Source organism: Dendrobates tinctorius, unplaced genomic scaffold (assembly GCF_039654945.1).
Source record: "Dendrobates tinctorius isolate UK_male_01 unplaced genomic scaffold, ASM3965494v1 ptg000032l, whole genome shotgun sequence".
Taxonomy (NCBI): domain Eukaryota; kingdom Metazoa; phylum Chordata; class Amphibia; order Anura; family Dendrobatidae; genus Dendrobates; species Dendrobates tinctorius.
In genome coordinates this window covers 15340325-15628682 of record NW_027361700.1, presented here as the reverse complement: position 1 = coordinate 15628682, position 288358 = coordinate 15340325, and the positions used below count along the sequence as shown (strand labels likewise).

Sequence of the window (288358 nt, the reverse complement as noted above, 5' to 3'; positions counted from 1 at the left end):
AGCTCAGTTCAGAAGCATGGCCATTAATTGGAATAATGAACACATGAGACAGCTGCAGTCATAGATTGGCTAGCTGAGCCGTCAATAAACACACCGACAGCTCAGCATGCCCCCAAGTCAGACTGGATGTCCATGCTGTCAATCACAGTACTGACAGCTTCAGCACGCCCCTGAGGGGTGGAACTATGACATACTCTAGCTCAAAAGGGTGCTTCTACTCAATACTGAGCAAAAGGTTCCCCCAATCCAAATGTCCCCCTCCCTACTCAGCCACAGTTTACCTTAACCACATTTTTTACATTTCTGTCATGATGAGAGCCCACCTAATTTACAGGTGCATGTCTCCAGAAGCATGAGCTGGGCTTACCATACCGGTGACTGCATCGTACTGGCACCACGACATAAGGGTCACTACAATGTACCTTGTGACTTCAACAGCAGTTTGCAATTTTTTTTTTAACCACAAGTTTTATTGGTTTTAAATAAAATCATATTTAACAACCATTTAGCCTTCCAATCATTGAACATTGTTGCAAAAATTACCTCAATCATTTTTCAGCCAAATATAATAGTATTGTAACATAACTGAACATTATGGGAAACAAAAAGGAAAAGGGAAGGGGGTGATGACAACTGACTACTGTACCCATAATTTACCATTAATAGCTCTATTACATCTCTATAACCACAGTATTAAGTCTGAATGATAGCCGGCTGTCCCATCTCCTGAGATATGATGTTGTATTATTGGTGGATGAAGCCATTATACTCTCTGATAGATAATTATCATTCACCAATGCTACGATCTTAGACAATGACGGACATTTGGGGTTTTCCCATTATCCTTCAATTTTAATTCTAGTAGCTATGAGGATGTGTGTAATTATCGTCCTGAACTTGTGAGGAATCAAATCCAAGTCAACGGCCAGAAGCGCCTGCTCTCTTCCCAATTTTAATTGGGATACCACTAATTTGAGATACTAAATGGGAGATTGCGTCCCAGAGCTGCCCTACTTCATGGCACTCCCACCAGACATGTAACATATCTGCGTTTGCATCTCCGCACCTTCAGCACATATCTGGGGAGCTGCGGTAGATCTTAGACAATCTGTATGGTGTGAAGTACCACCTGTACAGCAGCTTTCTGGCGTTCTCCAGGTGATTGGTGCATTTAGAGTGCGTCCCTATCATTGAGAAGGACGTCCGCCACTAACCCGGGGTGATCCCAATTGTAAGATCAGTCTCCCATTATGGAGATATGATTCCAGAGGGGGAAATGTCTCTTCCAACATATGGTTGTAGCTTACGGACAACGCTCGTATTTGCCGAGTTGGGGCGAGGAGCATTGCATATAATTTGGAGGGTTGTGAAAACACTATATCCTTTTTTCCTTGTAAGAAATGTCTTATTTGTAGGTATTTATATTAATCTCTATGTGGAAGGAGATACCTCTCCCCAGGGGTGGGATTCGGCCGATTCTCTCCGGTTCGATGGAACCGCTTGTTAAAAAATCAGCTGGTTCCCCGAACCGGGAGATTCAGAGCTGCGATCCGGTACTGCCATGGGGGGCCCTGCAGGGCGGCTAATGATGAGGGCAATCTGGCCGGTTTCTCCGGGCCCGAGGCTCCGGGGGCCTCTGGCCAGATTGCCCTCATGTGCGGCGGGCAGGAAGTGATCCAAGTAGCTCCTCTGCCTGCAAGAGAAAATAGCAGCGGAGCTGCAAGGATCCCACTTGCTTCCTGCCCGCCGCCCGCGCTTCATGTCTCTGACACAGAGGAGCGCCGCTGAATGACATCATCATTCAGCGGCCGCTGCTGTGCCAGAGCGAGGAAGCGCGGGCGATGCTGCGGACAGGTGAGAGATGCTGCTGTGTGTGTGTATATGTATGTGTGTGTGTGTATATGTATGTATGTGTGTATGTCTGTGTGTGTGTAGGTGGAGCCTGACCCTGGAGGAGAAGGCAATGATTTGATGGGGACATGGGGAGAAGGACGTAATGGGGAGTGAAGGTCATGATGGGGGTGACGGGGAGAGAAGTGTGGCGCCCCTGAGGCTCAGTCGCCACAGAGGTACTGCACCTTCCTCTCTCCTAAGGTGTGGTGCCCCACCATCCAGGTAAGTTGGAGGCTCCTGACCACGCTCCAACACTCGCATCCCACACAATAGAGTAGTTCAGCTAACCACATTGTGGCTCCTTGCTTAGAGAGAAGCAGAGCACCTTTGGTGGTTCCCTACTTGGAACACTAGACGTGCTGGGAGGTGGGTGGAGTTCAGAATATATATATGAGCGGGATGGTTTAGGATGACAGGTCAGTCTGACAGGAGGTCAGTGAGGAAGGAAGCCACTCGGGAGGAGTGGGGATCCCTGGAAAAAGGGATGGAGGAGTGCTGCAGCTGCCTCAGTGACCTGAGCCAGCTGGCACAGGAAAGGAAAGGAAAGAAGGAGAAGGATGTTGACCTGAAGCCTGAGATTCCAAAGAAGGGAAAGGACAAGTATGGAACATAGGAGTAAAAGGGAACACAGAGGACGTGGGTTAGAGGAAGAACCCTACCTAGAAGTTCTAAGCACAAGGCCGGGGCCCGGTCCTCGAGGTTGTATGAACACTAATGGTTCTGCAGCAGACACCGATGGAGTAGTGGGCTGTAAATGCACTACTCCCATCTAAAACTTGAGGGCGCAACAGCAATACGGATAGAGAGCCGGGACTTAGGAGTAGAGAGTCTCCGAAGCAGGCTACAGCTGTCTGCCGTGCAAGTAGAGTTCTTGGGAACATCTGTCAGGAGGAGCTCCAGTATAACACGGTACTGGAGATCTTCACACTTAAAGGCGCTATAGAGGAAACGTTCAGGAAAGGCACATAAGTTGGCGGAGTGTGGAAGGGAGCTTTCCATCTTGCCTGGAGGTTGACTGAGTCCCTGACCCGGAGGACACGGCACAGAAGCGGGCACTACAGACTGTGAGTAAAGCTTTGGAACTACATGCCCTGGTGTCCTCCATTCCTTTCTGCGTCCGTCCGCCTGACACTGCTACATCCCCTGCGCCAGACACTACATCACGTAAGTGTCTCCACATCTACACTGCCCTGGGACAACAGCCCTGCCTGTGGAGGGCTATACCACCATTGCTGCACCACACAATCTGTCCCGTAGGATCTGCATGCAGCATCGGCTTAACACCTTCCTTGCCGAACACCACAGGTGGCGTCACGAACTATTCATTTAACATTCACATCTTCCTATTGCTTGGGATATGGGGAGAAGGCAGTGATGGAGTGATGGAGAAGGCAATGATGGGAGTGATGGGGGAGAAGGCAGTGATGGGGTGATGGAGAAGGCAATGATGGGAGTGATGGGGAGAAGGCAGTGATGGGGTGATGGAGAAGGCAATGGTGGGAGTGATGGGGAGAAGGCAATGATGGGAGTGATGGGGAGAAGGCAATGATGAGAGTGATGGAGAAGGCAGTGATGGGGAGATGGAGAAGGCAATGATCGGGGTGATGTGGAGAAGGCAATAATGGGGGTGATGGGGAGAAGACCATGATGGGGTGATGAGAAGGCCATGATGGGGGTGATGGGGAGAAGGCAATGATGGGAGTGATGGTGAGAAGGCAGTGATGGGGTGATGGAGAAGGCAATGATAGGAGTGATGGGGAGAAGGCAGTGATGGGATGATGGAGAAGGCAATGATGGGAGTGATGGGGAGATGGAGAAGGCAATGATCGGGGTGATGTGGAGAAGGCAATAATGGGGGTGATGTGGAGAAGACAATGATGGGAGTGATGGTGAGAAGGCAGTGATGGGGTGATGGAGAAGGCAATGATAGGAGTGATGGGGAGAAGGCAATGATGGGGTGATGGAGAAGGCAATTATGGTAGTGATGGGATGAAGGCAATGATAAGAATGATGGGGAGAAGGCAGTGATGGGGTCAAGGAGAAGACAAAGATGGGGGTGATGGGGAGAAGGCAATGATGGGAGTGATGGGGAGAAGGCAGAGATAGGGTGATGGAGAAGGCAATGATGGGGGTGATAGGGAGAAGGCAATGATGGGGGTGATGGAGATGGCAATGATGGGGTGGTGGGGGAAAAAGAAATGATGGGGGTGGTGGGAGAGAATGCAATGATGGTGGAGGTGGAAAGGGCAATAATGGGGGTGGTGGAGGAGGAGGAAAAGATGGAGGTGGTGGAATGGGCAATGATGGGAGTGGTGGGGGAGAAAGCAAAAATAGTGGTGGGGGAGAAGAAAATGATGGAGGTGGTGAAGAGGGCAATGATGGGGTGGGGGAGAGGACAATAATGGGATGCGAGGGGAGGAGGACAATGAGGGGTGTGGGGGATTGAGATGGGAGAAAGTGGGACTTATAATGGCCTTAGGAACAGGGGGAGGTGGAGGAAGACATTATTATCGCTTATTAGATCTAATACAGTCCTTTAGTATATAGTGTACTCACTACGTCTAACATAGTCTCTTAGTATATAGTGTACTCACTAACTCTGTAAAACACCATCCTTAGTTACATAGTTTCCTCTTTTATTATGTATAACAACACTGTCCCTTATTACATACCATCCTCTCTAGTTATATATGGTGCTGTTCCTTATTATATACAGTAGCTTCCCCTGCTGTTATGTATAGTGCTGTCTCTTACAAAGTGTATTCTTGTTAATTTTGTTATTCACAGTGCCCTCTTTTATTACATAATAGTCACATCTCTTTTTAGATATAAAATGACTGCTGATCGAGGAGCCGATGACCAAACTACCAGTCCATCAGCTCCTCCATTACAAAGGAAGCTTTCCCATGCGCCATCAGCCATCATTGCATTATACAGCTAACAAGACAGGACGGTATGTAATAAAAAACAGGGCTCTATGTAATCCAATATATAAGGGAAGGGCACTGTGTAAGGGACATCAATATACATAATAAAGGAGACTGTGTAATATATATACACATGTATGTGTGTGTGGCTATATAATATATATATATATATATATATATATATATATATACATGTAGCTTTGATGTCATAAAAGGATGGGGGCCTAGACACATTTCTTGCACAGGGGCCCTAAGCTGTCAGTGTCCGCCCCTGGGTACTGCCACTAACTTCACTCAGTCTCCTCTCATGCTGGCCGCATCAGTACTGACTACTCTGCCCATCGCCCACACACAAGCCTGGACGTGACGGTGAAGTCCCTTAAACTAGCATAACCACGCCTTCTAGCCTGGCAGAGCTGGATGGTTATGGACCTCACCGGTTACATCATCAGTGTGCGCCGTTGGATTGCGCGCGTCCTTAGAAGAGCCGCTGGCCAGAATGTGCACTGTTCTGATCTCATTTCAATTTATTTTTTTCAACTGTTTGACTGTGCCCCTACTTGTATATGTTTGAGGAAAAGGTGTGTGTAAATGGGTGTGGCTTAAAAAATGGGTGTGGTTTTCCTACACACAAACACAGAACCTGTTGTTAAAAATTTGAATCCCACCCCTGCCTCTCCCTGATCGTAAAGAGGGCCAATAATACTCCTTCCTCATACATATCCCCAACCAACCAACAGGTTTCCCAGAGATTTCCAGTTACGAATCTGTAGGTCCGGAATACACATCTCCAAAGTCTCTATAGGGGCCTTAGAGAGTGCCAAATTAATAGTATGCAATTTATTGATCAGAATGCTCCACACTCCCAGCGCCGCTTCCACTGTTGGTGGCAGACACAATTTTTTTATCATCTCCGGGATTAGGCTGATAATGATATATGAATAAAAGAACGATGCAACGTTTGAGGACTTTATGAGGTGTTTCTTGATTTCTATCCAATGTCTGTCATCCTTATCATTCCACATCAACCTCAGTTGTTCAAATATGGCTGCCCTATAATACCTCACCACTGAGGGGCAGCCCAGTCCTCTTTCTTTTATTGGGATAAATAGTATATCTGCTTTAACTCTGTGCTGTTTTTCCTGCCATATGTATTTTAATATGATTGTTTGTCACTCTTTGAGTATTTTCATGGGGACTGTGATAGGGAGGTTGTGGAATACGTACAGTATCTGGGGGATTACGAAGTTTCATCTTTGCAAAGAACCAGAAGATCTGACTTGAGTTTGCCAAAGATCACAGCCAATGGAAAGAGACAGATTGATCTAAGATGTGGTCGGATGAATCCAAGTTCAATCTATTTGGTAGTGATGGCAAGCACTATATATACCGCCCAGTTGGAAAACGAAATGATGTAAGGTACCAAACACAGTGAAACATGGTGGTGGCAATGTCATGGTTTGAGGCTGCTTTTCAGCACCAGGAATTGACCCTCTGCATAGAATTGATGGAAATATGAATTCTACCATGTACAAGGATATACTGGAGAATGTAATGCTGCCACATGGTAAAACCAAAGTAGTCTAAGGATGGAAATTCCAGGAAGACAATGATACTAAGCACACATCCAATTTAGTAAAAAACTGGTTAGCAAAGAAAAATAATGGCCTGTTGCAATGGCCGAGCCAATCACCTGATTTACACCCTACAGAACATCATTGGGATGAGTTGGGGCGACGGGTTAGGGCCTGTACCCATAGCAATAAAGATGAATTGTTTTCAGATTTGCAAATGGAATGGAGCAAGATCTCTCAGGATGTGCTGAATACCCTAGTGGCTTCAATGTCCCGTCGGTGCTGTAATTAACCCCTTTCCTACATTAGACGTACTATTCCGTCCATGTGACCAGGGACCTAAGTCCCAAAGACGGAATAGTACGTCATAGCGATCAGAGGCGCCCCCCGTGGGGAGCGCCGCTGATCGCGGCAGGGTGTTAGCTTTTTATCACAGCTGACACCCGGCACTATGTGCCAGGGGCGGTCACGGACCGCCCCCGACACGTTAACCCCTGGCACACCGCGATCAAACATGATCGCAGTGTACCGGGGGCATAGGAGAGAAGCGCGTAGGGAGGGGGCTGCCTCCGTGCCTCCCTGAGACCCCCGGAGCAGCGCGATGTGCTGTGCTGCTCTGGGGGCCTCCTTCCCTGCAGGTCCCCGGATCCAATATGGAGGCGGGGACCTTCACTGGCCTTCAGGGAGCCGGCTTCCTCATTGCCTGCAGGGCGCAGGCATGAGGAAGCCTGTGCAGCGCCTGTGTCTGATCACTGATCTGTCACAGCGATCTGTGATGTGTCAGATCAGCGATCTGTCACATGACAGTGATGTCCCCCCTGGGACAGTGCAATAAAGTTAAAAAGAAAAAGTGTAAAAATAATTTATATAAAAAAAAAAAAAAATCGCTAAATAAATATTCTCTAATAAATTCATTTTTTTGAAAATAATAAAAAAAAACAATAAAAGTACACATATTTGGCATCACCGCGTCCATAACGACCCGCCCTATAAAACTGTCTCACTAGTTAACCCCTTTATTGAACCCCTTAAAAAATAAAAATAAAAAAACGAAGCAAAAAATAATGCTTTATCATCATACCGCCGAACAAAAAGTGCAATAACACACGATCAAAAAGAAGGCTATAAATAACCATGGTACCGCTGAAAATGTCATCTTGTCCCGCAAAAAACGAGCCACCACACAGCATCATGAGAGAAAAAATAAAAAAGTTATAGCTTGCAGAAAAAAGCAATGCAAAAATAATTATTTTTTATATAAAATTGTTTTCATTGCATAATAGCGCCAAAACTTAAAAAAGACATAAATGAGGTATCGCTGTAACCGTACTGACCCGAAGAATAAAACCGCCTTATCAATTTTACCACACGCGGAACGGTGTAAACGCACCCCCCAAAAGAAATTCATGAAATGCTGGTTTTTGTTCATTCTGCGTCCCAAAAATCGGAATAAAAAGCAATCAAAAAATGTCACGTGCCCGAAAATAGTACCAATAGAAACATCAACTCATCCCGCAAAAAATAAGACCTCTCATGGCTCGGTGGGTCAAAATATGGAAAAATTATAGCTCACAAAATGTGGTGATGCATAAACTATTTTTACAATAAAAAGCGCCTTTTAGCGTGCGACAGCTGCCAAACATAAAAACCCGCTATAAATAGTAAGTCAAACCCCCCGTTATCACCCTCTTAGTTAGGGAAAAATAATAAAATTAAAAAAAATGTATTTATTTCCATTTTCCCATTAGGGTTAGGGATAGGGTTAGGGCTGAGATTAGGGTTAGGGGTGTGTTGGGGTTAGGGTTTGAGTTAGAATTGGGGGGTTTCCACTGTTTAGGTACATCAGGGGCTTTCCAAACGCGAGATGGCGTCCGATCTCAATTCCAGCCAAAAAAGTCAAATGACGCTGCTTCCCTTCCGAGCTCTGCCATGCGCCCAAATAGTGTTTTACCCCCACATATGGGGTATCAGCATACTCAGGACAAATTGCACAATAACTTTTGGGGTCCTTTTACCCTTGGGAAAATAAAAATTGAGTGTGAAAAGATCATTTTTGTGGAAAAAATATGATTTTTTAATTGTACGACTGTACGTTATAAACTTCTGTGAAGCTCTTGCGGGTTCAAAGTGCTCACCACATATCTAGATAAGTTCCTTGGGGGGTCTAGTTTCCAAAATGGGGTCACTTGTGGGGGGTTTCCACTGTTTAGGCACATCATGAGCTCTCCAAACGTGACATGGCATCCGATCTGAATTCCAGCCAATTTTGCAGTGAAAAAGTCAAACGCCACTCGTTCCCTTCCGAGCTCTGCCATGCTCCCAAACAGTGGTTCCCCCCCACATATCGGGTATCAGCGTACTCAGGACAAATTTCACAATAACTTTTCCAGTCTAATTTCTCCTGTTACCCTTGGTAAAATAAAAAAATTAACCTGAAGAAATTTTTTTTGCGAAAAAAAGTTAAATGTTCATTTTTTTTAAAACATTCAAATAATTCCTGTGAAGCACCTGAAGGGTTAATAAACTTCTTGAATGTGGTTTTGAGCACCTTGAGGGGTGCAGTTTTTAGAACGGTGTCACTTTTGGGTATTTTCTATCATATAGACCCCTCAAAGTGACTTCAAATGTGATGTGGTCTGTAAAAATAAAATGGTGTTGCAAAAATGAGAAATCGCTGGTCAACTTTTAACCCTTATAACTTCCTAACAAAATTGTGCTGATGTAAAGTAAACATGTGGGAAATGTTACTTATTTTAAGTTTTTTGAGTGCCATATCTCTGTGATTTAAGAGCATAAAAATTCAAAGTTGGAAAATTGCGAAATTTTCATTTTTTTCACAAATAAACGCAAGTTATATGAATGAAATTTTACCAGTAACATGAAGTACAATATGTCACGAGAAAACAATGTCAGAATCACCAGGATCCATGGAAGCGTTCCAGAGTTATTACCTCATAAAGGGACAGTGGTCAGAATTGTTAAAATTGGCCAGGGCATTAACATGCAAACCACCCTTGGGAGTAAAGGGGTTAAAGCAAGAGGTTATGCTAAAAAATACTAAGTTATGGCATTGTAAGCAATGAATTACTCCCTATGTTGTGATCAATAAATAGTATATGTAAAACTTTTGGCAGTCAGTTCTCTTTAATTAAATGACCATACCTATATTCTAAAGCGTTTTGGTTAAAATTAAGGTCTTGGATAATGACAACTTCACGCACTTTCAATTCATCAGCAGGAAAATTGCATCACAAAAGCCAGACAGAAGTAATCACACTTAAAAAAAATACAAAACTTTCTGTTTCCACTGTGCACACAAACACACACATGTATATATATATATATATATATATATCTGGCAAAAATTAAGAGACCACCACATCAAAACGCTGTCATGAGCAGCCCAATCTTCGGACCTGAACCCCATTGAAAACCTCTGGAATGTAATCAAGAGGAAGATGGATAGTCACAGTCATCAAACAAAGAAGAACTGCTTAAATTTTTGTGCCAGGAATGGCATAAGGTCACCCAAAAGCAGTGTGAAAGACTGGTGGAAAGCATACCAAGATGCATGAAAGCTGTGATTAAAAAACATGGTTATTCCACAAAATATTGATTTCTGAACTCTTCCTGAGGTAAAACATTAGTATTGCTGTTTCTAAATGATTATGAACTTTTTTTCATTGCATTATTTGAGGTCTGAAAGCACTGTTTTTTTTGCTTTTTTTTAATTTTGCCCATTTCTCCTTTTCAAAGAAAACAAATAAAATTTATTGCTTAGAAATTCAGAGACATGTTGTCAGAAGTTTGTAGACTAAAAGAACAATTTACATTTTAATTTTTTAATTAAAAATATACCTATAAAGAGAAAAATCAGACAAACTGAACATTTGGAAGTGGTCTCTTAATTTTTGACATCTTAAGAATATTGGATGCCTAATAATAATTATCTTTTTTTTATAATATACTAGCTGAAGAGCCCGGCGCTATAACTACGGTTAGTTATAACAAATTATAATGATTATATATATATATATATATATATATATATCTCTGAGTGTAGAGCCCCGCCCACTCCGCATAGCCACATTCACTATAACCCGTCAGCCAGAGCTACCGGACTACTACCCCTAATATCCCACATCATCCTGTCAGCCAGAGCCACCGGTCTACTACCACTAATATCCCACATCATCCTGTCAGCCAGAGCCACCAGACTGCTACCACTAATATCCCACATCATCCCGTCAGCCAGAGCCACCAGACTACTACCCCTAATATCCCACATCATCCCGTCAGCCAGAGCCACCGGACTACTACCACTAATATCCAACATCATCTTGTCAGCCAGAGCCACCGGACTACTACCACTAATATCCAACATCATCTTGTCAGCCAGAGCCACCGGACTACTACCACTAATATCTTACATCATCCCATCACAGCTGTCGGACTACAACCCCTAATATCCCACATCATCCTGTCAGCCAGAGCCACCGGACTACTACCACTAATATCCCACATCATCCCATCAGCCAGAGCCACCAGACTACTACCCCTAATATCCCACATCATCCCGTTAGCCAGAGCCACCGAACTACTACCACTAATATCCAACATCATCCTGTCAGTCAGAGCCACCGGTCTACTACCACTAATATCCCACATCATCCTGTCAGCCAGAGCCACCAGACTGCTACCACTAATATCCCACATCATCCCATCAGCGCCGTCGGACTACTACCCCTAATATCCCACATCATCCCATCAGAGCCACCGGACTACTACCACTAATATCCCACATCATCCCGTCAGAGCCGCCGGACTACCACCCATAATATCCCACATCATTCCATCAGAGCCACCGGACTACTACCCCTAATATCCCACATCATCCTGTCAGCCAGAGCTACCGGACTACTACCCCTAATATCCCACATCATCTCGTCAGCCAGAGCTACCGGACTACTACCCCTAATATCCCACATCATCCCATCAGAGCCACCGGACTACTACCCCTAATATCCCACATCATCCTGTCAGCCAGAGCTACCGGACTACTACCCCTAATATCCCACATCATCCCGTCAGCCAGAGCCACCGGACTACTACACCTAATATCCCACATCATCCTGTCAGCCAGAGCTACCGGACTACTACCCCTAATATCCCACATCATCCCGTCAGCCAGAGCCACCGCACTACTACCACTAATATCCCACATCATCTTGTCAGCCAGAGCTGCCGGACTACTACCCCTATTATCCCACATCATCCTATCAGAGCTACCGGACTACTACCCCTAATAGCCCACATCATCCCGTCAGCCAGAGCCACCGGACTACTACCCCTAATAACCCACATCATCCCATCAGCCTGGGGTCAGACCCAGAGTGCTGAGTGGAACGGTCCTAACTTCCATACTGGGGATCCCTGTAAGAGAGGCCTGGCGTCAGAACCAGAGCGCTGAGTGGAATTGCCCTAACTTCCATACCAACGATCCCTTTAAGAGAGACTGGGGTCAGAACAACAGCACTGAGTGGAACAGTCCTAACTTCCATACCGAGGAAGCATGGGGTGAGAATCAGAGCGCTGAGGGATTTGCCCCATATTCCATACCGGAGGTCCCGTTAACTAAGGCTTGGGGTCAGTACCAAAGAGCAGAGTGGATTTGCCCTCACTTCCGTATCAGGGATCCCTTTAAGAGACCCTGGGGTCAGAACCAGAGCGCTTAGTGGAATTGCCCTAACTTCCATACCAATAATAATAGTAATACATTTTATTTTTATAGTGCCGACATATTCCGCAGCACTTTACATTTCAGAGGGGACTTGTACAGACGATAGACATTACAGCATAACAATAACCACATAGACCATAACAGATACCAAGAGGAATGAGGGCCCTGCTCGCAAGCTTACAATCTATCAAGAAAAAAAAAAAAAAAGGTAGACACGAAAGGTGGGTGGTAACAATTGCCCTGATTGTTTGGACCAGCCGTAATGTTAAGTGTGTAACAGTACAGACACAGAGGGCTGATAGATGCATAAAGCATGTGGGAACATGATACGGGGAACCTGGTTATGGTAAAACTTTTGACTGTGCCACACAGGGATAGTTAGATTAATGTATTGAGGCGGTAGGCCAGTCTGAATAAATGCGTTTTCAGGGCACGCTTAAAATTGTAGGGATTGGGGACTAATCGTATTGACGTGGGAAGTGCATTCCAAAGAATTGGTGCAGTGCGTGTATAGTCTTGGAGATGCGAGTGGGAGGTTCTGATTATTGAGGATGTAAACCTCAGGTCATCAGCAGAACGGAGGGCACGGGTAGGGTGGTAGACAGAAACGAGGGAGGAGATGTAGGGTGGTGCTGAGCCATGGAGAGCTTTGTGGGTGAGGGTAATAAGTTTGTACTGGATTCTGGAGTGGATGGGTTGCCAGGGTAATGACTGGGACAAGGTAGAGGCATCGGTGTATATGATCCTGGCTGCAGCATTCAAGACAGATTGGATGGGGGGAAAGTTTGGTAAGAGGGAGACCGATTAGAAGAGAGTTACAATAGTCTAGACGAGAATGAATATGAGAAACAGTCAGAGTTTTTGCGGAGTCAAAAGTAAGAAAAGGTCGAATTCTAGAAATGTTTTTGATGTGCAGATAACAAGAGCGAGCCAGTGATAGGATGTGGGGGGTGAATGAAAGCTCAGAATCAAGTATGACCCCAAGAAAGCGGGCATGTTGCTGGGGAGTAATAGGGGAACGACACACAGAAATGGCAGTGTTGGGTATAGGTACATTAGTAGAGGGAGGAAACACAAGGAGTTCAGTCTTTGACAGGTTCAATTTCAGATATAGTGAGGACATGATGTTAGACACAGCGTTTAGCCAATCGCTGGTGTTTTCTAAAAAGGCAGGCGTGATGTCAGGAGAGGAAGCGTATAATTGGGTGTCATCAGCATAGAGAAAGTACTAGAAACCAAATCTACTGATAGTTTGACCAATAGGGGCAGTGTACAAAGAGAAGAGGAGGGGGCCTAGAACCGATCCTTGAGGAGCCCCAACAGTAAGTGGAAGATGTGGGGAGGAGGAGCCAGCAAAAGATACAGTAAAGGAGCGGTCACAGAGATAGGAGGAGAACCAGTGAGGACCAGTGGGGACAGTGATGATAATATGTGCAAACTGTAAAGCGCTGCGGAATATGTTAGCGCTATATAAAAATAAAGATTATTATTATATTATTATTAACCAGGAGAGAACGGTGTCCTTGATGCTGATGGAGCGGAGCATAGTGAGGAGGAGCTGATGATCCACCGTGTCGAATGCTGCAGAAAGATCCAAGAGAATTAGCATGGAATAGTAACCATTAGATTTAGCAGTTAGTAGATCATTAGATACTTTAGTGAGGGCAGTTTCAGTAGAGTGTAAAGAGTGGAAACCGGATTAGAGCGGGTCGAGAAGAGCGTTACCAGAGAGATAGCGGAGCAGACGGGAGTGGACCAGGCGTTCCAGGAGTTTAGAGATGAAGGGAAGATTAGAGACAGGTCTATAGTTAACGGCACAGTTTTGGTCGAGGGATGGTTTTTTAAGAAGTGGATGTATGATGGCATGCTTAAATGAGGAGGGAAAGATACCAGAAGAGAGAGAGAGGTTAAATATTTTAGTTAGGTAAGTGGTGACAGCAGGGGAAAGGGACTGGAGGAGATGTGACGGAAATGGTTCACTGGTGCAAGTGGTTGGGCGAGAAGATGCAAGGAGCCTGCTTACTTCTTCTTCTGTGACCAATGATCCCTTTAAGAGACCCTGGGGTCAGAACCACAGCACTGAGCGGAACGGTCCTAATTCCATACCGGGGATCCCTTTATGAGAGGCCTGGGTTCAAAACCAATGCGCTGGATGGATTTGCCCTAACTTCCATACCCATGATCCCTTTAAGAGAGGCCTGAGGTCAGTATCAGAGCGCTGAGGGATTTGCCCTAACTTCCATACCGGAGATCCCTTTAAGAGGGAAGAAGTGCCTATGGGATGGAGGATGTGTGATGGGTATATGGGAAGGAACGGGGGGATTCAATTTTGTCATGTGCTCTCTGCTCCTTTCTGGGGGCAGACAATGGCTGGGATCTTATGTTCCTGGGATGCTAGATTTCTCCCACCCGGTCAGTGTCTGCTGGGGTGTTGTCGAGTGGGAAAACTGTTGCTCATAGCAACCAATCACAGTTCAGCTTCTTTTAAACTGCTCTGGTGAAATGAAAGATGCTTAGTAATTGGTTGCAAGGAAAACTGTTGCTCATAGCAACCAATCACAGCTCAGCTTCTTTTAAACAGCTCTGGTGAAATGAAAGATGCTTCGTGATTGGTTAGTGATACACACACACACACCTTCAATTTTATATATAAAGATTTTATATTTTAAATCACAATTATATAACATCCTATAATACATATAACAGAGAAGAGGGTCAGCCATTATTAGCACATTGTCACTCTCACATGTGATGTCATACTGACATAGACTGTTGTGAGGTTATACAATCTCTGTACACGGTGACATCAGCGCCATTTTCAGAGTTGAAACTTTCGTTGACACTCCACTTTGTTCTTGGAAGTGTGAGGTAGTTTGTGTCATACATCTAGTGCTTTACTTCTACAGCTTTGTATTGATATTTGGGCACCATAACATCTGTGCCATCAGGGAACTTAGTTCTCGTTTTCTATCTTTCCACCAACTTAGCCCTGGAAAACTAAGCCATGACTTCCCGGGAGCTGCATCAGCCTACTGCTGACAACGAGGCATGGATGAGCTGACCAGAAAATCAGGGTGAGAGAATATTCCCACCTTATAAAAGGTTTTCTGGGAGATTTCCCTGGGGTAAGCGGCTACAGGACATTCAGTGCATCCTCCGCCCACAAGGGGACACGGGCCTGGACAAGGCGGATCAGGTGCTCGTTGTTGAGATAGATGTCTTCATCCCGCTGTGGAACCTAGAAAAAAAAAATTATAATCTTGGAAATTGATGAGAATCACATTGAAAAAAAAGGAAACAGAAAAGAAGAAATATATAGAAGATGAAAAACAGGACAGAAAAAAAGGAATACAAAAAAAAAACTTTTTTAAAAAAGGGACCTTAAAAGACTTGATACTCCCGCTGTTCCGCCTCACCTGCCGGTTCCGATGCTGAGGTCTGTAAAAGAACACAAATTATTACCCATTTGTAGAGGCAGCAACTATACTTACACAAAGGCAGCAAAATCCTCACCTCCCGGTCAGCTTGGGCCTGTTCTTCTTCGGATTGCGCATATTCAGATCCAGAAGACATGCTGGAATAAAAAAAAACAAAAAACACTAGTACATAATATATTTTAAAGGAGATGCACACATATATAGATTTTATACTATTCACATTTTAGCTGCTGAAGCTGTAATCCAAACTGGAGTCTTGTCTCTTGCAGGGCTTCTTATCTCTTGCAGACTGTCTGTAGAGTGTGGTCTGGCACTACAGACCCCTTCTTTTATGTACACTCCTCCAAAACAATGTTGCTTGTTTAGGGGGTGGATTAAACAAGTGTCTAGACATTGTTTACTCTGAAATCGCACGCGCTCACAAAGCCGCTGATGTGCGCACTTCACAGCGCACATCAGCAACCCCATAGACTGTAATGCTATTTTTTTGCGCATTGCGTGCGCACACGCGCGCATCCGATTTTTTAACGGTGTTGGGCGGAACAAAAAATGCAACATGTAGCGTCCGGCGCGTCTGGTCGCACACCTGGAAAATGCGCAGCGCTCGAAAACGCTGAGGCACGCGTGCAATCGCTAGACACTGCGCCTGCCATTTTAAAGATAGGGGACAATTGCGCGTGCGACCAATAGCGTACGATGCGCTGCGCAAAAAAACGCTAGTGTGAAACCAGCCGTAGTGCCCGGAAGAAAAGAGACCACAAAATTAAAACGCCTGAAAAACAAGGCCCACCAAGCCTGTCTAGGATTCAAGCGTTTGGCTGATTCAAGATAAATCAAATGTTATGAATGGGTCACCGAGGAGGAAAACAAGACCAAGCCAAGTCACAGAAAACCAGAGAGGTTGGTAACTACATGGAATGCCGACCCCTGATCCTAACCACACAACTAACAGTAGCCGTGGAGCGTACCTACGATGATTCTAGATGCCTCGTCACAGCCGGAGGACTAAATAAGCCTAAAGCAAGAAAAGGGAAAATCTAAAACTGCCCCAGAGCAGACCCCAAAGGAATAGACAGCCCCCACACATGTATAGACGGTGAGACAAGATGAAAACACGAACACAGGTAGGAAAATAGGCTGATCAAACGATGGGGCCCACACTAGCTAGAAAGGACAGGAAATGAAAGATACTGTCTGCAATCACGCCAAAAAACCCTGCAAAAAAGTCCAACACTTCTGATAGCAAAAAATACCCTGAAGTCACTAGACTTCTCCCACTATATCAGCACTCTGGCATATTCTGAGAACAGAGCAAAAAGAGGCCAATCTAATAAGGGACAAAATGCAAACTGGCACATACAGTGACATAAGAGTGGAAATTCAGCATAGCCCCAGCCGGGGCTGGCTGAACATGCAAAAAACTGAATAGACCAAACCAAATCAAATGTGAACATTAGCAAAGATGACTTAGCTTGAGAAGGCAGGAACTAAGCAGGGAACTAAGACCTCAGGAGGCAGGAAAAAATCACCAGCATGGGAATAGGGAGTCGGCTGTCTTAAATCCAGTCTGAGACTCCAGATGTCCACTCCTCTTCCTCATTATCAGGTGGCAGGTTTCTGTTAATTAGATCAGCTTCACTACCTCCTGCCACCACCAGAGAGAGCCCGGAAAGAGAACTCACAACTCCTCTGTCAGCACAACCAGCTCCCTGACCAGAAACCAGAGGCAGACCAGAAAATGAGTTCACAACATCAAATTCTTGTGGTTGGTGATTACCACAACCTCCAACCAATGTCTCCACTCTTCAAATGCCTATTTCATGGCCAACAATTCCCGATTCCCCACGTCATAGTTACGTTCAGATGGGGAGAATTTTCTAGAAAAGAAGGCACAGGGATTCATCTTAGAAGTCACCGGATCTCTTTGGGACAAAACGGCTCCTGTACCAATCTCAGAAGCATCTACCTCCACCTGAAATGGGAGTAAGGCATCAGGTTGCCGTAGAACCAGAGCAGAAGTGAATCTCCGCTTAAGCTCCTGAAATGCCGAAACTGCCTCTGGAGACCAATTCACCACATCAGCGCCCTTTTTGGTCAAATCATTCAGTGGTTTAACAATACCAGAAAAATTACTTATAAATTTACGGTAGAAATTAGCAAAACCCAAAAACTTCTGAAGAGCCTTCAAAGAAGTGGGCTGAACCCAATCATAAATGGCCTGTATCTTGGCCAGGTCCATTTCAATAGCAGACGGGGATAAAATGAATCCCAAAAATGAAATCCTCTGTACACCAAAGAGGCATTTCGATCTCTTAACATACAGAGAATTTCCCTTCAAAATCCGGAACACAGTCCGGACATGTTCCACATGAGAATCCCAATCACTGGAAAAGATCAAAATATCATCCAGATAAATGATCAAAAACTTATCCACAAAGACCCGGAAAATATCGTTCATAAAAGACTGGAAGACAGAAGGGGCATTAGTGAGCCCAAAAGGCATCACCAAGTACTCAAAATGTCCTTCCGGAGTATTAAACACCGTCTTCCATTCATCCCCGTGCTTGATGCGAATAAGATTATACGCCCCCCTGAGGTCAAGCTTGGTAAACCAACATGCACTTTTAACTCTGGAAAATAAATCAGAAATCAGGGGTAACAGGTACTGATATTTAACAGTGATTTTGTTAAGGGAACGATAGTCAATACATGGTCTTAATGAACCATCTTTCTTGGCCACAAAAAACCCCCAGCACCTAAAGGTGAAGAGGATGGTCTAATACGACCCTTCTCCAACGACTCCTTGATATAAGATCGCATAGCATCATGTTCGGGTACTGATAAATTGAAAAGCCGACCCTTGGGACATTTACACCTGGGCATTAACTGAATTGCTCAATCATAACTCCTATGAGGAGGCAAAGACGCAGACTTACTCTCACTGAATACAGTTGTGGCCAAAAGTATTGACACCCCTGCAATTCTGTCAAATAATACTCAGTTTCTTCCTGAAAATGATTGCAATCACAAATTCTTTGGTATTATTATCTTCATTTAATTTGTCTTAAATGAAAAAACACAAAAAGAATTGTCCTAAAGCCAAATTGGATATAATTCCACACCAAACATAAAAAGGAGGGTGGACAAAAGTATTGGCACTGTTAGAAAAATCATGTGATGCTTCTCTAATTTGTGTAATTAACAGCACCTGTAACTTACCTGTGGCACCTAACAGGTGTTGGCAATAACTAAATCACACTTGCAGCCAGTTGACATGGATTAAAGTTGACTCAACCTCTGTCCTGTGTCCTTGTGTGTACCACATTGAGCATGGAGAAAAGAAAAGAAGACCAAAGAACTGTCTGAGGACTTGAGAAACCAAATTGTGAGGAAGCATGAGCAATCTCAAGGCTACAAGTCCATCTCCAAAGACCTGAATGTTCCTGTGTCTACCGTGCGCAGTGTCATCAAGAAGTTTAAAGCCCATGGCACTGTGGCTAACCTCCCTAGATGTGGACGGAAAAGAAAAATTAACAAGAGATTTCAACGCAAGATTGTGCGGATGTTGGATAAAGAATCTCGACTAACATCCAAACAAGTTCAAGCTGAACTGCAGTCCGAGGGTACAACAGTGTCAACCCGTACTATCCGTCGGCGTCTGAATGAAAAGGGACTGTATGGTTGGAGACCCAGGAAGACCCCACTTCTTACCCCGAGACATAAAAAAGCCAGGCTGGAGTTTGCCAAAACTTACCTGAAAAAGCCTAAAACGTTTTGGAAGAATGTTCTCTGGTCAGATGAGACAAAAGTAGAGCTTTTTGGGCAAAGGCAAAACAAGGTCCCTACAGTCAAACATGGCAGAGGTTCCCTGATGTTTTGGGGTTGCTTTGCTGCCTCTGGCACTGGACTGCTTGACCGTGTGCATGGCATTATGAAGTCTGAAGACTACCAAAAAATTTTGCAGCATAATGTAGGGCCCAGTGTGAGAAAGCTGGGTCTCCCTCAGAGGTCATGGGTCTTCCAGCAGGACAATGACCAAAAACACACTTCAAAAAGCACTAGAAAATGGTTTGAGAGAAAGCACTGGAGACTTCTAAGGTGGCCAGCAATGAGTCCAGACCTGAATCCCATAGAACACCTGTGGAGAGATCTAAAAATGGCAGTTTGGAGAAGGCACCCTTCAAATATCAGGGACCTGGAGCAGTTTGCCAAAGAAGAATGGTCTAAAATTCCAGCAGAGCATTGTAAGAAACTCACTGATGGTTAGCGGAAGCGGTTGGTCGCAGTTATTTTGGCTAAAGGTTGTGCAACCAAGTGTTAGGCTGAGGGTGCCAATACTTTTGTCTAGCCCATTTTTGGAGTTTTGTGCGAAATGATCAATGTTTTGCTTTTTGCTTCATTCTCTTTTGTGTTTTTTCATTTAAGACTGTCATATCCGCCATGTCCGCCATGTCTGCCATGTCGGTTTTGTCTTAAGAACTCCTGGAGCGATGGGCATGCGCATATCTTGTCTGCTATCCTGCATGTTTCCTAGAGCAGTGTGGACACTCACCTCATGTCTGAACTGCAGGATGCCTGCGTTTCTGCTCTGCCTTCTGTGATCTTCTCGTCATGTCTAGAATCCCTGGTCATGTGTCCCTGCCTGGATCCTGCACTGTCTGGTTCTGCAATCATCTTGTCATGTCTGGAACGCTGATCATGTGACCTTTCCTAGGATCCTGCACTGTCTGGTTTGGTAATCATCTCGTCATGTCTGAAACGCTGATCATGTGACGTTTCCTAAAGATCCTGCACTGTCTGGTTCGGCAATCATCTCGTCATGTCTAGAACTCTGATCATGTGACCTGTCTAGGTTACAGCACTGGATCTGCAGTCGTCTCGTCATGCCTGGAACTCTGATCATGTGACTACGCTCTGTTATCCTGTGGATCTGAACCCGGAAGTGCTCCCCTGGTCCTGACCTGGAAGAGGAGGTGCTATGCCCTATATCAGGCCGCCCTGTTATGAATGAGTCACCGTAGGAGGCAAAAACAGAAATGCTAGCTAAGTCCAGAAAACCAGAGAAGTTGGCAGCTATCGGATTGTAGACCCCTGAACCTATCAACACAACTAGCAGTAGCCGTGGGGGGTTCCTACGATGCCCTAGACCCCTCGATCACAGCCGGAGGGCTATATAGCCTAAAGACAGAAAGGGAAATCTAAACTGCCCCAGAGCAGACACCAAAGCAAAAGGCAGCTCCCAACATATAATGACGGTGAAGCAAGAAGAAAGAACACTAACACAGACAGAAAGATAGACTGAGCAAAGACGGGTCCCAAGCTAACTAGATAGGAACGGACAGGAAGGCTGCTGTCTGCAATCCGTGAAAAACCCTATGTAAATAAGAGCCAACAGACTGACAGTGAAAAAGGCCCTGAAGACGCTAGGCTTCAAAAAGACTATGTCAGTACTCAGGAATTTTCTGAAGACAGAGCAACCGGCAAAAGGAGATTCAGCTCACCCCAGCAGGGAATGGCAGAATCCAGAAAAGCAAGGCAAACAAAAGCAAAACACAAATGCTAAAAGGCAAAGCAGAAAACTTAGCTTTAGAGGAGCAGGAATCAGACTGGTCTCCTAGAATTCCACAGAGAAATCACCCGCAGGGCAGAAGGGCGTCGGCAGCCTTATATCCAGTCCGTGACTCCACTCAGCCAGTCATCATCATTAGGCTCAGGTGCCTGATAATCAGGCTCATCACCTTCCTTTACCAGAATAGGGAGTTCACCAGCCCTCAGTGATGAAGGGGAAAATTAACTCACAACACCGCCCCTTCCTATGCTCGGGGCCTGAGTATTATGTGGTGTCCCTGTATGGCTGCTTGGTCTGTGGGGCGCTCACTTTATTCTGTGCCCTTGCACTCTGCTCTGTCGTGCATCTCTGCACACGCTCCGTGCTCGTATTCCGTCTCTGGTCTTGTGTCTTGTCTAGTGTTTGTCCTTCGTGCCATGTTCTGTCCCTGCTCTGCTTTGCCTTGTAGTCCTTGTTTGCTCTGATTCTGTTCCGTGTTTCTGTCTTCGTGTCATGTCTCGCTCTGCTTTGTGGCTTCAGGTACCCTGCCTCTGTCTCTGTCCCTGGCGTGTCTCTACACGTGCAGGCCTCCGCTCTGACCCTGTCCCTGGCGTGTCTCTACACGTGCAGGCCTCCGCTCTGAACCTCTTCCTGGCGTGTCTCTACACGTGCAGGCCTCCGCTCTGTATCCTGTCTAGTCCCAAGGTCCTCCCTTGGCCCGTCTCTGGGCTTCGGCCTACGCTCCGCTGCTAGACTGTCCCTGGCATGCTCTTTGCATGCGAAGGTCTCTGCCTAGTTCTTTGTGTTGTCCCTGATGTTTCGTGCGCCCTTGCACATTTCGTACTAGGCTTTGCCATGCTGTCTCGCATGTGGCTCTGTCCTGTACCCTTTGCCTAGCCCTGCCTTGTGGCTCCGTGCCTCCGTGCACGTGCCTGGTCGCCTGTGCCTATCTGGCGTGCCTCAGCCGTGCCACCTCTACCTGTGCTCGCCTGTGTGCCCCAGCCGTGCCCCGTCCAGTGCTATAGTGGTCTGGCTGCGTGGCCCCGCAGCGGTGCCGCCTCTAGTCTTGCCCGCTTGCAACTGCCATCGTCGGTACCACCTGCCGGTGCTCCCAGTCGTGGTCTCTGTGCTTCCTTGCACTCACGCTGGTTCTCGCACTGTGCCTTTTTGTGCTACTCTTGCACAAAACCTTTGTCTCTTTTGCTCTTCTCTGTACCTCTAGTTTGCCTGCCGGATTCCATAACCTGCCGACAGCTGCCAGAGGTCCGGACCTAGATGACTGCGGCCTGATGTCCGGAGCTGATGTCCGTAGCTAGATACCTGGACCCTGTCGGTCGATGCCAGCATTTGGATTCCTATGCCACCGTACTCTGTGCCTCTCCCTGGCATGCCCCTTGGCATGCGCAGGCCACCGTCCTGTGAACCTGACCCGTCCCTGGCATGCCCCTCGGCATGCGCAGGTCTCTGTCCTGTGAACCTGATCCTGGCATGTCCGTTGACACGCACCATGCCACTAACTCTCTTGTTTCCTTGCATGGAGCCCTGGCTAACTTCCGGATGTCCGGATCCTGCCGATCACCCTCTGAGCTACAGACCCTGATGCCCTGGTTGAACGTGGACTGTTGTCCGGAGTCCGATGTCCGTGTACCATCTGCACGTTCCATGCCTGGACCTCGGCGTGCCATTGCACGCACCCTGTTTCATGAACTGTGTGTTCACATTTGCTCCTGTTGCACCCTGAAGAGTTCCACAAGTCTTGGACCTCGGCGTGCTCTTGCACGCACCTTGTCTTATGTTCTGTGTGTTCACGTTTTGCACCTGTTGTACCTGAAGTCTTCCTTAATGAAGTTTCTTTGAATTAATGACTCGTCTTGCCTTGTCTTGTTTCCCTGAGCCGGCCGTCTGGTCCAGCTGCCGTGGTGGCTCACCCCCTTGGTCTTGCCCCTGACACTCCCTGTATAGGGGGTGGTTCTCACTAGGTCAGCTCGCCCTAGGTGGGTGGGTGCCACGGCCCAGAGGGTCCATTCTTTCTAAGAAGAACGACTCAGCGTAAGCTGACACTTCGTCACAGAATACTCAGGCCATGGACTCCGCTGGTACCTCGGCTACCCGTCTGATGAAGAATCTGTTCTGCTGTTTCCTGGACTCTCCTGAAAATGGCGGTACCCCGGCCACTCTTCTGGTGTAAATCAGACCCGGCCCTTGACCTCTGAACTCGTTTGGAAATGATGGCAGCCAGAGTAAGAAGACTTGCTAGTCTACCCGCAGTCCTCCCCACTGGATCCCCGTGTCTCGTCCGCGGCTCCTGTGTCTTGACCGGTGCAGGTGTCCGTTTCAGATGTCGGATCAACATTGTTGGAGTGGTTTGTACTAAACTCTGGTTTCTGCCGAAGAATTTTTTTTTCTTCTTTCCAGCCCCGGTAAGAGGGGGCTTAAGGAGGGGGGTACTGTCATGTCCGCCATGTCTGCCATGTCTGTTTTGTCTTAAGAACTCCTGGAGCGATGTGCATGCGCATATCTTGTCTGCTATCCTGCATGTTTCCTAGAGCAGTGTGCACACTCACCTCATGTCTGAGCTGCAGGATGACGGCGTTTCTGCTCTGCCTTCTGTGATCTTCTCGTCATGTCTAGAATCCCTGGTCATGTGTCTCTGCCTGGATCCTGCACTGTCTAGTTCTGCAATCATCTCGTCATGTCTGGAACGCTGATCATGTGACCTTTCCTAGGATCCTGCACTGTCTGGTTTGGTAATCATCTCGTCATGTCTGAAACGCTGATCATGTGACGTTTCCTAAAGATCCTGCACTGTCTGGTTCGGCAATCATCTCGTCATGTCTAGAACTCTGATCATGTGACCTGTCTAGGTTTCAGCACTGATTCTGCAGTCGTCTCGTCATGTCTAGAACTCTGATCATGTGACCTGTCTAGGTTTCAGCACTGGATCTGCAGTCGTCTCGTCATGTCTGGAACTCCAATCATGTGACTACACTCTGTTATCCTGTGGATCTGAACCCGGAAGTGTTCCCCTGGTCCTGACCTGGAAGAGGAGGTGCTATGCCCTATATCAGGCCGCCCCTTCCTATGCTCAGAGCCTGAGTATTGTGTGGTGTCCCTGCATGGCTGCTTGGTCTGTGGGGCGCTCCCTTTATTCTGTGCCCTTGCACTCTGCTCTGTCGTGCATCTCTGCACACGCTCCATGCTCGTATTCCGTCTCTGGTCTTGTGTCTTGGCTAGTGTTTGTCCTTCGTGCCATGTTCTGTCCCTGCTCTGCTTTACCTTGTAGTCCTTGTTTGCTCTGATTCTGTTCGGTGTTTCTGTCCTCTTGTCATGTCTCGCTCTGCTTTGTGGCTTCAGGTACCCTGCCTCTGTCTCTGTCCCTGGCGTGTCTCTACACGTGCAGGCCTCCGCTCGGACCCTGTCCCTGGCGTGTCTCTACACGTGCAGGCCTCCGCTCGGACCCTGTCCCTGGCGTGTCTCTACACGTGCAGGCCTCCGCTCTGAACCTCTTCCTGGCATGTCTCTACACGTGCAGGCCTCCGCTCTGTATCCTGTCTAGTCCCAAGGTCCTCCCTTGGCCCGGCTCTAGGCTTCTGCCTACGCTCCGCTGCTAGACTGTCCCTGTCCTGGCGTGTCTCTCCACGTGCAGGTCTCCGCTCTGAACCTCTCCCTGGCGTGTCTCTACACGTGCAGGCCTCGCTCTGTGCTTTGTCTAGTCCCAAGGTCCTTCCTTGGCCTGGCTCTGGGCTTCGGCCTACGCTCCGCTGCTAGACTGTCCCTGTCCCTGCCATGCTCTTTGCATGCGCAGGTCTCTGCCTAGTTCTTTGTATTGTCCCTGATGTTTTGTGCGCCCTTGCACATTTCGTACTAGGCTTTGCCATGCTGTCTCGCATGTGGCTCTGTCCTGTACCCTTTGCCTAGCCCTGCCTTGTGGCTCCGTGCCTCCGTGCACGTGCCTGGTCGCCTGTGCCTCAGCCGTGCCGCCTCTAGCCGTGCTCGCCTGTGTGCCCCGACCAGTGCTATAGTGGTCTGGCTGCGTGGCCCCGCAGCGGTGCCGCCTCTAGTCGTGCCCGCTTGCAACTGCCATCGTCGGTACCACCTGCCGGTGCTCCCAGTCGTGGTCTCTGTGCTTCCTTGCACTCACGCTGGTTCTCGCACTGTGCCTTTTTGTGCTACTCTTGCACAAAGCCTTTGTCTCTTTTGCTCTTCCCTGTACCTCTAGTTTGCCTGCCGGATTCCATAACCTGCCGACCGCTGCCAGAGGTCTGGACCTAGATGACTGCGGCCTGATGTCCGGAGCTGATGTCCGTAGCCAGATACCTGGACCCTGTCGGTCGATGCCAGCATTTGGATTCCGATGCCACCGTACTCTGTGCCTCTCCCTGGCATGCGCAGGCCACCGTCCTGTGAACCTGACCCGTCCCTGGCATGCCCCTCGGCATGTGCAGGTCTCTGTCCTGTGAGTCTGATCCTGGCGTGTCCGTTGACACGCACCATGCCACTAACTCTCTTGTTTCCTTGCATGGAACCCTGGCTAACTTCTGGATGTCCGGATCCTGCCGATCACCCTCTGAGCTACAGACCCTGATGCCCTGGTTGATCGTGGACTGTTGTCCGGAGTCCGATGTCCGTGTACCATCTGCACGTTCCATGCCTGGACCTCGGCGTGCCATTGCACGCACCCTGTTTCATGAGCTGTGTGTTCACATTTGCTCCTGTTGCACCCTGAAGAGTTCCACAAGTCTTGGACCTCAGCGTGCTCTTGCACGCACCTTGTCTTATGTTCTGTGTGTTCACGTTTTGCACCTGTTGTACCTGAAGTCTTCCTTAATGAAGTTTCTTTGAATTAATGACTCGTCTTGTTTCCCTGAGCCGGCCGTCTGGTCCAGCTGTCGTGGTGGCTCTCCCCCTTGGTCTTGCCCCTGACACTCCCTGTATAGGGGGTGGTTCTCACTAGGTCAGCTCGCCCTAGGTGGGTGGGTGCCACGGCTCAGAGGGTCCACTCTTTCTAAGAAGAACGACTCAGCGTAAGCTGACACTTCGTCACAAAGACAAATTAAATGAAGATAATAATACCAAAGAATTTGTGTTTGCAATCATTTTCAGGAAGAAACTGAGTATTATCTGACAGAATTGCAGGGGTGTCAATACTTTTGGCCACAACTGTACATCAGAAAAATCAGCCAAATAGTCAGGAATATCATGAGACTGGGGAGAGGTGGAGAAAACAGGAGTGTCACTAAGAACACATTGACAACCCCAACTCACCACAGACACAGATTTCCAATCTAAAACAGGATTGAGTTTGCAACCAATGGAAACCCAGAACAACAGTATCATGCAAATTGTGCAACGCCAAAAATTTACAATTTTCTTGGTGATCCGGGGCAACCCGCATTATCACCTGGGTCCAAAACTGGGGTTTATTCTCCGCCAAAGGGGTAGCATCAATACCCCTCAAAGGGATAGGAGTCCACAGGGGTATCATGGGAAAACCACAACATTTAGCAAAGTCCAAATCATTCAGATTCAAAGCTGCTCCTGAATCAACAAAAGCCTTAGCGTAAAATGTAGACAAGGAGCAGATCAGGGTAATCGCCAAAAGGAACTTAGGCTGTACACTGCCCACCTCAAATGTGTGAGCAAAACGCTTTTCTCTTTTAGGGCAGACAGCAATAGTATGAGAGGCGTCCCCGCAGAAAAAACACAACTTATTACGCCTTCTAAACTCCTGATGCCCTAGACAAAACCCTATCACATTGTATGGGTTCAGAAGTTCATTCGAAAGGCGGCAACACCTCTCGTGTAGCTTTACGTTCACGTATATGCCGATCAATTTGAATGGCCAATGACATAGAGTCGTCAGGACCAGAGGGAACAGGAAATCCCACCATAACATCTTTTACGGTTTCTGCCAAACCCTTCCGAAAGAGAGCTGCTAGTGCATCGTCATTCCATTTAGTAAGGACCGCCCACTTTCGGAATTTTTGACAATATAACTCTGCGGAATCCTGACCCTGGTTCAATGCCAATAAAGTTTTCTCAGCTTGATCAATAGCATTAGGTTCATCATACAACAACCCCAAGGCTTGAAAAAACGCGTCCACATTAGCCAGAATAGGATCTCCGAGTGTCAAAGAAAAGGCCCAATCCTGAAGATCGCCGCGTAGCAGGGAGATGACAATTTTAACCTGCTGCAGAGAGAGCTCCCCGATAAGCTAGGTTTCAAAGCAAAAAAAAGTTTATAATTATTCTTAACCTCTTAAACCCCAAGGGTGGTTTGCACGTTCATGACCGGGCCAATTTTTACAATTCTGACCACTGTCCCTTTATGAGGCAATAACTCTGGAATGCTTCCATGGATCCCAGTGATTCTGACATTGTTTTCTCGTGACATATTGTACTTCATGTTAGTGGTAAAATTTCATTCAAATAACTTGCGCAATTTTCCAACTTTGAATTTTTATGCCCTTAAATCACAGAGATACGGCACACAAAAAACTTGATAAGTAACATTTCCCACATGTTTACTTTACATCAGCACAATTTTGGAACCAAAATTTTTTTTTGTTAGGAAGTTATAAGGGTTAAAAATTGACCAGCGATTTCTCATTTTTGCAACACCATTTTATTTTTACGGACCACATCACATTTGAAGCCACTTTGAGGGGTCTATATGATAGAAAATACCCAAAACTGACACCATTCTAAAAACTGCACCACTTAAGGTGCTCAAAACCACATTCAAAAAGTTTATTAACCCTTTAGGTGCGTCACAGGAATTTTTTAAATATTTTAAAAAAAATGAACATTTAACTTTTTTTTCATAAAAAAATACTTCAGGTTCAATTTTTTTTATTTTACCAAGGCTAACAGGAGAAATTGGACTGCAAAATTTATTGTACAATTTGTCCTGAGTACGTAGATACCTGATATGTGGGGGGGGAACCACTGTTTCGGCGCATGGCTGAGCTCAAAAGGGAAGGAGCGCCGTTTGACTTTTTGAATGCAAAATTGGCTTGAATTCTGATCGGAAGCCATGTCACATTTGGAGAGCCCCTGATGTACCAAAACAGTGGAAACCCCCCACAAGTGACCCCATTTTGTAAACTAGACCCCCCCAAGGAACTTATCTAGATGTGTGGTGAGAACTTTATAACATACAGCCGTACAATTAAAAAATCATATTTTTTCCACAAAAATGATCTTTTCACCCTCAATTCTTATTTTTCCAAGGGTAACAGGACCCTAAAAGCTATTGTGCAATTTGTCCTGAGTACGCTGATACCCCATATGTGGGGGTAGACCACTATTTGGGCGCATGGCAGAGCTCGGAAGGGAAGCAGCGCCATTTGACGTTTTTGGCTGGAATTGAGATCGGACACCATGTCGCGTTTGGAGAGCCCCTGATGTACCAAAACAGTGGAAACCCCCCACAAATGACACCATTTTGGAAACTAGACCCCCCAAGGAACTTATCTAGATGTGTGGTGAGCACTTTGACCCCTCCAGTGCTTCACAGAAGTTTATAACGCCCGGGCGTGAAAATAAAAAAATCGTATTTTTTCCACAAACATGATCTTTTAGTCACCAATTTTTTTTATTTTCCCAAGGGTACCAGGAGAACTTGGACCCCAAAAGTTGTTGTCCAATTTGTCCTGAGTATGCTGATACCCCATATGTGGGAGAAAACTACTGTATTGGCACACGTCGGGTCTCGGAAGGGAAGTAGTGACGTCTTGGAATGCAGACTTTGATGGAATGGTCTGCGGGTGTCATGTTGCCTTTGGAGAGCACCTAATGTACCTAAACAGTGGAAACCCCCACAAATTACCCGATTTTGGAAACTAGACCCCCTAAGGAACTTATTTAGATGTGTGGTGAGCACTTTGAACCCCCAAGGGCTTCACAGAAGTTTATAATGCCCGGGCATGAAAATAAAAAAATCGTATTTTTTCCACAAACATGATCAATTAGTCCCCAATATTTTTTTTTTCCCAAGGGTAACAGGAGAAATTGGACCCCAAAAGTTGTTGTCCAATTTGTCCTGAGTACGCTGACACCCCATATGTGGGAGAAAACTACTGTATGGGCACACGTCAGGTCTCGGAAGGGAAGTAGTGACGTTTTGGAATGCAGACTTTGATGGAATGGTCTGCGGATGTCATGTGCATTTGGAGAGCCCCTGATGTACCTAAACTATTGAAACTCCCCACAAGTGACCCCATTTTGGAAACTAGACCCCCCATGGAACTTATCTAGATGTGTGGTGAGCACTGTGAACCCCCAAGTGCTTCACAGAATTTATAACGCCTGGGCGTGAAAATAAAAAGATCATTTTTTTCCACAAAAATGATATTTTTGCCCCCAATTTTTTATTTTCCTAAAGGTAACAGGAGAAATTGGACCCCAAAAGTTGTTTTGCAATTTGTCCTGAGTAGGCTGATACCCCATATGTGGGGGTAAAACACTGTTTTGGCGCATGGCAGATCTTGGAAGGGAAGGACCACCATTTGAATTTTTCAACTCAGAATTGGCTGGAATTGAGATCAGACGCCATGTTGCATTTGGAGAGCACCTGATGTGCCCAAACAGTGGAAACCCCCAATTCTAACTCCAACCCTAACCCCAACACACCCCTAACCCTAATCTCAGCCCTAACCCTAGCCCTGGCCCTAACACTAGCCCAACCCTAACCCTAATGGGAAAATGGAAATAAATACATTTTCTTTTAATTTTATTATTTTTCCCTTACTAAGGGGTGATAATGGGGGGTTTGATTTACTATTTATGGCGGTTTTTATGTTTGGCAGCTGTCGCACGCTAAAAGACGCTTTTGATTGTAAAAATAGTTTTTGCATCACCACATATTGAGAGCTATAATTTTTCCGTATTTTGACCCACCGGGTCATATGAGGTCTTATTTTTTACGGGACGAGTTGACGTTTTTATTGGTACCATTTTCGGGCACGTGACATTTTTTGATCGCTTTTTATTCCGATTTTTGGGACGCAGAATGAACAAAAACCAGCGTTTCATGAATTTCTTTTGGGGGGGTGCGTTTACACCGTTCCGCGTGCGATAAAATTGATAAAGCGGCTTTATTCTTCGGGTCAGTACGGTTACAGCGATACCTCATTTAGGTCTTTTTTTATGTTTTGTCGGTTTTATGCAATGAAAACTATTTTATATAAAAAATAATTATTTTTGCATCGCTTTATTCTGCGAGCTATAACTTTTTTATTTTTTCGCTGATGATGCTGTATGGCGGCTCGTTTTTTGCGGGACAAGATTACGTTTTCAGCGGTACCATGGATATTTATATGCGCCTTTTTGATCGCGCGTTATTGCACTTTTTGTTCTGCAGTATGATAATAAATCATTATTTTTTGCTTCGTTTTTTATTTTTTAAGGGGTTCGCTAAAGGGGCTAACTAATGGGACAGTTTTATAGGGCAGGTCGTTACGGACGCAGCTATACCAAATATGAGTACTTTTATTGTTTTGTTTTTTTTATTTTCAAAAAATGAATTTATTGGGGGAATATTTTTTTTTTTCTAATTTATTTGGTGATTTTTTTAAAATTATTTTAACACTTTTTTTTTTAAAAAACTTTATTACATTGTCCCAGGTTGGACATCACTGTCCTGTGACAGATCGCTGATCTGTAACATCACAGATCACTGTGACGAATCAGCGATCTGTCACAGGCAGTGCAGCAGGCTTCCTCGTGCCTGCGCTTTGCAGGCACTGAGGAAGCCGGCTCCCTGCAGGCCCCCGAAGGTCCCCGTCGCCATCTTGGATTCGGGGGCCTGCAGGGAAGGAGCCCCCAGCAGCAGCGCTGCACATTGCGCTGCCGTGGGGGGCTCAGGGAAGCACGGAGGGAGCCCCCTCCCTGCCAATGCTTCCCTTTATCCCCCGATACACCGCGATCGTGTTTGATCGCGGTGTGCAAGGGGTTAACGTGTCGGGGGCGGTCCGTGACCACCCCTGACACATTGTGCCGGGTGTCAGCTGTGATAATAAGCTGACACTCGGCCGCTATCAGCGGCGCTCACCACGTGGGCGCCGCTGATCGCTATGACGTACTATCCCGTCCCTGGGAATTAAGTCCCAGGGCACATGGACGGGATAGTACCTCTCATGGCAGAAAGGGGTTAAAATTCAAAAATTTAGATTGATCCCCAGAAAACACATCAGGAGTAGGGATTTTTGGTTCAACAGCAGATGATTGAGCGAGATAGGCATTAATTCCCCGCACTTCAGCAGCGAGCTGCTCAACACGATCAGACAATTGCCTAGTCTCCATTTAGACAAAAAATATCCTACTACAGCCCCAGAAAAAAAAGAGGAAAATATATATATATATAAAAAAATTCTGACACTTTTTTTTTTTTAATTAAATTCTGTCCTTCTTTAGAGTACCCTAGAGTCTACAGTTAGGCTCGTGATTCTGTTATGAATGGGCACTGAGGAGGATAGCAGGCCCAAGCTAAGCCACAGAAAGCCAGAGAGGTTGGTAACTAAGCAGATGCAGACCCCTGATCCTGTCCACACAACTAGCAGTAGCCGTGGAGCGTGCCTACAATGATCCTTGATGCCTCGGCGCAGCTGGAGAGCTAACTAAGCCTAAAGCAAGAAAGGGGAAATCTAAACTGCCCCGGAGCAGACCCCATAGAAATAGAGAGCCCCCAAACATATATTGTCGGTGAGACAAGATGAAAACACAAACGCAGGCAGAAAAATAGACTGAGGAAACGATGGGGCCCAAACTGACTAGACAGGACAGGAAAGGAAAGACACTGTCTGCAATCACACAAAAAACCCTGCAAAAAGTCCAACACGTCTGATGCACAAAAACACTGAAGTCGCACGACTTCGCCCCCACTATATCAGCACTCTGGTAAGTTCTGAAAGCAAAGCAAAAAGAGACCAATATAACAGGGGACAAAACAAACTGGCACATGCAGTAACATATGGGCGGTGATTCAGCACAGCCCCAGCCGGAGCTGGCTGACCCGCACAAAGCAGAGATAAACAAAACCAGATCAAATGCAAACAGGATAACAAATGAACCACTTAGCTGAACCATGCAGGGAAAGAGCAGGAGGCATCAGGCCTAGAAGGCACAGGAGGAAAATCACAAGCAGGGATAGAGGGAGTCAGCTGTCTTAAATCCCAATCAGAAACCCCAGATCTCCAATCGTCTTCCTCATTATCAGGTGGCAAGCCTCTGTCAATCAGATCAGCTCCACTACCTTCAGTAACCACCAGAGGGAGTCCAGAAAGAGAACTCGCAACCCCTCTGTCAATCTGACCAGCTCCACTACCTTCAGTAATCACCAGAGGGAAGACAGAGAGAGAATTCATAACAATAGGGGCTGTGGGGTGGAGGGGACAATTATACTATATAGGGGGTTGTGGAGTGGACCAACATACAATATAGGGGCTGTGGGTTGGACCATCATACTATATAAGAGAATGTGAGGTACACAATCATACTATACCAGATGCTGTGGGATTGACCATCATACTTTATAAAGGGCTGTGAGGTGCACAATCATACTATACAAGATGCTGTGGGGTTGGCTGTCATACTATATAAGGGACTGTGAGGTGGCCCATCATGCTATATAGGGGGTTGGGAGGTAGACCATCATAACATATAGGGGGCTGTGTGGGGTGGCTGTGGTAGACGTTATACTGCGTAAGGTAGCTGTGGTAGACATTATACTGTGTGGGGTGGCTGTGGAGGCGATCTTACTATGTGGAGATTTTTAGTGGCCATTATACTGTTAAGGGGAGCTGTGGTGACCATCATACTGTATTGGGTGGTTATGGGGGACATCATACAGTATGGGGGGATTTTGGTAGACATCATACTTTATATAGGGGCCTGTGGTAGACATCATGCTGTATATTAGGGCTGTGGTGAATACCATGACTTATAGCCCATGTAGGGGCATCTTACTGTGTGTGGTCATCATACTCTATGGGAGTCATGAAAGGGGTATCCTAGAGGGTGAGACCATTTAGGTGCTTCAGTAGGGGCAAAATAATTGTGAAAATGCTGCAATACATATCCCTCACCATGTCTTAAATAAGCCCTCCTCCCATCAGTTTTTATTCTCTTAATATATTGTAATCATATTTCCATATACAGCACAGTGTACTTACAATTCCTCTTTTTTATCCAGCTAATTCTTCTCTTTTCTCTCCTCTATGTAGAAACAGGAAGTCTCTTGTCCCTGCATTTATCATTCCCCTCTTTACCTCCTGACCCAGCTGCTCCCTCCTCCCCCTGCCAGGGACTTTTGCAGTGACTTACTGTATGACTCATACAGGGAAAATTGACCTCCTGTTTCTACATAGAGCTTAGAAGGATTCAGCTAGTCAGTTTTTAATTACTGTAATTTGCGGATTATAAGACACACTGGATTAAAAGACGCACCACAAATTTTGAGGAGAAAAAAAGGAAAAAAACTTTTTATAATAAAATGGTGGCGGTACCTCTTATAATCCATGCGTCTTATTGCTTACTGAGGGTGGTGGCTGCGGTGAAGTGGGGTCCCAGGGTCGCTGCTGGAGGAGGCAAGAGTGGCGCGTTGCTGCAGGCCGCAGGCTGGGATGAGGGGGTTTTCCGCTGCAGGTGAAAATGGCTACGGTGCTCTGTGGTACGGGGGGGGGGGGGGGGCTCCGCTGGCATTTTGTGAAAGCCCGGAGCCCCCTGCACATCCATTTCTGCGATGCAGTGGCCTCCAGGAAAATGGCCGCCGGGGTCGGTGCATGCTCAGATTGAGATCTCGGCAACGAGATCTTGGGTGCCGAGATCTCGTCTCTCGAGATCTCATTGCCGAGATCTCAATCTGAGCATGTGCCACCCCGGCAGCCATTTTCCTGGAGGCCACTGCGTCGCAGTAATGGATATGCGGGGGACTCTGGGCTTTCACAAAATATTGGCCGAAACCCCCGCACCACAGAGCACAGCAGCCATATTCACCCATAGCGGCGCACATCGGAACACCCCCTCATCCCAGCCTGAGGCCTGCAGCAACGCACCACTCTTGCCTCCTCCAGCAGCGACCCTGGGACCCTGCTCCACCGCGGCCGGTAAGGTGTATCTGCATTATAAGACGCACCCCCATTTCCCCCGCAAATTTGGGGGGGGAAAGTGCGTCTTATAATCCGAAAAATACGGTATGTGATGTCATATCTGGGTAGAAAGGCAAAATGAGCAATTGTGAGTATAATGCTATATAATATCATGTCTGCAATATATTAAAGGGATACAAATTTTGATGGGAGGAGTGGTTCTTTAGAAAGTTGAGAGGTATGCCTTTCTGTGACTGTGACTTTTGCTATGGGGCACCTGTTATTTCTATATGCCACTGCTCTGGGGCATTATTAGAATAAAGAGGTATGGAGTGTCATTATTAAAAGGAAGCACAATGGGGAGGTATTGTTATAAAAAAGACATATTGGGGGATCGTTGCACAAATGGAGGGCAAGAATATAGAACCTTGCGATTCAAAACTGATTTTCATTAATATCAACGCCTTTCCCAAGGTATAATAACCAAGTGAGTCGTTATCACTATAAGGGAATCAAAGGAGGAATAATAATATTATTTTAAGTGTTATTATTATTATTATTATTATTAATAAAGCAGCACAGGGGTGTTTTTATTATTATAAAATGGTAGAGGGTCATAAGGGTTCAAGGGGAAGTATCATTAAATGAGGCACAGGGGAATTATTATAAGGCAACACAAGGACATTATTCCTGTGTGGTGCTGTATAGCTGTAAGGATGCACAGGGGAGCATTAATGTGAGGGGGCACAGGGGGCTGTTATTTCTATAGGGTGCTGTATAACTGTAAGGAGGCAAAGCATTATTACTATGAGGAAGTACAGAGGGAACATTATAAGTGTGTAGGGGTACAGAGGGGGCACTGTTATTGCGTGGGGCACAATAGGAGGGTACAATTACTACTGTAAATGGGGCAAAGAAGGGGCATTATCACTATCTACAGCATTGTTAATTAGCACTATATAGTTTGTGTAGAATTTGAGGAAGGTCCTGCAAAGGCAGTAAATCAAGGATGTCTGTGTGTTATATTTTAAAGGGACGAATTATAGATGGAAGAAGAGGTCATGCCGGTCTAGGCCAAATGGGAAAGAAAAGTATTATTATTCAATCTTATAACATGATAAAAATTAGTTGTGTAGTAAATATTGATTTCCCCCAGGTAGAGTAATATTAGTAATACATCTCCATCTGATGCTTTGGGACGGGGACACCATGGGCCTGTGTGCTTTCAAATGCCAGGGCTGCATTTCAGTCCCAGTCCATCTATACCATCATGGATCACACTCTGTTGGTATTTACAGGCTGTTTATTACATGCGGTGTGATCCTCCACTACATGAGTCTCTACAACAACTGACCAACAAGTTCCAACACAACAGAACACCCATAAACGTAGTGAGACCCCTAGAGGCCAAATCATCATATAACATATTGCTACAGTTATAGTTAAAGGGAACCTGTCTGTTCCTCCATGCCTCCAATCCAGCAGCAATCACCTATGTATACCTAATCAGCCCTGTATAACATAATTCAGTTAAATGCTTTAAAAAAGCATTTATAATGTCCAAAGATAAGATAATGAGATCTTTGATTAGTTGATGGGGCGTTAGTTGCCCCAGACTAGTCAGCCCTCTTTCCATGTTATCACGCCCTTGTGGGTGTGATAACATAATTTGCATGAGCCGTCCTCATCGCCAGCTCAAGCAAATCAATTGCATGTGCGCTGCTCATTTTGACAGCGTCAATGAATATCTGAAGCATGGTGTAAGCTTCCCGGCATCAGATGTGCACTGCGCATGACCGGAAGCCATCTTCTGAACTTTCGGTCATGTGCAGTGATCTCTGAAGCTGGGAAGTGTGCACCTACCTTCACAGATGCATTGATGCTGCAGAAATTAGCGGCGCACATGCACTAGATTTGCATGAAATGGCAATGAGGCCTGCTCATGCAAATTATGTTAGCACACCCACAGGGGTGTGATAACATGGAAAAAGGGCTGACTAGTCTGAGGCAATTAACGCCCTATCGACTAATCAAAGAACACATTGGCATAGGAAATGGAGACATTATAATTGCTTTTTTTTAAAAAAACATTTATTTAACTGAATTACGTTATACACGGCTAGTTAGGCAGGGAGTTTACTCATACATAGGTGAATGCTGCTGGTTTGGAGGGCATGGGGTACCTGACAGGTTCCCTTTAATTCCATATGTTCAATGTGAGGGTGATATGTCCCCTATCTGGAGATGCCTTTATGTATTTTAATTTTTCTCTCTGACACTGGCCACTATACAGTTTGTGGCGCTGGATTGATTTGAAACTGATCACTTACAGCAGCCACAAGCACTAAGAAAAGCTGATCAGTGGAAATGCTGGGTATCGCATCACACCAATCTCATATAAATGACCTATCCTAAGGATAGGCCATCAACATAAAAGTATTGGCCAACCTCCGTAAAGGGAATCTGTCATACGGCTTATCTACAGCATTCTGTAATGCTGTAGATAAGCCCCAGATGTAACCTGAAAGAGAAGGAGTTATATTATACTCACCGGTGGTGGCGGTCCGGTCTTGGTCCGATGGGTGTTGCGGTCCGGAGCCTCCCATCTTCTAACGGTGACATCCTCTTCTTTGCTGCCTGTCATGGCTCATGCACAGGCGCACTGCTCTGCCCTGTTGAAGGCAGAGCAGAATACTGCAGTGCGCAGGCGCCGGACCTCTCCTGGCGCCTGCGCACTGCAGGACTCTGCTCTGTCCTCAACAGGGCAGAGCAGTGCGCCAGCGCCAGAGCCACGACAGGCAGCAAAGAAAAGGACGTAACTGTTAGAAGACGGGAGGCGCAGGACCGGACCGAACGCCAGGGTGAGTATAATCTCTTTTTTCTTCTCTTTCAGGTTACACCGGGGGCTTATCTACAGCATTACAGAATGCTGTAGATAAGCCCCTGATGTCGGTGCCGGCAGCTCATAGTCGAAAAATGGGGTGACAGATTCCCTTCAATAAACTAGCATTACCATAACCTATGACTATCTAAGCAGTGGACAATCCCTTCAACTTGCTGATAAAGTAGTATTTTGTCAGAGGTCTTAGTGGGGGCACACTAAATATGACCCTATGATTTGTATGTTAACACCCTAGCTGGATATTTAAGTTTTGGCGACACTTGTCCATGGCAAAACTCCACCATGTGTCATGCTCCATCATAGTGCACTACATGTGAATGCGTTTGCATCTCAACCTGTAGGATACTGAGTTCACAACAAGTAAATTACAATAAGTCCAATCTCATTGTTTTTTTTTCTGCCTTGTTTTTTCGCAGTCTGTAAACCACCACCACTGGAGTATAGTCCATAAAAAGCAAAATTTTATTAATCCATCAAGAATTTAAAAGTATTACAACACTACCAAATTTAGACAGGAACAGAGTGTTATCCACCACATTACAATATTAATAGCAAATTTAAACAGAACAAAACCAGAAAAGTGTAGCTCAAATTAGATCTCAATATAATACAGAATTGCAATTGCAATGTGCAAATAGATATACCTAGCTGTGAAAATATCAAACAATAAAGTGCTGTGATGCTAATTAATGATTGCTCAAAGGGCGCTATTTGAAAAGGGCCACAGTGCACATACGGTATATAAGGGTATAAAGATGGACTTACTGGCAATATAGGAAAACACAGATGTCCCTGCCGCCCCAATGCACGTTTCGTAACAAACATCTCCTGATATATCTATATGCACATTGCACTTTTTTCTATTCTGTGGTCTATTTTGGACATAGAGTTGCACTTATCTGGTCAATTGAATTTATTAATGTACTTTTTTTTACACTTATGTTATCTATGTAACCAGTAAGTTAGTGCTTTGCTCTTATGTGAGTGCATTGCATTTTTCTTAATCCCTTAATATCAATTTATTAGCACCTCATGTGTATTTTGTATTTAGCACTACAGCATTTTATTTTTTGCTAACGTTTACACAGTTAGGTCTATTTATTTGCACATTGCACTTTTTAATTGTTGCTGCTATTCTGTATTATATTGAGATCTAATTTGAGCTACACTTCTGGTTTTGTTCTGTTTAAATTTGCTATTAATATTGTATTCTGGTGGATATTACTCTGTTCCTGTCTAAATTTGGTGTCCAGCAGTGTTGTAATACTTGTAAAATTCTTGATGGATTAACAAAATTTTGCTTTTTATGAACTATACTCCCGTGGTAGTGGTTTATAGACTTCTTCCTTTTTGTTGTGGTTTAATCCTATGTTTGAGATTTTTTTTGTCCTTGAAATACAATCTGGGAGTTTTTGTGTTGTAACATTGCTTTTCGCAGTACCCACTGTCGCAATACAACTCCGTTCACTTGAATTTCACTGCGATGTAGCATGCAACAACTAGCAAACTATGGACACATGAGGCCGGGTGCAAACGGTCAGTAACCAGCAGCGCTTTGGATGCTGTGACATGTGGACGCTGTGGGTTGGACGCTGCGGATGTACACAGCGTCCTACCCGCAGCGTTTACTGACCGTGGGAACGTATCCTAACAAATATTGAAGCCAAAGTCTCTGTGTAGCCCTAGCCTTAGGGTGCAGCCAGACAGCCATATAAATCCGGGTGAGATCAGACCGCAATGCACTGACTGGCAGCGGCTCCCCCGACCCGAACATGACCACTTCATGTATTTCTATGCAGCAGTAACACTCGGGTCAGGAGAGTGTCCGTCCAGTTGGACTCGGGACTGGAGTGTGCGGCTGCATATCTTTCTATGCAGCCGCACACTCTAGTCCCGAGACCTGGTGTCGCATCACACTCGCAAGTGTGACCCCGGCCTTAGACCTGAAATCACATGTAATTACTGAGCCGACAGCCGCCCTGCACAGGTATATATCAGAAGAGGCTTTCACAGTACGCTCAGAACATGATGAACTTGCCCATGGCTTTAGGCCTTGTGCACACTCAATTTTCAATGAGTTTAACTACCTTGAGGTTTTTTTCAAGCAAATACACAGCCTAAGCAAACTCTCCTGTGTGGGGGATTCTGGTGGTTTCGTTCTTTGCAGCCTTTTTGATAGCATAGCGCCTCACGTGGAGAGGTTACTAACCTGCACTTTCTCTTTTTGTCTGCCAGGTGTTTTCAATTCCTTTGCAGGGCAAAAAAGCTGAAAAACCTTCTCATTAGTGATGAGCGAGTAGACTCGTTACTCGAGATTTCCCGAGCATGCTCAGGTGACCGCCGCAGCTGAATGATTTGTGGCTGAATACGAGGGGATTTCCTAATAAACAGGCATTCCTTACACGTACTCAGGCTGTCTAGCAGTCGCAAATCATGCAGCTGCGTCGACACAAACTAAATCTCCGAGCTCGCCAAAATACTCGGAGGACACCCGAGCATGCTCGGAAATAACGAGCATACTCGCTCATCACTATTCATATCAACAGGGAAGTGGATTTCCCATAGAAATGAATAGATAATTTAAAAAAAAACTGTAAACACGCACTTACTGAGGCACAATAAAAAAAAAATCTGGTAAACATGCGACTTTCCGTGCGAAATTTACAAGGTCTGACTGTGCCAAAGGAGGCCCACAGAAATAAGACGCAGGAAACAGTCGCACATTGTGTGGCCCATGCCCAGCTGCCCTCAGGTGCCCATTGCTGTCCATCCCTCCTCACAAGCTGGCAATGCTGCCCTCCACACAGAGGTGCAGGCTGCACCTGCAATCACATGACCCTGATAAGCCCCGCCCTCACTCTCAGCAGCCGCCGAGATCCCGCCCCTCCATCCCACAACCCTCTACGGCAATGACTAGAGCAGCAGCGTGCCCGCCACCAATCAGCAAGCTGTGCGGGGAGTGAGAGCCGGCTGATATCAGTGCGCGATCGAGCTCCACCCCTCTTGCACTGCGCGCCTGAATCCCTCCGCGCCACGCTCCCTTCCTCCCTCCGGCAGACCGCCCGGCAGCGCCCCGGTACCGCCCGCATGGAGCTCATCACGATCCTCGAGAAGACCGTATCTCCCGGTGAGTGAGCGGCTGGGAGACCTAATACTAACGGGTTTGGGTGTAACGGGCGCAGGCTGGGACGCCGGGTGTGACAGCAGTCGGGGCCTGCTGGACGGAATGGACGCTAATTGTGCCACGCTCTCTGTCTCCCATAGACCGCAATGAGTTGGAGGCGGCGCAGAAGTTTCTGGAGCAGGCGGCCATCGAAAACCAGGTAATAAAGGAAAAAGCCGGGGAGTGTGCGAGTGCACGGGGTAACGTGGCCGGGAGCTCCAGGGCAGTGTTCCGGGCTGCACAGGCGGAGAGCGCACACGGTGGGGGTGACCGGTTTGCCGGCTACCGTGTGGTAGGAATACTAGGAAAAGGCCGTGCTTGGGCCTCTTCTAACCGCCAATGCACAGCCTAACCTACCCGCCACAAGCCATCAGCCAATAGGGTCGCTAGGAGAGATGGTGCCGGGTGGCGGCTGTCCAATGGGAGGGCGAAGCTGAGGGAGCGGCACAGGGGGAGGTGGCCCAGCATGTTGGGTTGACGAGCGGCCTAGTACTGAGTGGCCGGGAAGCAGAGCCCATGTGGGACAAGGCCGCCGGGCGTGCTGGGAGTTGTAGTTCTCTCCTCAGTAGCAGCCTGACGGCTAAAGTGTTTTCGTGTACGCTGCTTGGTGGCGGCCCCTCATACAGTGTTATGGGTGCATTAGGACCTCCTGCTCTTCTCTTTTCCTGCTGCTCTAATGCTGTCGGCAGAGAACACATCCAGCTTTACCATACACTCCGTATAATACACCCCAGCCGTGACCCGCGGAGCGTGGCCATAAAGCCGCCCTATATAGGAGTAGATGGGAGACTGGTGCCCTGAAGGCTCTCAGTGCTGCACCCTCTGGTCTTGTAGCTGCAATGTTTGCTTAAAAGGAATCTCACCCCTTAATGAAAAGCAGCATGATGTAGAGCCTCTGATTCCAATCATGTCACTTACTCGACTGCTTGCAGTATTTATGATGAAATGATTAATCAGCAGGAGACTATCACTAGAGGACTAGTAAACATGCTGCCAGGTAGTCCTCCATATTCATGAGCTCTGTATAATCCTACCCAATGCTGACCGATTTCTGCCTATGCACAGTGTACACAGAAGGCTGCCAATCAGTGATGTGGGTGGGGTAATACGGAGCTCAGCATTTAGAGCACTGTTATATCTGCAACAGATAAAACCGACCTTTATCAAAACACACTTACGCCCCCAAGATCTTACTAACTAAAGCTGCTGGAAGTTACAGGTTCTGTGTGCTGGCCTGTCTGAATACGGACTAAAAACTGGAATAGTAAAAAAGAAAAATATCTCCTGCGCTATAGAACCTGATGGCATCAAATACCCTATAGCTGTCAAATAAAGCAAATGTAAAATACGGTCAAAGAGGTAATGTGATGTATCCTGTGGGGTACACGGGTTAGTTTGCTATTTGGATTTTATCAAAACTGCAGCAAGCAGCCCAGTAAGTAGAGCTGTGGAGTCTGTATGCCAAACCTCCGACTCGCTACTGAGCACGTACCTAAAGTGCAGCACAGATTCATCTCCCCTAAAAGCTGAGATCCTTAGATCAGGGACAGAACAGACATTTACAGGACATTTCATAACTTGCCCAAATTATGGAAACATTTACAGCACATCCTGCATTGTACTACTGTACCCAATGTGTTATATAATTTAGGTGTCGGTCCATTTTATACCAACTCCACGTCCCTGCCAGTAAGTGACACATTACTGGGATTGGGGTCTCTGATCAGGCTGGAAGTGAGTGGTGCCTGACAAATCCTCACTTCTGGACATGCCCTGAGTACTTATTTGAGGGTGCCATAAAGAATAATCTATACTCGCCTCCTGCAGTGGTGCTAGTCCTGCAATTATTGGTGCTGCTGTTCTCGTGGAGTCAAATGACATTGGCTGCAGTGGTCTCGGGGCCATCGGCAGCTACTGGGTGATTTCTCAGGACTGGCACCCCTGACGGAGGCGAGTATAGGTTATCTCTGACATGATTACACGGGGGCTGTTCAGTAATGCCCCTGCACTAGATGTTTATGCTGTGTCCACAGAGTAATTCTTAAATATGAGACCTCTCCACTTAAGCTTGCAAGCAGGACCCTTGCTGTAGCTGTACATCTGTGTGGCTCTGTAGTGTCTTTATTGTCTGTATATGTCCCCACTTAATTGTGAAGTGCTGCAGAAGATGTTGGCACTCCATAAAATTATTATAATGAGTCCCCCAACCCCTCTCCTGCTTGTCACAATTTCTCGCAAGTGGAAAAAGCCATTTGTGCGAAAACTATTCATTCCACACCCAGATCCAGTGGCTTTTGACAGCTCATCTTGAGACCCCTGTTCTGGGGCTTGATGTACATGCCTCTGTAACCCACATCTATCTGACACTTGTGGCGTAACTCTGTATACCTTTTCTAAGGTAAGAATACCCCTTTAATGCATGAAATCTGATAAGATGTCATGTATTTCTCTTGGCTGCCAGATTTCCAGAGGCTGAGCTCCTTCCTAGAGCTTCTGGCACTCTGACTTAGTTCCTGTTGGATAAAGTTTGCGTTGCCAGGAAAGAAACTAATACAAAAAAAATAGATCCCCCTTTTGTGCCAAGATTGGCGTATTACTCAAGTGCGAGCATTTGAGTCCTAGGACCTTCGTCTTTGAAGCAACTGAGGCCTGTGCCGGCCATGACAACCGGGCAGCGAGGAAGTTACAGCTGCCAACAATATTTGGCAGGGCACTCGTACTGCTGAGTTGATGTACCCCCTCAGCTGCTGCTTAATCGAGGTCCGTGGGGCATCTCTAATCTGGCAGCTTTTTGGGAAACATTGCTGTACAGGAATGAGACCCACGGGTAAGTCCAGATTCCGGTACACAACACTCTGAACATTAGTAAAACCAAGCAGTCCTATGTGATTGGATGTGGACAGATGCCCTGTTCAAGTTAAAACTGCACCCCAGCGCACCAGCCTACTGTCTACAAATACATGGACTTTATTGTGTCCGTATATGTCTTGTCCCCCTGCAGATTTGGAATTTATGTTGAGGTGTCCAAATTTATTTGACTGCTGGTGCCAGTAAAGGACATGCTCATGACTTAAAAGAGCAGATCTTTGGCGCACGGAACTCTCCCTTTTAGTGTGGTTATTATGCATTTTGCTTTGAGTCCACTGTGACCTGTTGCTATAGTAATGGGGAAGTCTACATGTTGGTGAGATCTGCATTTTTCCATTATTTATCTAAAACCTATTAGTAATAGCAGATATAAACAGTTATCATTGATTAGTTTTTCATGGAATATTCAATGTAATATATTGTGTAGTGCACATAGCTCAAGTTGTCTGTGCAGGGAGTAAAGCAGGTATGTCTGATCAACAAACTCCCAGGGACGTGCGTGGGACGGACAAGTTTTTAGAGTTTATGGCTCTGTGCACACGCTGCGGTTCCGCAGCGGTTTTAGCTGCGGTGTACAGTACCATTCAAATGAATGGTAACCAAAAACCGCTGTGTAGACGGTGCGGATTTATCCGCGCGGTTTTCATGTGGTTTTGAAACCGCAGAAAGAATTGACATGTCAATTCGTTCTGTGAAATCCGCAGCGGTTTCCTATCTCCACCATTGTGGAGATGGTGAAACCGCAGGACTAAACCGTAGATCTTTTGACCTGCGGTTTTTGCAAAATCCGCGCAGATGAATCCGCAGCGGATTCCGCAGTGTCTGCACACACCCTATGGAAATCAATTATCTGGACTCAGGAGTCCTGTGACCTGCCTCTTACCTGATGAGCCTGGCATGATGTACAGAGGGTACGGAAAGTATTAAGACCCCTTTAAGTTTCTCACTTTGTTTCATTGCAGCCATTTGGTAAATTCAGAAGTTTTTTTTTTTTTTTCTCTGCATCGCATCTTGACTGAAAAAAAACAAACATGTAGAAAGTGTTGCAAATTTGTTAACCCCTTAACCGCCTGAGCTTTTTTCGGTTTTTGCTCCTTCCCAGAGCCATAACTTTTTTTTTTTTTCCGTCAGTATGGCCATGAGAGGGCTTGTTTTTTGTGGGACGAGTTGTAGTTTTGAACGACGCCATTGGTTTTACCATGTCATGTACTAGAAAACGGGAAAAATTTCCAAGTTCTTTGAAATTGCAAAGTAAAGTGCAGTGCATCACTTGTGTTTTTGCTTTGGCTTTTTTGCTAGGTTCACTAAATGCTAAAACTGACCTGCCATTATGATTCTCCAGGTCATTACGAGTTCATAGACACCAAATATAATAATAATAATAATAAATTTTATTTTTATAGCGCCGACATATTCCGCAGCACTTTACATTTCAGAGGGGATTTGTACAGACAATAGACATTACAGCATAACAATAATCACATACAGTAGATTATAACAAATACCAAGAGGAGTGAGGGCCCTGCTCGCAAGCTTACAGTCTGAGGAAAGAGGGAGACACGAAAGGTGGGTGGTAACAGTTGCCCTGATTGTATGGACCAGCCATAATGTTAGGTGTGTGACAGTACGGACACAGAGGGCTAATGGATGCATAAAGCATGTGGGAGAATGATGCGGGGAACCTGGTTATGGTAAAACTTTTGGCTCTGCCACACAGGGATAGATTAGGTTAATGTGTTGAGGTGGTAGGCCAGTCTGAATAAATGCGTTTTTAGGACACGCTTAAAATTGTAGGGATTGGGGACTAATCGTATTGACGTGGGAAGTGCATTCCAAAGAATTGGCGCGGCACGTGTAAAGTCTTGGAGACGGGAGTGGGAGGTTCTGACTATTGAGGATGCTAACCTCAGGTCATCAGCAGAACGGAGGGCGCGGGTAGGATGGTATACTGAAACAAGGGAGGAGATGTAGGGTGGTGCTGAGCCATGGAGGGCTTTGTGAGTGAGGGTAATAAGTTTATACTGAATTCTGGAGTGGATGGGTAGCCAGTGTAATGACTGGCACAAGGTAGAGGCATCGGTGTAACAATTGGTGAGGAATATGATCCTGGCTGCAGCATTCAAGACAGATTGGAGAGGGGAGAGTTTGGTAAGAGGGAGACCGATTAGAAGAGAGTTACAATAGTCGAGACGAGAATGAATAAGAGAAACAGTAAGAGTTTTTGCAGAGTCAAAAGTAAGAAAAGGTCGAATTCTAGAAATGTTTTTGAGGTGCAGATGACAAGAGCGAGCCAGTGATCGAATGTGGGGGGCAAAGGAAAGCTCGGAATCAAGTATGACCCCAAGACAGCGGGCCTGTTGCTGGGGAGTAATAGTGGAACCACACACAGAAATGGCAATGTCGGGTATAGGTACATTAGTAGAGGGAGGAAACACCAGGAGTTCAGTCTTTGACAGGTTCAGTTTCAGATATAGTGAGGACATGATATTAGACACAGCGTTTAGACAATCGCCGGTGTTTTCTAAAAAGGCTGGCGTGATGTCAGGAGAAGAAGCGTATAATTGGGTGTCATCAGCATAGAGATGGTACTGGAAACCAAATCTACTGATTGTTTGACCAATAGGGGCAGTGTACAAGGAGAAGAGGAGGGGGCCTAGAACCGATCCTTGGGGGACCCCAACAGTAAGGGGAAGATGAGAGGAGGAGGAACTGGCAAAAGATACAGTAAAGGAGCGGTCGGAGAGATAGGAGGAGAACCAGGAGAGAACGGTATCCTTGAGGCCAATGGAACGGAGCATAGTGAGGAGGAGCTGATGATCCAGTGTCGAATGCTGCAGAGAGATCCAAGAGAATTAGCATGGAGTAGTGACCATTTGATTTAGCTGTTAGCAGATCATTGGAGACTTTAGTGAGGGCAGTTTCAGTGGAGTGTAATGAGCGGAAACCGGATTGGAGAGGGTCGAGAAGAGAGTTTTCTGAGAGATAGCGGATAAGACTGGAGTGGACCAGGCGTTCCAGGAGTTTAGAGATGAAGGGAAGATTAGAGACAGGTCTATAGTTAGCGGCACAGTTTTGGTCGAGGGATGGTTTTTTAAGTAGTGGATGTATGATGGCATGCTTAAATGAGGAGGGAAAAATACCAGAAGAGAGAGGTTAAATATTTTAGTTAGGTGAGGGGTGACAGCAGGGGAAAGGGACTGGAGGAGCTGTGACGGAAATGGGTCACTGGTGCAAGTAGTTGGGCGAGAAGATGCAAGGAGCCTGCTTACTTCTTCTGTGACTGGTTCAAAATCAGAGAGTGAGTTAGATGCAGTGGGGGAGGGAGGACAGTGCATGGTATGAGGTGATTGGGAGATAATTTCCTGTCGGATCTGGTCAATTTTTTCTTTGAAGTAATTGGCCAGATCGTCAGCTCGGAGCTCCGTGGTTGGGGCCTGTACTCTTGGATTGAGTAGAGAATGAAAAGTGTCAAATATGTCTAGGTTCTCTTTTATCTAAGTGGTGAAAAAAAATTCCATACTTTGCTAAAAAAAAAAAAAAAAAAAGTGCGTCATTTTCAAATACCCGTAGTGTCTCCATTTTTCATGATCTTGGGTTGGGTGAGGGCTTATTTTTTGCATGCTGTGCTGATGTTTTTAATTATACCACTTTTGTGCAGATACGATCTTTTGATCTCCCATTGCATTTTAGTGTAATGTTGCTGTGACCAAAAAATGTAATTCTGGTGTTTTGACTGTTTTATCACTACACCATTCAGTGATCAGGTCAAGAAATATATATTTATTCACTCACTCGTTGCCAAAAGTATTGACACCCCTGCAATATTGTCAGAATACTCAGTTTCTTCCTGAAAATGATTGCTATCACAAATTCTTTGGTATTATCTTCATTTAATTTGTCTTAAATGAAAAAACACAGAGAATGAAGCAAAACATTGATCACTTCACACAAAACTCCAAAAATGGGCCAGACAAAAGTATTGGCACCTTTAGCCAAAATAACTGCGACCAACCGCTTCCGGTAACCATCAATGAGTTTCTTACAATGCTCTGCTGGAATTTTAGACCATTCTTCTTTGGCAATCTGCTCCAGGTCCCTGATATTTGAAGGGTGCCTTCTCCAAACTGCCATTTTTAGATCTCTCCACAGGTGTTCTATGGGATTCAGGTCTGGACTCATTGCTGGCCACCTTAGAAGTCTCCAGTGCTTTCTCTCAAACCATTTTCCAGTGCTTTTTGAAGTGTGTTTTGGGTCATTGTCCTGCTGGAAGACCCATGACCTCTGAGGGAGACACAGCTTTCTCACACTGGGCCCTACATTATGCTGCAAAATTTGTTGGTAGTCTTCATAATGCCATGCACACGGTCAAGTAGTCCAGTTCCAGGGGCAGCAAAGCAACCCCAAAACATCAGGGAACCTCCGCCATGTTTGACTGTAGGGACCGTGTTCTTTTCTCCTGTAAACTGTGTTGATGCCTTTGCCCAAAAAGCTCTACTTTTGTCTCATCTGACCAGAGAACATTCTTCCAAAACGTTTTAGGCTTTTTCAGGTAAGTTTTGGCAAACTCCAGCCTGGCTTTTTTATGTCAGGCAGGAGTGGGGTCTTCCTGGGTCTCCTACCATACAGTCCCTTTTCATTCAGACGCCGACGGATAGTACGGGTTGACACTGTTGTACCCTCGGACTGCAGGGCAGCTTGAACTTGTTTGGCTGTTAGTCGAGGTTCTTTATCCAACATCCGCACAATCTTGCATTGAAATCTCTTGTCAATTTTTCTTTTCCGTCCACATCTAGGGAAGTTAGCCACAGTGCCATGGGCTTTAAACTTCTTGATGACACTGCGCACGATAGACACAGGAACATTCAGGTCTTTGGAGATGGACTTGTAGCCTTGAGATTGCTCATGCTTCCTCACAATTTGGTTTCTCAAGTCCTCAGACAGTTCTTTGGTCTTCTTTCTTTTCTCCATGCTCAATGTGGTACACACAAGGACACAGGACAGAGGCTGAGTCAACTTTAATCCATGTCAACTGGCTGCAAGTGTGATTTAGTTATTGCCAACACCTGTTAGGTGCCACAGGTAAGTTACAGGTGCTCTTAATTACACAAATTAGAGAAGCATCACATGATTTTACGAACAGTGCCAATACATTTGTCCATCCTCTTTGTTTGGTGTGGAATTATATCCAATTTGGCTTTAGGACAATTCTTTGTGTTTTTTCATTTAAGACAAATGAAGGTAATACCAAAGAATTTGTGTTTGCAATAATTTTCAGGAAGAAACTGAGTATTATCTGACAATTGCAGGGGTGTCAATACTTTTGGCCACAACTGTGTGTGTGTGTGTGTATATATATATATATATATATATATATATATATATATATATATATATATATATATATATGTGTGTGTATATATGTGTGTATATATATATATTTATTATACAACACATACACCCACACTTGTGGCCAAAAGTATTGACGCTCACAGCAATCTGGCACTGACAACTATAGAGGTTTCCAGGAGACCTTGGATTGTCATGCCGACACAGCGGTGACGCGGGTCACTGGTGTGCTTCTTTCCGGTGTGATTGCCGGATGCGCCATTTAAATGCCGCTGTCAGTGTTTTGCTATGACAATCATTTGTCACATGCTGTCAATTTCTTTGTGATCCTCCTTGAGATGGTTCTACTCCTTCATTGGAGTCCAGCTGTGCTTAAACTGATAGGACTTGATTTGTAAAGGCACATACCTGTCTATATAAGACCTCACAGTGTATGTCTGACCTCATGATTCTCATTTGGTCTAAGGAACTGGCCAAGGAGCTCAGACAGATTTGTGGCAAGGCACACATCCGTCCAAGGTTACAAAAAAATTTCTGTAAAGGGGGTTTTACACTAAGCAATATCGCTAGCAATATCGCTAAAACGTCACCGGTTTTGTGACGTTATAGCGATATTGCTAGCGATATCGCTATGTGTGATACTTACCAGCGACCGGCTCCCCCGCTGTCCATCGCTGATCGCGCGAGAATGTCCGGCTCCATTTCTCGTCGGGCGCTTCCTGCTGAGACTTCCTGCTGTGACGTCCAGCGACGCGTGGAGGCGGGCGGGAGGACGTCTGGATCGCTGCGTGTGAATGGTAAGTATCGTGCGCTGCGTCGCTGCTGCATCGCTGTGAGATCTTTCTGTATGAAAGCTCACTAGCGATCATTTAGCGATGCACCAGCGATCCTGACCGGGTCGGATCGCTGGTTGGATCGCTGGTGCATCGCTAAATGTAAAAGGGCCTTAATACTCAAGGTTCCTAAGAGCACAGTGGCCTCCATAATCCTTAAATGGAAGAAGTTTGGGACCACCAGAAGTCTTCCTAGACCTGGCCATCCAGCCAAACTGAGCAATCGTGGGAGAAGAGCCTTGGTGAGAGAGGTAAAGAACACCAAGATCACTGTGGCTGAGCTCCACAGATGCAGTAGAGAGAGAGTTCACTGCTGACTGAAGCATCTCCTCAGTGCAATTCATATGAAAGCCTGCATGGAGTTTGCTAAAAAAACATGAAGGCCTCCTAGACTATGATAAATAAGATTCTCTGGTCTGATGAGACGAATGTAGACCTTTTTGATGATAATTCTAAGTGGTATGTGTGGAGAAAACTAAGCACTGCTCATCACCTGCCCAATACAATCCCAACAGTGAAACGTGGTGGCAGCATCATGCTATGGGGGTGTTTTTCAGCTACAGGGACAAGGATGACTGGTTGCAATTGAAGGAAACATGAATGCGGCCAAATACAGAGATCCTGGATGAAGACCTCTTCCAGAGTGCTCTGGACCTCAGACCAAAGGTTCACCATCCAACAAGACAATGACCCTAAGCACACAGCTAAAATAACAAAGAAGTGGCTTCAGAACAACTGTGACTATTCTTGACTGGCCAAGCCAGAGCCCTGACCTAAACCCAATTGAGCATCTCTGGAGAGACCTGAAAATGGCTGTTCACCATCCAAGCTGACGGAACTGGAGAGGATCTACAAGGAAGAATGGCAGAGGATACCCAAATCCAGGTGTGAAAAACTTGCTGCATCATTCCCAAGAAGACTCATGGCTGTACTAGCTCAAAAGGGTGCTTCTGCGCAATACTGAGCAAAGGGTCTGAATACTTATGAACATGTGATATTTCGGTTTTTCCTAATAAACTTGCAAAAATGTTTACAGTTCTGTTTTGTCAGTCAAGATGGGGTGCAGAGTGTATATTAATGAATAAAAAAAGGAACTTTTTTGAGTTTACCAAATGGATGTAGTGAAATAGTGAAAAATTTAAAGGGGTCTGAATACTTTCTGTACCCACTGTACATGGGACAGTGCACCTGACTGGCTAATAATAAGAGCTGTGACTGCTGTTAATGTGAGAAGTTTACAGGGGTTCTGTTCATTGGCCACAGATTACCGCCATGGCTAATAGACTTGAGTCTGTTGAATTGATTCTCACCCACTCTAAGTTTCCTTACATGAAGGCACACAAGACTTTGAAGGTAAGTTGCAGTTCAGTAGTCAAACTCTTGAGTGTCATCTCCTCCAGCACGGGCGTTTCCTAACCCGTTATCTGATTTAAAGATGAACCTTGGCTTTAGTTGAAGCTGTAGCTGCCAAGATCTCTGCTTGCTGCTGCTTGCAGAAGTTCTGTAACTAAGAATATTCCTTGTGCAGGCTTGTTTCACCTCTTTGTTGCGCCTTTTTTATTTTTTGTAATCTGAATGGAAAACTCCAATTGAAAACAAACGTAAATGAAATCTTTCACTATTCTAAAAAGCCTTGTGTGGAAGGCTTAATCACGAATGATTGTTCAAACCAAGTTTAGGCACTCTGTGCTTCACGGCGGGGCCAATCATTTTATAGACAACATCTTGTTTTCCATCTATCCACCCTTCTCTGGTCCTATGATGCCGCAGCTGTCAAAGATTGGGTGGAGAGAGAAGGAAAACAAGCAGGTGGGAACATGTTTCTTAAATGATTCCCCTACCATGATGCACTGAGCGGCTTTTTTTTTCTTTTTTTAAATCAGATAAATTTTTATTTAACCAAATTCAGGTACAAAACAATAGAAGAAAAATCGCAATGAAAACATTAACAATCTTGATTAGTTTCAGAAATTCCCTCCCTTCCCCTCTCCCCATTACATACAAGAGCAGCAAATAATGCATGGTGTAGCCGAAGTTCAGGGTCATCTTCTCTCCACCCATGGTGTCCAGTGTCTCAAATGTTCTTATGCTTTTTCTCAACGTAAATATCTTTTTCCATATTCACAATAGTCAGACTGTCTGAAAAATTCCTTCAATGTCGGCGGATCTTCATTTATCCAATATCTGGCGATCAGTTTTCGTGCAATATATAATAATCTATCTATAGCCACTTTATATTTATGTACCTGGACCTCCCCCACATATCCCAGTATACACACCACAGGATCCCTCTCAGACCTACAACCATACACACCTCCTATGGCATTAAGCACCGCCGTCCAATATGGGTTCAGATTTGGACACTGCCATAACATATGGAGAATTTCAGCCCCCTCCATTCGGCACAGAGGACACTCGGAAGTCTGTCTCAGACCCGCTGTAGACATCCGTTCAGGAGTCCTATATGCTCTATGGAGTACATATATCTGCGAGAGTCTGCCCGGTTCACTCAGCGATAATTGGGGTATATATTCCATTATCACTTCCCATTTATCTTCCTCTATCCTACCCAACTCCTCCTACCATTTTCCCTGTGCTCTAATAGGGTTTCCCCACACAAGATCCCTAAATATAGTCAATAGTACGAAACCACCGCCTAAGGAACCAGACGGGGGCATTGTGCAAGACGTATAGCAGTTGGGGAATCAAAATCATCTTAGATTAATTCTTCCCACTGAGCGGCGGTTCTTAGTATGAAAAGTCACTCTGCTGATGAGCCCTTTTTAATGGGGTTGTCCGTGCTTTGATTGAAAGGTGTGCAAAGTTGATAACGTTGCCTCTAGACATACCTACACGGCTATCGCATACCTGTCCTATTAACTAGACTAGGTCACGTGCTGAGTGCCTTCTAATAATGCATGACTCCCAGCTGGTATGTGTAGCTCCCACGGAGGTACTAGTCGTGTCTCCAGCTATGGTCCTCAACCAGAACCTCAAAGTATATGCTTTCTGAAGCACCATAGCATTAAAAGGATACTTGACAGCAGTTGTGCAAGTCAGTCTGCGATTCATGCCGCCTGTGGTTTGGGCAGCATTAATAGCCTGACTGGTTCCCTTTAAGAGACAAATTCCAACTACCGTAGTTAATCCTTTGTGCTCACTTTCACTCCCAGCATAGGAGGCCTATGTATGCTAATGTCATCTAACAGTCCAGGTGATGCATTACATTGGGCAGTCGGGGCTGTTTCATTACTTAATGTAGGAGACCCGAAAGTTCAATGAGAATTACAACATAAATCTGTCTCTCAACTCAAAAAAAAAAAAAAGTGTGCAGACCGGGATCTTGACTTAAAAAATCCTGAAAGAGTGTTGTGCTTCTCATAGCGTGAATTTTATCCTTGCCTTTTCATCATTCTATGGAAAATGTAGCAAGCCCAAAGCCCAGTAAAGTAGAGTAATTCTTTCTGCAAGATATTCAGTTTACTTGTTCATTTTTACAGAAAATCTTCCATCTCACAAAGTAACTCAAACTTCACAAACTTCAGCTTTCGCCGGCAATACATTCCTTTTTATTTATTTTTTTTTTTTGAATGACTTATGGACCAAAACTACTAATCTGACAAGCTCGTTCGTTGCAGTGCATCCACTTAGGCTATGTGCCCACGTAGCATTTTATTCCGGACACTAAAAACCGGACTCCTTCCGAGAAATCGCGTGTTTTTTTCCACGCGATTTTACCTCGATTATGATCGCGTTTTTGCCGCGATTTTCGCGTGCGATATTCAAGCACTGATTTGAAGCATCGCTTGGAAAATGATTGACAGGTTGGTCACACTCGCCAAACATAGTGTTTGAAAAGTGTGAGCAGCTTTTTACTGTTGAGGCCGCCATTTGCGGCATCAATAGTAAAAGAATGTTAAAATGCTAAAAAAAAAATAAAAATCGGGGTATATTTATCTTCCGGCGTCCCGCGCTGCCATCCCGGGCCTCAGCGTTCCCAGTAATGCCTTGCGAGACCTGTGATGATGTTGGTCTCACGTTACTATAGCGATCTCGCGAGACCACGTCATCACAGGACCTTGCCGCAAGGCATTACTGGGAACGCTTAGGCCGGGAATGCAGCGCGGGACGTCGGAAGGTAAATATACCCCGATTTTTTTATTTTTACAGGGGTATGGTATCCAGGGCCTGGAGGACAGTCTCCTCTCCTCCACACAGTGGGTACCAACCGCACATGAGGCGCTTTAACTTCGCGCATGGTGGGCATAGCCACATGCGGGAAGTAAGCGGTTCTCATGCATTCCTATGGGTGCGGAATCGCGGCAATTCTTTGCTATTCCGCACAAAAGAATGAGCATGCTGCGATTTTTTTTTTTTTTTTTTTTTTTTTTCCCCCCGCGATGCGATTCCGCACAAAAGAATGACCATGCTGCGATTTTTCATGCGATGCCGCCGCAGAAAAAAGCACAGCATTAGCACAGCATGTGTGGAATGCCATAGGAATGCATGGGGGGGCGTTCTGTACACGATTTTTAAATGTTTTCGCGCCGAAAATCGCAGCAAAAACGCTTAAAAATCGCTACGTGGGCACACAGCCTTAAAGGGGTTTTTCTGTTGGTGAAAATCCCTGTCCTGTGCTGCAATTTAAAAAAATATAAAAATAAATTGCACCAGGGAAGGTTAAAGAGCAGCGAGTGTCTCTGCTCCCGCTGTCTGGTGTTGTCTGCAGTGCTGCCAACTAGATATCATTCCTACAGACAATACCAGACCCTAGGAGCAGTGTCGAGACTCACTGCCGGACTTGTGGAGGATGAGGACAGATTCTTACTTTTATTTTCATACAGACTGTAGCCAGAGGACAGGGATTTTCCCACAACAGAAAACCTCTTTTAAAGTAATGGAGCCTTCATGGATCTATGGGACTTAATGTTGACATGCTTCCTATATGTTCTCATTATTGTGAGCTTATAGATGGTGTATGACCCTCAATTCTTACTGTTTGGTCTCGTTTTCATAGGCAACCTTCCTGTTGGAGCTCTCAAAAGTCCTTGCAAACCCTGGAAACAGTCAGGTAGCTAGAGTTGCATCTGGTCTGCAGATTAAAAACTCTCTGACCTCAAAAGATCCAGATGTGAAGACTCAGTACCAACAGCGCTGGCTGGCAATTGACGCCAATATCCGTAGGGAAATTAAGGCTTTGGTAAGTTCTAATCAGATGGGGGTTTTTTGTGTTCTCCCCCCACAATACTTGACTAATGCCACATGAAATTTTTATTTTGTTTCTCAGGTGCTGCGGACTCTAGGTACTGAGAGCTACAGGCCTAGTTCAGCATCGCAGTGCGTGGCGGGGATAGCATGTGCGGAAATACCAGTCAACCAATGGCCTCAGCTTATTCCACAGCTTGTTGCCAATGTCACAGACCCAAGCAGCACAGAACACATGAAGGAATCTACGCTGGAGGCCATTGGGTACATCTGCCAGGACATTGTAAGTGATGTGGCCCGATCACTACCTGACTACTCTTGTGGATACATTCCTTCTACTCCTTCTGTTAAGGCTCATAATTGAACACAAGTCTGCTGGCAGTCATTGGAAACGGTCAACAAGCCCATTGTCAGACAGTTCCTTAACATGTTTCCTGAGCTGCTAGCATGCACTGGCAGATTGCTGTTTATTGCAGGGAAGCACCTATTTTGTTGTGGGGGCCATTTTGTCAAACTGAACCAAGCTAGTTATTGCTATTAGGGCATATATGTTTAATGTGCCCGTTTCACTTCCAAATCTTCAACATATCAGACGAAATGGGAATCATCCCTGCCCACACTGTAGTAAGGAAGAGACCATGCATGAGTCTCTCTCCAATGTAGTTTGAGCTGCTATGACATCTGACTGGTTAATCCCATTACCTATGACAAAATCCGCACACATGCATGGGCAGCGTCCAACCTCAGCTGCTCCTTGCTGCAGGCATTCTGCCAATATATTTGGAGCCACACAGTGCCCCCTATGTACAATACCGGTCCTAGTTCCAGCAATACACCTCACTGAAAATATATATATTTGTCCTCCAGTCATACAGACGAGCATGTCTGTGCCCAGATTTTTCAGGGCTTGTCACAGAATATTATTGCGGCTACATGTGACTTGCAGGTTGAACATCCCTGATGTAATGGCATTTTACGTAATTCCCTGAATCTAAATGCATGCTCCTGCAGATGTTGTAAGAGCAGGGATGCTGGAAAATCCATAAAGGCAATCTGTAAGCAGGCTAGCGTTTGCCAATACTCTTTGCCCCCGCTCTCCCCTCCATGCGGCAATGTGTAATAACCACCCTGCTTTTTAGTTTAGGGCTTGATGCAGGTACAGCTTTTCAGTACCATTTAGGCCTTTTTGCGCTGTGACTAAACCTCTGACCAGTACAATATATTTAGACAGCTGACAGATTATAAAATAAGGTTGGTTATTGACTGCATTGGTTGGCCCCTTTCCTGGATTAGTAGTGCCTTTGAGTTTATGGGTACCAGCCATGAATGTGACTATGACTTCTTATAAAGGGGGAAAAATGTCTGGGGAGGAATGTCTTTGCTAAAATGTAAAATATCAGAACTCGCATACTTTGTATAGTCCAGTGTTCGTGGCTTACTTGGAGGAAGCTTCCGATTTCTCTGCTCCAGGTGTGATGGGTCTGGCTTAGCGCTCTTCTAGCATGTCCCAAATACTGGGAGTGTGTGAAAGCGTGCTCTGTCAGAATGAATGCAAACGTGGAACCTAAGAATATCTGAAGACATTCAAGCAAATTGCATTGTAAAGTTACCATGTTGTCAACAGTAAATATATTCCCCATTAAAATGATTTTCTGGCAAAATAAAACTTTCCCCAGGTGACGGAGATATGTCAGTAGAAATGCTTAGTCTGTACAGACAGTATGTGGTGATGTCGCTGTCCTCCCAGCCACTAGACTGCCGTGACCTGTGATTGGCTGCAGCAGTCATGTGACTTTGGACCATGTATCTTAAAACATCTGACGTGCGTTTTGGATCACCTGACTGCTGTAGCAATCACAGGCCACAGTGGTCCAGCAGCTGGTGAGATGGTGACATCACTGTATACTGTCCCTACATAGACCATGGAGGGGCCTGCGCAGGATCCTGGTGGGTGTGAGTGTGACTGAGTTTAGTTTTTCTCCATTGCTTGTGAGTTTTTTTGCGTATTCCATTCTCTAGGTAGTATTATTTTGCCACTATAACTATACAAATGTTTACTGTATTGCAGCTAAAGTCTTCATTATTTATTTTTTTTAAGGACCCTGAACAACTACAACACAAATGCAATGAAATCCTGACTGCTATCATCCAGGGTATGAGAAAAGAGGAGCCCAGCAGCAATGTTAGACTTGCAGCCACAAATGCTCTTCTCAACTCTCTGGAGTTCACCAAATCTAATTTTGATAAAGAGGTTAGTGGGTGGTCTTGAATATTCTACCTGTAGTCTCGATGTGTCCCCTTAACTGTTTGCTGGCCGTTACGCAGCTGGGTGCAGTACATGACCAATGTGTGGAATTGCTGAATTGGCAGCATCCGTTCCCTGTGCATGAAGCTGCTATTGTTATGGCTGAGCTTGTCTGATGGCTCACTCTGCTGACTTAGGAAGTGACTTCAGCAGTCAGTCTGGGGCACAGACAATCTCACAGCACTGTTGCTGTGGCAAGGCGATCTGAACCATCTTCAAAACGATCAAAAAATGGTTTAGATTTGTAATTTTTGTCAAAAATGTATTGGTGCCCCAAGACTTGTGAAATGACAAGGCCATCTTATAGTTAGGTGGTAACCCCCAATCTTGTCGCTTGGGATGTCTATACTAGTTGTGTGCCCTTTACTATCTAATATCTTCCTTTTTTCATCTTTAGTCTGAAAGGCATTATATTATGCAAGTGGTCTGTGAAGCAACACAGTGTCCTGACACTAGGGTGAGTTCCTGAATAATGGGTACGTTGTCAGTGTGACGTCACCACCTTTGCTCACCACATGGTCTCCATTTTCTAGGTGCGTGTAGCTGCTCTACAGAACCTGGTGAAGATCATGTCCCTCTATTACCAGTATATGGAAACCTACATGGGACCTGCCCTATTTGCTGTGAGTTACATGACTGAACACGCCGGCTTTGGTACCGCATAAAGCACTTTGTCACATATATTGTGTTTCAGATCACTGTGGAGGCAATGAAGAATGAAATAGATGAGGTGGCTCTGCAGGGAATAGAGTTCTGGTCCAACGTATGCGATGAGGAGATGGACCTGGCAATTGAAGCATCTGAGGTATCACTGCAATTCACTTGAATTCTATTACTTTTAATGATAAAATCAGCTGCAGAAAAATTAGTTTGATAACAATGGAGAAATTTTCCTAGAAATCTGCTTGGGTCTGAATTGCTCTTATAAAATTACCTTATAGGCTTATTTCAAGGGGTTCCTGTAGTTTAAGGTTCTTTCTGCAGACTACCTACCCGTTGGACCAGTCCATTGGAGCAGATGGCATAGTCTCATACCATTTTTCACTCCTTTCCCAAGAGAGACATGGTTTAACAAGTGCTTTTTAAACCGGATTAATAGTGTCTCATTACATAAAACTTGGCACACATCCTAGCAAAGTCTAATCGGCATTTAGAACAGATGCACAAGGGAAGTATTGGCTTAGGAAATGGGCAGTTGCTTATTTCTGTGATCGTCTGTGTTCCTTATTTTATGACTAATGATCTAGCCCTTTTCTGTGCTGTCTGAGGATGACAAGTTCATGCACCACACATAAAATATTGTGTTGATTCTGACGGTCTGAAGACTGAGAACTGGGATTTTGTCTAAACTGGGATATAGATAGTTATTCTCTCAAATCGTGGCTTTTTTTGCTGAAACTTTGCAATTAAAACTCAAGAATATTTTTTTTTTTTTTTTTTTTTTTTTTTAAATGAGCATACACCCTGTAGTGATTTAAATAGTAACAATACATGTATATAACATGGGGTATTTAGTACCATCATGATTTAAAAAACAAACCTAAATTCTGTCCCACCGCGACAAGGTGTACCCAGTCAGGATGGTCCTATCCTGTCTCTGGTATCAAAACCTTACCTTGTCAATGACCTCAATGTGAATAAAGGCAGAGCAGGACCCAGGCCTGACTGTTCAGAAACTTGCCCATGGGAAGCTATGTAGATGAAATGCCTAGCTCAAAAAGGGGGGGGGGGGGGGGTTATGCCCTGTTTGTAAAAGTAAGGAAATTACAGCTCATTTATTTGGTCTTGCTGTAGTTTCTTGAAACCTTTTAATTGCCAAAATGCCATCACATTATGAAGTGATTATCTGCTCCCATAATTTGTTTTTCAGGCTGCTGAACAGGGGAGACCGCCAGAACACACCAGCAAGTTCTATGCTAAAGGAGCGTTGCAATACCTTGTTCCTATACTGACACAGACACTTACGAAACAGGTGAATATTTCTTTTTTTGGATTTACGGCTTTTAAATTAAATATTTTGGCACATTAAAAGCCTGTAATGCTGCGAGGGTTTGTATCTTGTCAGTATCCAACCACCTGATCTCTGCTACTAGGATGAGAATGATGACGACGATGACTGGAACCCCTGTAAGGCTGCTGGGGTATGCCTCATGCTGCTTGCTACGTGCTGTGAAGATGACGTTGTCCCCCACGTACTGCCATTCATTAAAGAACACATCAAGAACCTAGACTGGCGCAACAGGGATGCAGCAGTCATGGCATTTGGAAGTATACTCGAGGGTCCCGAAGCCTGCCAGCTGAAGCCCTTAGTCATACAGGTTAGTGCTTTCCCTTTTTTGGTTTGTTTTAAACTCTCATCTTAAGCCCTTTTTAAAAAACAAAAAAAACACACCATTATGTACCACGCTAAGCAACTGCAAATGTATCGTGTGCCATTCTACATGATCATGACATACAATCCAAAAAGATAGAATTGATTATACATGTTGCATGTGTAATACAACAAATGAAAAATATTCTATTACAACAGATAACCTATTCATACAGCTACCAGGTTAGTGCTAGCTTTGATTTTACTTGTGAAACTTATTGTGTCTAAGGATGACGAGTTCATGCACCACACAGAACAGACTGTGTTGATTGTGACTTTCTGAAGACATTTGAACAGCAGTGGTAGGCCGGGATCACACTACCCTGTGTGATGCGAGAAACTCGCACGAGTCTCTCGGATCAACACCCGGAGCTGCCGCCGACACTCGGGATTGGAGCTGCGGCTTAATGTTTTTCTATACTCGTGAGTTTCTCGGTAGTGATCCTGGCCTTATATGAAGTCTAAACCTCCTTGTAAAGGCGGTATAATTAGCTTTTCATAGATCTCTAAGTGCTGTCTGACCGCTGCTGCCAATCACTGGTGGTATTATGCAGGACTTGCAAGTATGATCAATAAAGGCTAGTAACTTGCTGCAGCAGTCATGTACATGTATAGAATATCATTGCTTTGACCTTTTATTTTTGTTGCCAATGATTTGGAGATGACCTACTTGGATGGATACTCCTGTTGATCTATGAACTTAAACCAAACTTTAACTAGGATGGTCACGCACATGAATGGTAATAAATGAAACTTAAAGGGGTTGTCCACTACTCAAGCAACCTTTTTCTGAATCCCTTTCCCTCCAGTAAAATAACATTCTCAATCTAAGACACCGTTCCAGCGGTGTTATCATTGGCTCTTCCAGGGCTCGCCTGGCATTGTCACTCCATCTCTGCAGCCAATCAGCGCAGCTCTCTTCCTCAGGATGTCTTAATTTGTCCAAAGGAGGGGACAGAATAAGTGCGTGTGTTCTTTTTTTTTTTTTTTTTTTTTTCTCTTCTGGGGGGGAACTGGGATTCAGAAGTTTGTCCAAGTAGTGGACAACACCTTTTGAAGGGGGTTGCTCAGTACTTTTATATTGATGAGTCATCGATGCCTTGACTAAGGCTGCGACACCCCCCCCCCCCCCTCCCCTCGTAAACAGGCAAATTCAAATGCTTTTAGAAAATGCTGATAAGTGATTTGGGTAATTATTGCAATGTCTTATTTAAGGGATTGAACTAGGACACCCCCTTCTTGATCTAAATGTTTGGCCCCGATAAAGTAAAGCTTGAACTCTCCTCCGGCGCTGTTCCAGCGGTATCTGCTCACAGTTCCGGGGCTCTTGTGCAATTATGACACTTGGTGCTCGGTGCCTAATCAGCGATGGCCGTCACTGTCCACGTCTTTCGACATTTTGAACATTAAGAGGAAGTCCGAGATCAGCTGCACACCTGGCTTTCCCCTTCATGGTCAAAGCGTCCAAGGGTAGAGACAGTGACACCAGTGCTAATTGGGCTCCGGGCTCACATGTCATACAGCCGCCATGACATCCCCGGGAACACTGGTGCCGACACTGCTGGAACGGTGCCAGCACGGAAGGTGAAGTATACAGTATTTTTTTTTTTTTTTTTTTTTTTAAATCTGGTCCAAACATTTAGAGGAGTTGTCCTAACAGTGTACAATCCCTTTAAATACAAGTATGGCATCTTTTAATTTGCAAGATCTGTTTGCCTTCCTGCTTTGCAATTCCTCTATTTTATTGTAGGCAATGCCCACTCTTATTGAGTTAATGAAGGATCCCAGTGTGGTCGTTAGAGACACTACGGCGTGGACTGTAGGAAGAATATGTGAGCTTCTGCCAGAGGCAGCCATCAATGATGTTTACCTCGTCCCACTACTGCAGTGCCTCATAGAGGGCCTAGGGGCAGAGCCAAGGGTGGCTACAAATGTCTGCTGGGTAAGTGAATTATCCTGGTCTGTATCCAGTGTTTGCCATAGTACAGATTACTGTAGTTATAAGGTTTGCTTGCTTTTAGGCATTCTCTAGTTTGGCTGAGGCTGCATATGAAGCAGCGGATGTAACAGATGACCAAGTAGAGCCTGCCTCCTATTGCTTGTCTAGCTCCTTTGAGGTGATTGTACAGAAACTGCTGGAAACGACTGACCGGTAAGTGTTTTAGTGACTCCGTATCTCAGCAGAGCTTGCTTGAATTGTAGTTTTAAGGTAAACTACAGGCTCTCAAATGTGTTTGACACAAATTGCTGTGGTATGTTAGATCGTGCCATTCTTGTTTAGGATATGTTGGCTTATGTGATTTTAGTCTCTTCTGATGACTGAATGCAGCGCTTACACAATGATTAGTGACTGTCGTACTTTCGATGTAGTAGCTTCGTACCAGTCTGAGGATGATGAGTTCATGCACCACTCTGATCTAACGCTGTGTTGATTATGACTCTCTGAAGACGTCCTAATTTTTATTTTATTTTTTGTCAGCAATACTATTGTGGGTTGATATTGGAACTGGCAAATTAGTAGTCTGCTTTCCTTCCCTACACAGACCTGATGGACACCAGAACAACCTACGAAGCTCTGCCTACGAAGCCCTAATGGAGATAGTAAAAAACAGTGCCAAGGACTGCTATCCGGCTGTGCAAAAAACTACTTTAGTGATAATGGAGAGGCTGCAGCAAGTGCTTCAGATGGAGGTAGGAGTGGGAGCATCTGCTGCGTGAGACGTAACTCATTTGGAGCCAACATGATGTTCTTAAGCATTCCACCTCTCATTTCTCTTACCAGTCCCACATACAGAGTACATCAGACAGGATACAGTTTAATGATCTGCAGTCACTCCTCTGTGCAACACTCCAGGTAAGTGTCCTTCAGAATGCGTTTCCCTTGTGGTCTTAATCGCCAAGTCTGAGGATGACTAGTTCATGCACCACACAGACATGACTGTGTTGATTATGACGTTCTGAAGACTTTCCATTTGCATTCTTCGGTTTATTAGTAGTCATTAATGTCTGCTCCCGTAATCAATTCCTGCTTTGTAGGTAAACGCTCCTGTAGAATAGGAGTGTTTCCATACTGTCTTAAAGTTGAACCAATAGCAAAAACTCAAACCAAAATAAGGATAGAGTAAAGAGATCCATAAAAAAGATTAAGCCTTTTGTAATTCAATAAAATAAAAAAACAAAGAAAATAAAAATTTTCCCTTCACCCATGACAGCACCACCTGAGAGAGAGGGATCCGCCCCGCCAGGACAGGAACCTACTGAGACATAAGGGGCGGCACCTCTCCCCCGCTTCAGTTGGGTTCCTGTCCTGGAAGGAATCCCACTGTGGCGGTGCCTGTCATGGGCGAAGAAAAAGATAAGACCCAGGCCCGTCCCGGCGCGGGAAGAACAGGTAGCTTACCTGTAGCGCCGGCCGTCGGGTCCTGGAAGCGCAGTCCCCGGGGTCCCTGGGGCTCTGGGTTCGTGCGGGCGTGGATGGGATTCCGGTGGCTCCGGGAAGCCCCCACCGCGCCGCCCTCCCCTCGCGCACGCCGCATCTTGATCCCCGTGGTAGGGGAGAGACGCTGGCGTCTTCCGGCCGCTGACGTCAGCGGCGCTTGGAATGCTGGGTGCGCCGGCTGACGTCAGCAGAAGGCGACGGTGTAATGGCGCTGGGTGCGACGCCGGCCGGCTTCTGAAGCGCCGAGCCGGCGGTCGCAGGGGGGAGGGGAGGAAGACAGCTGTAGATCGGCGGTGCAAAATGGAGTCCGAGCAGGAACGTTCAGCGTCCCTGCCTCCCTCACAGCCCTCTGGCAGGAAGCATGGAAGCCATTCAAGCAGCAGTCGCCCCAGCCACAGGTCGGGGCACTCCTCAAGGTCCAAAGAGCGCGGGTCAGGTGCTCCGATGCAGCCTTCAAGTCCGCTACCCTTGATTACGGGTGGTGAGTGATCTTCGTGAATGTTAACAGTATATTAATAGGGGTTTTCTATTGTATGCTTCACCCTGTAGGAAAGGCCCAGAAAAGCGGGAAGCAAGAAGAATAGGGATTGTGCTATATGTAAATCTCCCCTAGCAAGAGACTGGCAAAAAGATCTCTGTGCTTCGTGCATTCAGCGAACTATGGCGGAGGAAGCGCCTAGTTTCGCAGCCAATCTAATATCTGCCCTCAGGTCAGAAATGGAAGGCTCAATTAAGTCCCTATTGAAAAAAGGGAAAAAAAGCAGGAAGGATTTCCCTAGTTCCCCCTCAGATTCCGCGTCAGTATCATCTCAGGCGGAAAAATCATCCTCCTCAGACTCCTCAGATAGTGACACAGGGGGTAAGCCATGTTTCCCTGTAGAAGATACAGATGCCCTCCTAAAGGCCATTAGAACCACAATGGGCCTACAGGAAGAAAGGGCGGCTAAAACCCTAGAGGACGTCATGTTTGGGGGGGCTTCAGGAGAGGAAAAAACGAACCTTTCCAGTAAACGCGAAAATCCAGGCGCTTATTGAGAAGGAGTGGAAAAAGCCTGAAAAATCGGGGGCCCTTCCATCCGCCTCTAAGAGACGATACCCCTTTGAATACAAGGATACGGAGGTATGGGACAAAGTCCCAAAAATAGATGCAGCGGTGTCCAGATCTTCCAAAAGGTCGGCCCTGCCCTTGGAAGATGCAGGGGTTCTTCGAGACCCGCTGGACAAAAAAGCGGACTCATATTTGAGGCACGCATGGGAAGCGACAGCAGGAGGTCTAAAGCCGGCGATAGCGGGCACCTGCACGGCACGCTCCCTCATGATCTGGCTGCAGCAGTTAGAAGAGAAGCTGGCGTCAAGGGTCCCAAGAGAGAAGATCTTATCAGACATGTATCTCTTGCACGGGGCAGCGGCTTTTTTGGCAGATACCTCGGCGGACTCTATGCGATTGACAGCCAGAGCAGCGTCACTATCAAATGCTGCTAGACGCGCGTTATGGCTTAAGGGCTGTCCGGGTGACCTTCAGTCCAAGGCCAAATTGTGCTCTCTCTCCCCTGCGATGGTCGATTCCTGTTCGGCAAGAACTTGGACGATATTCTGGAGAAAGCAGGCGATAAGAAAAAAGGCTTCCCCAGATTCCCTATGGATCAGAGGAGACAGCCCTTTCGGAGGGGGAGATTCAATAGAGGGCGTCCTCCCGCTGACAGGAGAAGATGGGAGGATAAAAGAAAGAATCAGGGTTTATGTTTGGTGGAGGCACCTCCACCTCAAAAAAGTCACCACAATGACGCCGGTATTCCAGTAGGAGGGAGATTGGCACTCTTTTTCCAGGCCTGGGAAAAGATCTCCTCCAATACCTGGATTCTGAGCATCCTAAAAGAAGGCCTGAAAATCCCCTTTATTCGTCAGCCAAAACCCGTGGTCGTCATCACACCTATCAGGAAGATGACCGAAGAACAACTGGCCTTAGAAACAGAAATCCTGAGCCTGATAGACAAGCGGGTACTGTCCGAGGTGCCACTCTTACAGGAAGGAAAGGGGTTTTATTCACCCCTTTTTCTAATAAAAAAACCGGATCAGTCGTTCAGGACAATCATAAATCTCAGACGCCTCAATCTTTGGATAAGGAACCCGACCTTCAAGATGGAATCAGTGACTACGGCAGTGAAGCTGCTACATCAAGATTGCTTCATGGCCGTAGTCGATTTAAAGGATGCGTATTATCACATCCCTATCCATCCAGATTACCAGAAATACCTGAGGGTAGCGCTTTATATTCAGGGCACACTAAGGCACTTTCAGTTCAGGGCTCTTCTGTTTGGCATATCCATAGCCCCGAGGGTCTTCACCAAGGTCATAGCGGAAGTGAAAGCCTTTCTCCGGATTCACGATACGGTCATAATACCATACCTGGACGATTTTCTTATAGTGGGCAGTTCAGAGGACCACTGTACAGCACAGTTGACTCAGGTGATCAACACCTTGCAAGAATTAGGGTGGATAGTCAATTTAAAAAAATCAAAATTACAACCCCTAAAGAAACAGACCTTCCTAGGATTTATACTGGACTCAGAAAGGCAAGAGTTTCTGCTCCCAGAGTCCAAGATAGAGAAGGTACAAAATCTGGCCTTGGCGGGCCGAAACCAACCATGTATGACATTAAGAAAAGCAATGTCCCTACTAGGTACCCTAACATCCTGTATTCCGGCGGTCAGGTGGGCTCAGTTTCACACCCGGCAACTCCAGGGGGAGATACTAAGAGCACAAAGATCGCTAAGAGGGCGTTTGGAAGGGAAGCTGGAGCTTTCCTCAAAAACCAGAGACTCTCTCAACTGGTGGTTGAACGGGACAAATCTGACCTTGGGAATACCATGGGACAGACAGGCGACAGATATAATTTTAACAGATGCAAGCTCCTCGGGGTGGGGGGCACACCTAAGGGGCCTCATAGGTCAGGGTTCCTGGACACCTCAAGAAAGGCAGGCATCCTCCAACCTGAGAGAACTGTGGGCAGTGGGCAAGGCCCTAAGCCACTTCATTCCGCTACTCCAGGGTCGAGACGTACGCATCATGTCAGACAACAAGGTAGCAGTGGCATACATCAACCACCAAGGTGGGACAAAATCACACTCCTTAATGGAAGCAGCAACAGACATTCTGAGCAGTGCAGAGGAACACCTACACTCCGTGACAGCCCTACACATAAAAGGGGCAGAAAACATAGAGGCAGATTTCCTGAGTCGCAATACCCTGAGGCAAGGAGAATGGGCGCTAAACCGGTCCATTTTTCAAAAGATAATTCAGCTTTGGGGGGAACCGGTGATAGACCTCTTTGCAAACAAGCACAACAGGCAAACAGAAAGGTTCTGCTCTCTAAACCCGAGGGAAAATCCATGGGCAGTGGACTCGTTGCACATCCAGTGGAACTTCAGACTGGCTTACGCGTTCCCCCCAGTAGCTCTGATCCCAACTGTGGTAAGAAAAATCAGAAACTATCAAGCCAGGGTGATTCTAATAGCTCCATTCTGGACAAAAAGGCCCTGGTTTGCTCTGCTACGGAAGATGTCCCTCTCCGATCCATGGGTTCTGCCAGAAATCCCGGACCTACTAGCTCAGGGTCCAATATTGCACGCTCAGGTCAAAGGATTCCATCTGACGGCGTGGAATTTGAAAGGTCGCTTTTAATGGATAGGGGGTTCTCCCCTGGGCTGGTGGCCACTCTGCTAAAAAGCAGGAAACCGGTGACTACTAACATCTACGGCAGAACATGGGATAAGTTCCTACAGTTCTTGGGTAAGCCGTTAGGAAAAGAACCCCCGATTAGGGCCATCCTAGAGTTCTTACAATCTGGGTTGCAGATGGGGTTAGCAGTAAACACACTTAAGGTTCAGGTGTCGGCACTAGGGGCGCTCTACAATTGCAAACTGGCATCAGATAGGTGGATAGCCAGATTTATTAAAACCTGCCATAGAGCTAAGCCTATTCCAATACCCAGAATAGCCCCCTGGGATTTAAACCTGGTGTTAGAAGCCCTTACAAAAGATCCGTATGAGCCATTACATCAGCTACCCCTAAAGTTCTTGACCCTAAAAACAATCCTGTTAGTAGCCCTCACATCAGCCCGCAGGATAAGCGACTTACAGGCTCTCTCAGTAAATCCTCCTTACACGCAAGTCTTTCAGGATAGGGTAGTTTTAAGAACAGACCCCAGTTATCTGCCCAAGGTAGTATCAGATTTCCATCGGGGTCAGGAAATTGTCCTTCCATCCTTTTGCGAAAATCCAAAAAATCTGGGGGAGGAAAAATTCCATAGTCTGGATGTTAAAAGGGCTCTCGTAGAATATATATCTGCCACTAGCCAGTGGAGGAGGTCACAGTCCCTATTCGTAGCTTTTCAGGGTGCCAGGAAAGGCTATGGGGTTTCAAAAGGGACTATTGCTAGATGGATTAGGGAAGCCATTAGTGTAGCCTATTCAGCTAGTGGTATCCCGATTCCTGACGGCATCAAGGCTCATTCCACCAGAGCCGTGGCGACCTCCTGGGCTGAAAAGGCAGAGGTATCAATCGAACAGATTTGTAAGGCCGCTACCTGGGCCTCACCTTCAACCTTCTTTAAGCACTATAGATTAAATCTATCCTCCTCTGCTGACTTAACCTTTGGTAGAAGGGTGCTGCAAGCGGTGGTCCCTCCCTAAGGTGTTTCGAAGTCTCCAAAAATCTCTCAGGTGGTGCTGTCATGGGTGAAGGGAAAACCACCATGGTTACTTACCGGTAGCCGGTTTTTCCGGAACCCATGACAGCACCCATACATTCCCCCCCTTTTTTCACTGTATGGGTGTGCACAATTAGTAGGGTGTTTTGAGTGTTGTGGTGTTGGATTAAACATGTAACTAACCGGGAAGTCCTCTCAATGCTCTGTAACCCAACTGAAGCGGGGGAGAGGTGCCGCCCCTTATGTCTCAGTAGGTTCCTGTCCTGGCGGGGCGGATCCCTCTCTCAGGTGGTGCTGTCATGGGTTCCGGAAAAACCGGCTACCGGTAAGTAACCATGGTGGTTTCAACTATTGATAGTGATATGTGTGTGTGTATATTCTCCTCTTTACTCGATCCTTATTTTGGTTTGAGTTTTTGCTATTGGTTCAAGAATGTGGAAGTGCCATTATAAATACACTAGATATTTAATGTTTAATTAGTCTTTTAAAAGTTGTTCACAAGAAACCAAAAGAACACCGATTTGTCTAAAGGTCAGTTTTAAAGGATTTGTACCAGGGAAATTAGTTATTTCCTATTGACTTGGGGTCTGATCTGTAGAACTCTCTGGAGTGCAAGTCAAGCATTAGCATCTCTGCTTCATTGATTCATTGTCTGAGCTTGCTATAGATGGACATTTCCAAAAGTCTCTCAGAGAATAAGGTCTCATGCAGACGTCACTGGATCTGTCCAAAGATGGACCGCAATGCACAGCCTAGTCATGGGTCTCCTGATTTGAGCACAAAAGCCTCATGTAATTCTATGAGGCTGCCATATGCGTGTCTGGAGACATGCAGCCGGTCTGTAATCGGACTGAGATACACGACTGTCTGCATCACCCCTTAGGTGGAGTTGTGCATACTTTTCCCTTTCCTGTTAATAATTGATACTCAGTGTAACGTAGTAAAATGACTTTCTGTGCCAGTTCCTGTATACCTGTGAAATATGCAATTTAGGTTATGGTGGAGGGGGTTTTGAGATCCAAATATTAACTTTGGAGACTGGGCTACGGTGCCTGACTTTTAGGAAGTTTTTACGTGGCCTCTTGCTTTTCACACTTGTTACATGCGTGAAGCAATCTAAAAGTTAAAGGGGAGGTTCGATCTGCAGGCATGTGAATCTTAACCACATGGTAAGGATTCTCTTGTGTCAGCGCTGGGAATGCAACTCGTGTGACCACAAGTATGCGCTGTGTACACTCCTGGCCAGAACCTGACTATACTGCTCTGGTGTGCTCAATGCAAGTGTATTGTACAAGGCTGGAAACGGTCTAATCTGATTCTTTACAGGGGTGTGCATATTGTAAACTTGCAGTCATGTGACTTCCTTTTTGCCGGCGCTGACACTGGAGCTCACTGCACAGAGCGTGCACTGTGGAGATTCAGACTTGTAATTTTAGGCCAGATAATCACTGTAAGACAATCTCTACAAAAGCGGTGAAAACTTACACGCACGTTCACAAAGAAAAAACGTTGGAAACTGTTATGGCTCATTCAAAAGTCCTTGGCTTTCAGTCTGATGTTGGACTGCAATGTACTGGTCTCCGGTTTCGTGTGGCCGCCTCATAGAATTGTGTAGCTGCCACACTCTGGTCCGGAGACCAGCTGTTCGTGCTTGGACAGATTAAGGCTAGTTTCACATTAGCGTTTATGGCTGCCGCTAAGCCCCGCCCCCCTGCCGTGCCTCTGCCGGTAGCTCCGCCTACGGGCGCATGACGCTGCCTGTGTCCCCTATCTTTATCACTGGGGACGCAGGCCGTGCGCAGTATGTGTTTGGCGGCGCATGCGTCCTTTTGACGGTGTGCCCTTGCGCAACCAAATTGCAACAGGTTGCGTTTGGCGCTGGTCGGCGCACCGTCAAAAGGACGCATGCGCCGCCAAACGCATACTGCGCACGGCCTGCGTCCCCAGTGATAAAGATGGGGGGGGGGACGCATGCAGCGTCATGCGCCCGTAGGCGGAGCTACTGGCAGAGGCGGGGCTTAGCTGCGGCCGTAAACTCTAAAGTGAAACTAACCTAACACTGACGTCTGAATGAGCTCATTATACTGTACTTGCCAACCTGACAGCTTCGTCCTTCATCAGATGGACCTTTTCATTTAAGAGTATGTGTTCGGCTCTCCTCAAAGGTTTTTTTTTTCTCCTTTATAAGGCATCTGTAGTACATGGTGGTATTTGTGCACTAGGCTTTTTAGCAGACCTTCTTGTTTTTTTCTTCTTTCAAGAACGTACTCCGCAAAGTGCAGCCCCAAGATGCCCTGCAGATATCTGATGTGGTAATGGCCTCTTTGCTGCGCATGTTCCAAAGCACAGCAGGCTCAGGAGGTGTTCAGGAAGATGCCCTGATGGCTGTCAGCACTTTAGTAGAAGGTGAGTGTCTGAAGTTTTAGACAATTGAGCCCCCCTCCATTATAGGAAGGAGCGTGTATCCGCTCATGCCATTGTCTGAGGATGACAGTTCATGCACCACACAGAATTGGCTGTGTTGATTATGACTTTCTGAAGATCATTGACTTAAATTGAGGTTTATTCTTTATTTTATTTTTTTTTTCCTTATTGTGATTTTTTTTTTTTATATTTTTTTTTTTTTTCCCCCCTTCCTTGTAGTACTTGGGGCAGAGTTTTTGAAATACATGGATGCATTTAAACCTTTCCTTGGCATTGGACTGAAGAACTATGCAGAGTACCAGGTGAGTTCATGTACAAGCTTAGGCAGATTGTGGTCTCTTGGGGGTATTTTCCCTGTAAATGAACTGTGGTATAAAAGCCACTGCACATCTGAGGGGGAAAAAAAACAATCATTTCAGCTTGACTTTGTTTTTTTTTTGTTTTTTTAGCTTTTTCTTGTGTGGATTTTTAAAGGTGTCGGTCTTTTTCTACTGTTAGTACAGCTTTCTTACAAACTGAGCAGCAGTTCCTGTCATATAATGGGTGCCATTGGAGGGACATGTGATCACCCTTCAATAGGAAAGCAGCTGGCCTATGGGAGGACATTTACAATTGGATTAGGCTGATGGACAGGTCAAGTCACATGACCCTCCAATGGTAGCCATTGTATGGACAGAAGTTGTCAGTGTGAGGAAAGCTACACTAATATAACTTACAGTAAATCTCAATAGGATCATCCCTCCTTAGCTGTCTATATGGGGATGCAAGTAATTAAAAGTTAAATAAATCTTGATATCTGTGATCCGACGTCTTAAAGAAAATTCCACTTTTTTCGTAATATGTAAAGGAGCTGTGAAGATCTCTAAGCCGGACACAACTGCCCTGAAAAAATGGCTCCTTTTGAAAGGGGTTACCAGTGTGAGACATTTAATGACTGCTCTACTGATCTCACTGCAGAGCTGTGTGGTTATAACTAGCACAGTACAGCATGGCTAACTTTTTTGTCTCATTACAAACGCAGCTGTAGTTTCCATCTCACTTGAAGCCAGTGTGGAGACTGTCTTGTAATTGCGCTGACAGCATTGAGTGCTGCAGACATGTTTGCAATTAGATGAAGTTCAGCTCTGGTATACTATTAGTTGTAATCAGGCACACCTCTGCACAAGAGCCGACGGTCATAACATGTCTCACACTGGTAATGCCTCCTTTCATTTAAAATCTCTGGAGGCTGATTCTCAGGGAGATCTCTGACCGACTCATAGATCTTAACAGCTCATTAAAATATTAAAAAATTTTGAACAGCTGACGGGTGCCTCTAACAGCCGTGGGTGGAATCTCGATCCACCCGCGGCTGTTAACCTGTTAAGAGCCACATTGACAGCAGAATTTAACCTATTAAATTCCGCTGCCAATGTGACAGCGACATTTAACACCCGTTTCCGGTAAGTGCGCCGGAAATCCCGCACATCGGGGACCCTGTCATGTTATCGTGGGTCACCGATGGGTTGGCATGACAACCAGAGGTCTCCAGCAGGCCCCTATGGTTGTCATAGCCAGATTGCGATGAGCGCTGCCCAGTGGTCGACACTCATAGCAAGTGAGCATTTCTGCTACATCTGATAATCACCTGTATGTAGCAGAGCCAGAGCCAATCAGACAACTTCATAATCCATAATCACGAGAGAGCCCATAGAAGCGTAATGTAATGCACTTTAGCTGCTGCCGTCTCTTTACCCTGTCTGCATGGTTATATGGCTATGTACCAATGAAGAAGAGTTTATCCATTTCTCGTTGTGTGCTTATGAAAGTCTCTTTATGGATTGAGCACTGCTACCAAGTAGTATGCAGTGAATTAATGATTGCTTGCTTGGATCTCCCTTTTCTTCTGCATATTTGAAAGTGGAGGTTGTGCCAAGTCTTTTGCTTTCTTTCCTTTGGAATTTCTGTTACAATCAGTTTGCCACCAATCCACAGGATAAGTCATTACTTATCCCCTCATACCATGCACTGTCCTCCCTCCCCCACTGCATCTAACTCACTCTCTGATTTTGAACCAGTCACAGAAGAAGTAAGCAGGCTCCTTGCATCTTCTCGCCCAACTACTTGCACCAGTGACCCATTTCCGTCACAGCTCCTCCAGTCCCTTTCCCCTGCTGTCACCCCTCACCTAACTAAAATATTTAACCTCTCTCTTCTGGTATTTTTCCCTCCTCATTTAAGCATGCCATCATACATCCACTACTTAAAAAACCATCCCTCGACCAAAACTGCCGCTAACTATAGACCTGTCTCTAATCTTCCCTTCATCTCTAAACTCCTGGAACGCCTGGTCCACTCCAGTCTTATCCGCTATCTCTCAGAAAACTCTGTTCTCGACCCCCTCCAATCCGGTTTCCGCTCTTTACACTCCACCGAAACTGCCCTCACTAAAGTCTCTAATGATCTACTAACAGCTAAATCAAATAGTCATTACTCCATGCTAATTCTCTTGGCTCTCTCTGCAGCATTCGACACTGTGGATCATCAGCTCCTCTCACTATGCTCCATTCCATTGGCCTCAAGGACACCGTTCTCTCCTGGTTCTCCTCCTATCTCTCCGACCGCTCCTTTACTGTTTCTTTTGCCGGTTCCTCCTCCTCTCACCTTCCCCTTACTGTTGGGGTTCCTCAAGGATCGGTTCTAGGCCCCCTCCTCTTCTCCTTGTACACTGCCCCTATTGGTCAAACAATCAGTAGATTTGGTTTCCAGTACCATCTCTATGCTGATGACACCCAATTATACGCTTCTTCTCCTGACATCACGCCAGCCTTTCTAGAAAACACTGGCGATTGTCTAAACGCTGTGTCTAATATCATGTCCTCACTATATCTGAAACTGAACCTGTCAAAGACTGAACTCCTTGTGTTTCCTCCCGCTACTAATGTACCTACACCCGACATTGCCATTTCCGTGTGTGGTTCCACTATTACTCCCCAGCAACATGCCCGCTGTCTTGGGGTCATACTTGATTCCGAGCTTTCCTTTGCCCCCCACATTCGATCACTGGCTCGCTCTTGTCATCTGCACCTCAAAAACATTTCTAGAATTCGACCTTTTCTTACTTTTGACTCTGCAAAAACTCTTACTGTTTCTCTTATTCATTCTCGTCTCGACTATTGTAACTCTCTTCTAATCGGTCTCCCTCTTACCAAACTCTCCCCTCTCCAATCTGTCTTGAATGCTGCAGCCAGGATCATATTCCTCACCAATCGTTACACCGATGCCTCTACCTTGTGCCAGTCATTACACTGGCTACCCATCCACTCCAGAATTCAGTATAAACTTATTACCCTCGCCCACAAAGCCCTCCATGGCTCAGCACCACCCTACATCTCCTCCCTTGTTTCAGTATACCACCCTACCCGCGCCCTCCGTTCTGCTGATGACCTGAGGTTAGTATCCTCAATCGTCAGAACCTCCCACTCCCGTCTCCAAGACTTTACACGTGCCGCGCCAATTCTTTGGAATGCACTTCCCAGGTCAATACGATTTGTCCCCAATCCCCACAATTTTAAGCGTGTCCTGAAAACGCATTTATTCAGACTGGCCTATCGCCTCAACACATTAACCTAACCTATCCCTGTGTGGCAGAGCCAAAAGTTTTACCATAACCAGGTTCCCAGCATCATGTTCCCACATGCTTTATGCATCCATAGCCCTCTGTGTCTGTACTGTTACACACTTAACATTATGGCTGGTCCATACAATCAGGGCAACTGTTACCACCCACCTTTCGTGTCTCCCTCTTTCCTCATAGACTGTAAGCTTGCGAGCAGGGCCCTCACTCCTCTTGGTATTTGTTATAATCTACTGTATGTGATTATTGTTATGCTGTAATGTCTATTGTCTGTACAAATCCCCTCTGAAATGTAAAGTGCTGCGGAATATGTCGGCGCTATAAAAATAAAATTTATTATTACTTGTTGGTTGCTGCAGTTTGGACCACTGGGATTCTCACTGATTGAGAATGAGGGTCCAAGATTTCCTGTCTGACTGACAACTGCCGATGCATGTTTTCTCCCACTCCACTCAAAATTTATGGAAATGGCCTCAACTTGTGTACTATGTTCATCAATCCCGTGGACTTTGAAAGGAGTAACCCCCCTGGGGGGGGTGTTATATGAGCTCTTCTAACCTATAGAAGGTCACTGACATTGCTGGCTTGCGTTTTTCCTGATCTAGGTTTGTCTGGCTGCTGTGGGACTTGTAGGGGACCTTTGCCGAGCTCTGCAATCAAATATCTTGTCGTTCTGTGATGAAATAATGCAACTACTATTGGAAAACCTGGGGGTAAAAAAAAAAAATATGGCTTCAGTATTACAAATGCATAATTGGGGTCCTGATCTGGTTCCTAAGGAAGGTCCTATACTTGTTTTGCAGAACGAGAATGTTCACCGCTCTGTAAAACCACAGATCCTTTCTGTATTTGGTGATATTGCTCTGGCTATTGGAGGAGAGTTCAAAAAGTACTTGGATGTCGTGCTCAATACGCTGCAGCAAGCCTCCCAAGCTCAAGTGGATAGGGTTAGTATATAGCAGGCTTGTTACATGGCTTTTATTCTGTAAAATGCACATGGTCTGTTCTAATTACACCTTCATTCTTTATTATTAGACAGACTATGACATGGTGGATTACCTCAATGACCTGCGTGAAGGCTGCTTGGAGGCATACACCGGCATTATCCAGGGACTCAAAGGAGACAAGGAGAATGTTCATCGTGAGTACAACCAGACAGATCCTCATTCCATAGATTTGGTCACAGTAAGCTGCCTCAGAATTTTAAAACTGTGGCAGAATTGGGGGGGGAAAAAATGAGAGCACCATTCATTTTAGTAATGTATAGACTCATTTAACATGGCATAGAGGATCACTTTCAATATCGTGACCTCCATGTTAAAGGGGTTATCTGGAATGTTGCTTATTTAACTTTTTGTAATGGGTTGAAGTTACCAGAAGGTAGTTGCAGCCTTACAGTGGTCACAAACTGCTTCTGTCGGCAATGCAGCTTTTTGTTCTCAGCTGTGCTGTCAGTTGTGTCACTGCCAATGTCATGTTGATTGTCAGCCAGGTGACATAACTGCAGGGAGCTGGCTGTCGGCACAATGTTTGGCAGTGACACGACAACAGCAGAGTGCAGATGAAGCCACTCTTTTGACGTGATGTCAGCAGAAAAGGTACGTAGTTGGCAACTACTGGCTGGTAAGTTCTTAGCCACGCACCACAAAAGAAACAAGCCTTGGATAAGCCCTTTAATGGTGGCCACTTGCCAAGATGTACAAGGAAAACTTAGTGGATAAAATTGTGAATGAGGGTGGTAGTGGCTAGATGCTTGAAAGGGGTGACATGGGCACCCTTACATTCACTATAGAAGAGCTGGATTATGCATGCTTAAAGGGAATCTGTCACCCTTTTTTTCGACTATTAGCTGCCGGCATTGCCATCAGGGGCTTATCTACAGCATTCTGTAATGCTGTAGATAAGCCCCCGATGTAACCTGAAAGATAAGAAAAATAAGTTAGATTATACTCAACTGAGGGGGCGGTCTGGTCCGATGGGTGTTGCGATCCGGACCGGTGCCTCCCATCTTCATACGATGCCGTCCTCTTCTTCCCGTCCTGTAGTGGCTCTGACGTAGGCACACTGCTCTGCCCTGTTGATGGCAGAGCAGAGTCCTGCAGTGTGCAGGTGTCGGGAGAGGTCCAGCGCCTGCGCACTGCAGTATTCTGCTCTGCTCTCAACAGGGCAGAGCAGTGTGCCTGCGTCAGAGCCACTACAGGAAGGAAAGAAGAGGACGGCATCGTATGAAGATGGGAGGTGTCGGACCGGACCGCCCCCTCCGGTGAGTATAATCTAACATGTTTTTCTTCTCTTTCAGGTTACATCAGGGGCTTATCTACAGCATTACAGAATGCTATAGATAAGCCCCTGATGTCAGTGCTGGCAGCTGATAGTTGGAAAAAAAGGGTGACAGATTCCCTTTTAATACTCTCCTGACCACACATACACTTGTGATCACGTGAGATTTGACTTTATTTTCAGGAAGGTCTATAAAACGTAACAGTAGTAAGTTAAACTTCCACATGAATGATTCGAAGGTCGGATCTGGGTGTAGTATTTACCACAGCCATCCTTTTCTCCTAGCTGACGTGATGCTGGTGCAGCCCCGTGTAGAGTTCATCTTGTCATTTATTGATCATATTGCTGGAGATGAGGATCATACAGACAATGTGGTCGCGTGTTGTGCTGGACTTATTGGGTGAGTCTGGTTGTGGGAATGATGTGATTTTTGGTGTTTATATGGACAGAATCTGTTCTGGTGTCAGGATGACATTATGCAACTTCCAATGCATTGAGACAAAGGTCCGTATAAAAGTGTTCACTCCAAATTATCTGAAATCTGCCAAAGGTTCACTGGTTGACTTCCCATCACAGCCACGTTTTTGTAGGGTTTTTTTTTTTCTTCCTTTACAGAATGTGTTTTTTGTATTCTAATTGTTTAGCTGTCTACATACCAGAGAAAGATATATCTATATCTCTGACAAACGTGGCTCTCCAGTTCTTTGCCCTTTTTTTTTTTTTTTTTGCTGGAATTTTCCATTTTGAAAGGCTTTATTCTCCAACATGTCGTTATACCAACAGAGACTTATGCACGGCATTTGGAAAGGATGTTGTCAAATTGGTGGAGACCCGGCCGATGATTCACGAATTACTGACAGAGGGCAGACGATCAAAGGTGAACAAGACAAAAACTCTAGCCACCTGGGCAACCAAGGAGCTGAGGAAGCTAAAAAACCAAGCTTGGTATGTAGCCTGGAGACTTTCTTTTGCAATGTGACTGGGGGATGATTTTTTTGTTTTGTACCATTCTTACTCTGGTCTCTTCTGTCCTCAGACCGCAGCGGCTGGGTGAAGCTGAAAACCCACTGGAAATCTCCAACCTTTTTGAAAACAAAAAAAAATTATATCCCGGAAGCGAGACGTATGAGCGGGGTACTGAATGTTTGAGTGCGAGAGTGACTGAGTGAGGCTTCAAACATACCACATGGAGAATGCGACCACAGCAGTGCTGTGAGAAGAGCAGACTTCCTGGGAGCGAGGGGTGAGGGCTGAAACATAATCTGCCCACCGGCTGAGAGGAGCAAGGGCCTGCGGGCCTTCACACATTAGGTGTCTGCTTTCACTGCCTCGTGGCCAGGGCAGAGCAGGAGTGACTGGTGTAACTTTTTTTTTTTTTTTTTTAAATCTTTTTCAGTCCGTTGTTTCATCTGGCTATTTTTGTTTTTAATTTTTTTTTTCCTCCTCCAAGCCCCCTTGTGTTAATGCAGCCCACTCTTAATAGCTGCACCGAACATCTCTATTGGACCAGGGGGATCTGTATGGCAATATTTTCCAAGAGCAAGTGTGTGTGAGTGCGGAGGTATAGCAGTCTACAGTCTGAGCGTCATTTTCCTGTTTATTCTGTGGAGAAGGTGTTAATGTTCACCATGCTTCTGGATTCACCTGAAGGAGTTACCGCTGTTTGTTACCAGATGCACAACACGAGCATTCTAGATTACGAAAATGAAGGTCTGTTTCTCTAGGTTGTTTTAATTTTTTTTTTTTAACTGTTTCCTTTCCAGAGGTGTGTCCTGCGTAGCGGGTGCCTCTGGCAGGGAAGTAGTTAAGAGAAACACTGGCTTGGTTTATTCTCTAGTCCTGTAGTAAGCAAGCGGCATCCTGTGCCGTTAACTTGCTTTTTGTCAATCTGTGAATGGGTCAAGGGGGAGCTGAGAAGTGCAAGATGATAAATGTAGAAAGCAAAAAAACACAGGGAAAGTGCCCCCCCACCCTTTCATATAAAAAGTGCAAGGCTTTTGAGGGATCTATCCACCCCTCACAGCATCATTTGTAAAGAAAAGACAGCCCTCAAATGTGCCAAAGAATCAAATCCTAAATGTTTAGAATGTGAACTACCCTTTCCTGCAGCCCGGAGGGGCTGTGGTGTACGATTTGTACGCTGCGTTCTGTGCTTTTTCTACCCATAGCGCAGGGAAATGGTTTAATCTACACAATTTAACAAGACTATTGCTTGTACGGCAGATACGGTCACTTTGTGGGCTGAAGCTCCTACGTTCATGAGAATAAATAACTAACCAAGTAATAGATCCTCACGGGGGCCCCGAATGCCTCGTATTTGGGCTGCATTCTCATGAATTCTTCAGCTCACACAGCCGCCGCCGCCTCCTTAGTGTACGGGCAATGGGCACTTCTAAGATTAACTAAAGTGATACTAGCGCGCAATGCTAACTATTATTTCAGAGTCTAATGTGATTACTCAATTTCCTGCACTTAACAAAAAAGAAAAAAAATGAAAACATTGAAAAAATAGTTAAAAGAAAAAAAAAAATCTATATTATAGATACGGACTGGATGTACGTTGGACCATGGCACTTGTACAAGGTTCTATTTTTTCACTGCAGTTAAATATTAATAAAATGGTGTCAAACATCCCCTGCCCTCCATCTTGTGGTTTGTTTGGTTTTGTTTCATTTGGGCTTTGCACTTTTTAATCCCAACCTTACCCCTTTTTTAAATGGCAGCCATGTGATCACATAATTGAGACTGTTGGTGGCCACCGTGGAACATGGCGGCAATATGGCAGCAATCGCCTGGCAAGGTAGATGCTCATCAGGAAGCGCATTGGGAGCAAGTTGCACCGATGGTACTGTACGTCCCTGTGTCGTGATGGAGGCATGATTGTATCTGCAAAGCGTCCTGGGAGCCCTAGCCTTGAAGATATTGCTTTGCTTGCATCCTATGCAGTGCATTTCTAATGGAAGGCTACTGGACTAAGTGCTGGTGTAGACATCTCTGCATCCCTGGATGATGGTCTAATGGCAAATAATGTGGGGAGGTTGTGACCATTGGAGGTTTGGGTCATGCTTCCTTTGAAGGCTGTGCCACTTGTAGATTGCAAGGAGAATAAACAATGACGCAGTGGCAGAAATGAAACTGTGTGTCTGACTCTGAATTGCATTTTCTCTAAGGCCTCATTCAGACTTCTGTAAATGATCAATATTTTTTCACTTGTACCCATTACAGGCTATGGGGCTGTTCACATTTTCCTTTACAAAAAAAACCCAAACGTTCAAGGTAAGAACTGTCTGATGAAAATCTGATCCAGCACACAAACATTTTTTTTTTCACAATTTGCATCTGAATGAGGTCTTCAGGTGTCTGAAACTTGTGAACCTCACTTTATAAATGGCCTAGATAAGTGTCCTTTTACAGCAGGCTCTATGCACAAGTGATCTGCAACATATGGATACTTGTGTTCACTGTTAGACAATGGATATTATGTGAACACCACTACTGGTGCCAATGGACAGTCTTCGGTTTTACAGCTTGGCCCATTCACTTAAAACTGATGCCCCACAACCCTGTTTAGTGTGTGCAACCAAGGAATTTAACTATAGTTTTTTGTTTTTTTTTTACTCCTGGAATTTCATTTCATGATGATTTTTTAAAACGGGGAACACTTGCTGAAGTTCTAAAGTTTCTCAATACCCTGTGCCATAATTCTGAAAATCACAAAAAAAAAATCATTAGTTATACCCTGGTCATGGTTTTGAGTCCCCCAGCATATTGGAGACAGGACCTTTCTTTTATAGAACCTAGTTTTGAATGGGCTGTAGATGCGTCTGCTTAAAGGGTACCTGTCACTAGGTTTGGCTACTATAACATGTGGCCACTGCCTATTTACAGCATTCTGTAAGGCTGAGTTCACACGTGGCGTTTTTTTCGCGTTTCCGCGGCAGTTTTAACCGCACGATTTTGCCGCGAAAAATAAGCATCCCATGCATTCCTATGGGATTCCGCAATGCTGTGCTAATGCTGCGGTTTTTACCGCGGCGGAATCGCTTCGTTGTAAACGCAGCATGCTCATTATTTTGCGGAATCGCGGAGATCCCGCACCCATAGGAATGCATTGTTCCGCTTACTTCCCGCATGTGGCTGTGCCCACCATGCGGAAAGTAAGCAGAACAATTGCGGATGGTACCCATGGTCCGGAGGAGAGGAGACTGTCCTCGGGGCTTTGGGTACCATATCCCTGTAAAAAATAGAATTATAAAATAAAAAATATTGTTATTCTCACCCTCCGACGTCCCGCGCAGCCTTCCCGCCTCTCTCCACGCTCCCGTTCCCAGTAATCCTTTGCGAAAATGCCCGCGATGGCGTCCGATCTCGCGGGATCGCGGTCATTTGCGCGACGTCATCGCGAATTACCGCAAGACATCGCGATCCCGCGAGAACGGACGTCATCGCGGGCATTTTCGCAAAGGATTACTGGGAACGCCTGCGCGGGACGTCGGAAGGTAAGAATAAAGTAGTAGTTTTTTTTTTTTGTTTTTTTGTTTTTTTTACATTCTATCTTTTACTACTGATGCCGCATAGGCGGCCTCAGTAGTAAAAAAAAGTTGGTCACACTTGTCAATCAGTTCTCCAAGCGATGCTACAGATCGCTTAGAGAACGCTAGCATTTTGCAAGCTAAATACGCTTGCAAAATGCTAGTTTTTTCGCGGGAATTTAAAATGCGATTTTCCCGCGGAATGGAATTCTCGTGGTAATTTCCGCGAGAGTTCCGGTACGTGTGCACTTAGCCTTATGCTGTAGATAAGCCCCCGATCCAAACTGCAAGATAACTTCTTTTTCTTATTATACTTGCTGGGGGGGGAGGACTGTCTGTCCCGATGGGTGTCGCGGGGCTGACGCCTCCCATCTTCTTGTGACACCGCCCTCCTGCTTGATTCACAGGCTCCCCGACATCGTGCTGCTGCGCAGGCTTACTTATCTGCCCTGTTGAGGGCAGAGCAAATTCCTGCAGGCGCTGGGCCTCTCTGACCTTTCCAAGCGCCTGTGAACTGCAGTACTTTGCAGTACACCTGCGCAGGTGAGCATTAAGAAGCAGGAGGGTGGCATCGCAACAAGATGGGAGATGCTGAACCTGAGACACCCACTGGATGACCCTGCCTCCCCGGTGAGTATAATAGCTTATTTTTCTTTCAGGTTGTATCAGGGACTTACCTACAGCATTATAGAATGCTGTAGATAGGCCTCAAAGGCAGCCGTCGCATCTTACAGCGGCAAAAACAGCTGGCAGGTTCCCTTTAACTTCCTCCCCATTCATTGCATATGGACTACCAGAAAAATTGGACTACAGCCCTTGTATGTGTTATCCAGCAGACAGTCAATTTTTGAGCATGCTCCCCTCGGCTCCATTCTGGATGAGGCTAAAAAGCCCCACAGATTGCTGTGATCAGTAAGTTATCCTGTATCCATATTTATCTCGGGCGTGCTCTGATAATAGATTCGAGTCCCTGCGGCTGCATGTCTTGTGGTAGACAGCTGCAACACATGCAGGGATTGCCTGTGCATTCTGACAATCCCTGCATGTTTTGCTGCCTTTTACCACCGCTAAACATGCAGCCGCAGGGACTCGTTTGGATAACACATTATCGAAGCACGTTCACTCATCTGTACTGGTGGTAGAAAATGACACACGGACCAAACTCTTCATGCAAACTGTTATGCAATACGGACTGGCCGTGTGACTCCCAGCCTGTGATGGCTTCATATAATTCTATGAGGGCAGGAGACATTCGGCCGGGCTGTATGCAGTTCATGCATGGACATCTGTGCAAGCCCTAATGAAAAGACAACGTGCATCTCATAATACAATTCTATAGCTTGGGGAATATAATGAAAACGTGGGGTCTCTCGTGTGCTTATGTAGAGTAGAACATCAGAGTAATATTTTCCTGCATTCACTTCTGGCCCAAGTGACAGTGGAGAAGAGGTGGCACTCAAATTAGTGCAAAGCTGAAGATGAGGTCTGGAAGCTCGATAAGTCAAGTGACTGGTAAAAAAAAAAATATATATTTTGGTCAAATTTAAAAGGATAGCACTGTTTCAACCACCCTCTGTGGCCTTGATTAGGTTTTGGTTTTCCATTTTCATTACAAATTGTAGTGATTGGGTTAATGCAAGTCAGATTCTCAAGCTAATTAGGGCAAAATGGACTTTGACCTAGTTTGTATACATTCTTCTGGTTGTTTCCTGTGTGCTTTGAACATATAAATTTATAAATGGCCAATGACCAAGAGGGAAATGATTTCCACTGCTTGAAGAGAAGGCATATGCTTCACGTAGTGTTCCTGTGGTCACTCACATCTGCCTGCTGACCACATATTAGGACTTCTCATCTCAGGCACATTCTTTATTGGATATAAATTCCCAAAAAAGGAATCTGAAGGAAAAAAACAACTGTACAATAAATGCAAAAAAAAAAAAAAACACAACAGGTAGTGTAAATCACAAAAGGAAGGTAAGAATTTAAAAATAGGTTAAAGTTCTATTAATCAGAAAAATTAAAGTTTATAATTTAAAACTATCCAATCAGAGTAGCACAAAAACAGGATTTTTAAGGGGTAATAAGTATAGCAATATATTTCATTATAATAGAGTAACATATGCAGAACTACATGTCATAATGCATTCGTTAATATCAAAATATCCCATTGGGAGTCGTGCAGTAAAAGGGGTTTATAATAAAGATGCAGCATAAGGTGTCAAAAGTGCATCCATGTGCAAACAGGCAAAAGCATTGTTTTAAATATTGATATGGCAAAAGATTTGATTCCAATAAAGTGACATGCAGGACTACACATACTAGAACATCTGTATATCCCCCAATTAAATAAAAAATGTCCCGTCAATCTAAGTGCATATGCCTCCTGCTGAAGACTGGTGTTGAAGCGTGCCTTGAGGCGGCAGGCAGGGGTCCACATTACTGACATGTAAGTTATAGCCCTTATTATTGTATTTTGACTTAGTTTTATTTGTATAGTGCGCACTACTGCACTTTATGCCACAGTGCCAGCTTCTGCATATGCACTTAGGGTATGTGCACATGTATTTTTTGGTGCTGTGGATTTGTCCCCATGGACTTTGTAAAAATCTGCAGGTAAATTTCAGGTCAAAAGACCTGCGGATTAGCATGCGGTTTATCACCTCTACAATGGGGGAGATGGTAAACCGCAGCGGAATCCGCAGAAATGAAGTGACATGTCATTTCTTTCTGCGGATTTGAAACCGCAGCAAAACCGCGTGGAAAATTCCACAGCATGTGCACAGCGGTTTCCATTTTCTGCCGGCGTAACCAGTTCATGCTTAGTGTCCTAGGAGGCACACACGTCTGGTCTTTTTCCAGACTTTTTTTTTTCCCATGAAGATGAGACCGGGGAGACGGACCCTATTGAAAGGGTCCGATCTCCCAAAGCCAACAACGGGAGAGCATGTGTGTGTCGCCTCCACGTATCCTCTCCCGCAACGTGGGACATGATGGCACGTCTGTTTTTTTTCCCAGACTTTCTTTTCTTTACATGAAGATGAGACCGGGGTGACGGGCCCTATTGAAAGGGTCCGATCTCCCCAAACCAACAACGGGCAAGTACGTGCGAGTGTCGCCTCCACGTATCCTTTCCTGCGACGTGGGATTCTGAACTCGCCCTGACCACCCTAAGGTATTGAAACCCTAGGCTGTACAGAGGCACAGGTACAGTCCAAGCGGCCTCCCACTGCACCACCAATGCAAGGACTGTGGTAGTGTAAGGAGGCAGACGGTCCCTCTCGTCCCTCGGAGGGAAAGATGGAGCTAGGGTGCCTGCACCATCCTTGATTTGGATGCAGCCCCCCCAACCTGAGGATAAGCTGTAGCTCCAGGGGTGAGGTGGGCTGGGAGGGCTCCTGAAACCCCCAGGGTCAGATTCCCCTGGGCGGCAGCACGGGTTCGGGCGCCAGCATGTGTCCCCACAGCGGTAGCACTCGGCAGCGCATGTCCTGACAGGCCTGATTTTTTTTTGGGCGGTCCCGTCCCCGTGTTCGGGCGGGTACCATAAAATTAGTCCCTGGCTTCTGCCGGTACTAGGCCGCGGGTGGAAATCCTGGCCCCGTGATGTGTGTACTTACGGCGGACCCGCCCCCGGAGCCTCGGGTGGGTGCGAAAAATTTAGTGCCCGGCTTCAGCCGGTGCTAGGCCACAAGCAGAAGCTCGGCCAATAGGATGTCACCGGCGGCGCCTTCTCCCTGCAGGACCGCCCACACGCCGAGGCACACCTTTTGGGTAAAGGGTGCAGCGGTTCGGCAGGCTGGACGCCTAAAAAGGATCCAGGACTGGGGACACAGGACTGGAGTAAGTGCTACCCCCGAAGGAGGAAGGCCACCCTCTGCTTTTTGCCAGAGGCTAAGCAGTAGAACCCCGCAGGAATATCACCTAGCAGGGCCACCATGTCAGAGCAGCTAAGGCCTGTTTCACACTTCCGTTTTTGTGTCCGCCAAACGGATCCGTTTCCGTTTTTTTGACGGAAACTGATGCAAACGGATCCGTTTTTTTGACGGATTCGCGGTAACCACTAATGGAAGTCTATGGGACAAAAAAACGGATCCTGCAAAAAAAATGGCGGATCCGTTTTTTTACGGAAACCAACGGATTTTGACGGATTTGAAAAAACGGAAGTGTGAAACAGGCCTAAGACGCACACGTTTCTGTATGCTGCGTGCACCTCCTGTTGGTCTGCCTTCCCACATGCACAAAGTAGGCAGATCTGTGAAGTCTGCGAGTCCGAACGTGCCCAGGAGCCCTCCCCTGCGACCGCCCGGAAGGGGCTCTGTCTCTGTCGCAGTCTATGGCCTCACCAGAGCAATCGAGTCCCTTCAAGCCCCAGATAGGGGCCGGGAGAGCGGCTCGCCTGTCTTAGAGGGGTCCTCCACCTCACAGGAGCCTCCGGCCTGCAGGGCCCGCTCTCACTAGGCAGACTGGGGAAACGAACCCACACAGCGTCTCCCGGTCCATCCGGTGCCTCGGCAGCCGTAGCCCTGCCTCTCGCTCGCCTTCTCCAGTAGTCGATAACGAGCAGAACTCGGATTACGACTCGGTCAAGCCCTTTGTCTTAGTTACTTCGGGATACCAGGAAACAGTGGACAGCCTTATCGAGGCGTCATCCAGACCCTGGGGTTGACAACGAATCCACTCTGGCCTCAGGGCACAAGGGGTCATTTAAGCGGGTCAAGCGGCTTCAGGGAGTATTTGTCGCTCACCCAGGATTTAACGACACAGGGAACAGCCGGACCGGCGTTTCTTAGGCCAGAGAGTGCTCAAGGCAAGATACCCATTTGCCCCTGATCTCCGTAAAGGGTGGGCGGAATCCCCAATGGTAGATCCACCCGTGTCACGCTTGGCCTCTAAACCCCTGTTGTCCATATCTAATGGTTCCTCTATCAAGGATCCCACAGACCGTCTCATAGAGAGCCTGGCTCGCTCAGTATTTCAGGTGTCGGGTTCAGTCTCTCCCTCATTCGCAGCAACTTGGGTGGCTAGGGCCATAAGCTCTTGGTCTAAAGCATTAAACAGAGCCTTTCAGGGTATGGACCTGCCTGCGGAGGTGGCAGCTGTTGCTAATCAGATTGCGTAGACCGCAGATTACTTGATTAATGCGCCTTTGGATGCGGCTAGCTGCGCAGCACTCGCTGTCGCAAATGCTATTGCAATTAGAAGGGCTCTGTGGTTGAGGACTTGGCATCTGGATTCAACCTCCAAGGAGTTCTTAACTTCTTTACCTTATCAGAGCAGCCGCTTTATTCGGTGAGAAGTTGGGCCAGCTTATCTCTGACTCCACAGGGGGCAAGAGCAGTTTTCTCCCTCAACAAGGGGTTAAACAACTTTTTTTCGTCACCAGTTTTCAGACACGGTTTCGGTCCTCTCGCAGCCCCGGGTGGGCTTCACAAACCAACCCCGCCATTGCAGGTCACCCCAACCAGGACAGGGATCATCAAGTCTCATATAGAGCCAACCCATTGGAGAGAATGTGATCCCAACAGCCCAGATCAAGGGGACCTAGGTCCCAAAGATCTTCAACCTAATGACTCGAGGCAAGTTCTGGGTGACACCAGCAGAGTAGGCGGTCGCCATGTGTGGCTATCCGTCGCGCGCGACATATGATCAAGGGGGCTGGTATCCTTGGGGTACAAGTCAGTCTTTGTCACATACAACAAGAAAGCAAAGAAAGACCACAAAAAAATGCACACCACCGATATATATAATAATAACAAGAAAAGCTTTATTGACAACAATATAAATTTAAAAACAAAAAGGGAATACAATCCCCCTGTTAGTCCTGATCAATACAATAATGAATTGAGTCTCATGCATATATCATCAGCATAAATAAAGGAACAAAAAAAAGGAAAAACATCCACAATAAGGTGTATCCATATGATAGATGTAAATATATAATTACACCAAAGAGCACCTAATGGCTCACAGTCCTGATCAAATCGCCCTAATGCTGGAGACTCAAACAATAAAATAGCCTTCACGTGGAAAAATACCATGGATCACATGTCAATCACAGCTGAAGTGCCACATAGTCTGGGAGAATATATAGCATCCACAATACTTGAGATGAAGGTCCAGAAAAAATATATGTAGACCAGCGCACAACATGTGCAAAAAATGGTTCAATCCCATAAAGATGAATAAATAACCGCACTGAATGCTGAGCTGCGCACATAAAACCACTTAAATGAGTGGTAATAAAATATCAAACATGAAGATATTATTCAAAAAGCCATGATAATACCAAATGAAAACCACACTAATGTGGATCTGCATGAAAGACGCCACATAAATAAGTGGCAATAAGATATCAGGCAAACAATGCTGTTGAAAAACAGCCAAGTATGCCCAGTGAATGGCAGCCCTCTCACGGTTAGAAGCAACAGCTCACATGTGAAACAGGTATATTGAAATGCATGAAAGATCCATACCAAGGCAACAGGACGGCAGAAGGGAGGAAACCCAACGCGTGTCGCCGTATCAAGACGGCTTCATCAGGGGAAGATACTTATGTGGCATCTTTCATGCAGATCCACATTAGTGTGGTTTTCATTTGGTATTATCATGGCTTTTTTCTTTCCTTTCTTGTTGCATTAACTCTTCATGTGACCATTTGCACCCCCGACATTATTTCATTGAGTATTTGCAGTGCGCCCTTACATTCTTTTCCAGTCTTTGTCACATAGCCCCAAGACGATTTTTTTTTTTTTTTTTTTTTTCGTCCTCCCAAAATGGAATCCTGGGCACATGTCCTGTTCAAGGCCATAGAATTGCTCTGGCAAAACGGACGAAAGATGTCAGGGTTTCTATTCCAACCTGTTCACGGCCCCCGAAAGGGACGGGACTGTCACGCCCATTCTGGACCTTAAGCTTCTGAACAGATTTGTCAGGGTCAGACATTTCCGGATTGAGTCTCTCGACTCGGTCATAGCTGCCATAGAACAGGGAGAATATTTGGCCTCTATCGGCATCCAAGATGCGTACCTGCACTTTCAGCTTCACAGCTCTCCCCTTCAGGCTAGCTACCACCCCCGGAGGGTTCATAGGGGTCAGGGTGGTCGTCATGGCCATCCTGCACTCCCAGGGCATAGTCATCTTGCCTCATTTAGAAGACCTCTTGATCAAGAGCTCTTCATATCCAGCATGCGAGGGGAGCGTCAACATCACACTAGATACTCTTGCCCGCTTAGGGTGGTTGGTCAACCAGAAGAAATCATCCCCGGTCCCAGCTCAGAGGATTTCCTGTTTAGGGATGATCTTCGGCACCTCCTGAGGGTTGGTAATCCTCCCTCGAGACAAGGCCCTAGCTCTTCAGCAAGGAGTCCAGATACTTCGCCAGCCAGTCCCTCACACCATTCGCCTTTGCATGAGGGTCTTAGGGAAAAGGGTGGCAGCAATAGAAGCAATTCCCTTTGCCCAACTCCATCCTTGCCCCCTGCAGCACACCCTCTTGCCATCATGGGACATGAACCCTTTCACACTCGACCACCAGTGCCGGTTGTCCAGGCAGGTCAGACAGGCACTTGGGTGGAGGACAGGCAGTTCCGCCCGTCTTCAGGGGAAACCCTTTCCCCCTGACCATGGGTTGGTGGTCACAACTGACGCCGATCTCCTCGGCTAGGGAGCAGTTTTTTCACCATCACGTGACCCAGGGACGGTGGTCGCCGCAGGGGGCACGCCTCCCGATCAACTTGTTAGAGATTCGAGCAATCCGGCTGGCTCCGCAACGTTTTCCTCATTCTCTAGCAGGCCGCTCTGTCTGGATTCAATTGGACAACGCCACGGCCATGGCTGACATAAATCACCAGGGGGGCATCTGCAGCAGGGCAGCCATGCACGAGGTGAGGCACATCCCTCACTGGGCCGAGAGGAACCTCTCGGTGATCTCGGCAGTCTACATTCTGGGCTTAGAGAACTGGACAGCAGACTTCCTCAAGTCGGCAGAGTCTTGTGTCCAGGAAATGGCCACTACACCCCGAGGTGTTCCAGAAAAGTTGCCGATGTTGGGAAACTCCAGACGTGGACCCTTTGGTCTCCGGGGTAGGTGCCAGGGTAGGTCGCGTTGGTCACCTCGGTCCCAGGTCCCGCAGGCAATCGCCAGGGATGCGTTGGTTTTGCCATGGAACCAGTATTCGCCTCCCATACCTATTTCCCCCGCTGCCGCTACTCCCAAGGATCTTCAAGAGGATCAAGGCAGAAGAGGTTCCAGTGATGCTACTGGCCCCAGATTGGCCTCGGCGGGCTTAGTACGCAAACCTGGTGCAGCTACTCCAGGGGCCCGGTGTTTGACAGCTTAGCCGTTGAATCTTGGATTCTGACCTAGGCTGGGTTCAGACGCAATGTGGTTGCTACAATGGTTAGCGCCGGAAGCCTGCCTCAGCACATATTTTCCACCACACCTGAAAGATTGTCTGCTCATGGTGTCAGGGCCACGGTCGTTCTCCACTGAGATTCTCTATTCCCAACTTTTTGGCATTTTCTCAGTCTGGCTTGGACTCGGGTTTAGCTCCAAGTTCCCTCAGGAGACTGATATCTGCCTTATTAGTCCTGTTCCAGCGCAGAATCGCTATCAATCTGCAGGTATAGACCTTCAGTCAGGGGGTCTCACACTTGGTACTCCCCTATAGGACCCCTCGGGACACCTGGGACCTTAACCTGGTCCTAAGCGTTCTGCAGGAAGCTACATTCAAGCCACTACAAGAGGTCTCTTCGACATACCTTCCCTGGTAGGTGGTGTTCCTTGTGGCGATAACATCAATCAGGCGGGTCCCGCAGCTGGCAGCTCTATTTTGCCGAGCGCCGTTCCTGATATCTCACAAGGGTAAGCTGGTTCTCAGGCCAGCTCCCCCTTCTCTATCGAAGGATGTTTCCTCATTTCGTTTTAATGAGGATATTGCCTTGCCCTCCTTTTTTCCAGCACCGGTACACCGGGTGGAAAAAGCTCTTCATACGTTGGACCTGGGGAGAGCTCCCAGGAGGTACATGTCATGGACGGCATCCTTTTGTCAGACAGACATTCTGTTTGTGCTCCCCGAGGGTCTCAGGAAGGGACTTGCTGCCTCAGGAGCGACCATAGCCAGGTTGGATTCGTCTGACTATTCAGGAATCCTACCGCATCGGAGGCGCAGCTGTGCCAGCAGAGATCAGAGCGCCCTCACTCGAGCAGTGGGCACCTCGAGGGCTCTTCGGCACCAGGCATCGGCAGAACAGGTATGCAAGGCGGCAACCTGGTCCAGCCGGCACACATTCACCAAACTTTACAAATGTCTAGACTCAAGCTTCAGCAGAGGCAAGCCTGGGTGAAAGGATTCTCCAAGTAGCGGTGGCGCACCTTTAGACAGTAGGTGCGTGTAGCTTGGACCAGTGAGTCGACTTCCCACCCAGGGACTACTTTAGGACGTCCCACTGTCCTGTGTCCCCCAATGAGGAGAAGGAGAAACATGGATCTTTGTGATAACGCACCGTAAAATCCTTTTCTCCGAGACGCTCATAGGGGGACACAGCACCCACCCTGCTAGCCAATTGTCTCTTGTTTTGTTTATTAATAGGTATTCATGATACCAGGTGGGTTCTCTAGACATGTTGTTACCTGCATTGAGGCTGATTTTGTCTTGTAGATCTCCTACTGCTTTTGCACCGAACTGGTTTCGCTGGCAATCGAGGCAAGGGTGTATACTGTGGAGGAGGAGCTACCTTTTTTTCATCCACTTAGTGTCAGCCTCCTGGCGGCAGTCGTGTTCCCCAATGAGCATCTCGGAGAAAAGGATTTTACAGTGAGTTATCACAAAAATCCATGTTTATTTAATTGGGGGATGTACTATTGTGTAGTCCTGCATATGTCACTTTATTGGAATAAAATATTGTTTTGTCATATCTATATTTAAAACAATTCTTTGGCCTATTTCCACATGGATGCTGCATGTTTGTTATAAACCCCATTTATGGCTCCCATTGGGATATTTTGATACAATTATTGGGGGACACACTGATGCATTATGACATGTAGTTCTGCATGTTACTCTATTATAATGAAATCTGTATATTGCTATATTTATTACCCCTTAAATCCTGCTTTTGTGCTACTGATTGGATATTGTCTTAACTCCTTAATGACCTGAGCTTTTTTTTAGTTTTGTGTCATTGTTTTTCGCTCCCCTTCTTCCCAGAGCCATAACTTTTTTATTTTTCCGTCAATATGGCGATGTCATGGCTTATTTTTTTCGGGACGAGTTGTACTTTTGAACGACATCATTGGTTTTAGCATGTCTTATACTGAAACGGGAAAAAAATTCCAAGTGCGGTGAAATTGCAAAAAAAAGTGCAATCCCATGCTTTTTTATTTTTTTTGCTAGGTTCACTAAATGCTAAATCTGACCTGCCATTATGATTCTCCAGGTCATTACGAGTTCATAGACACTAAACATGTCTAGGTTCTTTTTCATCTAAGTGGTGAAAAAAATTCAAACGTTTACAAAAAAAATAAAAATTTGTGCCATATTCCGATACCCGTAGCGTCTCCATTTTGTTGTGATCTGGGGTCGGGTTTGGGCTAATATTTTGCGCGCCGGGCTGACGTTTTTAAGGATACCATTTATGTGCAGATACAATCTTTTGATCGCTTGTTATTGCATTTTAATGCAATGTCATGGCGACCAAAAAAAACGAAATTCTGGTATTTCGATTATTTTTCCCGCTACACAGTTTAGCAATCGGGTTAATCCTTTTTTTATTGATCGGGCTATTCTGACCGTGGCGATACCCAATATGTGTGTGTGCAATTTTTTTTATTTATTTTGAATGGGGGTGATTTAAACTTTTATATTTTTATTTTTTGTCATATTTTTTAAAACCTCTCTTTTTTAATTTTGGCATGATTCAATAGCCTCCATGGGAGGCTAGAAGCATCCACTACTTGATCGGCTCTGCTACATATAGGCGATGAGCAGATCGCCTACATGTAGCAGAATTACAGCATTGCTATGAGCACTAACCACCAGGTGGCGCTCATAGCAATGCCTCATCAACAGCCATAGAGGTCTCGAAGATTGTTGTGATGGCCGTAGATATCCTTAGGTGGTAGCAAAGTCTTTGCTGCTGGTATTATATAAAGGCTGGAGCACGAGTCTGTCTGGTTGGAGTTGCCTACTCCACACTGATGAGGGCAACACCCCGAAACAGCTGTCTTATCCAGTCACATTAATCCAACTCCAACCAGATAGACTCGTGCTCCAGCCTCTATATAATACCAGCAGCATAGACTTTGCTACCACCTAAGGATATCTATTACCCTATCTGTATCTTTTGCAGTTTTCTACCAAAAGAAACAAAACCTTTCTGATGAAGGTCCATTGTTAGACCGAAAACGTTCATACAATATGAGTCTATTTTTGTCTGGATGCTAAATAACGAATATACTGCTTCTTCGTTTTTGAGTGCCAAGTATTTTTGTACATGCTTCTGTCTTCAGTCACAACATCAAACTAGTGATCCAGTGCCATTGGAAGCCATGCCATCACACTGCCCCCACCATGTTTTACAGATGACATGGTGTGCTTTGGATCATGACTGTCATGGTGCGATTCAACCCCAACGGGTGGTCGGTCAACGGACGGCACAACTCCCACACAAAAGGATGGAAAAGGTGAAAGGAAGGCCCTAACGATAGGGATTTAGGGATGGTCACCATCTGGGCTCAGCCTGAGCCTGTCCCTGCACTCCCCTAACACCCTATGCAGATCCTTCCCCCTGCCGCCGTCAGGAACCTAATCCTTAGTGTCACCTGTCTCTTCCCTGGCTAATGCACTAGCCTTTGCCACTGCAGATAGAACACACAGGGGAAAGTGACAAACACTAAAAGGGACTAGGAGAAATAACACCACACTTAGCTTATATGAATCATAGAATCATAGAATCGTAGAGTTGGAAGGGACCTCCTGGGCCATCTGGTCCAACCCCCTGCTCAAAGCAGGATTCGCTAAATCATCCCAGTCAGATGTCTGTCCAGCCTCTGTTTGAAGACTTCCATTGAAGGAGAACTCACCACTTCTCGTGGCAGCCTGTTCCACTCATTGATCACTCTAACTGTCAAAAAGTTTTTTCTAATATCTAATCTGTGTCTCCTCCCATTCAGTTTCATCCCATTGCTTCTAGTCTTTCCTTGTGCAAATGAGAATAAAGTTGATCCTTCTACAATGTGACAGCCCTTTAGATATTTGTAGACAGATATTAAGTCTCCTCTCAGTCTTCTCTTTTGCAAACTAAACATTCCCAAATCCTGCAACCTTTCCTCATAAGACAGGGTTTGCAGACCGGTCACCATTCTGGTCGCTCTTTTCTGAACTTGCTCCAGTTTGTTGATGTCTTTTTTAAAATGTGGTGCCCAAAACTGGACACAATATTCCAGATGAGGTCTGACCAAAGAGGAGTAGAGGGAAATAATGACTTCACGTGATCTAGACTGTATGCTTCTGTTAATACATCCTAGAATTGCATTTGCCTGTTTTGCTGCTGCATCACACTGTTGACTCATATTCAGTCTGTGATCTATTAGTATACCCAAGTCTTTTTCACATGTGCTGTCACTTAGCCCTATTCCTCCCATTCTATATATGGTTTTTTCATTTTTATTGCCCAGATGTAGTATTTTGCATTTCTCCCTGTTAAAAACCATTCTGTTAGTTGCTGCCCACTTCTCCAGTTTATTTAAATCTTTTTGAATTCTCTCTCTCTCTTCTCTAGTATTAGCTATCCCTCCTAGCTTTGTGTCATCAGCAAATTTAATCAGTTTACCCTCAATTCCTTCATCTAAATCGTTGATAAAGATGTTGAACAATACAGGGCCCAGGACAGAGCCCTGTGGTACCCCACTTGAGACATTCTTCCAACTGGATGTGCAGCCATTTACGACCACTCTTTGGGTCCGATCACTAAGCCAGTTATGAATCCACCTAACAGTTGCCTTGTCCATTCCATACTTAGTCATTTTTTCAATAAGGATTGTATGAGAGACTTTGTCAAATGCTTTGCTGAAGTCAAGATATACTATATCTACAGCATTTCCTTGATCCACCCAATCAGTGATACCATCATAGAAGGAAATTAAGTTAGTCTGACATGACTTATTAGTTACAAACCCATGCTGACTCTGTTTAATCACTTCATTCTTATCCAGGTATTGACATACATGTTGTTTAATAATTTGTTCAAAGATCTTTCCTGGTATAGAAGTCAGACTCACCGGCCTATAGTTGCCTGGGGTCCACCTTCTTCCCCTTTTTGAAGATAGGAACAACATTTGCTCTTCTCCAGTCTTCTGGCACTTCTCCTGTTCTCCAAGAATTTTCAAAGATTATGGAGAGGGGTTCAAAAATTTCTTCTGCTATCTCCTTCAGTACTCTGGGGTGTAATTCATCTGGACCTGGAGACTTGAATTCATTTAGGTTAGCTAAGTGTTTCCTCACTATCTTTCTGTTTATAGATATCCTGGATTCTTCTATTCCCTTAATAGGACAGTGAAGAACAGTTGATGTTACATTTCCTTTCTGAGAGAAAACAGATGCAAAATAGGAATTTAAAAGTTCAGCCTTCTCAACATCCTGTCTTACCATTTCATCATTTTCATCCTGTAAAAATCCTATAGCATCTTTGACTTTTCTTTTACTTTTGACATATCCCCAAAATCCTTTATAATTTCTTTTGACATCTCTTGCAAGCCTCAATTCATTTTCAGCTTTAGCTAATCTGATTTGTGCCCTGCAGGTTCTGCAGACAGCATTATATTTTTCTTTAGATATGCCTCCCTCTTTCCATTTTATAAACATTTTTTTCTTCCTTTTTAGCATGTGCTTAAGTTCTGTGTTCATCCATCCTGGCTTCCTTAAATGCTTCCTATTCTTCCCTCTTTTCGGAATTGTTAACAATTGTGCTTTGAGAATTTCATTTTTCAAGATTTCCCATCCTTCCTGGACATTTTTGTCTGTAAGGATATCCAGCCATTGGATCCCTCCAATTCTCTTTCTGAATCCCTTAAAATCTGCCTTTCTGAAATCTAACCTTGACGTCTGAGTCTTCACAGGTCTTCCGCCTCTAGTTATCCAAAATTCTAAAATAGCATGGTCGCTACCTCCTAGGGTCCCAGCCACTTTTACCTCCTCAACCATTTCCTCCCTGTTTATAAGGATTAGATCCAAGGTAGCAGTTCCCCTTGTTTTCTCCCTTACCTTTTGGAAGATAAAGTTGTCAGCAAGAGAGGATAAGAATTTCCTTGACCTGTTAGTTTTGCCTGAGAGAGATTCCCAACAAATGTCTGGATAGTTGAAATCTCCCATGACAACTATGTCATATTTTTTGGAGAACTTGGCCATTTGATGCATAAAGAGTTCATCCATATCTTCAGCTTGCACAGGCGGCCTGTAGTAAATGCCTACAATGGTGTCCTTTCCATTGTTCTGTCCTTGTATTCTTACCCAAACAGTTTCCACAGAACTCCCAGTCTCTGAAGCTTCAATCTCTGTGCAGATATACGCGTTTCTAACATGCAATGCGACACCCCCTCCTCGTTTATCAAGTCTGTTTCTTGCAAATAAGTTGTATCCTTCTAGTCTTGTATTCCAATCATGTGTATTGTCCCACCAAGTTTCAGTGATTCCAATGACATCATATTTCTTTTCCTGTGTTAGTAGTTCCAATTCTCCTTGTTTGTTTCCCATGCTTTGTGCATTAGTATAGAAACACTTTAGTTTGTGATTGGTTTCTCTTTCTCCAATATTTTTATTAATTAGATTCTTTTGTCTTTGTTCTTCCTTTCCACTTCTAATAGCAGAGTTCTCAATAGCATTTGTCAGGTGTATGGCTTTTTCTGGTCTTTTGCTTCCCTTCCCATGTTGTTCTAGTTTAAAGCTCTCCTTACAAGTGTAGCAAGGCGACTTCCAAATACATGCTTTCCAGTTTTCGTAAGGTGCACCCCATCTCTAGCAAGTAGTCCATCGTATAAGTAGTTCACTCCGTGATCCAGAAATCCAAATCGTTGCTGACGGCACCATCGACGTAGCCAGTTGTTCACCTGCAGAATCTTATTCCACCTCCTTGTTCCATGGCCATCCACTGGGAGGATGGAAGAGAAGACCACCTGCGCTCCCAGTTCTTTCACTTTCTTGCCTAAGTCTTCAAAGTCTCTGCAGATGGTTTCCAGGTCGTTTCCAGGTCGTTTCTTGCGGTGTCATTTGTCCCCACATGTAGTAGCAGGAATGGGTAGTCATCTGTAGGTCTGAAGAGTCCTGATATCCTGTCAGACACATCTTTAATTTTTGCACCTGGAAGACAGCACATTTCTCTTGAAGTTATATCCGGTCTGCACCACTGCAAAACTCCACACCGCAGATATCAACAGCAACAGGACGCTTAACACCTAAACGTGGCAGGCACCAGAGAGCTGCTTCTGCTAGGCTGGTCTCCAGAAAGGACCTGTTTAACCAACAGTCAGTTGATGCATCAGGTGACCTTTTAAAGGATGTAGGGAGTGGTCACCACCCACATTAGCTGACCCAGCAGCACTAGGTTGCCAGCGGGGAAAACTGACATTAACCCCCGATGGCCTAAAAGGAACTAAGTTTTAACCTAGTGGAGCCAGAACTGCCACAAATCCAAAAATGAATAGTGACAATGACGTAGTGACGAGCGAGCACGCTCATGTGCTAATAGAGTATCTTCGGCGTGCTTAAATACTATGTTCGAGTCGCTGTGGCTGTATGCTGTGATTGCCTAACAGAGACATGCAGCCACGTCGACTGTAATATAGTATTCAAGCATGCCAAAAATACTCTATTCACACCCTAGCATGATCAATCATCACTAATTAAGAGCTGTCCCAAGCCTTGTCAATACGTTCTTCCCAATACTTCTGATCTGTCCAAAGAATACCTTTCCAGAGCTGGCCTCCTTTTGGCAAAGTCTAACCTGGCCTTTCTATTTTTAAGGCTGATTAGGCCTGTTTCACACATCCGTATTTTACCATCAGTAAAAATCCGCCGTTTTGCAAAAAAACGGATCCGCCATTTTGCTTGGCGGATCCGTTTTTTTTCCCATTGAGTTGCATTACCGGCGGATCTTGATGGATGGCCATCCGCTGGATCTGTTTTTTTGCGGATCCGCCAAAATTTTGACGTCCGCCAACACGCCCGGACGGACCATGCAACGTTTTTTTCGGGCGGCCGGATCCGCATTTCTCACTGCGCATGCCCGAAAGACTTCACTCAGCCGCAAATTTAACCCTAAACTCTGTTCTGGAAATTTCTCTCTCTCTCTCGCAGCGGTTTCTTTAAAATTCTACCTTCTACGGATCCATTAAAATAACGGTCCGGTGCCAAATGTTGTGGTCAGTACAGGAATCGATCCGCTATCCGCCATTTTAGCGGATTTTGACTGACCAAAAAAACTGATGTGTGACACAGGCCTAAGCAGTGCTGGGACTTGTGGTGCAGTAACAATAATGACGTGGCTGAACGTTCCCTGCTATCCACCCAGGGGCGGGCTGGGCCGGGTGGCAAGGATGCGTATGCCCCCCGGGCCAGTGCCTAAGCAGCTGCACAGGGCCGCTGGAGGACCCCGGCAATGATTTTAATACATAGCGCACCTGTAGTGCGCGGTCATGTCATCCCGCCCGACATGCAGGCCCAGACTGGCAATAGGCTGAAGATAAATTGAGCCACCTTGGCCCCTTTAAATGTTCCTGCAGCCGCAGGCGGGGCACAGCCAGGGAGCCGTAGAGAGTAGTTGCATGGAAGCTTCCGGCTCTGTTCCATTTCCTGCAGCCGCTTCCTGGAAGAGGAGTATGACAGCTCCACTCCTCAGCGGCTCCAGCTGCTGGATGCCTTCTGCTCTAAATTCTGCTGCCTAGGGCCATGGAGTTCCTGCACTGCTTGCAGGTGGGCACCTTTGCATGATTCATGTCCTGACCTTCCTGTCTGCTTCACCTCCTGTGTGAGCTTCTTCATCCTGGGTGGTAAGAGGGTGTATTATGCCAGATTGCCAGCTATCATAGACATTACTGCAGATCTCCCCATTACAGGTGCCGTAATGCTGTCACTCAGGGGGCTGTACATGATGAAGGGGGGTGAATGTGGCTCCACATGATGAAGGTGGTGACTAGGGCTGTACATGATGGAGGGGGTGAATGGGGCTGCACATGATGGAGGGGGGGAATGGGGCTGCACATGATGGAGGGGGGAGTGGGGCTGCACATGATGGAGGGGGGGAGTGGGGCTGTACATGATGGAGGGGGGGAATATGGCTGCGCATGATGGAGGGGGGAATGGGGCTGTACATGATGGAGGGGGAATGGGGCGGTACATGATGGAGGGGGGAATGGGGCGATACATGATGGAGGGGGGAATATGGCTGCACATGATGGAGGGGGGGAATATGGCTGCACATGATGGAGGGGGGTAGTGGGGCTGCACATGATGGAGGGGGGTAGTGGGGCTGCACATGATGGAGGGGGGAATATGGCTGCACATGATGGAGGAGGGGAGTGGGGCTGCACATGATGGAGGGGGGAATGGGGCTGCACATGATGGAGGGGGGGAATATGGCTGCACATGATGGAGGGGGGAGTGGGGCTGCATATGATGGAGGGGGGAATGGGGCTGTACATGATGGAGGGGGGAATATGGCTGCACATGATGGAGGGGGGAGTGGGACTGTACATGATGGAGGAGGGTGAATATGGCTGCACATGATGGAGGGTGGGAGTGGGGCTCTACATGATGGAGGGGGGTGCGGGGGCTGCACATGATGGAGGAGGGTGAATATGGCTGCACATGATGGAGGGGGAGTGGGGCTGCACATGATGGAGGGAGGAGTGGGGCTGCACATGATGGAGGGGGAATGGGGCTGTACATGATGGAGTGGGGGGAGAGGGGCTACACATGATGGAGGGAGGCGTGGGGCTGCACATGATGGAGGGGGGAAATGGGGCTGTACATGATGGAGGGGGGTGAATATGGTTGCACATGATGGAGGGGGGAGTGGGGCTGTACATGATGAAGGGGAAGTGGAGCTGTACATGATGGAGTGGGGGGAGTGGGGCTGTACATGAAGGAGGGTTGGTGGGGCTGTACATGATTGAAGGGGGGTGGGGCTGTACATGATGGAGGGGGGGAATGGGGCTGTACATGATGGAGGGGGGGAATGGAGCTGTACATGATGGAGGGGGGGATGGGGCTGTACATGATGGAGGGCGTAAGTGGGGCTGTATGTGATGGAGGGGGGTAAGTGGGGCTGTACGTGATGAAGTGGGGCTGCACTTGATGACGGGGCGTAAGGGGGATTGCACATGATGAAGAGGGAGTGGGGCTGCACTTGATGACTGGGGGGTAAGAGGGATTGCACATGATGAAATTAAGGGATAAGGGGGACTGCACATGAAGTGGGGGGTTAGGGTGTGTGCACACGCTGCGGATTCTGCTGCGGATCCGCAGCGATTTTGGTCCTGTGGATCCGCAGCAGTTTCTGCTGCGGTGTACAGTACCATAATATCCTATGGGAAATGGAAACCACAGTGCAGACGGTGCTGATTTTTCCACACGGATTTGCTGCAGTTTCTAATCCGCAGAAAGAATTGACATGTCAATTCTTTCTGCGGATTCCGCTGCGGTTCACCATCTCCTCCATTGTAGAGGTGATAAACCGCAGGGTAAAACCGCAGGCTAATCTGCAGATAAACCGCAGGTCTTTTGACCTGTGGATTTTGCTAAATTCGCGCGGATCAATCCGCAGCAGAATCCGCAGCGTATGCACACACCCTAAGGGGGTCTGCACACGATGAAGTGGGGGGGGGTAAGGGGGTCTGCACACGATGAAGTGGGGAGGGTAAGGGGGACTGCACATGATGAAGTGGGGGGGTAAGGGGGACTGCACATGATGAAGTGGGGGGTAAGGGGGACTGCACATGATGAAGTGGGGGGTAAGGGGGACTGCACATGATGAAGTGGGGGGTAAGGGGGACTGCACATGATGAAGTGGGGGTAAGGGGGACTGCACATGATGAAGTGTGGGGGAAGGGGACTGCACATGATGAAGTGTGTCTGAGGAATGATTGCACATGATGAAATGGAAGGGGAATAGGGGGCTGCAAATGATGACGGGGCACTGCAGATGAAGTGAGGGGGTGATAGGGGACTGCAATGGATGAAGTAAGGGGACTTCAAATTAAAGTGGGGGGACTGCAAATGATGAAGTGGGGGAGAGGACGGGGACAGCAAATGATGAATTCAGTGTGAGGGACGGGGCACAGCAATTTAATTGAAGGTGGGCGGTGAGGAGAGCAAATGATGAATTGAAGGTGGGGCTGGGGAGAGCAAATGATGATCTATGGGGAGAACAAATAATGAATTCTGAGAGTAGGGGAGTAAATGATGTATTGAATGTGGGGTAGAGCACTTGATAATGAATAGAGGGTGGGAGAGAAAGACATGACAATGAATTGAGGCAGGAGGGGCATGTAAATATAATGAATCGGGGTTAGGATTAGAGCAGGAAGTACATAGTGGGGGACCTTGAGAAGGAAGTTCCCTTGTAATGAATTGGGGGAAAGAGTACAGGTGCTAATTAATTTATATATTAAATGGGGAAAGTGGCATTTATAGTTAGTGGGTGCACAGTGGTGGATTATAATTTATATTTGGAATGGTGGGTTGCATAATAACCTATTATATGTTGATTGTGGGTGCACCTCTGTATTCAGATGTGTAGTATAGAAGAAAGGGAAAAAGTGGGGAATGTACTCTGAAAGTTGTGCTCTAGGTAACTGTGTTATTTTATGGAGACACGAGTCCTGGCTGGAAGAAGTGATGGCGGTCAGTGCTGGATGAAAAAGAAAAGCAAAGATGAAGGACTTCAGCTAGAGACGTCACTGGTGAGTCAGTGTGTTACCTGTACACTGACACTATACACTGTATACTATATACAGAGCTCCTGTGTATGTCACTGGCAGTGGTGATCACTGTATTACCTGTACACTGACACTATACACTGTATACTATATACAGCAGTCCTGTGCATAATGTCACTGGTGATCGCTGTATTACCTGTACACTGACACTACAAACAGAGCTCCTGTGTATAATGTCACTGGTGATGCCTGTATTTCCTGTACACTGACACTGTATACAGAGCTCCTGTGTATAATATCACTAGTGATCACTGTATTACCTGTACACTGACAGTAAATACAGAGTTCCTGTATATAATGGCACTTAGTATTGTGGGGTTTTTTAATTAATGATCAGTATTGTAGTATTCAGTCACTATGTGGTGGTAGTATGTGGTCTGGTCATGGTGTGGCAGTATTTGTTCCTTGTATGTGGTATTATTGGGTCACTATGTGGTGGCAATATGTGGTCTGGTCATGGTGTGACGATGTTTGTCTCTTGTATGTGGTATTAATGGTTGCTTAAAAAAAATGTAAATGTATGTGACTCATTCCCTTAATGAAAAATACCTAAATATATTTTTATTTTTAACTAGCTGAAGAGCCCGGCGCTGCCCAGGCATAGTAACTAACTGTGGTTAGTTATAGCAAATTATAATTATCTTCCATCCCATAGTCCCGTGCCCATATACCCATCATACATATCCACGATCCCATAGGCCCGTGCTCATATACCCATCATACATATCCTCCATCCCATAGTCGAGTGCCCATATACCCATCATGCATATTCGCCATCCCATAGTCGAGTGCCCATATACCCATCACACATCCTTCATCTTATAGTTCCATGCCCATATACCCATCATACATATCCTCCATCCCATAGTCCCGTGCCCATATACCCATCATACATATCCGCCATTCCATAGTCCCGTGCCCATATACCCGTCATACATATCCTCCATCCCATAGTCCAGTGCCCATATACCCATCACACATCCTCCATCCCATAGTCCCATGCCCATATACCCGTCATACATATCCTCCATCCCATAGTCCAGTGCCCACATACCCATCACACATCCTCCATCCCATAGTCAACCATTATGACATCATAATGAGCGGCGTGGCTTGCAACCTATGATGACATCAGCGTCGCCATGGCAACCATTATGACGTCATAATGAGGGGCGGGGCTGGATACACACACACTTTTTCCCCATTATGTAGATGGGGCAAAATTGTTTGGTGAATTTGAATGTGCGGGGTTAAAATTTCGCCTCACAACATAGCCTAGGACACTCTCTCGGGGTCCAGACGTGTGACTGTGCCAAATTTTGTGGCTGTAGCGACGGTGAATATAGAAAACCTTTGGAGGGAGTTGAAAGTCCGTGTTGCCAAGCGAAAAGCCAAAAACATCACTGCTCTAGAGGAGATCTGCATGGAGGAATGGGCCAACATACCAACAACAGTGTGTGGCAACCTTGTGAAGACTTACAGAAAACGTTTGACCTCTGTCATTGCCAACAAAGGATATATCACAAAGTATTGAGATGAAATTTTGTTTCTGACCAAATACTTATTTTCCACCATAATATGCAAATAAAATGAAAAAAAAACAGACAATGTGATTTTCTAGATTTTTTTTTCTCAGTTTGTCTCCCATAGTTGAGGTCTACCTATGATGTAAATTACAGATGCCTCTCATCTTTTTAAGTGGTGGAACTTGCACTATTGCTGACTGACTAAATACTTTTTTTCCCCACTGTATGTGGGGAGAACTGGGGCCATCATAATAGATATGTGGGGAGAACTGGGGCCATCATACTATATATATGGGCAACTGGGGCCATCGCACTGTATTTATGGGGGGAACTGGGGCCATCGCACTGTATATATCTTATATCTCTGTGGTAAGTTCTGTTCTGCTCCCATATTTCTGGGGTAAGCTCAGTTCTGCTCCAAATCTCTGTAGTAAGCTCGGTTCTGCTCCCTTATCTTTGTAGTAAGCTGGGTTCTGCACCCATAGCGCTGTAGTAAGCTCGGTTCTGCTCTCATATCTCTGTAGTAAGCTCGGTTTTGCACCCATATCTCTGTAGTAAGCTCCTTTCTGCTCTCATATCTCTGTAGTATTCTCCATTCTCATCCATATCTCTGGAGTAAGCTCAGTTCTGCTCACATATCTTTGTAGTAAGCTCGGTTCTGCTCCCATATCTCTGGAGTAAGTTCTGTTCTGCTCCCAAATCTCTGGAGTAAGCTCCATTCTGCTCCCAAACCTTTGGAGTAAGCTCTATTCTGTTCCCATATCTCTGGAGTAAGCTTTGTTCGGCTTCCATCTCTCTGGAGTAAGCTTGGTTCTTCTCCCAAATCTCTGGAGAAAGCTCCGTTTTGCTCCCAAATCTTTGGAGTAAGCTCTGTTCTGTTCCCATTTCTCTGGACTAAGCTCGGTTCTACTCCCATATCTCTGGAGTATTCTCCGTTCTGATCCGTATCTCTGGAGTAAGCTCGGTCCTGCTCCCATATCTTTGTAGTAAGCTCCGTTCTGCACCCAAATCTTTGGAGTAAGCTCCATTCTGCTCCCAGATCTTTGGAGTAAGCTCTGTTCTGTTCCCATGTCTCTGGAGTAAGCTCTCTTCTGCTCCCATATTTCTGTAGTAAGTTCGGTTCTGCTCTGCTCCCATGTATCTGGAGTAAACTCCATTCTGCTCCCAAATCTTTGGAGTAAGCTCTGTTCTGTTCCCATATCTCTGGAGTAAGCTTGGTTCTGCTCCCATATCTATGCAGCAAGCTCCTTACTGTTCCCATATCTATGTACCAGCCTAGTTTTAAATCCTGTTATCTTGGCTGCTTTAACGCAATAGCCAGAGATAAGGAGGGAAAAGGAGGGCCAGCGCAACTCGAGGGCCACTGCGTTGTGATAGCCCCCCAGGCTGAAAAGTGCCAGCCAGCCCCTGTGTCCACCCCCACATAGTGTCCACAGCAGAAGGAATTATGACACACACTGGTCTCAGGGATAACAGTTGCTTTTACTTCAGCAGGAATGGGAATTATAACTTGGAACAAATAAGGAACAGTCTCTCATAGGTAGTCCATGGCAATTACAGTTCACACTTATAAGCTGAGATGTGATTAGGGTCTGGAGCTTTAAGAGCACTGGACAGTGTCTTTTGGTATTTTGCAGAAGGTAGACGCAGCAATTAGAGGTTACAGACCTGTACTCGGGGTTAACTTTACAGTGTGTCACGGCACAAGTACTTATAGGTGAATGTAAAAACTGTGGTGAATCCAGTCAGAAAGACTTGAGATGTAGTGAATCCAGTCAGAAAAACTTTAGAATGATGTCTGTACTGGTAAGAGCGGGAACTCAGACTCTTACGCCTGCAGGAGATCTTGTAGTGAAAACAGCCTCCACATGTGTTCTGCTCTCCCTGAAGACCTCCCTCAGACTACAGAACATTCTAGATTTGCCTGGAAAACAGCTTCGCCTATTGACCATGTGACTAGGAGCTGGCCAATTGGACATCGAATTCACATCTCACAAAACAACTATGAGTCATTGTACACTTTCATCATTAGATGACGCCAGAACACAGAAAATGAGAAGTACTTTGCATCTAAAATGGAGGTGACTAGAAATGGAGAATTACAGCTCACAAATAATGTAGAGGGTCAGTTAGAGAGTGAGCTGTAGTGTACAGAAGCTACTCACAATTCAGGATTACTTCAAGGGACGGACACACTCTGGACTGGGTCATTACAGTAGTACAGGTCTTAATTATGTAGCAGGGGTTGGGGTAGCCCCCACATAGAATATAATATAGCCCCTTCATAGAATATAATGTAGCCCCCTCATAGAATATAATATAGCCCCCTCATAGCATACATTGTAGCCTCCCTCATAGAATAATGTAGCCCCCGTCATAGAATATAATGCAGCTCCCTCTCATAGAATATAATGCAGCCCACCTCATAGAATATAATGCAACCCCCACATATGGTATAATGTAGTCCCCAACATAGAATATGATGCAGCCCCCCTCATATAGTATAATGCAGCCCCACCATAGAGAATACTGTAGCCCCCCTCATAGGGCATAATTTTGCCCCCCTCATAAAGTATGATTTAGCCCCCAGAATATAATGTAGTGTAGTCCCCTGAGAGAATAATGCAGCCCCCATAGAGTATACTGTAACCCCCAGAATATAATGCAGTCCTCCCACAGAATATAATGTAGCCCCCTCATAAAGTATAATGCAGCCACCCACATAGGGTATAATGCAGCCCCTCTCCACCTCCATCATTGTTCTCCCCCTCCACCCCATCACTGTCCTCATCACCACATCCATCATTGCCTTCTCCCCCACCACCCCATCATTGCCCATTCCAACACCTCAATCATTGCCTCCTCCCCCACCACCATCATTGTCCTTTACACCACAACCATCAATGCTTTCTCCTCCACCACCCCCATCATTGCCCATTTCAATACCTCCATCAATGCCTCCCTCCACCCCCATCATTGTCCAATTCATTACCTCCATCATTGCCTCCCCCACCACCATCACTGTCCTTCCACACCACCTCATCATTGCCAACACACACACTGCACTGCACCTCTCTCACACTCACATACAAAGCACCACACCACACAGACAGACACACAGCACCACTCACCTCTCGGCAAGTTACCCGCAGCACATCCCGGCAGCCTCTTCCTCGCCGGCAGCATTCTGTCTGAAACAGCGCGCTAAATGATGAAGTGATCCAGCTGGGCTGTCTCAGACAGGAAGCACTGGGCAGGAAGTCGGCATGTGCTGCAGGGAACTTGCGGAGAGGTGAGTGTGCTGTGTGTGTGTCTGCATGCGTGTGTGTGTGTAGTGCGGTGTGTGCACATGGCGGCTGTTACACCTCGGCGTATCTGCAGAGTTTATGCTGTAGGAAAACACTTCAGGAAAGCCCTGGGGGAATTTTACTTGAAACGTCTTTTGTCACGTCACAAAATACATTAAAAATATATAAAAATACCTATAAAATAGTGGCGTCTCCAAGCGGAAGCTGCTAAAAGAACAGACCGTCCGTTCTAATAACCACTTCACAGCTTGTAAAGCCAGAAGCAGTCAGGAAAAGGCACAAAAGACCGATCATATGGCAGCAAGTCATGGTTTGTGCACTGTGGTATGGCGTTCCCAATGTGCATACCATCCAAATAAGCTGAAAGACACAAAATCAGTATGATTGGCAGAACGCTGTTTATGATATATATTGTAGGCCATGAACAAGGTGACGTGATGGCAACGGCCCATTGCACACAGACGTTTCCTGATGATTCTTGTAATAAACTTCTGACTTTCAGTTTCTCCTCAGAATCTCCTCACAGAAGAGAGAGAAGGGGGTTTATCTCAAAATCTCCATGTGCAGGAGCAGGTTTCTTCTTCATAAAAAGAAATAAGGGTCTCTGAGACCAGGCATAGACTATCGGGGTCTCAATAAAGTCACAGACAGAAGACCGCCGTTCATCGCTCCTCATCTGAGAACTGTGTGACAGAAAACGGGTATTCTCTGTGACTGTCGGTGGTAGTAGCCCTTTATGCTTGGTGCGATGTTACCCAAAGCTGATGGTAAACTAAAGAAAAGACAGAATAGAAGTAAATGGGAATTATTTTTTTAGCATTTGAAAATAATACAGTTATAACCTGCAAGTTCTCTCTTACCTGGGCTGAATTACAAGATGGACTCTTCTAGTGTCACTGACAAACTCTAAGCTCCTTCCTTGAAGCTTTAACATGCTCCTTTGAATTTTAGAAGGAAGCAGTGTTTGCGACACAGGGGGCACCGAAGGTTGGAGCTGAGCCAGGTAGAGATGCAACCCTGATGGAAACAATGGTGGCATGGCAGGACTGTGACGTCCTCTCCGGTCTCATACTCCGTCATGCAGATGACACACGACTCTGCCTCCTCCTGAGTTGTTACAGCTCTTGTTGGGAGACCCCTAATTTGCTGCGCTCGCCATGTCTGCTGCCTTTCCTGCAGCAGATGATATTGTGCAGGTGGTGATGGTGGCCGCATCTGTGGTGGAGGCGTCATCACTCCCATCCCCTGCCGCTGAAAGATGATGTTAAATATACGGTTTGCCTGCTGTAATTGTACAGGAGATCCACCTGCAGCTGGAAACTCCCTGGGTCTGCGAATGGGTGTAACGGGAAATGGCCGTCTGAACTCAAACTCAGTGGCGGTGTCTGAGGATCCACTGTCATCCCGTCCGCTCTCTGATGTTTCTTTGGAGGGCTCTGCAGGTACTGGTCTAAGTGGAGAGCGGCTTCTTTCCCGGCTCATTAGTCCTCTTTGCCGCAGAGGAGTTCTGGCCTGTCTCCCTCTCACAGTGACAGCAGTGATATCTGATTGGTGTCCATCAGTAGTGATTGGTCTTCTCTGGTCACATTGAGAAGATCTCAACTGATTGATAACCACAGCCTGACCTATAAAGAAATAACATTTAATATAATTATGCAACATTTGATAAAAAAAACACTTTTGGGCCAAAATGATACAACCTGCTGTTGCTTTGGGGTTTATGGAGAGGAGCAAAAATGGTTTAATATTTGATCTAAATACATCCCTTCCCTGCAGCACCACAAAGCAGAGGTGGGACAAGACTGACACTAACACCGTTGCCAATGTATATGAATGGCAAGGCAGAGGATGCACTGAGCTTCCTAAAGCCGCTTACCCCAGGGAAATCACCTCCCAGAAAACCTTTTATAAGGTGGGAATATTCTCTCACTTACCCTGTTTTTCTGGTCGGCTCATCCATGCTTCCTTGTCAGCAATAGGCTGATGCAGCTCCCGGAAAGTCATGGCTTAGGCTAGTTTCACACTTGCTTTTTTTTGCAGCGCGTTTTTCCCGCAAAAAAACGCATTGAAAAAACGCATACATAAGCATACAACTGCTGCGTTTTTTTCAAGCATTTTTATGAGCATGCATGAAAAAAATGCAGCGTTTTTATGCGTTTGTATGCGTTTTTAGCGCGTTTTTACCGCGTTTGCGTTTTTTTCCAACATTTTTAGGTGGCCCCTCACACTACCCAAACCATGACTTTACTAACCCTAACCCTGACCCTGACCCTAACCCTAACCCTAACCCTGACCCTAACCCTTAACCAAATCATACTTAACCCTAACCCAAACCCTAAACCCTAACTAACCCTAACCCTAACCCTGACCCTAACCCTGACCCTAACCCTGACCCTAACCCTGACCCTAACCCTAACCCTGACCCTAACCCTGACCCTAACCCTTAACAAAACCATACTTAACCCTAACCCTGACCCTAACCCTAACCCTAACCCTGACCCTAACCCTTAACCAAACCATACTTAACCCTAATCCTGACCCTAACCCTGACCCTAACCCTAACCCTAACCCTAACCCTAACCCTGACCCTAACCCTTAACAAAACCATACTTAACCCTAATCCTGACCCTAACCCTGACCCTAATCCTTAACAAAACCATACTTAACCCTAACCCTGACCCTAACCCTAACCCTAACCCTAACCCTGACCCTAACCCTTAACAAAACCATACTTAACCCTAATCCTGACCCTAACCCTGACCCTAATCCTTAACAAAACCATACTTAACCCTAATCCTGACCCTAACCCTGACCCTAACCCTGACCCTGACCCTAACCCTAACCCTAACCCTGACCCTAACCCTTAACAAAACCATACTTAACCCTAATCCTGACCCTAACCATGACCCTAATCCTTAACAAAACCATACTTAACCCTAACCCTGACCCAAACCCCAACCCTAACCCTGACCCTGACCATAACCCTAACCCTAAACCCCCTTAACTAACCCTAACTCTAACCCAAACCCCTAAATTCCATGGTTTAAAAAAAAAAACGCATATGCAAAAAAACGCATACATGAGCATGCCAGTGCGCACATATGCGCATCCATAGGCTATAATGGCCATTTTTAGCGCAAAACGTGCGCATATGTGCGCATGCGCTTTTTTGCAGGGCCAAAAAATGCAACATGCTGCGTCTGGAAAATCCCAACGCACACCCCAAAAAAACGCAGCGCATGAAAATCGCATACATGCGCTTACCAGCGCGCAGGTATGCGCACCCATGTTAAATATAGGGGAAAAAACGCATGCGCAGGTGTGCGTTTTTTTCCAGCGCTAAAAAACGCAAATGTGAAACCAGCCTTAGTTTTCCGGGGCTGAGTTGGTAGAAAAATAGAAAACGAGAACTAAGTTCTCTGATGGCACAGATGTTATGGTGCCCAAATATCAATATAATGCTGTAGAAGTAAAGCACTAGATGTATGGCACAAACTAGCTCGCACTTCCAAGACCAAAATGGAGTCTCAACGAAAGATTCAACTCTGAAAATGGCGCTGATGTCACCGTGCGCAGAGATTGTATAACCTCACAACATTCTATGTCAGTGTGACATCACATGTGAGAGTGACAATGCGCTTATATTGGCTGACCTTCTTCTCTGTTATACGTATTATAGGATGTTATATTATTGGGTATTAAAATATAAAATATATTATAAAAAAGATAATTATTATTACGCATCCAATATTCTTAAGGTGTGTGTGTGTGTGTGTGTATATATAAATATATATATGTGTGTGTATATATATATATATATATATATATATATATATATATATATATATATACATAGGATCCAGATAAATGAAGGCACCACTCTAAAATAAAAGATATTGATGGTTTATTGGCCCATGTGCGATGTTTCTGTCCCAAGTGTGGACCTTTCTCAAGCAGTTGTAAAGTGAAAATACATACATATATAGTGAGCAAATCATTTAGTTCAATTTATAATGATCAGTGAATTATACAAAATACAAAGGCTATAATAGAATCACAACATAATGGATCAATCAAGTAAAGTGCAAATATAGTGCAACTTTATATATTATATATATCTCCGACATTAGTTGCAGTGTAATTCAAAAGACATACAATTGGCAATTATTGACAGTTGTGAATCATGATAAATTGGAGGCATGAATGTGAAAGGAAGAAAAAGGCATCCAATTTATACCGCTGAAATGGATTCCTCTTCCGAGTAATAATCTATTTCTCAAAGTGATCTATTGTGGTTTTCAGTTTCTGTTGAAAAGGACCCACAATAGTATCTTTAGTAAAACTGGTCAACTTGTTTTCACACCTTTTGATATCCTCCTTGATTTTATTAAGTAAAGCCTGGTCATGCTCAATAAGAATATCAATTAGAATAACTGAACATTTTGCCAACCCTGTTTCCCAAACAGACTGAAAATCAGAAAAAGCTTCCCAAGAGGGAAAAATCTGTATACGAAGTCCGCGGGGAATAATGCCTACACTTCTGTATTCTTCTAGACTCCTGATATTCCACCAAATCGTGGTGAGCGACTTATGCAAGTTAGTTATCTCAAAACATAGGGCCTGAAAATCAGAGCCTAGGGTCGAACCAGTGACCAGATTGTCAGTCTCAGTATCAAACAGCCCCAATGCTCTGTTGCTCCACGCTGTCTCCCTGGCTGAAAGATCCATAAAATAGATGGGCTAACCAAAAAAATATACAAAACAATCTAGATACAGTAAAGTTATAACATGTAAAATACACAAATAGAGTGATGTGTCACAACTCCCGAAACAGAGGGTATAAAAAAATGATGAACATCTGATAAAGGCTGCACTCAGGCCATCACGGGTATAAATCTTACACTTGGATGGCTGCCTGAATGCAGCCTTTATCCCTTGGTAAATACATGGATATGGGTTATTGTTTGGAAGTTCCAAACCCATTTTGATATTCCTTGAATTATATTCAAACCGACTTATCAATTATGCTTCTGTGGTGGAAGCAAATATGGTTATTTTCACTCAAATAAACCTGGTGGATGCAAGTGCTATATGTGAGGTTGGATTGACTCATGATACTTCTATGCGCCTGCGCATGTTAGATCTCTACCCTTCGACTGCTGTTGCATTCTCACCTTGGACAATTATTATGTCTATAGTGATGCCCTGCCTTTGGATATGAGCGTTGGGCACTGGGTTGGCTAATATATACTGTAGCATTTTTATGCGCTTATGTTCCTGATATTTTCATATCTTGATGCGCCTGCGCACTTCAACTTTGACTACCATTGCGTCCATAGCGACGCTCAGCTTAGACGCTTCACATGGGGTTGTATTATCAAAGCGCCTGCGCATTGGACACTCAGGATGCCTCCTGACTTCCGGCTCCACCATTCTCCCGCAGCTGTCGGCATTTTTCCTGGCCACAGGTGGGTTTAAAAGCAGCAGTATGCATACACGGCTAAACTTGCCCCTGACGAAGCCACCAGTGTGTGGCGACACGCGTTGGGCTTCTATGCCCCCCGGACTTCTTTTGGTGCCCTCATTCCCCCTTTGGCCTTTCCCCTGGTCATGCATTTAATAGGCATCACCATATCTAATTCTCACTTGGATCCTTTAATGTGGTAGCTATTTTGCAAAACTGTTTAACCCTTTGCCTCACTATAGGTATCAGATTGATTTGTGGAGCATCTCCAGCAGGGATCTATTGTGGTTGATTTTTCTTAGCATCACATTTTGCTGAGCTTTGTATATTTATTTTGTATGGCTCATTTTCACAATCTTTTAGCCTAGTAGGGGATGCTTTACTCATCTTTAGGGGTCAATATTGGCTTCACTACTATTATATTGCTTCACATTGTAGTGAACAGGTTTTTGCAGGTGCCAAAAAATTGATAAATTATTGACAAACTGCCATTTGCATCTAATTATCAAATACTTGTATTTTTTGTCTGGGGGCAGAAAACCCACTTTTTCTCTTTTTGGGCATTAGTTTTTTTAATTGCTTTTAATGGTGTGTGTTTTGCATATGTTAACAATAAAATTTGTATTTTGATATATATTTGGTACTTTTCTGGGTGATCGCCAGTACAGAATGCTTTTTTCTTCTTTTCACATTTGTAGCATTCACATGCTGTTTGTTGCCAGATCCCCTTCTTTCAAATATCAATAATTTTTGATGGTGCCCTCCAAATTTTGTATCTTAACAAATTGGAGGCATGACTCACCCCATGTGCATAAGAGAATCGTGGTGATAATCGGCGTTCCTGAAAGTGCAATGCGCATGTCAGGAAATTGTTATGCCACTAAAGTCATCACATCCTCTCATGTGCGGGTGGAAGCTGTAGTTCATAGTGCATCACCATCTTGGACAGCCACAAACAAAATGCACTGTCTGTCAGCAGAAAAAACGCGATCTAAAGCGCATGTCTGCTGGAATAATAAACCCCCTTGTGTTATATGGCTATTTACTAAAAAATGGGGTAAAGAGGCAAATATATAGCGCTATAGGAACAGTAGTTTGCATTACAGCTACCTGAAAAAGAAACTTCTCTGCAGAAATTGCAACCAAAGGGCATCAATAAGATACATATGAACATGGAAAAGATCTAGTTCTTTTCTAAAGGAAAGGCAAAGGGACTTACCTAATAGTGTCGGGAGCACCTCCCATTAGCTGGGATCGGTCACCCAAGACATAAATGGAAGGTGGGAGATCCCCCTGTGCAACAGGGGTCTCAACCACCGACCAAAAGGTATGATCATCCACAAAAAGCCACTAAATACATTCAGTAATATATAAGCAGAGAGTGCTGTCAAATTATTATAGTTCAACATATAAAAAAAGTGGCAAGTGATAATGTGGCAGAAAAAACAAAAACATGTAATATCACATGAACCAATTCAATGATGCAAATAGAACGAGTCATGCACAAGTGATGGAATCAGTCATCAAATTATGTAAAGAGAAAGAAAAAATTAAAATATAGTCAAAGTATAAACATTTACACCATGAAAGTGTGGCGCCCCTGAGGGTTCAGTCACCACAGAGGTACTGCACCTCATCCAGAGGTGTAGTATCCCACTCCCAGATAAGATGGAGTTGGGTCACCCTCCCAGGGCTGTGGGGTACTCGGTACCAGGCCGGTGTCAGGGGGATGTGTCACAGCGGCGGTGACCCGGTTTGTGGCCCTGGGTGCCCAAGTAATGGGGGAATGTAATGTAGTTTATGTGAAATGGAATAGTTCGTGACGCCACCTGTGGTGTTCGGCAAGGGAGATTTTAGGCCGACACTGCAGGCGGATCCTCTGGGGCTGGTGATGTGTTGCAGCATAGATGGTGTAGCTCCCCACAGGTGAAGCTGTAGCCCCAGGGCCGTGGAGTTGTAATGGTTGAGGAGAGGCACAGGCAGTGTAAAGGATGGTTCCCAGTTGTAGCACTGCTGAGCGGATTGGCGCAGGAATGAATGGAGGACATCGGGGCTTGTAGTTCCAAAGCTTTACTCACAGTCTGCGGTACACAATGGTGCCTGCCTCCGGGCTGTGTCCTCCGGGTCAAAGATTCAGCCATCCTCCAGGCAAGATGGAAAGCTCCTCTCCAACACTCCGCCAACATGTACCTATCCTGAACGACTCCTCTATTGCGCCCTAAAGTGTGAAGATCTCCAGAACCGTGGTACACTGGAGTTCCTCTTTACAGATGTTCCCAAGAACTCTACTTGTACGGCAGACAGCTGTAGCCTGCTTCGGGGACTCCCTTCTCCTGAGTCCTGGCTCTCTATCCGATTGCTGTTGTGCCCCAAGTCTTAGATGGGAGTAATGCATTTACAGCCAACTACTCCACCGGTGTCTGCTGCAGAACCATAAGTGTCCACACAACCTCGGGGACCGGGCCCTGGCCTTGCGCTGAGAACCTATAGGCAGGGTTCCTCTTCCAAACCACGTCCTCTCTGTTCTCCTACTCCTTCGTTCCGTACTTGTCTTTCTCTCTTATGGAAGCTTAGGTTTCAGTTCTACGTCTTTCTCCTCCTTTCCCGTGCCAGCTGGCTCAGATCACTGAGGCAGCTGTAGCACTCCTCCATCCCTACTTCCAGGGATCCTCACTCCTGTCTGAGTGACTTCTTACCCACCTGACCTTCTGCCAGACTGAACCTCACATCCTACACTTTCCCACTCTTTTATGTATCTAAACTCCACCCACCTCCCAGCACATCCAGTGTTCCAAGCAGGGAACCACTAAAGGTGCTCTGCTACTCTCTAAGCACTGAGCTGCAATGTGGTTGTGCAGAACTACCCTGTTGTGTGGGGTGCGAGTGATGGAGTGTGGAAAGGAGTTCCCACCTTACCTGGATGTGGGGCACTACACCTTAGGAGAAGGTGCAGTACCTCTGTGGCGACTGAGCCTCAGGGGCGCTACAGAGACACCTGATCACACTCACACTCCAGCATCCCACACACACTTAGAACTGCAGGGCATCCTCTATGACCCCTGCTTGGTTCGTGAAGGGTGTTGGGAGGTGGATGGAGCTTAGGTTGAGAGCGGGAGTACTGTAGGAAGTTAGGACAGTTCCCCTTAGGGGGAGGAAGTGAGATGACTTGTCTGGAGCAGCTCCTAATCAGGAGGAGCTGCTGGATGGAGTGATCTTGGGAAGGAAGTTCCCTGAGAGGGAAAAGGGGTTCTCCCAGAGGCACGGGTGGAGAGTGCTCCCCGTGGAGCTCATTCCACGCTGACGGACGTCAGGTAGGGGAGAATCCAGGTCGCAGAAGGGTCTCGGCCCCTAGCTTAGTGGAGTGGACATCAGGGCTCAGCTAGGAAGCCGACAGCTGTCACAACTTTAAAGGACACAGCCAACTACCACAGTTATCTTCTCCTGAAAGGCAGTCAGAAGGGATCAACGTAACTTAGTGGGTCACGTTGTCTGACAGGATCCATGGCAGCTGTCCTGGGACACTGACTGTGAGGTGCTGGAAGGGAAGGCAAGTGGAAAGCAGCTCTGTGGAGATGGCCAGGGAAGGCACATACTGAAGGGGGTGTTAGAAAGGTGTACTTCATTGATCTAGGAGTTGACTGAGCCCCTCGCCTGAAGAACACAGTACTGAAGTGGGCATCTGTGTGCACCAGAAACTGTGAGTAAAGCTTTGGAACTGCATTCCACTGTGTCCTTTGAATTCTTGCCTCTACACTCCTTCAGCACTGCTACATCTACGAATGGCAACCATTCCATCTACATCCAATCACCACTGTCCTGGGACAACAGCTCTACTGGTGGAGAGCTTTTCCAACACTGCTGCATCACACCATCAGTCCCAGAGGATCTGCACTGTAGCGCTGGTCATTAATGATCAGATACCACAGGTGGCGTCACGAACACTTTATACAAAAACGCTTTATTTCTCATTCCCTTGTAAATACACCCCTTTTATTGGACGCACAGGGCCACGGACCGGGTCAACGCCGCTGTGACACTGCCCCTTTAAGAAGCGTCCTGGTACAGAGTAATTCCCACTTGCCCTGGCGGGCGCTCCAAAAGATTATCAAAAGGGAACCGGCAACCCAAAAAGAGAAAACCATTTCATAATGTGATGCCAAGTTTCAATCTACGTTCAGACCTAACAGTTTTAATGTGTTAAGTCTCTTGATCCATTTAAGTTCCATTTGAGTAACTTTTCCCTATCACCACCCCTTCTAAGAGGGGGAACCTGGTCAATAATAATAAATTTAAGGTCCCTCTCCCCATGCTGATTTTCAATAAAATACTTAGGCACCGGTAGATCCATCCTGCCCTTTCTAATGGTGTACTTGTGTTGGTTCATTCTCGTTCTCAAGTAACAAGTGGTTTCACTCACATATAAGAGTTTACAAAGACATTGTAAGACATAGATGATAAAATCAGAGGAACATGTCAAAAAGCATTTAAGTGGACAAATTTCATTTGAAACAGGATGTTTAAAGTTTGTACCCTTCATCATATAAGAACAATTGACACAATTAAGGCAAGGAAAACAACCTAATCTTGACTTCCCTGTCAGGGAAGTTTGCCTTTTGATCTTCAACGGGCCTATATATGAATGTATCAAGTTGTCTCCCAAATTTTCGGCACGTTTGTAAGATATAAGAGGAGGATGTTTAAATTCATCTATATCAGGACAACATTTACCCAATATGGACCAATGGCACTTAACTATAGCTACGATGTCCTTACTCTCCTCACAGAAGGAAGTAATGAATGGAATCCTCTTAGGAAGAGGATTTTTAGAAATAGATTTGACCAATAAGCCTTCACGGTCTGTTTCATGCATTCTATTACACAATTTCTTCATTAATTTTCTAGGATAACCCTTTTGTTCAAACTTTTTTGTCATGCTGCTTAAAGTAGGAGTCAATTGGGCATCCTCACTAATGATGCGTCTTACACGTAGAAGTTGGCTGAATGGTAAAGATTCCACCATTCTCCGAGGGTGGAAACTATCATAACATAAAACATTATTTCTATCTGTGGGTTTTATAAACAATTCTGTGATAAGATTATCAACATTCTTGATCAGAACATCTTAAAACTGAATTTCACTTTCAGAATATGCAAGGGTGAATTTAATATCCTTGTCCATGGTATTGAGAAAATTTATGGAAGTCCATTAGCTCACTTAATGAGAGTGTCCACAGGAGAAGGACATCATCTATGTATCTCCACCACCTCAACACATGCGTGAAGTGGTGGGACACAAAGACAAGGTCCTCCTCCAATGCCATCATCGTCATATTAGCATACGCAGATACCATATTAGCACCCATCGCTGTACCTCAAAATTGTGCATAAAAATCTTCACCAAAAAGAAAGTAATTATTTTTTAGAACCCAATCAAGAAGATCAAGGACAAACTTGACAACATTAGGTCTATAATTAGTTTTGTCAAGTCCTCTGCGTGCAGATGCTAGCCCTAATTCATGTTTGTTTGAGGTATAGAATGATACCACATCAAACGAGGCCAAAATAATTTTGTCATTAATCTTGGTATCTCTCAATTTGCATAAGAAATCTGTGGTGTCTAAAATAAACGATGTCGCTTTTTTAGCCAAAGGACTGAATATTACTGAATGAAATATCGCAGCTGCACATCTTTATTCATTACATAGTGGCATGCATTGAGAACAAGAAAACATAAAAATGATCAATGTAAATCAAAATTAATATCCCATGGAGGTCTGGATTTAAAAGGATACTCAAAATCAAAGTGGAAAATCAAATTACAGGCTGATCCAATTTCAGTGGAAATGCCTCAAGGCAAGGAAATGATGGTCAGTAGTGTGTGGCCTCCACGTGCCTGTTTGACCTCCCTACAATGCCTAGGCATGCTCCTGATGAGGTGGTGGATGGTCTCCTGAGGGATCCCCTCCCAGACCTGGACTAAAGCATCCGCCAACTCCTGGACAGTCTGTGGTGCAACGTGACGTTGGTGGATGGAGCGATACATGATGTCCCAGATGTATTCAATCGGATTCAGGTCTGGGGAATGGGCGGGCCAGTCCATAGCTTCAATGCCTTCATCTTGCAGGAACTGCAGACACACTCCAGCCACTTGAGGTCTGGCATTGTCCTGCATTAGGAGGAACCCAGAGCCAACCAAACCAGCATATGGTCTCACAAGGGGTCTGAGGATCTCATCTCGGTACCTAATGGCAGTCAGGCAATCTCTGGCCAGCGCATGGAGGGCTGTGTGGCCCTCCAAGGAAATGCCACCCCACACCATTACTGACCCACTGCCAAACCGGTCATGCTGAAGGATGTTGCAGGCAGCATATCGCTCTCCACGGCGTCTCCAGACTCTGTCACGTCTGTCACATGTGTTCAGTGTGAACCTGCTTTCATCTGTGAAGAGCACAGGGCGCCAAGCGTTCTGCACGCTGTTGGGCTGTGAGCACAACCCCCAGCTGTGGACGTCAGGCACTCAGACCATCCTTATGGAGTCGGTTTCTAACCGTTTGTGCAGACACATGCACAGTTATGGCCTGCTGAAGGTCATTTTGCAGGGCTCTGGCAGTGCTCCTCCTGTTCCTCCTTGCACAAAGGCTGAGGTAGCAGTCCTGCTGCTGGGTTGTTGCTCTCCTATGGCCCCCTCCACATCTCCTGGTGTAATGGCCTGTCTCCTGGTAGCGCCTCCAGCCTCTGGACACTACGCTGACAGACACAGCAAACCTTCTTGACAGCTCACATTGATGTGCCATCCTGGATGAGCTGCACTACCTGAGCCACTTGTGTGGGTTGTAGAGTCCGTCTCATGCTACCACAAGTGTGAAAGCACAACCAACATTCAAAAGTGACGAAAACATCAGCCAGAAAGTATTAGCACTGAGATGTGGTCTGTGGTCCCCACCTGCAGAACCACTCCTTTAATGAATGTGTCTTGATAATTGCCAATAATTTCCATCTGTTGTCTATTCCGTTTGCACAACAGCATGTGAAATTGATTGTCAATCAGTGTTGCTTCCTAAGTGGACAGTTTGATTTCACAGAAGTTTGATTTACTTGGAGTTATATTCTGTCGTTTAAGTGTTCCCTTTATTTTTTTGAGCAGTGTGCATGTATATGTATATATATATATATATATATATATAATCAGTGACAACAAAAAGTTTTGCATTTTTTTAAAGTGTGATTGCTTCTGTTTGGTTTTTGTGATGCAATTCTCCTGGTGATGAATTGAAAGTGCGTGAAATTGTCATTATGCAAGACCTCAAAAAATCAAAGAATCGTAGAGCTGGAAGGGACCTCCTGGGCCATCTGGTCCAACCCCCTGCTCAAAGCAGGATTCGCTAAATCATCCCAGTCAGATGTCTGTCCAGCCTCTGTTTGAAGACTTCCATTGAAGGAGACTCACCACTTCTCGTGGCAGCTTGTTCCACTCATTGATCACTCTAACTGTCAAAAAGTTTTTTCTAATATCTAATCTGTGTCTCCTTCCATTCAGTTTCATCCCATTGCTTCTAGTGTTTCCTTGTGCAAATGAGAATAAAGTTGATCCTTCTACAATGTGACAGCCCTTTAGATATTTGTAGACAGCTATTAAGTCTCCTCTCAGTCTTCTCTTTTGCAAACTAAACAATCCCAAATCCTGCAACCTTTCCTCATAAGACAGGGTTTGCAGACCGGTCACCATTCTGGTTGCTCTTTTCTGAACTTGCTCCAGTTTGTTGATGTCTTTTTTAAAATGTGGTGCCCAAAACTGGACACAATATTCCAGATAAGGTCTGACCAAAGAGGAGTAGAGGGAAATAATGACTTCACATGATCTAGACTGTATGCTTCTGTTAATACATCCTAGAATTGCATTTGCCTGTTTTGCTGCTGCATCACACTGTTGACTCATATTCAGTCTGTGATCTATTAGTATGCCCAAGTCTTTTTCACATGTGCTGTTGCTTAGGCCTATTCCTCCCATTCTGTATATGCTTTTTTCATTTTTATTGCCCAGATGTAGTACTTTGCATTTTTCCCTGTTAAAAACTATTCTGTTAGTTGCTGCCCACTGCTCCAGTTTATTTATATCTTTTTGAATCCTCTCTCTCTCTTCTCTAGTATTAGCTATCCCTCCTAGCTTTGTGTCATCAGCAAATTTAATCAGTTTACCCTCAATTCCTTCATCTAAATCGTTGATAAAAATGTTGAACAATACAGGGCCCAGGACAGAGCCCTGTGGTACCCCACTTGAGACATTCTTCCAACTGGATGTGCAGCCATTTACGACCACTCTTTGGGTCCGATCACTAAGCCAGTTATGAATCCACCAACAGTTGCCTTGTCCATTCCATACTTAGTCATTTTTTCAATAAGGATTGTATGAGATACTTTGTCAAATGCTTTGCTGAAGTCAAGATATACTATATCTACAGCATTTCCTTGATCCACCCAATCAGTGATTCCGTCATAGAAGGAAATTAAGTTAGTCTGACATGACTTATTAGTTACAAACCCATGCTGACTCTGTTTAATCACTTTATTCTTATCCAGGTACTGACATACATGTTGTTTAATAATTTGTTCAAAGATCTTTCCTGGTATAGAAGTCAGACTCACCGGCCTATAGTTGCCTGGGTCCACCTTCTTCCCCTTTTTGAAGATAGGAACAACATTTGCTCTTCTCCAGTCTTCTGGGACTTCTCCTGTTCTCCAAGAATTTTCAAAGATTATGGAGAGGGGTTCAAAAATTTCTTCTGCTATCTCCTTCAGTACTCTGGGGTGTAATTCATCTGGTCCTGGAGACTTGAATTCATTTAGGTTAGCTAAGCGTTTCCTCACTATCTTTCTGTTTATAGATATCCTGGATTCTTCTATTCCCTTAATAGGACAGTGAAGAACAGTTGGTGTTACATTTCCTTTCTGAGAGAAAACAGATAAAAAATAGGAATTTAAAAGTTCCACCTTCTCATCATCCTGTCTTACCATTTCATCATTTTCATCCTGTAAAAATCCTATAGCATCTTTGACTTTTCTTTTACTTTTGACATATCCCCAAAATCCTTTATTATTGCTTTTGACATCTCTTGCAAGCCTCAATTCATTGTCAGCTTTAGCTAATCTGATTTGTGCCCTGCAGGTTCTGCAGACAGCATTATATTCTTCTTTAGATATGCCTCCCTCTTTCCATTTTATAAACATTTTTTTCTTCCTTTTTAGCATGTGCTTAAGTTCTGTGTTCATCCATCCTGGGTTCCTTAAATGCTTCCTATTCTTCCCTCTTTTTGGAATTGTTAACAATTGTGCTTTGAGAATTTCATTTTTCAAGAGTTACCATACTTTCTGGACATTTTTGTCTTTAAGGATATGCAGCCATTGGATCCCTCCAATTCTCTTTCTGAATCCCTTAAAATCTGCCTTTCTGAAATCTAACCTTGACGTCTGAGTCTTCACAGGTCTTCCTCCTCTAGTTATCCAAAATTCTAAAATAGCATGGTTGCAACCTCCTAGGGTCCCAGCCACTTTTACCTCCTCAACCATTTCCTCCCTGTTTATAAGGATTAGATCCAAGGTAGCAGTTCCCCTTGTTTTCTCCCCTACCTTTTGGAAGATAAAGTTGTCAGCAAGAGAGGATAAGAATTTTAACCAAAATGTTTTAGATTATAGGTATGGTGTCATGTCGGACACTGTTCACACCAGGGTGTCCGGCAGACAGCGGTAATACCCTGTTGGGTATTCTGTTCCAGTCAGGATAGGGTTAACCAGGTTGTCATGCTGGCTGAGGGCTGGGCCACGCCCTTGGTCTTTAAATAGTTCGTCCTGACTATGGGCGTCGCCGACTATAGCTTTAGCCTAGTGCTAGCAATACCGGTCAGCAGTGGTGGTGTTGGAGCGTCTGATATCTGGTGCAGTATATCCCTCAGTGGTTCTTTCTCCAATCTGTTATATATATATATATATTTGGTTGCCCTTGCACATTATTGTATTCCCTTGTGTATTAACTGTGTGGTGTTTCTTTTACCCCTGTCCATACGTATTTGTGGGGTCTGGTGTCTGGTCCCCTCACTGGGTGGAGGGAGGTGGGTTCAGCTTAGGGCTGGACAGGAGACAGGGACAGGGTGGAGGCTCAGGCAGGCACACCTTCAGTGTAAACCCTGGGTAGAGGGACAGACAGGGTTCCCCTAGTCTGAGGGACATCGCAGGGGTCCCGGGGTTTTTGCCTAAAGTAACCTAGGCATACCATGACATTATAGTCGGCCCAAATAATAAAGTGAAGAAAAAAAAAAAAAAGGTATAGATAGGGAATATAGGGGTTACTTACTATGGATCCTATACTTTCCCTAACCAAGCAGCTGGAGGCTCTATCCATACAGGTCACTGAACTCAGGGGGGTGGTCCAGCAACAAGGCCTGTCAGCTCCTGCAGTACCTGCTGAGGCTGCAGCCAGGGCAGCTGAGCCCAAGTTTCCCCTTCCTGAACGATTTGCTGGTGATCGTGGTAAGTTCACGGTGTTTCGTGAATCATGCAAATTGTATTTCCGTATGCGTCCACATTCCTCAGGTAATGAGGCTCAACGCGTGGGCTTGGTGATTTCTTTGCTGAGTGGTGATCCACAGGCTTGGGCCTTTTCACTCCCTTCAGACTCACCGGCATTTGAATCTGTAGATTTTTTTTTCTCTGCTCTGGGTTTGATCTATGACGATCCGGATAGATTAAACTTAGCAGAGTCTAAGATACGCTCACTGCTACAGGGAGATCGACCAGCTGAGGATTACTGCACGGAATTCCGGCGCTGGGCGGTGGACACGCAGTGGAATGACCCTGCGCTTAGAAGTCAATTTTTGCATGGGGTTTCTGGAAGGGTTAAACAGACTCTCCTAATGTACGAGACTCCCGCCTCTCTGGAGGCTGCGATGGCACTTGTAGTACGCATAGACTGACGTCTCCGTCAGGGGGCGCTGGTTTCGTTGCCTCCGGGAGGTGGGGGAGTGGTCGGTGAGGTTGCCGCGGGTGAATCCGTGGAACCCATGCAGATCGCTGGTATAGCACAGTCACCGAGTAACAAGCCTAAACGTCCTTGGCACAGAAGGCAGGGGCTCTGTTTTTTGTGTGGCAAAGGAGGACATTTTATTAACGCTTGCCCCCTGGTAATAATAATAATAATTTTTATTTATATAGCGCCAACATATTCTGCAGCACTTTACAATTAAGCGGGGACATGTACAGACAATAAATTCAATACAAGTTAAGACAATTCAAACAGTGACATTAGGAGTGAGGTCCCTGCTCGCAAGCTTACAATCTACAAGGAAATGGGGGGACACAGTAGGTGAGAAATGCTTGTTAATTCAGGTCTGGCAATTATAATAGGGATTTTCATATAAAGCTGCATGATCCGGTCATCAGCCCGTGTGTTTAAGTGCAATAGACAAGTATCAAGTGCAGTTATCATGTGCATGAAGGGTGTGGAGACAGATGAATAGTAGGGTGCAGATTCAGAATAATATTTGGAAGGAGGGAACAGGGCAAAGTTAGCTTGCTGAGTAGTTGATGTGGTAGGCTTGTTTGAAGAGATGGGTTTTCAAAGCGCGCTTGAATAGGTCAGGGCTAGGTATCAGTCTGATCGTCTGGGGAAGTGCATTCCAGAGAGCTGGAGCAGCACGAGAGAAGTCTTGGAGACGGAGGTGCGAGGTTCGGATTACGGGGGATGTCAGTCTTAGGTCATTTGTAGAAAGGAGGGCACGTGTAGGGCGATAGACAGAGATGAGAGAGGAGATATAAGGCGGTGCAGAACAGTGGAGAGCTTTGTGGGTGAGAGAGATGAGTTTATACTGGACCCTGTAGCGAATAGGTAGCCAGTGTAATGACTGGCACAAGATGGAGGCATCGGTGAAGCGGCTGGACAGAAATATGACCCTGGCTGCCGCATTCAAGATGGATTGGAGAGGAGAAAGTTTGGTAAGAGGGAGACCGATCAGAAGAGAGTTGCAGTAGTCCAGACGAGAATGAATAAGAGCGACAGTAAGAGTCTTAGCAGTTTCAAAGGTGAGAAAAGGTCGGATTCTGGAGATGTTTTTAAGATGCAGGTGACAAGAGCGACTGAGTGATCGGATGTACGGAGTAAAGGAAAGTTCAGTGTCGAATATGACCCCAAGACAGCGGGCATGCTGCTTGGGAGTTATGGTTGAACCCTCCAGGGTTATTTCGATGTTAGGTAGAGTGAGGTTAGTAGAGGGGAGAAACACAAGAAGTTCAGTTTTAGAGAGATTTAGTTTCAGATAGAGGGAGGACATGATGCTAGAGACAGCAGACAGACAATCCTTGGTATTTTGAATTAGGGTAGGGGTGATGTCAGGGGAAGAAGTGTATAATTGGGTGTCATCAGCATAGAGATGATACTGGAGCCCAAATCTGCTGATTGTTTGTCCAATAGGGGCAGTGTATAAAGAGAAGAGGAGGGGGCCTAGGACTGATCCCTGCGGGACCCCGATAGTAAGGGGATGAGAAGAGGAAGAGGAGCCGGAAAAAGATACAGTGAAGGAGCGGTCAGAGAGGTAGGAGGAGAACCAGGAGAGGGCTGTGTCCTTGAGGCCTATAGAGCGGAGCATAGTGAGGAGGAGCTGGTGATCCACAGTGTCAAATGCGGCAGAGAGATCCAGGAGAATCAGCAGGGAGCAATGACCTTTCGATTTAGCTGTTATTAAATCATTAGAGACTTTAGTGAGGGCAGTTTCAGTAGAGTGTAAAGAGCGGAAACCAGATTGTAAGGGGTCGAGAAGAGAGTTATCCGAGAGATAGCGGATTAGACGGGAGTGGACCAGGCGTTCCAGGAGTTTAGAGATGAAGGGAAGGTTAGAGACAGGTCTGTAGTTAGCAGTGCAGTTCTGGTCCAGGGATGGCTTTTTAAGTAAAGCGGTTATGATGGCATGTTTAAATGAGGAGGGAAATATACCTGAAGAAAGAGAGAGGTTAAATATTTTAGTCAGGTGAGTGGTGACCACTGGTGAGAGAGACTGCAGGAGCTGTGAAGGAATAGGGTCACTGTTGCAGGTTGTAGGCCGAGCAGAAGCGAGGAGCTTGGAAACTTCTTCTTCTGAAACAGGCTCAAAGATGTCTAGTGAGCTTGAGGTGCGGCAGGGAAGGGGATCCAGGCACTGAGGAGATAGGGCTGAGATATCCTGATGGATGTGGTTGATTTTTTCTAGGAAATAAGTGGCCAGATCCTCACCGCTGAGGTTGGTGATGGGGGCCTGTACTTTAGGTTTCAGGAGGGAGTTTAAGGTTTCAAAAAGTCGTCTTGGGTTGTTGGATAGTGAGGTGATGAGGGTGGTGAAGTAGGATTGTTTGGCCAGATGAAGGGCAGAGTTATAGGTTTTGAGCATGAACTTATAGTGGATGAAGTCTTCTGCTAAGAGAGATTTTCTCCACTGCCGCTCTGCACACCTCGAGCAGCGCTGAAGAAAGCGTGTTTGCGTTGTGTGCCAGGGCTGCCGTTGTCTGTGCCGGGTCTTTCTGCGTATAGAAGGTGCTGCTTCATCTAGGGCATTCTTCAGTGTATTATTGAAGTGTGACAATGCTATGTCTGGACAGGAGAGGGTGGAGATGGGGGCTAAAGATGTGTGGAGATTGTCCCTAAGCTGTTGGGTATTAATGGTACGTGTATTCCGATAAGTGTGGTAAGTGGGGGTGTCCCGGGTGAGGAGACAATTCTTGACAGAGAAGGAAAGAAGGTTGTGGTCCGAGAGCGGGAGAGGTGAATTAGTAAAGTCGTGCAGCGAGCCGGGACTGGAGAAAACCAGGTCCAGAGTATTCCCGTCCTCATGTGTAGGAGAATTAGTAAACTGTGAGAGGCCGAATGAAGAAGTTAGAGAAAGAAGATGAGAGGCAGACTGGGAGAGCGGATCATTGATGGGGATGTTAAAGTCTCCCATGATGAGGGTGGGGATGTCACAGGATAGAAAGTGAGTAAGCCAGGTGGTGAAGTGGTCTAGAAACTGGCGGGAGGAGCCTGGAGGGCGATAAACGACCGCCACTCGTAAGGAGAAGGGCTTAAAGAGTCTGACGGCGTGGACTTCAAAGGAAGGAAATGTAAGTGAGGGAACCGGGGGGATGACCTGGAAAGCACATGGTGATGAAAGGAGCAAACCAACACCTCCACCCTGTCTGTTCTCAGGTCTGGGGGTATGTGAAAATTTCAGCCCACCAAACGAGAGAGCGGCAGCAGCGGTGGTGTCTGAATGCTGGATCCAGGTTTCTGTAATAGCCAGAAGGTTAAGGGAATTAGAGAGAAAAAGATCGTGAATGTAAGTCAGTTTGTTACACACAGACCGTGCATTCCAGAGAGCACATTGGAAAGTGAGAGGAGAAGGCATGCACTGAATGTTAATAAGATTAGCAGGGTTTCTATATGCAGCTGGAGGAGAGTAACGTATGCTGGTGGAGGTAGGCCCAGGGTTGGGGGAGATGTCACCTGCAACTATTAAAAGGAGAAAAAACAGAAAAAGCAGGTGGTGGGATGATTTGTATGAACGTTTTGAGTGCTGCATGGAGGTTTTGGATGGTTTGGTGTGGGTAAGAAATGTCAATAGAGCGTCAGAGTTAAACATGGGAGAGGGGAAAAGGGAGGGGTGGATATGCAGAGAGTGAACAGAATGTGTAAAAGGGCAGGCGAGTTGTTAAAAAAGCAGAAGTGAAGACAAATAAGCAGCAGGGTGATATGATCAATGCATATGTAGTACGACTGACCAAGAAGCAAGCGTGCATGAAAAACTTATGCACCTTACCTGTCTCCTGCCCTGTCCAACTGCATTGTCTAACTGCAAAACACTTGATCCTGTTGCACTTAATATCTGTTGCACGCGTGAGCCCGCACGCGTGCTATCCCAGCCAGAGCTAAATATATATGAAATTAAATGTCTGCTAGCTTCAGCCACCAAAAGGCCACAATCAGTAATTAACCAATTAGCACAAGGCCAGAGCAGGCATTACTATGCAGGGTAAATAACTAACGCTGGACAAGGCCATCAAACAAAAAAAAAACAAAAAAAAAAAAAAAAAAAACCTTTCTACACTTCAAAGCAGAAACCAAATAGATAAAAAATAAAGACCCACCACAGGAGTGATGGAATGAAATACCATGAAAATATCTGGCAATATATGATGCAGTTCACACTTGTCAGACAGCATACATGGATGATGGAATGAAATACCATGAAAATATCTGGCAATATATGATGCAGTTCACACTTGTCAGACAGCATACATGGATGATGGAATGAAATACCTGTATGAAGAAGAGAAGAGAGGAACATCAGCTTCAATGCATTGTCTAACTGCAAAACACTTGATCCTGTTGCACTTAATATCTCCTGGTACCTGGTACCTGGTACCTAAGAAGGGCGCGCCGGCGGAAAACTGATAGGCTCAGAGGGTTTGGAGGAGTCTAGTCTGAGCCTTTGTGTATCCTCCGTCATGGTTTCCCAGTGTATGCTCCCTGCTAGGGTGGTACTTGGGGGGCAAATTCTCTCTATTACAGTATTTATTGATAGTGGCTCAGCTGCCAATCTCATTGATGAGAGGTTCGCGCATACAGCGGGATTTCCGGTGGAGAAATTGCCGAACCCCATCCGGGTGGTTACCATCAATGCTTCCCCGTTGTCTCAAGGGGAGATCACAGAGTGTGTGTTGGATATACAACTCCACATCGGAGTATTACACTCAGAGCGGGTAACTTGAAAGGTGCTTAGTAACTTACCGGCTCAGATGGTTCTGGGCTTTCCATGGTTGTCAATGCATAATCCTGTTATTGATTGGAAGACCCAGGACATAATTCAGTGGAGCAGGGAGTGTCAGGAGAGGTGCCTGGCTACATGTATTTCCGCTTTGACCCCCAGTATCCCGGAGCCGTTGCTGGATTATGCGGATGTATTTTCTGAGAAGGGTTGTTCGGAACTACCACCGCATCGCCCCTATGACTGTGCTATTAGGTTGAAACCAGGGGCCAAGTTACCTAAAGCTAGAATGTTTAATATCTCAGGTCCCGAGAGGCTAGCTCTCAAGGAATACATTGCGGATAGCCTGAGCAAGGGTCATATTAGACCTTCCTCTTCTCCTCTGGCTGCTGGCTTCTTCTTTGTTAAAAAGAAGGATGGCGGTTTACGCCCGTGTCTGGATTTCAGAGAACTCCACCAGATTACGGTCCATGATCCTTACCCTATGCCACTTATACCCGATTTATTCAACCAAGTGGTTGGTGCCAGGTGGTTCTCCAAACTGGACCTCAGGGGGGCATACAATCTTATAAGAGTCCGTCAGGGGGATGAGTGGAAGACAGTGTTCAATACCCCTGAGGGTCACTTTGAGAGTTTGGTAATGCCGTTTGGGTTGACTATGGCACCGGCGGTCTTTCAACACTTCATTAATGATGTCTTCTCTCAGTTGTTGGGGAGGTTCGTTATAATTTATCTTGACGACATCCTCATTTTCTCTCGCGACCATGATACACATATAGAGCATGTTAGACAGGTTCTGCAGTTGCTCAGAGAGAACAGGCTCTATGTCAAGCTTGAAAAATGTGTGTTTTTCGTACAGGAGCTACCGTTCTTGGGTTATATAATCTCCGCCTCAGGTTTTAAGATGGACACCGCAAAGGTGCAGGCGGTACTACATTGGGATCGGCCTGATAATCTTAAGGCGCTTCAGCGATTTCTTGGCTTCTCTAATTACTATAGGAGATTTATTAAGAACTTCTCTATGATTGCCAAACCACTGACTGACATGACTAAGAAGGGCACCGACTTTTCTGACTGGTCTGAGCCTGCGGTACAGGCGTTTGAATTCCTCAAGAATAGTTTTGCCTCAGCGCCCATTCTGGTGCAGCCCGATGTCTCCTTACCGTTTGTTGTGGAGGTGGATGCGTCGGAGGTTGGAGTGGGGGCTGTACTGTCTCAGGGCCCTTCTTGGGCCAAGTTGCATCCGTGTGCCTTCTTCTCCAAGAAGCTATCGCCTGCGGAGCGTAATTATGATATTGGCAACAGGGAACTATTGGCCATCAAATTGGCATTTGAGGAGTGGCGACACTTCTTGGAGGGGGCTGTTCATCAGATTACTGTGATAACCGACCATAAGAATTTGCTTTATTTAGAATCTGCTAAGCGCCTGTCCTCCAGACAGGCTCGCTGGGCATTATTCTTCACCCGGTTCAACTTCATTGTTACCTATCGACCTGGGTCGAAGAATGTTAAGGCAGACGCTTTATCCAGGTGTTTTCCTGGTGGAGAGTTATGTGAAGAGCCGGTGCCTATTCTCCAAAAGGGTGTGGTGGTATCTGCCATCACGACAGAGATTGAGGCAGAGATTGCGGAGGCTCAGGAGGTGGTACCGCCGGGGTTGCCTGCTAATAAATCTTTTGTGCCGCTACATCTACGCTCTAGAGTGTTGGGCGAACATCACGACATGGTACTGGCAGGTCATCCAGGGGTTAAGAGCACTCTGGAACTGGTATCGCGTCGTTTTTGGTGGCCTAAAATCCGGCAGGATGTGGCCTCATATGTGGCTGCCTGTACCACGTGCGCACGGGCCAAGACTCCTCGTTCCCGTCCCGCTGGTAGCTTGCAGCCTCTCGGGGTGCCCAGTAAGCCATGGACTGAGATTTCCATGGATTTTATTACTGACTTGCCCGCCTCGGCAGGGAACTCGGTCATTTTGGTAATTGTTGATAGGTTCTCCAAAATGTCACATTTCGTTGCTTTACCGTCTTTGCCCAATGCTAAGACTCTTGCTCAGATATTTATTCGCGAGGTGGTCAGACTTCATGGTGTCCCGTCTGATATTGTGTCTGATCGAGGTACGCAGTTTGTGGCAAAGTTTTGGAGAGCTTTTTGTTCTCGCCTTGGAATCAAATTATCTCATTCATCGGCTTTCCACCCTCAGTCGAATGGACAGACTGAGCGGATGAACCAAAACCTGGAGCAATACTTGCGCTGCTTTATTTCCGACAATCAGGAAGAGTGGTCAGCGTTTCTTCCTCTGGCAGAATTCGCAATAAACAACCATTGCCAGGAATCGTCTGGGGAATCTCCTTTTTTTTGTGTGTATGGTCAACATCCTCAATTTTGCACCTTGCGTCAGGGGTGCTCAGTTGGCGTCCCTGAGGAGGACCAGTTGGGAGCTCAATTGTCGTCTGTTTGGAGGAGAGTCAAGCAGCGCTTGCTGAAGGTGGGTTCCAGGTACAAACGGGTGGCTGACTGCAGACGTGTGCCAGGTCCGGACCTGTGTGTGGGTGATTGGGTGTGGTTATCTACTAGGAATATTAAGCTCAAGATACCGTCACTTAATTTGGGTCCCAGGTTCATTGGCCCATTTAGAATCTCCGCAGTGATCAACCCCGTGGCATTTCGTTTGGAGTTGCCAGCTGTGTATAAGATTCATAATGTATTTCACAAAGCATTGCTAAAGAAGGTCGTGGGTTTGGTGGATGGTTCCCCCGGGCCACCACCTCCCGTCTTGGTGGATGGCGCGTTGGAATTTGAGGTGTCCAAAGTGGTGGACTCTAGGGTTGTGCGTCGCACTCTACAGTACCTGGTCCACTGGCGTGGCTATGGTCCTGAGGAGAGGACATGGGTGCCGGCCTCTGACATTCATGCTGATCGACTGGTTACTATGTTCCATCGTCGCCATCCGGACAAGCCAGATCCTCGACATGGTGAGGTTCCGGAGGTCCCTCGTAGAAGGCGGGGTACTGTCATGTCGGACACTGTTCACACCAGGGTGTCCGGCAGACAGCGGTAATACCCTGTTGGGTATTCTGTTCCAGTCGGGATAGGGTTAACCAGGTTGTCATGCTGGCTGAGGGCTGGGCCACGCCCTAGGTCTTTAAATAGTTCGTCCTGACTATGGGCGTCGCCGACTATAGCTTTAGCCTAGTGCTAGCAATACCGGTCAGCAGTGGTGGTGTTGGAGCGTCTGATATCTGGTGCAGTATATCCCTCAGTGGTTCTTTCTCCAATCTGTTATATATATATATTTGGTTGCCCTTGCACATTATTGTATTCCCTTGTGTATTAACTGTGTGGTGTTTCTTTTACCCCTGTCCATACGTATTTGTGGGGTCTGGTGTCTGGTCCCCTCACTGGGTGGAGGGAGGTGGGTTCAGCTTAGGGCTGGACAGGGGACAGGGACAGGGTGGAGGCTCAGGCAGGCACACCTTCAGTGTAAACCCTGGGTAGAGGGACAGACAGGGTTCCCCTAGTCTGAGGGACCTCGCAGGGGTCCCGGGGTTTTTGCCTAAAATAACCTAGGCATACCATGACATTTGGTCATTTAGTTAAAGAGAACTGACTGCCAAAAGTTTTACATATACTATTTATTGATCACAAAATATAGAGTAACTCATTGCTTACAATGCCATAACTTAGTGCAACTCCAGCCCAAGTCCTTGTATCCCCGGCCTCATAATAGCTCGCTGTCAAGTGTGTGCACATGGCAGCTGTTACACCTCGGGGTATCTGCAGAGTTTATGCCGTACAAAAACTCTTCAGGAAAGCTCTGGGTGGTTTTACTTGAAACGTCTTTTGTCACGTCACAAAATACATTAAAAATATATAGAAAAATCTATAAAATAGTGGCAGCTCCAAATAGAAGCTGCTAAAAGAACAGACCGTCCGTTCTAATAACCATGTTACAGCTTGTAAAGCCAGAAGCAATCAGGAGAGGGCATAAAAGACGGATCATATGTGCAGCAAGTGATGGTCACTTCTCACTAGATATGTTCATTCTTTCTGCAGTTTTTACTTCTGCTTTCCCAATAGATACCCAAAAAAAGGAAATAAAGCACATCAAAGATGAAAATAAATGCAATAAATTTTTATTTACGCCCATATAGCAAAAACAAGGAGAAGAAACAAACAGGTGTGACCATCACCCAATGGTATACATAAATACACATCAAGAGGGCCACATGAGAGGAGCCCTATATGCCATACATGTACTCATTGAGGCCCATCTACAGTAATATAACATAAACACATGTTAGTAAAAGGCTCCTGAAATGCTCCAAAAGGAGAATGAAGTAGCTCAATAGGCAAAAAACCTTAAATAAGGTATTAGACACAGAAATATAGGTCTGAAGATGAATACATCCAAGATGGTAACTATAATTCACTAAAAATAGCGTCACGAGTCCTGCCCACCAGCTGACGCGTCGCTGCTTGGCCGGCCCCTGTGACGTCGGACGTGGGCTCCGTGGCTTCCGGTTTTCGGTGCTAGTACCGGAAGCGCCATTATACCGCAATACAATGAGATCCTCACTTGGGCTATATAATGGCCATTCTCTCTCCACTTTCCTATAACCCCCCGAGGAAGCTGACACAAAACGCGCGTCGGGGTTCATTTCTTCACCCTCAGGTATGCATGTGATACTTCACTGGAAGTTTATCTATTGGTATTATGGGCCATCATGTAAGTGGGCATTGTGCAATCACTGGTGTTTAAATCCTATGGACGCTTAAATATTGGCCTGATACTGGCGCAACCAATTGGTATATACTTGATTAAGCACCACCATTTGGGCTAACAGACAAGCAGGCATTGATGCAATAGTATGGGAACATTAATCTGTTATTATGCGCTAGCAATCACATATTTGCGTATTAACTCCATGTATCACTACTAGTATGTGTACTTTTCTGGGTACTTACCCTGTGTTAGTCTTTGTGACCTCCAATATATATTTTTTTTCCGTATACATGGTCTTTTATACGACATATGTGTTCTATTCAGCACTTTTGCTGTTATATTTATGTGAAAATGGTGATATTCTATGCACAATGCACTTAGGAATGCACATGGCACTTTATTCAACTGCTCTCTACAGTAACTGCTCCGTCCCTATTTTTTAGTGAATTATAGTTACCATCTTGGATATATTCATCTTCAGGCCTATATTTTTGTGTCTAATACCTTATTTGAGTTTTTTTTGCCTATTGAGCTACTTCATTCTCCTTTTGGAGCACTTCAGGAGCCTTTTACTAACATGTGTTTATGTTATATTACTGTAGATGGGCCTCAATGAGTACATGTATGGCATATAGGGCTCCTCTCATGTGGCCCCCTTGATGTGTATTTATGTATACCATTGGGTGATGTTCACACCTGTTTGTTTCTTCTCCTTGTTATTGCTATATGGGCTTAAATAAAATTTATTGCATTTATTTTCATCTTTGATGCGCTTTCCTTTTTTGGGTATATATGCTATTTAGGAAGGGCGGTATATATAGACCTCTTTTGGACTTATGTATCCTTTGTTGGTTTCCAACATATAGGTCATGGATTTCAAGGCACGGGAACATTCCTGGCTCTTTAATGTTGATTCAATTTTTAAAGGAGAAGTTGCATCAGGTGGTGTTGTTGAAAGTGGCTCTATCTAGAAGCTCAAAAGCTCTTATAAACTTCTACTCAGGAAACGCCTACATATTTGGTGGAACAAGGTGTCACTTGAGAGCTACTTGGCTAAAAACATGATTCCTAGAGGTTTTCGGGTGAGGATTGTACCCTCCTTTCCGGTAGAGGACTCGTTTTTCCGTAATAGATGGGAAGAGACAAGTAATACATGTTCCCGATCATTAATTGAACTACTTATTGGTATCAATAAGAAAAGTCTAGAAGGTCTTGAAAATGAAATTGAGACTACTAAAAAGAAGCTTGTGGAAGATTTGTCTGCCTCCAACATGGATCAATTTAAAACTGAGGTGGAGAAACAGTTTCAAATTTGGGAAAAGGAGGTTCAGGAAGGGAAGGCCAAACAATTTTCTAGAGATCTTCTGGACTATAAAAATAATGCTGTCTACAGGTGGCAAAAAATCACAGCCACTCATCGTGCCTCCTCTATGTCATCTTTGTCCTCGGTTGAAGATACCTCGACGAGTAATACACAAGGTAGATACCCCCTTACTAGGGGGCGATATAGGGGACACAACAACAAAAAGAATTCTGGGAACAAACGGACCCCAACACAGGTACTAACCAGCCCTACGCCTCAGGTTATTAATCTTTCTGATATTGTTTTAACTGAAACGCAGATTGAGGTTTTAGGATTGGGTCTCACTTTCTCTCCCTCATCGTCATTTGATGTATTTACAGCCGTAAAAGACTTGCATCGTTTTGCAAGTAAGCTCATATTAAAGAAACTCCATGAGAAGAACACAGGCGATGATGGGTGGACCATTAGAGAACTGGAAGCTATAAGGGATTTGGAGCAATTGGCTGATGAAAATACGGGAGAAGATGATGGATCTGTCCAGGGTAAGTTTGTGGTCCCCAAAGTCATAAAATTTCCTCCTCTGTACATGTATGCAAACATTGAATTGTTTGTTAAACTGGTATCAGAGGAATTTAAGAAAATCCCTACGAGGCTCCAACATGATACAAAGGCGAGCCCTGAAGGAATTGAAGTCACTCAAGGGAGTTGTAATAAAACCAGCGGATAAGGGGGGTAACGTGGTGGTTTGGCCGACCACGTTGTATGAGAAGGAGGCAATGAGACAACTTAAAGATGGTGACTACTACCGAAGACTTTCCTTTAACCCCACATCTATTTTTCAGGCAGAACTATGTGACATCTTGGAGGACGCCTTCCAACATGGTCTTATATCTACTAAAGAAACTAAAGATGGTCTGATCCCAATATCTCCGCGAATTCCCTGTCTATACCTACTTCCGAAGGTGCATAAGGATTTGGTGTCTCCTCCGGGCCGCCCGATAGTGTCAGGGAATGGTGGCCTTAATGAAATGATAGGTACATTTTTGGATTTTTATTTAAGACCTAGTGTCAAAAATCTGCCATCATATTTAAAAGATACCAGAGATGTGCTTAGGAAATTGGAACATGTAAACTTGGAAGAGGATATGTGGCTTGTGACCCTAGATATAGAAGCATTATATACTTCTATTAGACATCATGATGGGATACAAGCAGTTAATACTTTCCTATGTATGACATCTATGGATCATAGGTTCATTTCATTTCTGCTGTGCCTTCTGGAATTTTCACTGACCTATAACTTCTTCATCTTCAAGGAGACCCTCTACCTACAGCTCCAGTGCACTGCTATGGGGGCAGCATTCACCCCCTCATATGCAAAATTGTTCCTGGGGCTGTGGGAGAGGGACATCTTCTGTACCAATCCCACCTCTTTAAGTACCAAAATGATTTTTTGGACTAGGTATATTGATGATGTCCTTGCTATTTGGCAGGGCAGTGAAGAAGATCTGATTTCCTTTGTGCAGGAATTGAATAAGAACAACATTAACCTTAAACTTACTTACCAGTATAGTCGTACAATGGTCGACTTCTTGGATGTACGTATTTCTAAAGATGGAAAGGGATTGTTGCACACTGAAGTATATAGGAAGGACACAGCTGTTAATTCACTGTTGCATGTTTCCACAGCACATCCGAAAGCTTTGAAGAACAGTATCCCGGTGGGACAATTCCTTCGCACCAGGAGGGTGTGCTCGGATGAGGCATCCTTTGCGGAACAAGCATGGGATTTGGCAGTACGATTTAAGGAGCGTGGATATTCGGGACGTGTGATCAAACATGGTTGGTGCAGAGCGTCACACATGGCACGCAAGGATCTGTTATATTCCACAAGGGAAAAGTCCAGCTCCACACAGGTGAGATTTTTCTCTACCTTCAATGAGCAACATCTCTACCTTCAATGAGCAACATTCGCGGATAAGGAAATCTTTGGAGAAATTTTGGCCTCTATTGACCAATGATTCAACCTTGGCAAAATATATGAAGGATTACCCGTCTATTACATATAGACGGGCTAAGAATCTAAAAGTCCTTCTTGTGCATAGCTGTTACAGGAAACCTGTTCCTGACAGCTTTGGCACAAGGGGTCCCAGGTGGGGTTTCTTTCCTTGCAGGGACTATGCGGCATGTGCTATCCTGGAACGTTGTTCATCCTTTCCATCCGGGGATGGTTTCAGGGAATTTCAAATCACACAACATATCACTTGTGGCACCGAAGGTGTGATTTACCACGCTTCTTGTCCTTGTGGACTTGTCTACATTGGACTAACCTCATGCCAACTGCGTGTTAGGGTGCGTGAACATGTCCGGGACATTGCCAAGGAGGGTGATGTCACGAACTTGTCCACCTTGAAACCCATACCTCGACATTTCAGGAGTGCACACTCTTTGATGCCAAACTTCTGAGAATCAGGGGGATAGACACAGTCCTCATGGATGGCCAAGGGGGTGACTGGAAAAAGAGCCTCTCCTAATTGGAGGCCAAGTGGATTATGAGGGTGGATTGTGTACGACCTAAAGGCCTCAATGAGGTCTTGAGCTTTGCTCCTTTTTTATAGAAATATTTTATTGCTGCTGGTTTAATTTTAATTCTTGTTCTATTTTTCTCATCTAGTTTTTCTAGGCCATTAGTCCATTTATTTCCATGTTCCTGGATTTCTTGATCTCTGGGTGAAATGATCCATCATATCATATACCTAATACAGCCTTGAAGATACTCCATCTATGATGAAAAGAATGAAGAATCCTCATTATATTTTTTCTTTCCTTTTTTTTTCCTTTTATTTTGTTTGTTTGATTTCCTCTCTGTGTTCGAGGGTCTGATACATATATGTATCCTGAAAGACATGGGTTGAGGATTGTCCCTGTATACAAGATGGGGAGATATATATATATATATATATATATATATAATGTCCAGTTTGATTGGTGTAGACAATATGTTGATATGCCTTTTAACCCTTCTATCATGGCGCTATTTGTTATAACAATACCATGTATCTGATCGCTATATTCTTTTAGTACTCTTCAGGGTTTATTATACTGTATCACAGATTGAGAAATAACTATGCACGTTGATGCAGGACTGTAGGTAATGCTTTTGAATTAATTCGTATATGGATTCTCAGTTTACTTGCTGCGGGGAGCGCTTCCGGGTGCTCGGCTGCTTGCTGGTTACCATGGACGCGCGTCCTCCCAGCGTCACGGGTCCAACCCTCCAGATGACGGGTCGCTGCTTGGCCGGCTCCAGTGACGTCGGATGCGAGCTCCGTGGCTTCCGGTTTTCGGCGCTAGTACCGGAAGCGCCATTATACCACAGTACAATGAGATCCTCACTTGGGCTATATAATGGCCATTCTCTCTCCACTTTCCTATAACCCCCCGAGGAAGCTGATGCGAAATGCGCGTCGGGGTTCATTTCTTCACCCTCAGGTATGCATGTGATACTTCACTGGAAGTTTATCTATTGGTATTATGGGACATCATGTAAGTGGGCATTGTGCAATCACTGGTGTTTAAATCCTATGGACGCTTATATATTGGCCTGATACTGGCGCAACCAATTGGTATATACTTGATTAAGCGCCACCATTTGGGCTAACAGACAAGCAGGCATTGATGCAATAGTATGGGAACATTAATCTGTTATTATGCGCTAACAATCACATATTTGCGTATTAACTCCATGTATCACTACTAGTATGTGTACTTTTCTGGGTACTTACCCTGTGTTGGTCTTTGTGACCTCCAATATATATATTTTTTCTGTATACATGGTCTTTTATACGACATATGTGTTCTATTCAGCACTTTTGCTGTTATATTTATGTGAAAATGGTGATGTTCTATGCACAATGCACTTAGGAATGCACATGGCACTTTATTCAACTGCTCTCTACAGTAGCTGCTCCGTCCCTATTTTTAGTGAATTATAGTTACCATCTTGGATGTATTCATCTTCAGGCCTATATTTTTGTGTCTAATACCTTATTTAAGGTTTTTTGCCTATTGAGCTACTTCATTCTCCTTTTGGAGCACTTCAGGAGCCTTTTACTAACATGTGTTTATGTTATATTACTGTAGATGGGCCTCAATGAGTACATGTATGGCATATAGGGCTCCTCTCATGTGGCCCTCTTGATGTGTATTTATGTATACCATTGGGTGATGGTCACACCTGTTTGTTTCTTCTCCTTGTTTTTGCTATATGGGCTTAAATAAAAATTTATTACATTTATTTTCATCTTTGATGCGCTTTATTTCCTTTTTTTGGGTATTTATGGTATTTAGGAAGGGCGGTATATATAGACCTCTTTTGGACTTACTTTCCCAATAGACATTTATCATCTATCACCTGCTTTGTGCACAATGTTATGGCGTTCCCAATATGCATACCATGCAAATAAGCTGAAAGACACAAAATCAATATGATTGGTGGAACACTCTTTATTATATATATTGTAGGCCATGAACAAGGTGACGTGATGGAAACGTTGGCACATTGCACACAGACGTTTCCTGATGATTCTTGTATTAAACTTCTGACTTTCAGTTTCTCCTTAGAATCTCCTCACAGAAGAGAGAGAAGGGGGTTCATCCGAAAATCTCCATGTGCAAGAGCAGGTTTCTTCTTCAGAAAAAGAAAGAAATAAGGGTCTCTGAGACCAAGCATAGACTATCGGGGTCTCAAAGTTGCAGACAGATGACCGCTGTTCATTCCTCCTTATCTGAGAACTCGGTGACAGAAAACAGGTGTTCTTTGTGACTGTTGGTGGTAGTAGCCCTTTATGCTTGGTGCGATGCTACCCAAAGCTGATAGTAAACTATCATCTGGAATATTGTGTCCAGTTTTGGGCACCACATTTTAAAAAAGACATCAACAAACTGGAGCAAGTTCAGAAAAGAGCGACCAGAATGGTGACCGGTCTGCAAACCCTGTCTTATGAGGAAAGGTTGCAGGATTTGGGAATGTTTAGTTTGCAAAAGAGAAGACTGAGAGGAGACTTAATAGCTGTCTACAAATATCTAATGGGCTGTCACATTGTAGAAGGATCAACTTTATTCTCATTTGCACAAGGAAAGACTAGAAGCAATGGGATGAAACTGAATGGGAAGAGACACAGATTAGATATTAGAAAAAACTTTTTGACAGTTAGAGTGATCAATGAGTGGAACAGGCTGCCACGAGAAGTGGTGAGTTCTCCTTCAATGGAAGTCTTCAAACAGAGGCTGGACAGACATCTGACTGGGATGATTTAGCGAATCCTGCTTTGAGCAGGGGGTTGGACCAGATGGCCCAGGAGGTCCCTTCCAACTCTATGATTCTATGATTCTATGATTCTATGATTCTAAAGAAAAGACAGAATAGAAGTAAAGGGAAATTATTTTTTTGAGCATCTGAAAATAATACAGTTATAATCTATAAGTTCTCTCTTACCTGGGCTGAATTACAAGATGGACTCACTGACAAACTCTTAGCTCCCTTCCTTGAAGCTTTAAGATGCTCCTTTGAATTTTAGAAGGAAGCAGTGTTTGCGACACACGGGGCACCGAAGGTTGGAGCTGAGCCAGGTAGAGATGCAACCCTGATGGAAACAATGGTGGCATGGCAGGACTGTGACGTCCTCTCCGGTCTCATACTTCGTCATGCAGATGGCACACGACTCAGCCTCCTCCTGAGATGTTACAGTTCTTGTTGGGAGGTTCCTAATTTGCTGCGCTCACCATGTCTGCTGCCTTTCCTGCAGCAGATGATATTGTGCAGGTGGTGATGGTGGCCGCATCTATAGCGGAGGCGTCATCACTCCCATCCCCTGCCGCTGAAAGATGATGTTAAATATATGGTTTGCCTGCTGTAATTGTACAGGAGATCCACCTGCAGCTGGAAACTCCCTGGGTCTGTGCATGGGTGTAACGGGAAATGGCCGTCTAAACTCAAACTCAGTGGCGGTATTTGAGGATCCACTGTCATCCCTTCCACTCTGTAATGTTTCTTTGGAGGGCTCTGCAGGTACTGGTCTAAGTGGAGAGCGGCTTCTTTCTCGGCTCATTAGTCCTCTTTGCCGCAGAGGAGTTCTGGCCTGTCTCCCTCTCACAGTGACAGTAGTGATATCTGATTGGCGTCCATCATTAGTAATTGGTCTTCTCTGGTCACATTGAGAAGATCTCAACTGATGGATAACCACAGCCTGACCTATAAAGAAAAAACATTTAATATAATTATGCAAAATTTGATTAAATAAAACATTTTTAGGCCAAAATGATAGAACCTGCTGTTGCTTTAGGGTTTAGGGCGAGGAGCAAAAATGGATTAATATTTGAGCTAAATACATCCCTTCCCTGCAGTACCACAAAGCAGAAGTGGGACAAGACTGCAACTAACACTGCCCCCAATGATTATGAATGGCTAGGCAGAGGATGCAGTGAGTGTCCTAAAGCCGCTTACCCCAGGGAAATCACCTCTCAGAAAACATTTTATAAGGTGGGAATATTCTCTCACCCTGATTTTCTGGTCGGCTCATCCATGCTTTGTTGTCAGCAATAGGCTGATGCAGCTCCCGGGAAGTCATGGCTTAGTTTTCCGGGGCTGAGTTGGTGGAAAGATAGAAAACGAGAACTAAGTTCTCTGATGGCACAGATGCTATGGTGCCCAAATATCAATATAATGCTGTAGAAGTAAAGCACTAGATGTATGACACAAACTAGCTGGAACTTCCAAGACCAAAATGGAGTCTCAACGAAAGATTCAACTCTGAAAATGGCGCTGATGTCACCGTGCGCAGAGATTGTATAACCTCACAACATTCTATGTCAGTATGACATCACATGTGAGAGTGACAATGCGCTTATATTGGCTGACACTCTTCTCTGTTATATGTATTATAGGATGTTATATTATTGTGTATTAAAATATAAAATATATTATAAAAAAGATTATTATTAGGCATCCAATATTCTTAAGATCTGTGTGTGTATATATATATATATATATATATATATATACACACACACACACACACATACAGCTCTGGCAAGAATTAAGTGACCACTTCCAAATATTCAGTTTGTATGATTTTTCTCATTATAGGTATATTTTTGAGTAAAATGTAATTTGTTCTTTTAGTCTACAAACCTCTGACAACATGTCTCCGAATTTCCAAGCAATAAATTTTTTTTTTTTTTTTCTGAAAAGGAGAAATGGTCAAAATTTAAAAAAACAGTGCTTTCAGACCTCAAATAATGCAAAGAAAACAAGTTCATAATTAATCAGAAACAATAATACTACTGTTTTAACTCAGGAACGTTTCAGAAATCAATATTTTGTGGAATAACCATGATTTTTAATCACAGCTTTCATGCGTCTTGGCATGCTTTCCACCAGTCTTTCACACTGCTCCTGGCACAAAAATTTAAGCAGTTCTTCCTTGCTTGATGGCTTTTGGCTATCCATCTTCCTCTTGATAACATTCCAGAGGTTTTCAATGGGGTTCTGGTCTGGAGAATGGGCTGCCCATGACAGGGTTTTGATGTGGTGGTCTCTTAATTTTTGCCAGAGCTGTATATATATATATATATATATATATATATATATATATATATATATATATATATAGTGGCAACAAAAAGTTTGGCATTTTTTTTGAAGTGTGATTGCTTCTGTCTGGCTTTTGTGATGCAATTTTCCTGGTGATGAACTGAAAGTGTGTGAAATTGTCATTATCTAAGACCTTCATTTTAACCAAAATGCTTTAGAATATAGGTGTGTATATATATATATATATATATATATATATATATATATATATATATATATTTATATACAGTACTATTTATTGATCACAATATAGAGAGTAATTCATTGCTTACCATGCCATAACTTAGTATTTTGTAGCATAACCTCTTGCTTTAATTACTGCACCACACCGACGGCGGCATTGAAGCCACTAGGGTATTCAGCACATCCCAAGAGATCTTGCTCCATTCCAATACCAAATCTGAAAACAATTCATCTTTATTGCTATGGGTATGGGCCCTAACCCGTCACCCCAACTCATCCCAATGGTGTTCTGTAGGGTGTAAATCAGGTGATTGGCTCGGCCATTGCAACAGGCGAACATTTTTCTTTGCTAACCAGTTTTTTACTACATTGGATGTGTGGTTAGAATCATTGTCTTGCTGGAATTTCCAGCCTTAGACTACTTTGGTTTTACCACATGGCAGCATTACATTCTCCAGTATATCCTTCACCTTGTCCAGTTTCCATAGGCGACTGCATGCCATGCCAATGTCTCTCAATTACAGCCTTTTACTCACAACCATTGGGTTGCAGCCACAAAACATGCTGGTCCTCCTCTGACCAGTTCCTGTGGGTGGCTGCAGCGCTGTGTTAGCTGTGGATTCCAGGCAGCTCAGCACTCCTGGCTGTTTGGCTCTACTCTGTCCTGTGTCGATAAAGCTCTGCGGAGCCTCTTGCTCTGTCCTCCTCCAAACACCAGCTGGATACTGACTCTGACCCTCACACACCTGACTCCTGAGACACTCAGTAACCTTTTCCTGCAGGGTTTTTAACATAGCAACCTGTAGCTTTCAGCCCCATGGAAACCTTTGTCTGGAATGGAACAGCCTGCAACACTATCATACTGCAGCCTGTTTCAAACACAACATCCAGAGCAGGTTTTCCCTAACTCTGCTTTGACCACTGACATGCCCAAGACTAACACTTACTTTTATTATCAGTCTGCATTGCAGTCACAGTTACGCCCGTGATCAGGGCTGCCACTAGGAATTTCGGGGCCCCATACTGGCAAAATTTTTGGGGCCCCCTTGAGACTCCGCCCAGGCTCCACCCCTCAAACTGTCCACAGTCCTACTGCTCTATCTTGGAAAAACTCCACTTCTCACCAATCACACATTAACAGTTCCCATCACCAGATCACACATATAGCCGGCAGCTCTTGTTTTGACCAAAAGATTTTTTAAGCCGCCACCACAACACGGTAGACACTTTTGGCCGAGCTCTACTCTACTGTAACCTATTATATATTTGTTAAAATATGCAATACAATTTAGGTATATTTTTATTTATTTTTCAATTTTTAAAATGACCAGTAATATCATATACAAGGAACACGTATCGCCACACCATGTCCAGACAACATATTACCACCAGTGACCGAATAGCATCACATACAAAGGACAAATGCCACAACACCATGACCAGACCATATATTACCACCACAATGACCGAATAATATCACTTACAAGGAACAAATACCACCGCACCATGACCAGACCACATATTACCACCACAAAGTGACCAAATAATAGCACATACAAGGGACAAATATCTCAACACCATGTCCAGACCACACATTGCCACCACATAGTGACTGAATACTACAATACTGATCAGAAATAAAAAAAAACACAATACTATCACCATAAGTGCCATTATACACAGGAGATCTGTACTTAGTATGCAGTGTCTGTGTACATGTAATACTGTGATCAATGACATTATACACAGGAGCTCTGTATGTAATGTATAGGTAATACAGTGATCACTGGTGACATTATACACAGGACTGCTGTATATAGTATACAGTGTATAGTGTCAGTGTATAGGTAACTCACTGACTCACCAGTGACGTCTCTAGGTGAAGTCCTTCATCTTTGCTTTTCATCTTTCATCCAGCACAGACCGCCATCACTTCTTCCAGCCAGGGCTCGTCTCTGCTGGAAATAACACAGTTATCTAGAGCTCCGCTTGCAGAACACATTACTTATTTTTTTCCCAACTTCTACATAACACCACATGAAGAAAAAAAGGCAACATAGTATCTCTCTACACAGTAACAGGACCGCCCCCCCATTTAAACAGTATACTCAAAAAATAAAATAAATACATCACTGCAGTAATAATATCCCTTAATTAGTCCCTATGGTAATAATATCCCCCATCCTGCCCCCCCGCATGTCTCATTCCTGGCTTCAGCCATATGTTCTCCCATCCCGCCCTCATGAGTATCCATTCTGCCCATATGATCTCCCCATCCTGCCCCATCTGTCTCCATCGGATCCATCCTGCCCCTTGATCCTGCATGATCTGTCTCCAACCCTGCCCCATCTGTCTCCAATCCTGCCCTCAGTGTCTCCAATCCTGCCCTCAGTGTCTCCAATCCTGCCCCAGTGTCTCCAATCCTGCCCCAGTGTCTTTCATTCTGCTCCCTGTGTCTCCAATCATGCCCCGTGTCTTCATTCTGATCCCTTTATCTCCAATCATGCCCCATGTCTCCAATCATGCCCCCAGTGTCTCCAATCCTGGCCCCGTGTCTCCAATCATGCCCCCTGTATGTCCATTCTGACCCTGTCCCCCTGTGCCTCCAATCATGCCCCCTGTGTCTCCATTCTGCCCCCTGTGCCTCCAATAATGCCCCTAGTGTCTTCAATCCTGCGCCATGTCTCCAATCCTGCCCCGTGTCTCCAATCATGCCCTCGTGTCTCCAATCATGCCCCTGTGTTTCCAATCATGTCCCCTGTATCTCCAATCCTGCCCCTGTGTCTCTAATCCTGCCCCCAGTGTCTCTAATCCTGCCCCCAGTGTCTCCAATCCTGTGCCCAGTGTCTCCAATCCTGTCCCCTGTCTCTATTCTGCCCCCTGTGTCTCCATTCTGACCCCTGTCTCCAATCATGCCCCATGTCTTCAATCCTGCCCCCAGTTCTCTAATCCTGCCCCCAGTGCCTTCAATCTGCCCCCTGTGCCTCCAGTCATGCCCCAGTGCCTCCAATCATGCCCCCTGTACCTCCAATCCTGCTCCCGTGTCTCCAATCATGCACCCAAACCTGCACCGTCTCCATCCTGCCCCGTCTCCATCCTACCCCCAATCCATTCTGCCCCGTGCACGCTGATGTCAGCTGCCAGCCTCCGATTGGCTGGCAGCTTTAACTATTTAACTACTCTTTAACTAATAGAAGGATCCAAATATTCCAGCACATCTTCTTACATGAAAATAGAATCTTTATTGAGAAATTTTCATTAAAAATCCTAAAGCAGGATACAGGTTAAAAAACCATGGTGATGACAGACATTTACGCGTTTCGACTCGACAGAGTCTTACTCATTATGAGTAAGACTCTGTCGAGTCGAAACGCGTAAATGTCTGTCTTCACCATGGTTTTTTAAACTGTATCCTGCTTTTGGATTTTTAATGATGATTTCTCAATAAAGATTCTATTTTCAAGCAAGAAGATGTGCTAGAATATTTGGATCCTTGTATTTATGTCAGCTTGTGGCACTATCTTGCACCTTCAGCAAAGAACTGCCTACGTGACAAATAAAAAAGGTGAGCTGAATATATTCGTTTTTGTTCTTTAACTAATAGAGTAGCTGAACCTGCGTCCTGGATGCAGGTTCAGTTACTTGATCGGTAGAATCCTGCTGCTGGGGATGGGGCAGTGGGGGCCCCCTCTGCTGATCGGGCCCCAAACGCCAGTCAGGGCAGTAATGCCCCGACGGCAGCCCTCCCCGTGACTGCCATGCACACCTATGGCCTTTATACACCTCCGTGCATATCCTGGGGAGACTACAGAGCATCTCCTACCTGTGATATCAGTCGCTGCTTCACCATTGCAATCCCAGCTATGTCTGTGACCGCAATGCATTCCCATAGCCTCAATATGCCTCCGTGCGTATCCTGGAGAGAACAAACAGCGCCCCTTAGCTGTAACAGGGGTCACTGCCTCACAATTGGGAGAACATAAGGGAGGTATGTGGGATAAATGGTTCTCTAATTATTAATTCACAAAATCAACAAATGAGTGTGTGTGAAAGAAAAGAGTTATTAAACCTAAATGAAGATAGACCACACTTACACAGAAAATTAAAATGACTTACGGTATTTATTGAATAGTATAAAAAATCCATGTTATTCATATACATGAAAAAGATTCCAGGGAAGTAGTGATCACAATAAGGTAAGGGGGATGGGCACACAATAACAATAGATCTAATCAGAGATGTTAAAGACTTTACGTAAAAATTAAACAAACATGGAAATAGATATAGATAAATGATGAATCATATACAGTGGCTTGCAAATGTTTAGGCAAAAAAATAAATTATATTTAAAAACAAAGACCCCTTTACCATCCTCTCCACTGATGCAGAAACAGCATTTGATAGTCAATTTGCACTTTATTAGGAATACTCTCGAAAAATTTGCTTTCTCAACTACATTTTTTAACACAATCCTAACACTTTACTCGCTCCCCTCAGCGAAAGTAAGAATTAATGGAAGCTGTACAGTAAGAGCAGTGAGACTATGAAACTCTCTGCCGTATGATGTTGTAATGAGTGATTCACTACTAAAATTTAAGAAGGGACTGGATGCCTTTCTTGAAAAGTATAATATTACAGGGTATATATATTAGGTTCCTTGATGGGGCGTTGATCCAGGGAACTAGTCTGATTGCCGTATGTGGAGTCAGGAAGGAATTTTTTTCCCCAATATGGAGTTTAGTGTTTGCCGCATGTTTTTTTTTTTTTGCCTTCCTCTGGATCAACATGTTAGGCTATGGGTTGAACTAGATGGACTTAAAGTCTCCCTTCAACCTTAAATACTATGTTACTATGTTCTCCCAAAGCTCCAACATCCAAAATGGAACAATGCCCCTTCTCCTCCTCCCTATTCATTCTAGTAATAGAAACTTTAATTCAAAAGATCAGACAAGACCCAACTATCCAAAGACTAAACATAGAACATACAGAGCATAAACCTGCAGCTTTTGCTGATGACCTCCTACTTCTCCTTATTGACCCTATTAAAGCGTTTCCCAAACTCATTGAACTTTTTAAACACTTCAAGGAACTATCAAACTGCAAAATCGGCCTAGACAAGTCAGAAGCCCTCAACATTTCCAATGAAAGACAAAAAAAAATCATCAAATGAATCACCCCATTCAAATGGCCCTCAAACCATCTATATATATATATAAAGCTGAGTGTATGTATGTGTGTATGTATCAAGCCACGCCCACTCCATGTAGCCCCACCCACTGGTGGCTGGAGAGAGGGATTGCTGAGGGAAAGTGCGGGACGCAGGTGGAGAGCAGAGCTGCGAGGGAGAGAGTGGGACACGGATGGAGAGCGGGGCTGTGGAGAGATAAAGCGGGACGGCGCGTGGAAAGCCAGGCTGTGGAGGAAGAGCGGGACACGGATGGAGAGCTGCGGAAGGAGAGAGCGTGACGGCGTGTGGAGAGCGGGGCTGTTAAGGGAGAAAATGGGACGCGGGTGTAGAGCGGGCTGCTAAGGGAGAGCGGGACAGCCAGTGGAGACAGGGGCTGTGGAGGGAGAGAGCGAAACGGCGAGTGAAGAGCGGGGCTGGAGAGGGAGTGAGCGGGACGGCCAGTGGAGAGCGGGGCTGCGGAGGGAAAGAGCGGGATGGCCAATGGAGAGCGGAGCTGCGGAGGGAGACAGCGGGATGGCCAATGGAGAGCGGAGCTGTGGAGGGAGTGAGCGGTACGGCAAGTGGAGAGCAGGGCTGCGGAGGGAGAGAGCGGAACGGTGGATTGAGAGCGGGGCTGCGGAGGGAGAGGGTGGGACGTGGTTCGAGAGCGGGGTTGCTGAGGGAGAATGCGGGCCGGCGGGTGGAGAGCTGAGCTTCGGAGGGAGAGCGGGGCTGCGGAGGGAGAGAGCGGGATGGCAGTTAGTTACTATGCCCGTGTAATGCCGGGCTCTAAAGCTAGTATTAAATATTTAGGAATCCTAGTTACAAGTGACTCAAAATACCTCCAAAATAATGGAACACTAATCAACGCAATAAAACCCCTTCTAAAAACATATGAGCTGCTGTTTCTATCCTGGATAGGTAGAATAAATGTTATTAACCCCTTTCCGACATCGCGCGTAATAGTACGCCAATATCGGACTCCCTCCCTTTGATGTGGACCCCGCCCACATCTTTACAGGGACGTCAGCTGTTTTGAACAGACCTCCCTGGTTGTCAGTGCCGGATTGCTGTGAATGCCACCCAGTGGTCAGCGCTCATAGCAAGTCATCAATTCTACTACATAGAGGCAGGGGCGGACACTGATAGCTTGGGGCCTCTGTGCAAGAAATGTGTCTGGGCCCCCTCCCTTTTATGGCGACAAAGCTACATATATATATATATATATATATAGCCACACACACATACATGTGTATATATATTACATAGTCTCCTTTATTATGTATATTGCTGTCCCTTACACAGTGCCCTCTCTTGTTATGTACAGTACCGGCCCTTACATATTGGATTATATAGAACCAACCCTGTTTTCTATTACATACCGTCCTGTATTGCTAGCTGTAGAATGCAATGATGGCTGATGGAGCATGAAAAAGCTTCCTTTCTAATGGAGGAGCTGGTGGACTGGTAGTCGGGCTCTTCAGCTAGTATATAATAAAAGAGGAAACTATGTAACTAAGGATGGTGTTATACAGAATTAGTGAGTACATTATATACTAAGGAACTGTGTTATACATAATAAGTACGTACACTATATACTAAGGGACGGTGTTAGACAGAAGTGAGTACACGATATACTAAGGCACAGTTTTATACATAATAAGTACGTACACTATATACTAAGGGACTGTGAAAGACATAATAAGCGATAATAATGTCTTCTTCCACCTCCCCCTGTTCCTAAGTCCATTATAAGTCCCTCTTTCTCCCATCCCAATCCACCACACCCCTCTTTGTCCTCCTCTTCCCGCATCCCATTATTGTCCTCTCCCCCACCCCATCATGGGCCTCTTCACCACCTCCATAATTGCCTTCTCCCCTGCCACCCCATCATTGTCCAGTCCACCACCTCCATCATTTCCTCCTCCCCCACCCCCATTATTGCCCTTTCCACACCTCCATCATTGCATTCTCCCCCACCACCCCATCATCATTGCTTTTTCCACACCACCCCATAATTGCCTTTCCCACCACCTCCATCATTGCCTTCGCCTCCATCACCCCATCATTGCCTCATTCCTCCCCACTCCCATAATTGTCTTTTCCACTACCACCATCATTCCCTTCTTCCCCATCTCCATCTGTGCCTTCTACCCCACCCCCATCATTGCCCTTTCCACCACCTCCATCATTTCCTCCTCCCCTAGATCCCCATCCTTGCCCATCCACTACTTCCACTATTTCCTTCTCCACCACCATCCCCATCATTGCCTTCTCTCCATCACCCCCATCACTGCCTTCTCCATAACCCCATCATTGCCTTCCCCCAATCACCCCCATCATTGCCTTCTCCATCACCCCATCATTGCCTTCTCCCCATCACCCCATCATTTCCTTCTCCATAACCCTATCATTGCCTTCTCCCCATCACCCCATTATTGCTTTCTCCCCATCACCCCATCATTGCCTTCTCCCCATCACCCCCATCATTGCCTTCTCCATCACCCCATCATTGCCTTCTCCCTATCACCCCCATCATTTCCTTCTCCATCACCCCCATCATTGCCTTCTTCCCATCACCCCAATTATTGCCTTTTCCCCATCACCTCCATCATTGCCTTCTCCTCTACCTACACACACTGCACCATTCACCTCTCTGCAGCGCTACGCATGCACGCACACACACACACCACCACTCATCTCTACACACACACACACACATACATACATAAAAAAACACACAGCACCTCTCACCTGTCCACACGCTCTCCCACAGCCGCAGCATCACCACCTCCGGCTGCTTCCTCTCTCTGGCACAGTCGGCCGCTGAATGATGATGTCATCCAGCGGCGCTGCTGTCTGTGTCAGACAGGAAGCGTGAGCGCCAGGCAGGAAGCAGGACGGATCCCTGCAGCTCCGCTGAGCTGCTATATTCTCTGGCTAGGAGCCCCCAGGAGCCTCGGGCCTGAAGAAACAGGCCAGATTGCCCTCAGTATTAGCCGCCCTGCAGGGGCCCTCTGGAGGCTCTGGGCCTCGGTGCACAGGCTGCACAGGCTGCATGTCCAGCCATGCATAGTGGCGATCTGATCATCGCCTCTATCTAGCAGAGCCGATCAGTTAGTGGCAGCTTCTAGTCTCCTATGGAGATTATTGAAGCATGCCAAAAGATAAAAAAAAAAGTGTTTAAAAATATAAAAAAAAAAGTTCAAATCACCCCCCTTTCACCGCATTCAAAATGAAACAATAAAAAGAAAATCAAACAAACACATGTTTGGTATCGCCTGATCTATCAATAAAAAAAAGGATTAACTTGATTGTAGTGATGAAAAAAGTCAAAACGCCAGAAATACGTTTTTTTTTGGTCGCCGTGACATTGCATTAAAATGCAATAACAGGCTATCAAAAGATCGTATCTGCACCAAAATGATATCATTATAAACATCAGACAGGCACTCAAAAAATAAGTCCTCACCTAACCCGAGATCACGAAAAATGGAGAAGTTATGGGTATCGGAAATGGCGCTTTTTTTTTTTTTTTGGCAAAGTTTGGAATTTTTTTCACCACTTAGATAAAAAAGTACCTAGACATGTTTGGTGTCTATGAACTCGTAATGACCTGGAGAATCATAATGGCAGGTCAGATTTACCATTTAGTGAACCTAGCAAAAAAGCCAAATAAAAAACAAGTGTGGGATTGCACTTTTTTTGCAATTTCACCGCACTTGGAATTTTTTTTCCTGTTTTCTAGTACATGACATGGTAAAACCAATGGTGTCGTTCAAAAGTACAACTCGTCTCGCAAAAAATAAGCCTTCACATGGCCATATTGACGGAAAAATAAAAAAGTTATGGCTCTGGAAAGGAGGGGAGCCAAAAGTGAAAATGCAAAAACGAAAAAAGCTCTAGTCATGAAGGGGTTAAATCATACATACTTGCAAAATTACTATGTGTAATGTATATGCTCCCCATATATCTCCCCAAAATGTTCTTTATAACTATCAGACAGACTGTCTCATGTTATTTTTGGAAATATAAAAGAGCTAAACGCCACACAAATTACTAACCTATCCTAAGGCACTTGGTGGCCTGGGATTACCAGACATAGAGTTGTGCTCAAAAGTTTACATACCCCGGCAGAATTTTTGCTTTCTCTGTCTTTTTTCAGAGAATATGAATGATAACACCAAACCTTTTTCTCCACTCATGGTTAGTGGATGGTTGAAGCCATTTATTGTGAAAGTACTGTATTTTCTCTTTTTAAATCATAATGACAACCCAAAACATCCAAATGACCCTGATCAAAAGTTCACATACCCCATTTCTTAATACCGTGTGTTGTCCCCTCTAACGTCAATGAAATCTTGAAGTCTTTTGTGGTAGTTGCAGATGAGGTTCTTTATTTTCTTAGATGGTAAAGCTGTCCACTCTTCTTAGCAAAAAGCCTCCAGTTCCTGTAAATTCCTGGGCTATCTAGCATGAACTGCACGCTTGAGATCTCCCCAGAGAGGCTCAATGATATTGAGATCAGGAGACTGAGATGGCCACTCCAGAAACTTCACTTTGTTCTGCTGTAGCCAATGACTGGTCGACTTTGCCTTGTGATTTGGATCATTGTCATGTTGGAATGTCAAACTACATCCCATGCACAGCTTCCAGGCTGATGATTGCATATTTGCCTCCAGTTTTTGCTGATAAAGAGCTGCTATCATGGTTTACTGGGTTCTCGGTTTAGGTAGTTGCAGGGTTAACTCTGATGGCCTCTTTCTGGGTCCTGGGAGGCTTTTTACAGCCTCACTGTGAGACCATTCTTTGTCGTTTATACTCTGACCCTTGGCTGTGTGTCTGACCCTGCTGTGCTTTGTGCCTGTGCTGTTGTCTGTCTGGTTTTGATCTGGTTCCGTCCCTGTTGTGATTCTTGCCTGCCGTGTTTGTACCATTTATTACCCGTCCTGGTTAACTGATCTCTTGCTATGTTCTGACTATCCTTCTGACTGCCCCTGTGTACTGCGCCGCCCTCTCTTTGTTTGGACCTTGGCTTGTATGACTACGTTATATCTGCTTCCCCTTTAATATCTCTGGGACCTCCGCTCCTTCCTGTAGGTGCCCCTCGGAGCCGCAGCAACCCCACGCTGTCTTCCCTTACAGGGTCGCTAGGCTTCGCCCACCTCCTCTGACTCTCTGTCACGTGACCGCAGGTCCTGTCTGCCTTCTCCTTCGAGCAGCTAGCTGCCTCAGCACCACTAGTACCGCTCGTGTTTGCTGCTCCCAATGCCACGTGCTTACCCCCGGCACCAGACATCCAGGTCAGCCTCCTGTGCTGCCGCCGGTGAGTTCCCATTGGGCAGCGGTGCCTGACAGCTGTATTCATTTTTCCTTCAACTTTGACCAAGTTTCCTGTGCTTTGTAGCTCACACATTCCCAAAACATCAGCGATCCACCTCTGTGCTTTACAGTAGGAATGGTGTTCCTTTCATCATAGGCCTCGTTGACCTCTCTCCAAATGTAACGTTTATGGTTGTGGCCAAAATGTTCAATTTTGGTCTCATCACTCTAAATTATATTGTTCCTGAAGTTTTGAGACTTGTCTCTGTGCTGTTTTGCATATTGTAGGCGAGATACTTTGTGGTATTTGCACAGTTATGGCCTTCTTCTGGCGACTCGACCATACTGCCCATTTTTCTTCAAGTGATTCCTTATTGTGCATCTTGAAACAGCCACACCGCTAGTTTTCAGAGAGACCAGTATTTCAGCTGATTTTATTTGTGGGTTTTTCTTTGCATCCCGAGCAATTTTCCTGGCAGTTGTGGTCAAAATTTTTGTTGGTCTACCTGACAGAGGTTTTGTTTTTACAGAGCCCCTGATTTTCCATTTGTTAGGCACAGTTTGAGTGCTATCAGTTCCTTGGATATCTTTTTGTATCCCTTTCCTGTTTATTACAGTTCAGCTACCTTTTCCCGTAGATCCGTTGACAATTCTTTTGCTTTCTCCATGACTCACAATCCAGAAATATCTGTGGCTGGATGAAAGATGCAAGAGTCTGTCTGGATCCCAGAAACTCACTCAGCTTTTATGCACACACAATTACAAGCAAACAGGTCACAGGTGAGGATGTTACATTTAGGGGTACTTCACACTAAGCGAGATTTCTGATGTGTCACCGATTTTGTGTCACATCAGCGATCTCGCTGTGTGTGGCACGCGACAGCGTCCGCCCCCCCGCCGGGTATCGCTGATCGTGCAGGAATGTCCTGGAACATTTTTTGATCGTTGGTCTCCCGTTGGCCAGCACGCATCGCTGTGTGGCAGAGGGAGACCAACGATCAGCGAGCTCCCAGCGCTGTAAGCAGACACTGGGAGCTGGTATTCAAGGTAAATAGCAGGTAACTAAGCACGCGCGTCCCTTATTTACCAGCTGTGTACCCTGGATATCAGTGTGCTCGCGCTGGGAGCTGGTATCCAAGGTAAACAGCGGGTAACTAAGCGCCGGGCGCGCTTAGTTACCCGCTGTTTACCTTGGATACCAGCTCCCAGCGCGAGCACGCTGGTATCCAGGGTACACAGCGGGTAACTAAGGGACACGTGCTTAGTTACCCGCTATTCACCCTGGTTATCAGCATCCTCGCTGGTCTTGATCGCTGGTGAGTCTGCCTGTTTGAAAGCTCACCAGCGATAATGTAGCGACGCAGCAGCGATCCTGACTAGGTCGTATCGTTGTCGGGATGGCTGGTGCATCATTTAGTGTAACGGGACCCTTAGTAGCCATTCAAACCCATTTGTGTTAACTTCTGTGCATGTTATCAGGCCAAAACCACCAGGGTATGTGAACTTTTGATCAGGGTCATTTGCATGTTTTGGGTTGTCATTATGATTTAGAAAGAGAAAACACAGTAGTCTGACAATAAATGGCTTCACCCAACCACTAACCATGAGTGGAGAAAAAGTTTTGGTGGAATTCATATTCTCTGAAAAAAAGGCCAAGAAAGCAAAAATTCTGCCAGGGTATGTAAAATTTTGAGCACAACTGTATATTTTTCCTCCGATTGTTCCACTCCTGGTTTTGGCTTACACATACTAATGTAAAATACTGACCACTGATGACCGCTGGACAGGAGCCTACCTATCTGCATCTCCTGCTCCTATTTTGATTAGCTGGCCTGGCATGACATTGCATCAGGATTACTAATCATTCAAGGAGCAGGAAATGGCGACAGGTAGGAAGCGGTTCGCAGGATATGCCGGCAGGAAGGAGGCGTTTCACAGGACATGTTGGCAGGTAGGAGGGGGTTCGCAGGACATGCTGGCAGGTAGGAGGCGGTTCGCAGGACATGCCGGGAGGTAGGAGGCAGTTTGCAGGACATGGCAGGTAGGAGGCGGTTCGCAGGACATGTCGGGAGGTAGGAGGCAGTTTGCAGGACATGGCAGGTAGGAGGCGGTTCGCAGGACATGTTGGCAGGTAGGAGACGGTTCGCAGTACATGTTGGCAGGTAGGAGGTGGTTTGCAGGATATGCCGGCAGGTAGGAGGCGGTTCACCGGATATGCCGGCAGGTAGGAGGCGGTTTGCAGGATATGCCAGCAGGTAGGAGGTGGTTTGCAGGACATGTTGGCAGGTAGGAGACGGTTCGCAGGACATGTTGGCAGGTAGGAGGTGGTTTGCAGGATATGCCAGCAGGTAGGAGGCGGTTCACAGGATATGCCGGCAGGTAGGAGGCGGTTTGCAGGATATGCCAGCAGGTAGGAGGTGGTTTGCAGGACATGTTGGCAGGTAGGAGACGGTTCGCAGGACATGTTGGCAGGTAGGAGGTGGTTTGCAGGATATGCCGGCAGGTAGGAGGCGGTTCACAGGATATGCCGGCAGGTAGGTGGTTTGCAGGATATGCCGGCAGGTAGGAGGCGGTTTGCAGGACATGGTGGCAAGTACGAGGCGGTTCACAGGATATGACGGCAGGTAGGAGGTGGTTTGCAGGATATGCCGGCAGGTAGGAGGGGTGGTTCAGTTTTATGGACAAGAACGGCCATTGTACGTTGAAAATCGTGTAACCCGTGGCCATTGTAACCTCTGCATGGAGTTTATACAAGACATTGTCCCCACACATTCTGTCGCACTAAAAGCACGTCACATACATTATCTTTTGTATTTACATTAAAAAAATCCCTGAACCCCAGGGCGGATAAACCATTGCTGCAACCCGTGCAGCCATACAGGGGCCCAGGAGGTAAGGGGGCCAATTCTTCCACCCCCAAAGCAGCACACAGACGGTGGAGGCTGTTCTGGCTGGTGAAGCTCTATAAAGCTGCCCTGATGGTACACATCCCATTGGTGGCACTGGCGGGGGGCAGCAGCTCCAGGGTACCAGGAGCTCACTTCGTCTTTCAGGATCCTGGTGATTCAGAGGAACTGATGTCATTGTGTCACGGGGTCTGCAGACTGAATGGAGAGGAAAAGAGGTGGTCTCTGGGAAGAGGAGGGAGCATGGTGATACAGCAGGACAATTCCAGGCAGAGCTCATCATAAGCAGCCCGCTAGCCCGGCTTCCTGGTGCTGAGGAGAGTGGGGCATGTCTGCTGTGCAGCCTGGGGGCCGCCACCTGCTCTCCAGCCCTGCTGTGCTCCTGACCACCCCGGGCCCCCAGCTTCCCCATGTGCAGTAAGGCATCACACAGGAGTTGACCCCCTGGCTATTTGGCTGCCGAGCTTCCACACAGAGCCGCTGCCTGCTGTGCCCGAGAGCCTAACTTCCTGCGACAGTGGACGCCGCTTGTGTGTGGGACACGTCCAGAGTAACGCTGCCGTCCCCACAGGGCGCCGAGTGCAGAGGGCTCCACGCCACCTGGCTTCTCCCCCTGCACCTGGACATGGACTCAGTGTTCGGTGATGACATCAGCATCATTGCCCAGGAGACATTGGCGCAAGAGGACGAGGAGGAGGATGACTGGGTGGACAGCCCCGCCACGGACCAGTCAGGGGACCTGTGCTCCGCTTCGCATTTCGCTCTGATCACTGCATATGGTGACATCAAGGAGCGGCTCAGCGCCCTGGAGCGGGAGAACGGCACCCTGCGCAGGAGGCTCAAGGTCTACGAGATCAAGGTGGGCGCATGATGGGTGACGAGCTCATCCCGCGAGCCACAGGGTGATCCTAGGCTAGAGGTCAGGCATGGCGCTGGCATAGACCGCAGCACCTTACAGTGTAGGCAAATGGTGGGTTCCTGCCGCCTACTGGGCTACATGCATGGAAGGAAGAAGAGTCAGGGAGACAGGCAATCAGTGAAGGAAGACGTGTCCTAGATGACAAGGCGCAGGCTAGAACTTTCTTGTGCGCAGCATTCATCCTACACGACTCTTCACGGCTTGTATACAAATATCACATCCTATTACACATCGTGTATTAGTAACTCTACTTATCTAGTGACCTTGTATCACATACATTGTTTGCCAGTGGTGGGATTCACATTTTTAACAACAGGTTCTGTGTTTGTTTGTAGGAAAACCACACCCATTTACACGCACCTTTTCCTCAAACATATACAAGTAGGGGCGCAGTCAAGGAGCTGTTCCCTATAGGCAGCACAGGTCCACAATAGGCAGCCTAGTTCCCCAATAGGCAGGCACAGGTCCCCAATAGACAGCACAGGTCCCCAATAGGCAGCATTGTTCCCTATAGGCAGCACAGGTCCCCAATAGGCAGCACAGGTCCCCAATAGACAGCACAGGTCCCCAATAGGCAGCATTGTTCCCCAATAGGCAGGCACAGGTCCCCAATAGGCAGGCATAGGTCCCCAATAGGCAGGCACAGGTCCCCAATAGGCAGCATTGTCCCCTATAGGCAGCACGGACCCCCAATAGGCAGCATTGTTCCCCAATAGGCAGCACAGGTCCCCAATAGGCAGTACAGGTCCCCAATAGACAGCATTGTCCCCTATAGGCAGCACGGATCCCCAATAGGCAGCACAGGTCCCTAATAGGCAGCATTGGTCCCCAATAGGCAGCACAGGTCCCCAATAGGCAGCACAGGTCCCCAATACACAGCACAGGTCCCTAATAGACAGCACAGGTCCCTACAGGCAGCACAGGTCCCCAATAGGCAGCACAGGTCCCCAATAGGCAGAATTGTTCCCTATAGGCAGCACACGTCCCCAATAGGCAGCACAGTGCTGCACAGGTCCCCAATAGGCAGCACAGTGCTGCACAGGTCCCCTATAGGCAGGCACAGGTCCTCTGTCCCTTCTGTCCACCCCAGACTCCTCTGTCCCCTCTGTCCACCCCAGACTCCTCTGTCCCCTCTGTCCACCCCAAACTCCTGTGTCCCCTCTGTACTCCTCTGTCCCCTTTGTACTCCTCTGTCCACCCCAGACTCCTGTGTCCCCTCTGTACTCCTCTGTCCACCCCAAACTCCTGTGTCCCCTCTGTACTCCTCTGTCCACCCCAAACTCCTGTGTCTACCCCAGACTCCTCTGTTCTCCTCTGTCCACCCCAGACTTCTGTGTCCCCTCTGTACTCCTCTGTCCACCCCAGACTCCTGTGTCCCCTCTGTACTCCTCTGTCCACCCCAGACTCCTCTGTTTCTTCTAGTCCTCTCTGGACTCCTTTCTCTCCCTCAGACTCCTCAGTCCCCCCTGGACTCATCTGACCCCTCTAGTCCTCTGTCCGTTCTGTCCCCTCTGGACTTCACTCTCTCCCCCCAGACCTCTCTGTCCCCTCCAGACCTCTCTGTCCCCGAGACTCCACTGTTCCCCCCAGACTCAGCATGTTCCATCACGACGTGTATCTGAGCGCCTGACCGCGTCCTCACAGCACCACACGCTCTCTGGGCACTTGCTGCAGGACGGGGGCGCGTCTCCTTGGTGATATACGGTAGCTGTAGTTCCGGGTTCTTGCTTCCTGGGGCTGGGCTGGAGGTGAGCTCTGTGCTCCCTGTGGATGTGACGCAGCGATCCCCGCACTGTGCTGGCTGCAGCTCCGGCCCCTGTATAGTCCTCAGAAACGGATTGCGGCTCTGAATCTCCCCGGTTCGGGGAACTGGCTGCTTTTTTAACAACTGGTTCCACCGAACCGGGGAGAACCCGCTGAATCCCACCCCTGGTGTTTGGTATACATCACATTTCTAACATGATTCCTCCCACCTCCATGATGTGTAACATACAGGTCCCCAAGGAACAGCAGACGTGTTCTGTTACATACAGGCGTAACGCATGCAAAATAAGTGACTTGTGGAGACAAAATCACCAGGTGCCATCCCCAATGATTTATCATCATCATCTCATGTATCTGATGCATCACATGAGCCTCTTCCTACCTGAGGCACATAAGCTGACACGTCCTGTTGTACGAGGGGCGATCCAAAAGTAATGATAATCGGTTATTTCTATTGCACACAGAAATTAAAATAAAATGTTTTCTTCTCTCTTTGGTACCCACTAGTCCAGGAAAAAAAAATCACTTAAATAGGCCACGATTCCCGGGAGCTACATTCATTTGAATATGAACTGCCAAGGAGTGAACATCAAAATGGAAAAAAACGAGCTCAGAGCTGTTATCAAATACCTCTGCTTGAAAAAAAAATGTCTACCAAAGACATACACAGCGACTTGGTGGAAACATTGGGGGACTCTTCTCCTTCATATTCCACAGTTGCACACTGGGCCAAGGAATTTAAGCTGGGAAGAACATCGACGGAAGATGAACATCGCAAAGGACGCCCATCCACGTCCCTCAATGAAGAAAACGTGAAAAAAGTTGAAGAAGTTGTGTTGGCAGATCGAAGAGTGACTATCAGGCATGTAGCTGAGGTCACAGGGATCTCATATGGCAGTATTCAAAGAATCCTTGCAAAAGAATTGCATATGAGAAAGGTCTCCGCGCGTTGGGTGCCAAAAATGTTAACCGACGAGCAAAAGAAGAAACGAGTTGACATTTCAATAGCAAATCTCGAAAAGTTCCAAGCAGACAAGGAGAATTTTTTGTCACGTTTTTTGACCATGGATGAGACCTGGATCCACCACTTTGATCCCAAAACTAAACAACAATCGATGACATGGAAACGAGCCGACGAACCGACGCCGAAGAAATTCAAAGTGTCAAGCTCAGCAGGGAAGGTTATGGCGTCCGTTTTTTGGGACACTGAAGGAATTATTATGGTGGACTATTTGGAGAAGGGAGCCACTATTACGGGCTCCTACGCAGAACAAATAAGAAGATTGCGGGAGGCTATCAAGGTGAAAAGGCGCGGAAAACTGCGGGCTGGAGTGCTGTTTCACCAAGATAACGAACCGGCTCACAAAGCTGCAGTTGCCATGGCTACCATTCAAGAAGCGGGCTTTGAACTGGTGGAACACCCCCCCTCTTCGCCAGATCTAGCCCCCAGTGACTTCTTTCTCTTTCCTCGGCTCAAGGAACACCTCCGGGGCAAGAAATTTGACGACAATAGCGACGTGATAACCGCTGTTGGGGAGTTTTTTGAGGGTCAAGATCAAGAATTTTTTTCGAAGGGAATTCTAAGTTTAGAAAAGAGATGGACTAAATGTGTAGACTTGTTAGGAGACTATGTAGAAAAATAAAAAAACATTTTGACTATATTCATTGTGTTTATTATTGATTATCATTACTTTTGGATCGCCCCTCGTATACCAGGGATTTACAATCACCAGACATCTTTATAGATGACCGCATTATCACATAGCTGGTAAATGATGAGGCTGACGTCACAGATCAGTCATGTCCAAAAGTCACTTAATAGATGGGGGGTAACGTAGCGTGTAAATTATGGACAGCACTTTCCATTATGAGGCAATAGCTAATACATAAGAGACACGTACAAGACGACATACAAGTTCAGAGCAAAATCCTTCTTGTTAGGTTGATCAAGAGGAAGTAAGAAAGTGAAGACATGAAACTTTCTTGTATTTATTAGATTATCATCAATAATGTTTTACATGATCGTCCACGACTTCATGATCGCCCACGATGGCTGCGCTGACTTTGGTCTTGATAAAACACAGTGGACCTACACCAGCAGATGACATGGCTCCCCAAACCATCACTGATTGTGGAAACTTCACACTAGACCTCATGCAGCTTGGATTATCTGTCTCTCCACTATTCCTCCAGACTCTGGGACCTTGATTTCCAAGGTCTAGTGTGAAGTATCCACAATCAATGATGGTCTGGGGAGCCATGTCATCTGCTGGTGTAGGTCCACTGTGTTTAATCAAAACCAAAGTCAGTGCTGCCGTCCACCAGGTACTTTTAGAGCACTTCATACTTCCGTCTGCTGACAAGCTCTTTGGAGATGGAAATTTCATTCTCCAGCAGGACCTGGCACCTGTCCACACTGCCAAAAGTACCAATACCTGGTTTAAAAACAACAGGATCACTGTGCTTGATTGGCCAGCAAACTCGCCTGACCTTAACCCCATAGAGAATCTATAGGGTATTGTCAAGAGGAAGATGAGACACCAGACCCCACAATGCAGATGAGCTGAAGGCTGCTATCAAAGCAACCTGGGCTTCCATAACACCTCAGCAGTGCCACAGGCTGATCGCCTCCATGCCACGCCGCATTGATGCAGTAATTGAAGCAAAATGAGCCCCGACCAAGTATTGAGTGCATTTACTGAACATACATTTCAGTAGGCCAACATTTCAGATTTTAAAATAATTTTTCAAGCTGGTGTTATAAAGTATTCTAATTTACTGAGATAATGACTTTTGGGCTTTCATTGGCTGTAAGCCATAATCATCAACATTAACAGAAATAAACACATGAAATAGATCCCTCTGTTTGTAATGATTCTATATGAGTTTCACTTTTTGTATTGAAGAACTGAAATAAATTACCTTTTTGATGATATCTAATTTTGTGAGATGCACTTGTAGGTGCAGATTACATGAGTTTTTGATGCGTTTTACTTGCGGAATTTCCGCACCTAATGCAAGTCTATGGGGCAATTCCGCACAGAAAACTCAGTGTACTTACAAGAGAAACTGACATGCTGCAGATGTGAAACTTGCACCGCAGGTCAATATACGCTCAGTAAAATAAAAGCACATTGGGCAGGAGATTTCTATAAATCCCATTCGCTTTGTTAGAACTGTAAGATGCTGTGTTTTTGACGCAGGAAAAACACGCAGCATCAAAAACGCAAACCCAAAAGCTCATTGTGGGAACGTAGCCTAATCATCCAATCTGTGAAAATACAAAACGATTTACATATTTACAACATGTGTTGAAAAGGAAAAAAATAGAAACCACAGAAATATACTAAATGTTCTTCCACCAAAAGTTCAATAAATAGAAATCAAACTTTCTTATTTACCCTAAACTGGCATCAATACAAACATCAGCTCAGCGATAAAAAATGAAACATTCAAAACATAAAACAGTTATGTATGGCTGAAAGTGACAACACAACCTGAATTTGTGCTGCAAAGCCCTGAATGTGTAAGGTTCTTAATCACTAATGTATGTATGTATGTATGTGTGTATATATATATATATATATATATATATATATCTGTAGGAATCGCATATCACCATCATCGTGCTCACCTTTAAGAATCACATTGTCAAATCATTTTTATTCTACAATAAATGCATAAAAACAAAACACAAAAACACAATGGCAGAATTGATTTTTTTCCCCCGCAATTTCAGTTCATCTGAAATTTCAATCGCATTTTCAGCAGAACATTGTATGATAAAATCAATAGCGTCATTTAATATTAGAACTTTTCCCACAAACAAAACAAGACCTCATGTCAGCCAAAAAATACAAAAGTAAAGAAGGAGGGGAAAAATAAATGCGCAAAAACAAAAAAATAGGCCTGTCATGCAGGAAATATATATATATAACAGTCTACAACAGTGTGTTGAGGGTTTGTTTGTTATATTTAACCATTAAATCTAGGAACAATTCATGATCATGACTTCAAGCTTTCCTTTATTTTTTTGAAGGTCTTCAATTACACATGTTGCTTTAATAACAGTAGTACGTAGGTCACGTCAGTTCAGTCCATAAATTTATTACACACCACCTGAGATGTCAATTTTAAATTTCCCTCCAGACCCCAAGTTCATAGTCACTCAATCTTCAAGCAAATACCAACATCTGATTAGTGTGGAGTTAAATAGATTCCAAAGACATGAATTAAAGGGAATCTGTCTCAAGATTTTTGCTACCTAATCTGAGAGCGGCATGATGTAGGGGCAGAGATCCTGATTTCAATAATGTGTCACTTATTGGGCTGTTTGTGATAGTTTGCTAAAATCACTGTTTTGTCAGCAGGAGATTATCACTAGAAGCCTAGTAAATCTGCTGCCATATAGTCCAACCCCGCCCCCACCTCTGATTAGCTGCTTTCTGCCTATGCACAGTGTACACAGAAATTAGAAAATAAGTGGTGGGGGCTGGTTATACAGAGCTCAGCATTCAGAGAACTGGGAGATCTGCAGCAGAGAAAACATTTAATGGGAATCTGTCAGCGGGTTTTTTACTATTTGATCTGAGAGCAGCCTAATACAGAGCACAACAGCGTGTTTACAAGAATGTGTCACTTATTAGGCTGTGTGTTGTGGTTTTGATACAATCTGTATTTCATCAGTAGATTAACAGTGCACACTACAAATCAAGTGCCAAGCAGTAAGGCTAATCAGTGGAACCCAGCAACCACCACTGACTAGCAGCTTGCTGACAATTCTCAGTGTGCACAGTGTCAGTGAATGTTGTGGGTAGGGTGATACACAGTCCAAAAGTGTTAGCTCTGCTACATCTATGTGAGGCTAATAAGGATTCTATCAATACTTTACCAAGTAGTCCAGTAAGTGATACATCGCCGGAGTCAGGGTTTCTGCCCTTACATGCTGTTTTCAGATGGGGAAGTAAAAACCTGGTGATAGATTCCCTCTAACATGCATATGGTGCAGAGCAGGAGCACCGCCATCATGCAACGCCCGCTGTCTCATACATTCTGACCTCATGCACTCATGAACATTTATAGGAACGTAAAGGAATTACATACTTTCAAGAAACAATATATGTTACCATGGAATAGTGCCACCGTTATATCTAACCCATAAAAATACATTGGAATTACAATTTTCATTTATTCCTTTTGGGGCAAGTTTCTCCAACCTCTGTATTAAAAAAAAACCTCCCTTTGCAGGAATCGCCTTGTGTTAACCCCTTCTCTCCCATCATAATACACTGTTTCCACTATTTGCCAGTGCAAATTGCTCACATTGTGTTATATTTTCTAAAAAATGTCACCCTACATTTCTTTTCTTCTTGATCCATTACCCCATTCTGCTTCACAGGAGTACTAAGATAGAAGATAGCAGTCTTGGGATTCTTCAGCAGGCCTCTGGTTATCATGGTAATTCATTGATGTTCCCTGCGGTGGATCATGTTGCAGGGCTTCAATAAAATGCCTCTGACGGTGACTGACAGCAGCATATAAATGATTGAACTGACGCGACTGGAGAAAGCTCTGGTTGCTGCAGCTACAATCAGATGCCGACTATGTAACACAACCTGCATCCGCCTGGCATGAAGCTGGCTCAGATCATCAAATGGATCATACTTTCCTTAGCAACCTATAATGAGTGAAAATGTAGACCATGGGTTATTAAAGGGAATCTGTCAGCCCTTTTTTGAGATATCCTATAATGATATCATTCATTTGTGTGTCACATAAGGATTCTCTTAGTACTTTTGCTTCCCCCTGACCCCCGCACCTTTCATGCATAAATACCTTTTTTATATCGGTTCAGATGTATGTAAACTGCCACGGTCCGGTCCGCTGGGCGGGGCTTATTCACCTGCTCCCCCCCCGTCTTGCTATACACAAGAAGAAATGCGTAGAGCAAGACAGGGAGGGGGGGAGCAGGGAAAAATAACAAAATTAAAAGAAAATGTATTTATTTCCATTTTCCCATTAGGGCTAGGGTTAGGGCTAGGACTAGAGTTGGGGCTGAGATTAGGGTTAGGGGTGTGTTGGGGTTCGGGTTAGAGTTATAATTGGGGGGTTTCCACTGTTTGGGCACATCAGGTGCTCTCCAAATGCAACATGGCGTCTGATCTCAATTCCAGCCAATTCTGCGTTGAAAAAGTCAAATGGTGCTCCTTCCCTTCCAAGCTCTGCCATGCGCCCAAACAGTGTTTTACCCCCACATATAGGGTATCAACCTACTCAGGACAAATTGCAAAACAACTTTTGGGGTCCAATTTCTCCTGTTACCCGTAGGAAAATAAAAAATTGGGGGCAAATATATCATTTTTGTGGAAAAAAATGATTTTTTTATTTTCACGCCTGGGCGTTATAAACTTCTGTGAAGCACTTGGGGGTTCAAAGTGCTCACCACACATCTAGATAAGTTCCTTGGGGGGTCTAGTTTCCAAAATGGGGTCACTTGTGGGGAGTTTCAATAGTGTAGGTACATCAGGGGCTCTCCAAACGCACATGACATCCGCAGACCATTCCATCAAAGTCTGCATTCCAAAACGTCACTACTTCCCTTCCGAGCCCCGACGTGTGCCCATACAGTAGTTTTCTCCCACATATGGGGTATCAGCATACTCAGGACAAATTGGACAACAACTTTTGGGGTCCATTTTCTCCTGATACCCTTGGGAAAATAAAAAAATTTGGGACTGAATGATCATGTTTGTGGAAAAAATACGATTTTTTTATTTTCATGCCCGGGCATTATAAACTTCTGTGAAGCCCTTGGGGGTGCAAAGTGCTCACCACACATGTAGATAAGTTCCTTAGGGGGTCTAGTTTCCAAAATGGGGTCACTTGTGGGGGGTTTCCACTGTTTAGGTACATCAGGGGCTCTCCAAAAGCAACATGACACCCGCAGACCATTCCATCAAAGTCTGCATTCCAAAACCTCACTACTTCCCTTCCGAGCCCCGACGTGTGCCCATACAGTAGTTTTCTCTCACATATGGGGTATCAGCATACTCAGGACAAATTGGACAACAACTTTTAGGGTCCAATTTCTCCTGTTACCCTTGGGAAAATAAAAAAAAAATTGGGGACTAAAAGATCATGTTTGTTGAAAAAATACAATTTTTTTATTTTCACGCCCGGCATTATAAACTTCTGTGAAGCCCTGGAGGGGTCAAAGTGCTCACCACACATCTTTTGAGTTTTGTGTGAAATGATCAATGTTTTGCTTTTTGCTTCATTCTCTTTTGTGTTTTTTCATTTAAGACAAATTAAATGAAGATAATACCAAAGAATTTGAGTTTGCAATCATTTTCAGGAAGAAACTGAGTATTATCTGACAGAATTGCAGGGGTGTCAATACTTTTGGCCACAACTGTAGACCCCTCAAAGTGGCTTCAAATGTGATGTGGTCCGTAAAAATAAAATGGCGTTGCAAAAATAAGAAATCGCTGGTCAACTTTTAACCCTTATAACTTCCTAACAAAAAAAAATTTTGGTTCCCAAATTGTGCTGATGTAAAGTAAACATGTGGGAAATGTTACTTATCAAGTTTTTTGTGTGCCGTATCTCTGTGATTTAGGGGCATAAAAGTTGGAAAATTGCGAAATTCTCAAAATTTTTGCCAAATTTCCGGGTTTTTTTTTCACAAATAAACGCAAGTTATTTGAATGAAATTTTACCACTAACATGAAGTACAATATGTCACGAGAAAACAATGTCAGAATCACCGGGATCCATGGAAGCGTTCCAGAGTTATTACCTCATAAAGGGACAGTGGTCAGAATTGTAAAAATTGGCCCGGGAGTTAACATGCAAACCACCCTTGGTAGTGAAGGGGTTAAGATTACTTGTTATTATTATGTACACCCCTCCTCACATGTAAAGTGCCATGGAATAAATGGCGCTATAATAATAAATAATAATATGTATACATACAAACTATACAACAAGGAAAAGTAAGAAAAATCGAACATAACCCGGAGTTTGTTTTGGTAGCTGAATATATTCCAGTTTCCGCCCTCACTCCAAAGACGGACTGATTATATCAATTAAATAGAGAAATGTATAATGTATAGTTTTGCAGGAATATACGTTGCTTATTCTAGGTTTTCTATGACTTGCTAGTGAATACGAATATTGCAAATTCCATATCTGAAATTCCTTCATTTCCTGCTCTCCTCCCTTTTGATTTCTTCTATGTCCTAGGAATTCAGAATAGAAAATAGAACAAGTTCTAAAGCCTTGGTTGTTCTATAATGTATATTCTTCCAAGCCTATGTGTATGGCGATCACATACAACTATATACATTTTGTAGCTTATAAAAAAAAAAATCTCTAAATTGTTGGTTTGCTGTAATTTCATTTATTATTAGTATTTGGATATGTTCACCCAGTTTTTTCACATGGACAATTTTTCAGTGTGTTTTTCTATGTAGTTTTCGTGTATACCTATTTTTTTTCATTCTATCAAATGGATGGTCAAGTTTCAAGAATTTTTCCACAATGAGAAGCACATGGTAGAGAAAACAGCACTGTGTGCTCTATAGGCGTGTTCCCCTATTGGAAGCAATATGATGCTTATTAAGAGTATTTGCTAGCAAAATCCTCACCAGAAAGCTCCATGTGAACATACCCTTTATATTCCTAAGATCACATATACTGTATTTCTTTAGCATCTGCTACATGACAAATGGGAGGTTGTTTACAAGCATTTTATTGTAAGTGTAAGTGATATCCACCTGGTTGTCATTGCCTGTCAGGTTGTTATATCATTTACCTAATCATTTCATGTCTTGCTGCCATTACGCTGCAACATGGGATGTTATCCTTCTCTCCTAGTCCTATATGCCATATCTGCAGCAGTAAATCCCATTTCTCTCAGGTTAATACTTTTGTGTCTGATTTTGTTGGCTACACTACAACGAGTGAAGTCACGGGAGTACTGCAGCCTCTCATTCTACCCCACTGCAGATCACTGACATACTGTACATACAATGCCATTAGTCACTTTAAAGGAATCTGTCAGTAGGATCAATCCTCCTAAAACATCTATATGGGCCTGTAGGTCATAGGAAGATGAATAAAATGATACCTTGCTGTTTGCGATCCAATGTTTTATTCCAGAGAAATCCACATTTTTATTAATATGTAAATGAGCTGTTAAGATCTATGGGCCGGACATAGATTTCTCTGAGAATCTGCCTCCAGAGCTTACTTTAAATGAAATGAAGCATTACTAGTGTGAGACATGTAATGACTGACATTCTGCTCTCCTGATTTTTATGTCTCACCCTTTTATTTAAAATAAGCTCTGGGGGCAGATTCACAGAGGAGATCTGTGTCCGTCACAGAGGTCTTAACAGCAGGAAAAGTGGATTTCTCGGGAATAAGGCATTGGATAGCAGATATCAAGGTATCATTGTACAGTCAAATGTTAAAGTTTGGGCACCCCTATTAATGTTAACCTTTTTTCTTTATAACAATTTTGGTTTTTGCAACAGCTATTTCAGCTTCATATATCTAATAACTGATGAACTCAGTTATATTTCTGGATTCAAATGAGGTTTATTGTACTAACAGAAAATGTGCAATCTGCATTTAAACAAAATTAGACTGGTGCAAAAGTATGGGCACCCTTATCATTTTCTTGATTTGAACACTCCTAACTAATTTTTACTGACTTCCTGAAGCACTAAATTGGTTTTGTAACCTCATTGAGCTTTGAACTTCATAGCCAGGTGTATCAAATCATGAGAAAAGGTATTTAAGGTGGCCACTTGCAAGTAGTTCTCCTATTTGATTCTCCTATGAAGAGTGGCATCATGGGCTCCTCAAAACAACTCTCAAATGATCTGAAAACAAAGATTATTCAACATAGCTTTTCAGGGGAAGGATACAAAAAGTTGTCTCAGAGATTTAACCTGTCAGTTTCCACTGTGAGGAACATAGTAAGGAAATGGAAGAACACAGGTACAGTTCTTGTTAAGCCCAGAAGTGGCAGGCCAAGAAAAATATCAGAAAGGCAGAGAAGAAGAATGTTGAGAACAGTCAAGGACAATCCACAGACCACCTCCAAAGACCTGCAGCATCATCTTGCTGCAGATGGTGTCACTGTGCATCGGTCAAAAATACAGCGCACTTTGCACAAGGAGAAGCTGTATGGGAGAGTGATGCGAAAGAAGCCGTTTCTGGAAGCACGCCACAAACAGAGTCGCCTGAGGTATGCAAAAGCACATTTGGACAAGCCAGTTACATTTTGGAAGAAGGTCCTGTGGACTGATGAAACAAAGATTGAGTTGTTTGGTCATACAAAAAGGCGTTATGCATGTAGGCTAAAAAACACAGCATTCCAAGAAAAACACTTGCTACCCACAGTAAAATTTGGTGGAGGTTCCATCATGCTTAGGGGCTGTGTGGCCAATGCCGGCACCGGGAATCTTGTTAAAGTTGAGGGTCGCATGGATTCAACTCTGTGTCAGCAGATTCTTGACAATAATGTGCAAGAATCAGTGACGAAGTTGAAGTTACGCAGGGGATGGATATTTCAGCAAGACAATGATCCAAAACACCTCCCCAAATCTACTCAGCCATTCATGCAGAGGAACAATTACAATGTTCTGGAATGGCCATCCCAGTCCCCAGACCTGAATATCATTGAACATCTGTGGGATGATTTGAAGCGGGTTGTCCATGCTCGGCGACCATCAAACTTAACTGAACTGGAATTGTTTTGTAAACAGGAATGGTCACAAATACCTTCATCCAGGATCCAGGAACTCATTAATAGCTACAGGAAGTGACTAGAGGCTGTTATTTTTGCAAAAAGAGGATCTACAAAATATTAATGTCACTTTTATGTTGAGGTGCCCATACTTTTGCACCGGTCAAATTTTGTTAAAATGCAGCTTGCCCATTTTCTGTTAGTACAATAAACCTCATTTGAATCCAGAAATATAACTGAGTCCATCAATTATTAGATATATGAAACTGAAATAGCTGTTGCAAAAACCAAAATTGTTATAAAGAAAAAAGGTTAACATTAATAGGGGTGCCCAAACTTTAACATATGACTGTATTCAGCTTCCTATGACCCGGGTACATGCCCATATTAACAGGTTAGGAGGGTTGATCATACGAGGTGATAATTAGGGCTCTCTTATGTCTATATCTGGGCAACCTTTTTCACGGATAATAGTTATGTCTTAATTACAATGAACATATAGGCAGCAATTTATGTGAGAATGTGATATTTTCGAGCAGTCAACGTGACGATTGTCGCAGATCCTCTTCATGACTAATGTACCGTACCCTGTGTCATGTCTTAACTCCCTCCTTCTTACTCCTAGTATCCAATTATCACTGAATTTGGGGATGAACAGAACTTTTCACCCTATGATGCTAAAGAAGAATCTCTGCTTCGCAACGATATTTCCCAACCAGAGGTGAGTGGGGAAAATTCTTCAGCTTCGCTTGGCACAGCACCCACCTTTCTTCATAGCTATATGTATGTATATATATCCCTGCTGGCACTGCTACCCCGATGACTCATGCGTATATAAAATCTCATTCCACCCCCTCTCTCCTTTCTAGAGTAACTACTTATAGTAATAATGACACACTGCGTAAATGGCAGCGTACTCCCACCTCTTTCACACTCTCCTAGGGGTGATTCTCAAGAGGAAAACAGAACAATATGGCAGTGACATATTACACAATAATGGCATTAGATGATGGCACTTTGAGTCCTAAAAACACTATAGTAAGGTAACAAACAATAGGAGGTATGTACATTGGAATGAATATAATATATGAGCTGTGGCAGTTCCTTTGTAAACCAAAAGATATATCGTTATCTAACCATTTCGGGCATTACTGGTTACAAAAAATATATATATATATATATATATTGCTGTAGTGGTTATGTGAGGACATGTCTTATGTATCAGATTTACTTTGGATTGGTCACTTTGACAATCCAGATCCTGGCATCACCACAATCTACAGACAAAACAGCTCCTGCTCGAAAAAAAAAGCAGTCTTATATGGTCAATGTACACAGAAAATGTCCAGTTAACCCTGTAAAAAACTATTTTTTGTTAAAGGGAATCTGTCACCTATTTTTTCGTATATAAGATGCGGCCACCGTCATCAGGGGCTTATCTACAGCATTCTGTAATGCTGTAGATAAGTCCCCGATGTAATAATAATAATAATTTTTATTTACGGTATATAGCGCCAACATATTCCGCAGCACTTTACAATTAAGCGGGGACATGTACAGACAATAAATTCAATACAAGTTAAGACAATTCAAACAGTGACATTAGGAGTGAGGTCCCTGCTCGCAAGCTTACAATCTACAAGGAAATGGGGGGACACAGTAGGTGAGAAATGCTTGTTAATTCAGGTCTGGCAATTATAATAGGGATTTTCATATAAAGCTGCATGATCCGGTCATCAGCCCGTGTGTTTAAGTGCAATAGACAAGTATCAAGTGCAGTTATCATGTGCATGAAGGGTGTGGAGACAGGTGAATAGTAGGGTGCAGATTCAAAATAATATTTGGAAGGAGGGAACAGGGCAAAGTTAGCTTGCTGAGTAGTTGATGTGGTAGGCTTGTTTGAAGAGATGGGTTTTCAAAGCGCGCTTGAATAGGTCAGGGCTAGGTATCAGTCTGATCGTCTGGGGAAGTGCATTCCAGAGAGCTGGAGCAGCACGAGAGAAGTCTTGGAGACGGAGGTGCGAGGTTCGGATTACGGGGGATGTTAGTCTTAGGTCATTTGTAGAACGGAGGGCACGTGTAGGGCGATAGACAGAGATGAGAGAGGAGATATAAGGCGGTGCAGAACAGTGGAGAGCTTTGTGGGTGAGAGAGATGAGTTTATACTGGACCCTGTAGCGAATAGGTAGCCAGTGTAATGATTGGCACAAGATGGAGGCATCGGTGAAGCGGCTGGACAGAAATATGACCCTGGCTGCCGCATTCAAGATGGATTGGAGAGGAGAAAGTTTGGTAAGAGGGAGACCGATCAGAAGAGAGTTGCAGTAGTCCAGACGAGAATGAATAAGAGCGACAGTAAGAGTCTTAGCAGTTTCAAAGGTGAGAAAAGGTCGGATTCTGGAGATGTTTTTAAGATGCAGGTGACAAGAGCGACTGAGTGATCGGATGTACGGAGTAAAGGAAAGTTCAGTGTCGAATATGACCCCAAGACAGCGGGCATGCTGCTTGGGAGTTATGGTTGAACCCTCCAGGGTTATTTCGATGTTAGGTAGAGTGAGGTTAGTAGAGGGGAGAAACACAAGAAGTTCAGTAACCTGATGTAACCTGAAAAAGAAGAAAAACGAGTTATATTATACTTACCCAGGGGCAATCCGGGTCCAATGGGTGTCGTGGTCAGGGTCCGGCACCTCCCATCTTCTAGCGATGGCGTCCTCTTTTTTGCTTCCTGTCGCGGCTCCGGCGCAGGGGCACTGCTCTGCCCTGTTGAGGGCAGAGCAGAGTACTGCAGTGCGCAGGTACCGGGAATGGTCAGAGAGGTCCAGCTCCTGCCCACTCCAGTACTCTGCTCTGCCCTCAACAGGGCAGAGCAGTGCCCCTGCGCAGGAGCTGCGATGGGAAGCAAAGAAGAGGACGTTATCGCTAGAAGATGGGAGGCGCCGGACCAGACCGCGACACCCATCGGACCGGATCCGGACCGCCTCTGGGTGAGTATAATCTAACTCGTTTTTCTGCTCATTCAAGTTACATCGGGGGCTTATCTACAGCATTACAGAATGCTGCAGATAAGCCTCTGATGGCGGTGGCCGCATTTTATATGCGAAAATATAGGTGACAGATTCCCTTTAAAGAACGGAAATGTAAAACATTTCTGCCACAATACTTTTCAAATAGCCATGTTTTACAGTGCCTAACAATGCTATCATACAGTATCAAATAATAGTACCATACAAATGCCACATATTGCAATACACTATCAATAACTTTGCTGCTTGGAGCTCTAACGTTACAGTACAGTGGGTACAAGGATGGGTTGTAGAAGGGCAATTGCACCAACAGATTACTAACCAAACCTTTCTATCTGTGCCAGTGCCAGAATAGATTTTTGTTACAATTATTGTACGTGGAAAGTCTTTTATTCTGATTTTATCAAAATTAGACAAATAAAAGTGTTGTGTAGGAATTTAAAAACATAGTTGATTTCTTCCATGGATGCCTAAAGCTAAATTTCTACTTTCATGTTTAAAGCAAGTGTCTAATTTAAAGGTTCTACATTGTGTGCAGAATTATTACACAATGAGTATTTTGACCATATAACCATTTTTATACAGATTTTCCAACTCCAAGCCGTAAAGCATATCAGATGATGTGCATTTGTGTAATGAGGAGGGGGATATATGATACAACAGCCGCTATCAAGGTGTGCAGAATTATTAGGCAGCTACTTTTCCTGAAGCTAAATGGGTAAAAAAAAAAAGAGATTTAACTGATTCTGAAAAGTAAAAATGTATTAAGTCTTACAGACGTATGAGCAGTATTGAGATTGCTAAAATATTGGGTCATGATCTCAGAACCATCAAACGTTTTGTTGCAAATAGTCAACAGGGTCCCAAAAACAGCGGCTTGAGAAAAAAAAAAGCACATTAACTGCAAAAGATTTTAGAAGAATCAATCGTGAAGTGCCCAGGAATGCAATACAATGCAGTGCAGTCATATTCCAGAACTGCAACCTCCCTGAAGGCCCAAAAGTAATAATTTTTTTTTTTTCTATAGCGCCAACATATTCTGAGACTTATACAGACAATAGACATTACAGAATAACACATAATTCAACAGATAACAAGAGGAGTGAGGGCCCTGTTCACAAGCTTACAATGGCAAGGTGTTCAGTGCCCAGAGACATGGCCAAAGTAAGGAAGGCTGAAATCGAACCACCACTGAACAAGATACATAATTGGAAACGTGAACAATAAGGCTCTGTGCACACGGTGCGGTTTCTACTGCGGATCCGCAGTGGATTTTCCACTGCGGATCTGCAGCAGAACTGCAGGTGATGTACAGTACCATTATAGGCTATGAAAAAAAAAAAAAAAGGCTGTGCACATGCTGCGGATTTTTCCGTGCGGAAAAAAAAAAGCAGCATGTGACTTCTTATGTGCGGTTTTGCTGCAGTTTTCCAACTGCTCCATTCTACAAATCCACAGGTGGAAAACCGCACAAAAACGGCAGTAAAACCGCAAAAATAAGGAAGAAATCCGCAGGAAAAATGCAGGTCATTTGACCTGCGGATTTAGTAAAATCCGCACAGAAAAATCCGCAGGAGGATCCACAGTGTGCACAGTGTGCACATAGCCTAAAGGCAAGAAAGGAATGCTGTGTGGTAGTGAGGGTATACGTGATATTTAGTGAATTTACAATGTAAAATCATATGAAAGTAAAAAATCCCTGCTACCAAGAAACCCAACCTGAGTGATAGTGCGTGGACAGTCGGAAAATACGAAACAAAAAAGAGAAGCGCGCACAAAACCGATCATAGAGTCCAAAATAGCAATCAATTTATTTATTACAAAATTCGGGTAAGAACAAATTCAGGTAAAAAATAAACAAGACAAATCGCAATGAATAGAGTTTACAATTATACAAAAAGGGACGCACACCCAGAGATGTGATAATACAAACAGAGCTGGGTGATAAATGACATAAAAGTGTATATGGTATAAAGGTCAGATAAAATTAACATATACACTCACAAAAATCAATGGGTTAAATCTTGCGAATTATTGATTATATAACAATGAATAATTCAATAAAAGTGCTAGTGCAGTGTATCTAAAAGGGTTACAATAGCAGCAAAAACAATGGTTGTCAGTGTATACCAAATAATGGTCAAAACATAAAACAGCAGCACAAAGTGAATGTGTGTAACAAAAGTGTTACCTCAATAAGATTAAGAGGTATGGGTATATACCGTATAGTCGTCAGAACAGCAAAAAGTAACAATGAAAAGTGTGGTGGAAAGAGCAGAAGATCATGTGAAAGTAGAAATAATTAATCCAAGGTGGGAAATAACTCAGAATGATAATGCAGATCTCTGGCTCCTGGATGGTGTCCACCCCAACGCGCGTTTCGGCACGCTGCCTTCGTCACCCCCTGAATTTTGTAATAAATGAATTGATTGCTATTTTGAACTGTATGGCCGGTTTCGTGCTCGCTTCTCTTTTTTATATTTTGAAACGTCAAAACTGGGCCAAGAAATATCTGAATGCAGATTTTTCAAAGGTTTTATGGACTGATGAGATGAGTGCAGTTTTGTAATAGTCTGATGGCCCCCGATGCAATATTTGGACAATAAATTATATACAGCTCTGGCAAAAATTAAGAGACCACTGCACAGTTTTATAAAATACAGCTTCTCTACATGCCTGTCAGCCATTCCATTCCAGTGTCAGTTGAATTCCAATTCTACTTAATGTGCTTCTGATTAGGTGACCACCTGAACCAAATCTTATTTAATGAAGGAAAGTATAAAAATGCCTGCTGTGGTGTTCACAATCCTCTTGCAATAGGACACGCTGGATGGCTAAACAAGTGCTAGTAATATCCCAAAATTAATAGGAATGAAAAAATAACCATGCCAAAGGAGTTGAAAAGAAAATTCTTGAGTTAGGAAAAGAAGGGCTCAATTCTGGCTTTACTAACAGAGGGATACAGTGAGCGTCATGTTGCCTCCATCCTTAAAATTTCTAAGACGGCAGTCCATTACAACAAGGTCAAGCAGCAGACATTGGGGACAACAAAGCTACAGACCGGCAGAGGGCGAAAATGACTCTCCACTGACCGGGATGACCGTCATCTAATTCGAATGTCACTCAGCAACCACAGGATGACATCAAGTGACCTACAAAAGGAATTGCAAATGGCAGCTGGAGTGAAGTGCACGGCAAGAACAGTTCGTAACTGGCTCCTTGAGGCAGGGCTCAAGCCATGTAAAGCTAGAAAAAAGCCTTTCATCAATGAGAAGCAAAGGAGAGTCAGGCTGAAGTTTGCCAAAGACCATAAGGATTGGACCTTAGAGGACTGAAGTAAGGTAATCTCTGACGAGTCTAATTTTCAGCTTTGCCCTACACCTGGTCGTCTAATGGTTAGACGGAGGCCTGGAGAGGCATACAAGCCACATTGTCTTGCACCCAATGTGAAATTTGGTGGAGGATCAGTGATGATCTGGGGAATTGTGCATTTTTATCTTTGCGAAGGATGTATGAATCAAGCCGGATACAAGGTTATCCTGGAAAAACAGTTGATTCCTTCTACTCAGGCAGTATTCCCCAACTCTGAGGACTGTTTTTTCCAGCAGGACAATGCACCATGCCACACAGCTAGGTCAATCAATGTGTGGATGAAGGACCACCACATCAAATCCTTGTCATGGCCAGCCCAATCTCCAGACCTGAACCCATTGAAAACCTCTTCAATGTAATCAAGAGGAAGATGGATAGTCACAAGCCATCAAAGAAGAACTGCTTACATTTTTGTAACAGGAGTGGCATAAGGTCACCCAAAAGCAGTGTGAAAGACTGGTGGAAAGCATGCCAACACGCATGAAAGCTGTCATTAAAAATCATGGTTATTCCACAAAATATTGATTTCTGAACTCTTCCTGAGTTAAAACATTAGTATTGTTGTTTCTAAATGATTACGAACTTGTTTTCTTAGGCTGGTTTCAGGTTTGTGTTCAGGAGGGCTGCGGATGGTAGCCTACTTTTCTCTTTTCTTCCTCCATGAAGCTCTGCCTACGCTCCGCCTACTTCTGTATGCGTCCTGCGTTTCCTTGCGTACCTATCTTTAACATTGGGTTGATTTGACATGTGCGGCGACTGCACAAAAATACAAAATTTTGCGTTTCCGTGCGGTAGTCGCACACGTCAAATCGCCGCATGCGGATGCATCCGCATACAACGCATGTCCCTGCATACCCAAAGTGAAAGATAGGAACGCAGGACGCATACAAAAGTAGGCGGAGCGTAGGCGGAGCTTCACGTAGGAAGAAAGGAAGAAGTAGGCTGCCATTCACAGCCCTCCTGAATGCAAATCTGAAACCAGCCTAAGTAAACAAGTTCATTATTAGTTAGCATTATTTAAGGTCTACAAGCACTGCATTTTTTTTGTTCTTTTGACCGTTTCTCATTTTCTGAAAATAAATACAAAATTTAGTGCTTGGAAATTCTTAGACATGTGGTCAGTAGTTTATAGAATAAAAGAGCAATTTAGATTTTGCTCAAAAATATACCTATAAAGAGAAAAATCAGACAAACTGAAAATTTTGCAGTGGTCTCTTAATTTTTGCCAGAGCTGTATATTGTAGTGCAGCACTTACTGCATGTGTTAGGGGACACTTGCTTGGCAACAGGATGAAGGCACACAGGAACGATTTCTCACTGAAACAGTTCATGCGGTTTATTTTGACTCAGCATAAACCACTGTAGGCCATGTTGCACATCACAGACCTAACACATAGTCCATAGCACTTCATAGTACATGGCTTTAAGTCGCAGTCACGAAACACGCCGGACTTCACTTTGTCCAGTTACCGTGGGTGACCACATGCAGCGCCAATGTTTCTTTCACAGTTTTACTCCATGACACACAACATTAGATTGCAGTCTCTAAACACGCTGGACCTCACTTCATCCAGTTAACGTGGATGACTGCACAGTTCATTAACTGACCCTTGTTAGTGCAGTGCACACAGTCCCCCATACACTGGGTTACCTTCCAGGGGCTCCACTCCACAAGCTAACTCCTTGTCAGTCCTAGGTTCCCGGGAAAGCTGCCTTACTAGGATCACTGTCATGTACGATGACTTGCTCAGCAAGGTCCCACCCGAATAGTTCCAGACCCTTAGAAGGTCGGTAGCTTCCCCAACACAGCGGTCTCAGGCTCTGCAGGTACCTGGTCTCAGACTGTGCTCTTCAGAAATCCAGTCCACTCGCAGGACCTTCCAACACAGAGACCATCCAGGTCCATGGCCTCACCATGTGCACTTCAGGAATCCGGTCCACTCACAGGACCTTGCAACACAGAGACCATCCTCTTTCAGGACCTTACAATACCGATCATGTGACCAAGCCACAGTCACATTATGCAGCTGAAAAACCACCCTCATAGGTGGGATCTGTGTGTGGTTAGCCAGTCCCGCCCAGCTAACCCTGTAAGCCCCCTTAGTATAAACAAAAACAAGGCTCGTGGAACTACAAGTCCCAGAGCAACATTTCAAGCTTACAGCGCAGAGTACCTCCTCCTCTGAGACACATACCGGCCATTCACAACAATGCTGGTCACTGTCTCACAGAATATACGCCCTCCATCCTGGTATATATATCCTATATATATATGTGTGTGTATATATATATATATATATATATATATATATATATATATATATATACTGGGTCTCATCCTGCTATATATACACTCACTGGCCACTTTATTAGGTACACCTGTCCAACTGTGTGTTAAGACTTAATTTCTAATCAGCCAATCACATGGCGGCAACTCAGTGCATTTAGGCATGTAGACATGGTCAAGACAATCTCCTGCAGTTCAAACCGAGCATCAGTATGGGGAAGAAAGGTGATTTGAGTGCCTTTGAACGTGGCATGATTGTTGGTGCCAGAAGGGCTGGTCTGAGAATTTCAGAAACTGCTGATCTACTGGGATTTTCACGCACAACCATCTCTAGGGTTTACAGAGAATGGTCCGAAAAAGAAAAAAAATCCAGTGAGCGGCAGTTCTGTGGCCGGAAATGCCTTGTTGATGCCAGAGGTCAGAGGAGAATGGGCAGACTGGTTCGAGCTGATAGAAAGGCAACAGTGACTCAAATTGCCACCCGTTACAACCAAGGTAGGCAGAAGAGCATCTCTGAACGCACAGTGCGTCGAACTTTGAGGCAGATGGGCTACACCAGCAGAAGACCACACTGGGTACCACTCCTCTCAGCTAAGAACAGGAAACTGAGGCTACAATTTGCACAAGCTCATCGAAATTGGACAGTAGAAGATTGGAAAAACGTTGCCTGGTCTGATGAGTCTCGATTTCTGCTGCGACATTCGGATGGTAGGGTCAGAATTTGGCGTAAACAACATGAAAGCATGGATCCATCCTGCCTTGTATCAACGGTTCAGGCTGGTGGTGGTGGTGTCATGGTGTGGGGAATTTTTTCTGGGCACTCTTTGGGCCCCTTGGTACCAATTGAGCATCGTTGCAACGCCACAGCCTACCTGAGTATTGTTGCTGACCATGTCCATCCCTTTATGACCACAATGTACCCAACATCTGATGGCTACTTTCAGCAGGATAATGCGCCATGTCATAAAGCTCGAATCATCTCAGATTGGTTTCTTGAACATGACAATGAGTTCACTGTACTCAAATGGCCTCCTCAGTCACCAGATCTCAATCCAATAGAGCATCTTTGGGATGTGGTGGAACGGGAGATTCGCATCAGGGATGTGCAGCCGACAAATCTGCGCCAACTGTGTGATGCCATCATGTCAATATGGTCCAAAATCTCTGAGGAATGCTTCCAGCACCTTGTTGAATCTCTGCCACGAAGAATTGAGGCAGTTCTGAAGGCAAAAGGGGGTCCAACCCCTTACTAGCATGGTGTACCTAATAAAGTGGCCAGTGAGTGTATATATATATATATATTCCGCATCCTGGTATACCGTATGTCCATTATCCTGGGTCCAATCCTGATATATATATATATATATATCTCCCCCATCCTGGTATATGTCCCGTTCTGCCGCTATTCTTTACTGTATAGAATAACATAAACCATTATACTCACCAGCGACGTACAAATAAGTCATGGGGCCTCATAGCAGAAGTATAATGCACTACCCATAGTCGTCCATGTAATCTACTGCACAGCCCAAAGTCACCCATAATAATAATAATAATCTTTATTTATATAGTGCCAACATATTCCGCAGTGCTTTACAGTTTAACAGTTTCAAAACACAAGTCATAAGTAACAACGTTAACAATACAATAATTAAAGCAAAATAAGACGACCCTGCTCGTGAGAGCTTACAATCTACAATGAGGTGGGGGAGATACAAAGTACAGGTGTGTATTTACGGTTGTGTATTTACAATGAAGGTCCAGCCATCTTGAGGGAGTGAAGGATGGATGGAGATAGTGAATGGGCTACACACGCACACTAAAGCTGGAGTCACACATAGCAACTTACCAGCAATCCCGACAACGATATCAACGTGTCAGGATCGCTGGTAAGTCGCTATGTGATCGCTGGTGAGCTGTCACACAGACAGCTTCACCAGCGATCAGCACGCCGACGCCGAGGTGAGGAACGAGCCCGGGAGCAGCGGACAAGTGTACCTGCTGTTCCAGTCCTCCACCAGCAGAGGGCGCGCCTGCATCCCCGGCCTCTCCTGGCGGCGTCCTGCTGCCTCCTGGTCCCCAGCGTGCGGCGGCAGGTACACATTCCACGGGCTCCTGGTCCCCAGCGTGAGGCGGCGGCACCTGTAACTCGCTGGTAACTAACGTACACATCGGGTATCCAAGGGACGCGCGTCCCTTGGATACCTGATGTGTACGTTAGTTACCAGCTGATCGCTGGTCTCCCGCCTGTCACACGCAGCGATGTGTTCTGGCCAGCGGGAGATCAGCGACGAAAAAAATGTCCAGAGGTTTCTTGCAGCGATCAGCGATACCGGCAGGGGAGCTGGTCGCTGATCGCTATCACACACAGCGATCTCGCTAGCGAGATCGTTATGTGTGACAGGGCCCTTACACATAGAATGACTTTGATTAGTGAACATGATAGGCCGCTCTGAACAAATGTGTTTTGAGGAAGCGCCTAAAACTATGCAAATTGTGGTTAGTTCTAATTTCTTGGGGTAGAGCATTCCAGAGGATAGGAGCAGCACGGGAGAAGTCTTTGAGTCGGGAGTGGGAGGTACGGATTAGTGCAGAGGTTAGTTGAAAGTCGTTTGCAGAGCGCAGCGATCGGCTAGGCCGATAGACAGAAATGAGGGAGGAGAAGTAAAGTATAATGCACAGCTCCTAGTCACCCAAAAAGTATAATGCACAGGCGGCAAGGAGGCACAGTAGGGCTGCCTAATGCAGTGGTCCTAAGCGTCTCTCCTGGCGGCAGCATACTGTCGCACCCCCAGACTGGAAGTCAGCAGTGCTCTGGGAGTCAGCAGTGCTCTGATCCGGCTGTCAAGCTGACAGCTGACTCACAGAAGCTGCACCGCGCCAACTCCCATTGTTCACTTGTACTCGCGTCTTTCAGACACGAGTACAGTTGAAGCTCTGACATCAGTGTCAGAGCGACGTCAGCAGCGTGATCAGGTCATGTGATCACGCTGCTGATATCACTCGTTGTTGCGGGGAGCATTTGTGGTAAGTGCTCCACACTAGTGGAGCTGAAGACACCAAAGATGGAGGGGAGATTTAGGCTGTGTGCACACGATGCGTTTTTTTAAGCGTTTCCGCAGCGTTTGAGCCGGCTCAGACGCTGCAGAAACGCTTAAAAGATGCATCAAATTAATTAGCATGCGTTTTTGGCTTTCTGTGCCAATGCATGCGTTTTTAACCGCTCAGGAATCGCTTAGCGGCTAAAAACGCAGCATGCTCATTAATTTCCGCATTGCTGAGCGTTTTTAGCCATCCCCAATGATCCCAGAAATCGCGTGTCAAAAAAACGCGTCAAAAATCGCGCAAAAAACGCGCGGGAAAAAGACGCGCGATTTCTGGGAAGGGGATCCTTTTCCTGAGCGTTTAAAAACGCTAACGTGTGCACATAGCCTCAGTGTAACGGGGCTGGGAGGGTATTTACTGCCTTGGGGGGTATTTACTGTGTGTGGGGTATTCACTGCATGGGAGTGTATTTACTGCGTGTGGGGGTGTACTTACTGTGTGTGGGGGGGTATTTCCAGCCTGGGGGTATTTACTGTATGGGGGGGTATTTACTGTGTGTGGGAGTATTTACTGCATGATGGTGTATTTACTCTGTATTGGGTGTATACTGTGTGGGGGATTATTACTGTGTGTGTGTTTTTATGTGTGGGGGAGGTATTTACTGTGTGGGAGGTGTATTTACTGTGTGTGAGTGGATATTTACTGTGTGTGGGTGTATTTAATGTGTGGGGGAGGTATTTAGTGTGTGAGAGGTGTATTTACTGTGTGTGAGTGGATATTTACCTGGGTTGGGGGAGATTTACGGTAACTGGGTTGGGGGAGACTTACTGTGATGAGGTATTTAGTGTAATGGGGCTGGGGGAGATTTAGTGTGATTGGGAGATGATTTGAGGACACAAATTTGGAGAGCAAAGAAGGGACAAGTGCAGACACAATATGGGGAGCAGGAGAAATTTGAAGACACAATATGAAAGGGAAGGGGTGAGATGGGGCATCTATGGGGCGATGGGTGCAGACAAAGTAAGGTGAGTGGGGGTATGGATGCGGACACAGAATGAGAAGGAAGGGGAAAATATATGATGACAAAGTATGAGGAGCAAGGGTGATGGGATGTGTTGGGAGTTCATTTTCCCCTTCACCGTCGATGTCTGATGAACTCCCTCTCCTGGTGAAGGAAGGTAGTGAGGCTGATTACCAAACACCTGATCTGGTTGATGATGACTGGGTAACAGGAAATTCTGACTGGATATAAGGCAGCCGACGCCCTTCTGAGTCGCTGGTGAGTTCTCTGCTGGATTCTTGGCGACCAGTCTGATTCCTGCTTCCCAAAGATAAGTTTTTGCTCTGCTATTGAACTTATTAGTTTTGTTTTGTTTACCTTGTTTTTTGGAGTTCAGCCATCCCCGGTCGGGGGTGTGCTGAGTTCCATTTTTGTCTCTGATCAGTTTGTCTCTTTGCTCTGTCTTCAGAATTTACCTGAGTGCTGATATAGTCTTTTTGAAGTCCTAGCTACTTCAGGGCCTGTTTTTCCTATCAGACGGTTGGGACAATTTTTGGTAGGGTTTTTTACGGATTGCAGACAGCAGCTTTTCTATCCTGTCCTTTTTAGTTAGCTTGGGCCCCATCGATTGCTCAACCAATCTTTCTATCTGTGTTAGTGTTTTCATCTTGCTTCACCGTCATTATATGTTGGGGGCTGCCTATTGCTTTGGGGTCTGCTCTGGGGCAGTTTAGATTTCCCCTTTTTTTCTTTAGGCCTATTTAGTTCTCCGGCTGTGTTCGAGGGGTCTAGGGCATCGTAGGAACCCCCCACGGCTACTGTTAGTTGTTGTGGATAGGATCAGGGGTCTGCAATCCGATAGCTACCAACCTCTCCGGTTTTCTGGACTTAGCTTGTATTTTTGTTTTTTCCTCCTTCGGTGACTCATTCATAACAGGGATGGGTGCGGACACAGTTTGGGGAGTCGGAAGGATGTGTGAGGAGGCAGTATGGAAAGTGAGAGGGTAAATATGTGAGGAGACTATTGAGGGAAATAATGCAAGGAGACAGTATGGGGGAAGAAAAGTGTGAGTGGCCATAGAATAGAGACTGAGTAGTGTGGGGGGTAACATGATGGAACATTGTAAGGGCACAGTCATGAGGGGGCAGTATACCAAGGAGAGGGAGTGTGGTGAGGGGGTAATATTATAGAGACTGGGCTCTATAGGGGGGACCTAGTGTGGGAGGACAGTGTGACGAGGGGCCCAGTATGGAAAGTAGGGAGCAGTGTGGAGAGCATGTACCATAAGAGCGACAGTATGGGGGTCATATTTTGTGCTGGTAATATAATGAGGGGCAATTATTTATTTCTCCAAAGGCACGCCACCAAAATATGCATAGGGGTTGTGGCACTATCGCAGGTAGACTGTTATTATACTTTCTGTAGCATAGTATACGTACATTGGTAACACCTCTGTTTCTTTTCCTTGTGTATGAGTCCTATGCACTATGCACTTTAGAAATTGACTTATTATAAGTAATGATATAATATAATAATATTGTGTTATCGCTTATCATAATCTACTACTTGTCTTCAAACTATTATGATACAGTTTTCTGCTAGGCTGTGGTGCCACTAATTTTTGTCTCACTACCGAGCATACTGGCTGCTTTTCATTGATTTTATGTTTGTGTTTTTTGTGTTTCAATAAAAACTTTGTTACATTGTAGTTCTGTGTGCACCTTTTCTCTATATGTTCTGATCCTTTATGGTGCTCAACTGTAGTTTTACAGTAGTCCAGTTATTAATGCCAAAGTATGTTTTATTAGATACCTGATCTACATTTATACAGGTTATAGGCACTATTTTAAGGGGTTATTTTCTTGTTTTCAAGTCCCACAGTTAGCTGCACCTCCAAGGACTGGCGAGGGACAATATTTGGCATTTACCTTTTATTAGCTCCTTAGCTCCTAAGTTACACCCGCATACCTCCCCTTGATGACCCCATGTGGGAGGATTTGTGGGATGTTCTCAGCCCTTCAGGATTTTATGAAATCCCTAACTTAGAAGATATCTTTGCCTCTGAAGGGCGCAGTTGTTAGATATTGACATCATATTTTTTATGATGACTTTACCGTTACCCCGTTACCCAGAGACCAAATATGACGTGGTTCAATTAGAGGGATTCAAGTGGCCCCACGGTGATGTGAGTGGATATGTTCTGTTCTTCCCTTCGCTGCGATGCCCAAAATCTATATCTCGAAAATATTGGATTGATACAAACCCCAATATTTGTATCTGAACTCTGGAGATGGAGTGTCACAATCTGTGCCTGGGACAGCTTTCTCCTCTAGTAAACACATGTCCTTTTGTTATTGGGTTCCCAGAGAAGACTTTTCCCGTGTAATTACCTGGACACTGCAGGGAGTCCTGGCTTCCAAAGGAACTTGATTTGTTAGCATTTCCTATCATATTTAGTGTTAATTACTTTTATTTTCCCTAGCCATAACTGGTTTCCTCTTCTCTATATCTGCAAATTGGCAGCCCGTTGTCCCTGATGTTCTGTGTGAGGATAGGGGTTGAATCTGACCCCCCAGGAAATGTCTTATGGATTTTAATATTTCTCTATGACAAACAGCAACATACTGTATCTTCACTTCGACTCAGACACCAGCAAGGGTACTGCTATGGTTTGGTATTATTAAAGCTAGTTGGACTTTTACAGGTTGAAGCAGGACTGAAAATCATCTCCCAAACCTACTGCCAGTATTTAGAAGACATTTTTTTCAAGCAGTGGTACAGGAAAAACTCTGCATTTTTCAAGAAAACCACGATTTTTAAGGAGTACAATGCTGATTCATTGCACCATCAAAGTCTCCACTGCTTGGCTTAAAGATGAAAGAATAATGACATGGCTCCTTCCTCACCTGACCTAAACACTATTGAGAACTTGTGGGCTCTATTTAAGTGAGAGATTTACAGTGAATGAAAACAGTCCACCTCTCTGAACAGTGTCTGGGAGGCTGTGGTTGGTGCTGCCCAAAAAGTTGATTGTCGACAGACTAAGAGACTGACAGACTCCTTGGATGGAAGGCTTATGACTATTACTCAAAAGAAGGGGGCTATCTTGGTCACTGATATTTAAAAAAAAATGTTACAAATGTATTTTTGTACATTTTGAGCTGTTTGGTTATTTTTATTCTCACTAAATCAGATGAAAATAAAAAAAAGTTGACATGGGAATATTTACGTTTTTCATTTAGCTGCATAATAATTCTGCACACAGATATTCTACTAAAACAGACAAAACCTCACTTTATTCTTTCTTTAAATATTCAGGTTTATTATCCATTTGAACTTACAGCACTGTAGTTGTTCAATATTAAAATTAATAATCAAAAATACAGATTGCCTGCTAGTTCTGCACACAGTGTACTTGCCACCAGTATCGATTTTGTCTAGATAATGCTGTCACTCGGGCCAAAGAAGACGTGAGACTCTTGGAAGCCCCAATCTAAAGTGGGGATTTTGAGGAGGTGCAACCAATCCTATGGATTGGGATTACTGCCCTAGTTTTGATCTTCAAAATGTTGGCAAATATTAAAGGGGTTGTCCAAAATTAGAAAAACTTGTTTTTTTTTTCTTCCAAAAACAGTACTAAACCTGTCTTAGCAGTTGTGTGTGCTATTGCATATTTAACCCTTGATTCAGTAGCAAGTGGACGTGACATTTAGGATCTGGATTGTTAGTATGGCAATAATTTGCTGCATTTTTTTCCTGCAGCTTCAAAATAGTCAAGAAAATGAAGAGCAGCTGGGAGAGATGGTGCGTGCATGTGAAAAGATGTGCGCAGAGAGGAGTGAGCTGCACGAAGAGTTAAGTGAAATGGTGAGTGCAAGGCATGGAAAGGAAATGCATGGGTGAGGAGATAGAAGCAAGGTCAGTGTAATAGTACAGGACTGCATAAATGTCCATCAGAGTGTATTTCTCCACTGTGATTAGCACTTGGGCTTTTTTTCTGTATATAATATATATAATTTGGATATAAACCTAGATGTATTATTTCATATCCTGTAGAGACAAGTAAAATGTACTGTACTGTCTTCCTATAAATGTCAGGGCTGCTCTGTTTACTCAGGAAATTATTTTGAAGTTGTTCATTGCATTGCAGTCAATCTTCTGAAAGGTGATTTCTAATTTCATAGGTTTAGCAAATAACACAAGAGATGTAACGTACCGTAGAGCAACAAAGCCAATGTTGGCTTCTGACAATCAAATCAGAAAAATGAAAGAGCAGTGTACTGACAATACAGCCGTGTTCGCTCACAACGTTCTCTTCTAGGTTATTTGACCTTTTGAGAATGAATGCAGATAGTTGTAGAAGTGGGTGCTAAACACAATGCCGCCCACCAAACCACAGATTGAGGGGGCTGTAGTTGGTTTTCAGTGTCTTAGGTGGTGTGATATGAGGGAGTACCTGCCTCTCCATGATCTCAGCAGTTAGTGACATCTAGAGACTTTGGAATGGTGCTAATTGGCTAAAGCTACAAAAGATAGTTGACGGACAATCGATCGTTCGTTCAGTGGACAGCTATCCCTCCCAAGGCAGCTTGGTTGGGCGTTCATGGTTTTTCAGTGGGAAAAGAGGTGCTAAACACCTTGGAAGCCACCTATAAACATCAGATAGTCATCCGATGCCACCAAAATTGGTGTGTTCAGCTTTCATTTATTGTATATGGGGGTTTTTAGTGGACAAGGGACATTCCCTCATAATATGTAGACTGTGAGCCCTCGTGGGCAGGGTCCCCTCTCCTTAGGTACTTGTGTGTCCCTTGTCTTACACATGTTTATTGTACTTGTCTATATTTCAACTTTTCACATGTAAAGCGCCATGGAATAAATAGCGCTATATAAAAGCATAATAATAATAATATGCCACCTACCGGACAGAGATTGTGCCACTTCTGGATCTATAATTCTGACTAGTTGTTTAGTAGAGGTGGTATATAAGCCCCTATATACATTAGATTGCTGGTAATGATGCTAGGATCTACCACCATTAATCTAAATTGCATGGACAAACCAAAAGCTTAACTGGAATATTAAAAAAATAGAAGCCCTAAGCAGGTATGAAATGGAGGAGTATAAAAATACGGTTTAATAATATAGTGCTGCTAAGAAAATGAAGTTGACAACCAGGGAGCTAGTTTTATTACCAGGACCTGGGCACTGAGTGAGAAGAATGATGAGGTTATAAGTAAGCGAGATGCTGTACACTTGTGTAGAGCGAGGAAAAGGCAATTGTGGGGATGGCGCATGGGTAAATGATGGATACACAAGAAAGCAGCGAGCTAGGAAGTGTGTGGGAGGGGAACGTAGAGAGAATGAGATGGGAGATTATAATAGGAGTTTAGCAAGGCAATAGCTTGTCTGTAAAACAAGAAATGCCAAGTGTGGGAGAGGGGCGCAAAGGTGATCCACTCACTGACAGATCCTAAACAGAATATTGCCCCACCGGAAGCTATGGTATAATGACTGGAAAAAAAAACGTAAATAGCAGCTTAGCTAACATGACACAATTAAAAGTAATATTGATATTCAGTGAGGAATACAAAAAGTCTCTGAGGATACAAACAATCCTTGGGTAAAAATAAACATGTGGATTTGTATATAAAACAAAACCATACATAATATCCACAGATACACAGTTCAGAGTTCCATGTATTTCTGCCTTGCCCACATTCGGCACATTCCCAAGTGGCTGGGAATATACTCTTCTAGGATGTATGCATGAGCAATCTAAGTGAAAAAAAATATAGTGTATGTAGCTTCTATACAACATGCTATATGATCTACAGCAGAATATTGCGTCATTGACAGTTGCGCAGCGCTGGAGTCCTGGGCTCAAATCCTCCCAAGGACAATACCTGGAAGAAGTCTGTATGTTCTCCCCGTGTCTGCGTGGGTTTCCTCCGGGTTCTCCTGTTTCCTCCCACGTTCCAAAGACATACTGATAGAGAATGTATATTTTGAGCCCCAATGGGTACAGTGATTCTGATGTCTGTAAGGCGCTGTGAAATATTATGGTGCTATATAATAAATATATATGTACAACTCTGGCAAAAATTAAGAGACCACCACATCAAAACCCTGTCATGGGCAGCCCATTCTCTAGACCTGAACCCCATTGAAAACCTCGGGAATGTAATGTAATGCATGATGGATAGTCACAAGCCATCAAACAAAGAAGAACTGCTTACATTTTTGCGCCAGAAGCAGTGTGAAAGACTGGAGGAAAGCATGCCAAGACGCATGAAAGCTGTGATTAAAAATCATGGTTATTCCACAAAATATTGATTTCTGAACTCTTCCTGAGTTAGAACATTAGTATTGTTGTTTCTAAATGATTATGAGCTTGTTTTCTTTGCATTATTTGAGGTCTGAAAGCACTGGTTTCTTTTTTAAATTTTGACCATTTCTCCTTTTCGGAAAAAGACAAAAAGTTTATTTCTTGGAAATTCGGAGACATGTTGTCAGAAGTTTGTAGACTAAAAGAACAATTTACTCAAATATACCTATAAAGAGAAAAATCAGACAAACTGAACATTTGAAGGTGGTCTCTTAATTTTTGCCAGACCTCTATATAGCCTTCTCTGCACATTTAAGCATCCTGTAGAACAGTATCCTAAATCAACCTATTTGCAATTTTTCCCATTTTAGACATTTCTGAAATATCCACAGGATGTACTATAATTGTCTTAAAAATGTGAGTCCCATCCCGGAGCTATCTCCAGAACATGATTCCTCGAAATTCTGTCCCAACTGGTAAAATGGCCACGCATTGCCAGAGTGGAATATCCTTTTTAGGGCTCATGCTCATGCTGGTGCGAAAATCGGATGAGTGCAATCCGATTAAAATTCGGATTGCACTCTGACCAATGTTTGTCAATGGATGACATCTCATTTGCGATTTTTTTTTTCTCAGCCGAAATCGGACTGAGAAAAAACATTGGAGCATGCTGCGATTTTCAGGTGAAAATCGCCAATGCAAGTCAATGGGTGCGATAAAATATCTGACAGCACTCGCACCATGCGAGTACTGTCCGAATTATACGCATCGGTGTCCTTTGAGAAAAGCCGGCAATTCATATGCGGCTACTGTACAATCACACTGACATGTTAATATAGATATATACACATAGATATATACACATAGAATACACAGATATATATGTGTCTCTCACTGACATGTATATATCTATGTATTCTATGTGTATATATCTATTCTATCTATTCTTTTTTGAGCTGTCAGTGTGATTATATGAATTGCCGGCTTATCTATTTATCGATCTATCTAATATAAATACATATATATGTGTGTGTGTGTCACTGACATGTATATATATGTATTTATATTAGATAGATAGATAGATAGATAGATAGATAGATAGATAGGAGAAAAGCCGACAATTCATATGCGAGGTACAGTAACATCACACTGACAGAATAGATAGAATAGATATATACACATAGAATACACAGATATATACATGTCAGTGACACCAACACAATTATATGTATTTATAATAGATAGATAGATAGATAATAGATAGGAGAAAAGCCGGTAATTCATATGCGTCTATGCAGTAAAATCACACTGACATGTTGTAATACAAAATATATAATACATGTATACACATAGAATAGGTGTACATACACTATATATATTCATATATATTTGGAAAATCACAATGACAGCTCTCAAAACACTAGATATAAACACATAGAATACATACATATATATCCACATGTCAGTGACACACACACACACATACCATATATACCATATATACTCGAGTATAAGCTGACCCGAGTATAAGCCGACCCCCTTAATTTTGCCACAAAAAAACTGGGAAAACTTACTGACTTATGTATAAGCCGAGGGTGGAATCCATAGACTATGCCCCCATATGCTGCTCCATAGACTATGCCCCCATATGCTGCTCCATAGACTATGCCCCCATATGCTGCTCCATAGAATATGCCCCCATATGCTGCCCCATAGACTATGCCCCCATATGCTGCGTCATAGATTATGCCCCCATATGCTGCCCCATAGGATATGCCCCCATATGCTGCTCCATAGACTATGCCCCCATATGCTGCTCCATAGACTATGCCCCCATATGCTGCTCCATAGAATATGCCCCCATATGCTGCTCCATAGAATATGCCCCCATATGCTTCTCCATAGATTATGCCCCCATATGCTGCTGCATAGTTTTTGCCCCCATATGCTGCTCCATAGACTATACCCCCATACGCTTCTCCATAGAATATGCCCCCATATGCTTCTCCATAGTTTATGCCCCCATATGCTGCCCCATAGACTATGCCCCCATATGCTTCTCCATAGTTTATGCCCCCATATCCTGCCCCATAGACTATGCCCCCATATGCTGCGTCATAGATTATGCCCCCATATGCTGCCCCATAGGATATGCCCCCATATGCTGCTCCATAGGCTATGCCCCCATATGCTGCCCCTTAGACTATGCCCCAATATGCTGCCCCATAGACTATGCCCCCATATGCTGCTCCATAGAATATGCCCCCATATGCTGCAAAAAAAACCCAAAATGCCATACTCACCTCTCCTGGGTCCATTTATTCTATGGCGCTTTACATGTAAGGAGGGGTATACATAAAAACAAGTACAATAATCTTAAATAATACAAGTCATAACTGGTACAGGAGGAGAGAGGACCCTGCCCGCGAGGGCTCACAATACATATAAAATATATATATATATATATATATATATATATATATATATATATGTCAGAGACACATACAATTACCGTAGTATAGTGTTGCTGTCTATAAATAATAGAGGGACCCCACAACATTTTGTTCCTTGAAATAATCATGTATTAAATAAATACATATCCATAATTTAGAACCAACATTAGAATAATTGTATTTGTCACTAACATGTGTGTGTATATATATATATATATGTGTATAATATATATATATATATATATATATTATATTTATATTATATGATATTTATATATATATATATATAATAATATATTAAATATATAAATTATATAATACCCTGTTTCCCCGTAAATAGGGCGCCCCCCGAAAGTAAGGCATGCTAGGGGGAGCACTGTGCCTGCTAATATAAGGCACCCCCGTGAAAATAAGGCATACCTTGTTCTGTGCATGGGGCATGCAGTTGTGTCTCGCTCCCGCTTCCCCCGCTGTCCGGTGCCCTCCGGTGCCCGCCACTGCAGCCGCGCTGTTCGCAGGAGTTAATCACAGCCTCGGAGCTGTGTGCCGATCTCCGCCCATGAGCCCTGCGCCAATCACAGCGCAGGAACCATGGGCCTGCTGACGTCATCCATAGCCTCTGATTGTTCCTGGGCTCTGATTGGTCCAGGGCTCCTGTGCTCTGTTTGGCCCAGGGCTCCTGCGCTCTGATTCGCCCAGGACTCCTGCACCACCAAAGCACTGAAAGCAGCACCGCGGAGGAAACAAGAAAGTGAAAATGTGTGTATGTCTGTGTATGGGTGTGTGTGTGTGTCTGTATAAGGGTGTGTGTGTGTGTCTGTGTACAGGTGTGTGTGTGTCTGTGTATGGGTGTGTGTGTGTCTGTGTAAGGGTGTGTGTGTGTGTACGGTACACAGATGGGAGGCTGCAGTGGGATACTGTGATAATGGGAGGCTGCAGTGGGATACCGGAATGATGGGAGGCTGCAGTGGGATTATGTGGGATGATGGGAGGCTGCAATACTGTACTGTAGAATGATGGGGGCTGTAATGGAATGATGGGGGGTGCTGTATTAGCGACAGTAAAGGGATGATGAGTGTTGCAATGGGATGATGGGAATATTTGGGGCCGCAAAATGATGATGGGGCTGCTACGGTAAAGGAACTGCTGTGGGTGATTGTTACGGTAGCGGTACAGTGTCCAGAAAGTGTGTGGGAGCCATTTTAGAGCCCTTATGTTTTGTGGCCCTGTGTGGGAGTCAGGCAATTACAGTACCGTACCGTAGTGTGTTACTTTGATTTGTTGTCTGCTTTTCTGCTGAACGGCCTACCGTAAAGTTCCGTACTGTAAAAGAAATACCGTAAACAATGGTGATACGGTATATTTTTACCCCTAGACATGAGTGCTAAAAGAAAGACCTATTCCGTCGAGTACAAAAAAGGAATCGTGGAAGAATCTTGTGGCAAAAATCTTACTGAATTCTGCAAAGAGAAAATGTTGAGTGTCCGATTGGTCCAAAAATGGCAAGCAGATTACGGTAACCTCAGTCAACAAGTGGACAGCGGAAATGCTAAAAAGCGCAAGGTTGGATCTGGTCAGCAACCATTATATTCCGAGCTGGAAGACCTGATCTGTGAGTGGGTTGCTGACAGGAGAGCAAAGACATTGGTTGTGACTAGGGCTCAGATTCAAGAATTTGCCCTTGCAATGGCACCACAGTTTGAAATTTCCCCTGAAGAATTCAAGGCATCACAACACTGGCTGGATAACTTCCTTCAACGAAGTGAACTGTCTTTGAGAAGATCCACAACACTCTTTAGGCTGGAAGATGCTGAAATTATTAAACGCGCATTTGCATTCAAGACCTTTGTTGATGATGCTGACTTCTCTAAATACAATCTTTCCAACATGATTGCCATGGATGAAACTGCAGTGTTTATGGGCCAAACATCTCAAACAACAATTGAACAACGAGGTGCCTCCTCAGTTGTACGTTCCCTCCACTGCTTATGAAAGTGCACGTGTTACCTGTATTTTGGCGATGCGTCTGGATGGCACTAAAGTCCCACCTTTACTCATTTCAAAGGGCAAGAAAGACAAGATTGAACGTGTTTCAGGCATTTAGATTCTTGAAACTGAAAAGGCCTGGGCCACACAAGCAGTTATAAGGAAGTGGGTCGATTTAATGCTGCCGCTTGTTATGCGGGGGAGCCAAAGAGGAATGCTGATCTGGGATGCAGCCAGCACACACCGCGCCAAAGACATGAAGAACTTCCTTCATGAGAGAAAAATAGATCAAATAATGATTCCTGCAGGAATGACGGCTTATCTCCAGTCTCTTGATATCGCCATTAACAAGCCATTCAAGGACAATATGCGTGTGGAAATCAATGACTACATTGAAAATAGTATGGAGAGAAATCAACGTGGAAACTTTGTGAAACCTAAATTGCCAGAGATTGTGACTTGGGTGAAGAATTCATGGGAGAAAATCACTGACACTTGCATTGCAAATGCACTACGAGCAGGCTACCTTGACAAGAAGTGCTCATTTAAGGACAGTGCTATTGCTAGACATGAGAGATATGGGCCAATGATTCTGAAAGAAATGGAGTCACAAGAATTTCCACAGGAACGTCAGAGTTTGGATTGTTATGATGATGTTCCAGAAGATGATGACATGGTTGTCATTGAATAAATCTTGTTTTGTGTTATTAAATATTGAGTATTCAGTAAATGAACCATAGTTCGTTGTCTTACATGTTGTACATGGAAATACCGTAATTATACGGTAGTAACAAGAAATTCTTGATACGATTCACAGTTTATTTGATTCTACTGTTTTGTGATTACAACTGTTCAGCATACGCTGGTATGTTAATAAATGTTAATTTTTTTGTTCAAAAAAAATTTGTCAATTCTTTTTCTTGAGAAAATAAGACACCCCCCCCCCCCCCCGAAAATAAGACATGATGTAACTTTCGGAGCAAAAATTAATATAAGACGGTGCCTTATTTTCGGGGAAACAGGGTATATATTATATATATTCGATATATATATATATACAGTGGGGCAAAAAAGTATTTAGTCAGTCAGCAATAGTGCAAGTTCCACCACTTAAAAAGATGAGAGGCGTCTGTAATTTACATCATAGGTAGACCTCAACTATGGGAGACAAACTGAGAAAAAAAAATCCAGAAAATCACATTGTCTGTTTTTTTTTCATTTTATTTGCATATTATGGTGGAAAATAAGTATTTGGTCAGAAACAAAATTTCATCTCAATACTTTGTGATATATCCTTTGTTGGCAATGACAGAGGTCAAACGTTTTCTGTAAGTCTTCACAAGGTTGCCACACACTGTTGTTGGTATGTTGGCCCATTCCTCCATGCAGATCTCCTCTAGAGCAGTGATGTTTTTGGCTTTTCGCTTGGCAACACGGACTTTCAACTCCCTCCAAAGGTTTTCTATAGGGTTGAGATCTGGAGACTGGCTAGGCCACTCCAGGACCTTGAAATGCTTCTTAAGAAGCCACTCCTTTGTTGCCCTGGCGGTGTGCTTTGGATCATTGTCATGTTGAAAGACCCAGCCACGTTTCATCTTCAATGCCCTTGCTGATGGAAGGAGGTTTGCACTCAAAATCTCACGATACATGGCCCCATTCATTCTTTCATGTACCCGGATCAGTCGTCCTGGCCCCTTTGCAGAGAAACAGCCCCAAAGCATGATGTTTCCACCACCATGCTTTACAGTAGGTATGGTGTTTGATGGATGCAACTCAGTATTCTTTTTCCTCCAAACACGACAAGTTGTGTTTCTACCAAACAGTTCCAGTTTGGTTTCATCAGACCATAGGACATTCTCCCAAAACTCCTCTGGATCATCCAAATGCTCTCTAGCAAACTTCAGACGTGCCCGGACATGTACAGGCTTAAGCAGTGGGACACGTCTGGCACTGCAGGATCTGAGTCCATGGTGGCGTAGTGTGTTACTTATGGTAGGCCTTGTTACATTGGTCCCAGCTCTCTGCAGTTCATTCACTAGGTCCCCCCGCGTGGTCCTGGGATTTTTGCTCACCGTTCTTATGATCATTCTGACCCCACGGGGTGGGATTTTGCGTGGAGCACCAGATCGAGGGAGATTATCAGTGGTCTTGTATGTCTTCCATTTTCTAATTATTGCTCCCACAGTTGATTTCTTCACTCCAAGCTGGCTATTGCAGATTCAGTCTTCCCAGCCTGGTGCAGGGCTACAATTTTGTTTCTGGTGTCCTTTGACAGCTCTTTGGTCTTCACCATAGTGGAGTTTGGAGTCAGACTGTTTGAGGGTGTGCACAGGTGTCTTTTTATACTGATAACAAGTTTAAACAGGTGCCATTACTACAGGTAATGAGTGGAGGAAAGAGGAGACTCTTAAAGAAGAAGTTACAGGTCTGTGAGAGCCAGAAATCTTGATTGCTTGTTTCTGACCAAATACTTATTTTCCACCATAATATGCAAATAAAATAAAAAAAAAAACAGACAATGTGATTTTCTGGATTTTTTTTTCTCAGTTTGTCTCCCATAGTTGAGGTCTACCTATGATGTAAATTACAGACGCCTCTCATCTTTTTAAGTGGTGGAACTTGCAGTATTGCTGACTGACTAAATACTTTTTTGCCCCACTGTGTGTGTATATATATATATATATATATATATATATATATATTATACGTAACTACATATTATATGTATCATATTTATATATTATATGTTACATATATATAATATATATATTATGTATATATATATATTATATATGTATCCATATACAGTATGTGTGTGTCACTGACGTGTATGTGTGTATATACACTCACTGGCCACTTTATTAGGTACACCTGTCCAACTGTGTGTTAAGACTTAATTTCTAATCTGCCAATCACATGGCGGCAACTCAGTGCATTTAGGCATGTAGACATGGTCAAGACAATCTCCTGCAGTTCAAACCGAGCATCAGTATGGGGAAGAAAGGTGATTTGAGTGCCTTTGAACGTGGCATGATTGTTGGTGCCAGAAGGGCTGGTCTGAGTATTTCAGAAACTGCTGATCTACTGGGATTTTCACGCACAACCATCTCTAGGGTTTACAGAGAATGGTCCGAAAAAGAAAAAAAATCCAGTGAGCGGCAGTTCTGTGGCCGGAAATGCCTTGTTGATGCCAGAGGTCAGAGGAGAATGGGCAGACTGGTTCGAGCTGATAGAAAGGCAACAGTGACTCAAATTGCCACCCGTTACAACCAAGGTAGGCAGAAGAGCATCTCTGAACGCACAGTGCGTCGAACTTTGAGGCAGATGGGCTACAGCAGCAGAAGACCACACTGGGTACCACTCCTCTCAGCTAAGAACAGGAAACTGAGGCTACAATTTGCACAAGCTCATCGAAATTGGACAGTAGAAGATTGGAAAAACGTTGCCTGGTCTGATGAGTCTCGATTTCTGCTGCGACATTCGGATGGTAGGGTCAGAATTTGGCGTAAACAACATGAAAGCATGGATCCATCCTGCCTTGTATCAACGGTTCAGGCTGGTGGTGGTGGTGTCATGGTGTGGGGAATTTTTTCTTGGCACTCTTTGGGCCCCTTGGTACCAATTGAGCATCGTTGCAACGCCACAGCCTACCTGAGTATTGTTGCTGACCATGTCCATCCCTTTATGACCACAATGTACCCAACATCTGATGGCTACTTTCAGCAGGATAATGCGCCATGTCATAAAGCTCGAATCATCTCAGATTGGTTTCTTGAACATGACAATGAGTTCACTGTACTCAAATGGCCTCCTCAGTCACCAGATCTCAATCCAATAGAGCATCTTTGGGATGTGGTGGAACGGGAGATTCGCATCAGGGATGTGCAGCCGACAAATCTGCGCCAACTGTGTGATGCCATCATGTCAATATGGTCCAAAATCTCTGAGGAATGCTTCCAGCACCTTGTTGAATCTCTGCCACGAAGAATTGAGGCAGTTCTGAAGGCAAAAGGGGGTCCAACCCGTTACTAGCATGGTGTACCTAATAAAGTGGCCAGTGAGTGTATATGTACTCTATGTGTATATATGTACATATAAAAAACTAAATGAAATAAAATGGTTTACTATATGTAAACCATGTCTCATATCCTGTCGGCTTTTGCAATTATTTTACAAAAGCCGACAAATGAATTTACGGCTATTCTGCTATCTTTCTCTCTCATATATATATATATTTGTGTGTTTTGAAGGTTTTTAGTTTTTTTTTTAACACGATGTGTACAGTGTTAGTTTACAATGTTATTTTAACATGAGTTTTTACATGGAGAGAACTGCTCTATGTAAAACCTCATGTTAAAGTCGCATTGCATACGGATGTCATGCGCATATCATATTGAAAAATCGCACTGAAATCGCATGACACTCGCATGACAATTGCATAGAATCGGTCCGTTTTTTTCATCCAGAAAACGGACCGTTTTTTTTCTCGCAAATGGGGATGAGCCCTAAAAGTGTTATCCACTGTCCTATGGGATGGGGAAACAAGTAGTTCTCTTACTAGATTTTAGCGCACCCTCTATTGCTACATGGTGTTACAGCAGGGAAAGTGTGGGCCTGCTTAAAGCTGGACCCCTGATGACCAGTTCATTGTTTGGGGCAATTCATTTCTTTTTCCTTTATTATGTTGTATTTGATTGTAGGATACATCTGCATATATTTTCTTGATAACTGAGTACAAACATTTAGAGAAAATATGACACAGAAGAAAAATGTGGTAGGAATGAACCAGTCTGTGCATCTGAGCCAAGGGGTAGCAGATGGTGATGGAATTTTGGAGTGGTGTTAAAAGCAAAAGAGATGGCAGAGTAAAGAGCAAAGTTTTGCTAGAGAGGATTCCAATTTCTATATAACATATGACAACATGTTCATACACTGTGCAGACATACACTGCAAATGTTTATAGGACACGTTATTAGTAGGGCTTATATGTATACCCCTCCGCCAGTTAGTCAGTAAGTCTGAGTAGAGATGAGCTTTGTGCGCTGTAGGTGTTGGTTGATATGTTATACATGTGCATCTATGTATTACAGAAGGGCCTTGTTCTGAGCCACGTTGCCCACATCCAGTCTCTGGAGCAGCAGTTACAGATGTGTGCCGAGCCGCACCCGTTCCCAGGCTCTGCTCTCTCGGATCCTGATATGCAGTATCTGTCTTTACATCACGGACCAGATATCCCACATGGTGAGTCAATGACATGTAAAAAAAAGGCAGGTATACAAAGGGGGTGCACAAAGATGAGACCTTTTTCTTGGTGTCCCCTTTTTTTGCTAACATTTTTTGGAACATTTATAGATAAAAACTAATCAAATCAATTTCCCACCCCTAACCTTAAAAACCTACCATTCTTCTTTCTGTGGCATTGCTTATATCTTGATCTGAGCTAGTATAAGGGATCGTCTTCACTAAGCCCCCTTTTCTGTTCTAACATGATCTGTTACTGGTAATATGTAATGGTAAATGGTTAGGTATGGTCCTTCAAATAACAGAGATTTTCTTAAAACTTTTTGGATTTAAAGGGTTACCTATCAATCAAACAGGTTATAAAAAGGTAGTTGTGATCTAAGTTCAAGATTGCCCACTGGTGCCAAGAATGAGCGGCTCCAAACCCATGTTCTCAAGAAGAGCACTATGAGAATATACCATCCTTTTCCATATAGATGAACTGGGGTATCAGGAACAAACAATTGTTATCCCAAAGGTGAAGGAATCTGTCAGCAGGTTTTTACTATGTAATCTGAGGATAGCATGAGATAGGGGTTAAAACACTGAATTAAATGATGAGTCACCTATCAGGCAGTGTGCTGTTGTTTACTTACAATGAAGGTTTGATCACTAGGACATTATCATTGATGGGACAAGCTGCCTCATGCTGAGTTATCTGACCACACCCCCAGTGATAAGCAGTTCACTGTCAATAGACTTTGTACACAGAGAGTCTGGTGTGGGTGGAGGCAGCTTTCTCAGCTCTGCTTTGTTCTACATAAAATAACTCTGTTTCACAACTGCTGCATCCAGTAAACTAAGTGATACATCATTGGAATCGGAGTCTCTTTTCCTACATTATGCTGCTCTCAGATGAGGTAACAAAACCTTGGGACATATTCCCTTTAAGCCATTAATGTTTCTTGAATGTCAGTGTTTTGACCTTGAAGTATCATACCTTCTTCATACTTTGTGAAACCATAGCAGCTCACGCTGACTTTACGGTATTGACAGTCTCACGAGTTCCTCTTAAGTTGTGACAACTTTTCTTGAAAACACAATATAGAAAATTGTATTGTGATATTATGACATCACAGCTTTAATTCCCTCATCGTAATGATGCCTTCTGATCTTGTGACGTTTACTTCTTATCTTCAGACCATTTAAAAATGAGGTTGGATCCTCTTACTTGTCTAATACCATTAAACCTGATGTCACTTGCAATATCTCAATATTTCCCTCTTAGCATTTGATCAACATCTTGTCCACTTTTCACAGCCATTCCAATTTTTTTGTCTTTTTGTGTGTGACCTTCTTATAATATGTTCATACTGTCCTAACAGATAATACCAAAGGTTGCCTTTGTAACCAAGATGTTCTTCTTTGCCAAGTCTTAGAACATCCTATTAGCTGGCAGGCTCCCCGCAGCTTAGATTTACAACGCGATATGGTGGCACAGAGGCGAGACGCTGAGCTTGAAGAGGCCAAAAGGGACCTGCAAAATGCTCAGCGCAGGGAGAAGCAACTGAAGGAAGATATCTTGCATCTTGAAGAGGAACTCAAACAACTTCAGGAGACCCGGCAGCAGGTAAGAAGAATAAAGGCTCTGTCTAAATATGTTTACACAACGTTGTTAATCCAGGCATTTTATCTCATCTCTGCCCTAAATCAAATTTACTCAAACTGAAAACAGGAGTAATCTCAGGCAGACTTGATGCAGTGGATCTGTTGTCTGACCTCCCCATATAATAGACTATGGTTGTCAGGTACAGTATCCCTATAAAAACAGCCCAATATGACGCTGGGCTAACATCAGAGAAGGAGGAAACATGCTTGTCTGCAGTCATGCCAAACATTCCCACGTACCAGGCTCCATTCAAATTTTTCCACATATTTAGGTGAGGAACCTATATTAAAGTTACAAATGTGTACCCTGAAGACGATGACATGAAAAGTATGAGCTCTGCCAAGTGTGTGAAGACTCAGGATTATCTGAGAAGACTCTGGAAGTAACAATCCAGGTGCATGCTGCTATAACTGTAGAAAAAAATAGACCACACATCCATAACTTACACATTGATCTATTGCAGCTAAGCAAAAACGTACAAAACTGAAAACTAGGGGGGAATCATCAAAGCTTTCCCACCAGAATACTGGCATAAAATGCTTTGGAAGATTGTAAACTTTTTGTTCACCACGGAGTTGCACAAAAATTTTACAACTTTTGGCATTTTCATTTTGAAACCGCTTTGATAAAAATGGAAACAACCTGGGCATGTCATGGCTACACCCAAACATCAAATATATTAAAAAGGGCCTATGTACTTTAATCCAGAAATTATACTCCAGTCTCTGACTGGAGTAACATTTTTGGTGAGGTGCACGACCACAGACACGATGTGTTGGCCTCTTAATGAATCTGCCACATCGTACTCCAGAGCTCTTTATTAAGACTGGCGTGCGGAATGCCAGGTTTCATTAATCGGCCTCTAAGTTTTTAACTAGGGGTAATTTCTATTTTTGTTCTCAGCTTTTTAGCTAAGTTCAGATGGAAAACAATATTTTTTTAGATCTATTCATCTGGTGTTCTATAGTGGACATTATGCTGTGCATGTAGGATGGTGTGGCTTAGATTAATTTTTAATATTTGGCTGTTCACTCCAAGTCCTTTTCTCTAAAGTTACCCTATAATCCAGGTGTATCGCTTGTTACAAAACCATAATTAGAACACAATATCTAATCAAAGACTGTGTGAATTTGCAAGTTAGCACAAAAAAATCCCAAATAAGCATCATACACAGAAGAAACAACGTGATAGAGAGCAGAGTGGTCTGCCTATAGATAGTGTGTGTGTGTGAGTTGAGTATATATATATATATATATCACAAAACTCAAGATAAAAAGCGGACGGCACCGCTGTTACCGTGTGACTTCAAATGATGTGCGGCATACAGAAGCCCAGCAGCTGGGAATCTCGGGTGCCAGACCTGGCACCCGGTCAATCCTGGGAATCCAGGACCCGTTGAAGCGCTCGAGCAGCGCGAAACGGCCTTTGTCAGCCTTTCTTGCACTCCTTATGTCACTCTCCCGACTTGACATGTTCATGATATGTCAATAAATCAGTGAAACTTCCATCTCGACGAGTGCGACCTTTTCTCTTTGCATGGATATATATATATATATATATATACAGTGCCTACAAGTAGTATTCAACCCCTTGCAGATTTAGCAGGTTTACACATTCGGAATTAACTTGGCATTGTGACATTTGGACTGTAGATCAGCCTGGAAGTGTGAAATGCACTGTAGCAAAAAAGAATGTTATTTCTTTGTTTAATTTTTTTTAAATTGTGAAAAGTTTATTCAGAGGGTCATTTATTATTCAACCCCTCAAACCACCAGAGTTCTGTTTGGTTCCCCTAAAGTATTAAGAAGTATTTCAGGCACAAAGAACAATGAGCTTCACATGTTTGGATTAATTATCTCTTTTTCCAGCCTTTTCTGACTATTTAAGACCCTCCCCAAACTTGTGAACAGCACTCATACATGGTCAACATGGGAAAGACAAAGGAGCATTCCAAGGCCATCAGAGACAAGATCGTGGAGGGTCACAAGGCTGGCAAGGGGTACAAAACCCTTTCCAAGGAGTTGGGCCTACCTGTCTCCACTGTTGGGAGCATCATCCGGAAGTGGAAGGCTTATGGAACTACTGTTAGCCTTCCACGGCCTGGACAGCCTTTGAAAGTTTCCTCCCGTGCCAAGGCCAGGCTTGTCCGAAGAGTCAAGGCTAACCCAAGGACAACAAGGAAGGAGCTCCGGGAAGATCTCATGGCAGTGGGGACATTGGTTTCAGTCAATACCATAAGTAACGTACTCTACCGCAATGGTCTCCGTTCCAGACGAGCCCGTAAGGTACCTTTACTTTCAAAGCGTCATGTCAAGGCTCGTCTACAGTTTGCTCATGATCACTTGGAGGACTCTGAGACAGACTGGTTCAAGGTTCTCTGGTCTGATGAGACCAAGATCGAGATCTTTGGTGCCAACCACACACGTGACGTTTGGAGACTGGATGGCACTGCATACGACCCCAAGAATACCATCCCTACAGTCAAGCATGGTGGTGGCAGCATCATGCTGTGGGGCTGTTTCTCAGCCAAGGGGCCTGGCCATCTGGTCCGCATCCATGGGAAGATGGATAGCACGGCCTACCTGGAGATTTTGGCCAAGAACCTCCGCTCCTCCATCAAGGATCTTAAGATGGGTCGTCATTTCATCTTCCAACAAGACAACGACCCAAAGCACACAGCCAAGAAAACCAAGGCCTGGTTCAAGAGGCAAAAAATCAAGGTGTTGGAGTGGCCTAGTCAGTCTCCTGACCTTAACCCAATTGAAAACTTGTGGAAGGAGCTCAAGATTAAAGTCCACATGAGACACCCAAAGAACCTAGATAACTTGGAGAAGATCTGCATGGATGAGTGGGCCAAGATAACTCCAGAGACCTGTGCCGGCCTGATCAAGTCTTATAAAAGACGATTCTTAGCTGTAATTGCAAACAAGGGTTATTCCACAAAATATTAAACCTAGGGGTTGAATAATAATTGACCCACACTTGTATGTTTAAAATTTATTAAAATTTAACTGAGCAACATAACTTTTTGGTTTGTAAGATTTATGCATCTGTTAATAAATCCTGCTCTTGTGTGAAGTTTGAAGGCTCTAACTTATTTGCATCTTATCAAACCTGCTAAATCTGCAGGGGGTTGAATACTACTTGTAGGCACTGTATATATATATATATATATATATATATATACTGTATATGGGCTGTACAACCTGTGTAGTCACAGGATTCTTCACCTTTTGTTGATTTTTACAGTACTGACCTATCCCGACATCGCCCCTGATGAGTGATTCAAAATACACAGATGACGGAGCTGTGCAACTCCGCAAGTCAAAACATCCGGCTGCCGCCAGCATTGGAACAGCTGATTGGCAAGGGTGTGGAGTGTCCCACACCCACCAGTCAGGGATTGATTACTTATCCTAAGGATAGGCCAACAGTGTAAAAGTCCTGGATAACACCTTTAAGTCAAGTCCTGGATAGACAAATAGATAGACAGGCAGATATATATGTACAGCCCCTGGCAAAAATTATGTAATCACTGGCCTTGGAGGATGTTCATTCAGTTGTTTAATTTTGTAGAAAAAAAGCAGATCACAGACATGGCACAAAACTAAAGTCAATTCAAATGGCAACTTTCTGGCTTTAAGAAACAGTAAAAGAAATCAAGATCAAAAAATGTGGTAGTCAGTAATGGTTACTTTTTTAAACCAAGCATAGGGAAAAATTATGGAGTCATGAAAAACAAACAAGAAAACACTCCAACACATCACTAGTATTTTGTTGCACCATCACTGGCTTTTACTGTATAACAGCTTGTAGTCTCTGAGGCTTGGACTTAATGAGTGTCAAACAGTACTCTTCATCAATCTGGCTCCAACGTTCTCTGATTGCTGTTGCCAGATCAGCTTTACAGGTTGGAGCCTTGTCATGGACCATTTTCTTCAACTTCCCCCAAAGATTTTCAATTGGATTGAGATCCAGACTATTTGCATGCCATGACATTGACCTTATGTGTCTTTGTTAAAGGAATGTTTGCACAGTTTAGCATTTCTGTATGTAAATCCTATTTCCTATAGGCGATTTCTTACAGTTCGGTCACAGACGTTGACTCCAGTTTCCTCCCATTCATACCTCATTTGTTTTTTTGGAGACATATTGCTTTAAGTTTTCGGTCTTAACGCTTTGATGTCTTCCTTGGTCTACCAGTATGTTTGTCTTTAACAACCTTCCCATGTTGTTTGTCTTTGGTCCAGATTAATCATTTTAGACACTGCTGACTGTGAACAACCAACATCTTTTGCAACATTGAGTGATGATTTACCCTCTTATAAGAGTTTGATAATCCTCTCCTTTGTTTTAATTGACATCTCTCGTGTGGCAGCCATGATTCATGTCAGTCAACTTGGTACAACAGCTCTCCAAGGTGTGATCACTCCTTTTTAGATGCAGACTGTTAGGGCTGGCGGAACGCACCAAATTATAAAATAATAGTGGGTGCGTTCGCAGCCCGGGGTCCACCGTGCAGAGGTGGTACACTGCTGCTAGGTAATGGCGGGAGAATAAAGCGGTGTGAAAACAGTCACACATGGGTTACGTCACCCAATGTGAACAGGGGCGAACTCTGTTAATTAACAGCCGCGCAACCGCTGAACGTGGATGCCGGAGCCTGTTTAGCTCACAGAGCCCGGCTAAAGAGCGCACAGCAAGCGGCCACAGAACTCTACCCCAAGGACACGGGGTTAGAGTCCCTCTAGGCCCACTGAGCGCGTGGCGTCGCTGCCACGAGCGCCGCTATAGACGCTGACTAAGGAGTATGGCGCACGTGCACTGAGGCGTGCCGAGTCACCGATGATGAGTACTGCCTGACTCAGACTCTGACCTACCTACACCTAAGCCTGGGCGCTAGCAGGTTAGGCTGCACAACACATGCGTACCAAGGGTAGGGGTTTCATAATGAGTCAGTCACCAGAGACATTCATACGTGCATACACCACTCACTCCTTATAGTCTAAAAATACAGTCTATCCTAGCGCATGGCCGAGCGGCCATGCGAACCTTTTATAGCCGCGAGCGTCCGGGACCTTCCTGGCTTCTCGGATGGACCAATCCGAACAGGAGCAGGACCTGAGCACGTGACCTTCGATCTCCAATGGGAGATCACTTCACGGGCATGCTCAGTGGCCCGACATGGGGACTTAGTCCCTGGAGAATCTCACTGCTGAGCAGCCTGCATTGCCATAGCTGTGCCAGAGGTGGCAGCAGCAAGCAAACCCACGGAGCTGGTCTGGGCAGAGCTCCGGGACCGACGAGTTTGCTGAGCAACCTCCTCTGCGGCTGGAGAGGAATTGGAGACCGCCGGAAGCAAGGCTCGGGATTCCCGTCTGTGCAGCGACAGGAACCCGACGCCTAACACTAATGAGCAGATGTAATTTGATGCAGGTGTTAGTTTTGGGGATGAAAATTTACAGGGAGATTCCATAATTTTTTCCTCAGAATTGAGTGATTCCATAATTTTTTCCCTATGCTTGGTTTAAAAAAGTAACCATTACTGACTACCACATTTTTTGTTCTTGATTTCTTTTAGTGTTTCTTAAAGCCAGAAAGTTGCCATTTAAATTGACTTTAGTTTTGTGCCATGTCTGTGATCTGCTTTTTTTCCACAAAATTAAACAACTGAATGAACATTCTCCAAGTCCGGTGATTCGAGAATTTTTGCCAGGGGTTGTAAAATATCAAAGTACAACATTTGGAATCCATCGCATATCCTAATCTGGTGAAAAATTGTTCATTATTAGACTGTGAATAAAATAAATGTTTATTCCAACTGCTCTCTGACCAAATTCCCTATTAGGAGAACCCATGACAAATCGTCCATATCTATATCTCTTTGGGAAAAATCCCTACTTGTTAGGATGCTCCTCTAAAGGCCCTTTTACATTTAGCGATGCACCAGCGATCCGACCAGCGATCCGACCCGGTCAGGATCGCTGGTGCATCGCTAAATGATCGCTAGTGAGCTTTCACACAGAAAGATCTCACAGCGATGCAGCAGCGACGCAGCGGACGATACTTACCTTCACACACAGCGATCCAGACGTCCTCCCGCCCGCCTCCACGCGTCGCTCGTCTCACACAGCAGGAAGCCCAGCAGGAAGCTGACGACGAGAAATGGAGCCGCCCGATCTCGCGCGATCAGCGACGGACAGCGGGGGAGCCGGCCGGAGGTAAGTATCACACATAGCGATATCGCTATAGCGTCACAAAATCAGTGACGTTTTAGCGATATTGCTAGCGATATCGCTATGCGTAAAACCCCCTTTACAGTAAGCAATTATCTCATCCCAAAGTGACCTTTTCCTTGGATTCTCGGAGATCAGCTGTAATCTGTGGCAGACCTGGAGCAGTAAGGAGCCATTTATCATTTCCACTACAATAGATTTTTGGTTTAAAAAGTCATACATTATGTGGACATTTCATGTTTGCTCTCTGATTTGAGCCTTTTATTTTATTTTTTTCCAAAACTCACACAACATAAAAAATGTTAGCTTAAGGAGAATTGGGTCATGTGTGGTCTGACAAATTTACTATGATTAGCAATACAAATTGGTGTAAATTCTAGTAAAAAAATTACTGCTGTTAGGCCAGCCTTATTTTCTGGCACACACATTAAGATTTAATTTATTAAGGGATGTGTACCTTGTAAAAAAAATCCACTGGTCTTAATACATTTCCCATTTAGTCCTTTATTTCCCTGCAGCTCCACCACAGGAGAAATTAGACATTACACCGTCCCCATTCAAATCAATTGGCTCTCTGTGTAAAGGCCCCGTCACACACACAGCGAGAGCGCTAGGATTTTGTGATGCCACAGCGATCTCACCAGCGAAATCGCTGTGTGTGACGGGGATCAGTGACCAGCCCCGCCGCCGGGTATCGCTGATCGTGCAGGAATGTCCTGGGCCATTTTTTGATCGTTGGTCTCCCGCTGGCTAGCGCGCATCGCTGCATGTGACAGCGAGAGACCAACGATTAGCGACGCTGGGAGCTGGTTTCCAAGGTAAACAGCGGGTATCTAAGAGCCGCGCGGCTCTTAGATACCCGCTGTGTACCTTGGATACCAGCTTGCTCGCTGGTCCTGATTGCTGGTGAGTCTGTCTATGTGGCAGCTCAGCAGTGATCAGCTAACTATGTCCCAGTGATCCCATCCACGTCGGATCGTTGGTGGGATCGCTGGGACATTGAAGCGTGTAACGGAGCCTTAAGACAACACAGGATAGGTCATCCAGAACGAGAGACCCTTTTTGTAATATTTTTCCAGTCTGACCACGAGATTAGGCTTCAGACCTGACTTCCTCGTCACTTATCCGATCAACGTGGATTCCCTTCCCATGTTGCTCTATGTATCCTGTGGGGCTTAAAGGGTTTGTCCTCTTTCAACAAACTTTTGCCCAAACACTCAGGTACTTAAAGGGAACTTGTCAACTCATTTTTAGCTATTAAACTGGCCCCACTGTGCTGTTAGTGAAGCATTAAGCATCACTAACATGTTTTTGTCAAATAAAATCTCCAAGTATTAGGTTTAATAACACTTTATATCATTATAGGATTCCTTCACATAGCTTTTCTTTCAGTCATAGGGGTGGTGACTTTATCTTTTTTAGTCACAGATTATTCAATGTACTTTTGAAATTATGCACACCCACAGCATTGCATTTGATTGCCGTGACTGTCTCGAAGTCACAGCAACCAAATATCAAATCCCGCGCGTGCGCACTGCCCATCAGCTGCCCAAGAATGCGCACTGACTCTGGGTGCACAGTCTCAGCTTCATGTCAGATGCGCGCTTGCGCCGGCGCGCAGAGTTGAGGGGACACCGTAGCGCACATAGCTTGCACGCTCACACGTCATGGGGCCACTGACTCAGAGCGGCGATTTTTTTAAACCTAATACTTGGAGCTTTTATTTGGCAAAATTATATTAGAGATGCACTTTGCTGCATTATCACCACACTGGGACCAGTTTAATAACTAAAAATGAGGTGACAAGTTCTCTTAAAAGAAAAAAAAGCGTAAACAAACTGAGCTTAACATGATTACAGCCAATCACTGAGCTCAGTGGTTCTGTTGATATAGCGTGTACATTGAAGAGAGTACAAGCCGCTGAGTTCCTTAAAGGGAATCTGTCACCTCATTTTTGGCCTATGAGAAGCGGCCACCGCCATCAGGGGCTTATCTACAGCATTCTGTAATGCTGTAGATAAGCCCCCGATGTAACCTGAAAGGTAAGAAAAGCGAGTTATATTATACTCACCGGGGATCCGGGTCCGGTTCGATGGGTGTCGCGGTCCTGTGCCTCCCATCTTCTAGCGATGACGTCCTCCTTCTTCTGCCTCGGCTCTTGCGCAGGCGTACTTTATCTGACCTGTTGAGGGCAGAGTAAAGTTGTCATGATCCAGGATGGGGTTTGTCTTTGGCCCGTCCTGGTCAGACAGGGGTTAATTGTTTCTGCCTCTCTCTGGCAGAGGCCGGTTATTTAATGCTCACTCGACCTAGGTCCGGTGTCAGTTATACTCCTGCCCTCGGCTGAGTTAGTTGACCTTGTGCGTACGTGTGCCTTGTGACTGATACTTTATGCTTGTTCGGTTTTGACCCGGTTCTGTCCCTGTTACGAGTTCGGCCTGTTCCTTTGGTACTGCTCTGCTATTCCCATGTATGACTCTTTTGCCTTGGAACTGACTACTCTCTGACTGCCCTCCTTGTACCGCGTTGCTATCTCTGTGTATGACTCATTGCTTACGTTCTGACTATTCTCTGCTTGCTCCTCTGGTATTACTCTGCCCTCTCTGTGTATGACCCCCCTGCTTGTCTGACCTGAGTTCCCCTAATCTTCACTCCAGGATTCCTGTAATAGAATCCTACAGTCATCTACTGCAGCAGGACGCTAATCCACGCCCCCTGTGGTCACATGATCGTAGGTCCTGGTACTCTATACTACCTTTAGTGTCGCAGGTCCCGTGCTCAGAACTTTCACTACAGTATAGGACCCTGCATTCTCCCATAGTGTGGGTAAGTCACCCTGCTCTGCATGGCAGTTTGCCGACGCTGACAGGGTCCTGACATTAGAGTCCTGACATTATAACTGACCGTTACCATTTTTTTTTTTCTCCGCTCCCCTTCTCCTGTGTGTTTGATGGATCCTATGCACGCTCTTTCTGAGCAGGTAAAGCACCTGACTCAGATCTCTCAGAAACTCCTTGGGGAACAACAAGTCCTGGCTCAGTCTCAGCACTCTGTGCAGGGGGTTTTATCATCGGGGGCTCGGGATGTTACATTAGTTTCCCCTGAGTCTTCGGTTAAGTTACTGGATACCTTTTCTGGAGATAAAAAGGAATTCAGAGTTTTCAAGGAGGACTGTAAGCTTTTTTTTTCATTGAGACCACACTCTTCTGGGGATGAAAGTCAGAGAGTGGGGGTCATTATGTCTCTGTTAAGGGGAGCCCCCCAGACTTGGGCTTTCTCCCTTCCGACCACGGCCCCTGAGCGTATGACTGTGGATGCATTTTTTGAGGCCCTGGGGCATATTTATGATGAGCCTGATCGGATGCGTATGGCTGAGGACATGGTGATGAGTGTGTGCCAGGGGAAACACTCAGCCGAGTGGTTTTGCTCAGAGTTCAGACGCTGGGCTGCTGAGGTCTGCTGGAATGATGCCGCCCTCCGGGGTTTGTTCCGTAGAGGCCTGTCTGAACATCTGAAAGATGCCTTGGCTCTCCACCCTCTGCTTGATTCCCTGGAGGAGGCTATGACACAAGCCGTCCGAATGAATCGCAGGCTACGGGCGAGGGGAGTGATGCAGATTGAGACACCGTTATTCTCCCAAGGAAGGGGAGCCAGTCCTACATTGGAAACCATGGAGATGGGAACCATCGACCTCAAGGAGAAAGAAAGGAGCATGGGAAAATGCTGTTTTCACTGTGGCGATTCTGGACATTGGAAAAAGGATTGCCCCTCCTGTCCACTGACCAACAAGCGACTGAGCCCGGGTGATTGTCGTGGAGGTCACCCAGGCTCTCAGGTACCTTTTTCTGCATTTTCAAAAATGTTGTTGCAAGTGGAATTTTGTTGTGGGAGTGTCTCCACATCCACTTCTGCCTTCGTGGATTGCGGATCGTCGTTGAACTTTATTTACTCTGACTTGGTGTCCAGGTGTAAGTTAGGGACAGTTAGGCTGGAGACTCCTATCCATGTTGTTGCCATTGACAAAACACCACTGGCTAAGAATGATGTCATATTTCTTACAGAGGAGTTTCTCCTTAAAGTGAGTTCCTTGCACCAGGAACGTATTTCATGTTTTGTTATGGACAACCTGCCTGCGGGACTGGTGTTGGGGTTCCCCTGGTTACAATTACATAATCCTGTGATTAATTGGGAATCTCGGGACATTGTTAAATGGGGTCCCTATTGTTCTGAGAAATGTCTTGCTACTGTGTTTGTGTCGTCCGTTGGTCTGGAAGGTATTCCGGAGTACCTAAAAGACTATACGGACGTTTTTTTCCGAAAAACAGGCTGAAGTTTTACCACCACACCGCCCATTTGATTGTGCCATTGACCTGGTTCCAGGTGCTAAATTGCCCAAGGCCCACTTGTATAACCTTTCAGGTCCGAGCGGGCTGCTATGAAGGAATACAGTTCCGAGAGTCTCTGTAAGGGACACATTCGTCCTTCTGTCTCTCCCGTGGCGGCGGGGTTCTTTTTCGTAAAGAAAAAAGACGGTGGTTTGCGCCCATGCCTCGATTTTCGAGAGTTAAATAAGATAACTGTGAGAAATACGTATCCCCTCCCACTTATTCCTGATTTGTACAACCAGTTGTCCGGAGCTAAGTGGTTTTCGAAATTAGATCTACTGGGAGCGTATAACCTTATCCGAGTCCAGGAAGGAGATGAGTGGAAAACTGCTTTTCTCACTACTGAAGGGTTGTTTGAAAATTTGGTCATGCCTTTCGGTCTGACCAATGCTCCAGCGGTCTTCCAAAATTTCATCAATCACATGTTCTCTGATTTTATTGGACGTTTAAGGGTACGTGCACATGCTGCGGATTGGGGTGCGGATTTGGCCACGCGGATTTTGTAAAATCCGCAGGTAAATCTGCAGGTCAAAAGACCTGCGGTTTTACCTGCGGATTGGCGTGCGGTTCTGCCCTGCGGTTTTTCTCCACAATGGAGGAGATGGCAAACCGCAGCGGAATCCGCAGAAAGAATTGACATGTCAATTCTTTCTGCGGTTTCAAAACCGCGCAGAAAAATCCGCACCGTCTGCACTGCGGTTTTATATTCCCATAGGGAATAATGGTACTGTACACCACAGCAAAAACTGCTGCGGACCCGCAGCAGAATCCGCAGCGTGTGCACACACCCTTATGGTTGTGTATTTGGATGACATACTGATCTACCCACCTGATAAACAGGCTCACATTGGTCATATTCGGGCAGTTCTCCAAAGGCTTCGGGAGAACTGTCTCTTTGCTAAACTAGAGAAATGTTTATTTTTTGTTCAGAAACTGTCTTTTCTGGGATTCATTGTGTCTGCTGAGGGGTATCGCATGGATCCTAATAAGGTGCAGGCCATTGTCGATTGGGTTCAACCTTGTGATTTGAAGGCTCTGCAGCGTTTCCTAGGATTCGCCAATTATTATCGCAAATTTATAAGGGGGTTCTCACAGGTGGTTAAACTCCTCACAGACATGAGTCAAAAGGGGGCTGATATCAAGAATTGGTCAGCCGCAGCGATAGCGGCGTTTCAGTGTTTAAAAAAATGTTTCATGTCTGCTCCCGTTCTTAGACAATATAGAGTCACTGCACACGCTGGTTATGATTATTGTGAAATAAATTTATTGCTTGACGGTGAAGAAGCGACATCTATCTGACGTTTCGGCCACATCGGCCTTTATCACAAAAGTCGCTGTAATAAAATACATATATAAAAATATCAAAAAATGTACACTTTATACAAAATATATACATACAGTATCGAGAGAAAATGGAACACATGCATTAGGATCACTTAGAAAAATATAGAGACACTCAAAACTTAAGAAAGAGAGATAATGCGGTAGATAAGACAATATATGAAACAACATGGAGGAACGCGGTCATACCCCTTTAATTGAATGGAGGGTCTGTTTTCACCGAATCGATAATGTCACTGCTAGGCATTAATGAATTGATAGCATATTCTGTAAGTAAGGATAAACGGACATATCGTTAGGGTGACATAATGAACAAAGTACTGAACTGGGTGTCTGGAGGCACAATGAATAGATCAGACTTGCCAGCGTAAGTGATGTAACCTTAGAGCTAGTTATGCACACAGAGAACTACAGAGGTCTGCCTATGCATCTAGCCGGGGTATGCCCAGAAAAATGGTATAATGTATAGTGGGGAAAAAAAGGGGGAAAGAGTATATACCAAAGTCGCCGATAATCCTGATTCCTGAGGAGGTGGTGGACTGGTAAAAATGCCAGAGCTAAATGGAGAAGAAGGGGTTCATTAGGTATAAAACAGGGTTGGTAGTATAGCGGTGGTCCTGAAATGGGACCATATTCAAGTTGGTGGTACAGCGGTGGTCCCTATTTGGGACAGTACTTACAGTTATTGGTGGCGCAATGGGTGAAGTACGCACAGTGGTGCCAAAGCAGTGAGTGGATGCTGAGTACCAAGTCACGCTATTTACACTGTCCGGTCTGGTCACGTGAACGGAAGTGAGGTCAGACGCCGGCGCGTGCGCATTGGAGCACGGCCGTGTCGTCTCATACTGATAGCCACTAAAAAGATGGCGCTGGCTGCCAACACATGCGCAGTAAAGCGCAGTCAGGGGAAATATACTGAGGACACGCAGAGGCTGCTGAGGCTTTGAATAGAACACACGCATATAAGGGGGAGGTACAGTGTAAAATAAAAAGGCTGTGCAGTTGAGATATACAAGGTTAATGAATATCAAACAGATATATAAGCACAGTATTATTGCAAATAATATACATACAATTAGACATAAAGCATTTATACTGCGTAGGTGTCCAAACTTAAATAGAAAAAAAGTTAAAAATAAAAGAAATGAAAGGAGTTAATATGTGACCTGGGGGTGAGCGGGTAATGGGGATGGGAAGAAATGTCAACAATAGGATAAAATGTAATAGAATGAATGATGCATTTATTTATATCCTATTTCTTTTAAACTGTTTCTGAGTTTGAAAATCCATCCTGTCTGGCCTATACTATTACTGGTGGTTCAGTCCCTCTGTCCTTGTTCACATTTACGTCACTTGACAAGTGGAAAGGTTTTAAATACAAGAGTTAGGACTGTCCCACAAGGGTTGCCGTGACGTGGCGGGATGGCTTCTACATTATTTTGATCAAAATTATGTTAACTAAATACCCTTATTATTACTATTATTACTACCTTCATGCAATTTTTGCAATATATTTTTTTACTTTTTTATTCCAGGATATTTGTTTTGTGTTTTGCTTTTGGTTTTCTCTGTGTAAAGGTCATGTGTTCATATGCAATTACATTTTGCATGCACATTAATTTACTTTTTCTGCTCAGACCCAGTTTCTCATTTGTTTCATTGTGCATTCTGTGCATATAAGGGTGTGACCGCCCTGTTTCTGAGTTTGAAAATCCATCCTGTCTGGCCTATACTATTACTGGTGGTTCAGTCCCTCTGTCCTTGTTCACATTTACGTCACTTGACAAGTGGAAAGGTTTTAAATACAAGAGTTAGGACTGTCCCACAAGGGTTGCCGTGACGTGGCGGGATGGCTTCTACATTATTTTGATCAAAATTATGTTAACTAAATACCCTTATTATTACTATTATTACTACCTTCATGCAATTTTTGCAATATATTTTTTTACTTTTTTATTCCAGGATATTTGTTTTGTGTTTTGCTTTTGGTTTTCTTTGGCACCACTGTGCGTACTTCACCCATTTCGCCACCAGTAACTGTAAGTACTGTCCCAAATAGGGACCACCGCTGTACCACCAACTTGAATATGGTCCCATTTCAGGACCACCGCTATACTACCAACCCTGTTTTATACCTAATGAACCCCTTCTTCTCCATTTAGCTCTGGCATTTTTACCAGTCCACCACCTCCTCAGGAATCAGGATTATCGGCGACTTTGGTATATACTCTTTCCCCCTTTTTTTCCCCACTATACATTATACCATTTTTCTGGGCATACCCCGGCTAGATGCATAGGCAGACCTCTGTAGTTCTCTGTGTGCATAACTAGCTCTAAGGCTACATCACTTACGCTGGCAAGTCTGATCTATTCATTGTGCCTCCAGACACCCAGTTCAGTACTTTGTTCATTATATGTCACCCTAACGATATGTCCGTTTATCCTTACTTACAGAATATGCTATCAATTCATTAATGCCTAGCAGTGACATTATCGATTCGGTGAAAACAGACCCTCCATTCAATTAAAGGGGTATGACCGCGTTCCTCCATGTTGTTTCATATATTGTCTTATCTACCGCATTATCTCTCTTTCTTAAGTTTTGAGTGTCTCTATATTTTTCTAAGTGATCCTAATGCATGTGTTCCATTTTCTCTCGATACTGTATGTATATATTGTATAAATTGAACATTTTTTGATATTTTTATGTATGTATTTTATTGCAGCGACTTTTGTGATAAAGGCCGATGTGGCCGAAACGTCAGATAGATGTCGCTTCTTCACCATCAAGCAATAAATTTATTTCACAATAAGCATAACCAGCGTGTGCAGTGACTCTATATTGTCTATGCAATTTGGGGACTATCCGTCCCTTTTCACTGGCACCGTGAACTCAAACCCTTAGGCCAAGTGCTAACCATTTACATGCTCCCTTTCTTATTCAACCGGACCCGTCTGAACCATTTATTGTTGAGGTGGACGCCTCAGAGGTGGGGGTGGGGGCGGTATTGTCCCAGGGACCCGCCACTTTGACTAATTTGAGACCCTGCGCCTTTTTCTCGAAGAAATTCTCCCCTGCGGAGAGAAACTATGATGTTGGAAATCGAGAACTTCTGGCCGTGAAGTTGGCCTTTGAAGAATGGAGACATTTTTGGAGGGGGCTGTCCATCCTATAACCGTAATTACGGACCACAAGAACCTAGCTTACATTGAGTCAGCTAAAAGGTTGACTCCTAGACAGGCTAGATGGTCACTTTTTTTTCCTGATTCCACTTCTCTATCACTTTTCGGCCAGGATCCAAAAATGTCAGAGCTGATGCCTTGTCACGCAGTCTAGATCCGGTGTCTCCCCCCGAACCTCCATCCTCCATTCTTCAGCCCGGGGTGGTGGTGGCAGGTATTTCTAATATGTTGGAGCGGAAGATTCGGGAAGCCCAGTCTCTTGCACCTCTGGCTAAGCCGGTGGATAAACTGTTCGTTCCAGCTCAATTTCGTCTTAAGGTCCTCCGGGAGTTCCACGACTCAGTTCTGGGTGGACATCCAGGGATCTCGGCTATCCGGAAGGCCATCGCCAGAATATTCTGGTGGTCTTCTTTAGCCTCTGATGTTGGGGAATATGTGTCTGCTTGTGATGTTTGTGCCCGTGCGAAAACCCCCCATAACCGGCCGGCCGGGGAATTGGTACCACTGCCAATTCCTGAGAGACCATGGACTCATTTGTCCATGGATTTCATCACCAACCTTCCCCCCTCCAAGGGTAATACCATCGCTTGGGTTGTGGTGGACAGGTTTAGTAAGCAGGCACATTTTGTACCCTTAGCGGCTCTACCTAATGCGGAAACGTTGTCCAGATTGTTTGTTGAGCATGTGATGCGGTTGCATGGGGTACCCTTTAATGTGGTGTCTGATAGGGGAGTACAATTTGTTTCCATATTTTGGAGGGCATTTTGTAAATGGTTGGGTATTTGTCTGTCCTTTTCATCCGCTTACCATCCAGAGACTAATGGGCAGACTGAGCGGACCAATCAGTCTCTGGAGCAAATTCTGCGTTGCTTGACCTCAGCCCGACAGGATGATTGGTGTACTGTGTTACCTTTGGCTGAGTTTGCGTTTAACAACCGCATTAACCAGTCTACGGGTACATCTCCCTTTTTCTGCAACTATGGGTTTCATCCACATTTTGGAGAGTTTTCCCGTTTGGACTGGGGCGGATGAGACTGTCCAGTGGTTGGGGGAGGTATGGCGGGAGGTCCAGAGTAACATTACGAAGGCCCAGGATAAAAGTTTTTTGCAGACAAAAAATGGTTCGTGGGGCCGGTGTTCCAGGTTGGGGATAAGGTATGGTTATCTACCAAGAATATAAGGTTCAAGGTCCCCTCTGCGAAGCTTGGACCTAAATTTATTGGTCCCTATGAAATTACCGAAGCGGTTAACCCGGTGGCTTTTCGGTTGCGTCTCCCGCCATCTCTACGGATCCCCAGTGTTTTCCATAGGGCCCTTTTGAAACCTGTGGGGTCCTGTGGGGAGGGATCATTGTCTTCCCCGCCTCCGGTTTTGGTAGACGGGCAGTTTGAGTACGAGGTGTACATTGGAAAGGCTACGGTCCTGAAGACCGGTCGTGGGTTCCTGCTCGATCGGTTCATGCGGATCGGTTGGTCCGGGCCTTTCATGCCAAGTATCCTGAGAGACCTGGGGGTCCAGTGGCCCCCCGTTGAGAGGGGGGTACTGTCATGATCCAGGATGGGGTTTGTCTTTGGCCCGTCCTGGTCAGACAGGGGATAATTGTTTCTGCCTCTCTCTGGCAGAGGCTGGCTATTTAATGCTCACTTGACCTAGGTCCGGTGTCAGTTATACTCCTGCCCTCGGCTGAGTTAGTTGACCTTGTGCGTACGTGTGCCTTGTGACTGTGATACTTTATGCTTGTTTGGTTTTGACCCGGTTCTGTCCCTGTTACGAGTTCTGCCTGTTCCTTTGGTACTGCTCTGCTATTCCCATATATGACTCTTTTGCCTTGGACCTGACTACTCTCTGACTGCCCCCTTGTACCGCATTGCTATCTCTGTGTATGAATGAATAGGAAGCATTTAAGGAAGCCAGGATGGATGAACACAGAGCTTAAGCACATCCTAAAAAGGAAGAAAAAAATGATTATAAAATGGAAAGAGGGAGGCATATCTAAAGAAGAATATAATGCTGTCTGCAGAACCTGCAGGGCACAAATCAGATTATCTAAAGCTGACAATGAATTGAGGCTTGCAAGAGATGTCAAAAGCAATAATAAAGGATTTTGGGGATATGTCAAAAGTAAAAGAAAAGTCAAAGATGCTATAGGATTTTTACAGGATGAAAATGATGAAATGGTAAGACAGGATGTTGAGAAGGCCAAACTTTTAAATTCCTATTTTGCATCTGTTTTCTCTCAGAAAGGAAATGTAACATCAACTGTACTTCACTGTACTATTAAGGGAATAGAAGAATCCAGGATATCTATAAACAGAAAGATAGTGAGGAAACACGTAGCTAGCCTAAATGAATTCAAGTCTCCAGGTCCAGATGAATTACACCCCAGAGTACTGAAGGAGATAACAGAAGAAATTTTTGAACCCCTCTCCATAATCATTGAAAATTCTTGGAGAACAGGAGAAGTCCCAGAAGACTGGAGAAGAGCAAATGTTGTTCCTATCTTCAAAAAGGGGAAGAAGGTGGACCCAGGCAACTATAGGCCGGTGAGTCTGACTTCTATACCAGGAAAGATCTTTGAACAAATTATTAAACAACATGTATGTCAGTACCTGGATAAGAATGAAGTGATTAAACAGAGTCAGCATGGGTTTGTAACTAATAAGTCATGTCAGACTAACTTAATTTCCTTCTATGACGGAATCATTGATTGGGTGGATCAAGGAAATGCTATAGATATAGTATATCTTGACTTCAGCAAAGCATTTGACAAAGTATCTCATACAATCCTTATTGAAAAAATGACTAAGTATGGAATGGACAATGCAACTGTTAGGTGGATTCATAACTGGCTTAGTGATCGGACCCAAAGAGTGGTCGTAAATGGCTGCACATCCAGTTGGAAGAATGTCTCAAGTGGGGTACCACAGGGCTCTGTCCTGGGCCCTGTATTGTTCAACATCTTTATCAACGATTTAGATGAAGGAATTGAGGGTAAACTGATTAAGTTTGCTGATGACACAAAGCTAGGAGGGATAGCTAATACTAGAGAAGAGAGAGAGAGGATTCAAAAAGATATAAATAAACTGGAGAAGTGGGCAGCAACTAACAGAATGGTTTTTAACAGGGAAAAATGCAAAGTACTACATCTGGGCAATAAAAATGAAAAAAGCATATACAGAATGGGAGGAATAGGGCTAAGCAACAGCACATGTGAAAAAGACTTGGGTATACTAATAGATCACAGACTGAATATGAGTCAACAGTGTGATGCAGCAGCAAAAAAGGCAAATGCAATTCTAGGATGTATTAACAGAAGCATACAGTCTAGATCACGTGAAGTCATTATTTCCCTCTACTCCTCTTTGGTCAGACCTCATCTGGAATATTGTGTCCAGTTTTGGGCACCACATTTTAAAAAAGACATCAACAAACTGGAGCAAGTTCAGAAAAGAGCAACCAGAATGTTGACCGGTCTGCAAACCCTGTCTTATGAGGAAAGGTTGCAGGATTTGGGATTGTTTAGTTTGCAAAAGAGAAGACTGAGAGGAGACTTAATAGCTGTCTACAAATATCTAAAGGGCTGTCACATTGTAGAAGGATCAATTTTATTCTCATTTTCACAAGGAAAGACTAGAAGCAATGGGATGAAACTGAATGGGAGGAGACACAGATTAGATATTAGAAAAAACTTTTTGACAGTTAGAGTGACCAATGAGTGGAACAGGCTGCCACGAGAAGTGGTGAGTTCTCCTTCAATGGAAGTCTTCAAACAGAAGCTGGACAGACATCTGACTGGGATGATTTAGCGAATCCTGCTTTGAGCAGGGGGTTGGACCAGATGGCCCAGGAGGTCCCTTCCAACTCTACGATTCTATGATTCTATGATTCTGACTATTCTCTGCTTGCTCCTCTGGTATCACTCTGCCCTCTCTGTGTATGACCCCCCCGCTTGTCTGACCTGAGTTCCCCTAATCTTCACTCCAGGATTCCTGTAATAGAATCCTACAGTCATCTACTGCTGCAGGATGCTAAGCCACGCCCCCTGTGGTCACATGATCGTAGGTACTGGTACTCTATACTACCTTTAGTGTCGCAGGTCCCGTGCTCAAAACTTTCACTACAGTATTGGACCCCGCGCTCTCCCATAGTGTGGGTAAGTCACCCTGCTCTGCGTGGCAGTTTGCCGATGCTGACAGGGTCCTGACATTAGAGTCCTGACAAAAGTACTGCAGTGCGTAGGGGCCGGAAAAAGTCAGAGAGGTCCGGCGCCTGCGCACTACAGTACTTTACTCTGCCCTCAACAGGGCAGATAAAGTATGCCTGCGCAGGAGCCGCGACAGAAGTAAGAAGGAGGACGTCATCACTAGAAGATGAGAGGCGCCGGACCGCGACACACATCGGACCGGACCCCCGAGTGAGTATAATATAACTCGTTTTTCTTCTCTTTCAGGTTACATTGGGGGCTTATCTACAGCATTACAGAATGCTGTAGATAAGCCCCTGATGGCTGTGGCCGTATCTCAGCCCAAAAATGAGGTCACAGATTCCCTTTAAGGCTAATAAAAGTTGCCAAATCCTGAAGGAGCTGAGTAGCTCATTATTAATTACTGATTATGATTTCTTATGTCACAAGCTTTGAATTAGAATATTCTGATTCCTCACACAAACCATTCGCTCGTATCAGGACCCATAAACATAGACACCACGTATCACATCCATAGGAATGAAAGGTTCAGTCACTTGGGCAGCAACAACCTACTGATAGACTCCACCGTCACCACACATAGACAGGGCAGACAGCATTATGTTGAAGTCATTCCCACAGGCAACACATGCTACATAAAGAAGCGTATGGCAGATGTGATATTTATTCTGATCTTTCCTACGATGTTACATAATAATACAACTTAAGTCATTTTTATATGTCTCTGTGACTATAGGAACTGGCTTCCAGACACACCCAGAGGGAGATGGCGTGGTTGAAAGAGGTTGGAGATGACCAGTAAGTCCCTGTTCTATCAAAACTGTCCTGTGTTGTGACAATACATGGATATTATGTTCGTTTGTATGACTAGAATAAAAAACCATAGCCTTGGCATGAAGGTAATTTACCCAGCAGGGTGCAGCCTTGCATCAATGTAATGCGTATTTCCCAACTGCTCCGAATACAGCGGGACAGTCCAAAAATTAGGGAAGTGCCCCGGAGGTGTCCTCAGGGCACAAATACAGTTGAACATAATATGAGAGTAAGGAACCATGAAGTCCCTGCTTTTTCAGGTCATATGAGTGGACAGCAGAGACAGTCAGTGAAACAGATATGCTGGGATGCTTGTGTGGGAGCAATATACATTCTGGGGTGGGGGCTGTGAATGGCATCTTACTCTGGCAGGGCTTATGGGGGGCGGCATCAAGCTGTGTTGGAGGACTGTGTGAGCATGATACTGTTTGGGAGGAGAACTATGTGAGCAATATACTGTATTGTGGGACTATTGAGGGCATTTTACTGGGTGGTGGGATTGTGGGGGCATTATACTGTTTAGAGGGACTGTGGGGACATTATACTATGTGTGAGTGCTGTGGTGGCATAATAACAGTATACAATGTCAGAGGGTCTATGGAGGCATTATACTGTATGTGGGGCTGTGAGGGGCATTATACTGTGTGGGGGTGTGGTGGGTGCATTATATTGTGTGGGGTCCTGTGGGAGCATTATACTGTGTGGAAGACTGTGAGGGCACCATACTGTGTTGAGGGAAACTGTGGGGGCATCATAGTGTGGAGGTGACTGCGGGGATAGCATAATGTGGCAAGGGCAGTAAACATTACATGTGGGGTTTAATGTATTGGTGATGACAAGCATCATACTGTATGGTAGACTGTAAGGGATTCATACAGTGTGTGATGGGAACTTTGACGTTTTTGAAAGGAGTATCGAACAATGTGAGAACACTGATGGGTTTTATTAAGAGCATTATTTCTGTATGAGGATATAAAAATAGCATGCTATGCAGTATATGTCCCTCTTTCCCAACTTTCAAATTGGGAGATATGGTATTGAATTAAAGCAGTAGACAAGAGTAAAGTACTGAGACCTTTAGTTGGTTCCCTTTTTAAACAGGTCTGGGCATTACGTGATTTTTTGCTCCTCTTGAATCAGATCCATACTAACAGACAGGAGAACAATACATGTTTTTCAGCTGTGAAACCTCTGAGAAACTTGTACTCCAGTTATCTTTAATTACACATGATTTACTGTTACTATTAAAATATTCAAAAATGAAGTTATTTATGTCCAGTGGCTTTCACCAACTTTAATCCGACCCTCCTGTGAGTAATATTTAGGGCAAGCAAGTGGGAGAATATGGTAAACTGCATTCAAAATGAATACTTACAGTTGGTTGCAACATTTTGTCAGAAGATGGTGCTCTAGGCTCAAGTCTTACGTCGTGTGATTTCATTGTGTGATTGTGTGTATATGATTGTATTTTACTCTGTGTAGTTACTTTATGATTATCTAAAAAATGTTATTGAGTTATATCAAGTATCAGAAGAACTCACCAGCAAATTGGGATACTGTTAAAAGTATAAAAATAATTGTCCATAGCAACTTAACTTTTTATTTTGTAGTTGTTTCATGTGAACTATGATGAACATTTAGTATCACCCTGTGAAAAGTATATTTAACCCATCCAAAATTTAGATTTTTATATTCCTAATCATGGCTAGGATAGGTCCACACTAGCGTTCCATTTTTTTTTCCGTTATAGAACTTGCTGCAATAGATGAGTCCCGTGCATCACTCTGTTGTCCGTGCACACTTGGTGCAACCCTCCACAAGGTTGTAGCAATGCAGAGAAATCCGGGAACAAGGGCAGCAGACGTCCTCCTTTGGTAACTTTATTAGTACTGAAAAATCACAACTTTTCGGCCGCTCAGGGCTTTTATCAAGCCATAAAAAAGAGAGAAGTTGCTGCACTTTAATAAGGTCCGTTTGTTCCTTCAGGAGGACATCATTTAAAAAATAAAAAGGTCGCATGCTGGTTTTTTGCTCCAATAAAAACTAGAACTTGTGATGGAGCTTCCTTATGGAGTGAGAACCTAAGCCCGGGGTCAGACTTGCAAGTGTGATGCGGGAAACTCGCGCAAATCTCTCGCATCAAATATCAGGCACTGCCACCGGCACTCGGGACCGGAGTGTGTGGCTGCATAGAAATACAGTTTCGAGTTTCTCGCATTGCACACGCAAGTGTGACCACAGACTAAGGCTAATTGTAGTGGCTCCTCTAAAATATCACAGAAACTAGATTTATTTAGCAACGTGGCACAACCCTACAGTGTGGTTTTTAGTTGCAATTGGGGACCTCTGCCGCAGCTCCAAATATGTAGGAATCCTGCTGTAATGTACCAACGAAGGAGGCACAGGGTTGGTTTGCTGTGGGCCGGAACTGAATTTTCTTTGCCCTGAAATCCCTCTTCTAAACAGGAGTCAGGGTGTAGTGCTTTATTCACTGTTCCTCCAGGAATTCTTTTTACCTCCCCGTCTATGGGACCAGGTCCAGCTTTAGCTTAAGACAAGACAGGAGACCTTGCGTCCGAGTTAACAGGTTCAGCTTTACTGTGCAATTTAGTTATACACGACTGCAGCATACAGAATAAGACAGAGTCCCTGTGTAGTGATGTTACCTTTGTTTTCTGTCCTTCCAGTCTTTTTCTCCGTTCTGCCCGACTTGTCCATAGCCCAACTTTTCTTACTGACCCTAGGGACCCTCCTTCCAGCATAACAGCTTCTCTGAGGACCACCATCCTTCCCTTTCTCTGTGTCCCGGGCCAACATCTTCCTCACATGGGAGGGACAGAGGTATGGCACACAATACCTCTTCCAGACCTCAGGCTCAAATCTATCCCGGCGTCCAGGTGAAACTTCGGATGTGTCCTGATGCTGTGAGGAGACTTGAATTGACAGCACCTTCTCGCCTCTGCTGCATCTACATTTCTTAGAACCTGTTAGCACTATAATGTCTAGCTTTGCTTCCACTCACTCACACCTGACTAGACTCTCTATTAACTAGAACTTCCACACCAACTGACCTGAAATGCCTATCCAGGAAAACACTTTTCTTATAAAACTCCTCTAACCCCTCCCAAAATATGGGCTAATCCAACGCTATTAACTACCTAATGCCCTGTGTATTGTAAGCTTTATTCCTCTACCTAATGTGGTTCCTCTAGTGGACAGACCTCCCGCATTCTCAGGGACGACCTTAAGGCATCGCCTAGAGAAGAATTGAACACAACACCGGCCATAGGAATAAAATTAAACCTTTTGTCACACACAAGAACATATTAAAACCATAAACCTCAACATACAACCCATTTGTTGACACGGCGTCTTCATCTACCCTACCAACTCCTTACACCATGGCACGTCTCTGAGAGGCTATCTACTGCAAGACCTGCCTGCCTCTCCTCTACGTCACTCATTAGACTGCACCAGTCATTGCACAATATGCCTGTCACATCATCTCTATGCTACATCCAAGAGAATTGTCTTAGATTCAATGGGGCAATCACAGTTAAAGGGGACTGCCTTCAACTTTACCATCCCTGATATCTTGGGGATTTCCACAGGAGGGTAGTTATATACTCATTTCCTAAAATAGAAGTCCATTCTTTGCATTGATCAAAAATTCTGAAATCTTTCCTTAGCCCGGAAGTCATGCTCTTGCTTTCCAGTGCACCTCACTTACTTTAGGCCTACTTTTCATAGAATCATAGAATGGTAGAGTTGGAAGGGACCTCCTGGGTCATCTGGTCCAACCCCCGGCTCAAAGCAGGATTCACTAAATCATCCCAGACAGATGTCTGTCCAACATCTGTTTGAAGGCTTCCATTGCTGGAGAACTCACCACCTCTCGTGGCAGCCTGTTCCATTCATTGATCACCCTAACTGTCAAAAAGTTTTTTCTAATATCTAATCTGTGTCTCCTTCCATTCAGTTTCATCCCATTGCTTCTAGTCTTTCCTTTTGAAAATAAGAATAAAAATGGTCCTTCTACAATGTGACAGTCCTTGAGATATTTATAGACAGCTATTAAGTCTCCTCTCAGTCTTCTTTTTTGCAAGCTAAACATTCCCAAATCCTGTAACCGTTCCTTATAGGACATGGTTTGCAGACCGGTCACCTTTCTGGTCGCTCTTCTCTGAACTTGCTCCAGTTTGTTGATGTCTTTTTTAAAATGTGGTGCCCAAAACTGGACACAGTATTCCAGATGAGGTCTGACCAAAGAGTAGAGGGCAATAATAACTTCTCGTGATCTAGACTGTATGCTTCTGTTAATACAGCTCAGAATTGCATTTGCCTTTTTTGCTCCAGTTTATTTATATCTTTTTGAATCCTCTATCTCTCTTCTCTAGTATTAGCTATCCCTCCTAGCTTTGTCTCAGCAAATTTAATCAGTTTACCCTCAATTCCTTCATCTAAATCATTTATAACGATGTTGAACAATACAGGGCCCAGGACAGAGCCCTGTGGTACCCCACTTGAGACATTCTTCCAACTGGATGTGCAGCCGTTTACGACCACTCTTTGGGTCCGATCACTAAGCCAATTATGAATCCACCTAACAGTTGCATTGTCCATTCCATACTTAGTCATTTTTTCAATAAGGATTGTGTGAGATACTTTGTCAAATGCTTTGCTGAAAGGCAAGATATACTATTTCTACAGCATTTCCCTGATCCACCCAGTCAGTGATTCTTTCATAGAAGGAAATTAAGTTAGTCTGACATGACTTATTAGTTACTTATTAGTTACAAACCCATGCTGGGTCTGGTTAATCACTTCATTCTTATGCAGGTACTTACATACATGTTGTTTAATAATTTATTCAAAGATTTTTCCTGGTATAGAGGTCAGACTCACCAGCCTATAGTTCCCAGGGTCCACCTTCTTGCCCTTTTTGAAGATAGGAACTGTTGTCCAGTCTTCTGGGACTTCTCCTGTTCTCCATGAATTTTCAAAGATTATGGAAAATGGTTCAAAAATTTCTTCTACTATCTCCTTCAGAACTCTGGGGTGGAATTCATCTGGACCTGGAGACTTGAATTAATTTATGTTAGCTAAGTGTTTCCTCACTATCTTTCTGTTTATAGCCTTCTATTCCTTTAATAGGACCGTCATTATCAGTTGATGCTACATTTCCTTTCTGAGAGAAAATAGATGCAAATTAGGAATTTAAAAGTTTGTCCTTCTCAAAATCCTTTCTTACCATTTCATCATTTTCATCCTGTAAAAATCCTATAGCATCTTTAACTTTTCTTTTACTTTTGACATATCCCCAAAATCCTTTTTTATTGCTTTTGACTTCTCTTGACTTCCTCCCTCTTTCCGTTTGATAAACATTTCTTTCTTCCTTTTTAGCATGTGTTTAAGTTCTATGTTCATCTATCCTAGTTTCCTTAAATGCTTCCTATTCTTCCCTCTTTTTGCTGTTGTTAACGATTGTGCTTTGAGAATCTAATTTTTCAAGATTTCCCATCCTTCCTGGACATTTTTGTCCTTAGGGATATCTAGCCATTGGATCCCTCCAATTCTCTCTCTGAGTCCCTTATTATTTGCCTTTCTGAAATCTAACCTTGCAGTCTGAGTCTTCACAGGTCTTCCTCCTCTAGTTATCCAAAATTCTAAAATAGCATGGTTGCTACATCCTAGGGTCCCAGCCACTCTTACCTCCTCAACCATTTCCGCCCTGTTTATAAGGATTAGATCCAAGGTAGCAGATCCCCTTGTTTTCTTACCTTTTGGAAGATAAAGTTGTCAGCAAGAGAGGATAAGAATTTCCTTGACCTGTTAGTTTTGCCTGCGAGAGATTCCCAACAAATAATTGAAATCTCCCATGACCACTATGTCATATTTTTTGGAGAACTTGGCCATATGATGCATAAAGAGTTCATCCATATCTTCTGTCACGGTCACGTGTGTCTGGACGCAGCGAGTACCGCAAGGCGAACCCATGACACGCGTGACCCTGGATACACTGCCTCCAACTGGCGAATTTAGGTATTACACGTATTAATACAACAGTCTGGAAACCCCGCCTCCAGTAAGGCGAATTTAAATAATAAAGGGGAACCTGGGTAACATTAACAATGGTGGGCCCTGCGATAGGGAATAGGGACGTGGAGACCTCCTGCACTCCTCTGAGCCAGAGTCCCTGCACTCCTAACGTTCCCTATGCCGGTTCTGCACTGGGCGACGCACAGGAACCTTAAAACCCTGACTCGCCCTGACCCTAAATCCTCACTAAGGAATTGGTCGGTGTGGAAACTAATCCCACCACTGCACTAAACACACACAAGGGAAAATGACAATACAGGGGGAACTGTTATGAATGGGTCACCGAGGAGAAAAAAACAAAACAAGCTAAGTCACAGAAAACCAGAGAGGTTGGTAACTATGCAGATTGCAGATCCCTGATCTTACCACACAACTAGCAGTAGCCGTGGAGCGTGCCTAAGATGTTCCTAGTCGCCTCGTCACCGCCGGAGGACTAAATAAACCTAAAGCAAGAAAAGGGAAAACTAACTGCCCCAGAGCAGACCCCAGAGGAATAGATAGCCCCCACACATGTATTGACGGTGAATCAAGATGAAGGCACAAACACAGGCAGGAAAATAGGCTGAGAAAATGATGGGGCCCAAACTAACTAGACAGGAAAGGAAAGGAAAGACACTGTCTGCAACCTGCAAAAAACCCTACAAAAATCATGTCCAACTCTTCTGATAGCAAAATTAACCCTGAAGTCTCTAGACTTCACCCACTTTATCAGCACTCTGAAATATTCTAAGATAGAGCAAAAAGAGACAGAACTAGTAAGAGACAAAAAGCCAATTGGCAAAATACTGATCAATAAGAGTGGAAATACAGCACCGCCCCCAGCAGGGGCAGGCTGACCACACCAAAAAACTGAATAGACCAACAAAATCAAGTGTGAACATTAGCAGAAAATCTTAGCTTTAGATGACTGGAACAGAGCTGAAAACCAAGAGCTGACAAGCCAGAAGGAATCACCAGCAACTGAATAGGGCGTCGGCTGTCTTAAATCCAATCTGAGACTCCTTAGATCCAATCATCATCCTCATTCTCAGGTTGCAGATCTCCACCGATCAAATCAGCCTCTACCTCCTGTTACCACCAGAGGGAGTCTGGAAGGAGAACTCACAACTGGTGAACCTAAGAATGAACTCACAACAGGGAACACCACTTAGCTTTGCTCTGTTGCGTATGCTTCTAGCAACAGAGCTCACCACCTGCGTGCATCTTCTCCTCCACCCAGATCCGTCACCATAACCGGATCCATCACCATAGTGCAGCCTTGGAGCAGAGTCCACCACCAGTTGCAGCTGCCCAGTAAACAGAGTCCCAAAGATGAGTCCAACTTCTGCCAAAAAGTCCAGCATGCTTGAGTCCAGTTTTCAGCAACCAAGTCCAGCATGCTGAGTGAAACTCTCACCATCTTCGCCACTCCACCAAGCCATGCAAGCACCTCCTGCTGACACCATAAACTGCGACTCCACCACTCCATGCCAGCCCTCCATGCAGACTCCATAGCTGACTCAACCCCTCTGGCTGGGTTGCCCAGGACTTTCATTCAGCTCCTTCTTTCACCCAGGCTTCCTTGAGAATGACTAACTCACAATATCACCAACTTGATTGAACACACCTGACTCTCTTTTATAGAGCCTCACACCTGATTTATAATTACGTGCACATTAAACCAAAGAAACTAAAGTGCTCTACTGCTCACCACCACCGGGGCAACTTAGAATGAACGACACCACGTGTAATAATTCTAATGGCCACCGGGGGCAATCACACCACTTTGGCACCAAGCCAAAGGAAAAAAAGTTCACTTTGTCCATTTACTTGTCAGATCCACCTTGGATCATGACATCTTCAACTTGCACAGGTGGCCTGTAGTAAATGCCTACAATGGTGTCCTTTCCATTGTTCTGTCCTTGTATTCTTACCCAAACAGTTTCCACAGAACTCCCAGTCTCTGAAGCTTCAATCTCTGTGCAGATATACGCGTTTCTAACATACAGTGCAACACCTCCTCCTCGTTTATCAAGTCTGTTTCTTGCAAGTAAGTTGTATCCTTCTAGCCTTGTATTCCAATCATGTGTATTTTCCCACCAAGTTTTAGTGATTCCAATGACATCATATTTCTTTTCCTGCGTTAGTAGTTCCAATTCTCCTTGTTTGTTGCCCAGGCTTTGTGCATTAGTATAGAAACATTTTAGTTTGTGATTGGTTTCTCTTTCTCCAATATTGTAATTATTTAGATTTTTTTTGTCTTTGTTCTTCCTTTCCACTTCTAATAGCAGAGTTCTCAATAGCATTTGTCAGGTGTATGGCTTTTTCTGGCCTTTTGCTTCCCTTCCCACATTGTTCTAGTTTAAAGCTCTCCTGGTGAGTGCAGCAAGACGACTTCCAAATACATGTTTTCCAGTCTTCGTAAGGTACACCCCATCTCTAGCAAGTAGTCCATCGTATAGGTAATTCACTCCGTGATCCAGAAATCCAAATCCTTGCTGACGGCACCATCGACGTAGCCAGTTGTTCACCTGCAGAATCTTATTCCACCTCCTTGTTCCATGGCCATCCACTGGGAGGATGGAAGAGAAGACCACCTGCGCTCCCAGTTCTTTCACTTTCTTACCTAAGTTTTCAAAGTCTCTGCAGATGGTTTCCAGGTCGTTTCTTGCGGTGTCATTTGTCCCCACATGTAGTAGCAGGAATGGGTAGTCATCTGTAGGTCTGAAGAGTCCTGATATCCCATCAGTCACATCTTTAATTTTTGCACCTGGAAGACAGCACATTTCTCTTGAGGTTATATCTGGTCTGCAGATAGCGGCCTCTGTTCCTCTCAACAGGGAATCCCCTATGACCACAACTCTCCGTTTCTTGTTCACAACATTTTTCTTTCTCCATCCAGGAGGACTCTGAGGGCGTACAAGGTTGTTCTTTGTGGGCAAAGTCTTATCTTGATGTATTTCTTCATCATTCACCTGTGTGGCAGCCTGGTACTGGTTCCTGAGCAGTATGGGTGCTGATTGCCTCCTGATCCTCCTGTTTCTCTGGGTCACATGCTTCCATTCCTGTTTCTTCAGGTGTATTTCAAATTTCTTCTCTTTCTGTATTTCTGTGTATTTCGAATTTCTTTCTCTTTTCCTAGATCCCATGCACAAAGTTCCTGTGTTTGCACACACAAGCAGGTATATATTCTGCAGAAGTGTGCAAATGTTTTAGGCATGTGTGAAAAAATTCTGCGCAAAATAAGAATGCCTACAGAAATAGAAGTTTTAATAGTTTTTTAATCAATTAACAAAATGCTAAGATAATGAACAAAAGAGAAATCGAAATCAAGTAAATATTTGGTGTGACTGCCCTGTACTTTCAAAACGGCATCAATTCTTCTAGGTACACTTGCATACAATTTTTCTAAGAACTCGACAGGGAGGTTGTTCCAAACATCTTGGAGAATTAACCACAGATCTTCTGTGGATGTAGGACTGCACAAATCCTTCTCTCTCTTCACGTAATACCAAACAGACTCGATAATGTTGAAATTGGGTGTTTGTGGGGATCACTTCCAGGACTACTTGATCTTATTTACATTTAAGATAGTTCTTACTGATATTGGCTGTATGTTTGGGTTTGTTTTCCTGCTGATAAATGAATTTGTTGCCAATCAGATGCATTCTTGATGGTATTGCATGATGAATAAGTATCTGCCTATATTTCTTAGCATTGAGGACACCATTAATGCTGAACAAATCCCCAACTCCTACTGGTTACTGCCAGTTCTGATCTGATGGCACTGCTAGACACCTTCAGATTTCAAAAGGTAGTAAGCATGATGTGTCTTTCAACTGTTGCACTAAAAACATTAGAGGTTATGTTGGTGAGCTGCCAGTAGAATTAGTAAGATGTGGTAATTAAAAATAAATTTACATTTATCTTTTGTGCTTTCCATTTTCATTTTGCTATTTGATAAAATAAAATAACACATCTATTTTTGAAAGCATTGTTACTTTGCAGTTTTATCCCACACCTGCCTGAAACTTTTGCAGAATACTGTGTGTGTGTGTATATATCTATATATACATCAAGAGAATGCCAAGAGTGTGCAAAGCAGTAATCAAAGCAAAAGGTGGCTACTTCGAAGAACCTAGAATATAAGACATATTTTCAGTTGTTTCACACATTTTTGTTAATTATATAATTCCACATGTGTTAATTCATAGTTTTGATGCCATCAGAGTGAATCTACAATTTTCGTAGTCATGAAAATAAAGAAAACTCTTTGAATGAGAAGTTGTGTCCAAACTTTTGGTCTGTACTGTATATATATTTATATATATTTAGACTTTAAGGCTCAAAGAAAGGTGCTTGAGCTGCAAATAATCATTTCCACTGACAGTTTGAGTGGGATTTGTTTCCACCTTCCACATAATGCCCCCAGGTGTTGACTCAGAGACCCCTTTCTATGAATCATATCCACTGTGCATCCCTTGGTGTTATTTTCCAATAATAATTCTAAGTAAAAAGCCCCATAAGGTTATGTGAAGCCTTAGAAAGTAATTCCACATCTCTAAAGCAGATATTTATTCATAGCGGTCAAGTGGTTAAAAAACCTCTTGACAACATGTAAGGAAGTGGTGTACAAACAACTCTTTATCCTGACTACAGAAAAATAAACCAAAGTCTATCTGCTCAGTCTGATCGATATAGTTAAGCTATGTGTTCCTACAGATATGTGTGGGTGTTCTAGAATAAGTTCTGTATATTCACTTTTAGCACTAAAATCAATGTAAATGTACATGCAATTGTCATTATTCTCACTTTAAATATTTTCTTCATGAATGATATTTATCAGTTCAGGATTGGTAGTTCATGTACAATTGCTGAAGGTCCCACTGCTGTTCCCAGCCCTCCTTCCTACTGTGGCCCAATTGAATGGAGAAGGATAATCACACGTCTGGGCTACCTTTCCATTAATTTGGATGGTGCCGCATACTGCAGATCAGGTTTTATTTAAATAAATAGGTGATGATCTGTAGTTCTCAGCAGCGGCTGCTACACCTCTGCTGCCAGAAATAATAACAGCTGACCATTGGGGTGGCTCAGTGTCAGTCCCACACAAATCCAATATTGGTGACCTATCCTGGAAATAGGTCTACAATATTTTGCCAGGACAAGCCTTGTAATATTATATATATTAATGCTATATACTTGAAGGTGCTTCTCACAAAATTAGAATATCATCAAAAAGTTAATTTATTTCAGTTCTTCAATACAAAAAGTGACACTCATATATAGAGTCATTACAGAGTGATCTATTTCAAGTGTTTCCCTCTGTTAATGTTGATGATTATGGCTTACAGCCAATGAAAGCCCAAAAGTCATAATCTCAGTAAATTAGAATAATTAACAAAAAACACTTGCACATGCTTCCTAAGCGTTTTAAAAGGTCCCTTAGTCTGTTTCACTAGGTTCCACAATCATGGGGAAGACTGCTGGCTTGACAGATGTCCAGAAGACAGTCATTAGTGATACAGACAAGCGTGCACTCTGTGGATATGAGGTAGGTGCGAGCTGAACCTGGAACTTAGTCCAGAAGGTCATCCAGTGAAGAAAAAACACACTCCACCACAGATGGCGCTTGTTGCCCCACGCTTCCAGCTCATCTCAGGACCTCTGCCTGGTCCCTGCCAGACCGGACTTTTACATATAGCACTTTAGCCCCTCCTGCATATTCATACTGCCGTGATTGCTCCTTTTTCTCTTGTGCTTTAAGTGAGGTTTGAAAAAGACCCGACATAGGGTCGAAAAGTTACCTCAACGCACTATTTCCCTGTGGTGTCTTCAATAAAAAAATTTTGCATTGAAAATCAAAATGTCCCAGAGTGCAGGTGTTTTTTTCTTCACCAGAAGGCAGTCATTGACACACTTCACAAGGAGGGTAAGCCACAAAAGGTCATTGCTAAAGAAGCCGGCTGGTCACAGAGTGCTGTATCCAAGCATATTAATGGAAAGTTGAGTGGAAGGAAAAAGTGTGGTAGAAAAAGGTGCACAAGCAACTGGGATAACCGCAGCCTTGAAAGGATGGTGTTAAGAAAAGGCCATTCAAAAATTTAGGGTAGATTCACAAGGAGTGGACTGCTGCTGGAGTCATTGCTCCAAGAGCCATCACACACAGACGTATCCAGGACATGGGCTACAAGTGTCACATTCCTTGTGTTAAGCCACTCATGACCAATAGACAACGCCAGAAGCGTCTTACCTGGACCAAGGAGAAAAAGAACTGGACTGTTGCTCAGTGCTCCAAGGTGTTGTTTTCAGATGAAAGTAAATTTTGCATTTCATTTGGAAATCAAGGTCTCAGAGTCAGGAGGAAGAGTGGAGAGGCACACAAACCAAGCTGCTTGAGGTCTAGTGTGAAGTTTCCACAATCAGTGATGGTTTGGGGAGCCATGTCATCTGCTGGTGTAGGTCCACTGTGTTTTATCAAAACCAAAGTCAGCGCAGCCGTCTACCAGGAGATTTTAGAGCACTTCATGCTTCCCTCTGCCGACAAGCTTTTTGGAGATGGAAATTTCATTCTCCAGCAGGACTTGGCACCTGTCCACACTGCCAAAAGTACCAATACATGGTTTAAAAACAACAGTATCAATGTGCTTGATTGGCCAGCAAAGTCGCCTGACCTTAACCCCATAGAGAATCTACGGGGTATTGTCAAGAGGAAGATGAGAGACACCAGACCCAACAATGCAGATGAGCTGAAGGCTCAACCTGGGCTTCCATAAAACCTCATTGAATACATTTACTGAACATACATTTCAGTAGGCCAACATTTTGAATTTTAAAATAATTTTTCAAGCTGGTGTTATAAAGTATTCTAATTTACTGAGATAGTGACTTTTGGGTTTTCATTGGTTGTAAGCCATAATCATCAATAACAGAATAACAGAAATAAACACTTGAAATAGATCACTGTAATGACTCTGTATAAGGCTAGTTTCACACTAGCGTATGGAGGAGCTGTGGAGGGATGCGGACTTCCTCCGTGAAGCTCCTCCCCCTGCCGTGCCTCCTCCGTTCAGCTCTGCCTACGTCGGCATGCGGCCTGCGTATCCTATCTTTAGCATTGGGTGCACAGGCCATGACGATGTATGCGGATGCGTGTTGCATTTTGGCGCGGTCGCCGCACCGTCAAAACGACACATGTGGAGGCATCCACATACATCGTCATGGCCTGCGTACCCAATGCTAAAGATAGGGTACGCAGGCCACATGCCGACGTAGGCGGAGCTGAATGGAGGAGGCGTGACAGGGGACGGATCTTCACGGAGGAAGTCCGCAGCTCCTCCATACGCTCGTGTGAAGCTAGTCTAATATCTGAGTTTCAATTTTTGTATTGAAGAACTGAAATAAATTAACTTTTTGATGATATTCTAATTTTGTGAGAAGCACCTGTATATACAGAATATGTGTGTGTGTGTGTGTTTATATACAGTACCTTGAAAAAGTAGTCATACGATCCACCCCTGGCTGTTAACATATAAAATGTAAACATGTAAAATGCCGCTGTCAATCTCTGACAACGGCATTTAACATGATCACGCCGGAAGCACGTCACTAACTCCGTCCATCGGAGCCCCTGTCACATGATTGTGGAGCGCCAACGGGTTGGCATGATAATCCAGGGTCTGCAGGAGACCCTCGTGGTTGTCATTGCCAATCTGCTATGAACAACGCCCCCTGGCTAGCATTTATAGCAGATGAGAATTTCTGCAGGGATAATGCTCTGCTATGTGTTTCACAAGTGATCGGAAGACCGCAGTGTCAAGTCAAGTCTCCTTAGGACACTATTGAAGCCAGTAAAAAAAAGAGTTTTAAAAAATATATTTAAAACATAAATGTTCAAATCACCCCCTTTTGCCCCATTCAAAATAAATAATAATAATAATTGTCAGCACAGGAACTTTTTTTAATCACTTCCTATTGTGGACCTTATTTTCATTCCAAGATCTAGTGAATAAAATTCACTTTTGTTTGTGGGAAAACCCCTTTAAGTTTGTGGGTACAATGTGTAAAAAATGTGAAAACGTTCAAAGGGTATGAATCCTTTTTCAAGGCACTGTATAGTAATAATACTATATGTACATCTAGAATATTATATATATACGGTAAATAGTAATTAGTCTATATATGAACACTCACACATTAACCGCTATTTAGACCTATTTAGGTTACATTCTCTTTGCATTTTAAACTTTTTGAACAAAACAAACAGCACAAATGCAAACAAGATGTTTTTTAGTAATTTCCTGCTACTGTCTATATCTCATTTTAATAGCACAGTTAGATAAATTCAGGAGGTGTTAAAATAGGTGTGATAATGAGCTTGTGACTGATTTTTACCAGAGGATTTAGTGAACTGGCACAGCAGAAGGCACAGATGCGGACCAAAGTATGACCCACATGTTGTGTGAGTATATTGTGGATTACGCGAACGGCAATACCAGGGTATGTGGCGTTTCTCCTTCCATAGAATGACTGCTTCTTTTTCCCTATTTTACATGATGATTTGGTAATTTTCTCCTTGTTCATGGTTGCTATTGTATTGGGACTAATGATAGGGTAGCTCTGCACACAGGGTATCATCACCCAAAATTAAGAGATGCATCCAACCTGACTCGGATCCTTTCTCTTCTGGGGCCTTATAGCTTTGTACGCTGGGATGAGACAAAAGGCCCCTTACACCTTAGATAACTGTTGCCAAACATTCATTCAGCCTACAATTGTATTTCCTGGCCTCTATATACTCATAAATATTCGGCCATTCATTCATGGGTTCGTTATGGAGAGAGAGGAAATGCTGTCAGACCCTTTGGGCAGCGACGTATCTGCCTGCAGATTTTTACCCCCCTAAACATTATCTTTTGGGGAAGAATTGTAAGGCCCCCATAAACAGTGAAGGGTTATCCAATCCTGACGAACATCGGTGAGTTCTTAGGACTTTTCTCTAATGTGTGTAGGGATCTCAGTGATTGCTAGAAAACAACAGATAAATATGGAGGCCATCTATTAATGTAATGTTAGGAGTAGTGTCGGGCACTTAATTTGTTTTGGTGATTAAGTGGTTGTGAGGCTGTAAGGCCACAGACAGGAACACTGAGGTGGAGCACGTCAGCAGAAACATGCCCTCTCAAATGTATACACCGAAAAAAAAAATGTTTGAGATATTGTGACAAATCTATAGGTTCATTGTTTGATTTTAGTCCATAGGACTTAATGTTTAAAGGGAGTATTTCACTAGCTTGTTTATATGTATGTCTATATATTATGTGTATATATTATTTATTATTATAGCATCATTTATTCCATGGCAATTTACATGTGAGGAGGGGTGTACATAATAAAAACGTACAGTAATCAAACAATGCAAGTCACGACTGATACAGGAGGAGAGAGGACCCTGCCCACGAGGGCTCACAATCTACAAGGGATGGGTGAGGATACAGTACGTGAGGGTAGAGCTGGTCGATATATATATATATATATATATATATATATATCTGTTTATATTGACTCCAGCAAATCGTGATGGAGCCCCATGTGAGATCCATTAGGCTTTACTCCGTGATTCTTTACATGCACTTGTCACAAAGTATACAGTTATATCATTAACACATTAATTCAACCACCACGATAGAACAATCAAAACCTATATCACCTAAAATATATTCTCTATGTGAGCTGCTTCGTTAGACGCTGTGAACAATTTGCAGTTTCAACAAGCAGTTGCACTCGTCTCACCTTTATTATTCATTCAGTTATTTTCTCTACTCTTTCTCACTTTTGCTTTCATTTTACATTTTCTTGAACTCTTGAAATTTTCAGTAATTGCAGAGTTTTGTTATAATAGTGAAAACACTAAAATGCACACAAAAAAGACAATGACTGCAGGAAGAAACCAAATGTGGGTAACTTTACTGATATGGAGAACTGCACACATGACTAATTGTTGGGGGTTTTTAGTCATCTTTCCTTTAAGCTAATATGTTACCATTTGACAGAAAACACAGAAAATAAACGCAGGTTCACCTGAGCGCCCACAAATGCTGTCCAACCATTCTGCATTTTGGATAACTCCCCAAACTTTACTCAGAAGATGAAGGCACTACAAAATTAACGTACATAATTTACACTATGATATTGCCCGGAAATTAGGTTCTAGTAGGAGGCATTATACCTTTTGGGGTTTTTTTTTTATATGTTTATTTTTTTCGTTAATTTTTTGGAAACATTTCATCAGAAACACTGACATTTTGGGAATTGTAAAGTATTTGACTAAGCACTTTTAGGTTTACTACTCGGCTTTTCTTTGATTCCAAGTGCCTTATGCATATTGGCGCTCGGGAGCAACTCTTTCTTCCATTAATGTTTACATTTTTTTTCTGTCGGCACCCCTTCTGTCTTGAGAATTTAATTAAAAAAAATAATCAATTGTATATTTTTTTTAAATGGACAAGGAATAAACCAATAAACCACATTCATGGGCATAATTATAGCTATTATGGTGCTAAAAAGCTAAGGGTGCAGACACTTTATTACATTTGTTAGCAATACTCAACATAGTAGATTTCTGGATATCTAACACTTTAAGGCTAGGTTCACACCAACATATATCCTCTCATCTGAGAGAATTGGGTCTATCATGGATACAGGAGTGAATAAGTAAGCCGGTCTGATTAAAGGGAATCTGTCACCAGGTTTTCACTACCCCATCTGAGAGCAGTGTAATGGAGGGGCAGAGACCCTGATTTTAGCGGTGTATCACTTACAGAGCTGCTTGTTGTCATGTTGATAAAATCACTTTTCTCTGCGGCAGATCTAGCAGAGCTCTGAATGCTGATATTTGTACAATCTCCCCACACCAATGATTGACAGCCTTCTGACTATGCACAGTGTACACATGAAGCTGCCAATCATTGTTTGGGTCAGGATTACACAGACCTCATGAATATAGGTGACTGCCTGGCAGCAAGGTTACTAGTCTTCCAATATTAATATCCTGCTGATAAAACAGTGATTTTATCTAAACTACAGCCAGAAGCCTAGTAAGTGACACATTATTGGAATCAGGGTCTCTCTCTCTTCAATTTGTTGCTCCCAGATTAGGTAGCAAAAACCTGGTGATGAATTCCCTTTAATTATGTTTGTAGATTCCTAAAAATTTCTCTAGGAAGATCAATATGTACGTATGTTAGGCCTCATTTAGTTGTTGGTGATTTTTTTATGTTTGTCAAAAAACGGTCCGCTTGTCATCAGTGTTTTGGATCCAAGTTTCCTCAGTGTTTGATCAGTGTTACAGTTTTTACCATTAATGTTTCATCATATGAAAAATAAAAATAATTTGCAAAGCTTCTTCTTCATATTGCAAACATTATTGCACACTGATGCCATCCACGTGCGGTCCATGATTTTCAGAGACCCGTAGACGTGTATGGGTAATTTTGACCTGTGACTCAATCAAAAATGGACATGTCTCAATTTTTTTTCATGGACACAAGTACGGCACATGGTCCAAAAAAAACAATGGAAATGTAAATAGCAGCATAGACTTTACTAGATAAATGTTCTGTCTGTGAATATCACAGATTCACGTCTGAATGAGCCCTTACATATAGGTAGAACATTTGTATCCTATGTCTTATTTAGCCTCATAGTTTAAGGGAAGCTATGACTGCCAAATACTGTGATAGGAAATTTGGCAGCTGGCATGAGTTGTGTACTACCGGGGAATGGATAATGTCATCTTAACAGATAGAAATCATTTAATTGGAAATTCATGCACATTTAAGTAATACTGGAGGGATTTTGTTACTTCTTTGCTATGAGCAATCGCATTAGGAAACAGGCTTAGGACACAGACGATGTTTGGTTATTGCAAGATGTTTGTCACTGTTTAGTGTGTGGAAACATATTGTAAATGGTCAGTGTGAATGCTCCCAGCAGATGGCAATTATGGAGCTGTAGGACTTCTACCTTGCTTTCCTCGTGTGGGGAATAGTAATGGCTGACTGCATCAATTATGATATGAGCTTTAGGTTATTTGAAATTGCCTTCAAATACCGTAATCATCTGTTTATATAATGTTATTACGGCCTGTGGTGGCCTGTGGCAGAAGGTGTAGTTGTGCAACCCTTTGTCTGAAGAAGGTCTGAAATGTCACTGTGTGTCTCTTTGGACGACTGTTTTCAAATAAATGATTTGTTCCATTTTTATCTCTTAAGCCACGTTCACACATTCAGTATTTGGTGAGTTTTTTTTACCTCAGTATAAGCCAAGACCAAGAGTGGGTGATAAATCCAGAAGTGGTGACGTGTTTCTATTATACTTTTCCTCTGAGTGTTCCACTCCTGGTTTAGGCTTACAGATACTGAGGTAAAATACTGACCAGATGCTGAAGGCCTGAACGTGACCTTAGGCTACGTTCCCTCGATGAGTTTTTGGTGCGTTTTTGATGCTGCATATTTTTGCTTCTTCAAAAGAGCAGCCTTTTACAGTCCCAGCAAAGTGGATGCGATTTATAGAAATCTCACACCCAATGGGCTTTTTTTTTTTTTTTCACTCAGCGTAAACTGACCTGCGGTGTGTGTTTCAAGTCTGCTGCCTAAGGCTATGTGTACACGTAGATTTTGGTCCTGTGGATTTGTCCCCTCGGATTTGGAAAAATCCCCAGGTAAATTCTCAGGTCAAAAGACCTTCGGTTTACCTGCGGATTAGCCTGCGGTTTAGCCCTGCGGTTTGACACCTCTACAATGGAGAAGGTGTGAAACCGCAGCGGAATCCGCACAAAGAATTGACATGCTGCGGATTTGAACCCGCAGCAAATCCACGTGGAAAAATCTGCAGCATGTGCACAGCGTTTTCCAGTTTACCATTGAAAACAATGGTACTGTACAACGCAGCTAAATCTGCTGCGGACCCGCAGAGCCTGAAACGCTGCGGATCCGCAGCAGAATCTGCACCGTGTGCACATAGCCTAAGGCCACATGCGCACATTGACTATTTGGTGAGGTTTTTACCTCCATATTTGTAATACAAGACAATACTCAGCGTGTGCAAGTGGCCTAAGAGTGCCGGTCGAGTACTTCTATATTGTGTTGGAAACTGAGTGGAATCTTTCTTATGCACGCTGCAAGTGAGCGTGCCACAGAGCCATTATGTAAACTTACAGGTGCATCTCACAGAAATAGAATATCAAAAAGTTAATTTATTTCAGTTCTTTCAGACCATTTTCCCAGCAGGGACAGGGAAAATGGTTCGAGTCGAGGGGAAGATGGATGGTGTGAAATACAGGGATATTCTTGAGCAAAACCTGTTTCAGTCTGTCAGTGATTTGAGACTGGGACAGAGGTTCATCCTCCAGCGAGACAATGACCAAAAGCATACTACTAAAGGAACACTTAAGTGGTTTAAGGGGAAACGTGTTTTGGCATGACCTATTCAAAATGCAGGCCTTAATCCAATTGAGAATCTGGGTTCAGATGTGAAGATTGCTGTTCACCAGAGGAAACCATCTAATTTGAAGGCTGGAGCAATTTTGCCTTGGTGGAATGAGCAAAAATTCTAATGGCAAGATGCGGGAAGCTCATACAGACTCGTGCAAGGCGACTTGCAGCTGTAATTACTGCAAAAGGAGGCTCTACAAAGTACTGACTTTAGGGGGGTGAATATTTATGCACACTGAAGTTTTCAGTGATTTTGTCCTATTTGTTGTTACCTTCATAATAAAAAGAAAACCAAATGTTCACAGTTGTAGGCATGTTCTTTACATGAACTGATGCAAACCCCCCCCAAAAAAAAAAAAACAGTGAAGTTCATGAGTGTGAGGTAGCAAAACTCGAAAAATCGTAAGGGAGGTGGGAAGTAGATGATCCCCTGGGCATCTATAGAAGACACACAAATTTTCACTAGCCATTCAAATTTAAAGGGTCTTCATTTTATTAAAATGTCTCTCTTTGGGGGTGGGGTTAGAACAGTTAATAATTTAAGAAAGAATAGAGGTACAGAGAGATACATAACGTGCATGTATACTAATGCCAGAAGGCTCACCAACAAAATGAAGGAATTAGAATTTTGTTGGAACGTAATTATGACATGGTGGGGATATCTGAGACATGGCTGGACGAGAATCATGACTGGGCGGTTAATTTACGGAGCTATAGTCTGTTCAGAAATGACCGAACAAATAAGCGACGGGGAGGTGTGTGTTTATATGTAAAATCATCCTTAAAACCCATCCTTCGTGATAATATATGTGAATCTAATGAAAATGTAGAGTCCCTGTGGGTGGAGATAAGGGGAGGGGGGAAAAATAATAAATTACTGATAGGGGTTTGTTATAAGTCTTCAAAAATAATGGAAGCAACAGAGAATATCCTCATAAAGCAAATAGATGAAGCTGCGACTCAAGGAGAAGTCATGGGGGACTTAAACTACCCTGAAATACATTGGGGAACCGAAACCTGCAGTTCCAGCAAAGGTAATAGGTTTTTGACTACTATGAGAGACAATTACCTTTCACAACTGGTTCAGGACCCAACAAGAGGGGGGGCACTGCTAGACCTAATATTAACCAACAGGCCAGACCGCATATCAAATGTAAGGGTTGAGGGTCACTTGGGTAATAGTGATCACAAAATAATAAGTTTTCATGTATCCTTTAATAAGATGTGTAGTAGAGGGGTTACAAGGACACTAAACTTCAGGAAAGCAAATCTCCAATGGATGAGAGATGCTCTACCCCAAGAAATTAGGACTATCCACAATTTGCACAGTTTTACGCGCTCTCTCAGAACACATCTATTCAGAGCAGCCTATCACATTCACTAATCAGTCATTTTATGTGCAAGTGTGAGTATGTAGCCCATTCACTATCTCTGTCCCCCACCTTCTCAAGATGGCTGGACCATCATTGTAAATACATCATTGTAAATACACACCTCTACTTTGTATTTCCCCCACCTCATTGTATATTGTAAGCTGTCACGAGCAGGGTCGTCTTATTTTACTTTAATTATTGTATTCTTAACGTTGTTACTTATGACTTGTGTTTTGAAACTGTTAAACTGTAAAGCGCTGCGGAATATGTTGGCGCTATATAAATAAAGATTATTATTATTATTATTATCTTGGTGCAATTAACTGGGACGATATCCTGAGACATAAAAATACACAAAGAAAATGGGAGACGTTTATTAGCATCCTGAAAAGAAAGCATTTAGAGAATTAAAGCAAGTAGGTAGTGATGAGGCATTAAATAAATACAGAAAATTACCATATTTTTCGCTTTATAAGACGCTCCGGATTATAAGACGCACCAAATTGTGAGGAGAAAAATAGGAAAACTTTTTTTAGTAAAATGGTGGTGCTTCTTATTATCCAGGCGTCTTATTGCTTACCGCTCTGTCCCCGGGGTGCTGTCGCCCACCCTGTCCCCGGGGTGCTGCCGCCCACTCTGTACCTGGTGCTGCCGCCGCGCTGGGTCCCTCGGTGCCTGCCGCCGCCAGACTCTGTACCGTGCTGCGTGGGGGGCTCTGCCGTTCCATCTATGCCTGTGCGGTGGATTGCTTTCGGTAAAGTGGCCGCCGCGCAAGCGCAGATGGAGATCTCTGCACTGAAATCTCAGGAGATGAGATTTCAGCGCTGAAATCTCATCTCCCGAGATTTCAATGCCGAAATCTGCGCTTGTGCGGCGGCCATTTTCCCGGAAGCAATCCACCGCACAGGCATGGATGGAACGGCAGAGCCCCCCACGCAGCATGGGACAGAGCCCGGCGGTGGCAGGCACCGGGGGACAGAGCGCGTTGGCAGCACCCGGGGGACCCAGCGCAGTGGCGGTAAGTAACGGACACCCGCAGCGGCAGCACAATAAAAGGTATATTTGCATTGTAAGACTCACCCCTATTTTCCCCCCAAATTTGGGGGGGGAAGTGCGTCTTACAAAGCGATAAATACGGTAAATAAATTCTGTAAAAAGCAAATCAAGACAGCAAAGATTGAGACAGAGAGACTCATTGCCAGAGAAAGTAAAAATAATCCCAAAATATTCTTTAACTACATAAATAGTAAGAAACTAAAAAATGATACTGTTGGCCCCCTTAAAAATAGTCTGGGTGAAATGGTGGATGAGGATGAGGAAAAAGCCAATATGTTAAATGACTTTTTTCAACAGTATTTACACAAGAAAAACCCATGACGGATAGCATGATCAGTGATAAAAAAATTCTCCATTAAATGATAACCGATTTTGTGACGCAGCAGCGATATTGCTAGCGATATCGCTATGTGTGATACTTACCTCTGACCGACTCCCCCGCTGGTTATTGCTGATTGCGCGTGAACGTCCTGGACCGTTTCTCGTCGGCCACTTCCTGCTGGGCTTCCTGCTGGCGCCGACGAGTGACGCGTGGACGCGGGCGGGAGGATGTCTTCATCGCCGCGTCTGACAGGTAAGTAACGACCGCCGACCGCTGCTATGTCGCTGGCGAGATCTGCCTGTTTGGCAGCTCACTAGCGACCATTTAGCGATGCACCAGCGATCCTGACTGGGTCGTATCGTGGTCGGAATCGCTGGTGCATCGCTAAATGTAACGGTACCCTTAGACCTGTGACGGGGACAAGGGGGCATCCTCTACGTCTGGAGGAAAGAAGGTTTAAGCATAATCACAGACGCGGATTCTTTACTGTAAGAGTAGTGAGACTATGGAACTCTGCCATATGATGTAATGAGTGATTCACTACTAAAATTTAAGAAGGGCCTGGATGTCTTTCTTGAAAAGTATAATATTACAGGGTATATACACTAGATTCTTTGATATTGCGTTGATCCAGGGAGCTAGTCTGATTGCTGTATGTGGAGTCGGGAAGGAATTTTTTTTCCTCAATGTGAAGCTTGCTGTTTGCCACATGGGTTTTTTTTTTTGCCTTCCTCTGGATCAACATGTTAGGGCAAGTTAGGACAGGATATTGAACTAGATGGACTTAAAGTCTTCCTTCAACCTTAATAACTACGTATGTTACTATGTAATATGGTGCTCCATCCCTTCTGAGCTTTCCACTGTGCCTCAAAAGTTGTTTTCAAACACATATGGGTGTACTCGTCAGAAATTGCTTATCAAATTGTATTGTTCATTTTTTCCTATTATTCCTATGGAAAATTAAAACTTGGGGCCAAAGCATCATTTTAGTGGTAAAGAAATCGTAATTTTTCATTTACTCAGCCTAATGTTTTACAATTCTCTGAATTACCTGAAGGATAAAAATACTTTTCTACTCTGCCAGTAAGATTAGCTGTAAAACCTTGTTTTCTGTCTTATTTCTTTCGACTGTTTTTTTTATAATTACAGAGATATATAAAGCAATAAAAAAATAGATCTTGGCATCAGCAGCAAAATTAAATATTTCTATCATGTTCAGAAAAGCATGTAGCCAATTCATCTTATCATACCGAGAGATCTACGTGCTCATACAGTGAGATATTCATCGCAACCACAGCACTGAGCTGAAGACCACGTAGGGAGACGGATATCTGTAGGACAATTATAGAGGCAGCGGCACTGGCTAGTATAGTGCGAAATGAGTCATTTATTTCAATTGCGGTATGTCCTTTAGTAAAAATGTATACTAGATCTCTTATTATATTTTATAAGAATGTCAAAGATACATTAACATTAATTAGAAAAATACAACGGCCCCCTCTTACTTATACAGCATGATGCATTTCTGGAATCAAGATATTGCTGGCCTATCCTTAGACTGGTGGGGGGCAGGCAATTAGCTCCTCTGCTGAACAATTGTTTGAGGGGGCCCGCAGCACTCCTCTATGGGACGCAGCCTCTTCAGTGTACACAGTGCTCCCGTCTACCACCATGTCAATTGCTTAATAACGCTGCAGCACTGTTTTTTTCACTTCAAAGGGATGACGATGCCGCTTCACACTGCTGATCAGCAGATGTGCGGAGCGTAAAACCTGCGGATAAGCTGTCGATATTTTAAAAACCCAAGAAAAAAAAACAATGAGTATATACACTCACTGGCCACTTTATTAGGTACACCTGTCCAACTGTGTGTTAAGACTTAATTTCTAATCAGCCAATCACATGGCGGCAACTCAGTGCATTTAGGCATGTAGACATGGTCAAGACAATCTCCTGCAGTTCAAACCGAGCATCAGTATGGGGAAGAAAGGTGATTTGAGTGCCTTTGAATGTGGCATGATTGTTGGTGCCAGAAGGGCTGGTCTGAGAATTTCAGAAACTGCTGATCTACTGGGATTTTCACGCACAACCATCTCTAGGGTTTACAGAGAATGGTCCGAAAAAGAAAAAAAATCCAGTGAGCGGCAGTTCTGTGGCCGGAAATGCCTTGTTGATGCCAGAGGTCAGAGGAGAATGGGCAGACTGGTTCGAGCTGATAGAAAGGCAACAGTGACTCAAATTGCCACCCGTTACAACCAAGGTAGGCAGAAGAGCATCTCTGAACGCACAGTGCGTCGAACTTTGAGGCAGATGGGCTACAGCAGCAGAAGACCACACTGGGTACCACTCCTCTCAGCTAAGAACAGGAAACTGAGGCTACAATTTGCACAAGCTCATCGAAATTGGACAGTAGAAGATTGGAAAAACGTTGCCTGGTCTGATGAGTCTCGATTTCTGCTGCGACATTCGGATGGTAGGGTCAGAATTTGGCGTAAACAACATGAAAGCATGGATCCATCCTGCCTTGTATCAACGGTTCAGGCTGGTGGTGGTGGTGTCATGGTGTGGGGAATTTTTTCTGGGCACTCTTTGGGCCCCTTGGTACCAATTGAGCATCGTTGCAACGCCACAGCCTACCTGAGTATTGTTGCTGACCATGTCCATCCCTTTATGACCACAATGTACCCAACATCTGATGGCTACTTTCAGCAGGATAATGCGCCATGTCATAAAGCTCGAATCATCTCAGATTGGTTTCTTGAACATGACAATGAGTTTACTGTACTCAAATGGCCTCCTCAGTCACCAGATCTCAATCCAATAGAGCATCTTTGGGATGTGGTGGAACGGGAGATTCGCATCAGGGATGTGCAGCCGACAAATCTGCGCCAACTGTGTGATGCCATCATGTCAATATGGTCCAAAATCTCTGAGGAATGCTTCCAGCACCTTGTTGAATCTCTGCCACGAAGAATTGAGGCAGTTCTGAAGGCAAAAGGGGGTCCAACCCCTTACTAGCATGGTGTACCTAATAAAGTGGCCAGTGAGTGTACACTATAGTAAGTAAATACAAAAAAAGTAACAGTACATATAAATAATGGGTTTTTAAAACTTTTGATCAAATAAGAGTAAAAGCCATCCCATTGCAACAAGGTGTACCCAGTAAGGACGGTCCTAGCCTGTCTATAGTAATAAAACCTTAATCTTGTGTCAGACAACCTCAATGTGAATAAGATAGGATAGGACTGTCCCCACTGGGTACACCTTGTTGCAGTGGTTTTTACGCTTTTTAATCAAAATGGTTTTAACTAAGTACCCTGTTATTAACATAACTTTTTACTCACTATAGGGTACATGCTCATTTTGTTTTTTTTCTTGGGTTTTGTCTGTGGAATGGCCACAGTGTGAACATGCTCTTACACACTGCATGTATACCAACTTTTGCTCTGGCTCATTTCTTTGGTTTTGCTATCGATATTGTTATCCCTGAAATACCTATTTAAGCAATAAGTTCTCTTTGAATGCAACCTGTTAACTTTACCCAAATGTGTATTGGCACTAGCAGCTGGTAAGATGTGGGGGCTTAATGAGCCCGAAGGTGTCTATAAAAAGCAGAATGTGATCATATAGAAATTCTACATTTTTATATAATCTTTTTAAATCCTTTTACTTCCGTCTCAGAATGTGTAATCTTTCTTATTTGTGTTCGTAAATGCAACTTTACACTTCTTTGCATAAATTCAAGAATATAATATATAAAATGACTAAGGCTATGTGCACAGGTTGCGGATGTTTTTGCGGATCCGCAGCGTTTTTTCCGCACGGAATTGCACCAAATCTGAATGTATTGCCCAACCAATGTTAATCATTGAGAATCCAGAATTGGTGTGCACATGCTGCGGAAAATTCCATGCAGATTCGCAGCGTTTTATTTTCCCTAGCATGTCGATTCTTTTTGCGGATCTGCAGCGCTTCTGCACCCATTGACTTACATTGAGTCAGTCAAATCTGCAGCAAAACTGCAGATGTAGAATGTCTGCAGATTGGCTGGGGATTTTCATGTCAAATACACTGCGGAAAGGAAGTAGGAAGAGTGTGTGGGCGGAGTCTATGTGTGTAGGCGAAGACTGAGCGGAGGATATATGCGTGTCTGTCTGCAAGTGTTTGTCTGTGTGCCTGCGGGTGTTTGTCTGTCTGCGGGTGTCTGTGTGTGTGTCTGTCTGCGGGTGTCTGTGTGTGTTTGTCCGTCTGTGGGTGTCTGTGTGTGTTTGTCTGTCTGCGGGTGTCTGTGTGTAGCCAGGCATGGTCTGATGGGACTACTACTTCCATCCGGCTATGTCTGCTATAGTGACAACATGAGCCGATGATGTGAGTAGTAGTCCCATCATCCAGCGACTGTGTTCAGTTGTAAAAAAGAACAAAACACATTCATACTCAAGAAACAGCTAATCTCTGACACCCTTGATCTCCTCCAACAAAAATAAAGTAATAAACCAACATATACTGTACTTACCTTCCGCTGTAGTCCATTTAATAACGAGTGTCCCACGGCGATCTCACATGTAGAACAGTCAGATCGGGAGATGTGTCTGCTCTACCCAGCTCCGGTGATACACTGACAGGATGTGATCCTCCCGCAGTGTATCACTGTGCCACCACCGCTGCCGTCAGAGGTCACCGGAGTTCATGCTGTCACTTGAGGCACTGCTGCATGAGAAAATTCTCACACAGCGGTAGTGTCGTAAAATGAGAGCACGAACTCTGATGAACTCTCAGTAATATACTGCGAGAGTGATTATCTCCTGTCAGTGTATCACCGGAGCCGTGTAGAGCAGTCACATCTCCCGATGTGACTGTTCTACATGTGTGATCATCGTGGGACACTTGTTATTTAGGACTACATAGGACAGGGAGTATTTGTGTTGGTTTATTTTATTTTTGTTTCAGGAGATCGAGTGATTCAGGGATTAGGTGATGCAGTAAGTATGGTAAATTAAGATTCAATAAAGGAGTCTGTGTCATTATTTCAAATAAAGGACTTTATTCTGGCTGTATGTTTATTTACCATATCACTATAGGATTAGTAATGGATCGATGTCTTATTGACGCTTCTCCATTACTAATCCGTGGGCTTGATGTCACAGGACAATACAAAGGTGACATCAACCCCACAAATATTACCCTACTTGCCACCGCTACAGGGCAAGTGGAAAGAGCGAGGCTAAGTGCCAAAATTGGTGCATCTATTAGATGTGCCATTTCTGGGGCTGCTGAGATCTGATGTTTTTATCCTGGGGAGGTGCCAATATACATGGCCCCTTCCCAAGCTATTAATATCAGCCTGCAGCTGTCTGCCTAGCCTTTGCTGGTTTGATTTTATAGGGGACCCATGTCAATTTTCTTCTGGGGCTCCCCTGTAAACTTGCCAGTAAAGGCTAAGCAAACATCTGTGAGCTGATATTAATAGCCTGGGAACCTTTATGGCTATTGGCTTCTTCCCAGAATATTAACATCAGCCGTCGGCTTTCCCTCTGCTGGTCATGAAAATTATGCGGGAGCCCATGCAATTTTTTTAAAATTTAAAAAGAAAACCCTAAAAACAGATATTGTGTTTCACGCACTATAAGGTGGTATGTGAGCACTATATGGCAGTATATGAGCACTTTATGGCAATATGTGACCACTATGAGATGGTATGTGAGCATTATATGGCAGTATGTGGGCACTATAGGGCAGTATATGAGCACTATATGGCAGTATATGGACACTCTATGGCAGTATATGAGCACTATATAGCAGTATGTGAGCACTATATAGCAGTATATAAGCACTATATGGCAGTATGTGAGCACTATATAGCAGTATATAAGCACTATATGGCAGTATATGAGCACTATAAGATGGTATATGAGCACTATATGGCAGTATGTAGGCACTATATGGCAGTATATGAGCACTATATAGCAGTATGTGAGCACTATATGGCAGTATATAAGCACTATATGGCTGTATGTGAGCACTATATGGTGGCATATGAGCACTATATGGTGGTATATGAGCACTAACTATATGTCAGTTTATAAGCACTATATGGCAGTATTTGAGCACTATGTGACTGTATGTGAGTACTATATGGATACTTAATGGGAACCTGTCACCCCCCCAGTGCGTTTTTCAGTTAAAGAGCCACCTTCAGCAGCACTAAGGCTGCATTCTGTGAAGGTGGCTCTTCTTTTTCTGATCCCCAGTAATGCCAAAATATTGACTTTTATAATTAGCTCCTCATACCTGTAATGTGTCCCACAGGTATGATGTGTCCCCCTCTATCAGCCGCCTACCATCCGTCCATCATGCCTGTCCGGCGCCTCTGCGCCGCCCACCATCTGTCCATCATGATGCGCCGTGCGTCGCTGCCTCCTCTTGATTTGAATCCTGGTTCATGCGCTGTGACAAGTGTTCTCGGGTATGCGCAGTGCGCGCTGCCCGAGAACCGACATCAGGCTATCCCGCCCCGCAGTGTGTTATGACGTATTCACACTGCGGGGCTGGGGCCTCCACAACACGCAGGCGCAATAGCTTGATGTTGTTCTCGGACAGCGCGCACTGCGCATGCCCGAGAACACTTGTCACAGCGCAGGCGCCGGGATTCAAATCAAGAGGAGGCAGCGACACACAGGGGCATCATGATGGACAGATGGTGGACGGCGCCTCGGCGCCGCACAGGCATGGTTGACGGATGGTAGGCGGCTGATAGAGGGGGACACATCATACCTGTGGGACACATTACAGGTGTGAGGAGCTAATTATAAAAGTCAATATTTTGGCATTACTGGGGGTAAGAAAAAGAAGAGCCACCTTCACAGAATGCAGCCTTAGTTTTGCTGAAGGTGGCTTTTTAACTGAAAAACGCCCGGGGGGGTGACAGGTTCCCTTTAAGTAGCATGGTTTCGAAGGTCTTACCTCCTAATTTTGTTCCTTTTTGGTCATAGGTATTTTACAATTTTCTTTTTTTAAGATTAGTTATCATTTACTGATTCCTCAATGGCACATCATATTGCAGTTTTAAATGTTTGTTTAGTATTTATCGTCATGCATATCCTGCGTTATGTATGGTATGTTATGCCGTTTACCGATCAGATTAATTGATTTTATATTTTGATAGATCGGGCGTTTCTGAATGCGGCGATACCAAATGTGTGTGTGTGTGTGTGTATATATATATATATATATATATATATATATACAGTCATATGTAAAAGTTTGGGCACCCCTATTCATGTTAACCTTTTTTCTTTATAACAATTTTGGTTTTTGCAACAGGTATTTCAGTTTCATATATCTAATAACTGATGGACTCAGTTATATTTCTGGATTCAAATGAGGCTTATTGTGCTAACAGAAAATGTGCAATCTGCATTTAAACAAAATTTGACCGGTGCAAAAGTATGGGCACCCTTATCATTTTCTTGATTTGAACACTCCTAACTACTTTTTACTGACTTCCTGAAGAACTAAATTGGTTTTGTAACCTCATTGAGCTTTGAACTTCATAGCCAGGTGTATCAAATCATGAGAAAAGGTTTTTAAAGTGGCCACTTGCAAGTAGTTCTCCTATTTGATTCTCCTATGAAGAGTGGCATCATGGGCTCCTCAAAACAACTCTCAAATGATCTGAAAACAAAGATTATTCAACATAGCTTTTCAGGGGAAGGATACAAAAAGTTGTCTCAGAGATTTAACCTGTCAGTTTCCACTGTGAGGAACATAGTAAGGAAATGGAAGAACACAGGTACAGTTCTTGTTAAGCCCAGAAGTGGCAGGCCAAGAAAAATATCCGAAACGCAGAGAAGAAGAATGGTGAGAACAGTCAAGGACAATCCACAGACCACCTCCAAAGACCTGCAGCATCATCTTGCTGCAGATGGTATCACTGTGCATCGGTCAACAATTCAGCGCATGCATAACGCCTTTTTGTATGACCAAACAACTCAATCTTTGTTTCATCAGTCCACAGGACCTTCTTCCAAAATGTAACTGGCTTGTCCAAATGTGCTTTTGCATACCTCAGGCGACTCTGTTTGTGGCGTGCTTGCAGAAACGGCTTCTTTCGCATCACTCTCCCATACAGCTTCTCCTTGTGCAAAGTGCGCTGTATTGTTGACCGATGCACAGTGACACCATCTGCAGCAAGATGATGCTGCAGGTCTTTGGAGGTGGTCTGTGGATTGTCCTTGACTGTTCTCACCATTCTTCTTCTCTGCCTTTCTGATATTTTTCTTGGCCTGCCACTTCTGGGCTTAACAAGAACTGTACCTGTGTTCTTCCATTTCCTTACTATGTTCCTCACAGTGGAAACTGACAGGTTAAATCTCTGAGACAACTTTTTGTATCCTTCCCCTGAAAAGCTATGTTGAATAATCTTTGTTTTCAGATCATTTGAGAGTTGTTTTGAGGAGCCCATGATGCCACTCTTCATAGGAGAATCAAATAGGAGAACTACTTGCAAGTGGCCACCTTAAATACCTTTTCTCATGATTTGATACACCTGGCTATGAAGTTCAAAGCTCAATGAGGTTACAAAACCAATTTAGTGCTTCAGGAAGTCAGTAAAAAGTAGTTAGGAGTGTTCAAATCAAGAAAATGATAAGGGTGCCCATACTTTTGCACCGGTCAAATTTTGTTTAAATGCAAATTGCACATTTTCTGTTAGTACAATAAACCTCATTTGAATCCTAAATATAACTGAGTCCATCAGTTATTAGATATATGAAACTGAAATAGCTGTTGCAAAAACCAAAATTGTTATAAAGAAAAAAGGATAACATTAATAGGGGTGCCCAAACTTTTACATATGACTGTATATACACACACTTGAGCAAGTGGTAAATCTAAATTTAATGTCAACATGTTTTACATGGTAAATCCTTATGCCAAAAGGAACAAATTTAAGGGGTATGACTTAACAATTTGCAAAGTTCATTTTTCCTTGGCACCCTAGTGCGCACATACCCCAAAGAATGAAACCCAATCTCACATTCATGGCATTATAGATTAGCGTTGTGCTTTTCTTCTAACTGCGCAGGTGCCATAGTGTTTGAGTTTCCTGTTATTGTTGTCTATTTCTGGTAATTCCTGGTTAGCACATGGGACATGTAAATTCAAGTTCATGTATTTGTGCCATGCCCAGAGCGAAACTTGCCCTGGTGTAAAATGCCAATTAACTTAGTTTAATTTAGTTTTAAGCAATATTAAGTAGTTTCCAGAGCATTAGGAACAACTGTGAAGTTCCAATAGCTGCTAGCTATGAGCCTATGTCCTGTTACTCTACTATCATTGCCCACCAAGATTACAGTGTCATTATTTGCGTCTGTCATTAGAGAATTTGTGCGGTTTTTCGGTTGTTTTTTACTTTATATGCCAGAAGATTTGCCATTTACATGAAGCCCACTTGGGCATCTATAGATGACGATTGCCATTATATGCATTGGCACAGGTAGCCATTAAATGGATAGATCATGAACTTTTCACAACGTATATGGTAAATTAAACAGATTCCATTATACCCTATAGGTCACAGATGACTGTGACGGACATCTAACAGTGGCATGCGTCACCCAAAGATTCAATAGCATCGTTTTAATGGATAGCTCTTGAAAAGCTCCTGATGTGCCAATTATATGTTTCCAGATGACAGATACCATCCATACATTAGGAGCTTTTTCTCCTGTATACGTCAACAGAATAGTAGCTATGTGGCTTCTGAATCCTGCAGTGGCATTGTCAGTAGTAGCGTTTTTCTGCTACAACAATAGAGCGTATATATTAGAAATAAATGAAATATATGTACCGGTATTTGCTAGGAGGCAGAAGACAAAAATATAAAACATGAAGACTTTGAGCTTGTATTTTTGGAATTAAAATTTATATATAAGTGTATAGGTCCTGTCTGCAAGCCACAGATCAAAGATCAGTTTGCAGATATAAATACAACCACTTGTAGAAAGAGCGGGCCATTTCACACCCTGGGTACAGGATGTGTTCTGTGAATTTTTTTTTTTTACTTCTCTATTTGTTTTCTTGATGTATTTTTCGTATAAATGGAATGAAAGCGTGTCTGGGGATGATAGATTTTGTAGTATCGTATTCCCACACTATTGTTCTAAAAGGGCTGTTTGAAGTTTAATATAGTCATTGCTCGTGACATATATTCCACTATGACAGGGAATTAAACTTTCTATGGGTCAGTGAAAAACTCGGCAGCACACTGATAGCATCCTAGTTGCATTTTAGTGCTTGTTTGTTTTTCACCATTAAGCTTGAGAAACTTTAATCAGTTTTCTTTGCATACTAGAAAAACTGATGAAACATTGATGCTAGAAAGTGACACACTGACCAAACACTGATGACACAAAATGAACATACACCCTTCTGTAAGTAAATAAGTAGAGAATCCTCACAGCACACAGTAAGTGCAATGTGGAGATTTACGAGTATGCAGTCACATGTCCCAGCGATCCCACCAACGATCCGACATGATGGGATCGCTGGGACATTGTTTGACTGATCGCTGGTGAGCTGTCACGTAGACAGCCCCAGCGATCAGGACCAGCGACGCTGGACGCTGGTTTCTAATGTAAACAGCAGGTATCTAGGAGCCGCGCAACTCCTGGATACCCGACGTTTACCTTGGAAACCAGCGTGTACGCCGGTTTCCAAGGTAAACAGCGGGTATCCAGGAGCCGCGGCTCCTGGATACCCGACGTTTACATTAGCAACCAGCATCGCTGATCGCTGGTCTCTCGCTGCCACACGCAGCGATGCGCGCTGGGCAGCGGGAGACCAGCGATCGAAAAACGGCCCTGGCCGCTCGAGCACGATCAGCAATAACCGGCAGGGGGGCTGATGTGTCACAAAATCAGCGATCTCGCTAGAGAGATCGCTTAGTGTGACGGGGCCTTAAAGGCTGGTGGCTGACTAACTTGTTTTATTCAAGAAAGATTAGGAAGTCTAAGCCATGTCTTGAGACAAACAGCTTTTAGAAGCCTGAAAAAGATGTGTTACAGAGATGTTGAAGCTGGAAAAGGTTAAAAAAACATTGCTAAAGACCTGGTTGTACATCATTACATAAACAAATTGTCTATAAAGGAGAAAACTACGGACTGTTGCTTCCCTCCCCAGAAGCAGGCTTCATGTTAAAGTGTAACTGTCATTTAAAAAATTCTCAATTCACAGGTAAAATCTGTACTCAGTGAAGACAGATTGTTACATTATTGAGATAGAATCTTATCAGTATCATCTGCCATTTACAGCTCTGGCAAAAATTAAGAGACCACCACATCAAAACACTGTCATGGGCAGCCCATTCTCCAGACATGAACCCCATTGGAAACCTCTGGAATGTATTCAAGAGGATGATGGATAGTCACAAGCCATCAAACAAAGAAGAACTGCTTACATTTTTGCGCCAGGAGCAGTGTGAAAGACTGGTGGAAAGCATGCCAAGACGAAAGCTGTGATTAAAAATTATGGTTATTCCACAAAATATTGATTTGTGAACTCTTCCTGAGGTAAAACATTAGTATTGTTGTTTCTAAATGATTATGAACTTGTTTTCTTTGCATTATTTGAGGTCTGAAAGCACTGTTTGTTTGTTTTTTTTTTAATGTTGACCATTTCTCCTTTTCAGAAAAAAAAACTAAATTTATTGCTTGGAAATTTGGAGACATGTCAGAAGTTTATAGACTAAAAGAACAATTTACATTTTACTCAAAAATATACCTATAAAGAGAAAAATCAGACAAACTGAACATTTGAAAGTGGTCTCTTAATTTTTGCCAGAGCTGTATACAGCAGAGGGGAGAGGAGAGGGCAGGAGCTAGACGCAAATCTTCTGAATCCTCCCCCATCCTGTGTATAGAATCTTACCAGTAGTGACTGTCATCTATCTCAGTAATGAAAAAATCTTTCTGCACTGAGTACAGATTTTACCAGTGCAATGAAAATTTTGAGAATGCAAGATCAGTCCTGGCCGAGAAAGAAACGCACTTAACTGATAAGATTATTACAAAGCTCACTCGCGACCACTTAGCGATGCACCAGCGATCCATATCGTTGTCGGGATCGCTGGTGCATCGCTAAGTGTAACGGTACCTACTGATTTATGAAATCAAAATTAAAACGAAGGTTACTCTTTAATTATCACTTCAAAAGCACGGCAAATAAGCCTCCTTACCTTGACAAGCCAGAGCTGGTATGTCACTCTCCACAAGGAGAAACCTTACCCGTTAGACCTCAGTCCAGAGCCTCTCACGTAGCCAAATCAGTTCTCATACTTTGCACTGACGAGGACCAATAGCCCGAAACACCGTGTCTGTAAATTGAGATTCTGATTTGGCTTTTATCCTAAGTCATATTACAAGACTCGTTAAAGGGTCGATTGTGACTTGTAGGATCGCTACTACCAACAGGTGGCGCTATAGAGTTCAAGTCATCTATCTCTCTGAAGAGGCAATTTGCACTTCAAAAGCACAATGACGATCCTGAAAGAGGTAAGAGAGAACCAAAGGGATAGGTCGGGGTCAGACTTGCGAGAAACTCGCACGAGCCTCGCATGTCAATACCCAGCACTGCTACCGGCACTCGGATCAGAGCGTTCAGCTGCATTTTGGGCGACCAAGTGCATCCTATGGTTCAAGCACTGTTCCCGGAGGGGAACTCCATCTTTCAGGATGATAATGCACCAAATCATACAGCTACAATCGTTAAATCATGGCACGAGGAACATTGTAATGAAGTTGAGCATCTCATCTGGCCCCCCCAATCCCCAGACCTCAACAGTATTGAGCATTTATGGCCGATTATAGAGATTCAAGTTAGACGTCGATTTCCACCGCCAGCATCGCTCAAAGAACTGGAGGGTGTTTTAACTAAAGAATGGGCTACAATTCCTTTGGAAACAATTCACACCTTGTATGAATCCATACCTCAGATAATTGAAGCTGTAATCGCCGCAAAAGGTGGACCTACACCATATTAAACTAACTTTTGTTGATGTTTCCAGGTGTTTCCATTATTTTGTCCAACCCCTGTATATCTCATAACATTATACCCCATAGAGGGGACAAAGTTTAAAAATAAAGAGACAGGGACGGGGCATTGAACTGGTAATACCAGCAGTCCCATGTCTAACAAATTCCCCGAGTAGATGCAAGTCTTAAGAAAAATAATAACCCTTACCCATTGTGAGGCTGACTTAGGGCACATCGTTCGAACCCCAACGCGCATTTCACGAACAGAAAGTTCACTTCCTTAGAGGTTGTCCGGTCCAGATCGATAAGTGTGCAGTTACTCTGTGTGAATGCAGACTTATCAATCCCCCGACACACGAACTGTGCACTGCGGGGATACACCAGTTTCTGACCTGGCACACATACCAGAAGGTATGGCCTCATTACACTGATACTGAGAGAGGCCACGCCCCATCTAGACTACAGGCCTCGCTCCATACAAGTGTATGTAAGCAAGGCCACGCCCACTGGCCAGGAGTATGTATAACGCATACATACCCTCCAGTTTCGGGTTAGAAACCGGAGAGTCCCTGCAGCTGTGCTTGCACTGGGGGGATACATAAGGCCACATCCACTATCCAGTATTTGGTGAGTTTTTTACCCCAGTATTTGTAAGCCAAAACCAGGAGTGAGTGATAAATACAGAAGTGGTGCAAATGTTTCTATTATACTTTTCCTCTGACCTTCCACTCCTGGTTTTGGCTTACAAATACTGAGGTAAAAAACTGACCAAATACTCAATGTGTGCACATGGCCTAAGTCTGCAGTCACACGGATTGACTGCAGACTTAATGATTTGGACCAGAAAGCCCCTTTGAACTCTTAAAGGGAATCTCACGCTTTTTTCGACTATGAGCTGCCTGCACTGACATCAGGGACTTATCTACAGCATTCTGTAATATTGTAGATAAGCCCCTGATGTAACCTGAAAGAGAAGAAAAAGGAGTTATATTATACTTACCGGGGGGCGGTCCGGTCTTGGTCCGATGGGTGTTGCAGTCCGGCGCCTCCCATCTTCATACAATGCCGTCCTCTTCTTTCCTTTCTGTCGTGGCTCCTGCGCAGGCGCACTGCTCTGCCCTGTTGAGGGCAGAGCAGAATACTGCAGTGCGCAGGCGCTGGACCTCTCCCGGCACCTGCGCACTGGAGGACTCTGTTCTTCCCTCAACAGGGCAGAGCAGTGCACCTGCGCAGGAGCCACGACAGGAAGGAAAGAAGAGGACGGCATCATATGAAGATGGGAGGAGCCGGACCGGACGCCAGAGTGAGTATAATCTAACTCTTTTCTCTTATCTTTCAGGTTACATCAGGGGCTTATCTAAAGCATTACAGAATGCTGTAGGCAAGCCCCAGATGTCAGTGCAGGCAGCTCATAGTTGAAAAAAAGGGTGACAGATTTCCTTTAAGCAGAACTCTATTTTTGGCTTCCAATGAAAACTTCACACCAAAACATAATCCCACATCTGGGATTCTGACTTTAAGGGTATGTGCACACGTAAGCGTTTTTTTCACGTTTAAGCGTTTTTACCAAAACAAACGCTTAAAAGAAGCTTCCCATTCATTTTAATGAATTCCGCACTTTTTGTGCATATTGATGCATTTTTTCTGCGAAAAAAACGTATCGCAGTTAAAAATGCAGCATGCTCATTAATTTCGCAGAAAAATCCGCATTTCTAGCTATTTTCTATGAGACTAGGGACGCTCTGGAAAAAACGTATAAAAAACGTGCGTTTTTTGCACAAAAAATGCACAGAAAACGCGCAGGAAAAAAAGGCACGTTTTCTGGGAAGGAGTCCGGTTTTCAGTCAGGAATTTTCTGCATACGTGTGCACATAGCCTAATTCTATCTAAATGCCATGGCATGACTTAATGAGGGCTGTGTATGCAAAATGTCTCAAAAATATTGATGTACTGAAAAACATTTGCTTGGAGGAATGACTTAAAATTCTTCCTCATTCTCGTGCAAATCTTATTTGCAGCTAGCAGGAAATGATGGGAGAGGGACCATACAGATGATTCATTTCAAGGTTCACTTACTTTTACCCCCTGCATAGTGATCTGTTTTGTGCTGTTGTTATTATTATTAGATTAGTTATATTGTGTTTGTTTATAATTGGGACTTTGCAAACAATCAGATCACATTTTTTAAATTAATCAATGCAGAAACACAGGTAATTCAGGCACTTTGTTTTTTTTTTGTGTTTTTGGGATTAGAGGTGATTTAATTCTTACCCAAAATGCAGCATTTGTGGGTATAATATATTTTTTTCTGGCACTATTTCCATGGCCTGCTGCAGAACTTCAAAACCACCAAAAACAATGCATGGCTTAACATTTTACGTGAAGCTAAAAAATGCTGACAAAATAGGCTACGTTCCACTATGAGTATTTGGTATGTTTTTGTTGTTGCATTTCTGTAACTATTAGTACCTATTAACTAAGGTTAATTCCCTTTTTATGGCGTTTTTGGTGTATTTATTTTATAGTTGCTTTTGTTGTGTTTATGATGCTGTTGTTTTTGTTTCTTTTTATGTATGTCATGTTTTAAATAAAGCTGTTGTTACAGAAAGTGGGCACTAGGGTGACCGCAAAAAATCGATGTCGGAATTTTGTCCGTCTGGACCCCACAAAACGATTCCCCTTTCCAGATATTGAGATAGCCAAAATTTGAACTCGATCAAACGACGTTAACCCGTGCCGCTCGTCGCTCAAAGTTTGAAAAAATGCAAATTGAGGTATTTTAAGATTTAGGTATTTTGCATAGTCTGTTAGACTATAAAGAATGTGACAACAACATTGCAGAAATAGCCCTGACCAAATTTTCGAACCATTTGTGGTATCTGAATGCAGAGTTGGTGGGATTATCGTTTTTTTTATGTTCCCACCATTACAGACAATGAAAAGTTGTTAATGGCTAATAAATTGCTCAGTAGCACAGATGAACCATCAGAGCACGCTAGGGTTGTAAATCCAAAAGTTAGGAAAGAAAAATTAAAAGAGGTAGGAAGTAACCGACTTTAACGACCTTCTGACAAAAGATGAAGAACAAAAGCAATATGTCCTGCAAGTTGTAAGCAAATGCCGAGCATTATATTCTGAGGTTTCAAAAACTACTTTAACAAAAGCTCTAGAATAGATTAGATAACTATGTAAAATTATCAACTCATGTAGGTTAGCGTGCTCTGATGGTTCATCTGTGCTACTGAGCAATTTATTAGCCATTAACAACTTTTCATTGTCTGTAATGGTGGGATCAAAAAACGATAATCCCACCAACTCTGCATTCAAATACCACAAATGGTTCGAAAATTTGGTCAGGGCTATTTCTGCAATGTTGTTGTCACATTCTTTATAGTCTAACAGACTATGCAAAATACCTAAATCTTAAAATACCTCAATTTGGATTTTTTCAAACTTTGAGCGACGAGCGGCACGGGTTAACGTCGTTTGATCGAGCTCAAATTTTGGCTATCTCAATATCTGGAAAGGGGAATAATCGTTCTGTAGGGTCCAGACGAACAAGATTCTGACATTTTTTCCCCCCCATATGAGATCCGGTCACCCTAGTGGGCACACTGGGTGAGGTGGATCCTCTAAGTCCAAGGTCTGGGTGGGTACACGGGCTACAGGTGTCGGTGCAGCAGGCAGATGTTGCACGTGGGAAACAGAGTTGCTGGAGACAAACTACAAGTCTTAAAAGGGTACTGGAAGCTACAAACGGTTAGGAGACATCCAGGTGGACACATAGAAGCAAACTGTAAATCACTGACAGGTAGCAAGGTTACTGGAAACCGCAGACAAACAGGTGAGGTCCTCCACTGATAGCAAGATTACTGGAAACCGCAGGCAAACAGGGGAAGTTCTGTACTAACAGATATTGAGGTTACTGGAAACTTCAGAAGAACAGGTGAAGTCCCAAAGATCACTAACAGGTAACAAGGTTGCTGGAAACCATAGACACAGGTGAAGTCTTCCACTGACAGGTAGCAAGGTTCTTTGAAACCCCAGACAAACACGTAAAGTACTCTACTGACAGGTAACAAGGTTACTGGAAGCCACAGACAAAAAAGTGAAGTCTTGAAGACCAATGACAGGTTGCAAAGTTATTGGAAGCCGCAGACAAATAACTCACGGACGGGAAACTACAGACATCCAGGAGACGTACTGATGACTGTGGACTAGAACTGTGCACAGACAACTAAAAGAATTATTAGCAATTCTTCATACAGTACCGAGACACAGGTGTGTGTCTTGGAAGGCCTGATATAGGCTTAGAAAATACAACCCATTGGAGCACGCCAGGCTACTTGCAAAGCCTGACTTGGAACACAAGAAAACCTAATGGCCAAGTGCGAAACAGCTGTTTTGTTTTTTATACTTCCTGGTGTTTGGCTTTGACAAAACTTCATTTATACAATTATATGCAGATTACTGGCGTTTTTTAACATACAGATTTTTCTGCAATTCTGTGAGGAAAGTCTGCACATATAACTCAGGGTAACCGCAAGAGAAACTGACAATTTGTTGATTTCAATCACACACCTGAGGTCAGTTTACACATTGTTAAAAATATACGCCGTGGGCAACAGATATCTATAAATCCTTTCAACTTTTATGGAACTGTAAAACAAAGCATTTTTTGTGTAGAGAAAATATGCAGCAAAACTTAGGAACTAAACCTTAGTGTGTGTGATGGAGTCCTGACAAATCTGCTGATGCAAGAACTGCATAGTTAAAGACTTCAGACCCTGCCTGTGCGCCTAAATACATATCCAACTAATACTTTTTTTTGATTCTCTCCCTTTCGACTTTCACAAGTAGTGGCTTATAAACTCATACATGCGATTAAATTGTTCATAAACTGGACTAGCAAAGGGATAGGTTTGATGGATATCTGTATTTAAGCCCTTAGGGATGTGGCCTAGTTTGGTACCTAATGAACCATTAATTTTTATCTCTGAATTTCAAAAGCAATTATTTTGTACTTTTATTTTCTGAAGATAGTCATATGAGGGCTTGTTTTCTTGCGGAGTGAGCGTTACAGTTTTTAATGGCACCGTTTTCGGTCGCTCATAATGTATTGTCTCTTTTTTTTTGCTGTTGATGGCAAGGAGTGGAAAATAACATTCAATTTTGCTATTGTCTTTTTTTCCTCTCAAATATGTATATATCTAGTCTTCTAATCACGATCCGTAGTCCCCAACTTTTCTTACCTCAAGAGCCACATGCAGCTCTGAGAGATATTCCTGAGCCACATCCAGAGCCCCCCAATAGTATTGACACCCAGAGCCCTTCCCCACAGAAAGCACACTGAGCCGTCATGACCACCTCCCTTAGGCTGTGTTCACACGTTGCGTTTTTTTTTCGCGTTTCTACCAAATAAAACGCTTAAAAGAAGCTTCCCATTCATTTAACCCCTTAGTGACGGAGCCAAATTTTTGAAATGTGACCAGTGTCACTTTATGTGGTAATAACTCTGGAACGTTTCAACAAATCACAATGATTTTGAGACTGTTTTTTCGTGACACATTGTACTTTATGATAACGGTAAATTTAGGTCAACATGTTTTGTTTTTATTTATAAAAAATATCAGAAATTTGAGAAAAATGTTAAAAAAATTAGCAATTTTCAAATTTTGAATGCTTATCCCTTTAATCCATATTGTCATACCACACAAAAACATTCATAAATAACATTTTCCACATTTTATTTTGTAAGCATTTTAGGAGGTTTAAAAATGTAGTAGTAATTTTTCATTTTATCAAGGAAATTTACAAAAAAAATTTTTTAGGGACCTATCCAGGTTTGAAGTGACTTTGGGGGTCCTATATATTGGAAAACCCCCAAAAGTGATACCATTTTAAAAACAGCACCCCCTGACATATTGAAAACTGCTGGCAGGTAGTTTATTAACCCTTCAGGTCATTTTCAGGAATTAATGCAAAGTGGCATGACAGAAATGAAAAAGTGTATTTTTACCACCTAAATGCTGCTAACTTCTGAACAGGTTACAATGGCCGTCAGGCTTTAAGGCCGCTATTTGGTCGTGAATTGCCATGGCAAGCATAAGGACCACACAATCATGATCTCAGGGTGTCGATGGGGATAAAGAGGAAGCCCCCACACTCTGTTAACCATTTATATGATGTCACTATTAGCAGCATCTAAGGGGTTAACATGATTTGGACTGTGCAAACACTGATCGTGGCTGATGTAGCAAGTTGTCAGCTATAGTGTACAGCCGACAGCTGCTGGATTGTCACCTGTATGGGGATGCTATTCTCTTATATCTCACGTCAGTTAAAAGACGTATTGGTGGTCATTAAGGGGTTAAATGAATTCCGCACTTTCTGTGCATATTGATGCATTTTTTTTCGCGAAAAAAACGCAGCATGCTCATCAATGTCGCGGAAAATTCCGCATTTCTAGCTATTTTCTATGTGACTGGGACCGCTCTGGAAAGTCGTAGTTACTCACCGGTTAACGGTATTTTTCGGAGTCCATGACAGCACCACCTGAGAGAGGGGATCCGCCCTCCAGGAACAAGAAATCCTACATATACATAAGGGCGGCACCTCTCCCACGCATCAGTTGGTTTACAGAGCACAAGAGGACCACCAAAGTTAATAGCACAATTTATATACAATACTCTACACCAGTGGTCCCCAACCTTTTTTGCACCAGGGACCGGTTTCAAGCAAGACCATTCTTCCATGGCCCGGCAGGGCAGGGATGGAGGTGTGGCAGGGGCGGGGCTTTGGTCATAAGGGGGCGAGGCTATGGACGGAGTTGTAGTGTAGCAGTGCATACTTATAATTAAATAACTTTTATAATGTGACTCATCTCACCATAGGTTTTGAATGAGTGCTCCATCACCCCCTTCTCCCCATCATTGCCTTCACCCCATCACTCTCTTCTCCCCATCATTGCCTTCACCCCATCACTGCTGTCTCCCCATCATTGCCTTCACCCCATCACTGCCATCTCTCCATCATTGCCTTCAATCCATCACTGCTGTCTCCCCATCATTGCCTTCACCCCATCACTCCCCTCTCCCCATCATTGCCTTTACCCCATCATTGCCTTCACCCCATCACTGCCGTCTCTCCATCATTGCCTTCACCCCATCACTGCTGTCTCCCCATCATTGCCTTCACCCCATCACTGCCATCTCTCCATCATTGCCTTCAATCCATCACTGCCGTCTCTCCATCATTGCCTTCACCCCATCACTCCCTTCTCCCCATCATTGCCTTCACCCCATCACTCCCTTCTCCCCATCATTGCCTTCACCCCATCACTGCTGTCTCCCCATCATTGCCTTCACCCCATCACTGCCATCTCTCCATCATTGCCTTCAATCCATCACTGCTGTCTCCCCATCATTGCCTTCACCCCATCACTCCCCTCTCCCCATCATTGCCTTTACCCCATCATTGCCTTCACCCCATCACTGCCGTCTCTCCATCATTGCCTTCACCCCATCACTGCTGTCTCCCCATCATTGCCTTCACCCCATCACTGCCATCTCTCCATCATTGCCTTCAATCCATCACTGCCGTCTCTCCATCATTGCCTTCACCCCATCACTCCCTTCTCCCCATCATTGCCTTCACCCCATCACTCCCTTCTCCCCATCATTGCCTTCACCCCATCACTGCTGTCTCCCCATCATTGCCTTCACCCCATCACTGCCATCTCTCCATCATTGCCTTCACCCCATCACTGCCATCTCTCCATCATTGCCTTCAATCCATCACTGCCGTCTCTCCATCATTGCCTTCACCCCATCACTCCCTTCTCCCCATCATTGCCTTCACCCCATCACTCCCCTCTCCCCATCATTGCCTTCACCCCATCACTGCTGTCTCCCCATCATTGCCTTCATCCCATCACTCCCCTCTCCCCATCATTGCCTTCACCCCATCACTCCCCTCTCCCCATCATTGCCTTCACCCCATCACTGCTGTCTCCCCATCATTGCCTTCACCCCATCACTGCTGTCTCCCCATCATTGCCTTCACCCCATCACTGCTGTCTCCCCATCATTGCCTTCATCCCATCACTCCCCTCTCCCCATCATTGCCTTCACCCCATCACTCCCCTCTCCCCATCATTGCCTTCACCCCATCACTGCTGTCTCCCCATCTTTGCCTTCACCCCATCACTGCTGTCTCCCCATCATTGCCTTCACCCCATCACTGCTGTCTCCCCATCATTGCCTTCATCCCATCACTCCCCTCTCCCCATCATTGCCTTCTCCCCATCATTGCCTTCACCCCATCATTGCCTTCACCCCATCATTGCCTTCACCCCATCACTCCCCTCTCCCCATCACTCCCGTCTCTCCATCACTCCCCTCATGGCCTTCTCATGTCCCCATCTCCTCCAGGGCCAGGCTACACAAACACAGACCAACACACACATACACACACACACAGCGGCCGCGCTCTCCTCTCTGTGTCAGTCAGAGACAGGAAGCGCGGGCGGCGGGCAGGAAGCTGGACGCAGTGGACGGGTCCTTGCAGCTCCGCTCCTGCTATTCCCTCTTGCAGGCAGCGGAGCTGCTTGATCGCTCCCTGGCCGCCGCTAAGAACTGCTGCGCGCCGCCCCAGCCCCCGCTACGCCACTGACCGCCCCTGGCTCCCCTTGTGTCCGCGGACCGGCAAGGGCACTGCAGCGGCCCGGTGCTGGGCCGCGGACCGGCGGTTGGGGACCCCTGCTCTACACGACTATTAATTACCCGTGTACATATAAGAGGAAGAAGTGCACACCCAAATTAAACTAAAGGGAGGGAATATATGGGTGCTGTCATGGACTCCGAAAAATACCGTTAACCGGTGAGTAACTACGACTTTATTCGGTCGTCCATGACAGCACCACCTGAGTGAATTACAGAGAGTAATAATTACTTTAGGGAGGGACTACAGCCTGCAGAACCCTGACACCAAAGGAGAGGTCTGAGGAAGCACCCAGGTCTAGTCTATAATGGTTATAAAAGGTGCTCGGAGAGGACCAGGTAGCTGCCTTACATATTTGGTCGATCGAGACCTCTGATCTCTCTGCCCACGATGTTGCCATGGCCCTGGTGGAATGCGCCCTCAGCTTGCCAGGAGCCGGTTTGCCCTTTGAGGTGTATGCTAATGAAATGGCCTCCCTAATCCACCTCGCTAGCGAGCTTTTTGAAGCCCAAAGGCCCTTTTTTAGTGCACTGATAGGAGATAAACAAGGCATTATCCTTTTTCCAGGGGTCGGTAACTGCCAGGTACTCTAGGAGACATCTCCTAACGTCTAGAGTGTGTAGTTTCCAGGGCTGTGGAGTCGGAGTCGTGGAGTCGGAGTCGGTGCTCATTTTGGTGGAGTCGGAGTCGGAGTTGGAGTCGGTATAAAATGGACCGACTCCGACTCCTAAAATATATAATAAATTGGGTACAGTAGTTCAATGCAGAATGTGCTGAATATTTTTTCATAGGAGTTTGGGAAAGTTATGAAATGTCCTATAAATGGCTGTTCTATTCCTGATCTAAGGCTACATTCACACACAGCGTTTTTCCTGTGTTTTTTGAGGATACGTTTTTCAGCTGCAAAAGCAGATCATCTTTTTAAAAAACTGCATCACCTGAAAGGTTTTTGAGCTAATAGATAATGTTTTCAATAGCAAAAGCAGATTAGAAATCTGCTCTATCTATCCATATCTGTCTATCCATATCGTATCTGTACCAAAAAGAATGAAAACCGGGTAGTACACCAATATATATTCTGTTCTATCTAAATATCTTGATTATTGGATCATAAAAATGATTAAATGTCTGAGGTTCACATTGTACTACAATAAATTATTCACTTAAATATAAGCAATATGTGTGGGAGTCGGAGTCGTGGAGTGGAGTTGGAGTCGGAGTCAGAGTCGCAGGTTTGGCTTACCGACTCCACAGCCCTGGTAGTTTCCTTTCCTTATCGTTCGTGGGATTAGGGAGAAAGGATGGAAGGACTATCTCCTGAGTTCTATGGAACCTGGAGGCTACTTTAGGCAGGTATGCTGGATCGGGTGTAAGAATTACCCTGTCGTCCCTGAATTGTATGTAGGGAGGAAGTCTAGATAACGCCTGGATGTCACTTACTCTACGGGCTGATGTCAACGCTACCAGAAGAGCTACTTTATGCGACAGGTTTTTTTTGGAGGCTGATGAGATAGGTTCAAACGGGGCCTCCGTCATGGCCGTGAGGACTAAGTTTAGATCCCACGGCATAAATTTATTTTTTACTACTGGTCTGGACCTGGCTGTTGCCTTAATAAACCTATTGATCCAATAGTTATTGGCGATGTTGCAGTTAAAAAGCGCCCCTAGAGCTGACAATTGTACTTTAAGGGTGCTGGTGGAGAGTCCCATGTCCAGACCTCTTTGTAAGAACTCTAAGATCTGCGCTATGGGAATAGACTACCCAGCTACTACCCCTGATCCCTGAAGGAATCTTTTCCAGATCCTGACGTAGATTTTAGTTGTAATTGGCTTTCTGCTTTTGAGCAGGGTGTTAATTAGGGCTGGGGAGAAATCTTTCTCCTTTAGTAGTACCCGTTCAAAATTCAGATCAGATGTAGGCCAGCTACCTGAGGATGGTAAACTGGCCCCTGGGATAGGAGGTCTGGGATGTTTGGTAGGACCCAAGGGTAGAACACCGACATGGTCCTGAGGCATGAGAACCATGCCCTCCTGGGCCAAAACGGGGCGATCACTATAATCCTCGCCTTGTCCTTCCTGATTTTCCTCATCACCAGGGGTAGTAGAGACAGGGGAGGGAAGGCGTATGCTAGCCCAAAGTCCCATTTGATCAGAAGGGCATCTACTGCCAGAGGGTTCTCCCTGGGATTTAGAGAGCAGAACTGAGGCACCTTCCTGTTCTCTCTGGTGGCGAAGAGGTCCACTTCTGGCTTCCCCCATTTTTTTACGATCAGGTCGAAGATGGAGGTTTTTCAGGACCATTCCCCTTGCTTTAGAATGTTGCGGCTTAGGAAGTCTGCTGCTGTTTTCCTTTTATGTGCACAGCTGGTAAAGACAGGAGATGTTGCTCTGCCCATTGGAACAGCCGCTCTGCTACCTCCATCAGGGACCTGGAACGAGTCGCACCTTGGTGGTTGATGTAAGCCACGGTGACCTGATTGTCTGAGAATATTCGAACATGGTGACCCTGTAGATACACAAAAAGGTTTTTGACTGCCTGCTCTACGGCTGTTAGCTCTTTCAGGTTGGAGGACATTTCCAACTGATGGTATTCCCACAGGTCCTGGATCAAGATTTCCCCCATGTGGGCCCCCCAACCCGTAGGGCTTGCGTCTGTGGTGACTACCCGGGTTACGTTATATTCCCCGGGCACCCCTCTGGCTAGATTGTTTTCGTCTAGCCACCACTCCAGAGATTTCAAAGTATGTTGGGACAGAGTCAACTGGCCTTCTAGATAACCACCCAGGATCTTTTGATGGCGTAAAACCTCGCCCTGTAGCACCCTTGTGTGGAACTGGGCCCATTGGACCGCGGGGATGCAGGATGAGAGAGAACCCAGGAGGGACATTGCCTTTCTAAGAGACATGGTAGGGCTATTGGAGGCGTTCAAGACCTGCTGACGTAGGCGAACTAATTTTTCAGGTGGAAGACGACACTCCTGATTCTGCGAATCTAGGGTTAAGCCCAAGAACTGCTGGACTTTCTTGGGCTGTAGACAGGACTTCTTAATGTTTAGCAGCCACCCCAACCGTTCCAGAGCTGATTTTGCTTTTTTCAATTGATCCAGACAATGGTCTGCTCTTTTGCCTGCAATAAGGAAGTCATCCAGGTAGGGGATAACTAGGATGTCTACTTCCCGCAGATGGGCCATAACTTCCGCTATAACATTAGTGAACACCCAAGGGGCGACTGCTATACCAAAGGGAAGGGTGACATATTGAAAATGCTGTAACGACCCCTCTAAATGAACCGCCACTCTAAGGAAACGCTGATGAGACGCATAGATGGGTATAGGGTAATAAGCGTCTTTTAAATCCAACACCACCATAAAACAATTTTCAAACAGTAATTTTATTGTGGAATTGATCGTTTCCATTTTGAAAGGTCGAAGGACCTGGTATCTGTTGAGTGCCCTTAGGTTGATTATGGTCCTGTAAGAATTGTCCGGTTTACGGACCAAAAATAGGGGGGGGGTAAAAGCCTTCGCCCTTCTCCACCTCTGGTACCTTTATCAGTACTCTGATTCCCTGTTCCGCCAGGGAAGACCTGAGCGGGGTGACCCTAAAACTGTTCCGGGGGACACAGGCAAATTCTAGCCTTAGGCCTGAGGCTACCAACCCCCGGATCCAGTCACTGTTTGAGATCCGCGACCAGGCTTGGTAGAAGGCCGATAGTCTACCTCCCACCGGGGCTTCTAGTCATTGGGGAGGTTTCTTGGTCTCACGGGATACTTCCTGGCATCCCCCTCCAAACATAAACCTGGTACCTTTTTTCTTTTTATCTTCCCATCTGCCCCGGTCCCTGGATGATCTCCTACGGAAAAATCTCTTCCTAGCAAAGGGATGCCTATAGGAAGGGGTGGGCAGGGAAGGGAATTTCTTTTTATCGTCTCCAGCTTTCTCCAGGAGTTCATCTAGGACTGGTCCGAATAGATATTCCCCCTCACACGGGATGGAGCAAAGCCGGGATCTGGGCTGGATATCCCCAGGCCAGCATTTCAGCCATATAGCCCGTCAGGCTGCATTTGATAACCCTGCGGCTTTGGCCGCCATCCTTGCGGAATCTTCCGAAGCGTCGGCTTAAAAGGCTGCCACATCCTGGGTGGTAGGTAGGGTTTTCAAGATAGACTCCCTCGAGGCTCTGTCCTCTAACTGTGTTTCCAGCTGGTCAGACCATCATAGATCTGGCTATACAGGTAGCTGCTACTGCCGGTCTCAGGGCACCAGCTGACATTTCCCATGTCCCTTTCAAGTAGGAGTCCGCCTTTTTATCTAGTGGATCCTTTAAAGAGACCATGTCATCAAAGGGGATAGCAGATTTTTTTGGACGCCTTAGCCACTGCTGCGTCCAACTTCGGGGCTTTGTCCCATTTGTTCACCACGGGGTCCTCAAAGGGATATCACTGTTTAAAAGCTGGTGGTAGGGAGCCTTTCCTTTCTGGTTTCCTCCAGATCAAATTTTGGACCTTGTCGTTTAACGGGAACGACTTAAGTTTCCTGGGGTCTAAACCCCCGAACATTAGGTCCTGCGCTGACTGTTCTGGTTTTGTGTCTGTTACCCCCATGGTAGCCCTGACTGCCTTGACTAGTTTGTCCACTTGTTCCAGACTCGGGCAGAAACGACTGGCGTCTTCCTCTGAAGAGGACGCGGAGGTGGAGGGCTCTGAGGAGTCTTCATTTCCTCTAGGGTCAGCTGAAGAGCCTGACCCTGAGAAACTTGCTCTCTTCCTTTTCCTAGATTACTCCCCCTGGGGTACGGACTTTAGGGCTTTAACTTCCGTCCTGATAATTTCCCTTAGACTTGTAGCGAAATCTGGGGTTTCTTCCGCCCCTACAGGAGGGGGGACAGGGTAAGGAAGTATGCATGGTAATTTTTTGGGACTACTCCCCCTTTTTTTTTTTTTACCATCTGCTGTATACACGACTGGCACAGCCTTTTAGGGTAGGCGTCCAGCAAGGGGCATTTGCAAAGGGCGCACTCCCTGTTTTTTGCCTTGTCAGCGCATTTCTTCCCCTATAGGAGGAAAACATAAGGGGAACACTTCATCAGGGCGCATTCACGAAGATATCTTACCCTGAGCAGAAGGCGTAGGTACCGGATCACGGGGGGGGGGGGGGGGGCAGCTGTATCCTGCGGCCTGGAGAAACTTCTATGGCCGGATTGTCCAGTTCGTTTTTTCTTTTGCTGGGAGCTGGTTTGGAACCTCTCTGAGGTACGTTCCTGCTCTTGGTCCAGCTGGGCCACGGGAGCTTCCGGCTCGTCCATTTTTGCACCTGAGCTGAAGCCGCTCTGCAGTGCTTCTGTGCCCTTTTATCTTCCCCCGGCAATCCGGGTTCACAGGTGTCATGGCCAAAGGCTAATTCCCCCCCCCCCACTTCGACATCCATGGATACTCCTCCCTGCGTGCGCCCCCCCGCCCCTGCCGCTATGTCGGCGCTCGCTCCGCTGCGCCCGGCGACGCAACGGGGAGAAAAGCCGGCCGGCATCCGACTCCCGGCCCGGCGCTACTGGCCCTGCTGGCCGCGTCACTTCCGGTCTGAGTGAACGCGCAGGCCACCAGCGCCATGGCAGCTCCCGACCCCGCACAACGCTCCCCGCACGCCACCGAGGCACAGCCGCCCGCGCCCCCGACCGCGACCTGGACTGAAGGGAGACCACGCCTGCAGGATCGGGGTCCGGGGGGGATCCATACTTACCCGCCGGCCCTGGAGACGGGCATCCACCGGACCCCGCTCCCACCTGCTCCGCACACTGACGTGGAACCCTACCCACGCCCACTGTGGCGCTTCCAGGGGACTCCGCACTGCCTGAGGTAGGATACCCCCCCCGCTACCTGAGTCAGACAGCCAGCCTGGGGATTCCTTCATCCATAATGGTATGATCTGTAGGGAATCCTGTCCTCCAGGAACAGGAAACCAACTGATGCGTGGGAAAGGTGCCGCCCTTATGTATCTGTAGGATTTCCTGTTCCTGGAGGGCGGATCCCCTCTCTCAGGTGGTGTTGCCATGGACGACCGAATAAAAAAAGGCATTAAAAACACACATTTTTTGCTCAAAAACCGTGCAGAAAAAAATGCGCGTTTTCTGAGAAGGAGTCAGGTTTTCAAGCAGAAATTTTCTGCATACGCGTGCACATAGCCTTATAGCTAGTATACTTACATGGGGATTTCCAAATTCCTCCCATTCGGTATCCTCGCATCAAGCATTCCTTCCACACTATCACATTTAGCTTCCAGCACCTTCTCTGACTTGCAGTATCATCCTATCTTAGGCTTAAAGAGAACCTGTCAGCAGGATTGTGCATAGTAACCTACAGATAGTGTGTGTCTGGTCGGCGCTGTTATACTAAGTAAAATGATACCTTGGTTGATGAAATCCATCTTGTGGTTGTTGTTTAATCTTTATTTTCAGTTTCGAGGTAATGATATGCTCGTGCTCCGGGGCAGCCTGTGGGGGTCTTCATGTGGTGCTCTGATTAGGTATTCATCTGTATGGCTTCTGATAGGTCACTGATCCCTCACTGACCTGACCCCTGTTTTACATAATGAATCTACTATATAATTGTCTAATTCTGTCTGTCTGTAACAGAAATCTCGTCTCGCTGATTGGTCGCGGCCGTTAGGCTGCGACCAATCAGCGACAGGCGCAGTCCAGCCTCCCGTGTCGCTGATTGGTCGCAGCCTAATGTGCGGATGGTAGCCAGGGTCCGGAGGAGAGGAGACTCCTCCGGACCCTGGGTACCATTAATCTGTAAAAAATAGAATTAAAATAAAAAATAGTGAGATACTCACCTTCGGACAGCCCCCGGACTTCCCTTCTCTAACCACGCGCCCGGCATCGCAGTCCTAGTAATGTTTTGCGCCAAAGACCGCTGATGACGTCGCGCTCTCGTGAGAGTGACGTCATCTTCGGTCCTTCGCGCTAAGCCTTACTGGGACCGGAAGATGCCGAGGCAGGAGTTCGCCTTAGAATCACGCATGCGCATAGCGCTATCCGGCGCCATTCTCCTGAAGACACATTTGCAGTTTGTCTTCAGGAAAATGGCGCCAGACAGCGCGGTATGGGCATGCGCGTACTCCGGTGCCAGTGCCACACTCCTCCCGGCTCCCCCAGCCTCCGGCAGAACGGGACAGCGCTGGGCCACAGGAAAGATGGGTGAGTATAAATGTTTTTTTGTTTTTTTTTGGTACGTGTGCAGTTTCCTAAGGGGGGTGACGGGACCATGCATACCCAGGATAGGGGGGTAACGGGACCATGCATACCAGGAAAGGGGGGGGTGAGGGGGACCATGCATGACAGGAAAAGGGGGGTGAGGGGGACCATGCATACCAGGAAAGGGGGGTGAGGGGGACCACGCATACCAGGAAAGGGGGGTGAGGGTGACCATACATACCAGCAAAGGGGGGTGAGGGGACCATGCATACAAGGAAAGGGGGGTGAGGGTGACCATACATACCAGCAAAGGGGGGGAGGGGGACCATGCATACCAGGAAAGGGGGGTAAGGGTGACCATGCATACCAGGAAAGGGGGGTGATGGGACCATGCATACCAGGAAAGGGGGGTGACGGGGGCATGCATACCAGGAAAGGGGGGTGAGGGGGCATGCATACCAGGAAAGGGGGGTGAGAGCACCATGCATTCCAGGATTGGGGGGTAAGAGGACCATGCATTCCAGGATTGGAGGGTGAGAGGGACCATACATATCAGGATTGGGGGGGTGAGGGGACCATGCATACCAGGATAGGAGGGTGAGGGAGTACCATGCATATCAGAATTGGGGGGTGAGAGTACCATGCATATCAGGATTAGGGGGTGCATTATTACATTATTATTATTATTATTATTATTATTATTATTATTATTATTATTAAATCTTCATAAATAAACTACATACATATTCTAGAATACCCGATGCGTTAGAATCGGGCCACCATCTAGTATTATATACCGGTATATTGAGAAAAAAAAATCACCTTCAGCAGGCAAATGGCGGTGCCTGCGCTGCAGCATGATCGCATTTGTAATGTGGAGTTAATTCTTTCATTTGATGCTGTAGGTTGCTCAGCACAATCCTGCTGACAGGTTTTCTTTAATATACAGCTCTGGCAAAAATTAAAAGAGAACACCATATCAAAACCCTGTCATGAGCAGCCCATTCTCCAGACCTGAACCCCATTGAAAACCTCTGGAATGTAATCAAGAGTATGATGGATAATCACAAGCCATCAAGCAATGAAGAACTGCTTATATTTTTTGTGCCAGAAGCAGTGTGAAAGGCTGGTGGAAAACATGCCAAGACGCATGAAAGCTCTTTTTAAAAATCATGGTTATTCCACAAAATATTGATTTCTGAACTCTTCCTGAGTTAAAACATTAGTATTGTTGTTTCTAAATGATTATCAACTTGTTTTCTTTGCATTATTTGAGGTCTGAAAGCACTGGGTTTTTTTTTTTAATTTTGACCATTTCTCCTTTACAGAAAAAACAAACAAAATGTATTGCTTGGAAATTCAGAGACACGTTGTCAGAGGTTTGTAAACTAAAAGAACAATTTACATTGTACTCAAAAATATACATATAAAGAGAAAAATCAGACAAACTGAACATTTGTTAGTGGTCTCTTAATTTTTGCCAGAGCTGTATTTTAATATTACTCACACAGCCTGTAAATGAGTTTTCCGATTTGTTCTTCTGTACAGGGCTACCTACAAAATTCACCATCTGAGACTCACACTGATTGCGGGTCAGGGCATTTCTGATGCCTGATTGCCACTCCATACATTCTCTATGGGGCTGCTGGAAAAACCAAGCACCGAGCTCAGCAACCCCATAAGGAATCAGTGGTGCACAGCTCGAGTGTGCGCACTGCCGATCTAATCTAACGGAGTTAAAGATTCCCCGTTCAGTGCAGTTTCCAGTGATCACTCCCCCACCGTTCAACAAGTTTTCAACTATCCTGTGGATGGGAGATAGCTTGTTTTCACCAGACAACCTCTTTAACTTTGCATTTATGAAGCAAATAGCATAAAAAACAAAGTGTATAAAGGTGTGTGAGTGAAACCAACTATCTTTTATGCCCTTTGAACTCCAAATATTTAAGTACTAGCTGAAGAGCCCGGTGTTGCCTGGGCATAGTAACCAACAGTGGTTAGTTATAACAAATTATAATGATTATATTGCACATAAAAACATTTCACATCATATATTCAACACTACAGATTTGCAACACAAATTAACTAAACGATTACCCAAGTATTGATAGTATTTTATTTTCAACTCATTCAAGATTTTTGTTTTTTCCTTTTGGTGCAAAGATGAACAGATTTTTGGCAGTTCCAACTCTTGAACAGACCACTTAAAGTTGACCATGAGAAAAGCATGGAGATTGCAAATCGATCCCTACTAGGACTGTCCCTGAGCATTGTTAATGGACATTGTAAATAGCAGTTGAACTGGAAACAGGAGGCGTTTAAAATCAAAAAACAAATCAGATGGAATGAGTGGAATTCTTGGAATGAAAATGTCCTCTCCTTTGGCACATCCTGTTTCTGAGCTGTGTATCTAACCCTATCCTGTGTGATAATGTCTGCTGAGCTGTGTACCTAATCCTCTCCTGTGTGATACTTTCTACTGAGCTGTGTATCTAATCCTATCGCGTGTTACTGACTGCTCAGCCGTGTATCTAATCCTATCCTGTTTGATACTGACTGCTGAGCAGTGTATCTAATCCTATTCTGTGTGATACTGTCTGCTGAACCATGTATCTATTCCTATCCTTTGTGATACTGACTGCTGAGCTGTGTATCTAATCCTATCCTGTGTGATACTGACTGCTGAGCTGGGTATCTAATCCTATCCTGTGTGATACTGTCTGCTGAGCCGTGTATCTAACCCTATCCTGTGTGATACTGCCTGCTGTGCCGTGTACCTAAACCTATCATTTGTGTTACTGACTGCTCAGCAGTGTATCTAATCCTATCCTGTGTGATACTGACTGCTGAGCCGTGTATCTAATCCTATTCTGTGTGATACTGTCTGCTGAGCCGTGGTATCTAATACTATTCTGTGTGATACTGTGTGCTGAGCTGTGTATCTAATCCTATCCTGTGTCATACTGTCTGCTGAGCCGTGTATGTATTCCTATCCTGTGTGATACTGACTGCTGAGCTGTGTATCTAATCCTATCCTTTTTGATACTGACTGCTGAGCTGTGTATCTAATCCTGTCCTGTGTGATACTGGCTGCTGAGTCATGTGTCTAATCCTCTCCTGTGTGATACTGACTGCTGACCTGTGTATCTAATCCTATCCTGTGTGATACTGGGCTCCCCCTGCAGTCTGTGTCAGAGGGTGGTCTGTGTTGGCACGGTAATAAATTGTGTTATTTCCAGGTTTACAGAAGGACAGTAACACCATAGAAATGATAAGAATAATAGGCCAAATTGTTTGGTGAATTTAAAATTTCGCCTCACAACATAGCCTATGACGCTCTCTGGGTCCAGACGTGTGATTGTGCAAAATTTTGTGGCTGTAGCTGTGACGGTGCAGATGCCAATCCCGGACATACATACATACATACATACATTCATACACTTCTTCCCCATTATGTACCTAGGGGCAAAATTGTTTGGTGAATTGGAACGTGCGGGGTTAAAATTTCACCTCACAACATAGCCTATGACGCTCTTGGGGTCCAGACGAGTGACTGTGCAAAATTTTGTGGCTGTAGCTGTGACGGTGCAGATGCCAATCCTGGACATACACACATACACATACATACAAACATACACGCACACACACACACACACACACACACACACACACACACACACACACACACACACACACACACACACACACACATTCAGCTTTATATATTAGATGTTTCAAGAGCTTGGGAAATCAGTACAGCACAACCTTAGCATATTGTACTCAACAGGATTTCTGGTTTATTAATGTACAGTTCAAGTTTAAATAGTGTCACAAACAAAAAAAGCTTTTTGACGAAAGATATGACCAATAGCAATTTAGAGATGTGAAGAGTTACGAGACAAGATGTGTACAGAGACCATATGGAATATGTTTTCTAACAGGTGTAGCCTGAACTCTTGTAACATAGATATTGCAAAGCAAATGAGTTAATATTGCTTCATAAAATCATAGAATCGTAGAGTTGGAAGGGACCTCCTGGGCCATCTGGTCCAACCCCCTGCTCACAGCACGATTCGCTAAATCATCCCAGACAGATGTCTGTCCAGCCTCTGTTTGAAGACTTCCATTGAAGGAGAACTCACCACTTCTCGTGGCAGCCTGTTCCACTCATTGATCACTCTGTCAAAAAGTTTTTTGTAATATCTAATCTGTGTCTCCTCCCATTCAGTTTCATCCCATTGCTTCTAGTTTTTCCTTGTGCAAATGAGAATAAAGTTGATCCTTCTACAATTTGACAGCCCTTGAGATATTTGTAGACAGCTATTAAGTCTCCTCTCAGTCTTCTCTTTTGCAAGCTAAATATTCTCAAATCCTGCAACCTTTCCTCATAAGACAGGGTTTGCAGACCGGTCACCATTCTGGTCGCTCTTTTCTGAACTTGCTCCAGTTTGTTGATGTCTTTTTTAAAATGTGGTGCCCAAAGCTGGACACAGTATTCCAGGTGAGGTCTGACCAAAGAGGAGTAGAGGGCAATAATGACTTCACGTGATCTAGAATGTATGCTTCTGTTAATACATCCTAGAATTGCATTTGCCTTTTTTGCTGCTGCATCACACTGTACACTGTTGACTCATGTTCAGTCTGTGATCTATTAGTATAACCAAGTCTTTTTCACATGTGCTGTTGCTTAGCCCTATTCCTCCCATTCTGTATATGCTTTTTTCATTATTGCCCAGATGTAGTACTTTGCATTTTTCCCTGTTAAAAACCATTCTGTTAGCTGCTGCCCACTGCTCCAGTTTATTTATATCTTTTTGAATCCTCTCTCTCTCATCTCTAGTATTAGCTATCCCTCCTAGCTTTGTGTCATCAGCAAATGTAATCAGTTTACCCTCAATTCCTTCATCTAAATCATTGATAAAGATGTTGAACAATACAGGGCCCAGGACAGAGCCCTGTGGTACCCCACTTGAGACATTCTTCCAACTGGATGTGCAACCATTTACAACCACTCTTTGGGTCCGATCACTAAGCCAGATATGAACCCACCTAACAGTTGCCTTGTCCATTCCATACTTAGTCTTTTTTTCAATAAGGATGGTGTGAGATACTTTGTCAAATGCTTTGCTGAAATCAAGATCACCGGCCTATAGTTGCCTGGGTCCACCTTCTTCCCCTTTTTGAAGATAGGAACAACATTTGCTCTTCTCCAGTCTTCTGGGACTTCTCCTGTTCTCCAAGAATTTTCAAAGATTATGGAGAGTGGTTCAAAAATTTCTTCTGCTATCTCCTTCAGTATTCTGGCTTCAAACATAGATCTTAGATTTATATCATTTTATAGCTACCACCAAATTACATGATATAAAGTACAAAGATTTTTATAAAATTATATCTAACCTTTATTGATAGACAATTAGCTACAAAAGAAAAGACCATTAAAAAACCCATAAAACCCAGATAAAAGGAAAATGGGCAGTGTGGACAGAATAATAAGTAGCATGAAAATACACTGGATGTCAGGTAGTATAATAAAAGTAGAACAACCAACAAAAATGTGATTTGGGGCCCTGAAACGTAAGACTGGTAAAAACAAAAACCCCTAAAAACGTATTTTTATTAATGATAAAGCTAAAAAACAGGTACTAAAGCATCTGGATGCAAACAGACACTTGGGGACTAATTTGCCCTAGCTCATTCCTTTCCTGTCAGCGGAGGTTGGCACCGTATATGTACGATGTGGCACCCCTGCTCAAGGAATACTATTCCTTTTGACCCTTTCAAATAACACTATATGTGGTAATTATCCAAATGACGATACATTTTCATCCTGCAAAAAATAGCGTATGTTGTAGACCTGGACTATATATATATATATATATATATATATATATATATATATATATATATATATATATACAGTTGTGGCCAAAAGTATTGACACCCCTGCAATTCTGTCAGATAATACTCAGTTCCTTCCTGAAAATGATTGCAAACACAAATTCTTTGGTATTATTATCTTCATTTAATTTGTCTTAAATGGAAAAACACAAAAAGAATTGTCCTAAAGCCAAATTGGATATAATTCCACACCAAACATAAAAGAGGGTGGACAAAAGTATTGGCACTGTTCGAAAAATCATGTGATGCTTCTCTAATTTGTGTAATTAACAGCACCTGTAACTTACCTGTGGCACCTAACAGGTGTTGGCAATAACTAAATCACACTTGCAGCCAGTTGACATGGATTAAAGTTGACTCAACCTCTGTCCTGTGTCCTTGTGTGTACCACATTGAGCATGGAGAACAGAAAGAAGACCAAAAAACTGTCTGAGGACTTGAGAAACCAAATTGTGAGGAAGCATGAGCAATCTCAAGGCTACAAGTCCATCTCCAAAGACCAGAATGTTCCTGTGTCTACCGTGAGCAGTGTCATCAAGAAGTTTAAAGCCCATGGCACTGTGGCTAACCTCCCTAGATGTGGACGGAAAAGAAAAATTGACAAGAGATTTTGACGCAAGATTGTGCGGATGTTGGATAAAGAACCTCGACTAACATCCAAACAAGTTCAAGCTGCCCTGCAATCTGAGGGTACAACAGTGTCAACCCGTACTATCCGTCGGCATCTGAATGAAAAGGGACTGTATGGTAGGAGACCCAGGAAGACCCCACTTCTTACCCCGAGACATAAAAAAGCCAGGCTGGAGTTTGCCAAAACTTACCTGAAAAAGCCTAAAACGTTTTGGAAGAATGTCCTCTGGTCAGATGAGACACAAGTAGAGCGTTTTGGGCAAAGGCATCAACATAGAGTTTACAGGAGAAAAAAAGAGGCATTCAAAGAAAAGAACACGGTCCCTACAGTCAAACATGGTGGAGGTTCCCTGATGTTTTGGGGTTGCTTTGCTGTCTCTGGCACTGGACTGCTTGACCGTGTGCATGGCATTATGAAGTCTGAAGACTATCAACAAATTTTGCAGCATAATGTAGGGCCCAGTGTGAGAAAACTGGGTCTCCCTCAGAGGTCATGGGTCTTCCAGCAGGACAATGACCCAAAACACGTGTCAAAAAGCACTAGAAAATGGTTTTAGAGAAAGCATTGGAGACTTCTAAGGTGGCCAGCAATGAGTCCAGACCTGAATCCCATAGAACACCTGTGGAGAGATCTAAAAATGGCAGTTTGGAGAAGGCACCCTTCAAATATCAGGGACCTGGAGCAGTTTGCCAAAGAAGAATGGTCTAAAATTCCAGCAGAGCATTGTAAGAAACTCATTGATGGTTACGGGAAGCGGTTGGTTGCAGTTATTTTGGCTAAGGCCGGGATCACACATGCGAGGAATACGGCCGAGTCTCGCATGGTAATACCCGGCACTGCTGTCAGCACACGGGAGCAGAGCGTGCAGCTCCATTTATTTCTCTGCAGCCGCACGCTCCGCTCCTGAGTGCCGGCGCCAGAGCTTGGTTTTAACCTGCGAGACTCGGCCGTATCTCGCTGTGTGTGATCCCGGCCTAAAGGTTGTGCAACCAAGTATTAGGCTGAGGGTGCCAATACTTTTGTCTGGCCCATTTTTGGAGTTTTGTTTGAAATTATCAATGTTTTGCTTTTTGCTTCATTCTCTTTTGTGTTTTTTCATTTAAGACAAATTAAATGAGGATAATAATACCAAAGAATTTGTGTTTGCAATCATTTTCAGGAAGAAACTGAGTATTATCTGACAGAATTGCAGGGGTGTCAATACTTTTGGCCACAACTGTATATACTTAGCTTTATGAACTCCTAGATAATTATCTTGGTTCCAACATAGCCCCCATGGTCTGCTGGTATTGGTCATTGTGATCTGTATGCACGATGGCACATGGTTGGTATAGGCTCCAATTGGTATATCATTTTATATGAGCACTGATGCAGAAGGTCTCATAGTTCTTTGATATCCATCTGGTGACATGATTGCTTATTTGTAGCATCAGTGCTTTATCTATTCAGACAATGGTTATATTATTTTTTGTGCTGTTATTATATAAACGCCATGATTCTGTAATCTGTAATTACTACACTCCTATGCTGCTATAACTTTGTTATACTACCTGATTTCTAGTGTATTTTCATGCTATTTACTATTCTGACCACACTGCCCATTTTCCTTTTATCTGATTTTTATGGGGGTTTTTTATGTTTTTTTTCTTTTGTAGTTATGTTAATTGTCATTCAATAAAGTTTAGATCTATTTTATAAAAATCTTTGTACTTTATTTCGTGTGATTAGGTGGTAGTTAAAAGATTATGTATAGGGTTTTTGGTACCCCCAAATTTTAATTATATTAAATTAAACCCTATTTTGAAAATGGGTCTAATTTTCCAGTTTTGGCTATTAATCTTAGCTTTAGAGTGTTTAAAAATATGTACAATTTATCTATTATTGTATAATACCCTACATGGAAGAGTCAGTTTGTCTTGTACAAGGTGTTTTGCTGAGTCTGAAGGTTGTTACAGTGTAAATGTTATCTATAATCGCAGGGTGAATTTGGCTCTGGCATATACTGAACTGACAGAGGAGCTTTACCGTCTACGTGACCTTACTGCCCTGCAAAGCCGCATTCTCCGGTCATTGCTAGAGGAACAAACAGGTACAAAGCGACCAATGTATTATAAAGTCTCATATAACCACACCTATGTGACAACTATACATTTTAAAGTTTGTCAAGATTTATTAAAGAGCCAGATCACCAGCGATTTCGGTGCCCTGTATATCTACAATGAAGTGGAGGAAAAAAAATGTTTTTATGCCTATTCCTGCTACAATGAGCAGGAATGTACAGTTTATAAGGCACAAATTGGTGAAAGGTCTTCCTTAAATCAATATGCTATCTGTGTAATGCACCAACACGGGGTTCTCCTAGGAGGAACATAGACCAGAAGGTAGTTGCAGTGCAAAGAGCACCACTCTGACAAACAAATGAGAATTTTTTGGACAAACCTTTTGGGCTTTCTTTGCTCAACGGGAAACAGTCACCAAATGCTATAATATAGATCTGGAATCAGTGCAAAAACACCTATTATAATCGTTCGATTAGGTGCAAATAAACTAAGATGGCTGAGAGATGACGTCATATAATATCTATAGCTTTTTTGAAGATATCCGGGAAGTAATTTTAACATGTCTGATCCTGTGTTCTTAAGGGAGATAAGTGTGCTGTTAGATGTAGATGTGTCTCGCAGCAGCTTATCCCGTTCCTCCATTGAGAATATAAGCATACTCAACTGAACCAAGTGTATATAAAGAGGCTGGCAATTGCAGTTGACCGATAAATGTTGGAGGTATATTGCTACCTTTAAGTTCCAAAGTGTCTAATAATATCATTATATAACTGTTTCCAAATATATTAATTACACCAAGTATCTTTTTTTTTTAGGACAAAGACACTCTCCTCCACATCGGCACTCTCCTTGTCAACTCCGCCACTCTCCTTCTCTTCGCCACTCTCCTTCCTCTCAACGGCGCTCCCCAGTTCCACAGTGCCCATCTCCCATTTTGCAGAGAAGATCTCCAGTCCCACAGTCTCCAGTACACCAACGTCGATCCCCAATACCACCCTCTTCACCCTCACGTAGATCTCCTGTACCCTCCCCATGCCCATCACCTGTGGGCACAGATATTTCATATTCTAAGCCCTCAGTGCACCAAGCAAAGGCATCATTCCAAGCCCGCCGTAGCTATTCTGAAATCAGTGAGCCTGCAATGTATCCAAGAAAACCCCGCTCGCTATGGATGCCAATTGGAACTGCAACCTTGCCCAAGCAGTTGTCCTACAATGAGGGGTATGTTGGCAGCCCACCTACTATGCCTTGCTTCCAAGAACCCCCACAGCAATCTTCAGATGAGGATGAATGGAGTCCCCCATCCCCACCTAGTCCAGAGCCTGGAGCAGTACGCTGTGCTTCCTTTTGTGCTGGGTTTCCCATTCCTGATGCAGCAAGTAGAAGAATGTCGGCATCATACTCCAGAGCGGAACATGCACAGTCCTGGCCTTCCATCAATGTGAGTGTGCAGGTGGGGAAAATATTAGGTCTTCAGACAAGATCCAGTTTAGGTGGAAAAGAGCAATTCCAGTTATATAAGAACAGTCTCTGAATATATACTCTTCATTTGCTTCATTATTCCTAGCATGGTGTAGTAAAGATATGTCATTTGTCAGTGTCACAAGCCACAATTTTGAGACATGCATAAGTTTAGAGCTTGTACCATTTTCCTTCATGGAAGGCTCGAGGCTGGTGGTAATATGAGCAGGAGAGTAAACCTAAATTTTCCTCTATCCTGATGCATGTTTGAAACGGTAAAATGATGACATTATAATCACTTCATTCTTAGTGGGGGTCCAACCTCTGGGTCCCCCATGAATCCTGAAAATGATGGGACTGATGCTGTATCACAAAGCTCAGGTAAGTGGCCCAACTACAGTTTCCTTCTGTACAGAAGTAAGCCATTACTGCTAGAAATAGGACAACCACTGTAAATATAGCAATTTAGAAATGTATTATGCTTGAAACATTACATCTGGCCTTAGCGAGTATGTGGTGAACAGTGTATACATTTACCTTCTCTTTGTCTCAACAAAAATCGTCATGGAAGGTACCATGAAGACTCAAGAAGTGAAGACAATGATAAATGTAAAAATACAATTTTTATTAATTATCAATTAAAATTAACATAATTATATTAAAAAGACAGGACTAATTGGTCTCCAACATGGGGAGTAAGGATAACCAGCAAGAAAACATTATTGCGTCTCCACAGAGAAAGAGAAAGTTGCCTATTCAATATAGAAAAGATAGATGGCCAAGGAGAGGAATTGCACCTCAGAGAAATATATCCAAAAGACCCCAGGGCACAGCAAGGAACATATCAAGAATAGTAAGGTGCAAAGCAATTTTAAGATTAGGATTTTACCTGTAGCTGGACGCTGGAAAAAATGAGCCGATGTAGAGGCTAAATGCTGGTAAAGCTTCTCCCCCACCGCCGCCCGACAGCGCTGTTTCGCATAAGTTGCTTCTTCCAGGAGCGTTCTATCAGGTAATGGTGTTCCCAAGTCATTTATAGTTACCGTGGGCCCATATGAACGGTCATGTGACCGGAGTTTTGTGCAGGACCTGCCATTAGAAATTACATCCGGTAAATACCGGATGTGGAATAGGACCTGTGGATAGCGCGTGCAGCCAGTCTCGCCCCTATAGGCAAAAGGGACTTCCCAAGGCCGCGCTCTGTGACACGCAGTGGAACGCACTGCGGTCACATGTGTGAGCGCTCCCGGAAGTCAGAGCAGGCCGTCAGACTAGGTGCGTGCGCATAGGTCACTAAATGAACAATAGGCAACTTTCTCTTTAGTGCTTGCAGCGCTTTTTTGGCAAGTTTAGCATCTTTTTGCAACTGCTATTGAAATATAGGCCTCAATATACTACTTTTGCTTTGGAGGGATTTTTTTGATCTCTGGAGGTACATTATTTTGAACCAAGTCAGATTTTCGATTATCCTATGTAGTTTGCACTCTATGGAGACGCAATAATGTTTTCTTGCTGCTTATCCTAACCCCCCATGTTGGAGACCAATTAGTCCTGTCTTTTTAATATAATTATGTTAATTTTAATTGATAATTAATAAAAATTGTATTTTTACATTTATCATTGTCTTCACTTCTTGAGTCTTCATGGTACCTCCCATGATGATTTTTGTTGAGATCTGTCTATTGAATTGACTACTGCCTTTTTTGATCTAGGATCATGGGTATAACTTCTTCTCTTTGTGTCTGCTTTTACCTTTTTGCAGTTACTAATGGAGACAGTGGACTCGGAAGTTAGAAGCTGCCCTCTCTGTCAGCTAGCCTTCCCAGTTGGATACCCCGATGATGTTCTAATAAAACATATTGACTCCCATCTTGAGAACAGCAAGATCTAACAAATTACTACGTTTTGGGCCCCAAAATGACAAGTTATGGGAACCAAAGCAAATCCAAACACTTACTAATGGCCAGGATAATAACCCCAGTTCTGATTCTACACCTTCAAGGGCATAGTATGTTGTGTAATGATACTGAGTATCTATAGAATGATTGCACAGTCCAATATAATGACTTATTTTTAATGCACCAAGTTACACAGTGAAAATCATTGATAATTCATTCTCTAACATAGTTGTGTAATTAATGCAAGTCTTTGCACAGTGTAATAATCACGAGTATTGAGTCACCTAAAGTGTATGATCCCATGTTGGGTTGTTGAAAGCAGCCTAAACCACACTCACATTTTGTGGGTTGCATTTTCTAAGAGAATGGCTATAGGATTTTGACAATATTATCGCTGTTCTACCTGCAAAACTGCCAGACTTATAACAATAACAATCATATATGACTAGCAAAATCATGCTGCCGAATTAACTCTGTTAAATTCTCTTCCCAGATTATATGGGCATGATTTGGTCTACACGCAGGGACCCAACGTCACCTTAATAAACACTGTAAAGTAATAGTCGTTATATATGCATCCTAAAAAAACACATTGCACAGAATCTCCAGTTCATGTGGAACCAACAGTCTCAGCATGCCTTGGCCTTGGCTCCAGCTGCAATGCCAATACCTGGCTTATTCCTCTACAACTCAATTCATAGTGAACTAAACAAAATAAAAGGAATCACTTTAACAGATCCCATAACTTCTTACTAAACAAAGGAGTAGATATCATTTTTTAAAAAATATCCTGCTACTTTTGTTAAATGTTCTGCAGATCAGTTGGGGTCCAGATCCTGAGACCCCAATGGGTCGCTCAAAGGCCAAGTTCACATGACTTTATTTTTTATCTAACAGCGGACAGATCAGGGAGAGCATTCAGATCAATATTATTCAATGGGGCACTGCAGCTGAGCGATTTTTTTCATGGGCCGAATCTGCTCATGAAAACAATCGCAGCAGGCACTGGTTTCTTCCGTGAGTTGGAGAAGACTCGCCCATTCAAGTCTATGAATCGGATTCCATACGCAGCAGCCATTTAGCAGCTGATTTGTATGCACACATTGCAATTCTTTAAGATGGGAAACTGTATTTGTTCTTGTATATTTTTAATAACTGCTGAAGTATAAAAATGGATGCCATACAGATTATATACGGATGACAAATAAGAAAAAAAATCGTTTGAGTTTTCTGGATGAATTTCGGATGATTTTTTTATACGCTCATGTGAACTTGGCCAGAAACTTCCCTAAAGCGCTTTACTAAGAAGTAAGAAATGCTGAGCACATGCACAGGGCAATGATCGGGCTCATAGACTTCCTGTTTAGCACATGCACCACGTTAGACCCTAAACCAACCTCCTTATGGAAAGCATCTGAATTGTTGATAAAGTTTATACCGTTATATTATAAGTCTGTTTCTATAGGAGAATGTTTATGATAATGAGCTTGCAAGTGCAGGAGGCTTGTTCCTGTACTTACAGCCCTCCAGCCTCTGTCCTTTATTCTCCTCCCGCCGCCGGCCTACTGCTAATAACTGACAGGTCAGTCTTGGCGCATGGATAGTATTGTCCCGATGACATTGCGAGAGCTGGACTATCGATCCGTGTATGTGCCGTCCTTCTAAATGACGGAGCCTGCACTAGATCTCGGTGAGGGATCAAGTCACAGAGAACACTGACCTGTCAACTACTGGCAGGAAGGAGGCCATCACCGGGAGGAGAAAGAGAGAGGCCAGAGAGCGGTAAGTGCAAGCCAAGCCTCCTGCATTGGTGAGATCATTTGTATAAACATTCGCCAATGGATTTCTAGAAAACAAAAAACCAGACTCATAATTCAGCGATATAGACATATAATCTACATTTCAGATGCTTTACATACATACATGATCTTAGTTTAGGGTCTAACCAGCTGACAGGTTCCCTTTAAGGTCGCAGTTATTGCGGTAGGTGACTTTTTGAATATAAAATGCAGTATAGTGTAGACTGAAGAAGGATCCTTGCTGGATATTAGAACACAACCCCTCTTCACCTATACCAACACTTCCTGACCTGACTTGTAGAAAGAGGGGTGGTGCTGTGTAATGCCTCTTCACGTCACCAACATTTCCTTTTCCAGTTGATACTGCTGATTCACAGAGACTTTTTAGCCAAACTTCTTCATCTACATAAAGCTGTGCTGCATGGTGACTGTGGCTGCAACACAGGTTGCATGGCCATAAACCACTATGTGCCTCACTGCAGCAGCATAGTGCAAGTGAATGGGGGACAGATTGCAACCCATGAGGTACCATGACTACAACCATCATGACGTAAAAAGTTAAAGGCTGGTGGATTTTTTGTGATTGCCTTTTTGCTCCACCTAGTGGGTCGAAATGCGATCCCATTCACTTATACTATGTGATGAGTTGAATTTTAGCGATTAGCTTGGTGATCTTGGTTGGCGGACAGTCTGGGAAATCCTGCATACTTAAAGAGAATCTGTCAGCAGGTTTTTGCTATATAAATATGAAAGCAAAATAATGTAGGAATAGAGACCCTGATTAAAGGTATGTGTCACTTACTGGGCTGTGTTTTACTGTTTCAATACAGTGTCATGATTCCACCTCTCACGGTGTCCTATGGACGCTGTGAATGGCATCTCTGCAATCCTATGGGTTTGAGGATTTGCTGACTTATCAGGATTGTGAGTGACAGCTCTGCCATCCTATCTGAGGTGTGAGTATTGTGAATGACAGCTCAGCCGTCCTATCTGGCTGGTTCTGTGGGATCTCCTCCACGTGTCATCCCTTCTGGGTGTTTACAGGGCTATTTAGCATTTTGACAATGATCAGACCATTGCCATTTGTAGCTTTGCCCAAGTGGTGTGTATGTGTTTGCTCTGAGTTCTGAGTTGCATTCTGATCTTCGATGCTGACCTTAGATTTACCTTTGACCATTCATTTGACTTACCCCTTTTTCTTGATCTGCTACCTTCATGATACGCTGACCTCAGACTGTTACCTGACTATGCTTTTGTCTACTGCGAGCCCTCTTGGTATTGATCCTGGACCTCTTGGCTATCCTGCCTCACGGCAAGTCTGTGAGTAGTGACTAGCGTCACATACAACCAATGTTTTATTAGCAGCAGATTATCATTACAGTACAACTGGCCTTGTGCCTTATAGTCCACCCCAGCACTGATTAGCAGCTTTCTGTCTCTACACAATGTACACTGAAAGCTGTGTTGTGGACGGGGTTATACACAGATCAGCATCTACTCTTCTCAGTCTGTAGCAAAGAAAACTATGACTCTATCATAACTGCTGCTCCCAGTATACTAAGTGACACATCGCTGGAATTGGGGTCTCTGTCCTTAACTCATACTGCTGTCAGATTACATAGAAAAACCTGTTGACAGATTCCGTTTAAGATGATGCCACATTGATGTCATGATTAGGATTATTTTGTAAGTAGTTTCTTATTGTTTCACGTAATGCACTTTCTATGAGGGGTAAAGTGAACCCTGTAGAGATTTCTCCATACACAAAATGAAAACTGTGATTCCACTGATTGTCATGGTCAATGCACTAATTTTTATACATGGTCTAATGCATCAGTACTGTTAAAGCAAAGGAAACATATGGGATTAAAGATTCTGTATCATATATAATATCAATTTTGATGTGCCATATAAAATAAATCTAATGTATCTGCATAATCTAATATAAAAATATATATGCACATCTCTGACAACCGTATAGTGCCCCTTCTTCACTAAACACGGCTTTTGGTCACACTCCCTAGGTAATATCTTATGTACATCAGTCCCCGATGAACGATAGTGATGATGTGAAATTACCATACTCTTCCCTGTACAGTAAACTTGCATAGGACATAACCGGGGGGATCCTATGGCTTACTATGGGAGCACAATCCAAAAGTAATGTGAAAGAAGGATTTATAGTCCATGAAGGAGGCCACATACATAAAGTTAAAGAGATAGTATAGTAAATAAACTTTATTCTGTGTCTAATGAAAAGCTATGCCATTTTGAAATGGACTTTTTGTAATAGTTGCTCACAATTCTTGCTTTCAATCAATAATCTCTTTACGGATTATTTCTGTTGGATAAATAAAATCTGTCCTGTAAGTGATGATCACATAGGTGCACAATTCATTTACGACACAACTATGTGTGGACTTTCCACAGCAAAAAATGCTGCAGAAATTCTGGTGATTTTATCCTTGCATTGAAACCCACTATGAAAATCTGCAGCATAAACTGACATGGGATGGATTTCAAATCTTTAACCATTAATTTCTGCTGCATATTTTTTCTACAGGATATGAGAAAGATTTTTTAAAATCTCATCTACTTTCCTGTTAAATATGCAGTGTAATTTGCAGATCTGCTGCATGCCATACATATAATGAGCAGAGCACCTATATATCTATCACATGACAGATTTTATGTGAATTATATCAAACAGGGATGTTAAAGGAATATTTATTAAATTGCTTTAGTTAGACAGCGTGGGAATAAGCAAGTTTGCATTTGACTTGCTTTTTCTTTCTGCTGTCATTCTTCTGCTTTGAGAGCCCTTATCTTGCATAGTGTACATTTTTTTTCCGAGGAACTCAGGCACCGGACCCTGGCCGAGTGTGCACGGTAGTTACATTTCAGGAGATTTGTAAACTCCCATGATCCCAGCAACATCTCTCCAGTCCTTCGATTTCTATACAGTAGTTAGCAGTTCACCTCCCTCGCTTCCCCTCTTCCTCTACTTCTAACGGGGCTCTTTAAAGTCCTGTCCCTTGTCACCAGCATAGTCACTTTCCAGAGCAGTTCTCCTAATCGTGGCTCTCACTGTCCTGAGTTGTTGTTCAACTGCTCTATTATCTCTATATGCAAATAAAATGATGAGTGTAAACTCAGAACAATATCATTACAATACATACAACCCATACAATACAACCAAGAAGTGAAGAGACTGCAGAGCTCTGACCTACTCAAGAGACAACTTGAGAATAGAGAATGAGCGAATTTGTTCGGATTCGGTTCCGAATATGATCGGCAACGAATATTGTTTTTGCAGTATTTGTCGGACACAGCCGAACGCCATTAGAGTCAATGGGAGTAGAAATTACCGAATATGTTTGGAACCGATCATCAAACATACATTCGGCACGAATAGTGTTCGAATATGGCACGAATATGACAAAATCAGATTCGGGGACAAAAAACGAACAAATTCGCTCATCTCTACTTGTGAGTAACCCTTTTATGTCAGAAAGAATTTTGGAAACGTGTGTAACTTTTTATTGTACAAACAATAACCTATGCTGAAACCAGAGTACCCTTTCCATTTTGTACATGTAAAAGAAGCTATTAAGTGGAATATCCTTTTAATCCTTGCATGTTTGGTGACACCAGACACGATACTGAATCATATCGGAGTGTCTGTGGCAATTACGTGCCATTTGTATGTTTGATATGAACGGATTTCCAAGGGACTACAAGACCCGTAGTAGAATTCAGTAGATTGAAAACTATGATATAACAGGGGCTATTTTCTATGATGACACATTTACACATTATTCTGTGATTAATATAATACTGTAATATATATTTTTCCATTGGTGAGCTCTGAGCAGGGATATGTATAAATGGGAACAAAAAGCAATCAATTATTCACGTTCACTTTGCACTTTGTTAGTACACCACTCTTCTATGTTTCTGTCACTGTGGACATCTTGAAGCGATATTATGTGAAATAAGTATGCATGAGAATACGTATTAGTTCGTTAGTAACTACTGACGTCACTGGTCACTTTTTTAGGTAAACAGTGGAGGCAGCCATTTTTTGGGTCCAATCAAGTAACATTTGTGCTGCTACCTTAAAAAGGAGAAAATCTTGCGCCCAATCTCTTTTCTAACGTAACTGCCAGGATGGAAACATGTCCTAAATTTGTGTGCATGGCATAATCTCTTACACCTAAACATGAACCTGGATACATAATGGAGTCTCATCACCTATAGGTGTTGCTGCTGTGGCCTCTTTAATTAAGACTTTGTGAAGAAATGAATGAGTAATTAACGATAACGAACATGGATTTTAAAGGACTACTATAACGGACTATCGGCTCTCTGCATCTCTCAACCCTCTCACTGCCAGACCGGCCTGCAGTGCATTGCCAAGAGATATCTCCATCGCATGCAGAAATGTGTCTCTTGGTAGGCCCTGGCATGCAGGGAGTTAAAATGAAAAAAAAAAAAGCTTCCTGATGGGAGTTACCTCTCCCTGATGTGTTATACCTCAACCCTTAACTTCTATGTAATGTATGCATATACATGCCTATATGAATATATATGTGTGTATATACACTGAGTCTGCACAACAAGGTCTGTATTCATGGCTCTGATGGTCTCATGTCTTCCCTCCATGTCAGGTCCAGTGACACTGTGAGCTGGAGTGGTCTGCAGATAGCTTTTCTTTGTGATGTGCTGCAGTGGAATGCCCTGCTCATTCGTGTACTGTGATCCTTCTAGTGACAAAATACTTCCGTTCCGTAAATGCACAGTACATACAGCACTGTGACTATGCCAGGGTGGCATACCATACAGGATTGGTCAGTGTGGCGTATTGCATGTCGCTCTGCGGTCCTCAGAGTGGTACGCTCTTCTGCATTCTTCAGTATGACATACTGCTCTGCAGTTTCTATTGTGGCCTAATGCTCTGCAGTCCTCAGTGTAGTATGATGTTCTGCGTTGTTCAGTATGGCATACTGTTCTGCATTGCCCATTGTCACATAATGCTCAGTGGTGTTTGGTGACATGTTGCTCTGCAGTTTTTAACGTGTACAGCATAAAATACAGCTCTGCAGTGCTCAATGGGCAGCATACTGCTCTGCACTGCTCCTTGAAAGATATCTGTTGCTCTGCAGACCGCTCAGCTGCTCTCACAGTTCTTTGCCTATTCCTGTCCTGTGTAAATTAATAAAGTGTTTTTTATATATATATATATATTACATTGTCTGTCTGCTGTTATTTCAGTGCTTATTTGCATACCTTGCCTCCCAGGGAGCATTGCCTGGCCTATAAGACTTCAAATATGCAAGCAGGCAGTCTCCGCCAGCAGAAACCTTGTCAGGTCCATTGGTATGTACTGTATGTATATATATACAAGGAGTGCAGACATCTGGGTGTACGCTTGTTGGCCCTGAAGGTAGCCTAGATCCTCCACATGGGGCAGATTGTTTGAATATCCAAGGTACAAAGTGACCCTGAGGTGCCGAAGTTCTCTGGGTTTGGGAACCCCACTGAGTAGTGATGAAGGCCCATTTACACACGCTTTACTTTTTCACAATTCAAGCACATTCACCTGTGTGTTCGGGGCTTTTGGCTTAGTAATATGTGGAACTTTTTATAACTCGGGTTGGAAGTCCAGACCGTATTCATGGTTCACATCCTTATTTTGTTAGCCTATTTTTTTGTCACTGTGAGTTCTTTCCATTATGGTTGTCACTAAGACTTTTCCTTACAGGATATCTGTCTTGAGGTCCATGGGGGTGGCCAACAGGTTCCTCATTAGTGATAAGCGAGTATACTCGTTGCTCAGGTTTTCCCAAGCATGCTCA

General features: G+C 44.4%; 2 protein-coding genes across 2 annotated transcripts; both read left to right on the top strand.

Annotated features, from left to right (window-relative positions):
* Window positions 1-40016: 40016 nt before the first annotated feature.
* Window positions 40017-78300, top strand: KPNB1 (karyopherin subunit beta 1). The gene is made up of 22 exons (XM_073572476.1): window positions 40017-40236; window positions 40374-40432; window positions 54337-54519; window positions 54607-54807; window positions 56623-56775; window positions 57227-57286; window positions 57363-57452; window positions 57524-57634; window positions 58700-58801; window positions 58923-59147; window positions 60951-61142; window positions 61222-61352; window positions 61744-61891; window positions 61983-62054; window positions 69609-69753; window positions 69991-70073; window positions 73993-74100; window positions 74191-74334; window positions 74423-74528; window positions 75953-76067; window positions 76451-76612; window positions 76704-78300. Coding segments are annotated over exons 1-22 (2631 nt in total). The 5' UTR covers window positions 40017-40196; the 3' UTR covers window positions 76705-78300.
* A 75375-nt stretch (window positions 78301-153675) lies between these two features.
* Window positions 153676-287742, top strand: TBKBP1 (TBK1 binding protein 1). The gene is made up of 9 exons (XM_073572475.1): window positions 153676-154362; window positions 167571-167666; window positions 183436-183540; window positions 195531-195681; window positions 197094-197290; window positions 217415-217476; window positions 277262-277371; window positions 278158-278783; window positions 280566-287742. Exons 1-9 carry the CDS (start codon window positions 154129-154131, stop codon window positions 280692-280694), a joined length of 1710 nt encoding a protein of 569 aa, XP_073428576.1. The 5' UTR covers window positions 153676-154128; the 3' UTR covers window positions 280695-287742.
* Window positions 287743-288358: the final 616 nt, after the last annotated feature.

Excerpts from the sequence above, each read along its gene's own strand:
- KPNB1 (XM_073572476.1), top strand. The coding sequence starts at position 40,197 with ATGGAGCTCATCACGATCCTCGAGAAGACCGTATCTCCCG. Across the intron at positions 56,776-57,226 it reads AATCTAATTTTGATAAAGAG|TCTGAAAGGCATTATATTAT; the intron begins GTTAGTGGGTGG and ends TTTCATCTTTAG. Across the intron at positions 57,635-58,699 it reads TGGCAATTGAAGCATCTGAG|GCTGCTGAACAGGGGAGACC; the intron begins GTATCACTGCAA and ends TTTGTTTTTCAG.
- TBKBP1 (XM_073572475.1), top strand. The coding sequence starts at position 154,129 with ATGGACTCAGTGTTCGGTGATGACATCAGCATCATTGCCCAGGAGACA. Across the intron at positions 154,363-167,570 it reads TCAAGGTCTACGAGATCAAG|TATCCAATTATCACTGAATT; the intron begins GTGGGCGCATGA and ends TCTTACTCCTAG. Across the intron at positions 167,667-183,435 it reads ACGATATTTCCCAACCAGAG|CTTCAAAATAGTCAAGAAAA; the intron begins GTGAGTGGGGAA and ends TTTTTCCTGCAG.